The sequence below is a fragment of the Artibeus jamaicensis genome, unplaced genomic scaffold (assembly GCF_021234435.1).
Source record: "Artibeus jamaicensis isolate MK-2021 breed Jamaican fruit bat unplaced genomic scaffold, CSHL_Jam_final contig_387, whole genome shotgun sequence".
Taxonomy (NCBI): Eukaryota; Metazoa; Chordata; class Mammalia; order Chiroptera; family Phyllostomidae; genus Artibeus; species Artibeus jamaicensis.
Genome location: NW_026521812.1, coordinates 47,075,595 through 47,363,952, shown reverse-complemented (window position 1 = coordinate 47,363,952; position 288,358 = coordinate 47,075,595). Strand labels below are relative to the sequence as shown.

Sequence of the window (288,358 nt, the reverse complement as noted above, 5' to 3'; positions counted from 1 at the left end):
CGTTTGTTTTTTGATTAAGTTCCCCTTAAGGGGAAGAGCATATGGTATTTTCTTGTGGCACTTAAAATAATATGGCTTCCATTCTACCTGGTATGGCATTTAGCCTGAGTTCAGAAATTATGCTTTGTTTATCTCAATAGCCACTCAGGTGCCTAGCCCAGTATGCAACAAGTGCGAGTTAAAGTACATTAAACAAAATTAAGAAATAGAAATGAGAAATTTATTATAAGAAATACAAAAATCAGTTTTCTTTATTCTGCCTTTCTTACTAAAAGCTATCTTTAAAAGAGAGATGGGGAAATGTTTAAATTTAATATTTAATTTCACTGAGTTCTCATACCTCCTTGTGAGATAAATTTATGTTAATATTCCTTCTAACTGCAGCAAGAGAATAGGTACTTCTTCAAAAGGAGAATGTTACCTATCATTCTTACTTGCTATCTTTTAGAGGGGAAAGTGTGGTTCTCTGATAACCCTGTATTGGAAGGCACAATTTTTAATATAGTAAAGTATTTGTAGCTGTATTCTGTGTTATCTCTTGGCACATAGGTTGTTCTTTTTCAGCAGTTGCCTAGAGGAACATATTCAGAGGTATACTTTCCTTAATAGTTGTTTTCTAAAAGAAAAAACTTCTTTTGTTCTTTTGAATTTTTGTCTAGTTTTTTTCTTTTAATTCTTTCTTGGACTCAGTTAATATAGAACTGCACTAAACTGCCCAGTATTATTTATTTTGTAGTTTACTGTCTTGAGAGAGACAGAGAAAAGGTGTCTCACGTGGTGTCTTACACACTATCCAGTTTCTTCTGCAGGCTCGACATAAGCAGGAGACAACAGTGATATATTGAAGCCACAAAAGCCCTTGAATTTCTCTTTCACAAAATTAATCTTTTCTTTTACATTTCCTTTGCATAATGCATTATTTTTCATGATGCATTATGCTACATCCCTGCTACTCTCTGAAAAAAAAGAAAGAAAAATGAGACTAAACAAAATACCATATGCCATGGACCAGGGCATGGGGGTTTATGCATTTCAAATATGCTATGAAAGTACCAGGGTGTAACAGCCATTCATAGAGCATGATCTAAGAAAGACCCTTTAAACATGCTTGGAATCTACTGCTTTTGCAACAAATAGAATCAGTAGAATTACTTAAATGAAAATACAATTATTATTGCACCTTTATTGCCACATTACTACAGATTTTATTGACTGGAAGTTATTGGGGAAATTCTGATTTCCCATAATAGAATTTTGAGAGGCAAAACAGAATGGAAGAAGCACATGCATTGCTGAAGATACAGATTTCTTTAATCAATAACATTAAATTCATGATCAGCCCTAATGTATATCCAGATGTTTCATCTCAGACACAATGTGATAAATACTACAGTGAAAGTACATCTTTCAATGTGTTGGAAATTCCTCCCTTTCATGAGGCTTCTTAAATGATTTTGACCTTCAGAATTCCCCATTTCATGGTATTTGGTCAAAGATGTCATCATTCATTGAACACATTTATCAAGCATTAATATATGTCAGACAGTGTTCTAAATAACAAAAATAAAGACCTTGCCCTTCAAGGTGTTTAGAGTTTTAGAACTAAATAAAGAGAAATACAAGATACTTTTGAGTCCAGTAATTATGGGGCAGCATGTATTAGATGGATTCTCCTGTCCATACTAAATGTCAACTTTTGATAAAATAGAACAGGAGCTTCTGATGGCAGGGAAGATGATGGAAGAGCAGGAGAAGAAGGGAGCCTACTCTTGGAAAAGGGAATGTTTGTGGTGGTCAAGCTAGGTTTGTATTATGCACCCCCAAAGATTCTCCTCAGTCCATACAGCATGAAACGGATGAACTCAAGTAGACAGCTGCACTATTATTGGCCTGAAGAGACTTAAGTAGAAGGTTTTGAGCTGCTGGGGAGGCTGGAAATTGAAGGGTAATAAACTCAGAAAAGAGGATCTCCAGAGAGAAGAGTCCAAAATCTGCATTTATATTCCTTAATCCTTGGCTGATTCTTGAACTGTGCACATGAGAAAACTAAATGAAGCCCAAGAAGAAAGTAACCACTGAAAGACTGAAAGAGCTTAGCAGAAATATCAACACCTGTTGCCCAGGGCAAAAGAGATAAAATTTAAAGTTCAAGTTTCACATGCTAGAGGGGCATGATAAATATTTTATACTTTTTATTGAAATTCCAGAAAACATTGCCTGAGGAGTAAGAAATATGTTTTAGAACTAAGAAATTTTTCATAGGCCAAAAGACAAAACTAAAATAAATCTACCATAAAAAGCCCAAAACCAAGCCTCTAAAACCCCAATCCATGGTAATATAATAAAATATTGCAGAAAACAAAATAATTCTCATAAGCTTTATACTACGTCATCCACAATTATAAAAAAGTGAAGAAAAAAGGAAAACATGGCCCATAGAGAAGAGAATAATCTGTCAATAGAAATAGACTGACTGACAATACTGATGATGATGAAAGATTTAATGGAAAAGTACTTTTGACTATGATAAGTATGCTAAAAAATCAATAGAAAAAGTTTATATAATGGGAGAAGAGATGAAAATTGTAGGAAAAATGAAACTAAGAAAGAACGGTAAACCTAGAAATAAAAATATAGTGTTTGAAATAAAAATGTAATTAAATAGGATTACTCATATAGTAGGCACAGAAAATAATCGTGACCCCGAAAACAGCTTAAAAGAAATCAAGCAAACTGAATAATTGAGTAAAAATGAAAAAGTATTAACAGAGCCTCAAAAAACTGTGGGGCAAGCTTAAGCAGTTAAACAAACATATAATTTGAATCCAAGAAGGAGAGAGAAGTGGGGGAAATAACAGGACAAAAATAAATACTGATGGGAAAAACTGGCTGAAAAATCTCCAAACATGATTAAAAATTTAACAACCTACATGTGGTAGATTGTCTCCAAACTTCTAGAAACAAAAACCACTGATATAATGCCTGATAATAAAAATAGCAGTGTGATTAATAGCAAATTCAACATTGCTGAAAATTAGTGCATGTGAAGATACAGCAAAACAAACTATCTAAAATGAAATATTAAATAAATAAACAAATAAATCTTACCAAACTTTATGCAGATGCATGAAGCTCTAGGAGATCTGGGCCTGTTTGTAACATAGAACTTGGCTCAATATAGAACCATCAAAGAAGCAGTAGATGGGTCCAGAGGTGTGGACAGGGCCTAAGCTGTGAGAGGTATCTTGAGCCAAACTAACAACCTTTAACTTTATATCGAGTCTTGGAAGGTGTCTGAGTGATAAAGCCACAAAAAAACCGGCAGAAATATTTTAGCCTGAAGCCATCTTCTTAAGTCTTTTATTTTCATTTGGCCCTGAAAATCATAATAACATCTTCTGTTCAGGGGTTCTTTTTAGAATGTCTGCTTTTGTAAATTTGGCCATTTGCAGCTATGTCTGGAAAGAGGGTGGAAGCTGTACGGACATAAGGAACAGCTCATAACATGAACAGAAAGAGCAGTTTGAAGACCATCATAGAAGCAAAGATTTGACAAGTCTGCATTTGGGGAGTACTTTCAGAAAGAGATTTAAGGAGAGAATGTTTCTTGTTTTGTTTTGCTTTTGCAATGAGTTTAGCATAGTAGATCAAGTTTAGCAGTATTACCTGGAATTGGAAACTGTCCTCTTAAAGAGGAAGAGGTAGTTAAAGGAGTTCTAAAAATAAGGAAGAAGATATTCAAGAGGCATTTAACACTTAGGTCCTGAAAAATAGTCAAGAACATCAGGGTGGGACTCTAGCACCCATCTCAGAGACTCAGGGTAAGAGCATCATCCAGTTAAGTTCTATGTGATAGAGAAGTCTAATGTAGAACTTGAGTTTTTCCCTGAGTCTAAGTATTGTTCATTATCCTTAATAATACTTCTTCTCTGATTTTCACTCTGCCTTTATTCTTTTTTCCTTACATTTCAGGAGTTGTTTTAGAGTTTACAGGTATTTATTGCTGCCTAATATTCCTCAAGCTAGGGAGGAATAACTCAATGGTAAAGCACGTGCACAAGAACCTGGGTTCAATTCTCAGCACCTCCATTGTTTGTTCACCTCTATCATCTCCCACAACTAAACTCTCTCAATCTGACCATGTCCTTCAAAGTTGGATAGGTTATCCTAGTTTTATAATGAAGAAACAAATTTAGACCCCTCTTCTCAATTCAGATGCCGTTATTGGCAACGTCCTTCCAAATCGTCTCTCTCAAAAGTACTGTAAACAGCAGATTACTGTAACCATAACTGGTCTTTACAACATACTGCTAGATTCCACTGTACTTAAACACTCGTATTTTATCACACATGTCATATGCTACATAGTATCATACTTGCTATTGTAATATTAAGCTTTTAAACTTTTTGCCCTTAACACTTCACCCTACCAGAGTGGGAGTCAAAGTGATATTTCAGAAAGAAGCAATATGCTTATTCTTTCACTTTCTGCTCACCAGGTACATTGATACCAATAGCAGAGTGAATGGCAGACCCACAGAATCAAGTGTTCAAATACCCTTATGCTCTGACTCTTGCTTATTTGCCCAGCCTCATTAACTGCCACACTCTCATGGCAGATTATGCTTCCACAATACAGTATTACTTGCATGATCTTAAAGTAATAAGATGAACTCCAGAATTTATCCTAGAAATAATTATTAAGTATTTTTAAAGCTAACTGATTTTCTTGGTATACACTCTTGTGGAATTGTCGTTTATACTTCCAAATAGAATTAAGAAATAAAAATAGTTTAATGCCTCATAGTAAAAAGTTTCTAACTGAAAGTCAACGTCGTAAATCGAGTATGTGACTAAACTAATACAACAATGGCTTCTTTGTAAAAAGTCAAAACTCTATTTCATGATTTTATTTTGAGCTCTTCTTCTGCTTACTTGTCTTCTTCACCCACACCATTTTATAAAGATTTTTAATAGTTACCCATCTCACAAAATAAACATGTGTTTGGACAGAAAGCTTGGTATCATATTTATGTTTGTTGTCAGAATTCAAGTAAATTTGGAATTCAATTTTCCTAATTTCTTATGTGTTCTTTTATGAGATTATATACCTCTATTAAATATATATTTACTTGAATAAATGTTCATAAGGCTTATATTGACTTAATTATCTCCTGGGACACCTAGAAAATGTTCTTTCCAAACACATTTCTACAAGATCTCTTATGGAAGAACAGTCCAAAGCTACCCAGGAAACTAATTGAAAAGTGCTCTGAGGACATGTTTCAGGGTTGAAAGAGAAGAATCAGAAGCCTTTGACAGGGATGGCAATTCTCTCTGTAAAGCACAAAATTTAGCAAGTCCCTAGCCTGCATTACTATAGACAATCTGCCACCGGAATTCATCAGTGAGTCTTCTTCCATTGACATTCTTTTGGCTAAGAGTTATCTACTTTTGTCTGGCTGGGTGGCTCAGTTGGTTGGAGCATCAGTCCATAAACCAAAAGGTTATGGGTTTGATCCCTGGTCAAGGCACATGCCTAGGTTGCAGGTACATTCCCCAGGCAAGCAGGAGGCAACCAATCAATATTTTACTCTCACTTTCTCTCTCTCTCTTTCTTCTCCTCCCTCCCTTCCTTTCTCTTTGGAATTATCGAGTATATGCTTAGATAAGGCTTTAATTTTTTTAAAAAGGAGTTATCTACTTTTTTATTTATAAGTTCTCTTATTTGTCAGGACTGTCACTGAAAAGCAAAATGTCCTTAACGAGTGTTTTCTTTAGCAGAAAACACTACACATTATTATTTTTGTTTAACCAGTCATTATCTTTTAAAGACATAGGAACAATAATTTTAGGGTCTCGTATATTCACCCATGAAATCAACATTTTCAGAACTCTTATTCCTTTGTGCAGCTCTGTATTTCCATTTGTGTTACTATTTTCCGTCTGCCAGAGGGAGACCCTTTCACCTTGCAGTGCACTGTTATGTGTAATCCTTCCAGGTAGTTCTTCCTCTAGGTTTACAATTTCCTCACACATATGAGTGGATCAACAATCAGCTGAATCCTCAAGGGACCCATCTCATATTTCTGGGGTTTGCTCTCCATTCAGCTCCCTCCTCTTCAGTGCTCTGTCCTGAGAACTGTAGGTACCCTTGTTCCCCCAGACTCTCAGGTGCTTCTATGTCTCACAGATACACATCCTCACCTGAATTTCCCCTCCTGTGTCTGCCTACAGGCTCTCTCCCCACGGAGCTCAAAAGCAAATCCCAGTGCAAAACAAAGGGACCAATGCCTGAGGCTGGCAACAAGCTATCCTCCCCATCCAGGTTTTAGCCCAGCCTTTCTCTAGGCTGTTGATGTTGAATTGTGCACTCCCCTAAAAAAAGATATGTTGAAGTTCCAAGCCCCAGGACCTCAAAATGTGAGGTATTTAGAAATAGGGGTATTGCAGATATAATCAGTTAAGATAAGATTATACAGAAATAGGGTGAGTGTTTAATCCAACATGACTTGTGTCCTTATAAGAGACGATGTAAAGACACAGAGATTGCTATGTGAAGAGACAAACAAGTACAGGAAGAGCACCATGTAACTACAGAGAGAGGTGGAGATAGGAATGGTGAAGCTATTAGCCAGAAGTTGCCAGGGATTGTGGGCTACTACAGAAGCAAGGAGGAGACAAGAATCATTTTATCCAGAGTCTCAGAGGGAGTATGGGCCTGCTGACACCTTGATTTTGAACTCTGGCCTCACAACTGTGACAGAAGACATTTTTATTATTCTAAACTAGTGACTTTAAAGTACTTTAAGGCAGTCATTGAAAGCTAATACACTGTGTAAAATTTTTTAAACATTTTATTTATTTTTTTTAAAGAGAAAAGGGAGAGAGAAAAAGAAACACTGATGTGCAAGAGAAATATCAGCTGCCTCTCACAAACCCCCAACTGGGGACCAGGCCAGCAACCCAGACATGTGCCCTGATGGGGAATAGAACAGGTGACCTTTTGAATCTGTGACATTTTGGTTCATAGGCCCACGCTGAACAATCTGAGCCATACCAGCCAGGGTTATCCAAAATTCTTAAGCAACTTGCTCATCCAGTCTGTACCCAAGACTTTATTAAATATAATCAGGTATGTGTGAACTCCATTTGAGCTCAATCTGGATATACATACAAAAAGGAAAAGTGCCTACCTTTGACTGGTAGATGTCAGGACAACTTCACAGAGAAACTTGTTTTTAATCTGTATCTTCCATTTTGGTCAGATTTTGCCACCCACAGGGTGAAATAATAGAATATATATATCTCTGTCCCCTAGTTCCTGGCACAGAACTCCTAAAACCCTTATAATTTACTGAGTGATAAGAACAATAGGAAGATCTCTTGTTCTAATATTTGACCCCACTCCTGACATAGGACTTCTAAAACCCTTGAAAAATCCTAGTGATAACAACAATAGGAGTGTCTTTTTGTTTTTCTGAGGTGACTCTGAGTAGCCTTCTGGGTGGCTGGCTCCTGGTTGAGAGCTGGTCATCAGAAAGACCAAGCCATAATTAAAAGCTTGGAATTTTTAGCCCTGCTGGAAAATGTCTAATGTTACAGCTCAGAGGAGAATCCAAAAATATGCATCTAACTTTCCTGACTAAATTGTGTGAATTTTTTTTTACAATTCTAGATATTTAATCTGTCTCTTTATTTTGATCAATTCTTCCATGATCATGCAAACAAGTATAACAGTATTATCTATTTATTGGAAAACACTGAAATATGTTTGATATGAACATACAATTAACCCTTAAACCATATGGGGGTTAGGGGCACTTCCTTTCCCCTCCCCCTCACACAGATGAAAGTTTGTATATAACTTTCAATGCCCTCTAAAATCAAATAATATTAGCCTACATATATAAGTGTGTATGTGTATCATATATACATGTACACACACATATATACACATAAACACATACATACAACTGTATGTGTGTGTTTATATATAATACATTTATGGGACAGTACACTGATAATTGAGCTATTTTTTTCAAATAACCTCACTAAAATGGAGTAATGTTGAAAGAATCTGAAGGACTTATATTCACAGAAAAGTTAATATTAAAATGTGTTCAGTCCCTGAATGTTGTATAAATGGTTATGAAGTAATTGTTAAGAAGATGCCAACATTTTTCAAAGGGTATCAGATAATAACAAACAAAAGCAACAACTTTATTAAGATAATTTTATTCATTGGCTCTATTGAAGCAAGATACTGCCAAGTCTATTTAAAGCAAAAAAAATCTTATTTTGGACTTTTGCTAAGATGGAGGCATAGGTGGAAGCACTGTACCTTCTCGCACAACCAAGTTTAAAAACAACAAAGTTTTAGGAACAAAAACACAGCCAAACCACAGAAAATTGAACTACACGGAAGTCCAACAACAACAAACCCTTCAGCCAAACTGGTAAGAGGGGCAGAGCCAGCAGCAGAGCGAGGTCAGGCAGGAAAGATCCACTGGACCGACCAGGGTGCACGACCCAGGTGCGCCAGCAGCCCTGGGAGGATCCCAGGTGTGGAGTAGAGGGCAGACCCACTGAGGGCACAAGGCAGTGGACTCACTGAGGGCAGATCCTAGTCACATATTCTCACGCAGATAAACTGGTGAAGGAGTGAGCACTGTGCAGACCCCAGCAGCAGGAAGCAGCAGAGGGCATTGCTCCATCTCTGACCCCACCCCCATATACAGCATCACAAACCAGCCACCTGGGTAGCCCCACCCTGGTGAACACCTAAGGCTCTGCTCCTCCTATGTAATGGGCACGAAGAGATCAAAAAATGGCTCAAGAACAACTCAGAGCTCCAGAGCCGATAAATCTAAGCAATGAAGAAACAGCCAAACTTTCAGATGCACAGTTCAAAACACTGGTGATTAGGATGCTCACAGAACTGGTTGATTTTAGTCACGAATTAGAGGAACATATGAAGGCTAAACTAATTGAAATGAATGGAAAAGCACAGGAAACCAATAGTAATGAAAAGGAAACTGGGACTCAAATCAAAGGAGTGGACCAGAAGGAGGAAAAAAATGACCAAACAAAAAAGGATGAAGAAACAAGAATTCAAAAAAATGAGGAGAGACTTAGAAACCTCAAGGACATCTTTAAACGTTCTAACATCCAAATTATAGGGGTACCAGAAGAGGAAGAGAAACAGCCACGAGTGAAAAACTTATTTGAACAAATAATAAAGGAGAACTTCCCCATTCTGGCAAAGGAAATAGACTTCCAGGAAATCCAGGAAGCTCAGAGAGTCCCAAAGAAGTTGGACCCAAGAAGGAACACACCAAGGCACATCATCATTATATTAGCCAAGATTAAAATGAAGGAGACAATCCTAGAAGCAGCAAGAGATAAGGGGACAGTCACCTACAAAGGAGTTCCCATCAGACTGTCAGCTGATTTCTCAAAAGAGACCTTACAGGCAAGAAGGGGCTGGAAAGAAGTATTCCAAGTCATGAAAGGCAAGGACCTACATCCAAGATTGATCTATCCAGCAAAGCTTTCATTTAGAATGGAAGGGAAGATAAAGTGCTTCTCAGATAAGATCAAATTCAAGGAGTTCATTATCACCAAGCCCTTATTATATGAAATGTTAAAGGGACTTACCTAAGAGAAAGAAGATAAAAAACATTAACAGTGAAAGGACAGCAAACTCACAGTTATTAACAACCACACCTAAAACAAAAGCAAACTAAGAGGACAGCTAGATCAGGAACAGAACCATAGAAATGAAGATCACATGGAGGGTTAGCAACAGGGGTATGGGAGAAGGAGAAGGGGGAAGAAGGTGCAGAAAATAAGTAGCATAGACAGTAGGTAGAAAATAGATAGGGGGAGGGCAAGAATAGTAGGAGAAATATAGAATCTAAAGAACTTGAGACACGTGGTCATAAACTAAAGGGAGGAATGGTGGGAGAGGGGGTGTGCAGGGTGGAGGGGAATGAAGGGGGAAATAGAACAAATGTAATGACATAATTAATAAAATATATTTTAAAAATCCTATTTTTCTGATAAACTTCAATAGCTAAATACCTTTGAATAATTGTTGCCTACAGTAGCTAGCATATTGTTGTTATTTAACACAGTAACTCAACCAAATTTGATAATCCAGGGTTTGTAGTGCCTGCAATATTTTGCACTTACAAACAAAGATAATGTCAGCAATAAAACTGAAAGTTAAACATGGGAATCAATAGGCAGAACTAAATAAAATTGCCTACTTTTTCTATTTAGATTAGAAAGACTATCTGCCAGAATCAGGCACTAAGAGAACTAAGGTTTTTAATGGCCAAATAAAACATCTTATAATGGCATACCATCTTTTACTAGTTTCTGCCAAAACAGTAAAGAATTAAACTTGCTGAATAACAAATTTATCATCTTCAAGCTTAAAGTCAGACACAGTGAGAGATTCACTCAATGGACATGTTAGCAATTTACCTTTGCAACACTTTCCTTATATTCCCTGTGCCCCCCTTGCCACCTTAATCAAGGACTTTACTGCTGTAGCTTTTGCAGCTACTTAACTACATGAAACAAGATTTTCTTGACATGATTCTTTCAAAACACACTCGTACATGTATTCACTTATACACTTACAAACAACAGTATAAATGTTTAGGCTACAGTATAAAGTTTCAAGTATATTGTTTGAGAAATTAGATTCCTCAAAGAAATTTTCATTGATTGCTGGGTAAATTTTATAAATTTAGATTTAGAAAATTTATTATTATAACTTATAACTATGAAGTGCCATGAATGCTAGACAACAGATAGAGAGGTGACAGATACATAGACACAAAGACACATAAATGGGTATGGATACCTGACACATTCAAATTCAAAAGAACAGCATTACTCTCATTCAACCATTCCTTACTCTGGCCAGCAAAGATTATATTCCAACCTTTCCAGGAAAATAACTATTTGGTACTCTTTCCTTAAATGTCTTCAGAAGAGTGAACATCTGGCAAATAAATTTCAGTTATTGCCAAATCAAAATCCAAAAGTTCCTACATCCACCCTACATTTATCTTACTTGTTCTTTTGCTCGATACCTTTTGACCTAACCTTTAATAGAACTAAAAACCACTGTCACGGAATAGACTTCAGAATGATTTAAATCACTTCTCTAAGCTTTATCTTCTTAAGGTTAGAAAAAATAAATCTTTTTAAATTTCCATTATAGGGGTCATTTTACAGTAAATAGTTCTACAGTAAATAAAAGAATCAAACCCATTTGTCATTGACGACCTTTACTGGCCCAGAAGTGGAAATTAGACAAAAGCCTACCAACCCCACACCTGGGCTGATTAGGAGAGATAAGCATGATGATAGAAATGTATGAAACAGAGAGGCTGAAGGGACCTGATGATCCAATCCAAGACTTTATCTGATATTGCTGAGTCTGGGTGACTGCAGCCACCAGGTGGGGGAAAGCAGGAATGGGGTCTTTGAAAGAAAAAGTGCAGGGGTTTGGGAGGGGATGGGAGGAATTAGTCTCCTGTTCTTCTAGGCAAGTGCCTCAGGGTTCCAGGATATGAGCTGGGGCAGTGTATTAGGTAACAGTCCGAGCTGTTTCCAGGTACAGGAGGGTCAGTCTGACCGCTGGCCATTATGTCTGGAGCCAGATGTCTTACTGTGCGCGGTGAGAGAGTTTTGATTAAGCTGGGGGCTATCAAGTGAGTTGGGATAACTGAGTCATGAGCAGTCCAGGGGGTTGAAATACTGGCCTGCCTGGGCGATGGGCAGTCTGGCAGACTGGGAAATTGGCCTGACCTTTTCAGATGACTTGTTACCTCTATAAATATGATGAAAGGGAAGGGGTTGTAGATTGTTCTTAGACAATCTACAGAAAGAACAGAAAGTCAGGACGGATGATTGTATTAGACCTAATGCTCCCAGACCTATTAACAAGTCTGGATTTTAGAGGTATGTTCTTCATTTGGATCCCAGGAACATAAAACTTCATCTGTGAGGGTTTGTTTTTTATTGTTTTTAGAGCATCTACAAAGAATTTTCTCATAAGCACCTTTAACTTAAGAGTTCTACATCTGTAAGCTCATAGAGCATTTTAAAGGTTTCTATTCTCTCTTGTGTGCTAATACTGGAGGAAAATTCCTTTGGAAAAAAATTTAAATTTATTGTTGTTCAGTTACAGCTGTCCCGCCATTTTCCCCATTGCTCACCCCTACCCCATCCACTCCCACGGTCAATCCCCCCTTTGTTCATACCCTTGAGTCCCTTATTCATGTTCCTTGACTTGACCCTTCCCCTCGTTTTCCTCCTCCCCACCCCCTCTAGTCAATGTAAGTTTGTCCTTTATTTCCAAGTCCCTGGTTCTATTTTGCTCATTTGTTTGTTTTGTGAAATCTTCATATGAATAAGATATCTTGCACATAAATCAGGTGTAGTAGTCTTGTCTCAGTTTCAATGTTTCAGTTTTTGCTCAGCTGTTAACTCAAGACTAATTACCATAGTTTTCAGGAGCCTGTTGTACAAAACATCCTCATTTCTACTGTTTGAACTTTTAAATATTTCTCTGGTTCTTTACGGTTTTTTTCTTTGCATTCCTCTACGTGGCCTTGATAAGCTCACTTGGTAACCAGAAGTTTTAGCTACTAATGCTTTTTCACTAATATTGTAACATGTTTTCAAATTTCCAAGTAAAAATGAATCCTTATTTTGCATAATTAGTTTCACTAAATCACTCCTAATCAATTTACATTTCTTGGTTCAAAACTCTCATCCGTAATCTAAGAACACATTTATATTTCACTTATTAGAAAAGAGAACAAATTTTTCTCATTGAATTTTAATTTGTCATTTTAATTACATACCACACTCTGGCAATGTGCAGGAAAAATGTAATTTACTTACTTGTAGAGGGTTCGACAGGGATGGTAGTAAAACCTAATGCAGTTCTGAAAAAAATGACTTAAATAATAATTCACCCTTCAACCTTACCAAAAACGTTTTTAGAAGACTATAGAGAATTTTAGGTGTTCATCCAACTGATGCTGCCTGTTGACAGTGAAAGAGACAAAACTCATACCTTAATTACTAGGATTATTGAGTATTATGTTGTGCAATGTGATCGCTATGAGGCTGAAAGGAGTTGTTATCAATTATGCACCCAGAGAACAGAAATAAACCAGAGCTATCGTAGGGGAAATAATTATGGAAACCTTTATATAAGCACTACAGTTACAAGTAAAATTTTGATCTTCCTCATGTAATTCAATAAAGTTAAGTTTTACCAGCCTAACATGTAAATACTTATAAATCTAGTTAACATATTGAGGTTTGAGGCAATTGTTGGTCTTGATACTAGAACTCCAGGGCTATTTAGACAAGGAGAGGCAATGTGCTCAGGAATATGTCTCTTCCAAATTCAGGATATGAACCCTGCTTAGAGTTGTACTGACTAATTATAATATAACACTTCATTATCAAGAAATACACACATATTCTTTGTATGTATATGTGTAGGTGTATGTATTACTTTTTTGTGCACTCTAGGGACAGTTAGTTTTCATCTGAAATAACCTACTGCGAGTATGGATATTTGGAATTTGAAAGATTCTATTCAGGAGCCCACATGTCAGAGTACCTACTGTGAGTGATTCCTCTACTGTTATCTCTAATCGGCACCAGAGGGCTCCTTAGGAAGTAGTTTTCCCTTTGTGAAGTAAGTTGTGTAGAACAGCCATTTCATCCATGCATGGAGAGGATGTGAGAATCTAGTGAGCCCTGAAGCCTACAGTCCTTAGAACTAAGGCTTAGAACTAAGCCCTTAATTTAGGTTTAGCTATATTCATAAAATATTTATAGGGGATCCACTCACCTTATTGGTCTGACTAGGTTAACCTTGGCATTGCCATATGTTGCGTCTGCTTCCATGAAACCTGTCTTGCAGTTTTGTCAAGTACTTAAATGGATGAGAACTGGGACTTCAATGAGTTATGAACTTGATTGTAACAGTTTTGTTCCTGCTGGCTAAAAAATGTTGGGGTGTGTAGCAGAATTTGCTGTAAGACTTGCTCTCATTGTAATAAAACATCTGATTTGTTAAAAAATTTATGAAGGTTGTGTGGTTAACTTCCTGTGTCTTCCAGAAAGAAAAAAGTAATATGAATGACACACAGTCAGTGTCAAAGCAGCCAAAATGAAACTACTACAACTATCTTAGGAGTTGAATTATATATTAGGAATTGGTTTCCTGGAAGTCTATTGGGGGACTACAAACAAGATGGAAACAGCAAGAAACGATGACAGAAAATGCAGGAAGAAGCCTCCACCCCAGGTCTTGGTGGGACCACGGGAAGAGTTTGGTTTATCAAAAGCTCAAAGCTGGGAATAGAGATGGACTCAGACCTTGGAGAAGGGGGCACTGCTTGGTGCTAACAACTCGGAGTCTACTCAGGAAGTGTGGAAAGAATTGGAAAACCAGAGCCAATGGACCAGGGATAGAACTGTTACCTGGAATGCTGTCAGCAACAAGATATGTAGCAGGGTATTTATACCCCTTTTCTCTCCTCTAGCTTTTCCTTCTCTCTCAAGAGCCCTCTACAGTCCTTCTAGCACGGAGAAAGTGAAGTAGCAGTGTTTACAGAGTCCCAGCTCCAACATCACAAAGCAGAGTACAGTATAGGAGAAATGGTTTGAAAAAAAGAAAATATTTTAGTAAGCAGCACACTGGCTGTGGTCAACAAATTCAACAACCTTTTAGCAATTATTGGCTTGGAGGAGCCATGTTAACCAGTTCTGAGTAAAAAAACCTATGAAGAAGTCAACTTGGGGTTACTTTTTATTGTGGAATACAGAGCTTATTGAGTAGAGTTTATAAACCAGACTTTTCTGTAATGTGTACATCAAGTTTAATGACTAATGATACAAATCTCACAGCCTTATCCTCACACCCAAAGCAAGGGAGAGAATATTTTGTGTCCTAGAACTCTATTTTACTTTGTTCCTCTCTGCTCTGTCAAACCACTTGAAGGTAACCATGACTCTGAAATTTGCATTAACTATTCTCTTATTTTTACTATGGTTTAACCTCTTCTATGTTGCTTTATAATTAGAGAATCCTGAAATAAAGCAACACAAATAGAAGTGACCAATCTTTTGACAAAGATGCAAAGTAATCTAGTGGAAAAAGAATAGTTATTCCAGCCCTGGCTGGGTGACTTGGCTGGAGCGTTGCCCCATGTTTGATTCCAGGTGAGGGCAAATATCTAGGTTGCCCGTTCAATCCCCAGTTGAGCGCACATGGAAGGCAACCTACCAGTGTTTCTCACTCAATATTTCCATTGCTATCTCTCTAAAATCAATAAACATATCCTTGGTTGGGTTTGAAAAAAAAGAATAGTTATTCCAATAAATGGTGCTAGAACAAGTGGAGGTCCAGATAAAAAGAGAAATATGAACTTGAATTCATACCTCATATCACATAATAATAATTTAAAATAGATCATAGATCTAATTATAAAACTTAAAACCACAAAACTTTCAGAATAAAATATAAACAAAGTGTGAATTTGGGTTAAATCAATATCAAAATATCAAAAGTACAATCTATAAAAGAATAAATCAATAAACTGAACATGAATGTTAATACTTCTGCTCCTTGAAATATATTGTCAAGAGAACAAAAAGACAAGCCCACAGATTACAAATAAATATTTACAAAGCATATATTGGATAAAGAACTTGTATCCAGAATATGCAAAGAACTCTTAAAATTCAGCCCTGGCTGGTATAGCTCAGTGGATTGAGAGCAGGCTGAGAACCAAAGGGCCGTGGTTTGATTCCCAGTCAGGGTATATGCCTGGGTTGCGGGCCAGGTCCCCAGTAAGGGGCACGTGAGAGGCAACCACACATTGATGTTTCTCTCCCTCTGTTTCTCCTTCGCTTCCCCTCTCTCTTAAAATAAAAAAAAAAGAAATAAAATATTAAAAAAGAACCCTTAAAATTCAACAGTAGAACAAACACTCAAATTAAAAATTGGCTAAAGACTCAAATAGGTATTTCACCAAAGAAGATATATGGAGGAAAATAATTATATGACAAAACATGCTAACTAGCATGTCACAATGCAAATTAGAAAAATGAAAATTAAAACCACAATAAAATATTGTACAACTAGACACCTATCAGAATGTCTAAAATATGTCAACAAAAACTAATCACACCAGGTTTGGGAGATGATATAGAGAAACTGGAATGTTCATATTCTCCTGGTGAAAATGTAAAATGCCACAGTCTTTCTGGACAGCAATTTGGTAGTTTCTTTCATCATTAAGAATACATCTAGCATAGACTCAGCCATTCCACTTGAAGGGAAAAATAAGTACATGTCCATACAAAGACTTGTGTAGGAATGTCCATAGCAGCTTTGCATATAATAATTAAAACCTGAAAACAATAAAAATGTCAGTCAATGGGTGAATGAATAAAATAAATTGTGATACATCCATGCAATGGAAATCTATTACCAAAGAAGACACAGTTTCAGTGTTGAATTGTGGCCTCCCCCGCTGACTCCTTATTATCAATACTGAGAATCAGCAGCATCTCCAAACAGCTCCCCTGAACGGCCTTCATCATGGAGGCTGGCAGGACCAGAGAGATTTAATGTGCTATTAGTAGTACACATGGTGCCATTCTGAGAGCACTGCACTCGGCAGAATGTTACTGCAACCGAAGAGCAATATTAATGTCTTATGAGTCTATAAACTTGTGGAAAATGCACCTGAATTCTCAGAGGTAAGGAAATGAAGATATAAGTAACCCCAGGGGTAAGTGTTTAGCTCTGCAGTTTATTTTCTGCTTAACAATAATGGATAAGGAGTAGTAAACTCCTATTACTTGTGATTCATGCAGCAATCCTCTTATACCTCAGGTAGACAACTCTAGGAAGATGAAGCTATTTGCATCTTTATACCCAAAGAGAATAAGCCTCCAGATCTGGACTGTGAAAATTCGACAGTATGAGGCATCAGACCATTTAGAGAAAACCATTATGTAAAAATTTGTTCCAATTAATGTGAAAGCCAGCATTTGTACAAAAGCATTTCCTAGGGTAAGCAGTGAGCAGATTTATATTTTACAGATCCTGTTGATTAGGTTTACCAGAGTATAATGCATTATGACTATCAGTCACCAATTGTTATGCCTAATGGATATAACAATGCCTCTCATTTTGTGGTGGAATAGCCTCTTTGCCCTGACTTACAAACCCCAAATCACTTTATTTCTGTTCAGTTCCTTTTATAGAATATGACCTCCATATAGAATATATGAGTCAGAAAAGTTCGGTGGTATAGCCCCCTGCAAAAAGAGGTTCCCACTTCTGAAGAAGTAGGGAGTCAGAGCAGAATGCACCCCACATTGTGCAGTGGGAGACCGGGGACCTGGGCCTGATGGTGGCTCTCGGCACCGTGGACTGTAGTTAAACTATTATCTCTGCTCCCTTTTCCACATTTTTTTCCCTAACAGGAGAAGCTGAACTGGACTTCATTTATAAAATTATATGTGCTTGCTTCCTTAGTGCAGAATTCCACAAACCCATTAATTTTATGCTGCCTTTATCAGTGTTCGAGACATTCCCTCTCATCGTCAATTGCACAACTTCCCATTAAACAAGTAACAAAATAGCATCTCTCAGGAAATGTTTCTTAGTTTTTAAAGAAATACTGGAACTCATAATCTCCTTTCCACTGATATTTTTAAATTTTATTTAGTTATTTTTCAAGTACAGTGTTTTGTCCATTTCTCCCATCCCAGCCACCCCCACCCCATGCTCCCCCCCCCCCCTCCCATTCCCCCCCCCCCCCCGCAGTCCTCATCCCTGCGTCCTCCATACTTGTTCCTCCAAATCCCTCCCCTTTTTCCCCCTTAAATTCCCTTCCCTCTCCCCTCTGGTCACTGTCCCCTTGTTCTCTATTTCAGTGCCTTTGTTTTTATTCTGCTTGCTTGTTTGTTTTGTTGTTTAGTTTCCTGTTGAAGGTGAGATCATATGGTATTTGTCTTTCAACACCTGGCCTATTTCACTCAGCATAATGCTTTCCAGTTCCATCCATGCTGTTGCAAAGGGTAGTAGCTCCTTCTTTCTCTCTGCTGCATAGAATTCCATTGTTATTGAAAAAATAATTGACATACAACACTGTATAAGCTTAATGAATACAGCATGATTTGATTTACATATATTGCAAAAGGATTACTACAAGAGATTCAACTAACATCCATGTTCTTATGTAGATACAATAAAAAGAAAAGATGAAAAGAAAACAAAAAAAAACCTTTTTCTCATTTTGATGAGAACTCTTAGATTTACTCCCTTAACTTTTCTATATATCAGACATCGGTGTTAGCTATAGTCATGATGTGCATTTATGCATCTTATAACTGAAAACTTGTACCTTTTGACCACTTTTCTTTAATTCCCCCCCCACCCATCCTCCATCTTTGGTGACCACAAGTCTGATCTCTTTTTCTATGAGTTTGATGGCTTTTCAGCTTTTTTTAAAAAAAGATTCCTTACCTATAAGTAAGATAATACAATTTTTGTCTTTCTTAGTCTAACTTACCTCACTTAGCGTACTGTCTTCAAGCTCCATCCATAGTGTCACAATGGGAAATTTTTCTCATTTTTAGGGCTGAGTAATTGTCCATCATACAGCTATACCACAACTCATTTATTCCTATATTCACTGATGGACATTTAAGTTGTTTTCATATAAGTAATACTGCTATAAACATAAGGGTACTGGTATCTTAAGTTCTTGATTTTGTTTTTTTTTGGATATATTCTCAGAAGTGGGATTGTTATATCATATGGTAGTTCTATTATTAATTTTTTGAGAAACCTCCATATTGTTTTTCATACTGACTATATCAATATAAAATCCCACCAACAACAGTGCACAAGAGTTTCCTTCTCTCAACATCCTCACCAGCATTTATTATCTCTCGTTATTTTGATGATGGGGATTCTAATGTGGATGAGCTGATATCTTATGATGGTTTTTATCTGCATTTTCCTAAGGACTAGTGATATTGAACATTGCTTCACATACCTGTTGCCTTTCATATGACTTCTTTGGAGAAATCTCTATTCAGATTTTTTTTGCCATTTGTAAATATTTTTTATTGTTGCTATTGGTCTTTAGGAGTTCTTTATATATTTTGCCTATTAACTTCTTATCAAATACATGGTTTGCAATTTTTTGGCATTCTATAGGTTGTCTTTTTACTTTGTTGATGATTTCTATTTTTGTACAGAAGCTTTTGAGTTTTATGCAATCTTCTTATTTATTTATTGTTTTTTCATTTTGTTGCTTGTGCTTTAGGTGTTGTACCCAAAAGTCATTACCAAGACCTATGTCCAGAAGCTTTATTCCTATGTTGTCTTCTAGGTGTTCCTCAGTTTCAGATCCTACACTTAGGTCTTTACTCCATTTTCAATAAATTTTTGTGCGTCGTGTAAGATATGGGTCCAGTTTCATTCTTTTACATGTGAGTGTTCAATTATCCCAGAACCATTTATTGAAGAGACTGTGTTTTCTCCACTGGATATTCTTGGCTCTCTTGTCAAATATTAGTTCACCATTATGCGTGGGTTTATTTCTGGGCTCCTGATTCTGTTCCATTGACATATTTGTCTGTTTTTATGAAGTAGCATCCTGTGTTGAAGCTTGAAATCAGAAAATGTGATGCCTCCTGCTTTGTCTTACACTCAGGATTTCTTTGCTATTTAGAGCCTAACGTGAAAATTCATAATCTTGTTACATCTAAAAGTCTTAATGTATTTGTGCATTGTGGTTTTGTTCAAATAAGCAAGAAAAAGCTAGAGTCTATGGAGTAACATTGTGAAATGTGCAAGTCACTCATAAAGCACAACTATATGCTATTCTGCACTCATGTGTACAATATTGTATTGGAGGTCAACAGGGTGGAAAAGGAATGTAAGAAAGGGTACTGGGAAGATTCTATAGTAGAAGCAAAGGAGCTATGGTCACCTGATATGACAACCTGGAGACAGGTCACTTTTATCTCTCTGTCAGAGACAACCAGAAAGGACTGAGCACAGAGGGGACATGAAAGCTGGGCAATTCCTGCACAACAAAGGCCTTCTTTAATGGGAAGTCTTTGCTTGGGGCTTCCTACGGCCTGGCTGAGGCTTTCTCAGAGCTACACTGCAGTATGAACTTTTTTGTGCCCAATTCCTTCACTTTCATGAATGTTAGACCTGCACCAATCATGATCTAAAGATTTCCCAGCCTACTCCTACTCCCTCTCTCTCTTTATTTTTCATAGACATTTCCCCAGTAAAGGCTTTTGCACCTATAATTAGAGCTTAGTGTTTGCTTCTTAAAGGACCCAACATAACATCTACAATTACTTGAAATAAACAATATTCTAGACACTTTTCATCCAGATGTGACTATGTAACCATGTGGCTATATGTACATATGATATGTCACAGCTTTAAATTGTCAATTCAGAAGGAGGCTTGGTCTTCTCTTCTCCATAGTCTCAATCCTGATAGGTAAGGTATAGGCATAATGATTAGGTGCATAACAGCTAACCCAGACCATGACGTGGAAACAATGTATTTAGGATCAGGGCTACAGAGCCCTGATGGTCAGAAACCATCATAGCAACCTAGGTGATCCATGTTCACATGAGACAGAAAAACAGTATTATTTTTTGCTTTTCTGTCAAAGAGTATATGTAATCCTCTCATATAGGTCCCTACCCTTCAGAGAAGTGAAGAAGCAGCAAGTAAAATGCCCATTAAATAAGAAATTATACATGGTGGCATGAAAGGCTGTGTCACATCCACATGTGTGTGCATACACACACAACAGGCTAAATACTCTCAGAGAACCGGATATCAGGGATATCGCCAGCTGGTGTATCTATGCAAAGCCATAACCTGGACTTTGAAAGACAATTAGAATGTAGCAAGGAAGATCGTATATCAAGAAAACAACCTGACCATACTATTACTTTAATATTAAGAGACTACCCTAATTGCATATGTATAAAGAGTACATGTGTATAAAGAGTATACTGCTGCCCCAGCTGGTGTAGCTCAGTGGATTGAGCACAGGTCTGTGAACCAAAGGGTTGTGGATCAGTTTCCAGTCGGGGCACATGCCTGGGTTGCAGGCCAGTTCTCGGTAGGGGCCGCATGAGAGGCAACCATACATTGATAATTCTCTCCCTCTCTCTTTCCCTTCCCCTCTAAAGATGAATAAATAAAAAATCTTAAAAAAAGAGTACACTGCATATTGTATAAAGAGTACAATATAAAATTAGTCTGGGGAAAATCATGAAGACTCTTTCTAGGAAACATATTCTAAAGAAATCTGCGTTAGTTGTTTATTTGGTCTGAGGTCCACCCCTCAAGATTCTTTGTTCCATTATGCATTATAAAAGCTACAAGGGCTTGATCTTTCAAACTACACTTACCAGGATCTTTTGACTGCTATATTCTTAGCTGGATTTAGTCAATCAGAAACACTGGTTAGACTTTGGAGAATAGGAGGATGGACAAAACCCAGCTTTATCTTCATCTTACTGTTCTTTAATCATCATCTCCCGCAGTTGCTGTGTCTCCTCAGTTCTTCAAACTTCTGCTTAACAGCCCTGGCACCTGAGTCCAAACACTCTCTTTCTTCCCTGTGTTCCTCTCGGTCTAAAGGTCATATAGGCTCCTTACAGTTGCCAATCTTCATATTGCCTTATATTTTCCCGTTTGTCCTTTTAATACTTCTGACACCTTAGTAATTACTTTCCTGTATTGAGTTCTCTTATTAACAGATGGTATTCCTACCCTGTGTATATGCCTTTGACATTAATTTACTTACTGTGAAGGCTGCTTAACGTAAAATCCACACATTAGTCTAAAGGCTTTATTCAGCCACAAGAAGACCTTCATTCGTGCATAAGGAGAGTTGAAAGTGAAACAGTCAGTATACTCAGAAACAAACAATGATGGACGTTGGTAGCGAAAAACCAGGTTCCTCACCCCAGAGCAGAGGGCAGTGGTAACTGTGAGTAGTGTACCACCCTTCTCACAGTTCCCTGCAGGGCCTGACTTACTGATGCCCATGGTAGTAACTGGTTTGATCGCACACCCTTTAAATTGGCTTCTTTCTCCACCTTCCTTCCCCATTCATCTACCAATTTACTAAATAATCTACTTGCACTTGAATCCATGTCTCTGGGTCAAATTCCAGGGAAACCCAAACCAAGACCACTGGTGATTGTTTGATATCTGAGGTGAGATGCTGAATACAACAGCCTCCTGTGTAAAAGCTTTATCATAAGTAGCACTTATCTATAATAAATTTGAAAGTATCCATTTATATTTCTCTTCTTGAAGAAATTGTAATTCCTTCAGGACTTGGCTTTTAAAATATGTCCTCAGTAATTTCCCTGGTACAAAGTAACAATGCAATAAATGTTTGCTGAATAAAAGAATGAATGAAGAGACAAGAAGAAAGAAAGTCTGAGAGGGGAGAGATTCTCACCACTGTATCCCCAGAACACAGCCCAATGTCTAAAAGGTCAGACACACTACACATATCTTCTGATAAAACTAATAACAGCCCTGACTGGTGTGTTCCAACTGGTTGGGTGTCATTCCCCCAAGTGAAAGGCTGGGGTTTGATTCTCATCAAGACCTACATTGTGGGCTCAGTCCTCAATCAGTGTGTACGAGAGGCAACCAAGCAATGCTTCTCTTTCACATCAATGTTACCCTCCCTTGTTCCCTCCCTTCTCCTCTTTGTAAAAACACATAAATAAATAAATAAATAAATAAATAAATAAATAAATAAATAAATAATTTCTGCGTTAATAACTGAATGTGTTTGGTAATGGTTAGGTTAGAAGTTAGAGTTGGAGACTTGGGACTAGATGATTTTTTTGAGGGACTGAATAAACAAGATGAGAATATTGGTATCAGATGAAGTGATTCTCTAATAAGAGAATTGTAGTTGAAGAATTTGAGTTGAAAAAAATGTATAAAGTATAAACTATAATAACATAATTTCCTTGAGAATGGCATGAGTCAAAAATCAGGGAGATATCTAAAGGAATAAATATGCAATAATGAGTTTCAAAGTCACATCACAGTTGAGCCCTTAGACACAGGTGGCTAGGTTCAGACATACGGTTTAAAAAATTTAATACAAATAGTTCTATGAATAATGCACTGCACTCAAAAAGTATTTAAAGTTGTATTATAAAATAATTTTGATTATAGTTATGTGAATTACTAATCACATATTTTTCATTAAAAATTACCACAAATTTTTAAAGAAATCATAAACTTATCATTTAGTCTTTTAAAGAAGAGTTTAGAAGAATTATATAACTCCCGCATTCCATTCACCAATCCAAAGTACAATGAATCCAAAACATTTGAATCATAACAATTTTTACTGAAAATCCAGCATAAATCTTTATAACATTTCATGTATATATTAACAGAATCAGATATTCAGATAAATAACTACAGGCAGAGATAACAAAGTACTGCCTCTGCATCACAGACATCCTATGATAGAAATAGACATTAAATTCTTTCTGTGTGTTTATTTCCTTAAAAAGTTTCTTAAGATAAAGATTCTAGGATTCCATGTCATGAATCCTGGGGAAACCAGCCATCGTGATGTTGACTCATGAGGGCGAAAAAGAAAATCAATCTGAAAAGGTTGTTAAGCATGTAAGCTACTCATCTGCGTATTTTAGGCTCCACATCAAATCTTTGTTTCTGTCCCAGAATTTTTATTCCCGGTGAAAGCCCCAGATCGGTGTGTATCTGGATAAACAGCAACAGAAGTCCGTCCCAAGGCAATCTTCAAACCTGTGAGCTATGTGTTGGAGTTTGTATGTGTTAATTACCAAGAGGCATGAAACAGAAAGAAGATGAATATCACTGGTATTCATTTTATTACATCAAATTTGTTATTCTACCAATTTCTGCGCATCTATTAGGAACTGTTATGTATTAAATATAAGTAATAGGTTACTTAGATATATCACTGTTACAATATAGATAATAGATTCAGTATCTATTAGAAACATAAAATTCTATGAGAAATTTTTTCAGAAAGAAAGTCAGCCTTCCTAGGTCAGTCTATGTCAATCAACCTTATACCTGCTATTCACAACCTAGATTCAAGTACACCTTAGAAAACAGAGATAAATCTACATTATTCTATTATGTTCCCTACTTCCCCATCCCCTAGGGGTTTTTGTCTTATTTTGTTTTATTTTATTTTTTGATATAAACCCTCATCTAGTGAAAACAATTTTCCCATAAGCTGATACTGTTGTTCATATTATTGTCTGCCCATCCGCCATCCCCATCCTTGTCTGAGACATTAATGAATTTAGAATATGAGAAAATGACTGGTAATCTATGGTAGTAGTCCTTAGAATAACTAAATTAGGTTTTACGAAGCTCCAGTCAAGTATTATGCTTTTTAACAAGTACAAAGACTTAATACTGATATTGGAAGAGAGTTCAAATCTTTTTTTCAATATCTTCAATCTACAAATGAGAAAACTGAGTTTCAAAAGATTTAAGTTAATATTATTATTACAAGTTAATGTGAAGCATGGAGAACCCAAATCCTCTGCCTTCCATCTCAGGAAATTGTTCTCACTACAGAATCATCTTGAATTTTTTCAGCTTCTTTTACATTCTATACTGTATGTTTTAGCTCCTATGACTAATATTATTTTAAATATCATGTAAATATTCCACTGATAGAACTTTCTTTTGATGCAGACACAAGAGTCTTTATCCCACTAAATTGCTCAACAAATTTTTATTGAGCAATTACTATATGTGAAGTATTATTCTAAATTCTGAGAATATAGAAGTAAAAAAAAATCTTTGCTCTCATTGGAATCTAAATTACACACTGCAATTCATAATTGTCATAGTCCATCTTGGTCAATAAAATTCTGTCTTTGGTTATAATTTTTTCAGACCAGGAGTTCACACCATTAAAAAAAAACCAACTAAAACTATTTGAATGGGAAGAGCAGTGGTAGTTATACTTGTTTCAAAATTGGAATTATAGTGAGCAATAAGGGAGTATAATAAACAGAGTACAGAATAAAGAGAGGAACAACTCTTATAGTACTAAACTTGAGGGAATGCCAAGTTTGGGCTGACTTATATAAGAGTAGATAAACACAACCTAATGCAACAAATGTTTAGCTCTTGCTTTGCTGTTATCTTATTAGTTATCTTTTTAGTTAGTCCTATTATCTTGTTTGATATTTTTTGAAAGGTTTTATTTATTTATTTTTAGAGAAGAGGGGAAGAGAGGGAGAGAAACATTGACTGGTTGACTCCTGTACACATCCCGACAGGGACCGAACCCACAACACAGGCATAGCTCACATGCCTTTACTGGCAATCAAATAGGCAACCATTCACTTTGTGAGATCACACCCAACCAAGCCAACTGAGTCAGGGCTCATTTGCTGTTTAGTTACAATCACCTGGACCTTTGTGTGCTACCTCATAGATGCTCAATAAATATTCTTGAAAGGAAAGAATGGATAATGTAAACCAGACACTATACTGCCTGTCAGAGATATAACAATGAATAAAATATGACCCTGTATCACAAGAAGTTCAGAACTTCATAAAGGATCATAAATGTAATGATATTAAATGTCTCTGTTGATAAAGCATTATCTAGACACAGCACTGGGATAAAGAAAGGTGAGTGAAATGCATTATTTCTCTTAGGGAAGCTTATTTTATAATAAATATTTTGAAAAATGAGAATATGAACAGATATTACTTTTAACTGGTGAAAATCAGAAAATTTTTCATAGAAGAAATGATTTTTGAGTTGAGTCCATGACTTCAATTGAACTATTATTACCTCTCTGTTCTCATTCCCAGTAAGAAACATTAGGTTTTTAAGAAGGTATGGTCAAATAAGAATTAGACTAATCAAAGCCCTTAAAAGGGGAAATAATCAAATACCTAGATAATACTTATGGTCATTTTTGGCATCTTATACAATGGTCTTCCCTATTTAAAAAATATCATTCAAAATGTGGTGTAATTTTCAAAACATACAGTTTCTTTTTGTGTCTGCAAGCCACCCAGTACAGGAAGGATTTGCTAAGAGGATTCACAGAACTGGACATATAGTCATAACCAGAGTTGTGATCTGTTAGAGCTAAAAGGTACAAGTAAATACCAACAAAGGCAAACAGCACATGTGGCAAAGTTTGGAGTAAACCAGGCACAAGCTTCCAAGAGCTTGTTCCCAGGGGAATCACACAGGATGTACTTAATTCAGGCAGTAAGAAGTTGTGACAAGACCCGTGAAATTCTGTCTGTCAGGAAGTTCATTAGAAACTCAGTGCCCTGGATTTTTAATGAATCCACACTAGCCACATAGGAACCTTCCGTCTAGCATCCTAGCACCCAACACATACCAAAATTCCAGACTTCTAGAAAAAAACAGATGTTCAGCAAAAGCTGTATTGTTTGTATAAACCATTTAAAAACAGTTAGGCTTCTTCTCAGGGATGGTGAGAAGAGCCCCGAAATCTAAGCTCTCAGACTTAATTAAGGTCCAACTTTACAAGCAGGGCCTTATAAGGACAACAGGCTCAGTATTGCCTTAATTCTTTTCTGCACACTTCCCATTCCCAGCTCTGAATATGATACTCATGAACCTAGACTCAACATAAATATCTTAGTAAATTTTTCCCTAACACATCCGGATAAAATTGATCACTATCTTCTTTCCACAATTGTAACTATAATGGGTATATAATGGGTATAGTGGGTTTGTAATGACAATGGTACACTCATTACATTATATTTTTATGACTGACTTCTGTGTGTCTACTCCAACAACTGCAAGTTTCCTGAGGGAATGTGCCTTAAGCATCTTTGTACTCCCAGTACTGATTGCAAGGGTTGCAGGCACATCGTGAGAAGGCAGTTCCTTAGAAAAAGACAATAATGCTGGGAAAACAGGAGGTAGCAGGGAAAAAGGAAGACCAAATCTGAGGTGGATTGGTTCAATAAAAAAAGCCATGGGCATGCATCTACAGGAGCTGAATAGGGCTGTTGAGGACAGGGCATCGTGGACATCACTTATACAGAGTCTACGGAGTCACGAGGTGTCCCAGCCAACTCATTGGCATATAACACATATCTCTGTACACAGGCAGGCTCATTTGCCATATGAATCCATAAAAAATTATATTTATAAAGATGTTTCTGATTAAAATGACTGGGGTGTTGTTAACATTTAGTAGGGTCAGTAATGCTACAAGTCATGCGATTCCTGACAATCCTACACAATAATAAATTATGCTGTTCAAAATACAACAACATATGCGTTGAGAAGCAATGGCATATTTCCAGGAATATTCTGAAAATCAGAGGTAGGGTCAATCTTATTCAGCTGATATAAAAGAGAAATGTGTGTTAGAGAGATACTCTGAATGTTCACTACACTGATCAAAAGATATTTGAGAAATACAAGAAAGTACGAAAACCCCATAAATCATCAGTAAGCACCCTTCCTTTTTGAATCATGTTCTTCTTTCAACTTTCATGATATCACACTCTCCTAGGCATTGTATTTGCCTGGGGTGCTCCTTTTGAAACTTTTTGTAGCTCTTATCCTTTTAGATCTTTAATGAAATCCTCCTTCCACTTTTTTGTTTTGTTTTGCTATACTGTTTTCCAAGATGATCTCATCTATAATCACAGCTATAAATAGAATCTATATATCGACAACTCTAAAATATTTATCTTATCACTGAGATCTCCCTGTCTCCCCAGAACTCCAGATTGAAAATCAAAAGCTTTTACTCAATCTTTCATTTGGATGCTTAACTGGCATCAGAAATTTAATGAGTCCAAAGAGAAACACTGATTTTCCTCATTACCTTCAATTTACCATGTGTTAATTGTCCCCATCTTATAAAGTGATACAACCCATTCTCTCCCTCCCCACTTAAACATAATCCCTAGGATTTACCCTTCATTACTCTCCTTTTCCTAGACCCATATCTGATCTCTAACCAAATTCTGTCCTGTAAGTCTCCAAAACATTTCCTGAATGTCTCTATCTCTCTTTAGTATAACCACCAGGACCTGAGTCTCCATACTCTGGTTCACTAGGCCACTACAATTGTTTCCCTGCCTCTTACAGTGTACCTCATAAAGAAAGTCAGAGAAATCTTTGGAAAACAATAGTCTCATCACATCAGTCACATACCTTGATTAAAAGTAACCATTGTATTTGAAATTAAATTTAAAACTTATTACCCTGGCTTTTAAAACAAACTACCTCAAGGCTGCCGAACTCCACAGCCTCACCGAGCTTTATTGATGCTGACCTTATTTTATTTCCTGTAGCATGTCAATCTCAGGTGTTATGTAGCCCCTTTGTACTAACAGTTGTACTCATGTTTGCATTTTTTAAAAAAATCTTTGCATGGCTTATTATAAATTATCTCAAATGACATCTCCTCAGAGAAAACTTTCCTGACAAAGGTCTAGAACATTTAAGAAGCCACACCTTATCATATTATACCATTTTAATTTTTGTCATAGTACCTAGTCAACTTTACACCTTTATTCTTTACTCCCCCCCTTTCTCTCCTTCCATCTCGTTATGTTTCCATTTACCATGATGTAAGCTGTAGGAGTGTAGTCCAGCTTGTTCACTTGTCCATGTCTAGAAACTAGAACAGTGCCTAACACAGAGTGAGCACCCCATGAATACATGTTGAATATGAATAAATCAGTTCTGCCTCTTAAGAAAAACATGATAAACGTTTTAGTGTACATTGTTAAAATCTTTTTCTATGTATACTACAGTAGTTTAATATTTTTAATCCATTGTTTGACTTCATTAATTAATCACACATCTCAATCTAATTATACAGAGGAATCTTAGGGGATATGATTCTATATCCTCTCTTTCAAGGGGCTTAATATTTAGACAAAGTAAGGAGACACCACCCATCACAATTTAAAAGTTAATGAAAATATATCATTATATCAGTAAGTTCCCATGGATAATATCTACTCAAGTTCCCAAGAAGATAAACTTCATAGGAGTTCAGAGAAGGGAGAGTTCTTAGTGAACTAGATAAGTAGTGAGGTACTAGTTTGTTGTTGGGACAGATAAATAGGATATAAGACAACAGGAGGACACAACGGTACGTGAGAGAGAGGTAAGGTAAGGATGTATGGTAGAAGGTACTGGGTACAAAGCTGAGCTGCTTGGACTTAACAGGCTCAACATTAAAGAAGGCTTATAAATAGAAAGTGTTGTAATGAAGACCAATCTGACAATAATATAAGAAGAAAATGGAGGAGTAGATATTAGAGGCAAGAGGACCGGTGGCGAAAGTTTCTGTCAAGAGCCAAGCATGAGACAATTAGGGTTTAGAGTAGGATGGTGCTAATGCCAAGCAAAGCCATGATGGGAGAGAAAAATGGCTGTGTTAGATGATGACTATGTTAGTTAACTTGACTGCAGTTACATATCACAAAGTATATGTAAAACTTATTAAAATTTATGTCACTTTACATCATTAACCTTGTCTGCTTTTTAAAGTTTGTGACAAATCTTACAAAGGTTATGAGCATTCTAATTATTTTCATATCAAATATGACAATCAAAAACCTTTGGATAACAATTGGAAGAAAAATTTAACACAAATGACACAATAATTGTAGATCAAATTACAAATTTTGTTCCCCTGGCCAGTCTCCACAAAAAAAAAATGAATTTTCATGTTTTCAATAGTACAAATAAAGAAAGGTAAAAATCACACTATTTTCCTTGCATTATCTAAAATAAGAGGGAGAGTAGTCCCACAATTATTTATTGAATGTATTAAATTACCTCAAATAGATTACAAAACTTATAAATTGCTAAAATATGATATTAAACTTTGTGTTAATTTCTGCTTAGAAATATAGCTTAAAATGTCACTTAGCCCTGGAGAAATGGTATAAAATATATAGAATCAGTCTTAAATAAACCAAATGTGTTCAACCCTCTTTAACACTTGCTTCATGTCAGAATGTGGAAAAGTCACTAGCGTACACTATTGCTCTGAAGTTTTTAGTCCTGAGGTGTCCTTATGAATAAATTTATTCATACAGAATAAATACAGAATTGAAGCTTGAAATGAGAACAATTTTATGCCCAGAATATGAGTAAAGGATAGCCATTTTCCTTCTCACCTTTATATTACCTAAACTTTGGAGATAAATCAACTTGAAAATGAGAGACCACATAAATTGCCTTTATTATTTGAGCTATGTTTTTGCCTAACATGAGCCTATGGAGATGTTTGAGAAATGAGGCATTGATCTTGTATGGGAATATGGAAGAGCTCATTTTGTTACCAGTAAATCCTAGGAAATGTCCACATGGAGTTGCTAGTAGACATGACACCATAATGAAAGATCATTGCTGAGAATGAAGGAAGTCACATGGAGGAGATCAAAATTAAGAGAGAAGAGAGGTGTCTTGGTAACATAATTTGAGTAACTGGAGCTCTGGATTTTTTCAATCATGTCAGCAAATAGATTTTGGTTTTGCTTTCACTTATTTGAGTTGGGTATCTGTTAGTTATTTGCAAAAGAGTAAATAGAAAATTGAGAACCATGTAAAGCCACTCTTCCAACAGAAATGTATTGGTCAAGTGCTTTGGGCATGAAATACCTCTTAATCTAAACAGTCTTTTAGGGTCTACAGTGTATTTTGTATATTTTGTGCCAATATATTTTTGTTTTAATGCTTGTCCCTTTTTAAATATCTTATCTATTTATTTCTAGAGAGAGAATGTAGGGAAAAAGAAAAGAGAAGGAAAGGAACATCAATGTGTGGTTGTCTCTTGCACACCTCCAACCAGGCACCTGGCCTACAACACAGGGATGTGCCCTCACTGGGAATCAAACTAGTGACCCTTTGGTTCGCAAGCTGGCACTCAATCCACTGAGCCACACGAGCCAGGGCTTGTGCCAATACATTCTTTAAAAGAATATGTCTAATTACTGAGTGGCGAATAATATATTATTAATAGTTTTCTTAACCACTGAACTTGTTATTTCATTATTTGGTCCGTATGTTGATATCATCTGAAAATGAAACCACAAAATCAGTTATCTAACAAAACTCCAATTTAAATTAACAAAGACTCAAAATGAGAGTTGGTGTACAAAACATGTAAAATCTGGTCAAATGTACGGACGACACACAGTTTTTTGTTTTTGTATAAGATTCTAAAACTCGCAGGAGGTAAAGAGGTGGAAGGGCTCAGTTATTATGTTATGTATTCATTGCCATATTTCATACTAAGAAAAGACTTTTGTAATTAAAAAAGAATTAGTAAAATTCTGCCCTAGACTATTGTTCTTAAGGAAATAAAGGACACAGAGAATACTGAGTATACTCAGTGTATAAATGTTTTGTGTTTGCTTGGAAGAAAATAAAACCAAAATCTTATTCATGCAAGAGAAATTGACATTTAATTAATTTATTTTCTTTCTCTGAAAATAGAAAACATAATTTTCTTGTGATTTCTTTACACAACAAATTTTACAGAAAACATATTGAAGAGTAATGTGATACACAGTACATCTAGAAGAAAAATAAGGCTTTTTTTTTGGTAAGAGATTTTGTTTATTTTTTCTAGGCACCAGCTTTTTGCTATCTGTAATAGAGTCCTTAGAATTCAGGGTTCTTTGTCAGTTGAAAAGAGGTTTTTATTTCCAACAGGGGGATTTTTTATTGAATCCATAGCTGGTGTGAAAATAAAATGTGCTTTATATAGAATGAAACATATAAACCAAATTATATAAGATATAGCCCTTACATAATCTTTATCCTTTGTGAATTAGAAAATTGTATTGGCCTCATCTAGATAATTTTTCTCTGTTGTACCACATGATAGTCATTGATAACTGTAGTCAAGTAGTTTTAGTGAAGTAGTGAATTCAGTTATTCATTGAACAAATATTTGTAGAGTACCTACTATGTGCCAGGCACTGTCCTCCACTATAGACACAGAGAAGTTAACAGATGAAGTCTCTGTCCTCAAGAAGCTTTCATGTTATTAGAGAAAGATAGACAATAAACAAATGACAATTACATAAAATTAGATAATAAGCGCTATGGAGAAACAAAGCAGAATAAGAAGTGGGATTGTTAATTTTTATGGGTCAACTTGGCTAGATGATGGTTCCCAATATTTGGTCAAACACCAGTGTAGATATTTATGTGAAGGTAATGTGATTAACATTTCAATCAGTAGGCTTTGAGTGAAGCAGATTAACCACCATAATATGAGTGGTTCACGTACAACTAGTTTAAGGCCTTAAAAGAAAAGATTGAGGTACCCTGAAGAAGATGAAATTCTGCCCGTAGATGTCCTTTGTATTTATGATTGCAACAAATCTGTCTCCTGGTATATCCTGTACATTTAGGACTTTCTAGCCCCAACAATCACAAAGCTAATTCCTTAAAATTAATCTCTGTATATATGTATGTGTATGTGTGTGTGTGTACACACACACACACACACACACATATATACACACACACACACATACACACACACACACACACACATATATATATATATATATATATATATATATATTTTACTCAAGAGAAATGGTAAGGACCATGGCAAGAGAGTGATTGCTATTTTACATAAGGCAATGAAGAAAGAATTGATGAGGTGATATTTACATAAATAGCTACAAGAATGAGGGAGCTAGCCACAAGGTCATCTGAAGAAGTAAGTCTAAGAAGTGAGAATGGCAAATGCACAGGCCCCAAGGCAACAGATGAGGTCAGACAGGTGAAGGGAGGGGCTGATCTCTTTTTTTGTGGGGAGGACTGATCTCATAGATTCCTAAAGGATGTCTGCTTTTACTCTGAGGAAAAGAGTAAGCCATTAGAGGGTCTTTTCAGCAGAAGAGTAACATGATCTGACTCCTTTGATTAAAGAATAAACCTGACTTCCACAGTGAGAGTAGAATCAAGGGGATGAAATGCAATTATCCAGGTGACTGGTGATGGTGGACTGGATCAGAATGGTAATTAGTGCAGGAGGTGACAGGGATTATTTTCTGTATAAAGTCTGTAAATAGAGCAAACAATATTGACTCAAATGGGGAGTGTGAGAGAAAAAAATGAGTCCAAGTTTTTAACCAGAGAAGAGAGAGTATAAATAATAAAGTTGCTGTTGACTGAGATGGGTAATGGTGGAGGAAGAAAAGCGGATGTAGGTGGAGAAATCTTCAGTTAGATTTGGTTATGCTTACATCTGAGATGCTGATTATTCATCTAAGAGGAAGTGTAGAGTAAGCAGCTGGAGGTGTGTCTGGCTTGGGAGTAATGGCTTCTGAACCATTTGCTTAGAGGCCCCAGTTCTTAACCTGCATATTGCTGCCACTTAGAAGGCACTTGGGAAAATATGGGGGCGTTTTGGTTGTCAGAAGGACTAGCAAGAGTTAACTGGCATTGGGAGGACAGAGGCTAAAGATTCTAGGATTCTTGCAATGCACATGGATGGCAGTACTGGCAACTTCTAAATCTCCCTGGATGTTCCATAATTCTTGAACTGCCTGCTAGAGTTGGTTCCAGGAATGTTAATAATTTGTTTTGTTGATATAGTCTGAATTTTTCAGTAACATACTATGTAAATCAATAGAATATTGTACATTATTTTGTTCTCAACTTCTCAAGAGTTTATTTCAGAAAATACTGTGACCAACAGGATCATCATTAGTGATGTTTGAGATAACAATCTACCCACCCTCAATACTAGTCTGCCTTTAGAGTTCTCACATCCGTATAGCAGGTAACCAGAGACATTGAAATTAAGCACAATCTAACAATAGCCAGAGGGAAGGAGGGAGACAGTGGGGAGAAGGGTTTTCAGGATCTACTATAAATAAAACATTGACAAAACCAAGGGAGAGGGTGGAAGAAAGGGAGGGAGGTGAGTTTGGTTGGGGTGGCGGGGAGTGGTGGGGAGAAAAATGCAGACAACTGTAATTGAACAACAATAAAGTGCCGTGGTCCAGCCACAGCGGGTCAAGGGGTCCCACAGATGAGGGTAGGCGTCGGTGCTGGGCAACAGACGACAACACGCCTCAAAGGACAGTGAAGCTCTGTTCCATTTATTGCAAGTACAAGCAGGTTTTTATATTTTCATTTTAGGTAGTCATTAACATTTGCAGGTGTATAGCATGATTAGTTAAGCAGAAAAAATCAATACAAAGGTAACCAGGAAAAGTATGAAAGTTCTAATAGATTCAGTTATAATAAACAAAGATTATTTTGACCAGGAGAGCCATTAATCAGACAATTAGAAGTCGCTGTATGTACAGAATTTGAATATCTTAATTGTATATTAAAGTTTCTCAGAATTTATCATGGGGCAAAAGGATACGCTAGATTGAGTAGAGGTAATAGGAAATTTATTATAAGGCCTTTGATGTCTAATTTAGCTATCTATTCTTTTCTGTCTAAAATGTTTCTCTGTGTACCATAAACTGACTCTCTAGTAACTGTTTCTATGTGTTTAGTTTGTAATAGTTAACCAGCCCTTTTTTAATTTCTTTGCCTGTCCAATTGATATATATTCTTATTCAAGGTAAAGGAGGGGCTGTTACTTCAACAACTTCTAAACATTCAGGGACTATTTCATTAGAGGGAACTTTGTTCTCTGGTCAAGAAATTACTTTGTACAACTTCACTGGAATTATGCAAATCAACGAACCTGAAATATAAATGTCTAACAATTCTACCACGTTTTGATTACCCAAACAAATATGCAACTTGTTTTTCTTATTTCTGGTACACTATGGCAGTCCTGATTGCCTTAAGTTGCTCCAACTAGGGTAATTTATACAACTTGACATGTTTTCCCTTATGGTTAATAATTATATTACCCTGGCTGTTGTACTCCCCTGTATAAGGGAGAAGGGAATCTGTGGAGATATTTTCATCCTTTCAGGCAGTTTCATGGGGAATACTAATGTTTTCCCCTAAACTGTTCCCTCCTCTTTGGTGATTTTCAAAGGAATAAGTAAGTACAGTACAATGTCCATACTCAGTAGCAAGAGTAAAATAATTAAAATAAAACAGCCAATTGTTAACCCATTTTGGATGCCATGTTCTCTTTCAGGGAGACAAATTCTTTGAACTCGAATTCTCCATGCCCAGACTTTGTCAGACATCGTGGTTGGAAGAGGACGTGGCAATAAAGTAATTTAAAAAACAAACAAATAGCCCTGGCTGGTGTAGCTCAGTGGATTGAGCATGGGCCTGTGAAGCAAAGGGTTGCCAGTTCGCTTCCCAGTCAGGGCACATGCCTAGATTGCAGGCCAGGTCCCCAGTAGGGGACACATGAGAGACAATCACACATTGACGTTTCTCTCCCACTCTTTCTCCTTCCCTACCCCTCTCTCTAAAAATAAATAAATAAAACAAATATATAGCAGAGAAGATTTGAGACTCTTCTTTAAATGTACATAGAATCAAATTCAATTACATTAATGGAGGTATATAAAATTTAAGGACCTTATCAACTATTATCAATGTTATAAAATATTTCATCTTACTGCTTATTGATTTTAAATATTTTGTAGGTACATAAGTATATGCTATGACATTACCTATTGAATTTTTATTGAATCACTGCTTTTTTTCTTTATTTTTTTCATTGTTGTTTAATTACAGTTGCCCACATTTTTCCCAATTACTCTCCCTTGCTCTACCCACCACCACCTCCCCCATTCAATCCTCTTTCCCTCTGTCTTTGTCTATGTGTCTTTTATATACGTTTCTTGACTTGACCCTTTCCCATCTTCTTTTTTCAATTTATCCTCTATTCCCAGTTGCTCTCCCACCACCCATCCACCCCTGTCAAAAGGACTCCTAGGGTAGATAGGAGGTCATTCCTCAGAAAGGTAAAATCATGTTAAGGTTTTAAATTAAAGCCCTCATTACACACACACACACACACCAGGACAACCATTACAATGATATTGGGGATTTGCCTATCTATTACCAAGCTAGTAGAATAGTTTGACCCTGTGGTAGCCCCAGGTAGAATCTATTATACTTCCTCTATGTCTTTGTGTACTAGCTTCATCCTTGCCTCCTCATGCCAGAAGCTCTATTTAACTAAAGCATCAGACAAGGTAATTTACAAGTTTTTCCAACCTCTTTTTGTGAATATAAAACATCTCCCAACTCTTTTTTTGCAAAAAGTAGAACTGGTTTAAGTCCTTGGCCTTGCATGATGATTTTTTCTCATTAAATTTGGGTGTAACATATAAAGTACACATATGTAGACACTGTGTAAACTACCACCCAGTTCAAGATGCAGCTCTTTTCCAGCCCCTAGGAGTTTCCCTCCATCCCCTCCCCAGTCGATGTTCCTGACAAATGTAAACACTGTTCTGATTTCTATAATCATAGAGTAGTTTTATATGACGTTTTACTTCATATAAATGGAATCCTACAGCATGAATCCTTTGGCTTCTTTAACTTAACTTTATGTCTTAAATCTACTCATGCTGTTGCATTGTATGGATATAACACAATTTATCTATTTGAGTGTTGATAGACATTTTGTTTTGGACTGGGACTTCTTTTTGTGGTAAAATATATGTAACATAAAATGTGCCACTTTAATCGTTTTTATGTGTACTGCTCAGTGGCATTAAGTACATTCACACAATGGTAGGGCAACCATTATCATGATCCATTGCCGGAACTTTTTCATCCTCCCCAATGAAAGCTCTGTACATGTTACACAATAGCTCCCTACTTCCTCTTCTCCCTAGCCCTTGGGTACCACCATGCCATTTAAGTTCTGTGAATTTAACTACTCTAGATACCTCATATGAGCAGGATTATACAGTATTTGTCTTTTTGTGAGTCCTCTTTTACTTAGTATATAATGTCTTTGATGTTTGTGTGTGTCGTAGCATATGTTACAATTTACTTATTTTATAAAGCTGCACAATGTTCCCTCATGTGTACCTAACACATTTTGTTTGCTTATCTGTTTATGGACACAGGGTGCTTCCTCATTTTGACTGCCATGAACAGCACTGCTATGACCATGTATGCACAACTCTATTAAAGTCTTTATTTTCATTTTTTGGGTAATATACACAGAAGATGAGTTGGCTCACGCAATAGTTCCATGTTTAACTTTTCTCAGAAACCACCATACTGTTTTCCACAGTGGCTGCACCGGAATATATTCCCACTAGCATTTTAAAAGTGTTTCAATTTCTCCACATTCTTCTCAACATCTGTTATTTTCTGTGTTTATTTTTATGTGAGTCATCCTAATTGGTGTCAGGAGGTATCTAATTGTAGTTTTAATTTCACTTCCCTAATGAGTAGTGATAATGAGCGTATCTTCAGGAGCTTATTGGCCTTTTGCATATCATATTTGAAGAATTGTCTATTCAAGTTCTTTGCTCTTTTGTTTTCATAAAGTCGTTTGTATTGTTGTTATTATTCTTTGGGCTGAAGACTGTAATCCCTTTTTACCTGCAGGGTAGAATGCTTCACATGTGCTTATTTTTGTGCTTATAAAAAAGCGGTCCACTTATCCCTACATTTTTCTCTCATTACAAATCTACAAAAGTACTAATCTTATATTAAATACAGTAGTGCATTTTAATTTCCTTTTTTTACATGTTACTCATTATTGTTATATGTTTGGAATAGAGGAAGAGCTTCAGAATATCAACTGAAAAAATAAGTTGAATTAGAATTCTCTTTTCTTCCCTACATATTTTTGAGGATTATGGAAAACATATTTGTAATTATATAATTACTACTGTCACTCTAAAAATTCTGGTATAAATAAGTGCTAAAATATAAACATGTAATACACAAGTAATTTTTAATGAGCACGATCTTATTGTTCCAGAGAGGTCAGTATAGGAGGAAAGATCAGCCTTCTGGCAAAGATGTCCAGATGGGGATGTAGGGAGTAGCGAGAGAAAAAGTATGTCTGCCTCACAAATATTTAAAGTGTCATTCTGTTTTACAGAGGACCAAAAGCTTTATTGCAGCTTATCTCAACCTTGACATTGTTGATATTTTAGATAATTCTTTGGTGTGAGGTAATATCCTGTGCATTGCAGGATGTTTAGCAAAATCCCTGGTCTCAACCCACTAGTTAGCAGCAGCATTTGCCCAACCCCATCATAACATTCAAATGTGTCTACAGATATTGCTGAGTGTGCTTTGGAAGTAAAAATTTCCCTAGTCAAGAACCACTGCTTTATGGCTATGGGTGTGACTTAAGGGTATGAAGTATACTGAGAGTGATCCCTCAACAGAGGAAAAGGTGCAGCATCACATCACAGAGACTCATAGCGGAATGTAGGATGATAGTATTTAAACATCACAGATCTTTGTCGGAATGCTAGATGCCACTGTGACTGTGCTCACCATATTGCCTCCCAGTTTTTTTCTCCTTAATTACAAAAAGAGAGATAGTAATGCTGCATAACCACTCTTTACACATGCTGAAAGTAGTCTCAGATTACTGGAAATACTTCATTAGAGAAAACACTTGAACAAATCAGATAGATTTTTCTCATCCCAAGAATACAGAAGGAAGTCAGCATTGTGAGGACACCCGGGAGATGAGCATTATACAAGGCAGAGGGAGACGCTTCACGCTGGAGGTAAGATGGGAGATCGTGTGCTGGAAATGGCTGGAGGTTAATAATGCAGTGAGGGAATGAAGTGACATCAGAACTTCCGGAGGCCTATGGGTTTTCTCACAGATGGGCCTTACATAAGTAAGACTGAGGTTACCCTATAAATAGCCTCGTTCAAAAATATGCTGGAAATTTTTTGACCCGAGTTGAATGTCTGTCGTCAATCCCAGAATTATTTAATGCACGATATTAGCTAGGTTTGAATAAACTTCTCATCATTTATTATTGGTCACCCCAGACTAACAGAGCCTCGTCTAAGTAGACTCAAAATCTCCTAGGTTAGTAGTTATTATGATGGAAGTTTTCCCAGAAGTGTCTGGGAGCCACAGTAACAGGCCTTTGGCCGGTGTACAGCCTGTCTTGCCACTGAATCTCAGGAAGGTTTGCTTGAACAATGAAATAGAATTAAATGCAACAAAAGTTCCTGTTTCATAGGTACTCAGTGAAAAGTAGCATCATTATTATACTTATGACTGTTATTATTTTATTGTTGCCCTTCAAGTAGCAAAATGCAAGTATTTGACATTGAGATCACTGGTGGAAATGAGTGGCCAGCACAGACTTGTTCTGGCCTGGCTTGTAGCAAAGATCTTATAGCTCATAAATTAGGTCTCTTAGTTGCCTCCAGAACAGAAATTTAAAAGATTATTTCTGCTTAACTGTCTTTTATCATTTATCCAGGAAAAAATAATTGGAGCCTAAAAAATCTGAATAGATTTAAGACACAGAGAAAGATTATGTAACTAAAAGAAATAAAAATATCCATTAGGCTTCTGCAAGCCTCAAAAATATGTGTGTTATATCTGATAAAAATAGTGATTTCTCTTCTGATAAGTTCCTATGGCCACTAGATTTCTTAAAATGAATGTTTGAAAATCATTTAGATAGAACTAGTTTGAGAAACTGGGAAAACAAGATTCCAGATTTCTTTACTTGGCATTTTAGTTCTGCAGTACGAGAAAGTCAAAGGACAGAATGTTATATGTCACACTTTGTTTTTAAACTGTTACCGCTGTAGTTAAAAGCACTGTGTGAGCTTACTCTGTGAACCAGGCTAATTAACAAGACATTATGTTTTACATGTACAGTTAAGAGTGCTACACATTTATTCTGTAAACCGAACTAATTAACAGTAAGTTATCTGTAATTTTTCTCTACATGTGGCTGATAAATGTTAAGGAAAACAATTTATGTTAATCATCTTGTATCACTTACAGATTTTAAGGTTATAATTATTACCTATCTTCTCACTAATTGGTCACAAATTAAAAGTAACTTGTTATAGAATCAGGGGAAAACTGCAAAATTATAATATATCTCAATTGTACTAATAAACAATCTGAATCATAAACTAATTTGGATAAAGTATAGATAAGACAAATCTGACTTGGTAATTTATATTTAGAGATTATGGAAAAGAGAAAAAAATAAGATTACTTTTTTGGAATTAATTAGGAATCTGCCCATAATGGAATAAAGGAGAGATATGCAAAGTTCTTTAGTGTTATATAGTGGGTCCTGGGACAAAGTAACTCTTATAAAAAAAAAACTGTGTTATTTGGAAGGAGGATGAACAAGCTAGGAAAGTTGAGAAAGAGGTGAGGTGGAGAGCACGCCCTGGTTGTGCCCAAGTCATGGCTGCCCAAAGATGGGATGTCCCGGCCCAGTTCATCCGGCATCTCTGTCCTTAGAGCTAAAGTACACCTATGGTCAAGGTTATTATATATTCTACAGCATCCAATATATGACTCATTCATCTAATCTCTTTTGCTTTAATTTCACATTGATCAAGCCACTATTTGATTATAATATAAGATTCCAGGTATCAAGGAAAAAGTAGAAGTCATGCCAATGTGAGCATATCAGCTCTAGTGATTAGTATAAATAATAAATTGTGGTATGTCTTACACATTGTATCTGTAACACAGGTTTGTTCCTAAAATATGTATGACCCTTCAGAGGCTGACAGATCAAAATTCTGATCCTCCCAAACAGCAATCTAGCCCCCATTCTGTTGTGCACCCACCAAGACTCATGTCACTGCGTGATGATCCTTTGGCAGCATCCAGCTGGCTTCCCTAGGTGACAACCACCTCTCTAACTTTCTTAAAACATTTACACAGTATACAAAGCCATTTTTACCAGAGCAGTAAACTATATAAATGTGCATATTGACATTACTCCAAAGTCACAATTACCAATTGTAATTTGGACCCCAAGACTGCCAAATAGTCTTCCACACTTTTCTAATTAGCTCATTCTTTCAATCTCTAAGGAAAATTATTTGCCATCTTCCTCATCTCCATCTTCCTCATTCCCCACAAAAATCACGTACCAGCCCTCATGAGTCACTTTCAGTGAGTGACCTTCCCTCCCGACTCCCAACAAAAATGGAAGACATACTATTGCTTAATCCAGAAATGCATCTGAACCTGTGGTTATTTCAGGGGAAGAAATTTTATTTTTTTCAAAGGTTTTATTTTATTTACTTTTTTAAATATAAAAAATAGATATATGTATTCATATGTTCCTAGCCCTCCTTTCTCTAAACTTTTGGGGGAGTTTTTTTATTTTAATCTCAGAGGTGAAAGTCTAATGTATCACATGTTCTTGGATTCTATCCCAATCTACATTCTTAAGACTATTATTCCATCAAGTATTCTGCCTCCTTTATATCAATCTTTGTTGGCTCTCCTGAGTCATTTTTTAATCAACACTGAATTATGCTTTTTCTTCCCCAAATTAAAGGCAATAGAAACAAATAAGCAACAAACTTATCTCTGCTCCTCATATCTCTTATCAAGCTACCACCCTCTCTCTCTCTCCCCTTGTCTTCAAGCCAAACATCTCCAAAGATTGGACGCCATTCCTCTTCAATTCCTTGCCGTCTGTTAATACTTCAACTCATTCTATCACATCTTCACTAAAAGCTCACCTTCTAAAGACACCACTGATTTCAACTTGTTCTATTTAAAGGAAATTTTCTATTTCATTGGAAGGAATGTTACTCCATTTAAAGAGGAGATACCTCTCTTCTTAAGACATCCTTCTGTCTACTCCTATTACTCTCCATCCTCCTAACCCTCTGGTCCCTGTTTTTAGAATCCTTGGAGGTTTCTTCTCCACAAAGTTTTGGAAGCACACCAAGGCAAATAGGATTAATGTCCAAATTAACTGAGATCATTTTTACCACCAGCAACTGAGTGGAGGTTAGGGACATCCCCTAGATGGGAAACACTATAGGACGAAACCCCTTAACAATGGGGGGAAGAGCTCTTTACTATGAATGTTTAACAACTTTGTTTTGAGATGCCTGTGAGACACCAAATGCTTGTTAGGCACATGAAAAGGGGGATTGGAATTCAGATAATAGAAGACGGATAAGTGTAATTTTTTTCTGGTAAATATAATGATCAAAAACCTGAAATAAATAGCATCATCCATGGAATGAGTGAATAGTAGTACATAGTACGATTATGATTCCCTAATATCTGGTCCCAAGGAATTTCAAAATACAAGGTTGTGTATATGGTATTTGGAGCCTGAAAATGAATAAGCTCACCTATGGAAAACATGAGAACTCTAAAGAGAGGCGGCTCAGGAACAAGTTCCAGCCTGGCAAATTTTAAAGGCTCAACAGAAAGGAGGCTCCAGCAAGAGGACTAAGAGGAGTAGCTAATGAAGTATAAATATATCTGGGAAATTGAAGCTTCAAGGACAATAAGAGAAGAAAGTGTCTCCTTTATGGAAGGAAGGGGGGAAGGTAAGGAAGGAAACACAGAATGGAGAGCGCATATATTATGATTTGATTTATGTCAACAGAAATATGTATTTTGAAGTTATAATACCTGATACCTATGAATGTGACCTTATTGGGAAGTAGGGATAACCAAGTTAAGAGGAGCACACACTGAATCAGAGTGAATAGATTAGAAGTGGGAATTTTAGACACAGACAGTCTCAGAGGGAAAACACCCAGGTGCAAAAAAAAAGGCAGATATTAGAGTCATGAAGGTGTAAGGCAAGGAACTCCAAGCATTGCAGGCAACCACCAAACACCAGGGACAGGTAAGAAACGATTCTTTTCTAGAGCATTAAGAAGGAATGTGAACCTACTGACAATTTGATTTCCAATTTCCAGCCTCCAAAACTGTGAGAGAATAAACTAGTGTTGTTTTTAAGCCACTGACTCTGTGGTAATACGTTAGGCAGTGTTGAGGAACTACTTTAATACGGCAATGGGAGAATGTCAAATTGACATTCACAGTTAAAGTGCATCCACTTTAACATAAACTTCTCTTTGCAGGGAGGAATATATGTTTTCCTCATGTTCTTGTTATATAATTATGTATCATGTTTTCTAGATATTGACTTCCTTTTAAAAACTTCAAAATGTTTTATATTTTATATTAATTAAAAAAGAAAATTTTACTGTATGTCCTTGAAACAAAACTTATATTGGAAAGTAAACTATGTAACTGATGAGAGGGAGAACATGAATTCTGTGTTCTGTAGATACTAAACACATTTTACTTTTTGTTGTTCATCAGTCATGTCATGTTTCACAGACTTATGAAGACCTATGTGTTTTGCATTTGCTCAAGAAGCATTAGAGTATAAATGATCTTGATAAAAAATAGCAATAATCAGCCCTGGCTGGTGTAGCTCAGTAGATTGAGTGTGGGCCTGTGAACCAAAGCATTGCTGGTTCGATTCCTCAGGGCACATGCCTGAGTTGCAGGCCAGGTCCCCAGTGGGAGGTGCATAAAAGGCAACCACACACTGATGCTTCTCTCCCTCTCTTTCTTTTTCCCTTCCCCTCTCTTTAAAAAATAAATAAAATATGTAAAAAATAGAATTGTTCCTGACCATATCTGGCAATATTTGTCATGACTAACCTGCCACTAATATTTATTAATTATTTATTTATTAATATAGCTGAAGTTTAAAAAAAGGAAAATAGCAATAATCATGGCTTTCTTTGATATTGCCTCTCATCTTCCACATTGAGGAGGAACTGAAATTACATACAGTCACAGAACTGACTGGCCCTGAAAATGTACTCAACCAAAAAATCTGATTTAATTTTTAAAAGTTTAGGTCAACAGCAACAGTAATTTTTGTAACACAATATGTGCTTCTGATTATAAATTAAATACATGTCCATTAGATGCAATTTGAAAATCCAGATAAGCACAGAGATAAAAATTCTGATCATTCACAATTCTTACCAGTTAAAACAAACTATTACTAACAAGAAGTGTATCTCTAGCATTTTATCTATGCACATAATTTTTACCATGGTTTGGGTCATGTATATTCACTTTGGAGCCCTAGTCTTCACTTACATTGCATTCTAAGAATTTTTACATGTCTTAAAAAGATTTTTAACTCATTTCATGACTCAGTAATATTTCATGGTTTGGGATTCTCACAATTTATTTAACCACTCTATTGTAACACATTAGGGTTTTAAAAATTATTATTAAACATGCTGTGATGAGCATACAAAGATATTTCAGTACACACATATTTGAATATTTCTTAATATGTACAATTACTGCATCAATAATAATAATATGTTGAACAGCAAGTATATTAACATTAAAAAGTAAAAAGAAAATATAAAAAAACATGTCTTAGTTTGAGAAGCAAAACAGATGTCTGTGTCCTAAAGTTTTATAGGAATCAGTATTAACTATTAGCTCTAATTAATGAAGAATTTCTGTACAAAAGGCTAAGATACTTCCCCAACCCTAGTTCATAATGGTAAGACTGCATATGCTGGAATCCACAGGCATTAACCGAGGAGATATTGTCACACCCTACTCAGACAGGAAATGCCATTAGGAAAGGACTTCCTCAGGAGCCTGCCACTAAAATTGCGCGTGAAACTAGCTCTCTCTTCTCTTGCTACAGGAGTTAGCTACTCTGACGAGATGACTAAGTCATTTGTACAGAAAGACATATGTGCATAATTATGCTATGGACTTTTCATATTTATTGAGGAGTGTTTTTAATTATAATGCCTGAGTAATTATTTTATAAAGTCATAACTTGTCTGATTTGAAAATGAATGAGTGACCAGGGATGCATCACCTCACATTTACATTTCCCACATGGAAAACAAGTAAAATAATGATTGATAGGGAGCAAATAAAAATACGTAAAAATATAGTCATTTTTAAAGTTATTGTTATTACTATTATGAATGAGTAACTGACTAACATAATTTGAACATTTAGGAATGTCTGTTCTGGCAGATTTTATCTACTGTAATACTATACTCTAAATTGTTTTTTCTGATCTTTTTTCCCCCCAAATTCTTACATTAGAAGAAAGTGCCAAAAACATCAGTTTTACTCTAAAGTTCATAAAATCTTCATGTGAAAGCAAATCACTGAAGCAGTACTGCAGGGATATTACATTCTGGGCCACTGTTAATAACATGGAAATATTGAAATATTAAACAAATATAGCATATCGAATTCATAAAAAGCTAAGTTCATAAAACACCACAGAACGAACTTTCCAGTCCCTCCTAAAATATTTTGAAAGCAATTTAGTAGTTTGCTTCCAACTGTAAATGAGAGAATATTTATCTGATCTTTGAGAATTTTACTTCAATTGACAAAATTCAATATAAACTAGAATCCATAAGTTAAAAAAATATCTTTTGCAAAAAACTTTGATAACCTCCATAATTTGAGTGACATATATATTTTTTAAAAAGTCTATTGTACTGGAAATCAAACAGGTATAATGTCTTTCTTTTCAAAGAAAAACTTGATCAAACAAGAAAGAAGTTACTGTTTTTTTTTAGTGGCAACTATTACATTGATACATACTTCAAAATATGTTACTTCCCTTAGGTGCTGTGTTGTTATCAAAAAGTCTTTAATAAAAATTTAACAATAGTCATCTCAAATATTCTGATTTAAAATACTCTGACTTCCATTGTGACACAGTTTTAAAGCTCTTTCCCATGACTTTTGTCTTCTTTTGTTTAATTTCTGTTGTGGTTTTTTTTTTGGTCATATGTAGTATTCTTTTCATTCTCTAATCTGGGTGCTCATTTTGTGTCAGCTCATCTAAAGTGAAAATTTTAAATTGAATCTTTCTTTTGTTTTATTGTTGTTCAAGTGCAGTGGTTTGCATTTACCCCCTACCACTCCCCACAAAACCCCAGCATCCCCACCTCCCTCTCCTGATCCACCTTGGTTTTGTCCACGTGTCCTTTATATTTGTTCCTGAAAACCCTTCCTCCTTTTCTTCCCATATCTTTTCCCACCTCCCCTGTGGTTACTGTCAGATTGTTCTTAATTTCAATGTCTCTGGTTATATTTCACTTGCTTGTTCGTTTTGTTGATTAGGTTCCTGTCAAAGGTGAGATCATACGGTGTTTGTTTTTCACCTGGCCTATTTTACTTAGCATAATGCTCTCCAGCTCCAGAGCTCCTACCCTTTGTGACAGCATGGATTCATTAAAAGACTGAATCTTTTAATGGAAGCTTTTAATTTTTTATCATTTGATTTGCTTTAATATAATTGTACATGGCCCACATTAATTCTACTGTTACAGATTTGACTTTTTACTTTCAGCTGTCATAGGAAATAGATTGTATTTCTAACTGTCCATAAATGGGAAAAAAGATTTTATTCAGTTCCTCTTCTCACATTTCCTACCCATTATTGTTACTGCCTTCAAGCAAACAAATCAGGAACAAACTTCAATCATTTTTCTTTCATCTCACTTGGCTAAATTTACTCTTCCCTTCAAGAAACTTCTGAAATTTATCCCTTCCTTCATGAAGCAATTGCTGGAAAAACTTCATACATATTTGAATGTTACCATATAGGTTTATGCCAATTTCTCCTTCATGCTATATATATGCCATCAAGCTCCAGGGTGGATATTACATCTATGTAAAATAATTTTCCACATTAAAGTCATCATTTAATTCATTACTTGAATCGGTATTTTAGGCTGCATAACTATGGTATTTTTTCATTCATAACTTCTTTTTAAATGTACTCCCACAATACTTCTTCTTTCCCAATCAGTTGCTTTGTTGGTTTTGCTTTAATTCAGTATTTATTCCATTTACTCTCTTCAAGCCTACTTATTATTTCTACTGTTATAAAAAATTAAGATAAATGCTACAAATGAACTTTATTCAACACTTCTTGAAGTGGACAGCCTACTTTAAGAGCATTGTCAAATGAAAGCACAGTTAAAAAATGAATAGAAAATATCAGATTGGCTGGGGTCACATAGTCCACCTTGTTCAGAGTGAAAATGAACAAGGAAATAAGTACACAGCCCAGAGTGCACTTGATGTATGGGAATTGGCTGATTAGATATACAGTAGGCCTTCCATATCTACAGGTTTCAAATTCATGGGTTTCACATGTATGGATTCAACCAACCATGATTCAAAGATATTTTTTTTAATTCCCAGGAAGTTCTCTCCAAAACCATTGTTTAAATTTGCCACTTATTAAGCAATACACTGAATTTACTTGAGTGAAGGGATATGTAGACATACCCTGCTATAGCCTACATAAAAACAGGTTACATAAAATATTATACCATGTTATATGAGGGACTTGAGCACCCATGGGTTTTGATATCTGTGGGGGTCCTGGAACCAGTCCCTTCATGATGTAGAGGAAGGACCATGCTACTTCTCTGGTCAAGCACAGTATTTATAAGGACACAAAAATCACATAAGTTTCAGGTTGCTGGTGTGGCACTCTGGGCAGGAGCAGCTGCATGCTAAGCCTAAAATTTATTTCACAACTACCAACGTACATTATAAATTAAAGAAAGTTGATAAACTTTCCCCACTATTTTTTGTCATCAAATAATCACTTATCAAAAGGTGACCAGCAACAGTCCAGAAAATTTCTTGAAGTTCAAGTACTTTCATTGTCTTTAAGAAAATTTGAATATTTAAAAACTTAATCTTTGATTTTAAACTGCTGATGTCATACTTTATTCGGTGGTACGTTTGGTCAGCACCTAACTGAAGCAGGCTCTCTTAACTTTTGATTGAGTTGTATATTCTAAATTTTATTTTAAAAAGTAAAAATATATTTTTAAAGCTAGTCTTTTTGAAAAAAGATGAGCTTTTCCATAGAAATAAGTTTTAGAAAGAAATCTTGGAATCCAAAAATGGATACCCCAAACCCTTATTTCATCTATAATGTAGCTAAGCAATGATACAACTATTTACCTAATTTTATGACATATACTCTCAGAAAAAAATGTATTTCTTTAGTTCCAGTCTATATGCAAGAACTCATCTGCATTTACCATGGTTGTGGTAACGAGACTATCCCTGTTTCACCACTGGCTGGGTGATCTTCAAAAAGGCATTTAACCTGACCCTCAGTGCCCTCATCTGCAAAATGGCAGTAAGAACAGCATCTATTTAATACAATCATTGTGAAAATTAAATGAAAGAATCCCATAAGAAACCAGACACAAGAAGAGGTATCTGAAGGCATTAAGGGAAGCTCTTCCTCATTTTTAACCCAGCAGAGGTTGTGATTTAAAAAATTACAGCATAGGTCGGAGAGATACATTCATTACAAGTGTGTGCTGAAATGAGAAAAAAATGTAAATTGTAGAAAGTCAGCTTGTCCTTCAGTGGTCTTGAATGAGAAACTAGGTAGCCCTGATTGTTTCTGACAAGACTTACTTAACCACAAGGTCTGGCTGAAACTGACACCAGGGAGAGAAAAATGGAGAAATGGAAAGAATATGGTGTCCCTAAGGGCATTGTTCAGCTGCTAAATCATACAATTCTGAAATCCACTCAGATTAGGATATGAACATTCTTTTTGCAAATGTATATATTCATCCCTATTATTTAACCCAGTTTGAGTTAAGAATTAGGTTGCTGTTTTTGTTTTTTTTAAGTCAATAGCTTTATTTTTTTTTCACTATACATTTAGAAAGTGCTAGCGAGAATGTGGAGAAAGGGGAACACTTTGTGCCGTTGCCGGGAATGCAGACTGGTGCAGCCGCTGTAGAAAGCAGTATGGAGTTACCTCAATAAATTAAAAATGGATCCGCCTTTTGACCTACTGACTCCACTTCTGGAAATGTATCTGAAAGAACCCAAAACATTAATTTGAAAGAACATAAGCACCCCTGTGTTCATTGCAGCATTATTTACAGTCACCGAGATATGGAAGCAGCCCAAGTGTCCATCAGTAGATGAGTGGATAAAAAAACTATGGGATATTTACACAATGGAATACTACTCAGCCATAAAAAAGACAAAAATTTTACCCTTTGCAATAGTTTAGATAAACCAGGAGGACATTATGCTAAGTGAAATAAGCCAGTAAGAGAAAGACAAATACCATATGATTTCACCCATATGTGGAATCTAATGAACAAACTGAGCTAAGAAGGAAAATGAGGACAGACTCAGAGATGGAGAGCAGATGACAGCTAGTGAGGGGGGAGGTTAGGAGGTGGAGGACTTGAGAAAAAAGGGAAAAGGGCTCATGGACATCAGTGTGGTGATTGCTGGGGGAGGAGAGTATAAAAGGAATTAAAGGTAATGGGAAAATACAATAAAGAAAATACTTTCTAACAAAAAATAAGTATGGTTGACAAGAGGTTGCACGAAATAGACTAGAGGACTATACATAAACTCAGCAGTTCCAAATCAGCAGGACAAAATGCACAGAAAAAGTGCTTTCCCCAGGGCCCCAGCAGCCTAGAACTCTTCCATCAATGAGACAAGCTCTTTTTTTTTGTTAAATAGAAGTTTAAATCTTAGACTTCTTTGTAAAAATATTTTATTTATTTATTTTTAGAGAGAGAGGAAGTTGGAAAGAGAAGGAAAGAAAACTGACGCATGAAAGAAAACACTGATGGGTTGCCTCTGGCATGTCCCTAACTGGGGACCTGGCCCACAACCCAGGCATGTTCCCCTGGCCTGCAACCAAGGCGTATGCCCTGACTTGGAATTGAACTGGCGACCTTTCAGTCTGAGAGACAATGACCAGCATACTGAGCCATATCAGTCAGGCTAGATATAAGAATCTTAAAAAATATATCATTACATTGAATCTAATAATATATAAAAACATATCATGTTTATTCCAGTAATACCAGATTTGTAAAACTTAGAAAATCAGTGTAATTCATTTTTTAAAGTTGAATTTATTGGGGTGACATTGGTTAATAAAATTGTATCCTTTAAGAGGTACAATTTCAAAATACATCAATTGTAAATTGTGTGTTCACCACCCCAAATAATGTCTCCTTCCACCATCATTTATCCCCTCTCTTTACACTCTTCTACCTCCTCCCACCCCACTTCCTTTTGGTAATGACCATACCGTTGTCCATCCATGAGGGTTTTTTCTCCTGAATCCTTTTGTCTTTTTCACCCAGCCCCACTACCCTCTCCCTTTTGACAGCTGTCAGTCTGTTTTCTGTATCTCTGAGTCTGTCTCTTTTTGCTTATTAGTTTGTTTTGTTCATTAGATTCCACATGCAAATGAAATAATATGGTATTTGTCTTTCTCTGACTGTTTTATTTCACTTAGCATAATGTTCTCCCTGTCTATCCATGGTGTCACCAAAGGTAAATTTTGAGTTCACCTGAGGAATTGTGTCGATCTTCAGAAGTTTGCTTCTTGTATATTTATTTTTTAAATTCTCACCCAAGGATATGTGTATTGGTTTTAGAAAGAAAGGAAAGGAGAGAGAGAGAGAAAAAAGAGAGAGGTGGGTAAAGAGAAACATTGATGTGAGAAAGAAACATCAATCAGTTGCCTCCGGTATGTACCCCAATAGGGGAGTGAAGCTGCAACTCAGGTACACCAAGGTCTGTCCACAAAGTATACAACCACATACTGTAAAAAAGAGACATTTATGAAGAAGATACAAGAAACATTGTACGTAGGACAGTGATGTCTCTGTCCCCTTCAAAGTAGACAGCATCTCTTCCACTGTTCAAAACACTGAAAAATCCTTTGTCATGATTTCCATCACCTGCCCCATCATATTTTTCTGAATCTCATCTATGGTCTGAAATCTCTTCCCTTTCCAAGGTAATTTTGGTTTTGGGAAAAGCCAGAACTCAGGGTACCAAATCTTGGCTGTAGGGGGGCTGAGTCACCTGGGTGACTTGATATTGTACAAAAAAATGCAGCATGAGACATGATGCATGAGCAGGCATATTGTCATGATGAGGCTGCCAATCTCCAGTTGCCCATAGCTGCAGCCTTCTGAATCATCTGAATAGTTTCCATGGAGGAATGTTCAAACTTAATGCAAAATTTGATGCAGATTTGTTGCTCTACTCAGTCAGTCATTTTCAATGCAACAGCCACACAGTACACATGCTCACTCAATGGCATCTACCACCCCACTGACTAGTACAGTGAAGTCATCATTGTTCATGTGTGAGCATTCCAGTCCACTCTCCTTGGCTGCAAGGTTACACTGATGTCATGCAAACTGTTCTTGTTATTTTCACAATGGCTGGACTTTTTCCAGACAGACAGGCATATGCCCTAACAGGGAGTTGAACCCACAGCCTTTTGGTGTATGGAATGATCCTCCAGCCCTGAGCCTCCTAGCCAGGGTTGCATACTTATGCTTGATGGTAATGAATTTCATTAAGTTTTCCTTTACCTTCACTGCATGTTTGGCCATGTGCTGCATACCTTCAAATTCTTCATTCTCTGTGTATCCAGTGTGCTATTGCTACTTCAAGTTCCATTTCCTTGGCCTAGAAACTTCTGGGACAGACAGGAAGTAGTACTGTCACCTTAGAAGGGCGATAAGGTGTTACTATGTCCTAGTCAATGAGAGTCAGTGCCATCAAATATTTGGCTAAAGTGTGTGGCTCTCCAACCCCACCCTCCCTGGCTTTTGATGCCTACCTTAAAAACAGTAGTGGCAAAGGTCAACCCAACTCACATTTCGTTTCTTTCAAAATTAGAGTTCCCATTTCTTAGACTTGGGAACTAGTGTACATTATTGCCTGTGATATGAAGGCTTCGATATTTGGGGAAAACATCTCTTCATGCTTGGAAGTCCAGAGCAGAGCTATAATCCCAACCAGTTGAAGCTTCTTAGGAGAGACTGGCTGAACTTGTAAACATTGGTCCATAATAGCAACATATATGTACAGAGTAGCAGCCGAACCTTCGACTAGACTCACATCAGGATGACACATATACATCTTTTTATATTTTGTTGTCCATTCCACAAATTGTGGATTTATGCCCTGGCCATGTGGCTGACTTAGTTGAAGCATCATCCTGTACACCAGAAAGGTTGCCGGTTCCGCCCCTGCTCAGGGCATATATCTAGGTTGTGGGTTCTACCCCAGTTGAACACCTACGGGGGGCAACCAATCAATCTGTCTGCGTGTCTGTCTGTCTATCTCTTCTCACCCCATTCTCTAAAATCAATAAACATATGGTGAGGATTTAAAAAAGAAAGAAATGTGGATTTATGAATGGCAGAACTTCAGGATGCCTAAGATATTGATGGATATCCTTAATGTAGTCGCTGCAGAGCTGAGGGGTCCTCCAATCTCCATTACAATATCTTTGATTTTGCAAAGCGAAGCATCAGAGAAACTTGGCAGAGATTCATCCTTCATGGAGAAATCCTCAGGTGTGGAAGAAAGCCCCTTTGGAGCCAACATTTTTATCTTAACTGGTTTCACAGAACCAATAGGTTCCAGTTGTTTGTGGACGTTTGTTGTTTTGGTGGTTTGTACAGGTACTTTGGTGTTCTGAAGCTATTGATACTTAAGTGGCTCTGGTTCTACTCTATTTCCATTTTTTTCCAAACCTGCCCAACAGAGTGTCACATGACCCTTCACTTTCAAATTAACTCCTGTGTCAAAATTTTCCAGACCAATGTATACCATGGGCATCAGCGCAGTGCTATGAGAGACCAGGGCAGGCAAGAGTGCCAGCTGCATCCAGGGAGGGACACTGACTGGGAGGGAGGGTGCAGGCTTTTGCAGCAGCATTAGGTCTGCATTCCAACCTCACACCACTGGAGATATTATTCCCTGTTGTTTTCAAATGAACAAATCTCAACTAAGCAAACTTGGTGAGTTACAGAACTCATGAGAAGCAGAACGCCATAGGCTACAGAGGCAGAAGCCAAAGAGAGTCTAAGTCAAAAGTAAGCCCCGCCAATCCCTGGATTACTGTCCACTCTGTGGACTTTGGAGGCCAGTGCAGCCCACGCCTCCTAGAGCTAGTCCTGGGAGCTAGCTCTCATGGAGGGTTACGATGAAGTGCCCCCAAAATAAAATAAAGTCAGAAATACAGTAACAATATACATTATTTCATGACAAATTTTCTAAGCCTAATACACTCTGCAATTCTGAGAAATATTGGTGGGACTGAGGAAGAAGGATGTGGAAACTGGCTTCTCCTTATTCTTATGGATGAGAAAATGTTTTTGCTAGAGTTATTAACAGACAGGAAAATGAATAGATGAAAACTGGGGCACTATGGCAAAAGAAAATTGTTATAATTTTAGTGTGTGACATTCTGTATTTATACTTGTATCAATAAGGCACAGAGAAATGGGCAGTACCCTCAAAGAAATATGTTCCCTAATTTTAAAATAATTGAATATTGGTCTTTACATTAGAGGTTGGGAAGTTAGTTCCTTAATACATTTTTTCAATATCTTTGTTAGCAAAATAAAATTTTGAAAACATGCAATATTTAAAATGTGTAGATATTTACAAATATATATCTATTAAATTTATGTAGATTTCTTGGAATGTAGACAGGGAAGAGCTTTAATTCTTCCATTGTCTGTTGGCTTGAAGGGTTGTATATTTGAAGCTTGGTTTTTACAATCTTTTCACCTCAAAGCACATGGTTTGAATATTGCTAGCACGAATAAGTAAAGTGTATTACCCTGAATAATGCCTAGAAACCTACATATTACTGTACCATTTTAAAAATTATTTTTTTTTACATTTTATGATAGGAAATGAATGAGTATAAAATATTCATGACTATGCCCATTATTAGTGGTATCATGAACGGAACAAGTATTTGTTCTCTTGCTCTGTGGCTGTGAACCAAAAATGTTCATCCTAGAGTTTTAGTTTGAAGACAACCAAACACCCCACCTAATGCCCTCAGGACAAGGCATGAATGATTGTGGACCCTGTCCAGTTTATTTCTGAGCTGCTCCATTTTGCATAGCTTTCCCTCACTCCTACCTCTCTGGTGCCTCTCCCTGGCACACCCTGTTCCTTTTGTCTGTTTACCTGCCATGGCTCTGGCTTTACTTTGAGTCTGAGGACTTTCCTGCAGACTCTACTTTCCAGCATTTCAGGTAGGTCCTCCATGCACTACAGTAACTTATAGAGGGCAGGGAATCCACACCCCTCCTTCACTATTCAAGCATAATTGTTTCCAAAGTTAGATTAAAAGCTTAAATTCCTGCAACTGACCTTTAATTATTATTATAATTAATTTTAAAAGGACAATATTTTTATTGACAAAAATAAGCTTGAGAAACAAACTGGTGACATAGATATTGAGTATTTATACTTACGTGCTATAGATGGCTAAAATTTTTATCAACACATCAGTCATGTCAAAAATCCATAGAAATATACATTGGGTTGCAGTTTATGATTTTGCTGCAAGTTCAGACATTATAATTAAAGAGTACTGATGACTTCTGAGAGACATTTTCACCCCAAAAGCTAGAGATGATATTTGGATAATGCAGTGAATTTCGGTGCATGGACATAAGAAACGAAAATACAGGGCATACAGATTAGTGCTGGGAGTAAAAGCCACGTGGACTAGAATATGCTCTCATATGCTTCGAACCTGACTGATTCAACCTGATGTATTTTAAGCAAAGTCCGGAAGGTTGGGGGGCCTCGGGGGACCAACTCTTAGAAGGAAGGAGTGTTTTTCTACTTTCTTTCACCTATTATATATAACATAGTGCCATAGGTTAAGCTTATAACTATTTGTTGAGTCAGTGAATAAAGAGGATTATAAAGTGAGGATCAAAAGGGCTACATGACATGTCAGGCAATATAAGTGACAAAAAAAAAAGGAGAGAGAAGACAGCAAACAAGCAAGCAAGATTGGTGATCAGACTGCAATTTAGTACCACATCTATTAGAACACTATGAGCAGCTTGTCCCCAAGCTGTCTTTGGTAAAAACTTAATAGACATATGCACTAAAGTACTAAAACTTAAGCACATTTCTATTACAAGCAGACAGAAAACACTTGCCAACAGAAAAAAATCATCTGACATAATTTGAAATTTGGATATATTTCTTTCCAAGTTCAAGTTTCTCTTTTCATGCTACTGCTTAAAAAGTCAGACACTCTACAAGGCATGCAAGTATATTTTCGGCAACTATATTGAAGGCCTTTGCTACATTGAGCAAAGGTGTTTTTCCTGGAGTTGAGCCAGTAGTAATAGTATATTGTATTCTAAAAAGAAAAAGTATTCAAAAAGTTTGAATAAAATCATTATCAAGCCATTTATTATTAACAATTAGGAAGCTAAATTATCTCACCAATATCATACTTCTTCCTGTACAATGCATAAAGATAAATAATTTGTGAATTATTTTCCCCTTGTATGCTTGGCTTTCTTTTCTACATGTAATGAGTAATTTTGTGTGAGCCTTTTTTCTTTTACTGTAACAAGGCAGCCAAATAGTTAAATAGAGTCGATTCAAACAGAAATGCATTCTTTTGCTCACATTCCAATTTTAAAGAGAGAATATTGTGTGAAGAAATTGTACATTCTATTAATCCTTCTTTTGATAAGCCAGTATGAACATATGTTTGGAATTGAAACTCATATCAAAAAAGCAGCATATCTGCTGCTTCATTATTCAATTTATTAGAATCTCTAGAGAGCTTTTAACAATGTCTAGTCACAGAGCATGTGCTCTGCATAGATTTGGAAACGGAAAAATTAAACACAGTAGCAATTCATGGATGTATGCTAATGAGAGGCTTAAGTTCTAGGGAATGACCATAAATTTTTAAAGATGCAATACACTAACCATGTGAGAAAATATTTTTCATTACTTTTTCTTGATTCTGAAGGCAGCGAATTAGAGTTTACTATATAATATTGTTTTTGTTTTGCTTCTATATAAACAGGTATTCTATTTTTTTAATTTTTAGGAAGTCATTAGGTCTTTGAACTCTACTCCTACAGGAAAGAATGCTTTGGCTCAATTGACTGATGCTATCCACTGCTTCTTTCCTAAATCAATCACTAATGGAAACTCTGAGATTCAGTGGTTATGAGAGAGAGGTTAGTCTGTATAAGAACCACATCAGCAACAGAGCTTGTTAAAATGTAGCTTTCCAGGCTCAGCCCCTGAGATTTTGATTCAGGAGGCCCAAATGGGCTTTGGTATAAACAAGCTTGTCTGATAAACTCCTTCAGGTGTTGCTGATTCAGGGGATTTTTAACAGTATGGGGCATTACTGTCACCTTCCTTTTACAGATGAGGCAATATGGAAACTTGGAGAGGTTAAGTTACATGACAAAAAGTAACAAAGCTGTTTAGAAACAAAAATAACCCTTACTGAATGCAGCTGGTTTTCTTTGCAAAATTAGAGATTTAATTAGAAATTCAATGCTTTTGACATGACCGGGGTTACTATGGATCCAACTTTAAAGATTTCCCAAACAGCCTCTTACCCTTAAACAGGCCAGTGTCTTATTCCTCACTTGTTCTTTAACCCACTTTGGTCATCCTGAAGTTTGTTTTGTGTATTTCAGCTCAATTTAGCAAATATTTACTGACCATCTGCAATATGCAAGACACCACCCTAAAGTATACACTTATTTTATCTTCTCTCTCTCCACTTTAATGGAAACATTTTTGACTATATTTGTTTTAATTTGCGGCTCAAAACAAAAGAGAATGATAGCTTATTAAACTTGATATTTAAAAATTGACTAGCTATTTCATCATATTTCCTACTTAACAAGCTTTGTACTTTTAGATTGATTCAGTAAATTAATTAGCTACTAAGGTGATATAAAACCTTAATGTGTTAAGTTATGAATTTTTAATATAGCAATTTTCTGTTCATAGTTACAATATGCTTCTGGCAATACTTTTTGAAGTACAGAACACTTGTACCTAATTTCCTCTTCTGTTCTAAATTTAGAAATAATATTTCAAATCCAAATTTCTAAAATAAGTTGGGCTTGTAGACATAATAAATGAAAACCACAATCGAATGTGTTGTCCAGGAAAAGTTGAGTACAGTAGATGATCTAGAAATAGGCGTGATACTACCTACCCTTTCCCTGAATACATATTCACGGAATACATATGTTCACCCTGACACATATTACCAATGGCTCTCACGGACAAGCACAATTATTAAGCAGGAGATCTTGAGTATAGTAAGGATATAAATGTGTGCTATTTATCTATTAATGATGGTTAACATATTGGACATTTCTGTGTGCCAGACTCTGCTATGTGGTTCAAGTAAATTCTTCTATTTAATTTTCACAAACCTTATTATGATCTCCATTTTATAGGTATGAAAACTGAGGCTTGGCAAGGGTATGTTTTCCAAGGTGGCACAAGCCAGTGAAGGGCAAAGCTGGTGTTTGAGCTGAAGCCATCTCACTCTAGAATTTGCACTTTTAACCACAGTGCTGAGAAGGCTCCACTACCTTTGAAACTCCTAAATAACTTATTTATTAGATAGAAGATATGTGTGCCTCAAGCGTTAAGCAGGACTAGATTTTGAGAACAGTTTTTCATAAAGCATGTCTCTGTTTTATAACTCATAATCTCAAGTATTTGGACAAGAATATGACCAGCAAAAAATAAGCTAGTCCTTAATATCACAGCTTTCTCTCACCAGCCTCTTCAGTGCCTCTATTTTTATTATCTTTTTTATTAAAAACCTAAGTGCCTCCTCTTGCCCTGACCGGTGTGTCTCAGTTGGTTGGAGCACCATTCCCATAACCAAAAGGTTGTGGGTTCAATCCTGGTCCAGGCGCATCTGATTCCTGGTCTTGGAGCATACTGGGGGGCAACCAACTGATGTTTCTCTCTTACATAGATTTCTCCCTTCCTCTCTCTCTAAAAAGAGTGAAAAAGTGTCCTCAGGTGAGGACTAAAAATATTAATAATAATAAAAAATAAAAACCTGAGTGACTTTTTGATATTACATCAGGAATCACTACATTTTGCCTCATCAAGCTATTTCAACATAATTTAGATGTTTTAAAAAACGGAGCACCTATTTGGAGCAACACACTAAAATAACATTTCTACAGATTTGATTTTAAAAGTAGTTTCCAGAATACTCTTACTCCTTCTTAATTCTAAGCCACATGCATAAATATTTCAATGAACATCCTCCTGGTTTTTATTCCTCTCATCTGTAGCGATGCTGAAGGAGAGCTGTGCAGCAGGGACCAGAGCCAAGGCTGGCACAGGCACCACGTCACTCCAGACTGGAGAGATTATTATGGATGTTGGGCTTGTTTGAATAATGCGCGGATACAGAGCAACTCCGGGGAGTGCTAGGTCAGGGTCAGGGACCATTTACAAATGAGGTTTTAGGTCTTCCAAATATGTTTTCACACTGTTGCTACACCTGTTCCATTAATATGACCTATCAAACCAAGAAACAAATAAAAAGACAGAATTTGCTTGAGGATGGGCTTAAAAGCAAGAGCAAAGAAGAGATGAAGACAATATGCTTCTGATGCGTTTACCAAGAAGGCAAACCCCTCCAGCTTGGATTTAAAATATTATTTATTTGGATGAAGCATTAGATAGTATAAAAAACAATACAGAGCAGTATAGCACTTCTAAAAGATAATCGAATAGTGAAATCAAGAGGACAAAGAGTTTTAGTTTTCTTAAGCTATAGCATCAAACCTTAAGTTTTAACTCTTAAAGTTATTATGATTCATGAACAAAACCAGTGATTCAGCCTAAGAAGAACAACTTGAAAGGACAGCTAAGAATTAGAATAAATAAGAATACTATAATTTCTGACGAGCATTCGAGGGCCCAGAGACCTTTTCGCAATAAAAAATTAGAGATAACTTTTCCAGCAGGGTGTTAAGAAGGAGGTAAGAAAATGAACATTGAGACTTAATCCACCAGCGCAGCTCAGTTTACTTAGATAACATACATTGAGGATATAAATTGGAATGTGGGAGTTGTTGGTTTTTTTTTGTTTGTTTCAAACAGATAGTAATTAAAAATTGGCAACAGATAGACTTTGTTACACATTTAGGTACAGCAGACTCCACCGAGCCTCGGATCTGGGACTGGGCATTTCCTGCCCACTCCCCAAAACAGTTTATCCTCTCGTGGCATAACTTGTCTTATTCAGCTTTGAGATTACTTCTTCTATTTATAAAAAATCATCCCTGATTCTGTTGCCACACCTGAGTCTGGTCTCCATCCCATGTTTCCCATGTCACCCAGTGTGTTCCCATGAACACACATGCTATGTGTCGATGCTGTTTGTGTTCCCCAAAGAATGTGACTTCCTTAATGGCGATTTTTTTCACTGTTTGCCCACTGTTTTGCACCGTACCACATAGGTTTCCAATCAGAATTCCAGTACAGGAAGTCAAAAAATAAACACAGAGTTTTCAGTCTCTCTAAGACTCCCTGGAGCAACACATTCACATTACATATTTCAGAAGCAACCAAGGCAGCTTGAATATGGTCTAGGGAACAATTAGAATTTTAGGGCAGAGAAGAATTTCTGACATCATCTTGCTTAAATCCTGTGTTTTACAAACAGGTAAAGTGATTTTTCTTGGGTCACAGTGTAATAAATGGCAGAATACAAATTAACTCCCAGGTGATCTGACTCTAAATACAATGTCTTTTCTGAGCTACCACAGCCCCTCCAGCAGTGACAGTAGAAAGTTCCGTTACTAATAGGAGCCACATATGTTTACCATTTTGTTATAATGTAAATAAAGAAGAAAGTGGCTGTTGCCATTTGTGATGTAAATTTATCCCACTGTGATAAGGCAATACCAGTAGAATCAAATGGGAGACTTTTCACGTAAAATCATTTGGAAGAAGTTATATATATAATGGATGCTGGCTAACTAGAATACACAGAAATACGGTTTTAGGAGCACAGTTAGTCTCATAGTTTGTCATGAGGTACAATTGCATTTCACTTAACCCTGAAAGTGGATCATTAGAAAATCCATCAAATTAGGTTCTCTGACACAGACAAAAGTTACCTAATCTCATTGTGTGTGTGTGTGTGTGTGTGTGTGTGTTGGAGGGTTGGGGGAAGGAGTGCTGGAGGGACATTTGCTTCAGCAGAAGGTGACTACTCAGAAATGGATTGGAGCCTTTGGTTTTTGATATGTGATTTTGTGAATGTTACTTAACTTCTGTGATTTGTTAATGAAGGAAAAATAAAATAATTATGGAGTCCTGAGGTTCACATCAGAAGTCATTACACAAAATCATTACTGAAGACTGAGGTATCAGTAAATAACACATATTGTTATTATCTTCACATTTCAGATTTACAGCTTTAGTAACATTGGTTAAAACTTGAACCCAAATAAAGACCTAAAAAGGGGAAAATAAAGCACAAAATAATGTATAAAATTAGTCTTCAACCTACTATAACTGCACATGTTTTTCTTTCTCTTCTCTTGGGAAATAGGTCATATTTAAAAAAAGAAAAAGAAACTTAGCCTACCAACCATTTCTACACAGGGGCCTCTTTTCAAGCAAACTGCACTTTTAGAAAGAAGCCTTTGCTGAACTACCTGTCGGCACAGCCTGCACAACCACCTGCATACACTGTTTCTACCACCTGAGTCAGTCCTTATGAAGAGTTCCTGAAGTCATATTTTAACCAATAGAAATGAGGATTTCCCCATTCAATCATCACAACTCAATTCTGGTTCATCAGGACAGTGTCTTTTGCACCAATCAAATGGTGAGGATGAAGTGCTCATTTGCATGAGAACAGACTAATCCGAAATCAGAGACAGGGACTTCTGTCTGTATAAGCATGCTATCCTCTGGCTCAGGGGCACACTTCCCCTTGCTGAAGAAGACAGAAGACTGTTCCCCTAGCTAGAGCTGACACTGATAAAACATCGGAGTGGAGCAGAGCACTGCTGACCAGACCACACCACAGCAAAGCTAAGCTGCCTAGCTAAAAAAATACCTGGCCCAATTTTCATAACCATACTGTATGTAACACAACTGAGCTGTTCCACAGCCACGTTGTTGATATAGCTGTGTTATATCACCACTGAGCTGTTTGCACTCAATAAAGTTTCCTTCTTCACTGCACCCAAAATGGGGATTCTTGTTGGCATTAAATTTGGTGCCAATGACCATCAGTTAACATTCCAAAGTGCCCAACATGGGATTCTGAAGTGACAATCTGATCTCCTGACACCATCCTGAAACCAAGTCATCTGGCACCTGCACAAGGACCTCATGTTCAAGTTGCCTCTCTGGTGGCACCTGATGATCCTTGGTAAGTCTTAGCATACCCAAGACCTTCCACACTTGCAGTTGAATTCTGGAGACTATTTTGTTGAGGTTTGAAACCTTCATCCAGTGGTCCTTGTTCATAAGTTTGGACCAAGAAGGCCTCTTCATATAATTCAAGTCTGATGCCTAGGACAGGCCTCCTGAGTCCCATTCGGCTCCAGGGAAGGGTACCCTCCAGGGAGGGCTTTCCTCTGCCATGTTTGGTATCTGGGAAGAATACCCTCCAGATTGGGATGAGGCCTTGTCCGTAAGGTTTGTGAGGATGCTCACACTAGCGGGCACTTGAAGCGAATGCTTCCCTTAAGGAGGAGTGCAAAATGGGTAACCCATGCCCTAAATTTTCACAAGCTAATCAGCTACCATTTGGGACTTTGACCGATTACATGTACCAAAAGTATGGTCCAGAGACCATATATCCCTCTTGGTAAACATTGTTTGTCACCTTCTGAAACCGTTACCAGAAGACCTAACCTATGAGGTTATATCAAGGAATGTGCAAAACTGCCTCATTAAGGAGACCTTCTAACTTAATGCAAAGAACTCACAGAGGCTCTTGAAATTAAGGCAGGTGCATAGAACAATCTTTCCACACTTTGGTCCCGGGAAATGAAGACACTGACCATGCACACATGGTCCAAGAACTTGGATGCATGATCCATCAAAAAAGATATTTCCACAAGAGCTGCCTCTAGTCCTGCTGAAGGGACCATACCGGGTATTGTTAACTAATCCGAGTTGCAAGGTTAAAAAAGTAATGATATATAAATTCATGTTCTCATTTTAAAAGGTTCCCAAACTTGTACCTCTTTCATCTAATTGGACACCTTGGCCTAGAGGAGATTTCAAATTAAAGTTATCCGGAAGAGAAAACTACTCAGACAAAAAGCAGAGGGTACTCAAGACAGATAGCTTTTCCTAGGATCCAGGACTGGGCCAGTGAAGTGTTTCTTGGGTATTTTAACAACCTTAACATTCTCATGACAAGCTGGTCCCCTTTCCTATGTGTTAAATTGTATGTTTTAGTTATTACCTACCATATAAAGGACTTCCTGATTTTTGTTGTTTTAACCCTTGTAAATGGGAAAACTTAGGCATAGACATATTATTCTACAATGATTTTAAACATCAGCTTCCTCATGGAACCTATCTGCTGGATTGCTATCCAATTTCTGTTTCTACCTCTGGTAAAATCGATGGTCCTATAGTTATTTCTGTTAGCAATTTCTTAACTGTCCCTAACTTTACTATTGATTTCATCGAACCTTCACCTTTGTGAAACTTATCAGGTTAAATTTGAAAAAGGAGTTTAAGATTTCTCCTGTGTCTACCTAAATCCACCCTATGCACTAGTCACACTCTTCCCAGGTGGGACTCAACTGTCTCCCACAGCTGAATTAGTTGCTAGACACACCTTACCACATGTTACCTGGATCTTAAATGACTTGGGTCTGGTCGCAACTATTTTAACCCTGACTGTTCCTATTTCAACCCTGTGGGACTCTCCTTTCTAAGGCCATTGTAAGTGGAATCTATAAGCCCAAGTAATCTATAAATGAACCAACTCTTGCAGACACTCTGTGCTCCCACAAGGTTACGTTTTTGTTTGTACAGACATAAATCAGCCTTGCATATTTGATTGTCTAGGGAGCTGGAGGATGACAGGACAAAGCCTTTCCAGACACTTGACATCCTCTTTTACTATCTTCAAAATGATAACAGCTCCAAGTTCTCATCACAGGAAAAAGAATACCTGATCATTGAGGATTACTACCCTGATGAGGAGTCTTTCATTTATGAAGATAACTCTCACCGCCTTTCTGTGGGATGTGACTTGCTAGCAGGTTTTTCAGATGAGGATAATCACTTTCTCAGAATTGTATTTTCCTAGGGTAACCTCAGTACTGCTTAATTCGAGATACAATTAGAAAACTAACTAGAACCATCAATCAAACTGCTTGCTCCACCGCCAGGGCCATTTGAGCCCAGCAAACATCTTTAGACTCCTGAGCATGAGTAGTCCTCGACAACAGAATTGCCCTTGATTATGTGCTCACTACCCAAAGAGGAATTTGTGCCATAGCCAATATCTCCGGATGTACTGGGATAACTACTTCTTCCCAGGTAGAATTAGAAATAACCACACTCCTTAACTGTGCCAGATCCATTAAGGGGCATTTCAGTTTTGATTCCAGTGTCTGACTCGTTAGAATTTAAATTTTCTGACCTTTTCAGTTGGCTCCCAAATGGGCTCAGCTATTTTAAGATTTGGGTTGCAAATTGTTATCCTAATTGTCAAGCTACCAGTGTTTCTGCATAACCGAATGTTTAAAACCTACAAAAGCTTGAGTAATGGTTGCATGAAGGATAGGAATGATCCATCAAGTCACCGTATCCCCTCTATGTTTGTAATTCATATTGGTTATGACGACAAATGCCTTTGTCAATCACCCCTGATTTCTCTTATGAACTAAGTGCCTTTGTTGTCCCTTAACCTTTCCCAGCTTGTTTTGGCTGATTTTATGAGACGGAATTTTTTTAATGTGGCAGGTGCCTGAGAGACCTCCATTCGGAAATGGCTCTAGTTGCTCTACTGGCTACTGTTCTGCCGCAGAAATCCCACCGAGAGAGCAGATGGAACCAGAGCAGGCAATCAAGTGACTCTGGCACTAGCAGGGGACAAACTGACTTGATTGATCATCAGCACTGTCTGTCAATATGTTTTGATCAAAATGGGGAAAATACAGACCCTGAAAAATTAGATACCTATGACAAGTGCTTCTGGAGACTGTCTTCAAATGAAAAACAAACATGCAAAACAGAGCCTGGCAGCCATTTCTGCAAAGGCGTCTCTCACACAAACTGCTCTTCCAGAGAACCCTGTGCTGAACTGCCTACTTCTGCGCTGAACTCCCTGCCTGCACTGAGTTTCTGCCATATTAGCAGGCCCTTATAAAAGTTTCTGGAATCTTGTTTTAACCTAGAGGACCAAGGATTTTCACATCCAATTGGAGCTGTGCAGCTCCAACCACAGTGGCTCAACTGTCCTGACCAATCAGGACAGTGCCTTTTGGACCAATCAAACTGTGAGGATTGGAGTGTTCATTGGATGAGGACAAACCAATCAGGGACCTGGGGTGAGAACTTCTATCTATAAAAGACACCTGCCCTCTGGGTCGGGGAGAGGACTTTGCACTTTTTCTTTCTACAGAAGGTGGAAGACTTACTTTTTCCTGGCTAGAGATGAAACACCGAAGTCTCACGCTGGAGCAGAGAGGAGGGGTGCCGACCAGAGCAGAGCTGAATTGTCTAGCTGAAGAGGGGCCTGGCCCCAGGGCATCCTCACAGCATGGTTGTGTGAGTCCTGCTGAGAGCCTTGCTGTTTTCACAGCCACGGTATATCCATTTGAGCTGTTTGCACTGAGTAGTTTCTTTCTTCAGTGCACCCCAAATTAGGGATTCTTGTTGGCATTGAATTGGCACCAATTACCATTCGTTGACAGAGGGTTATTTTGTGGGTGGTTGTAATAGCTTTTCAATTTCTACTGTGCCTTTTGTGAAAAACCTTGGCTCCAAGGAAAAATTTTTCTTTGTGATTTTGGTGGTGCAATGCATAAAAAGGGGCCTGGGAAAGCCAGGAAAATTGTAAAAGTTGTGTTCATTTGGGAGACTCAAATTTACTTATGAATCCTTGTTATTGAGGAAAAGGAATTGAGGGTTTTCTTATTAATAGTAGTTTATACTCATTTGCTTATGGGTGTAGAAAACAGAACCATATGAACTACAGTAACCTAAATACTTTCCTATTTGAAGTTGCTAAAAAAATCATTATGCAAGGGTGATAGTAATTCAGGTAATGATAGCTGATATTTACTTAAAACCCTGTATGTGTTAGATGCTGAGGCTCTATGTGTAGATTATACCCCTTATTTAATATGAGTGAAATTATCATCTCAAGTTTATGGATTTGGAAATTGAAATATCAGGAGGTAATTTGACCCGGGTAACTTGCTACTAAGAGACAAAACTAGAAACAGAGAACAGGCAGTCTTAGTTCAGAGCCCAGACTCATAAACACTATACTACATGCCTCTGATCAAACAAACTTCAACAGATTCAATTATCAAGAAATAAAAGGATTATGCTAGTAAAAGAATATAATAAATGGGATTTTCTCTGTTCCTCAGGATTTTTAACACCTATTTTTCTGACTCCTTCAGACATTGATGTCTTAATGCGCTATATAATGCAGCATGTGTATACGATGTCTGTCCAGAAGTTATCTGGCCATGTAATATGAAGAATAGAGACATTTATTGAAGATATAAAAAATGTTGTATAATGTATAATGACACCTCAGGCCCCTTCAAAGTGGGCACTTTGGGACTTGACACAGTTCTCCCAATTGCCATCAGTGCCTTGTCATATTTTCCTGAATCTCATTGACAGTGTGAATCTTTTCCCTTAAAAAGGGGACTTTATTTGGGGGAAAAGCCAGAAGTTACAGGGTGCCAAATCTAGGCTGTAGCGGGGCTGAGTCACCTGGGGGATTTGATGTTTTGTCCAAAAACCCTGTACAAGATGTGCTGCAGAGCAGGCATGCTGCTGTACTGAAACTGCTGTGGTGAAGTTGCCCAAGAGCTGCAGCCTTCTGAATCATTCAAGTACTTTCTTCAGACGAATGTCAAACTTAAGGCAAAATTTGACACAGATTCGTTGCTCTGCTTGCTCGGTCATTTTGATTTGACAGCCACACAGTACACATGCTCACTCAATGGTGTCTACCAACGCCCACTTACTAGCACAGAGGAATTGTCATTGTTCACACATGCGCATTCCAGTCCACTCTCCTTGGCTGTCAGGTTACATTGACATTGCACAAACCATTCTCCTTATATTAACAATGGTGGACTTTTTCCAGACAGAGCTCACAGATTCACACTCTTCCATTAGAACTCTACATTTTCCTTCCCTGAATATGGGAAGTTTTTTTAAGCTTTTTTCTTAAATAATGTTAATGTGCTGTTTTACAAAGATTAATATTTCTGTCATTGAATAAGACCAAACTATTGTCACTTAAACATTTCCCCATTATTAAATCAACTTTGCATTTTTAATCCTCACTGAAGGATATACTTATTGATTTTTATAGAGGGAGGAGGGGGGAGGATAGAGAGAGAGAAACACATTAGTGTGTGAGAGAAACATCAATTGGTTGCCTCCTGTATGTGCCCCAACTGAGGATTGAACCTGCTACCTAGGTGTGTGCCCTGACAGGGAATCAAACTCCCAACATTTGGTGTATGAGACAATGCTACAACCAACTCAACCCCCTGGCTAGGGTAACTATGCATTTGTGATGTTTGACCTTATCAGCATTTAATTCCTGATATTCTGCCTAATTGCCATATATTTTTTATTTTAAATTAATGTTTTAAAAGTGCACCCTTTCCATGGTACCATTTCTGCCTTCCCCTTTTTTTTATTAGCAGTTGTTATCTAGTCTTTCAGAAAGTCATAATGAATCCAATAGTAACTGAGCAGTCTGCACTCTGCAAGCTCTTTTTCATTTTCATAGAAGGCTTTCTTATATGTGCCTCTGAAGCCAGTTTTAGAAATTGTTAAAATGATTTCCAGAGTGTTAAAATTGCCAAAGTGATTTCCAAAATTAGGCTAAGCTTTTTTAAACTTGATATTCTAATAGAGCATCTTTCTTTCCTACCTGATCTAAAATGCCTTCTGAAGTGTTTATAACTTTAATGGCTTAGTCTAATTTGTTTCGAATATATTTTCATCAGTTCAAGTGGTAAAGCAAACTTTTCACCCCAAAAAGCATAGAAATTCATTAATGTGCTTCTCTGAGAAAACAAAAAAAGCTATAAACTGAGTTTATAATCATAAAATTTAAGAAGCAGTATTTGTATGAAAAAGAATTACTTTACAGATAGGCATATTTTTGTTTTTTTGGTGTGTTTCTTTTGAAAACCTAATATTCCTTGTAAATTTAAAACATAAATTTAATATGAAATACTTTTAAAAGTCTTCCCAATATATAAGTATTTAGGTAAAGTAATTTGGGGAATATTTTTACAATATGTGATTTTACGTATATTAAAGAGATATAGTTATAAAAGCTTCCTGTCCTCTACCATAGTCTCAATCTTTCCACTTTTCTACAATTCAAAATTAAGTGGTTAAAAGCATTGTCCTTTTTTTCATGCATTTAATGTATTTTAATGGTCTGAAACACTTGGAAACTTTTATGGATTTTGCTCTTCTTAAAGCACACTCATAAAAGTTGGGAAAAAGTTGCAAGATGTCATCTTAACTCTGAAAATAATTATATAAATTATGGTATAAATTACTAATTTCATGTTAATAGCAACAATGAATGAATAAAATGATATGTAGGATTTTGTGGAATAGTGTTAATTCTAATGACCATAAGATCATAATCTGCTGAAAATTATGTTAGGTTATTACACCAATTTGAATAAAATATTAGTGATTGAATAGTGAGTGATGATAAATATGGGTGTGAAATTAAAGCTGGTATGAAAATTATCAGGTAGAAGTCTAACTATGAGAAACCTGGGTCCGAGAAATCTGATGAACAGTTAAAAGACATAAAAATGTTGCAGAGCAAGGTGCCTCAGACACCATTAAGTATGATAAGACATTATTGGATAGAACACTCTGAATACAGCCTGGAATTAAAGGGCAGCAGATAAAGAGAGACCTAGCTGGTTTCCCAGATAGGCTAGAGCAAAGAAATTAAGTTTCTGCCTTTTGGACTAAAACAGAGTGATGTGCTGGGCTTCACCACCTTCAAGGTGAATGTCCTTGGATGAGTTAAACAATCTAATTTTTAATTTCTTCATTGAAAAGTAAGGATTTAACACAGCCCCTGGCCCAAAAATATTTTGTGAGGATTAATTCAATCAGGTAGTTCATGATTACTTGGTATAGTCAGTATGTTCAGTATTTGATAGTTACTATTATTTGAGAGCAAAATCTGGCTCCCTTACTAGATGGTAAGATCATTGAGGACAAAGACTTTTTTTATTTGTACTTAGCACCTACCATAATAAAAGTTTCTTGAATTGCTGAATTAAACACAGAGTTAATTTTATTTATGAAGTTTCTCTGTTTCTTGGTAGAATGGCTTACACTATTTTCAAAATTTTATGTTATAAATAATGAAAATTATTTTTAAACAAATAACATTTTTAAGAATAGGCTTTTAAGAAAATCACATAGGCTTTAATATACGTAAAATTCGGCTTTTAAAAGCATAATTTACATACATTCTTATTTGATGTTTCATCAGATATACTGCTCTTTATAGTTATAATAGCCCTTTTAGAATTAGTAGTATTGGTCATTGATTACATTTTATGCATTCATTTTATCCATTTTACTTATTTTAGGTTTATGTAAAACTGGCTAATAATAAGTTACTATTCACCATGTAAGGTTTTACATCTTACTCAGGGGTAAACCATTTTGTGTGTGTGTGTTTTTATATGAAACCTGAAAATTCAATAGGTAACCATTATTAATTTCTTTTGCTATTTATGGATTGGCATTTAATGAATTTGCTCTCTTAAAACTGTTACATGAGAGAAACTTGACTTTCTAAAATGTTCTGTTCTGCCTCTCTTCTCAAGCCCCCTTGAAATATTCTGTAGTCAAGTGCAGTGAACCACAGAAAGAGCTAAAAAGGCTTAGATACACCTCACACATTTTCACCTTCCTCTGTCCTTTACAAACTCCTTTAGAAAAGTTGTTTGGGCCATGGTACACATAGCTGGACCACAACATTTTCATAACAGTAGTTTCTAAAAGGCATAAATGAACTGTTTTAAGATATTATGGATCCACTCATATATAGAGGGTGGAGGAAAAGTAGGTTTACAGTTGTGAGTACACAAAATGACATTTATTTTTATTATTGTATTAATTTTGTATATGAACTGTAAACCTACTTTTGCCTCACTCTGTATATTCAACAAACATGTATTGACTGCTCATATAATCCCACCAGAAATGAGTAAGACAAAAACTGCTAGTAAAACTTGCATAGTTTTCATGTTACAAGTGATCTTCCATTCTAGCAGTCCCCACCCTCATCCTCCAGGGATACATTCCAAGACCTCCAGTGGATGCCTGAAACCACAAATGGCATCCAACCCTGTATATACTATGCTTTTGCCTATATATGTATATCTATGATAAAGTTTAATTTATAAATTAGGCGCAGCATGAGATTAAAACAATAATAACAAAATAGAACAATCATAACAATATACTCTAATAAAGTTATGTGGCCCTGCCCATGTGTCTCAGTTGGTTGGAGCATTATCCTATACATCAAGAAGCTGTGGGTTCAATGCCCCATCAGGACACATACACAGGTTGCAGATTTGATCCCCAGTCAGGGCATGTGTGGGAAGCACCTGATTCATATTTCTCTCCCATCAATGTTTCTCCTCTCCCTCCCTGACCCGCCCCCCCATACCTCTCTCCTCTCTTTCTCACATATACACTCCCTTCCTCTCTCTCTCTCTCTCTAAAACCAATAAACATACGTTTGGGCAAGGATTTAAAAATATATGAAAAATAAAATTATGTAAATGTGGCCTCTTTCTCAAAATATTGTATTGTACTCATCCTTCTCATGATGAAGTGAGATGATAAAATGCCATTAATTTGAGAACTTCCACCATTTCAATTAAAGGAAGAACTTTATGGCTTCTCTCTGGCATATCCAGATTGCCAGAATCCCTGTTTTTTCACTTTTGGGACATTATTACATAAAATAAAGGTTATTTTAACATAAGCACAGGGAGTCCCAACAGTGGATCTGCTAACCAGGATGATTACTAAATGATACAAGCTCTGTCTCCTTTCTGGTTATGAAAAGGACCAATATGAGATTTTAGCACGCCATTCAGAATGACACACAATTTAAAACTTATGAATTGTTTATTTCGGGAAATTCCCACTTAATATTTTTGGACTATGCTTGTCCTCAGTTAACAAATCAGGAAAAGTGAAACCACAGATGGGGCGAACTACTGTATAAACTTTTGTAAAATCCATAACCACTACTTCTTCAGAAGCTGAAAAAACTGTAAATGTTACTCAGGGCATTAGATATCTATGGAATGCTCAATGAAAAAATATACAATTCTGTTAAAACTGACTCTAAAGTTTTCCAATAAGATTTCTGGAATTGTACTATGTTTTAATAGTTTGCTTGCCCACTTATTTTAAATACCAATTGTGTAGTTGTGACGGGCAATAATTATGCCTCACTCAGTGCTCTAGCCCTTAATAGGAGTTTAATTCATATATTGAATGAACATATAGAATCAAAGTGCATTTAGCACATGCAGCAACACAAGGCAATTTTGAGACATTTTCCCTCTATTTGACTTGATTATATCTATGATAGATGAACTGTGATTGAATTTTACATTTCTCAAATAAGAACAGAAAGTACGGTGAAACATTAATCTAGTGTTCATTAATTTGGAGTACAAGATAATTCAGTCTTGGCTTACCTAAATTTATGTCTGCAGGATTAATGAAGAATGATATATTAAACAAATTACAGTACACTTAAAATCATTGACTCTCTTTAATGAGCAATGATGCTTAACGTTTTAAAGAAATTTACAGTAACTGATTGGTTGAAAATGGATGTTTTAATATAGTCCGCTCATTCATTTGGAAGTAAGATAAACTGAACAGACCTCCAGGTAGAAATGCGTTGTATCTTATATATGTTGAGACTTCTACCCAACAGCAACTAAGTATTGTGTGTAATACTAAAGGAGACTATAGAGAATGCTTAGATCTGGTTGTGATTCTGAAGTATCAAGAATTTTAGAATGATGTAAGGCAAAATGATTACAATATAGATGAAAAATACAACGTGAAAGGTAAAAAGTGAGCAAAATCACTATAACAGCCACATTTTCTTATGGCTGCAAAAGTGAGTTTAATTTCACTTTAATTTGCAAAAGGAAAAGTTGTTTTAGAACTTATGTTTTCCTCAGGTCTTGAATTTAACCTCCCCTCTCTCATCAGAATCAATGCATCTCTTTCCAGGAGAAACCTCTCCAAGGATTCTTTTTCTTTTAGGTCTCGATTTCACTTCCGGCTAACACCAGGGGGCGCACTCTTTTAGGAAAGCGACCCGACCCTCCTTTCCGTTAGCGTAGCCTGGAAGAACTAGGCTCCCGGGCTGCCACACAGAGTTGGGGGCGCCCTCTCCAACTGAGCCGGCTTTTCCCAACTAGCAGCAAACCAACGGGGTTCACTGCCGAGTGGGCTGCAGGGTTTTCCGGGACTCGTGGTCTCTGGGAATTTCTTCCTGCCATTTTTCTAAGGACAGGAGGCAAGGGAGCTGGGGAGCAGCCCACCGGCGGCACTCGGCTTTCCGCCGCCACAGGAAACAGCTCGGAGCTCCCACCCCAGCGCGTTCTGCGTTGGCTCCTCTCTGAGGGCACCGGCCCATAGCTGCGGGAGCCCTGAAGGTAGGTGGGCAAACTCTGTGCACCCCTTCCCCTCCCCCACGGCCCCGCCTCGAGTTCCGCAGGTGGACCACACGTGCCTTTCCCTCGTGCCTTTCGCGCGGCCTGAATTTGGACCCGAGTTCGCACCTGAGTGCGCACCTGAGGTCGCACTGTGTGGAGCCGCGTGCACTGCCCGGGCTTCTCTCTACCGAATTCAGTGGATCGCAGCTGCACTGGGGCTTCCGGGGTACTTACTGAAGCATGGGCCCCCAAGTTTGTGGATTTCTCTGGTATGCGCCCCCCTCTGAGCTTGTTCAGGCTTGGCTTGACCGTTAAAATGGTTCCTGAGGCTTCCTGGAGTAGGGGCGGCTCATGTTTTGAGGCCATTGGCGGGGTTGGCAATCCACTCATTGCGCGTATCTTTCATTGAGCACCGATTATATTGGAGGAACTGTAAAATGCTACAGGTGTCAAAGATGGGACACGTGGTTTCCTTCAAAGCTCTCAAAGACTTGTGTTAAAGATGGGGACACAGATACGTAAGAAACATTCAAGGGAAAGGTTGAAATTGCATTAGAAGGACGATATAAAATGCTGTGGACAGCAAAGCTTCATGGAGACACCAGCGCCTGAAGAGGAGTAAGTACCAGATATTTTGGGACATAGGGGCAGAAGTGAGGACTATTCTGCAGACGAAGGATCATTAAGAGTAAAGGCGAGAAGCCAGGTGTGCGTGGAGTAAACAATGTTTTAGTGTGTAGAGCGAAGTGGCAGGGACCAAGACGGGAGAAGTAGCTTGAATTATGAAAGGCTCTGAATAGCTTTATACTCTGGTAGTGCACAAAAATTTGGATATGAATTGCATTAAGATGCACAAATTACAAAGAAACATACTGTTTTTAATATGCATAGAATGCTCATGTAGAAAGAACATAATAACATGGACCGTGTCATGAATAGGATATATTTGTCAATAGCAATATTTGTGTCTAATTAATTATACACATTGGTTATTTCCTTAGGCTTGTTTTTATTGCCTTTTTCTAATTAAATTGAGAGATTACCAGCATATTGTGTAGCCTCGATGAGACTCAGTCACTTGGCGGATATTTGCTTGTTGCTATCCACTATTCTATTTGTTTTTATTTGTGGAGACTTAGAAGGGTTTTAGATTAAGGGCAGTAATTTGGAACTTGTATAAACTGGATGACTTTTAGAATAGGGAAATGGACCACAATTGACAAAATTGAGAGGTGAAATTTGGGAATGAAGGTCAGGAGCACAAATTGATGAATCTGAGTATGGTTTTTATTCTTTTTTCATAAATGATGGCAGGAATACCAATATTTGGAACCAGATTTCCAAATTCAGTATTTTGGAGGCCTTGTTAAAGCTTAGAAGATGTTACCTTAAGTATCTTTTATTATCTATAAAGATGTTTGGAGTCCAGTGGATATTGGGGTGAAGATCAGAGAAAACATTTTAGCTCTTTCATACGGCATGTGTATGTCAAATTAAACTCTGCTGTCCAAAGACACTTGAAGCTGAAGGTCAGAGTTGTAATTTAATAGAGCCAGGAAGGCTAGGTCACTTTGGAAAATTTTTGAGGTAAACATGACTGCACTGTGAGAAATGGATTAGAGGGAACTAAGAGATCAGTCAGAAGGCTGACGCAGTTATAAAGACAAGAAACATTAATGGTTTGAGGAAAAAAAGAGACATTTTTGATGTCATTAGGTTGTCATTAGAGACATTTTTGAGACATTAGGTTGTAGAACTGACAGGACATGGTCTAGAAGGATAATCAGGGGAGCAGTGTCACTAAAGTCAGAGAGCAAAGTGTTTTAAGAACAGAGGAGTGGTCCTTATGGTAAGATGCTATAGAGAAGTAGAAGGAGAATATGCAAGCAGCTCTGGGATTTGGCAAATATGATGTCATTTTCAACTTTAGTAAGAATAGCTAGCTCTGGTGGGGGTTTATTGGAGAGGATCTTGTCTTCTATTTTTTATTGAATTTATTGGGGTGACCTTGGCTAGTAAAATCATATAGGTTTCTGGTATACAATTCTATAACATATCATCTGTGTATTGTGTTGTGTGTTACCAACCCAAGTTAAGTCTCCTTCCATCACCGTTTTCTTTTACAGCTGAGAGCATGAATATATATTGAGAGGCAAAAGTAAGTACAGAAAAAGAGATTGAGAGAATAGAGAGGAGATGGTTGGTAGAGAAGATACAAAGGAATGGTATGCAATTAGTGTATTGCGTTGGCTAAAAAGTCCATTACATTTTTTCCATATGATGGCTCAAGTAGTGCTTAGTTGTCTTTAACTACATTTGAAACAATTTTGTAAGATTGTGTTGTGACAGCTGTCATTGTGCATTTAAAAAAATCAAAATTGGTGAATTTTTGTGCAGCCATTTTAATATTAAAGACTGGAGGAGATACGCAACATTTTCGATGTATTATGTTCCATTATTTCAAGAAAGGTAAAAGCTGAAATGCAAAAAAAAAGATTTGTGCAGTGTATGGAGAAGTGCTGTGACTGATTGAACATATCAGAAGTGGTTTGTGAAGTTTCTTGGTACTATTGACATTTTGGCCAAATAATTCTTTGCTGTGGGTCTTATGCCTTGGAAGATGCTTAGCAGCACCTCTGGCCTCTACTCACTAGCAGCAAACAGCAGGAGATAACTGACATACTCAAAATACTCCCATCAATAAAAGTTAATGGTGATAATGAAAAATATGTCTTATTTTATGGAAAAAAACATAAGGGACTTTTTAGCCAACCCAGTATATTTTTAGAACATAGCACATGGACAGGAAGATGTTGGCCATTAGTGTTGAGGAGTTTATCATAGAATAACCAGAGCTTTCTTATATGCTAGCACAGTGCCTAGGATCCGGCTTGCTTACTTATTCATTCATGTGTTAGGTCACTCAGCTGACCTAATTTTTTTTCCAGTGCTCATCACTTGTAACTGTAATGATTTCTCAACAGACACGTACTGAGCTCAGTGGAACTCACTTGCCGTTGAGAAACAGACATCCAACAACTAATTCAATAAGGAAAACTGTAGTTGTGATAACTGATGTGAAACAAGAGTATGGAATGTTAAAAGCATATGTATTAGATGGAACTGACAAGGTTTAAGTGTTTTAAGGAAGACATTTTCAAAGACAGAATGTTTAATCTGGTACCTTGAAAGAGCACTATCTTGTTACCAAGTCAGCCATCCATTCCTCTTGCTCATTCTCATCTAATCCTCCCACGATTCTCATCTAATCCTTGGTTCTCTGTTCACTGTTGGGCTCACTCTCCCTTCTCTTGGGCACTTGTAATTTATTTTATCAGTGGGTTGGTGGGGTGGGAAAATTTTTAGAAACCAAAGCTTTGCAAGGATTTTTCTCAAGCCAGTTATTGCTTGATCAACTGTGTCGAAGTGGTTTGTGAAGTTTCTTGGTGCTATTGACAGTTTAGCCAAATAATTCTTTGCTGTGGGTCTTATGCTTTGGAAGATGTTCAGCGACACCCCAGGCCACTACTCCCTAGCAGCCAATGGCAGGAGATACCCAACATACTCAAAATGTCCAAATCAATAAAGTTACTGGTGATAATGAAATATGTGTCTTATTTTATGGCAAAAAGTAAGTGTCTAAATATGAACTAAGTGGACATTTAATTTTATTCATGCTACATTGATTCCCACTAGGGGAAGTAAAGGGTTTGGGGAATGACAAGTCAATAGTCAGCCACCGCCACCACCGGCTTAGCCTCCTACCATCCTTTGAAGGAACCAAAGTCAGCACAGACCCTGCCACTTCTTATTAGGAATTTTAGCCAATGAAAGCTAGTTGTTTTTTCTTTCATTTAAAAATTTAGTGCTCTCTGTGTCAAGTGATTGGGGAATAAGTACCACTCATGTTTCTTTCTGCAGGGAAGGAAAGGTACTATTGCTTCTGGGATTTTGTGTTTATGTAGCACTCAAGTGTTGGCTAAGTGCTTTTACAATCAGTTTTATTGTTCAATTTAAAAGATAGCCTAAAGTCACCCCTGTCCACACTTATATGGTGTGATTCAGAGAAAAGGATATTTTGCAAAAATGGGCCTTCTGTGATGTGGAAGAACTCTGATCAATGAAAAGATTAGATATAATGTAAGACAATGTGAACATCATCTGAAGAGAGTTAGCTGTTAATAGAAGACATTAGCCACATGGTACTTTTTTGTTATCTGCCTTTACAAGGAAAGAAGGGGAAAACAAAACAAAACTTGTAACAGTAGAAATACAACCCTGCAGGAAGACAACCCCCTTTAAGACTTGGTTTGTAACTAGGGCGTCCCAGTAGGGGTGTTTCAGGAGTGATGATCTGTGTTCTATAATATATATCCTTAAAGCATTAGGTTTTATTTAGAGCAAGTGTTGCCAGACTTTTTCTGTCCAGGGCAAGATAGATAATATTTCAAGCTTTACAGGCATGTTGTTTCTGTAGCAACTGTTCAGCTCTGAAGTTGTAGCGCTCAAGCAATGATAGTGCGTAAGTGAATGGACGTAGCTGTGTCACTAAAACATGGTAGATTTGGCCTGTGGGACATAGTTTTCAACCTCTGATCTATAGCACTTAGGAGATTGCTTTACTGGACAGAGAGTGTTATGGATTGTAATAACTGATAGTCAGCTGGAAGCTCTGTGAAGCAGAGGTGGACTTGTCTTGACTTAGCAAGGATATCCAGTGGGAAGTTACTCCGCTGAGGTAGGCCAGATGGTTCTATTTTCAGATTTTCAGGTCCTATAGTGTGTATTTGGTGATATGACTGTACTGGAGTTGAGTGCTTAGATGGGAGAACAAATCCAGGGCAGTGCCCAAGGAATGAAAAAGAGCTGGTGCTATAGTGTTAGTAAAGAACTGTAAAATCTGTGAATTTCCACCAGTTAAAATGCATACAGTATTACATCCTTTGAAAGGAACCTGTGAAAGAATATATTCCAGTCTCTAACCCAGTGCAGAGCTTTCATTGTTTGCCCTGTTTTATGTGGCTTTGCTAGCATGGGTGCTGAACAGCTTCCGTTTGGCCCTCTAGATCTCCTCCCCACCCCTTCATCCTGCAGTGTCACACCAGCCCTGGCTCCCTCCACAGTCAAAAGGATAATCCAGTAGGATGAACAGTCACAGCTCCTATCAGGTGGCCCTCTCCTCACCAGGTTTTCTCTCCCAGTTCTGGTAACTGCTCCCTCCTCTAGTCCCTTGTGGCCTAGGCCTTCCCCCAGGTGAAGAATGCCCTCGCTCTGTTGCTGTTATTACCAGCCCCTGGGATATTGTGTTACCCCTTCGGGGTTGCCCACACTTTTAGAAATAGTCAGTTTATTAAACTCTCCTCATATTACCCAGATTGAGGTATAATTAGCTTTCTGCCTGGACCATGATGGATACAGTATTCTTACCACTGTTTTCAGACACCTGTTTTTTGTCACTTTTAAGCCATACAAAGTCAGTGTCTGTAGTTTCTATTTCTTATAATTACAGGATCTCAGGTGAAAGATGATTCATTTAACTTTCTGTTTAGAGTTTGGGTCCATTCTGTTCTTTCCCAATCATATTTCTCTGTACTTGAATGCCTACGCAACAGAGAACTCACTACTCCTAAAACTCATCTTTAGATGCGTCTGACTAGTAGAATATGCATACACAACTTAATCCATCGTCCTTGTCCTGTCCCTTGGAGTTTCATGGAGCAAGTCCAATTTACATTTCATTCCTCTGTTCTCAGGCAGCAGGTTTTTGAGTTCTTTTACCATCTCTATCTGTTTAAAAGTGGGGCGCCTAGAACAGAATGTCTTTTTCCATATGTTTGTTCCTACTGAGTTGGCCATGAGCATGATAACTTTACCTAGAAAGAAGGCTTACTACCTCCAATGAATGAACATGGAAAAGATCAACAGTTCCTCTTTCCTTGCTTTGCAAATGTACAGGGAACATGATCCAGCCCCACTCTGTACTCTCCACCTCTGTGGATTTAAACGTTATCTCATATTATCAGTTGTCTTTGATGGTGGCTTAATTTTTCCTACTATTGCATATATCTATATTTAAAGGCCATCTGTCAAGAAAATAAAATCATTTACAAATTGCAGATCTTTAGAGGGCTTTCAGCTATTCAATATTCTTTTGCTTTTCATCAACTATAAAAGTACACTAATCATTTTATTACTTAAGGAGGCAGTGTTTAAGGTATTTTGCTCAAATTTTTATTTAGATTTGAAATCCAAATGGCAGATATCAGCATACTGATAGATTTTTAGTATTTTGTTCCTTTTCTTTCTGAACATTCACTCTGTGCTTATGCCCATTACTATACTTCTTGATCTTGGAAATATAACAAAATAGTATGTTGAATACTATAGTACATTGAATGATATTTTATGATTGATAATCAAATTGACCTTAAGAAAATGTTCTAAAATAGGTTCTTAAGTATACCATTCATTTAAGTCCATTTTTATAATGAAAGTCCATTTTATTTTTAATAGGCCTCCAAAATATCTGTTAGGTTCTTTAATTTTTCCTTCTGAGTTATTCAGTCAGCTCATTCTCCATTTTATTTTTGATTAGCTTGCTTTCACCATGGCAAAACTCGGGAAAATAAATCCTCTTGTATTGAATGTGTGCTTTGGTTTAATCCAGATAAGTAAAATAATGAAAACAGCCCATTAGAAAGTAATTTTGATTGTTGGAGAGATGTGACTGTCTTAATCTTTAATATAATTGTTCAGAAATATATTTCAGAGATTGCTCCTTTCCCCTTTCTATCGCATGATTAAAAAACAAAACAAAACATACTTGAGATTCTTCTCAAATTCTTCAAAATGGGTTTTACAATAGCTGATTTTATATGATCCATTTCTTTTTATCTCTTGGAACAGTGGTAGGTGAAAACTACTTTCTGTCTGTTCTGAACTGTTTGTGTACTTTATCTAGAGCTCTATTATTAATGCATTAGTTTGTATTTTATTTATTTTCTTATTTGTCTACCTTCTCCTAGAAGCAGTGCTCCTGAGGGAAGGGTTATCCTTGTATCTACTGCCTAGCACAACCAATAAACGGTGTTAAATGTTTGTTGGCAGAATACAAGTTTCTCATGATATATTCTGCCTTTTTATAGTAGAGCATGAAACACTTATGTAGTTCTCAAGAAGTTGCTGCTTCCTAAAAAGTTATTTCTGTTATAAATATGACTTCCAGACAAGACACTCTTGTAAAGATTGTTGTATTTTTTAATTAAAAAAAATCATCCACTATCCAGCATCCACATATTTATTTGATAATTGCTAAGCTCTATTTCATCTATTTAATGAATAAGTTTTTAAAGTTACATATATCTCCAATAAATTCTTATCCAAATCAGTTTCCTAAAATTCACACTGTAATACTTCTAATGTAGTATGCATGTGAGTAACTCTAGGGTAACTTAAGGTAGCAAGTGAAGCACCTATTTCCATGCAAAGACCACGGTAGTAAATTTCATACTAGATTGCTGACGTGAAAATCTTTAGTGGTAAATAATAGACAAACTCCAGTTTTGCAGTATATTCTAAAAATATGATGGCTGTATAAGATCACTGAGAAAGGCACTGATTTGAATTACATGGCAGGAACCTAGCTTCCTTAATTATTAATGTGCTGGCCTCATTTTCACCTGTCATTGATAAAGAGCTAAGGTTCAGTAAAGAATCAAAGCAGTGACAGAGAATAGTTCAAGAGGTCTGAGTGAATATTTTGTCAGCATTATTTTGTACATTCTGTACTGTCCAGTATTTTTAGTGTTTCTGAGTGGGGTCCATCACATCATCAACCTAATATTGGAACAATATTCAAGTCTTTCTTCACCTTCTCCTTCTCTCCAATCTTGGCAGCAACCCTAACATGTCACAAACATCTCTCAGAGCGGAGCTTTCTATATTCTTTGTGCATGTTGAAAGCATCCCAGCCTCGTTCTCCTTCTAGCCCTTCTTTGCTGTGGGTGTCATTAGTTCTTTAGCTCCATCCTACCCAGATTAACCCTCTTCCTAAAACACCACTGGGATCATTCACTCATCCACTCCAAAGATGACACCTGCTTCCAGCTGTCCACTGCAGTACATACAGAGTCCTCTGACTGACTTTAAAGATCCCAGCTTTCCTTTTCTATATTATTTCCTTTCATTCCCTAAAATATCTTATTCTTTAGTGAAGGAGATCCATGTGCTCTCCCACACATACCCATACCATTTTCTGCTGTCTACTCGTACTTTCCACCCCATCTGAAGTGCACTTGTGCCCCCTTTGCCTCTGACTCGCACTAATTTTTCAGAGCTTCCAGGCCTGTTCCAGAGGTACTTTTTCCTTCTTTCACATAAACCCACACGTGTCCCTTTTCCTGAGCTCCTAACAGGTTTATAGTGAGACCCATGCAGAGACACATGCTTGGCAGACAGCTGGCCTGGGATTGAATCATGGCCACATACTAGTCTCAAGTGGACCAAGCATTGGGTTGAGTATTTACTCTGTGCCTGATAGGGTTCATGGGGGTGATGTGCTTTGATTTTATCTCCTCAGTAACTTTATAAGTTTAGTACTATTTTGATTTCCTTTTTAGATGGACAGACTGAGACACAGAGAGGTGAGTAACCTGTTTAAGGTCACAAAGCTAGTAGGGAGCTAGGATGCTTGGCTCCTAGACCTGTTCTCCTAGTTTTGGGGCTGTTCTTGTCTCTTTAAGATGTATTTGAAATGCTTTTTTGATGAGGGTTTTCAGGGTTGGTTAATATGCAGGGTTACTCTTTCCTGTCTCACTGGGAGTCATTAGGAAAAAACATTCTTCATCTAACAGTGCTTTTGGTGTTATTGTGCCTGGATATATGTATTTCTGTGTGTGTTGCATGTACATGTGCTGCTGTGGTGAGAAGCTGAGGCGAGCATCACAGGGCACAAGATGACCACAGGGCAGTTCAGGGAGGCCCGGTCTATCCAGGCTACTGAATCCTGCCCTCAAGCCCAGGATCTGTATTGTAGAAAGAACATGTGCAGAAAGATGGGTATTTAAAAATATTGTTAACTAGGTACCTTGAAGAAGGCTGCCATCTCTGAACTTCAATTTGCTTAGCTTTAAAGATTCTAAATTCTGCATCACAGAATTATTAAATGATGTAATTCACTGAAGTGTTAAATGCAAAGTGAATGCATGATGTCCAGATGTTTATGTTTCCCTTTGAAGCTCTATACTCCATCCAGGCTCATGAGTTTTCTCATCCCTGCTGATGCCTTTCCCTTTGTCCATGTAGCCAAGCAGACCTTCCTCCTTCCCTTATCATTCCATCTCCTTCGCTTTGCCTTTCTTCACTTACAGGCTGCCTTCTTCATGAAGCTCTCCGTGATCCCTTAGCTGGAATTAATCTCTCCTTCTGGTGAACTATTTCACTTCCAACCCTTTATCATAACCATTTGTGTATATTATGGTTTAATCTTTCCCACTGACCCAGTGTTAGAAATAATAAAAGATGAAGGCCCAGTCCATGCCTCTGGAACTGTCACCTGCCTCAGGCCTGTCACCTTCCCCTCCCTTGGCCTGCTCTTTCACACTCTTCCGCATCAGCCAAACGGGCTTCCTTCCCTCCCTTTGCATCTTTGCTCAAGAGTCATCTGCTCATTGAGGCCTTTCTTGAGTATTGTATTAAGAGTTGCATCGATTCCCTTCTCTTTCTTTCTTAACCTGAATCTGTGTTTTCATCTGTGCTTATCACAGTTTGCATACAGATATTTTACTTACTTATTTTGTGACTCCCCTCAGTAGAATGTCAACAATGTAAACTCCAGAACTCATCTGTTTCTGTTACTTCTGGACATAGGTGGCGATCACTACTTGTTGAGTAATGAATGAATTACCATTGTGTTTATGTTTCTGATGTGGTCTAAGTATTAAAAAGTACAATGACATGTTTCCTAGTTTTTTGAACAGGAGAAAGGTATGGCTGGCAAATTTATGAATTGTTCTTTTTTTATAATTCGGATTCATGGTTGGTCAGTTAATTTCCTTGTGCTGCAAGGCCGTTTTTTGACAGAATAGTTTTCTGAGCTGGATTAGTGGGGTGAAATGTTAGAATTCTCAAATTAAAAAAATGTTACTTGAAAATGAAAAAAATGAAGTTTATCACTGACTTCAATTTCTAATGACTTAAGGTCATAGTTCGGTGGGTAAAGTTTTATTTCAAAGTAACAACAAATGATCGAATTTCCTGTTTATATGCTCACTATAGCTATCCATCTAGATTTCTGATTGACAGTGTATGTTGCAGCTATAGACTTTCGTCTCAAAGTGATCGTAGCCTCAGCTAGTTGGCTCTTTCCCTGTTAATATAGATTTTGGAGTTAGCAGATGAAGGGGATTTTAACACAGCAAGGAAGGCAGAAATGCCAAGGTAGTTAGGCCCTACAAGTAGGTTAAGTTGGGCTAGAAGGGTGTTGGGATCTCAGCTTGTGTCCCAACTTGAACAGAGTGTAAGAAACATGTTACCTGCCTGGATAGAGTTCTCAGGGTAGGGTTAGGAACATCTCATTCGTCTACTTGAAGGGGACTTGGGGGTTAAGGTTACTTGAGTTGCAGGGAGAGATGAATTTCCAAACCGATTGCTGTCTTTGGTTTAGTGACTTGTACATAGAGCTAGCTGCCACCCGGTCTTAATGGACTAGAACTGAAGTCAGCAGAACATGTGATTGTAACAGGTGATATGTATACTGGCAGATTAAAGAGGGAAGATTTCCACAGAGCAAGACAGTGTCTTGAGATAGAGGAAAAAAGATAAATAGGTACACTTTCCTTGCCCAAGAGAGTTGACTCTACACCTGTGAATTATTGACACATGCTTTTTTTTTTTTGAATGTTTGCATGTCTACTCAGATCAAATAATGCTGCCAGCAGTTAGTGCTGTGTCAGACTATTCTAAATTTAAATCTGCAGGATCATGTTTGGTCAGAGAGCCATAAAAATCCCACAGCCGCTTAAACTTACTTTTAATTTGCTTCAAAATATATTTTAATCACAAAGGAGCTTTCCACAAAATGTTGTAAGTCTGTAATTGCTGAGTACCAAACCATTGCAAATACTTGACATGGGAGAATAATGATCAAATGAATGGTTTATTTTCACTGTTTTAGGGGTGGGGAGGTATATGTTTTAGAAGAATCTGTATTTGTAGTAGATGTATGAAAATGCCTTTATGATTTTACAAAATATATTTGAACTAAACAAAATATTTTCAGTAGGCACATCACTGATACAAGGTCAGTGCAAACTTTAATTAATAACAGCAGTTATGATGGAAGCTTCTGTTAAGTAAACAGTTACGCTTGTCTAAAAAAGTGAATATTTGGGTACAGAATAACTAATTGTTTTTCTGGTTGTACTAGAACTGCATGTAGAGTCAAGCTTACTAATTGGGTGTCAAGGAGGACATTACTCAATATAATGGTTAAACTAATAAAATTGGGTAAAAGAGCACAAAATTAGGAATTATGTGATTAGAAAACTCATTCCTTCCCTTTAAATAAATTGCAGTGTAATAGCATAGCTGTAAGAGTAGAACTAGTAGTGACAAAAACAACAGTTCTTGAGCCTGTCAGGTACTATCATGCATGCTTTTTGACCATCATTTACTTTGCTTTTTAAAACAATTTTATGAGAGTGTTACTAAATAAGTATGTAGTCGTTCACTAGTTTTGACTGTGTGGGAAGTCTGCACCCCCTAAACCATGTGTTGTTGAAGAGTCAAGTGTATATTTTTCATTTTATGGACACAGTGAGAGGCAATTACCCTGTCATTCAGCTGGCCAAGGGCAGAGCTGGGTTCAGCCTGTAGGCTTGCCATTCTGAAGCCTGGGCCTTAGTCCTTCTGCTACCCAGTTCAGGTGAGAATATACCTACTTACTCAGACCTACTTGGGGGTGTTAATGGAGCAGTTTAGAAGGGAAAGATGGCATATCCTGTGACCCCCGCCCCAAGGAAATTAATCTTAACAGAAAGAAAAAACAAAAACAGATCCTAACTAAGAGCCAGAATCAGTGGTTCAGGTACTCCAACAATTGTTGAGAAGAGGAAAAATCAATAGGGTCTGAAATGGCTGGGAAGATGTCCCAGAAGTGATGGACTTTGTATTATGCCTCAAGTGTTGATGAAGTTTTTATTGCCACAACACATTGTTTCCTTAGTGTTCAGGTTCTAATAAGAATTCTGTGAACTGGCACCCTAATCGAATTTTAGCCCTATTTATCTTTAAAAGCATTTTTGGACACTTTAAAAATATAGTTCAGATACTATATGTGTATACTTTCAGTGTTGCAGTTCATTACTGAAAATAAATACAGAATATTATCTCTTCTAAAATGTGGAAGTAAATAATATTAGCTTATTAACAGTTTCTTCTGTTTACACGTGGAAGACACAGTTCAGAGGAGTTTTGGAAGACTGACCAATAGTGTTCTGAGGAAAAGCAATGCTTTAAAAAGACAGCTTCCACATTTTATGGTAACAATCACAGTAAATTTTTACTTCCTTTAGCAATTGGGTTGGCTTGACTATATTAACTACATGAATTCATTATTTAAATTTTGTCTTTGGGCCTTCGTTTTTAAAGTCATTCAATCATTCCAAAAGAAAATAAAATCTTTAAAATATATGTTATGACTTTCTAAGACATACAAAAAGGCATAAAGAATAATACAACAAAGACTAGGGTGCTTTACTTTCAGACTGACTTGCAACTAGATTTTTGCCAGGCAGGAGAAACCCTTTCTCTTTCTGATTTCACCCCTTCTTCCCCTGCAGAAGTAGTCACATTACGAAATTGTGAATGTACCACCCCATGCCATTTCTTTGTACCTTTCTACATATGGTTATATTATTAAGCAATATATAGTACTCCTTATATTAATTATATCAAGTTATATGGCCTTTTTATTCTCGCTTTTTTCTTTTAACTATGAGATTCATTCATTTTGATTTGTATAGCTCCAATTAATTTTTATTGCTTAATAGTAATTTGATTGCATAAATATACCACAATTTATTTGGCTATTCTATTAACAGATATTTATATTATTTTTAATTTTTATAACAAACAATGAAGTTGTGAAATTTTTAATGTCTCTGCATATATATATATCTGACAGTCTATCATATGTCTAAAACCATTTTCTTAGCTTTTCTGTGACTTGCTTATTCATCTCTTTACTCATTTTTTTTGATGGGTCATCTTTTCTTTTTTGATTTATAGATATTCTTTAGATGTTTGAATATGCACTCTTTATTGACCATAAGATCTTTGCCTAGACTGTGGCTTACTTATTTACTTTTTTGTGGTGTCTTTTAAAGAAGATGTTTAAAAATTCTAATGTAAAATTTCTCATGGCCCCCCTTTATAATTTATACCATATGGATCTAGTTTAAGAAATCTTTCAGCTCTGGCTGGGTAGCTCAGTTGGTTAGAGCATCATCCCAATATACCTAGGTGGCAGGTCCGATCTCAGCTCAGGGCACATATAAGAAGTAAGCAATGAATTCATCAATAAATGGAATAACAAATGAATGTTCTCTCTTTCTCCTACCTCTTCCTCTCTCCAAAATTAATTTTTAAGAAGTCTTTCATATTGAGGGAACAAAATGTAAAATTAATGCTTTAAAGCTAAAGAAGAAAATATCAGGCATGACCATTTTCTTAAAAATGATAATCAAAATTGGCTCACATGCAGTTAACATATTTTTTTGTCAATATCAGTTTACTCAAGATAGGTTATTGTGATTTGAACATTGAAACTGCCTAAAATATGAACATCTTCAATTGTTCATCTTATTCTTGTTTTTTGGTTGAAAGTCCTAACAGTTTTGGAAAGGACCTTTGTTTAAAGAAAGCAATTAGTCTCCTGAAAGTGTTATGTTTCCAGGAACAGGGTGTGGTAGTGGTTCTCTGAGTGTACTCCTCAGACCAGTGGCATTAGTGTCACCTGGGAACGTGTGGGAAACACAAATAATGGGCCAACTCCAGACCTTTTAAATCCGAAACTCTGGTGGTGGAGCCTAGCAATCTGTGTTTCAAGTGCTCCAGGTGATTCCAAGGCAGGTTCAAATGTGAGAACCACTGAAACAGGATAAGGAATGAGAAACACTAATTCTGTTGTGTTTTGTTTTGCTTTACTGCTTGTGTGATCTACATTTGTGAAGAGCCACATTTCCAAGGATTCCCTTTCCACAGTGTCTTTTCTTGGCCTGCCTTTCTCAGATGTTTTGTCCACAGCAGTAGCCACATATGGTCAAAGTGGAGTGCAAATGGATAACTTTGTTTTAACCTTTTCTCACGTAATTCTTTTTAGAGATTTGCCCTTGTTACTTGCTTTTAGATCTAAAATCAATGGAACCACTGGTCTTAAGATAGTTTGCTTTCACACATGGATAAAAATCAGTAGCCAAAATTTGGAGGGACCTCCTAAGTGGATTTCCAGAGCTCTTTTTCTATGCAGTTCCCTCCTGTGTTGTACTCTCTGGCCTCTCTGAATTCTGATCTTAGTCTTCCCAGTTCGCTGAGCTATTCAGGCTCTGGGTTCCATCTCCTTGTTCTGACCTAGAATCTGCCTTGAGGCAATTAGCTGGCACAGTGCGGGGCTTAGTTTATTTAACTTCTCTAGGGACTTGTAATCCTGTACTGTTTTTCTGCTCAATGTTTGAAAACTGTTGTTTATATTTTATGTTTTGCTTTCTAGTTGTTTAAGGTGGATTGTAATTGTGGTCCTTTTAAACCCCATCTTTGCTAGAAACCCCTATTTTATTGAGGTAAAATTTACATACAGTGAAATAGAAAAAATTATTAAGTGTACCGTTGATGGTCCTGGCTAAATTAACATACCTGTGCATCCCAGCGGTAGTTAATTACCCTTATCCTGTAAAATGTCTTCATTCTTTTTTTCCACTTAATCACCTTCCCCATCTCCTAGGTGAGAGTTATTCTTATTTTTCACCAGTGATTAGTTTGTATAGACATTTAGAGTATATACAATTTTTATATTAATTATTCACTCAGTGTAATGTTTTGTGATTTATTCATGATGTTGAATACATTAGCAGTTCATTTCTTTTTATTGAATTGTATACTGTTGTATTGATATACAAACTTTATTGTTGAGAAGTGTGCATTATATAGATATACCAAAATTTACTCATTCCATTATTGAGGAACACATGGGTCATTTCTAGTTTTTGGCCACTTTGAATAAAGTTGCTATGAACATTGTTGTACAAGTATTTTTTTTAATATCACAAGTTGCCAAGAGGACTTTATTTTTCTTTATCAACATCCTGTTCTGCAGCTTCCTTTACTCTTTTAGCCTGGATGCCAAAGATTCAGGTATTGGTGGGACCATGAGAAGGCTGGCCAAGGCGCTGAAAAGTTCTCCTCAGTGATGACCCTGGCTTTCTCCTTGTAGATGTTCCATATGAGTGTGACTGGTCCTGCCAGCTGGGTGGCCTCCTGAGTTCTTTAGCAGAGCTGTCTGCCTTCTTGGGGGCAAAGGGCTTCCTGGGAAAGAGGGTGGAGCGGTGCTCCCTCAGCCACTGCACGTTCAACTGCAGGGACTCGGTGGACTTGTGATCCACTGATATCCCAGTGATCCAGGGCACCTTTTGGTGAAGGTTAACTTCTTGGAGCTGAAGCCCTTGCCAGCTGGCATTGCGTGTGATACCTCACCGTGGGACATCTCACTACGGGCCGGATGGGGTTTAGACACAGGGCAAGGGGCGATTCCACACACTTTGGCTTGCTGTGCCTTGTGTCTACACATCTCCCACCAGCTGGTTAAACAGTGTGACAAGGTAAATGATCCTGCCATGCCTCGGAAGTGGGGCTGGGGGATCCTCCCATCCCCCCGGAAGTGGGGCTGGGGGATCTTGCCCTTTAAGGTGGGTGTCATGGCTGCTGCCTGCAGGCCTTCACGGCCACTGGAAAGCCGTTTTGTGGCATATATTTCTATATTTGGGGGATAAATAAGTGAGTGGATTTCCTAGGCTGCACGTGTTCAGATTTCTAAAAAACTGTGAAACCTTTTCTAAAAAAAGTTGTGCCGTTTTACATTCCCACCATGTAGTTTTTACTCGCTTCTTATTTTAGTTTGCCTGAGTGTGAAGTGGTGTCTCACTATGATTTTAATTCGTGTTTCTCTAATACCTTTTCATACAGAGGTGGGCAAAGGTAGGTTAATATGTAATATGATAGTTAATAATAATACAAGAATAAACTTTTTCATGTACTCACAATGGTGAACCTACTTTTGCCCATCCCTGTATAGTTAGACTTTTTATAGCTTTTTTTAATGACTTCTATTAATGTCTTTTGAGCATTTTTTGTCAGGTTACCTTTTTTTAAACGATATGTTAAGTTCTTCATGTAGTTATAGCCAAGTCCTTATGTTGTATATAGAGAGTGAACATTTCCTTATAGTTCATGGTTTTGCTTTTTATTTTCTTAACATCTTCTTATGAGATTATTTTAAAAACTTAACTTTGATGGTCTAATTTATCAATGTTGCTCTAATGGTTAGTGCTTTTTATAACTTTGCTAAATAATCTTTTTTTTTCTTTAACTTATCCTGTTTCCTTCTAGTTTTAGATTTTACATTTAGATCTATGATTCCACTAAATTTAATTTGGGGTAAGATTAGAATAGATGGCAGGGTTCATTTTCCCCATATATTTAACTAATTCTAATTGTTTTAGTACTGTTTGTTGAAAACATTGCCATGATGCCTTTGTTGAAAATGAGTTGACTGTGAAAGTGTAGAACTAGTTCTGAACTTGCTGTTCTGCTTCATTGCTCTGTCTTGATTATAAAGAACATTGTCTTGATTGCTTTGTCTGTATTTTGTGTTGAAATTAAGTAGTGTGATTTTTCCAGCTTTGTTCTTTTTCAAAATTATTTTGGTTGTTCTAGTTTTTATAATTTGAGTATAAAATTTAGAATTTATCAAGTTCTAAAAATAAAAGTTGCTTGAAATTTTGATTAGAATTGTGAATATAGGTCAATGTGAGGAGAATAAAGATCTTAATATTAAGCCTTCCAATTCATGAGCACAGTGTATTTCTCAGTTTATTTAGACCTTTTACTTATTGGACAATGCTTTGTAGTTTTCAAGGTGGAAATCTTTCATATATACGGTTAAGTTTATTCCTAATTATTTTGCTTTTTAAAATTTTTAACAAATGGATTTTATGTAGACAGTAGATATTATACATATTGACCTTGTGTCCAGAGCCTTAGCTAAATTCACTCATGAATTCTGGTAGTTGTTTGTCTTAAGATTCCATAGAGTTTTCTATAGACATTCATGTTGTATATTAATAAGTAGAACTTTTCATTTTTTTCAATCTATGTATCTCTTTATTTCCTAATTTCACTGCCTGCTATCTCCAGTGAAGTATTTAATAGAAATGAGAAGAGCAGATGTCCTTGTTGTGGTTTCAGTCTTAGGGGTAGATAAAACATTTGGTGTTTCATTATTAATTGTAATGTTTCCTGTGGATTTTTGTAGATGTTCATTACAGTTAGTAAGTTCCCTTCTAGTTTTTGTTTATCAGAACTATTTTTTAAATCATAAAGCACTGAATTTTTCAAATGTTTCTTATGAAACTAAGTTAAGATGATCATATGTTGATTTTTAAATAATTTATTTTGTTGCTATAATGAATTACAGTGATTTAATTTTGAATATTAAACCAATCTTGCATTCTTAGACAAACTGCTTGGTAATGATGGTGATAATTTTTATAAATTGCTGGCTTTGATTTACTAGTATTGTGTGTATGATTTTTGAATCTGTTTATTACATGTAGTGGTTTGTAGTATTATCTTCCCTTGCAGTATTTTACACATTTTGGTATCACAATTCTACCAATATACATATCAAATTATAAGACAAATTGTGGTGTTTCCTCTCTGGTTTTTACAAAAAGAGTTTGTGAGGCTTATTCTATCATCACTCCTTAATTTTTTAAAAGATTTTGTACAAACTTGGTACAATTCCCTTTTCCATTGTTTACAGAATCCAGCAGTGAAACCATATGGAAATGCAGTTTTTGTATGACTGTGGTAGGTTTTTAATAAACATCTAATTTCTTTTATAGGTATAGGTCTACTCAGAATTCTTTATCATTTTTTTAAGTGTTGGTCAGTGTATTTTTTCAAGAAATAACATTCACTTCCTCATAAGTTCTCAAATTCATTAGCATAGATCATAATTTTGCCTTATTTTTTAATAGCTGGACATTATATAGTGAAATCCCTCCTATTATTACTGATCTTGATGTGATTGGTGTTATTTATTTTATTTTATTTTTGATAAGTCCTTCTAAACATTTAATATTTTTATTAATCTTTAAAAATTTTTGCATTTAAAATCAATTTTATTGATTGTTTATTTCTTATTTGAATTGCATTTTAATTGTATCTCTATGCTATCCTTTCTTCTACTTCCTCTGCTTTTAATTTGCTATTCTTTTTCTACTTTTCTCAGGTGGTGGAAGTGTAGGTCATTGCATTTAAACCTTTCTTTTGTACAATAAGTATTTGAAGCTATAATTTTTTCTTTATAAGCTCTTGTGGCTTTCTCCCTCAAATTTTCATATGTTGTGCTTTTATCATTCAGTTTGAAAGACTTATTTGTTTACATTTATTTGTTTTTCTTTCTCCACTATTTTATTTAGAGGTGTGTTGTTTATTTTCCGAATATTTGAGAGATTTTTCTAGACATTTCTAATTGTTTTTCTTGTGGTTTGAGAACCTGGCGTTTCAGTGTATGATCTATCTTATTCAGTGCCCCACGCAAACTTGAATGTCTGTGCATCTTCTGTGTATAAGGTGTGATGTGCTACAATGGCCAATCCATTCAGGATGGTGGGTAGTGGTTTTCAAATCATTCATATTGTCATCATTATTATTCCAGGTCTAGTTACTCTACTGGGTATTGGAAGGTGTGTGTTAAAGTCTTCACATATGATTGTGATTTTTGTGTACCTCTCCTTTAAGTTCCTTTAATTTTTCCTTCATATACCTTGAAATTCTGTTATTGCTATTATATGCATACATATTAAGGATTGTTAACCTTCCTGATTAATTGACTTTTTTTATCATTACACAGTGTTCCTCTACATCTCTGATATTTTCTTGTCATGAAGTTTCTTTCGTCTGCTATTAATGAAGCCATTCCAGATTTCCTACATTTACTGTTTGCATTTTTACTTTCAACCCATGTTTGTCTAAAAATAGCTAATTACCTTAACCTACATATTTGCAATTTAGCCCTGTAGACACACATCAGATAACTTAGGTAGACTATCTAGGGTAAAAGCTTGCTTTTGAAATAAATTGCCAAATATACTAGTATGGTCAATTAGTGATTTTTCTTTATTTTCTCAATACATTTTCTATTAATAGTTAAGTAAACTTATAAGGATATAAAACCCAAACTTTATAATTTCCTTTCAGTAATTGAATGGACAAGTAGATTTAGACTCAGAAACCATAAGTTAAAGATCTGAATTTCTTTTATAGCATGAGCTACTTTGAGAAGTTCCTGTGGTTTTAAACAAATGACTTTAATTGATTGTCCTGGAATAAAACTGCACCACTGATGAAGCTAAGGCTTGTTCCTGTTGTTTGAGTGTTCTGTATATAAGATGAAATAGATTGATGATGTTTTCAATAAAAGTCCTCTTTCATGGTCACAAGATAACATTATTAAAAAGGTTCTAGAAATTCTTAATACAAATGGCATTACTTTAAAAATGATGCCCGTGAGCTGCAGTTCTGTCCATACTTTCCACGGGCATGGTGGTTCAGGCCTGGCCATGGTATTGTCATGAGCCAGTTTTTTGGTTGGTAATCTCATGTTGGTCAGAGCTCAATTTTAAGGAGGAAGGCAAGTTCTCATGGGTAGAACAAATGGGGAGTTGGGAAGTTTGGGTAGTTGCCTGGGAAAAGTAGACAACAGTTGTTAGGCCACAGGGCTTTTGTTGTCATTTTTTTATCTTAAATGGGTCCTGTTGCATGGGTGGAGGTAGGTATTGGTTCCAATGGTGGGAGGATAGCTAGAGACTAGTTGCTGGCTGCTCTGGATGCCCTCCTTTGGTACCCAAGGATGCTTGCCTCACGTCATTTTTTATTGCCCAGGAGGGTACCACACTGGTTTTCTAGACTGGCTTGCAACTTCTTCTGGTATGCCTTAGTTGGTTCGGAGTTGTAGTACTACAGAGTGGGACAGAGGGTGAGTAGCATGGATCCTGTGAATTGACACATTCTTGGTGTGAAGAGCTTTGTATTGATACAGGATGTAACTTCTGTGGTGTTAAAGTAGGCGAGTCTGTCCCTGACCTACTTCAGAGGTAAGTCACAGTCATAGAACTAAGTTGAGAGTCTGGGCAGGAGCAGGTGGGAACTATAATTGTAGAGGAAGGCGTGAGGACCAGTCCTGAGTGATTACTTACTTACAACAAAGCCTGTATTGCCTCTGTGTGTGTGTTGTTTGGAGCAAGTGGAGGAGCTAAGTTTGAAAGGATAAAAATGCAGAGGACATCATGCGCTAGAGGATGTCTGGAATCAAAGTGCTCAGTATTTGTGAAACACTGTCTCTTTTTTAATAGGATGCACTTTAAAAAAGTAGGACTGTAATATATTTTTCAAATGCAATCTAAGTAGAAAGTAAAAGACAGATTTACTTGTATAATGAAGCCCTATGAGAAGCTATGAAGCACTGTCAGTTGCTTGTGGTGCTCTCCTTGGAGAGATTTAAATAAGTGCGACAGATGAGAATTAGAACACCTTTCCAGAGTTAAAAATAAGCCTTAAAGAAAATGTTTCTGTGGGGCTGCTTGTGCTTTCTTGAGTTCATATTTTAAGTGTATGCAGAAGTGAAGTCTAAGACGGTGTTATATAATAGTAGCTGGAAAACATCTTATTTCTTAATGTGGCATTCACAAAATGGTACTTCTTTGAGTAGGGTCTTTTACCTTTTCCAGAGGACTCTGGGCCTCACCTTTGCCTCTCTTTATATTCTTGTTTTTTTTGAAGCTCAGGCCCTGGCTTAGCTGGTTCCCAGAAGCCAGCTGCTCCTCTCTTTCCTGGGATTGGCTGAACCGCTCTCAGGTGCCTCTTCTGGGTGTTTCTTTGGTTTCTGGCTTCACTCTGTCGTCTTCCTAAATTCATGACATGCAACTTTTCCCATTTTCAAAGTGTAGCCTCATAAAGATTTCAAATTTGTGGAGTGTATGGGTTTAAATTAGGTAGATTATGAGACTTTTTTATGGACCCCAAAGAACAATATGCTTGTTTTGGTGATAAGGATTATGTCCATATCAGTGTGTGAAATACCAGTGGTGTAACTAGAAAATGCCTATTATTCTTTCAAGTTATTTTTTAAATTTGTGTTAATAGTAGGTATCAGGTCTCTTTTTCTTCTGTGGATTTACATAGTGGAAGATGATTGGTGGATGTGCTATATATACATGACTCTGCATTTCTGAATCAGTGTACCTTTTGCTGATTTATAAAATGTGTTTGATGCATTTATCCTATGTGAAATTTTACAGTAGTTCCTTGCCAGGATCCAGATAAAACCTTTCCTATGCCCCCCCAAAAAGACATATTTAGGAATAAAAAGGTGAGGAATGAAGGTTTACATAAAAAGAAAACAGTGTTAAGAGACAGTTAATATCTGTGATTAGTTAACTCTTTCAATAAGAGGAAAATTATAGCCAATTGGCCCATCATGATGGAAATGAAACAAAAAGAAAAAAATAAAGCAAGCCTTCTTTTATCTTTACCAGCCTCTTGCAGGCATAGACTTTCTTTGCTGCAAAGGCTTTTAAAGGCTCCCTTAATAATTCAAGTGGGAAGTTTTGAGATCTTGAGTACCTCCTGATTTCTTTAATGTAAAATTTCTCATGATGTTAATCTGCCTAGCACTTCACAGTGTGGTATGTACTGAAACCGTAACAGTAATTGGGGGATTTGTCAGCTGGATCCAATTCAAATATTGTATGTTAGACTCTATCCAAACATTACCAAAACTAAGAAGTCTTACAATATCTTACTTTTCTGGCTTTGCAAGAGCCCTGGGGTGCCCCAGACCAATACTTGGTAAATGCACGTTCCACCATCATGGTACATGGGGACTTCTCCTGTCCTCTGACTCTGTCTTATCATATTTATCTCAGTGATTTAGGTAATATTTAGCCAGTGTTTTTCAGTTTCTTTTCTGAGAAGGCAATTAATGTATTTATTGTAGGGTTCACAATGGGATAAAATTTGGCTTTCTCCCTTATAGCTTACCCTGTGACCTAAACCTAAGTGTGAACTAGATTTTATCTTTCTTATATTTTCTTTACTCAGGAATTGTTTTGGTGAAAGTTTAAAGGTCATAGAAAGGTATAAGTTTAGAAAGAGTAGATCCACTGGAAGTAGTCAAAAAAGAATGCATCGCAAAGTGAAGAGAGATGGGACCTTCAGGTTAACGAATTAAATTATCCTCCTAACCCGTTCTCCTCCAATGCCATTGTTTCTACCATGTAATTGACAAAGATTTACTGATGAGAGCCAGGGTAAAAACTGGTCAAACCGCTCTCTCTGACTGCCTGACCTATACTGATACATTCATTCATTCTTTCACTCATTCAAGTATTTACTACAGTGCTTGCTATAAGCCAGTCAGCACTCATGCATTGGGGCTAGTAGCTTGCTGCCTGGTCACATTGGGGAGTTTTTGTGTCTCTGAAATACATTGTGTCCTTTGAATTAGTGGAAGGAATACCAAACACATCTCAGTGGAGGGGCATACATCTACTTGTGGACATGGAAAGGTCTGAACTCCACAGGCTAGCGGACTGTGCGGAAGGCTGATCAGGGAGATTAGAAAACCTCAGAGACAAAGTTCTCATTCCTTTGACAGCGCTCAATTTTCAAAAGTACTTTGTTGGTAGTTTAAATTTTATGAGTATGTTTAATATGTTGTTATTTCATTCCTAACCTCCCTTCCCTCTCCCAAGCTGCTGTTGGACTGATGGTGTGTTTTATAGTTAAAGATGTCTCAGAATTGAGGACGTGAGCTCTACAGGCTGGAGCGTCTTATCACAACCACAAAGTGATTGGTTTAGAGCTCTGACACTGTATTCGAAACCCATTTCTCCTATAATTTCTACTTTGAAAAATAGAACGGGGAATATTTCTGTAGGATTAGTATTAAGGCATTTTTATGTCTTAAGGAAGTATGTTTTATACTGCTTATTGTGGGAAACTTGTAAACTACAGAAAAGTATAAACAAAATAAAATCAGACTTTCTCAACTCATAGTCAATGTATTATTTGTATTTGGGTTAATAACTCTAGTCTGCCTTTCTCCTTCCCCTTTTCTCTTTCTCTTCTTTCTCTCTGTCCTTGCCTCCCACCTCTCTAAATCTATCAATATTTCAATCTTTATAGATTTTTTTCCCACAAATGTCTGATTTTACTGTATTTATGTCTGTGTTTAACTCTGCCATTAACATCATGTAGAAAATATTTTCTCATACTTTTAAGTATTTTCAAAAACATTTTCAATTCAGTAGTATAATATGTCATAATTTAAGTAACGAATCTATCATTAGATGATCAAGTTGGTGACAGGTTCTGTGGGTTTTGATGGGGTCCTTTGGCAATCATAAATAATTATATTAAGATTATCTATGGGCACAAAGTTTTCTGTTAGCATCAAATTGTATTGTAAACTTATTAATTAGTGTTACTCTATATATAAAATCAATTTTAAGCAAATGAAATCAGTGCAAAAGTTAAAATTCATTACTATAACTTTTTTCTCATTGACAACAGGGACAAAAGCCAGGATGGATAATCAAGTATGGTATTTGAGAATTTCCAAGCTGGCTCTGGCCTTGGCAATTATCCGCTCAAAACCTGCAGACAGAAGCAGCAGAGAATACACAGAGCACCTTGCAAAGGTGGTATCTGGGCAGGAGTCAAAATGGAGAGAAAAAGTTGAAACCTTAGAAGCTGAAGTTCTACAGTTACGTCAAAAACTTCTTCTGAGCAGGATTTGTTCCGGATCGTTTAAGAGTGGTAAGTATGTGAAAATGCCTTTTGGTAATACATCCATCTGTTATATTTCCGCTTCACAATTACTTAGAGATTGTTTACTTTCCTAAAACTACACTACTTCTTGCCCTATAAAGTTTTTTCACTTCTAGCCATCTAATGAAAGTTTATTGTCACTTACAAATGGAGCTACATTAGACAGGGGGATGAAATTAGAGAGTGAAAATAGATAGGAAGGCAATAATGTTTTAAGTTTACTGATAAATTAATTTTAAAATCCCATTCCTCAACCATATTGTTATATGCATTTTATGTTGCCTTCATATTAAATAATTCACCTAGCGATCATATATCAAGTACCAGCTTTGGACAAGGCATGCAGCGGGTGGTGAGGACCAGAAACATAAGAGGAGCTGCTGTCCTTGCCATTAGGTTGCTACTATTCTAGCAGGGAAAACAGACTTATAAATAATTAACCCCCCTAAAAAAAATTAACCCAGTTGTGATTACTAATGAAGTACAGAGGGAAAAGCTGTCCATTCTACATGGTTTCTAGAAAGGCATCTTGGGTCTGGCCACTAGTCAGTGAGATGGTCCCAGAGTACACACCCAGATGTGGAAGATGCATGTCCCGTTCAGGACACTGCCCGCATTACATTTCAGAGTGCTAGAACACCATAAGGTAGAGATGTGTTGGGCAGGAAAGAAGAGATGTGAATTGAGACCAGGTTCAGATGGGCCTTGAATGTCAGCCAAAGGACTCTTACTACATTTTCTATCAGTGAGTTGACCATACCATTTTATGGTCTCTGTAGGACCCTTTTGAGAGTGAAATGAAGGGACTATTAATATTTATACTAGGGCAAGAGGAAAAAATCAGGACTCACTTCATTCACCAAGAGCTATCTAATTCTTTTGTTGCAGAGGACTGACTCTCATATTAATTCTGGTGATTATAAAAAAACAAAAAAGTGAAATAGATCATGTTACTCCTCTGTGGAAAATCCTCCTCTGGATTCCAGTTCTGCTTCACATTACATATAGACTTGTGATCATTGCCCATGATGCTATGGATGAGTTTGCCTCTACTCACCTCAACCACTTTGTCTCATACAACTACCCCATTGTAAACTCTGTTCCAGCCACCCTGGGCCTCCTTATAGCCCTCAAAGGCCCTTCTTGCCTTGGACCTTTGTTATGTTCTTCTCTCTGACTTTCTTGGTGACTGGCCTCTTCCCTTTCTATAGGTCTTATTCTAATTGACACCTCTTCCGTATATACTTCATATACATATCACCCCCCACCAGTTATTCTTTAATTCAGAACACCCTATGGGCTATTTATTCACTTAGTTGCTGCCTAATCTCCTGAACTATAGAGACTAGTTTCACCAAGGAGTGTAGGTCTTTGATTTACTAAGCACTCTCTACTAAATGAGCCCACCCCAAAGCCACATACACAGAAGGTGCTCAATAAACATTTGTCAAATGGAAGTGGACCATAGAGGCTATTTGTTCTGTAGCAATGACTTGGAGGCAAGCAGACAAGTTTTAAAAGCATTTACTAAAGCCAATGTGAAGAAGGATGAGTTGTGTAAGATCTATGATAGTGAGAACTAAAAGAAGGTCAGAGAGTTTTGAATGATTCCAGGGTACACACTTCAGGCATTTGTGAATGATTTCAGAGAGTTCTGAAGGGAGAATAGAGGCATTTAGGACAGTTGAAGTTTCCAGTCTTGGTTATTGAACTGGTTGTGATGCTTTGAATCCAGATAGCAAATGTAGAAATAAGCTTATAGGATAAAAGGTTGAGTCCAGATTTGTTTGAATGTAGTCTAATCCCTAAATATACAGGGATTACCTGGAAGGAAGGTGGAGGTATGGTCCTGAAGTTCAAAGGGGATGAGCAGTCTGGAAATAGAGACACAAACTTAACAGTCATTGACATTTAAGTAATAGTTGAAGTTATAGTTGTAGATGAGAATCATAGGGAGTAGAGAGTAGAGCTGAGTGGTGGGGGCACTGTGGGTCCCAGTGTTCCGGGGTTGGCAGAGGAAAAGGGCTGTGGGAAAGAATGTGACTGTGAAATTAGGAGCGTGCAGGTGTGGTGCACACATGGCTGCTGTGGGCGATAGAGGACTCACGGACTTCAGTTTGGGGATTATCAGGAAAGCTCACTCACCCAATACCCAGATGTTATAAAAATCTCATTATTGTGCAAGTGAAAATAGTGTTATGTGATTTACAGCCACATTTTCGACTCTCTAGAGTCTTTCTGGGTAATGGTACCCAGTGAATTTTCCCAGTGAATTGATTGGTACCAATCAATTTTCTTAATTGTTTTCTGTAAGGTTATATGATTGAAATAATATGCACATATAAACATTTCCAGTCATCTTGAAGTGGGAATATCATAAACATTCGTGATATCAAAACTGTTGTTTACTGAGAAGGCTCTATTTAAACACCAAGAGTGGTATGTATTTCTTGTTTGGGATAAGAGTGTGCCTAACAGGGAGCGCCTAGGTGACAACATGATCTTACACTGAACACTGTCACTTACAGCTCCTGTGAAAGAAATTTTCAAATATCATATAATTAAAATCAGCTTTACTCGCAGCAGGAGTTTCAGGTAAAGCATTTCATCACAGATGTTTGGAAGTAGTCTGTCTTCATCTGCTAGTTTAAACTTGAAAAATGAGGAATAAATGGATAGATTCAGATAAATAGAGTCACTCTTAAAGGGGAAAGAAAAAAACTTAGGGGGGATATTAGATTGACAGGAAAATAAAGGAGGAACACAGCTGTTATTTAAAGATGGATCACTTGAAAGGCTGACTTGACTTGCTCTAAAAAAACCCACACCTGATAATTAAAACTATATTATAGATACATTTATATTATTAAATATTTCTTTCTCGAATTATAAGTGTTGTTGCTTCACATATGCAACTCTTCTCGAGTGATTGGAGACAGCAGGCCCTAATGAATTTTGAATGGAATATTTTTTGACAGAATGAGAGGCTAGAAAACTTAATTTATAGCATCAACTACTCACTGAAACAACTGAGCAACCCAGAATTAAATAAAGCAGAGCTGAAATGACAAATTAAACAAATAAGAAAGTGCAGTATAATTTTTAAAGTATTTTAGGAAGTCACCTATTTATTATAACTTATTTTTATAGTTTTTTAAAGAGAAATATGCTTCTTTATATTTATTAAGGGGCTAGACTATACAGAGAAGGGATAAATAGAACTTGCTTAGAATTATGCCACATTTTCATTTTACTTAAATGCTCCTTACTAGTAGAAGGAAGGAAGGAAGGGAGGGAGGGAGGTAAGGAAGAAGGAAGGAGGGAAGGATGGAGGGAAGGACAGAATGAGGGAGGATCAGAGAAGCCCACATGTGATATTTCTCAAAAATCTTGCAGCAGTTCATGGCATACACAGTGGTCTATTCAATGTCCAGCTTTTTTCTTTCGTACTAAAGCATTCCAATTTTATTTTGGCAGGAATGTGCTCATGTTTAGTGGGTTAATCCATGAATGCCTTAGACTTGTTTTGCCAATATTATTGTAAGGTTGGGCAGAGGCCAGTGAAAGGTAAAAACTAGTCTTATGAGCCTTTGATAAAGATTTGCTTCTTTTTTTTTTTTTTTTTTTTCCTTTCTTCTTGCTTCCCGCTTGTTTTTTTTCGTTGTTTTATTCTTTAGCTTCCTGTCAAAGGTGAGATCATATGGTATTTGTCCTTCAATGCCTGGCCTATTTCACTCAGCATAATGCTTTCCAGTTCCATCCATGTTGTTGCAAAAGGTAGTAGCTCCTTCTTTCTCTCTGCTGCATAAAATTCCATGGTGTATATGTACCACAATTTTTGGATCCATTCATTTACTGATGGGCACCTAGGTTGCTTCCAACTCTTGGCTATTGTAAATTGTGCTGCTATGAACATTGTGGTGCATAGGTTCTTTGAAATTGATGTTTTAGGATTCTTGGGGTATAATCCTAGCAGTGGAATTGCTGGGTCAAAAGGCAGGTCAATTTTTATTTTTCTGAGAAAATTCCATACTGTTTTCCATAATGGTTGTACCAGTCTACAATCCCACCAACAGTGAACTAAGGACCCCTTTTCCCCACAACCTCTCCAACATTTGTTGTTTGTTGCTTTGTTTATGATAGCCATCCTGACTGGTGTAAAGTGGTATCTCATTGTGGTTTTAATTTGCATCTCTGATAGCTAACGATATTGAGCATCTCTTCATGTGTCTCTGAATGTTCTGTATGTCCTCCTTGGAGAAGGTAACAGGTTCATAAAAGAGGGCTATTATACATTTTTTTATCTCAGTCGTCCTTTCTCCTGTATTAGGCACTGCTGCATGAAGACATGATGTCTGGAATGGTGGTAGCCATTTTGCACCTGTGAGGCAATATTGAAATTAATGTCAGCATGCTAAGGATAGTGAAGTAGTAGGATGAGAAGAACTTAGGCCCTTCTCCATGTTGCTGAGCACTCAAAGCAACTCTTTAAATCTTTATTAAGGTTAAAAAAAAGATAAACAGTAGTTAAAGGCATTGTTATCCATGTATTTTCTTCCTCGTATTCTAATTCATGGATGGGAGAAAGGGTAGGGTCATCAATAAATTAGAGCAACACTAATTTTCCCCCCTAATAATCTTTTTTATCTATAGGGGAAAAATGAGAGAGAAAAACTATGTTCTTTAAACTAGAACAGTTTCTTTTGTTTTAAATATTTTATTTATTTTATTTTTAGAGGGAAGGGAAGGAAAAAGAGATGATGAGAAATGTCAATGTGGGGTTACCTTCTGCATGTCCCCTACTGGGGACCGGACCCAGGTACCCTGACTGGGAATTGAACCTGCAACCCTTTGTTTCATAGGCCCATGCTCAATCCACTGAGCTATACCAACCAGGCTAGAACAGTTTCTTAAAAATGGCTTCATGATGTTGGCAGGGATTTCATCTACGTCTAAGTAGGTGGGTGAGTAAGACCCAGAGCATAGAGACAGGCCAGGAAAGTGTTAGTGACTATTCTTTAATGTTGTCTAGGGGTTGAAGGGGACACGGTGATAGGAGCAGTGCCTTGTTAGTGGGATAAATTACATAGAACATCATCGAGCAGATTTAGGATTAAAATTTGTGTGTGTGAAAGAGACAATGACAGAGAAGGACAGGCAGGTAAGGGGAATCTGGAGGTTGCTATTATACTTATGCAGTGACTTGGCATTCACAGGAGGAAAGTAGATGGATGAAGTATGTGCTTTCCCTCCTACAATTTTATGTACTCCTTGTGTCTTTATAAATGATAGATAGGTTAGTGGTGGAGTAACTGGATGGAGTAAAGAACAAGTAAAAGAACGTCAAATTAAATTAGTTCATTGTCTTACATGTTTATTTCCAAAGTTCATTGAATGCAGAGCACACACATAGAGTACATGGAGGTGGTGTGCAGAGTGGTACATTTAGTTTAGGGTGAAATTAGCTCTTCTAAGTTGTGAAACAACCGATCCAACCAGATGGCTCTAGGAGCGTCCCTACCTTTCCAGCTGACAACACTTTTGGTTGTTCGCCCTCTCCCTAGTTGTCCCCTTTGGGTGCTTTATTACCATCAAGACTGAATTCTCAGTGTTCTATTGCCTGTTGTAGACCCTGCTTCTCAGCTTATGTAAGTCTGGTTGTAAGAAAAGGTTCTTAGCTACACTGGTATGGACCCAAGGTCAGAACAGTGGCTGAACTTCCCAGCTGCCCATGTGCACCTCATGAGACTCAGTATGGACCTTGTCTTTCTCTCCTGATGGCTACTTTTCCAGTCCAGGCCACTTAGCCTGTGTCCTGTCTTTTTGTTCTCACCTTGTCCTAGACCGTCTACTGAGGAGACATAGCAAATAACTGACTTAATAGTCACATTGGTGGAACTCAGCATTCATATGTTAGAGCATTCACTGTTTTACAGATGCTGAAAGAACACAAAATAAATGCCTAAGCATTTTCTTCTCAGTTTTCACATAAGGTCTTCTAATACAAATTGTCAAACATAATGATGGAAATTTATGTAAAATTGCAGTTGATTTAAACCACACATGCATAATGTATATAAACATCCAAGGAGGTGCCCTTAGTTTAATATTGGTTCTAAGGAAAGGCTCCCAAACAAAACCGAAACAGACTCACAGATGCAGAGAATAGACTGGTAGTTGCCATAGGGGAGAGGAGTTGGGGGATGGGTGAGAAAGGCAAAGGGATTAGAAGGTAAAAAGTGGTAGTTACAAAATAGTCACAGGTTATAAAGCAAAGCACAGGGAATGTAGGCAGTAACATTATAGTAACTATGCATGGTGCCAGGTGGCTGCTTGAAATACTGGGAGAGGTCACTGTAAGGTATATGATTGTTCGTGCGCCTGAAACTACTACGGAATATTAAATGACAACTGTAATTGAAACTAAATTTTTAAAAGGCTCCAAAATAATTTAAAGTGCATAGATAATTATACATTACACATGTTTTACTAATTATATAAAAATTGAATTAATCTTTTGAAATTAGATTATTCAAAATATAAATAAAGTTAAGGTTTAAAAATTCAGAATAAGCTTTAGTATGACAAGGCAGTGATTTAGAAACATAAACATCTTAGTTACTACAACAAAGCTGACTCTGGTAGGAATGGTGTGTGGAGCTAGGGAATAAGAAGGGCCAGACAAGTCCTGGAGTAGGTACCGGGCAGGCCTGAAGGAATCTAAGAGCCTCAGAGGCTGGGCTTAAGTGAGAGAGCCAAACATCCTGCAGTATGCAGTGTTCCAGATGGAAATTATCAGTCTGCCCACCCAAATCTCTTCCCTGGACTGGGCCTTCAGTTCCACTGCATGGCACAGCCATCTGCCTTGTCTAGGCTGGCTTCCAGGAAGGTAGGTATCTTGTATGTCCAGGTAACCCCCTAAGTAAGTTGGCTGTGCTTTCCTTGTATCTCTGGGTTCTGTTTCTCTCCATTCTGTTCATTCCTTTTCCCTCCTCTCCCTGCATCCATCCTTACTTTCCTCCTCCCTTCTTAATAAGAGACAATGTATACCATGATAGAGGATTGTGAATATGTCATATTTTCTGGTACAAGCTATGCAGATATATGAAATAGCCCCCCCCCATTTTTGCAGGGAAAACATCCTTTTTCGTATACTTATGTCAAGTAATTTAAAGGACATTTCGTAAGGAAACTTTTGGATAGGGAATGCAGTATGCTGTATACTAAAAATTGGTAGAAAACCTTAAAGTCTGATTAAACTATGCTATCATACCATCCTTAAGTTGTATATAAAGTAACATAGCTAAAAAGAAATATACTGCTATAAATGAATGCTAGCTTGTTATACGATAAGACAAAACACATTTACTCATAAATAAAGTTTTTCATCATGCATTTGTAACTGTGAACACACATACTTGCATTATATTCTGTGCTGCACTGAGGGCTAAACTAGCTAACCTTGATGTAAAATGAACTTGAATGAATTCCTAAAGGGAACATGGTGACGAAGCACACATCTCAGTAACAGGGGTACCAAACCAGCAGTGCTGGGCAGTGTGTGTGTGGGACCCACATCCTTCTATGATTTGTGTGGTAGCATTCATTCGTTACAAGGAAGGGAATTACACTTTTATACTGCAGGAAAATGGTGGTCTTTGCAGTTGAATCTCCTGTTTTGGAAACATGATTTATGTGAATTTTAAAATTTAAATTGCTTGCGAGCATTTCTTAGAGTTAGTGTGGAAATTAAATGCATCAGAGTGTGCCTCCGCTGTGGGGTACGTGTGCTGTGCAGGAGCCGTGGCGGTGGTGAGCTGCTCTGGGCCAGCTAGCGACTCCGTTGTGCACAGCATCAGTTTCTCTATGGTAAGTAAGCATGCGATAGTTTCTCTTGTTTTTGGTCTCTCCCATTTCTTTTAGAGTCAGAGAGAGATATTGTCAATGTGTCTTTAATATGTTCTGACTATGTCTGTCGAGTTTGTGCTTTGAAATAAACAAGAAAAAGGTTGCTTCCAGAGAAAGCTAGTTCTTACTCTTTTAAAATCCTAGCTTTAAAAATTACTCATTACTTTTTTACTTAATAAGTCACATGAAGAACAAAGTCTGAGTTGCCCTGTGCCCTCCCTTGGTGTTTGAGTCAGTGAGATCTTACACACAGTAGTTTTTCAAGAATGTTTCTCAGCTTGATATTTACATTATAATCTCTGATTAGGTTTGTAAATATTTGTAGTATAAATAAATTTCATGACCTAAAGTGGGATTTTCTATATAACATATAATACATACAAACACATTAACACCTTACTTACATCTATTTGATACAATTACTTGGTGGAAAAAAATAAGTGGTTAAAATTTAAAGAATGTCTTTGATCCTTCTATGTACTTTTTATTGTAATTGGAGTTTTTAAAAAAATTATCAGTAAAGCAGAACATTGCAGAATATAGACATCTTTATTCCCTTACATTGTTATTCTAATAACAGATACCTTTTCTGATGGAATTTAGTATAATTTGTTTATTCTTTATGTAAAATAATATTTTTGATAGAATGACCAATTCTTTGGCCCAGTTCATACAAATTAGATGGCACTTTTCATTTTTAATACATAATTTTGCTAATAATTATGCCTTTAGAAGCTCTGAAGTTATTTCTACCTGTGTATTTAGTAACGTATTTATCCTCATCTGATTATTTTTTATCCTGTGAACTACAAGGCACCTCATCGAATCTGTAATTTCCAAGCAGGAGTCAATCCAAAGTAGGTCAAGTCTGTGTTGGTAGGCTGCGTCGTGTGGCTGTGTGGCTCTCTGATGCCTGATGGGGTGAGAGATGCAGCAGGAGCTGGACCCAGAGAACAGCATGTCTCGGTCATCTGTACTTTTCTAGTCCCTGAAACTTCCCTTTAGAGAAGAATGACTTCCCTGTGCACAGGCGCCTGTGGTGGTGAACACAATGATGACACACTTAACTATTCACTTGCCTTTTTAACAGCAAATGCTGTTAAGTGTGAATCTAGGCCTTTTGCACCTGTATGAAAAAGAGAAGTATCATTAAACAGATTTACAACTTAAAATTGTTAGATCTATTTTTATTTTTAAATGACTTTCTGGAAGGCATTGCCTCTGTAGTGTTGGTAGATGTAAGGCTAGAGTTCCAGACAGTGGCCCTGAACTCTGTGCATCAGAATTACCTGGGAGCTGTTAAAAATCCTAATGCTTGAGTTGCACCCCAAAACAGTTCTGTCAGAAGAATCTCAGGAGGGTGGGCCAAGGCATTAGTATTTTTTCACAATCACTAGGTAATTATAAAGTACAACTAGGATTGAGAAACATTGGTTTAAGGTAGACTTTTATTTCCTGTGTCCAACTCAAATACCCTTCTTACTAGCAGTTTTCATTATTAATCCTGCCTAGTTTTCATCTTTTATTTTATTGGATTTATTAGAGCATTAGTATGCTGTAGTTATTTATTAGAAAGAATGGAATACACTGATACTGGCCCTTTCGTTGGGTATATCTGACTGTAGATTTGGTCTGCACTAACTCACTTTAACCGTGAGACTTGGGACCACGGGTGATGCTGGTGAGAGGGGAGGGAGGCTGTGTGGCAGCTGCCGGGAGGGCTGCACAGGTGCCTGTGCATTGGCTGTGCTGGTGGCACGGCGGGGTTGGAGCTGGGCCTTTGGTGGGGCTCCCAAGCTCTTTTGTGTGAATAGTGAACAACTGTAAAATGAAACTGGCATTTTTATCAACCTCCTTTTTTATTCTGTAAGGATAAATAATAGTGGTAGCCAGCTTCTTCAGCCTCCAAAAGCAAGGCATTCTCATTTTTAAAATCCAGAAATATTTGCATTTCTGCTCTTCAGTTTTATTTGTTTACTATAGCATATAGTTTATTGAACAATTTGTGGAATGCTTTTCAAATCATCTTTTTATATTATTGCTATACTGTTCATGGTCTTTGAGTTATTCAGCAGCATATGATGAGTGTACATGTTTCTTTAGAAAAGAGCAAATATCATTCTTTCCTTTCATTTATATATTGCAAGTGATTTCCCATATTGGCTGGCTATGAAATCTTATTGGCAGTAATTTGGGATATTATTTAAAAATCCTGTATCATTTGATGCAGAGACATTTTCTGTTGTGTAGTTCATAAGTAAATATTTAATTAAGAGGGTACTTAACATACATATATGCACATACACTAATGGTACTTTAGTTAAAATTAAACTAAAACCACTGAGGCAGCATGATTTTAATTCATAGATTCTGATTTTAATTCTGTTAACAACTTTATCAGTAACTCTCAGCTATTAAAATTATTAAGCATATTAGCTTTTAGACAGTTCTGTAGTAAATGCTTTTCCCCCCTAACTAAAATTTCCTATATTTACTGGAAAGTGGCAGATACTCAGATTTTATGGCGTGAATATTATGAATCTGTATGTTTACCAAAATGCATCTTGGATGTAAATAGAGGTGATGTGATTGTGACATCCATTCTGATAACATGTTTGAGTAAGAAAAAGGACAATGCTCGGAGCACCATGCTCAGTGTAAAACATTTGTACACTCTGATGGATGGTCATCATGAAGGTCTAGTGCTCAATAGATGTTCAATGATTAATTTAATTATAAACATGCATAAATATATGAAGAAAGACCCAAGAAAGGAAGAAGAGGTGTTATTAATTGGAGGAAGTGTTGCTGAGGACATATTCTGACACAGAGTGCTTATTGGAAAGAGCAAGGATTTTGGAGTTAGATGATTCTGGGTTTGAATGTCAGATCTACCAGTATTTGCTGAGTTATTTAGATAAGTCACTTACCTCCCATGAAAATCACTTTTCTCTGTAAAATGAGGATGGAGAGGATGGAATGAGGAAGAGGATAATAATAGGCCATGGTGAAGTTTAATGGGAAATGGCACCCAACTCCCTGACACATAGACTTTAAAAAATACTAGTTTACTTCCTCCTTGGCCTTGATACTGTGATGGGAATTGTCATTGATTCCTTAATATCAGAAGAACCTAGTTTACTTTGTTTGTCTGTTGTTTTTTTTTACTGAGAATTTTGTTGTTTAGTTGTATCATGTGAAGACCTGAATCTAGCTGTTTGAGCAGATTATACAAGTGGGAAAGGAAAGAACAAAACTTTAGGAGTATATTTTTTTCCAGTAGTGAAACTGAATGATTGGCCATTGCCACATTCTCAATTCTGGTCCAATAGCAGAAGGTCCTCCGTGTGTTGCAGGCCTGGCCATCTGAGTAACAATTCATCTGTTAAACTGTTTAATTATTTTGGGAGTTACTTTAATAGAACTTGATTTTCATTCTCTCTTCTATATTGTTATAAAAAGTTACAATCTGAGTTCTATCTTTTGCTCTGATTTCTCAATTATATAATTTACACTGTTCTTTTCCTTCCACAAAAGCCCTATGATTTCGTCTCTCTTCTATACAATATCATTTCTCCTGTCTCAGGAATCCCCCGTAGATCATATGCTGCCTTTTTTGCCTCTGCAGTTTTTTTCTCACAGTTAAGATCACGCTTTAAACAGCAGATAGCTTTCTGTTGTTTAGGGACAGGTTACATTCAAGCCCCTCCTTGCTGTAAACCCAGACTTTTCTTTTCAGACCTGTATCCTCACTCTCTGCACACCTCCACATCCCCAGCGTTCCAGCTGCACCTTCTCTGAGCCATTGCCTGTGTCCCTTGACTCTCGTTCATGCTCTTCCTGGTATGAAAGGCCTCTAATGAAAACTTTATGGTCCCCTGACACTCATACTACGTGATATCTTTCTCGCTTTTCCCAGTTTGAACTAATTCCTTTGTATTCTTAGAGCATGTCACCTGCCCTATGTTTGACATGCCTTTAGGCCTATAATAGAGTTAGTTATTGGCTTGTGTTTTCCTTAGTTCTTTGATGGTATGAGCCCATATCTTATCATTTAAGTCCTTTTAGCCCTTATTCTGGTACCTTTACAAATTGCAGCATTGTGTATAGTATAAATCCATAAAATCATCTATTCTGGCAGAGCAGAATATATTTTGTTTGGCCTATTTTCTCTCTGAAAAATGTGTGCTAATTTCACTTTTTTTAATGGTAAGAGATTATACCACTCTTTTGGTCAAGTTTATTTAATTTCCTAGACCACTGATTTTTACAGTGACTGATGGATGAATCACCTGTACTACTGAAGCAATGCTGCACTGCTTTATACTTTGGCCTTGAAGTTATGAAAATGAGAACCCCTGAGAAAGGACTTTATTTTCAGGAATATAATAACAGTAAAATCAGTGGTAATGAGCTCTGCTTTGTTAGCAATAAGATGTTTGCAGAAAACTGACGTTGAGTTCTCCTTTTTACTACTCACAAGAATACATGTATATTTTAATCATAATTCACATGTAATAATTGATTATTGAGCTGTATCTGGCTATACTTCTTTTTTTGGAATGAAAGGTATTTTTACTTTGTCTCCTATACTAGAGAACAGACTCTACAGAATTAATATATAACTTTTGGCCATAGGTGTATTTTAGAGTTGCCATTGAAGCTTTATTGGCAGATAGAGTATAATTTTAAAAAAAGGATGTTAGCTATGGAAATGCATATGTCTCCAGGCTGTGACATGTGAATCATTCTTGGTTTTCATAGCAAGCCTATAATTAGTTCACATATACTTTTGGAATCTGATGAGCTATTATGTCATTCTTCAAATGTTTTATTCCAGGGTGAAATGAAAGGCATCTAGTTCCTAGATTCAAAATTGGCCGATTACAAAGATAGCACTTTCCTGCTGTGTCCTCACGTGGTGGAAGGGTGGGAGTTCCCGGGGCTTCCGGGGTGATGGCACTGACTCCATTCCGGAGATTCCACCCTCATCCCCTAATCACCTCCCAAAGGCCTTACCTCTTAATATCATTACTTTGGTGGTTAGGATTTTAACATATGAATTTTAGGGGAACATAAATATTCAGACTATAGCAGTTGGCAAAATGAAGACAGAAAAAATGATAATTAGGGTTTTTGCCTAATGACATAAACCAAGTGAAGAGAATATTTAGTGAATGAGGAAATGCATGAGATGAAAGTTCAAGCAATGTGGAAACTAGGAACCGTCTATCAAATCAAGTGACCAGGAGTTCATTCATTCATTGGCAACTTTGCTGAGAACAGCAGAATATGTATAGACTATCCGTACACGTGTAATAGGCAGTAAATTTCATGACTGTCAATGGAAAGGTAATTGTGGGTATGTTTAGGAAGCATTCAGGGGAAGAGATAGCATGTGAGAGAGCTTTGAATGACACATTGAACTTCAGTAAGCAGGAGTGTGCTCAACCCACAAAGGGAAGTGTATCCTGAGGTTTGAGTGTCGTGTGTGATCCCAGGAGATGGGATTGCTTTTATGAAATTTGGACCTTGTTGCAAAAATGAGAAGACATTAAAAGGTATGGACTAAGACTAGTGTTAACCCAGTGACAGTGCATTGCATGTAAGAGAGGGGAAGACGCTGAAGGCAGAAAGCCCCGTAGAAGAAGATGGTAGTCTTCCAAGCAAGACAAATGAAAAGATCATGGACTAGAATCCTAGCAGGGGAATGAAAAGGTCCCAAAGGTGCATTTTGAAACAAACAGAAATAATGCAGTGTATTGAATAACTGACTAGCTTTAGGGAATTCAAAATATTGAAAATTGACAGTTTGAGGAGATAATTTTTTATTTATCAGTGATGCATTTCTATGCTATTTATTGGTTTTGTTGATTATAAGGTCAAGATATTTTACATTTTAGAGGGGAAAAGGAACTTATATTTAACGAGCCAATATTATACAAAAACATTGTATAATTCTGTTTCGGCAACTACAAAATCCATTGCATGACTTCTCTCAGAGTGACATCTCTATGTGAAAAGGAGTAGTGATTTCTGAGCCCAGCAGGGTCAGTGAGGGTTCTGGGGCAAAGCACCTTCAGCTGAGTCAGCAGAATTTATGAGGACTCCCAGCACTTTGGGGAGATTATAGGTAAACTCATCAAGGCTCCGAAAGGCACTAGAAAAATGACTAGTGTGTCTTATGACTCATATTATAATACTTGCAAGACACATTATTTTTAGTCACCGGGACTGAGATTAGAAGGGGATTTATGAATGTTTTGTGTATCTTAGGACTACATGATTATTTTCTTGCAGAAGTCTAAGTTATCAGTATTTGAAGATAAATGTTTAGCAGGTACCTGGGGATAGAATGAACTGTTATTAATTCTGAAATTAATAAGAAGGAGACATTGTAAGATAGTAATGCCCATCATGGGCATAAATAAAACCATACTTTAAGTGATACTAAAAAGTTAACTTTGCCTGAGTTTTGTGGTTTTTTTTCTTTGTTGCATAGAAAGCAGTTTCCTTATTATCTGTGATTATCAGTAAGGTTTTGGGAAAAAATGGATTCTAGTATTCCACAGTAATTTTTTGATTTGTTTTCCCTTATCCAAGTATATGCTTATTGACTTGAGGGGGATATGGAGAGGAGAGAAACATTGATGTCAGAAACATCAGTTTGTTGGCTCCTGTATGCGCCCTGGCTGGGGATCAAACTTTCAACCTAGGTATGTGCCTTGACCAGGTATCAAACCCAACCTGTTTTTAGTATTTGGGGCAACACTCCAGCCAACTGAGCCACTCACCCAGGGAAATTTTGGGGTAGTTTTTAAATGATGCCTAGATTTCATGGTCTGATGTCAGGTTTAAATAAATAATAAATAGGTAGATAAAATCTTGAAACCAGAACTCATAACCATAAACCTTCTATAAGACAGGCTTTAAAAAATGTTCTAGTCAGAGGAAGTCCTTATTCCTAGAAATGCAGTTGACTTAGGGACATTCCTGTAGTAGTGCTCTGATTTAGATCTCTATATTTTTATCTGAATATATGTGTATCAGTTAGAACAAATATGTACCTGGCTCTACATCAGGCAGTTCAATGGCCACATACAGATCAAGACTGCAATTGTAGATTTACAACTTGCAAGGTACTAAATGAAATGGATATAAGTTAGAGTGAAATTGAAAGGTGAAAAATTAGAAGGCAAATTAAAATGAGAGACTTCTTGTTCTTCTTGTTCAGGGGTGATATTGTAAACATACAGTTTAGGCAGAGGATTACCTGTATCTGAAAATTAGTAGTTTTTTTGGCAGAGGATTACCTGTATTTTTTGGCAGAGGATTACCTGTATTTTTAGGCAGAGGATTACCTGTATTTGAAAATTAGTGTAGTTTAAAAAATTCACATACCTTTTTTAAAGATCTTGTAAAGAGTCTGGATAATCAGTAAGTACTTAAATATATGGTATTGGCTCAGTACTGGTCTTGATTTTCAAGGCTGGAAAAGAAGAAGAAGCCTACTTGCTACTTATGGTCTGGTTAGAGAGGCAAGGTCTCCTGAGGTAGATACATGCAAAGATACTGCATATGATCTAGAGGTTTTAGTTCTGGTTATATTTATTTATGGTCAGTTGATTTATTTCTTCAACAAAAACAATGATTTCTGGAGATCTAATTGATGAAGATAGAAGAAATAGAATTTATATTCCAATGGAGGAGACAGATAATAATACATAAATCAGTAAGCAAGAAAAATTTTGAGAGCGTAAAAAGCTGTGAAGAAAATAAATGAGGTGGAAGTGATGGAGTGACTGGGCGTGGGGCAGGGCTGCTAATTTAGACAGGGTGGTCAGGAGGCCCTCAGTGGGGAGGAGTTGGCGTGGACCCCTGCAGGGACAGAGTCATCCGAGTGGCCCTGAAGCAGGAGATGAGGCCAGAGGGAGGACAAGAGCCAGATTATGTAAGGTTTGTTCAGTGGACTCCTTTGGTGAGCGTTGAGCGGGAGTTTTAAACTTCTTGCTCCAGCTGCTGGGTGGAGAGTGCAAGTGGGAATAGGAGCAGGACCGCTGGGTAGGCATCCCAGGCTGTGGTTGGCAAGTGTTCTTGCCAAGGACAAGGCAGGAAGAAGGCAGCTAGAATATGTAAAGCCCTAGTTCTGCAGAATAGACAGTAAACTGGCAAAGGTGAACTCTGAAAAGGGAGAGGGAATCCAGCTGAACTTGGAAATATTAAACATGAATTAAACATGAATGCATTAGAGAGGAAACAGAAAGACATTTCTGGGAGGTTTGAAGGTGAAAGTAGAGATGGCAGGAGTTGGACACAGCCCACTTCCCTGCTACCCAAAGAAAGCAGAATAGACATAAATTGATCTAAGGTTCTCACACTACAATCACCTGGAAAGCTTTAACAAATATTGATGTTTGCACAGCCCTGCCCAAGATTCTGATGTACTTAGCATGGGCTGTGATCTGTTACTGGAGTTTTAAAAAGTTCCCAAAGTCACTGTAATGTGGAAGAAAGATTGAAAACCACCAGTATAAAATCTTTTGAAAAGTTCTTATAAACTAGGAGATATTGAGCCCAGAAAGAAACAAGAGGTGTGGTAGTAAAGAGAAGCATTTTTTTCTTGAGACTTGCTCAATTATGAGACTCTCCTGTAATTTTTTTTTAGAATACAAGTTCCTGGAGTCCTCCCCTGGAAACACGGCTTACCGGTGCCTAGGAATCCTTAATTTTAGTTTGCTCTACACCTATGGTGATGTGTAGGTGGCGGAAACACTGAACTAGATGAAAGACCTCAGTGCTTCTGATTTTTGATAAGGAAACTCAGAGGACGTATTGGAGGGAATGAACGTCAACCTCAATTGTCTTAATTGGGGAGGTTTGGGGGACCAAGGCAGCTTAGAACAGCAGCATAGATGTGAGCAGTTGGAACCCTGGAGTTAAAAGGTGAAATCAAAGTAGAGGATTGATCAAGGAGAGGATGGAGATCTGTGGAATCTCAGCAGGAAAGTAGCTGGGGCTGGATTGTAGGAAGCTGAGTGGTTTGGCATTCGTGGTATTAGGAGGCCAGTGTATGTGGTGTATTGCTGATTTTAGGAATTGCCAATTCCACATAGTGTTCATAACATCCATACACTGATGTATGGCAATTATGGAGGTGGATTCATTGGTTCACTTGGCAGAGTGTTGTGTTTTTAAGGGTTTGGTGGTGTTCTGTAGGGCTATGATTTTTGGTATTACGGTTTAAGAGTCCACTGTCTCTGATACCATTTGTGAGGAAATGAAATTAGGACTATACTTTTTACCTACGATGCCCGTCTTTACCCCCTAAATGACAGAATCCAAAGAATGCTTGCTTCTTCTTGTCAGCTCCTAATTTTTTCTTAATAATTCTTCCTTTAGAGAAATTCTTTAGTTCAATATATTCAGCCCTATTTTAGTCAGCAGCTACTAGCTACAAATGGTGTGTAGAATACAAAGAAAGAGAAGATGTAAGCCTGCCCCTGGGACCACACGGTCACTACTTAGAACCATTGAGTCCCAAGGGTTCAGAGAGAGAAACTGATGTTCAGAGGAGAAAGAGGGTGATTGTTTTGCTTTAGAGAATGGGACTTTTGACAGGTTTTTTGGGAGGAAGTTTCTGACCTTGAAGGATGGGTAGGATTTAGAAAGCTATGGATACTAGGATATTTCAGGCAAGAGAGAACAGTGTGAAGTACAGACACAGGAATTTACTGGCAAGCGGCTTAACTTGACCATGGCATATAGAGCATGAAGTAGTGTTCTGGAAAATAAGATGAAAAACTAGGTTGAAGCTTATTAAGAAGAGGTGTGACAGCCAGTGGAAAACACGCTTTATCCTGTAGGCAGCAAGAAACCTTTGGAGATTTTCCAGGAGAAAAAATAGAAGGGAAATGAATATATATTGGGTGTGTGCTAGGCATGTGCCAGTCAGTGTGCTTTCTGAAAGCGATTTCTTTAGGTGACCTGTGGATAGGTTATTTAGGCACAGTTAATTGGCTAGTCATATTCAGAATTGTTTGGAAGAGGAAGGAGACTGCAGTTAAGACCATCATGGTCATGCCCAGGTCTCATATGTAATTATTTTGACATAGAATAAAAGAGGTGTTATAAGGCAATTTTTATTTATTGAGTATATATTTATTAAGCTCTTACTCAGTATTCCAGGCTCTGGGATATGGCAGTAAACCAGGCAGTCCAGGACTGTCATGGAGTGAACATTCTTGTGCATGAGGCAGATTATAGCAGCAGGAAAGGATGAGTCAGTGAAAAGTGAAATTCAGAGAATTAAAACAGCAAGATGTGACAAGATTATTCTGGTGACTTCTTTAGATAGGGCAGTCAGGGTTGGCCTCTCTGAAGAAGTGACATTTAAACAGACCCTTGAATGATAATAAGGAAGAAGCCTCGAGAAAATCAGGGTTGGGGTGTAAAGAGCATCCCAGGCAGAGAGGGAACATTTGATACAAAGGCCCGCAAAATGAGAATAAATTTAGTACGTACAAGGAACAGAAAAGTGAGGCAGGATTAATATTGTTTGTCAGTGAGATCTATATGGGGGTCAACAAAGAAATCAAAGTTGATGCTTAGGTTTCAGATGTTCCAGATGAAGGGCAGTAGTACTGTTATTTAAAAATTGGACCATGTTTAAGTGAAGGACGTGATTCTTTTGGACATGTGAGGTTTAAAGTGCTGGGATCAAGTTGTGTTGAGATACCTAGGAACTTGAGCTTGAGGGAGAAGGCAGGACTAGAGATAGAAATCTGAGAATCATCTGCTTAAAGAAATTCTTTGAGCCTGCAGGAAAGATGGAGACATCCAGGAAATTGGAACAGAGAAGAAAGCCAAAAGCACAAGTATGAGGAAGGTTTAAATTGGCAACGTAGTTGGATGGCTTAGGGCAGAGAGAGAGGGATAACTAGAAAAGTTTAGAGTTTAAGCACCTGAAGGCAGGAGGAATTGTACAGTCATATAGTCCTGAACCATGCTGACAAATACAAATACAAAAACAAATACACTGTTTTGTTTTAGAAACCTCATGCAGTGAAGATAATTCAGCTAAGACATATTATTCCATTAGTTTATCATTTCATACATTTGACATTGCTGTTTCACTTGGTGTATTCAAAGTTAGAATTGTGATACAGGTTTCTAGAGTGGTATTAAACAAATCTTTAAAAAAATTTTGTCAGCAGTTGTCAAGTATGCTTTGCAACAGGCTAAAATATATCCTTCAGAAGACAGACAATTGCTTTAAAGTGAAACACTTCAGATGAATTGTGTAGTACTTTAAAATTGCATTTCCCGTTTGACCACCAGGTGGCATAAACATTACTTTTAAATTGTTCTGCTTATCAGTGCATGTAATTATCTTTCATGCTAAGAAATCATAGTTGGTAGTGGCAAATTATATATTTATATATGCTTGTGATGACAGATGACATTTCAGTGAGTAGAATATATGCTATTTGATTTCATTTTTTGTATATATCTAATCTCAAATATTTAGACCGCCCACCATGTAGAAACTGGAATCAGGCAGAAGAAGTACCCAGAGTAGTAACTCTGTGTCTGCCCTTAAGAATTTCTACATTCCAGTGGGGAGTTACTAATACATTCCAAACAGGTTAGTGGATGCATTTATAGAAGTATGTGTAAGGTACAAGATAACCCAGATAGGGTGTGATTTCTCCTGCTCTGGGCTGAACAGGGAAGGTTTCACAGAATTAGAAGCAGGGTTTGAAGAATCAGTCTATTCCTGGGCTATAGTATATGAACACACCAGACAGTAGGAACAGCATGTGCAAATGCATAATTGCGTGAATAAGTATGGTGTGTTTTGGCAAACGGTAAGAATTTAATATTATTTTTATAGAAATAAGAGTGAGGATGGAGGCACTAGAAAAGTAGACAGGGACACATACTGAAAGGCTTTGTGGGCTAAGCGGAGGATCTTGGAGGATTTTTGTCTTTTACTTAAGGGAAGATTTTGGAAGGTTTTGAGGATGGCAATCCTGGCATTAAACTAGCATTTTAGCAGGGTGACCCTCAGGCCAGTTCAGAATGAGGCCCAGAAGATGACATTTAGGCATTGCAGTAATCAGAGTAAGAGATGGTAATGGTGTGAACTAAAGTGGTGGAAAGAACTAGAGAAAGACAGATTCAGACATGTGTAGTGATGGTTGATTTTATGTATCCACTTGTCTGGACCATCTGTTGCCCAGATATTTGGTCAAAAATTATTTTAGATGTGTCTGTAAGGGTATTTTTGGATATGATTAAGTTTGAATAGACCAAGGAAAGCAGATTGCTTTCCCTAATGGGGATGGGCCTCATGCAAACAGTTGAACTCCTGAACAGAACAAAAAGGCTGAGCAAGAGTAAATTCCTTCTTTCTGACTGCTTTGGAGCTGGAACATCGGTCTCTTCCTGCCTTAAGAGCTTGACCCTGCTAGCCTTCAGACTGGAACTTATATCCTCAGAGTTCCTGGTTCTCAGGCTTTATAGTCGGTCAGGAACTACACCGCTGGCTCTGCTAGGTCTCCAGCTTGCCGACTGTAGATCTTGGGACATCTCAGTTTTCATAGTTGTATGAGCCAGTTTCTTATAATAAATACCTCTGTGTGTGTTTATGTGTATTCTGTTTCTCTGGAGAGTCCTGACTAACACTTGTGTCAGAGGTAGAATCAGCATACTATAGCGTTTCACTGAATGTGCGTGATAGAGAAAGTCAAGGATGATTCCTCGCTCCAGGCCCAGTGACTGAAGAAATAGTCCGCTATCAGCTGAGATAGACAACATGTAGAAAAAACATGAATTGTTTGTTGGTGTGTGCAGTGCATGAAGATTTTAGTTTTTTAAGCATAGCATGAAGTTTGTGGGACCTTTAGGATATACAGAAAAGGATGCTTTTTGAATAATTGTTTCTGTAGGTTTCATTTTATAAGTGAGCAGGGACTGCAGAAATGGGTGGCAAAAGGCAGCAAGAATTGATGTGGGTGTGAATATTTGGGGAGCAGAAGGAAATAAATTTGCTGTAGATTCAAGGATGGGCATTTTTAGGGCAGGTGTGTGGGAGGAGAGCACTGGATCCACAATATTTGGTTGGGTACTAGAGATTCACTTTGAAATGGAAGTAACTGAAAGAAAACGGAAGTGTTAAGGGCTCAGTAAAGTAGAACTGAATGCTGAATGTCTATGGAATCCAATGTATAAGAGACTGTAGGATATTTTAGAATCTATAATTTTATTTTATACTTTATTTCATATGTTTTATATGTAATTTCACACTTTAGCATAATTTATATTCTCCATGTCTATAACTATTTAATGGCAATAGGTAATACAGGGTAGGGCACAAAGAGGCTTTACATGCAGGGGTGTCTAACCTTTTGGTGTCTCTGAGCCACAGTGGAAGAAGAGTTGTCTTGGGCCACACATTAAATACTTTGCGACATGTACTCACACACTCAGAAAATCTCATAATGTTTTAAGTAAATTTACGATTTTGTGTTGGTCTGCATTCATAGCCATCCTGAGGTGCATTTGGCCTGTGGGCTATGGTTTGGACAGCCCTGGCAGTTTGAGTATTTAACGTGTGCTAGATGGTGCTGGATTGGGGGGGGGTGTAGTTTATCTCTTTCAAATCTAATGAAAAACGTATTAGGTAATATCCAGCAACTTGGAAAGAAGTTACTGTCTTCAGTCCTTTCAGCCCACTAAGAAGTTAAAAGAAGCAGCAGCATTTGACTTCTGCTTCCTGTCAGTCCCTCCTGGAAAAAAACGAATTGCAGAATGTCGCAGCGGCATGGCTCTGATTTCTCTTTGGTATGATGCTTTGAGATTTAGGCTTAGAAAAGTCATCTAAGCAAATGAGTAGAAGAATCCAAACGTAGTTTCTAAGACACATTTAAAGAGATAGGGGTATGTTATTGTCCTTTTCCATGCTATATATTACTCAAATAAGCTTGGATATTTAAAAATGATGTTTGAATGAGTAAATATATTATTAATGCCTATTTTCAGAGATTATAACCTGTCAATATTTTATATCACTGAAAATGTTTAATTTTTTAATATATTTTTATTTTATTGATTATGCCATTACATTTGTTCTATTTCCCCCCTCTGTCCCCCTCCACCCTGCACACCCCTCCCCCACATCTCCCCCCTTTAGTTCATGAACACCTGTCTCAAATTCTTTAGATTCTGTATTTCCCCTACTATTCTTACCCTCCCCCTATCTATTTTCTATCTACTGTCTATGCTACTTATTTTCTGTACCTTCTCCCCCCTTCTCCTCCTCCCACTCCCCTGTTGCTAACCCTCCATGTGATCTTCATTTCTATGGTTCACTCCTGATCTAGCTGTCCTTTTAATTTGCTTTTGTTTTAGGTGTGGTTGTTGATAACTGCGCGTTTGCTGTCTTTTCACTGTTCATCTTTTTTATCTTCTTTTTCTTAGGTAAGTCCCTTTAACATCTCATATAGTAAGGGCTTGGTGATGATGAACTCCTGGAATTTGACGTTATTTGAGAAGCACTTTATCTGCCCTTCCATTCTAAATGAAAGCTTTGCTGGATAGATCAATCTTGGATGTAGGTCTTTGGATTTCATGACTTGGAATACTTCTTTCTAGCCCCTTCTTGCCTGTAAGGTCTCTTTTGAGAAATCCGCTGACAGTCTGATGAGAACTCCTTTGTAGGTGACTGTCCCCTTATGTCTTGCTCCTTCTAGGATTCTCTCCTTCATTTTAATCTTGGGTAATGTAATGATGATGTGCCTTGGTGTGTTCCTCCTTGGGTCCAACTTCTTTCTTTGGGACTCTCTGAGCTTCCTGGATTTCCTGGAAGTCTATTTCCTTTGCCAGAATGGGGAAGTTCTCCTTTATTATTTGTTCAAATAAGGTGTCCACTCGTGACTGTTCCTCTTCCCCTTCTGATACCCCTATAATTCGGATGTTGGAGCATTTAAAGATGTCCTGGAGGTTCCTAAGCCTCTCCTCATTTTTTTGAATTCTTGTTTCTTCATATTTTTCTGTTTGGTGATTTTTTTCCTTCCTTCTGGTCCACTCCCTTGATTTGAGTCCCAGTTTCCTTTCCATTACTGTTGGTTTCCTGTGCATTATCATTCATTTCAATTAGTTTAGCCTTCATATGTTCCTCTAATTTGTGACTAAAATCAACCAGTTCTGTGAGCATCCTGATCACCACTGTTTTGAACTGTGCATCTGAAAGTTTGGCTCTTTCTTCATTGCTTAGATTTATGGGCTCTGGGCCTCTGAGTTGTTCTTGAGCCATGTTTTGATCTGTTTGTGCCTATTACATATGAGGAGAGGAGCCTTAGATGTTCACCAGGGCGAGGCTACCCATGTCGCTGGTTTGTGACGTTGTGTGTGGGGGTGGGGTCAGAGAGGGAGCAATGGCAGTCCTCTCTGCTCACCCAGTTCACCTCATCGATCACCCCCCCCTCACCTGTTTATCTGAGTGCAAAAGTGCGACCGACCTCAGAGAGCCAGCCTCGCCTCTTCCTTGTGTCTTCCCGTTGCAAGTCCACACCTGGGATCCGCGCCCTTGGCTGTCTGCGCACCTCCCAGGTCGGGGGATCTTTTTTGCCCGACCCACTTCGCTGCTGGCTTCGCCTCTCTCACCAGTTTAGCTGAGTGGTTCATTGTTTTCAGACTCTGTATTGTCAATTTTCTGTGTGATTTGATTGTGTTTATTATTGTTAAAACTTTGTTGTTTTTAGATTTGGTTGTGCAAGGACACAGAGTTTCCACCTATGCCTCCATCTTGGCAGAAGTCTCTGAAAATGTTTAATTTTCTCTAGAAAGCTTTTTACTCCTATTTCTCTTTTCCATCATATAAGGATATGTACAATAGATACTTGCCCACTATTGTTTACTTTATTAGGCAGTGAGTGCTTTCTATTATGGAAGTGTTGGTTTCCAATGCAAATGCTGTTTTCCATCTTCAAAGTTTGCATCACTGTGAACAAATAGGAGAGGAAATAAATTGGTTATTGGTTAAAAGAGGTAGTTGATACTGTGAAAAGCATATTGTTGGCTATTTGTTAGCAAGTATTCTGAAACATTTTTAAATGATTTGCAATAACCATATTCTTTCTGTCTGTATGTATCCTATGTTATCTTTCTTATGTATTTATAAAAATGTTATAATTTGGCATATGTTGCAGAGGAGTTGATTCTGAGTCATAATGGATATTTACAATGAAGAAGATGATAGGTCACAGCCAGGCTGCAAGTTGTGGCACTAGGCGTTTCTCCCAATAAGGTATTGTCTACAGATAATACTGCTATTCAGTGAGATGACCACAAAAATTACAAGAGACAGGGCTTCTGCCATTCAGGAGCTCATGAGCAAGTGGACAACATAGAAATAGATGAATATTGTAATGAAAATGTTCAGAAGCTGGCGTGGAAACACACAGGCTTCTTTTCTGTGGTTAGAACATGATTGGACTTGGAACTGAAGAATTGGTTTCGCTTGCTCACTGCATGGCTTTTGTCAGGCCTCTTAATCAAGCTGAACCTGCATTTCGTTACTGGTAATAACATATCTTCCAGCGTTGTGAACAACAATTGAATTATGTGATGAAACTACTTTGTAAAGTGAAATATGAACCTAAGATTCTTCTGTTCAATTGATAAGAGCAACTTGAATGCTGTTAGCCATATTGTATAAAATCTCAGCGTGGAGTTTATGCATTCCTTTAGGAAACAGAGAGGAGATTTCTTTCTGTGTGGTTTTATACTATGGCATCTCCAACATAGTGCCCTCATCAGTCTTTCCTCAGGGTCCAGAAACAGGGTAACCAGGGACAGTGGTGGCTGGGTTTGTGCATTCCTCTCCCCAGAGCATGTGAACAGTTCCTTTCAACTCTGTCCCCATCAGTACACGGAGGAGATGAGATGGTGTGGTTGCCGTTTGCCAAAAGGCACACCAGCGAGGAGTGAAAAGCAGAAAAGAAGTTTTTTGCTTCTCAATTTAATAGTTGGTAGAATGTATTTTTATGAGCCTTCCTTAAAATCATCAACCATGAAATTCAGCTTACACTGATGAAAAATTGAGTAGGTTAATGAAATATTTAAACTTGTGTTCACTTTCCTAGTGGAGCACCATTTTGCATTAAACAACAAAAAAAGAAAATGCATGAACATGGACAACAGTGTGGTGGTTGGGGGGAGGGGCTGGGTGGAGGTGGAAGAGGGTACAGGGAGCATGAATGGTGATAGAAAAAGATAAAACAGCCCTGGCTGGTGTAGCTCAGTGGACTGAGCGTGGATCTGTGAACCAGAGTATTGTGGTTCGATTCCCAGTCAGGGCACATGCCTGGGTTGCAGGCCAGATCCCAGCAGGGGATGCACGAGAGGCGACCATACATTGATATTTCTCTCCCTGTCTCTTTCCTTTCCCCTCTAAAAGAGAAATAAATTTAAAATATTTAAAAAAGAGATACAGATAAAGTAAATAGAGAAATAAAATAAAATTTTAGAAAATGTAATCTACCTGCATAATTACCATAGTAACTCCCCTCCTCTACTTTTGTGAAGAGAAAAATGGATGGTAAGAAGTCATTTCAAGTGTTTGTCCTTGCTTATGTGAAAAAAAGAAAACTGCCTGTTTGCCTAAAACAGCCAGGCTGTCTGCCTGTTGTAGCACAGAAATAGCTGCATGCAGTTAACACTTTGCTGGTAGTTCACTGCTCTGGGTACCACCACATTTTTTAACTTAACTGCATTACTCCCAAACATGAAGTACAGATACTGTCGTGATAATTAGCAAGCACACATTTGCATATCTGCAGTGATTATAGTAGGCACTTGTTAAGTGAATGAATTCCGAATTAAAGCTCAGTTCTCTGATTTTGCCTCATCAGTTTTTAATTTTGCTGATGGAGATAAAAGAGCAACAAATTAGATAGATTTTCAAATATATGGTAGTGAGCATAGAAAATGTTACTTCCATCATTATTCTTATGCCCTGTTCAGTTAGCGTTCCCTGTCTCTAGCTTTAAAAAATACGTGTGTATATAACTTTTTAGGTGAAATATCCTATGGATATTTCCATAGAAGAAATAACTTCCTCTATGACAGTGGCATTTTTTTTCTATCCGTATACATTCTCATCATCTCTCTCTCAGCTTTCGAGGAAAAAAAAGTACTTACACATCACTAAGCACAGCCCATCCACTGGGGTCCTAGAATCAGCCTCCCGCCTTCTCTAGGGCCACGCCCACCTGGCACTTTTATTTTTTTCTCATATTTCCAACACTTGCTTCTCTATTGTTTTTTCTCTTCTGAGTCTATAATTGCTCATGTTTCCCCTAATTTGTCACACCCCATTGGCATCAGTTACTCTTCAGTTTGTACTCTCCTGATCCGTGCATGTCCTCAGAAGTCTTACCGTTCTTCCCTTACTTTTTGCCCATTATCCTTAAGTCCACTGCAATCTGACCTCTGTCCACCACCCTGACCAACCAGAGCTGCTGTGGATTAGTCACTGGTGATTTTCTAATCAGTAATTCCAACATATTTTTCCAGCTCTTTATTTTCTTGGACTTCTCTATTGCATATAATTCTCCTCAAAACTGCTTCCTTAACTTCCATGACACTATCATTTTTATTCTTCTTGTACTTCTTTAATTGTTCATTCTGTCTCCTTGATGATTATTTTTTTCTTTACTCATTCCTCAAATATTGATACTCCTCAGCACCCCTCTATGATCCCTTGTTCTGGTCAGTGCATGTCCTCTTCCCAGGTGTTTACAACCATTTTTATTACTTCAGATACTATCTACACACTGATAACTCTGAACATGTATTTGTAGTCTAGAGCCCTTGTCCACCCTTAGGTTCGTGTGGCCAATTTCCAGATGAATATCTTCGCCTGGATGTCTAACAGTTGCCTCAGAGTTTACATGACCAAACCTGAACTTCTCAGTTTCTTCTAAGTCAGTTATTTGTCCATGTTTTTACCATTTCAGTTGGTAACACCCAGTCACTTAAGTTAGAACCATGGCATTTGTTCCTCTTTTTACTTCATTGCCTACATCTAGTCAGTCATCTGGCTTCCAGATTACATTTTGATGTTTTGTATTTATTTCCTGGTCAATCCCTACCTTTCCTTTCTACCACTACTACTTAGTTCATTTCTCTCACCACGTGGTACTAGGACTAACAGAGGTGCCTTCTAATTGATCTTTCAGTGTCTTACTGTGTCCTCCTCCAGTTTGCTCTTCAGATAGTCAACAGAGGGATCTATGAAATGAAAATAAGACTATTTCACTTTTCTGCATTACACTGTTCAGTGCCTCTTTCCTGCTTCTATCACTGACAGGAATAGTTCTCAAATTTGGCTTCATATATATTTACATGTGTGAATGTTCAATAAGAATTCCTAAGTGCCCATCAGTAAATGAGTGGATCAAAAATCTGTGGTACATTTATACAATGGAATTCTATGCAGCAGAAAGAAAGGAGGAGCTCCTACCCTTTGCAACAGCATGGATGGAACTGGAGAGCATTTTGCTAAGTGAAATAAGCCAGGCAGTGAAAGATAAATACCATATTATCTCATCTATAAGTGGAACCTAATCAAAAAAACAAACAAGCAAATAAAATATAACCAGAGACATTGAAATTAAGAACAAACTAACAGTAACCAGAGGGGGGGTAGGAGGGGATAATGGGGGGAAAGGAGGAAAGGTTTTCAGGAACATGAGTAAAGGACACATGGACAAAACCAAAGGGGGGTAGGATCAAGTGTGGGAAGTGGGGAGGCTGGGGTTGGGGGAGTGATGGGAGGGAGAATGGAGATAACTGTACTTGAATAACAATACAAAAAATTTAATTTTAAAAAATGAGAATTTTTCAATTTTGTGTATATATTTTACTGATAATCTTTTCATAAACAACCTTCTTTGTGTTTCTGATGGTATTTCTATCAAAGAAAAACCTGAAGTTACTAGGGAAAACTTTAACTACAGCATTTCTCTGGTAATGAGAAGATTCTAGCAGTTATAGAAATAGTGTCAAGTATCCATAGATAGATCGACATTATAAATGAGTACACATACACATATAAATTGCTTATTTTTGTATATAAGTACATGTGTGGATGTGTATAATTTTTCCCAAGTGATCTTACATTATTCAAATCTAAATTACATTCATTCTGTACTCTACCTATAAACTAGGGTCCTTAATACATCTTTTTAAGATCTTTTATGACCTTTCCTCTACATACTTCTCCATCTTAATTTCTTGCCTTATTTTTCTTTGTAAAAGGAATGTAAAATTACTCTGGGTCCTTATAGACACAATGCTTTTCTTTTTCTTCTTAAACCTGTGCTTTTGTGCTTACCCCTTTGATATGTGGAATTGTCTGTCTTCCTCAGTTCCCCTAACTTTTAATTTTGAATTTCTGCTTATGTTTTATAACTTACTCCCACCATCACCTCTTCCAGAATGCACTAAATTAACCAGGATCGTCCTGTTTTCATAGTAAATCTCTTTCCAGAGACACCTTATCTCTTTGTTGGAATCTATACTAGATAGCAGCCTCCTTCAGGTTTTGTAGTAACCCTTCTGTATCTTTCAAGTGTGGTACTTAGTTGAATGAGAAAGAGTGATATGGGTAATATCACCTTTGCTTTCTACCAGTAAAGACAAAGACCTTGTCTACTGTAAGCCTAAGCAATTACTTTGTTTTTCATCTATTCAGTTTTTATACTACTGTTTTAAAATGTTTAATACATATCTACGTGCTTCATTTAGTATTTTGAGTTAGAAAAGTCAATGTCTAGTTTTTGTATGAAAATATTTTAGCTCTAGAAATATTACACTTGTATTTTTTTTCTATTTCAGGAGACTCATCTTCCCAGTTACAGGTTCAGGAACCAGGAACTTCTGAAAATACATTAACTGTGCTGGAAGATTCTGGGTGTGATTTATCAAATGAGCAGAGGACTGAAACTTCAGAGGTATCACAGGATTTTGTGGAGAGCTATGCCCCCACACCCTTTCCATCATTGCCCATTGGGAAGAAACATTGTGCTACTTCGGAAAATCCTTTGTCTTCTCACATGCAATTCTTGCATCATCTACTTGAGCTGAAGAGCTGGACAGAATCAGGGAGTCTCAAAACAGACTTAAGCCACTTTGAAAACAACTCTTCAACGGTGTCTGATTCTGTTTTTCAGTTGCTGGATGGCCTGATCACTTTTTACCGTGAACCCAAATTTCCTTTTTCAAGTTTTTGGACAGAAGCTGTTGATACTTTAGCTAGATTGATCAGTGATCGTGACTTATCTAATCATATTCTTAAAAAGTGTTCCAAGAAGTTGGAAGAATTTGAGAAAACCCTACTACAGATTATTTTAAGAAACAACCATATTAATCGGGTAAGTAATAAATCTCTTCTATTTATAAAATAATATCTGTAATTTTCATGGACATTCCCATTGGATTTTGCCTATTGTTGTCCTTTAGCCCGGTGGCTCAGAGTATTTAATTGGACCTTTTGCAGCTATTACCCATTGTCATGTCCCCACCTGTAGCCTCTGATTGCCACAGCATTGTTCTCTACTTGGGTGCCTGGGCTTCAGGTTGGTGTCTTTTTACTTTGAATTACCTTTGTCTACATCCCTGGATTCTTCTCTTTTGTTTTGTCCTTCCTACGTTTACTTCCTATTGCTCAAAAAAAAATCTCATTATTAAAAAAAAACCTGCCCTGGCTGGTGTAGTTCAGTGGATTGAGCACGGGCCTGTGAAGCAAAGGGTTGCATGTTAGATTCCCAGTCAGGGCACATGCCTGGGTTGCAGGCCAAGTCCCCAGTAGGGGACACATGAGAGGCAACCACACATTGATGTTTCTCTCCCACTCTTTTTCCTTCCCATCCCCTCTCTCTAAAAATAAGTAAAAATATATTTTTAAAAAAACAACAAAAAATAAAAGAGTAACCTTGATGGTTTCCCAATCTGTAACTTCTATGAGTGATAAATTCCTCATGATGGATTTTCTGTATGGTATTGAGTTTTTTCTTTTTCTGAAATTGACTAGCAGATGCCTGGAAGTCAAAAAATATTTTTCTTTTAGAATTTCTCACGTAGGTGGCATGATACCCTATGGACCTTCTGCAGATGTGGGTTAATTGAATAAATTGGCTAAGGAACACATAACATATGGCTTTATTACAGTTTTTTCTTATTTATTTAACATTGCTTAGAAAGGTTGACTCGGGGATTCTTTTTTTCACAAGTGACATGGAGGTGGCCCAAGGTGGTTTTTGTTCTTTAGCTCTTGAGAAGTAATGGAGTCATTTTTTGTCTTACTTCCTGTTTTCCTCACTAGCTGCTCCTTTGTTTGGGAAAGTCCACATACCTTTACATTTCAATTCTTTTTAAATATTTTTTTAATCCTGACCCAAAGAGTACATGTTTTCATTGCATTTAGAGAGAGAGGGAGGGAGGCAGGGAGAGACAGAGAGAGACAGACATTGATGTGAGAGAGAAGCATCAACTGGCTGCCTCCTGTATATGTCCTGACCAGGGATCAAACACGAAACCCTTTGGTTATGGATCCAACCAACCGAGCTATACTGGCCAGGGCCATTTTATTCCTTTTGAATTGACTACTAAAAATATCACAGAGGAAACTGAAAGGTCTAACTTAATAAGTGTATTTCACTATAGGAAAAGTGTTGTTGGCCTTTGTTTCTTTTGACATATCATTGTCGAGTGTTTGTCCTCAGTGCCATTATCTAATGCTCAGGGTTTTTTATGCAGTGCCAGCTTTACCTAAATTTTCAAATCCCTGACAAAATTTGAACTAATAACTTAACTTGTTGCACATAAATCTGTTCTTCTTTTCCCTCTTAAGGTATGATTTGATCAGTATTGCAGAAAACTTTATGATTAACCTTTTGGCATTTGTGAAAGACATTGAATTTTCTGTCTGGGAAAATTTTTTTTCTACCTGATATGGTCAATTAGATTTCCATAATACTGTTTGATATATGTTTTCTGTTTCTTAACCATCGATAAATATATCAAGTATTCAACATTCCTTCATTTCTTTTTGCTTTCTTCTGTTAAAACTATTTTAAACAGGTTTTGTGTGACTTGGAACCTTTCAGATGCTCACATTTATTTTGCTTATCAGTTGTCAGATGATGCAGCTATGTTTTCAGCCTAGTCTTTTACTTAAGGATTGGACTACACAAGAGTAGCCTTGGGAATTGTATGGAAGTAAAGGGGTGTATAGAAGAAGCATCTGAAGGTACAGAGGGCTCTGAAGTGTAGGTCAATAACATTTGTCATGGTGCAAGCTATTGTTGAATAGTTGGTCAGCAGTGGGAGAATAAGTAAATGAATGGCTTTGCTGTTTTCTTGGAGAGGTGATTTTTACATTTGGAGAGGGAATTATAAAATAGTGCACTGGACTTACAGTTAGGGTGATGACTCATAAATGGGTTTTAATGACATTCTTTCTGGATTTTTGTTCCTCTCCAGCAAAAGCTTCTTAGATTAAGTCATTCAAACTTCTGTCATTGTTGTCACCATCGCCATCATTATGACCATCACCGTCATCTCCCAGATATGTTCATAAAGCTTCTTTATTAGAAAAATTGAGTAATTATTGCTCTTGATAAATGCTTTTCCATTTTTTGCCTTTCCTTGTGTAATAAGCCAAGTTTCAAGAAATAACATATTCTGACATAAAATACAGGATACCTCCTATTATTGCATTTTTATTGCTTCTAGTCCTGATTGATTAAAACAAAATAACATAGTTTAGAAAGAGTATGCTTCTTTGGGAAAACCTGTTTCATTGGTTAGAAGTGTTTAATTAAATTATACCACTTAAAAAGTTGAGCCCTGCTGTTGATTTCATTAAAGTGAACTTATATTTGTGCAATGTGGTAAGAAAAGGTGTGAGTATATACTTTAATATTCTGACAGGTTTCACATATTTGTAATTCACAAATATCCAGGCTTTAAATAAAATATAAATTTTCAACCACATGTTCTCAATATATTTACTTGTAAAATTATTCTGACCTCACTTAGTGTTTAATGAACAATGAGAACTTGGTATCTTTCAAAATTTTGAGGTCATCATTGTGAATATCAGTTATGTATGGGCTGTAAGAATTCAAGAGATAGGAAGATTGAAATAGATACCCTGGAAGTTATTTTAAATAATTCCCTGATATTAACTTTGTTGTAATTATTACTAAGTTTAGAGAAAAATATGATTTTTGAATTTTCAGATTTGTATAAAGCTTATTAATTTTGTGTTATTTTGGAAACTTAATAACAATTTTTTAAGGAATTGTTATCTTAGATATATGTCTGTATAGAAGTTCCCCCATATCCACATTTTTGCTTTCCATGGTATCAGATATCTGCAGTCAACCATTGTCTAAAAATATTAAGGGAAATTTTGAGAAATAAACAGATCGTAAATTTTAAATGGGACACTGTTCTGAGTAGTGTGATGAAATCTCACCCAATCCAGGACTTGAATCATTCCTTTGTCCAGTGTATTCACACTTCATAGGCTACCTGCCTATTAGTCACTTAGTAGTCATCTGGGTTATCAGATCCACTGTCCTGCAGTGTTTGTGTTCAAGTAATTCTTATAGTAGCCTAACACACCATCAATATGCCTATGTCATTGTCCTCACTTCATCTCATCACGTAGGCATTGCATCATCTCACATCATCACAGGAAGAAGGGTGAGTATAGTACAGTGAGAGAGAGAAGGAAACCACATTTGCATAATGTTTATTACAGCATATTGTTATAATTGTTCTGTTTTATTGTTGTTAGCCTTTTACTATGCTTAACTTATAAATTAAATTTTATTATATGTGTATAAGAAGAAACATAGTATATGGAGAGTTCAGTACTATTCATGGTTTCAGGCATTCACTGGGGAACTTGGACAAATTCCCTGTGGAAAGGGGAGAACATCTGTATTATACTTTTAGGATAACCATTAGGTGAACTAGAAGGTATAATGTACAAGACATATTTGACAGATATAGAAGATATCTTGAAACCGGATAGCTTACAAAGGTCTACATATATGGCACCTGGGGAGCAGTCTGGACTTGTTTGAGCTGTCATCTTCTGGCAGGCTCAGTGTAGCACCTGCCTCACCTGCCCATGTACTTGCCTTGGGCCAGAAATGTGTACCTTTGAGGTATCAATTTGATTGACTACTTGACCTTTCCTATAATTCCACACCCTAAAACATGTTGATTTCTGTGACTAGAAAAGGCATGAGCTACCCCTAGCATTGTGCTGCCACCTATTTATTTTTCTTTTGTTTTTTAATCCTCACCTGAGAACATTTTTTCATTGCTTTTGAAGAGGAAGTGGGGGAGAAAGAAAGGGAGAGAAACATCAGCATGAAAGAGAAGCATTGGTCAGTTGCCTCTGGCACACACCCCAGCCAGGTGCTGAACCCATAACCCAGGCATGTGCCCTATTTGGAAATCAAACCCGAAGTTTTTCAGTTTACTGGATGATGTTCCAACCAAGTGAGCCAGGGCCAGCGCCTGTCACCTATTTCTTTACAGGCCAGGATCTTATCATAGAAGTTTAACACCAGAATGCTTATGATTCTATTTAGATTTTGCAATGGTAGCTTTGGCTTACATTTTTTCACTTGTTTTGAAGAAATGGGAATGATTATATTAAGTTAGAAAAAAATCTGTAGTTAACATTGAACTTTTAAGTGTTTAGCATATATTGCTAAAACTTACAGGCATATTAGTGAGTTACTCAGAAAATATTATCTTCAGATATCTTGCTGTTAAACTGTAAAATAATTCTTGGCCATATTGTAAAATTTAAGAAAAATAATTGACTGCCAAGTACACATTAACTTATACTCTTTTGTATGTAAAATAAAGAGAATAAGGGTCCTCATAATGATGTCCACATCCTAATCCCTGGAATTTATGAATATATTATGTTACATGAATGAAGGGTATTGTGAGGAGTTAAGGTTATTAACTGGCTGACCTTGGGATAAGGAGATTATCCTGAATTACCCACATGGGCTCAGTACTCACACAGAGTCCTTGTAAGTAAAGAGGGAAGCAGGAGCATTAGTGGCAAAATGAGAGAGATATTTGAAGATACTGTACTGCTGGCTTTAAAGATGAAGGAATGGGCCATAAGCCAAGAAATGCAGGTTGGAAAAGGCAAGGGGATGGATTCTTCTCCAGAGCTTTCACAAGGAACACAGGCCTGCCAGCACTTCCATTTTGGCCTAGTGAGACTCACCTCAGACTTCGGACCTCTACAGCTGTAACAATAGATTTTTGGTATTTGCATCCACTAAGTCTGTGGTAGGGTGGTATAGCAGCAATAGGAAATAGTCCACTAAGTTTATCATTTTATAGTGCTTTCACATCCATTATCTTATATATTTATACAATAACTCTGTGGAATGATTGTCATTCTTATTTCCATTTAGTAGATGAGAAAAGTGAGAAAATCAGGAATTTGCCCAAGGCCACAAAGCTAGTTAGCAGCACTGTAAACACCAGCACCCACCATTAAGTTGGGTATGGCTATGCTTTCATTCTTCATTTTCTCTCCTCACAATCTCAGATTTGTAAAACGAACCTAGGTTATGGGATATATGTAGACATTGCTTATGTAACTCCCCTGTCCCCTGCAGTTTTGCTCTAAATGGTGTCTCTTCCTGTCTGGATTCCTGCAGTTGCTTACTGTCGGACTCTTGACTCATCTGATCCTCCTCTAATCCACCTATTTCACCATCATCACAGTGATCTTTAAAAAATGCTAAAGATCTTTCAATGGCTTCTCAGGGATTTATAAGAAAGTACACATTCCTCACCATAGTCAGTAAGGCTCTTCTCTGTTTGGCCCCGATCCAGTCTTTTGGGCTGGATTATCTTTCTCCATTCCATCCAAAGCACACTTTGTTCCAGTCAGACAGACTCATTTGTAGTTTTTCAAGCACTTTTTATTCTGTTCCTCCCCTCTGTGCCTTAGTACCTGTCAGCACTTGGCCTAGAATACCCTTCTTCCATCTGGCTACCTCACCTATCCTTACAAATTAAGCTCTAGGATTAGCTCCTCAAAGAAACCTTTTCTCCTGTTCTGCTTCTGCCTTCCTTTCTTCTTGATAATTAAATATCCCTCACATAAATTAATCATAGTACATATCATACTGTACAGTAGCTATTGACTTGACTTGTTTTTGTTTTTTCCTTGTTAAAATCTATAGTCTTTGTGGCCACATACCATGCCTTACTCTGTTTATATACTCAGTGCTCAACACGGTCCCTGGTGGTGGCTTTGGGGCATCCCCTTATAACCTGGTAAGGGTGGAGTGGAGGTCTAGGCTCCCCACCTGGCCTTTGCTTGTGTGGCTGGAGTAGGCCACAGGGTTTTTTTTTTTTCTGTGGTATCTGGCTATATTAAGGAGGGAATTCTTTAAAAATGTTACATGTTACTAGGCTGCCTTTTTAATGTCCTTTGTTTAGAGAGAGTGGGCTTTCATAATTATTGTGTTTTTTTGATGTCTACTGTCATTTTGAGTTGATGGGGGTTTTTTAGTTCCAAATATGAGGCAAAAGAAAATAGGAAACTCACTTCTTTGTCCTTCTTTGGTCTTAGGGCCCATGGCCAGCCTGCCTGTCAGTTTTCTTAGGTTTGTTTAGATATAATGCCCAGAGTTTTTTAAGTTGGACTTAGTGAGAAGAACAGAGATAAGTCAGTCCACCTCCCGGAAGTGGAAACCACTAAATATACTTTTAAAAGTCAACTAATATTTTATACTTACAATAACAAAGACTTAGTCCTACTTCATACCACCCAGCTCCTTAGTACCACCCCTTAGAGATCATCATGGCTAGATCTTTATTTGTGTTCTGCCACCATTTACACATGTGTTTTTTAAATAAAAAGTTTCCACTGCTATTTGTCAGGTTTTTTTTAAAATCTGTTCACTGCGTATTATGGAAGATAAAATTCGGGTTGTACATAGTTGTCCTCCTCCACTTACTCTCCCGTTTTTACCATAATGTTTTGGTTAAATCAAGATCACATATTTATATTATTATAAATATGAAACTTTTAGCACTGAGACATGTCATACACAATTTCATTTCCTTTTTCTAAAGATTTAATTGCTTAAAATTAATACTTTTTCATTTGCTTATTTTTTGATGTACCTATAGTTGATTCTTCTTTCATATTCTTTGACACAATTACAAGCATCCTCTTAGTATGGCCAAATCATTAATTCATTTATCAGTTCCACCTCTTTTTTTTTTTAAGGCACATCTTCTAGAACCCTCAATCCTCCTGTTCTAATCTAGACATCGCTCTCCCTATGTCTGCCAATCAGCTTCACTCCAGGGACCTCTTTTAATCACCACCCTGCTTTCTCATGCTCCATCTGATAGTCCCTGTATCTCATGTATTTCTTTTCTTGCTTACAACTTGACTGAGGTGATGAACATTCTTTATAAACTCACTTAAAATGGATTCCTTGGATGTGAAATTTTAAAATGTTTGTTTGCTTTAAATATTTTATTAAAATAGATTTCCAGTTGGGAAATAATTTTTTCATATTATTTAAGGTACTGTTCTACTAACTTCTGGATTTCATTGTTGCTAATGAGAATTCCAATGTAATACTGATACAAATTCCTTGAATCTGGTCTACCCTCATGCACCCGCAGAGCATGTAGGATCTCTGTTGTTCCTGTTGCTATGTAACTAGAGGATGGTGCAGTTCAATGCAGGACTTTTAAAATTCCTTTTCTTGAGTCATTGTGAGTCTTTGAATCTGGGATTTCATCCTTCAATTCTGAAAAGTTTTTAATTAGTTTTTCTCATGTATTTCGGCCTTCTTTTTTCTCAGTTCCTTTGTTCTAAATCACATCTTCTAAATGGCTTATCTTTTTTATTATACTGTTTATGCTTGTTTTCTCTGTCAGATTTCCTTAATATCTTCTTCTGGCCACTCTATTGAGGTTTTTATTTCCACTGAAATATTTTTAGTTTTTGAGTTCTTGGTCTCCTGATTGTTTCTTTATGTAACTTCCTGTTCTTGTTTCATATACAGGGTCTGGCAGAAGAAACGCCTGCTCGAGTGTGGTTGGTAGGATAATAATATGGGTTCAATAATTTGTAGTTTTATTTTGAACATTTCACCTACAATGTCATGTGTTGTGCTTGAGTGTGTTATTGTTATGTTACAGAAATTACATTCTTATGATTTTGTAATAAATAGGGACATTTCTTCTGCCGGACCCTGTATCATAACATATAAAATATTTATATTTTCTTTTATCATTGTTTTGCCTCTATTTTCTTCTGGTCTTGACTTCATATCTCAGCTGATCAGTGTTTTTCCTATTTGAGGCTTTGAACTAACCTGGAAAGTTGGATAAGATTTAAACTGGCCACCCGGCAGATGATTAGTGGGAGGACTTGGGGGAGGGTACGCAGACTGCTTGAGCGAGGCCATGAAGCAGGGGGAAGCAGGGAGAGCCCTGCAACTGCCGTGGCTTTGGGGAGTTAGTTGGGAAGGAGTGGAGCTCAGCAAGGAATGAATCTAACATGATGAACAAGGGCCAGGTAATGAAGATTCTTGTATGTTTTGTAATACTTGAGTTTCTTCTATAGGCCAAAGATCTTTAGGTGTACAATTTAAAATTATATGTACATTTTTATATATAGGGGTATGTGCTCTTTCACTTAGGGAAGTGTGATCCTCAAAATTATTGGGTTGGCCAAAAAGTCTGTTTAGTTTTTTCCCATAATATAAGACACATTTTTCATTTTCACCAAAAAGTTTATCGATTTGGGTATTTTGAGTGTGTTGTCTCTCTCCCGCTAATGGCTTCTAGTGGCAGTGTGGCTTCTAGAGACCAGGGTGCTGCTAAACATCTTCCAATGCTTAAGACAGCCCAAAGTAAAGAATTATTTGGCCAAAATGTCAGTAGTACCAAGAAACTTCGCAGACCACTTTTGACACGTTTGATCAGTCACAGCACCTTCTCTATATACTGCACAAATCTTTTTTTGCATTTCAGTTGTGTTTTCAGTTATTATTGAAATAGTGAAACATATTACACCAGAAGTGTTGTGTGTCTTCTTCCATATTCAATATTAAAATGTCTACAGAACAATTCACTAATTTAGATAAGTTTTTTAAAAATGCATGCTGAGAGGGGAGAGGGAAGGGAATTTAAGGGGAAAAACGAGGAGGGATTTTGAAGAACAAGTATGAAAGACACAGGGATGAGGACTGTGGGGGGGGGAATGGGAGGGAGGTGGGGAGACGGGGCGGAGGGGGGTTGGGATGGGATAAATTGACAAAAGAAAACTGTACTTGAAAAATAACTCAATAAATTTTAAAAAAATGCATGCTGATATGACAGCTGTCACAATGTAATCTAACAAAATTGTTTCAAATGAAGTTAGAGATAACAAAGCACTACTAGAGCCATCATGTGGAAATAACTAAACGAACTCTTTGGCCAACCCAATAAATAACACTTGGGAAATCATTGAGACTGATTGGCACATCCCGCCCAAATACATATCTTTTCATCCAAATCCTACTCACTTTTCAAAACATGGCTCAAAGCTTACTTCACTAATAAATTCTTCCTTATCAATTTGATCCTGAAATAGGCTCCTCTTCTGAACTTCTACTGCTATTATTGTCAACATAATTCACTTTTCAATTTGCCATATGCTATCTTACTTCGGCTTATCTAGAATGGCTGAGATTTAAAAAAAATTATTTAGCTTTTCATATGTTTTTATCACAGAGATTAATAGCCTAAGTTAGAATCCCAAAGCTTTTTTTATTAGTGTTGACCTTAAGTTAACTAACATGAACTTCCACGTATATGAAATGGAAATAAGAAATATGATTATTATCATATGACTCATAGGGCTGCTGGGAATTTTCATCAAGTAAATGCAAATGAAGTGTTTAGCATAGTATTTGGTATCATTTAAGGGTCTAATAAATATTTCTTTTTGCTACTCTTCTTCTTGAGAAAGGGATCATATCCTGTTTTCCCCACTATTCTTGCTATAATGCTAAGCAAATATTAAGAACAAAATGTAGCATTTGTTTAGTTAAATACAAGACAATGAAAATAAATGACAGGTTATATACTGTATGTGCTCCCATATACTTAAGTGCTATCTTCTGACTTTTGATCAAATGTCTGTATTTAGAACATTTAGCAGCAATTCTGTCTTAATTGACGTTGTAATGACATTTCTGAAGCTTCTCTGTGTAGCAGGTAGCTAGACATCATCTCATGATCCTTCCACAGACATAAAAAATAATGAAATCTTGTCATTTTCAACAACATGGTTTATTCTTGAAGATACTGTGCTAAGTATAGTAAGTCATACAGAGAAAGACAAATACCATTTGTTTTCCCTTGTATGTGGAAATAAACAACAAAATGAAATGGAAAGCTGAACAAACAAAACAACAAAATCAGACTCACAAGCATAGAGAACAGAGTGATAATTGTCAGAGGACAGGGAGGTTGGGGAGTGGGTGCAATCAGTGAAGGGAATCCAGACGTATGAACTTCCAGATATAAAACAAACAAATCAAGGGGATGTAATATACAGCAAGGGGGATACAGACAATATGATATCAAATTTGTGCAGTGAAAGATGGTAAGCACTTATTGTGGTGATCATTTAGTAATGTATATAAAAGTAGGACCTTCTGTCGTACAACTGACACTAATGTAGTATTGCTTGTCAATTACACTTTAGAAAAAAGAAAAATTAGCCTTACTAGTTAGTTCCGGAAGAGGGAATGGAGGTCAGATGCTTAAAGGTAAAATAAGGAGGATTGGTCAGAAGTGTGCTTTGGAAATACTCACATAAGGGTATGCCCCTCCCACAACTAGGAAAAGACTGGAGATTTGTTCTTGGGAAATAATTTTTAAAGGTATTTTATTGGACAAATTAGAGCTGAGGGTGAAGGTACTACATGTATTTTAAAAACTGGGATTAAGTGAACATAGGTGTACAGTTGTTGATACTTTCCCAACTCCCTCCCTCCATTTGGCTCCAGAACACTAGCAGTAAGACCTTTATTACTTAGCAGAAAGGAATTCTTTCCCAGAGAAATTGACTGTCACAAGAGGAAAAATATGAATGTACTGATAAGAAAGGTTCCCTAAAGGCAACAAAGCAGCCAGATCACAAAAGCTTCATGTGCAGCAGCTACACCCACAAACCAACAGCTTTCACTAAACTTTCAGCCTTTGCTCTTACAATGCAGGATTAGCAGATACCTGAGGAAAGTATCTAGTGTGAGAGTTCGATACTGAAAACAACTGGATGGGACCACAGAACAGGAAATGCATAACTTAAATATAAATAAATATATATTCACACACACATGTATATGCCCTGGTGTGGCTCAGTGGATTGAGTTCTGCCCTGGGAACCAAAAGGTTGCTGGTTCGATTCCTGGTGAGGGCACATTCCTGGGTTGCAGGTCAAGTCCCCAGTTGAGGGCATGTGAGAGGCAACCAATTGATGTATCTGTCAAATGTGGTTGTTTCTCTCATTCTCTTTCTCCTTCCTTCCTGTCCCCTCTCTCTAAAAGTAAATAAATAAAATCTTTAAAATATATATATATATACACCTACATATATATGTGTGTGCCTATATATATTTACATACATACACATACATACATATTCTCAGAAAGATAACAGCATGTTTGCAACCATGAGAAAATGGTGCCTTAAAATAAAATTTTTAGCCCTGACTGGTGTGGCTCAGTGGATTGAGCATGGGCCTGTGAACCAGAGGATCGCGGTTTGATTCCCAGTGAGGGCACATGCCTGGGTTGCAGGCCAGTTCCCGGCAAGGGACGCACAAGGGGCAACCATACATTGATGTTTCTCTCCCTCTCTCCTTCCCTTCCCCTCTAAAGATGAATAAATAAAATCTTTAAAAATAAATAAAAATTTTAGGAATAAAAAAGAGGTTTTGAGAAATTAAAAATATGATAGTGAAAAAACATACATTTTTGGGTACTTAGGTAGGAAAACCTCCTAGAAAATGGAGGAAAAGGAAAACAAAATATGAGAGCAAAAGAAATTAAACTAGATAGCCACTTTTGGGAGTCCAGCATTTCAATAACGAGTTACAGAAAGAGGGAACAGAGAAAATAACAGGAAATCACTGAGGATACAATTTAAGAAATTTCTTAAAAGTGAAAAACCTGTGTTTACAAACAGAAAGCCCCCCAAGTGCTTGCACTTGCATGAAAATAGCCCTGTACTAAGGCCGTCAATAATGGGATAAAGAAAAGACACCATATGCTTCCAGAGAAGAGGGGAAATAGGGGAAGTTCACGAACAAAACATCAGGAATATAAATATTTCAGATTTTTCAAAAGCAAAACAATGGAAAAACTGTGGACAGTGGAGCCTTCTCAAATATTCTCCAGGAAATTTATTTTTAACTCAGAATTTGATACCTGATCAAACTACCAGTCAAGTGTAAGGGTAAATGAAGGTATTTTCAGGCACACTAGGTCTCAGAATACATCTCCCAATGCACACTTTTCTGAACACTATTGAATGATATTCTTCGACAAAATGAGTTAGTAAACCCCGAAAAAAGACATAAGCTACAGAAACTAAGGAACAACAAAATGAGAGACGATGATGCTGAAAGGCGATTTCAGAATGACAGCTATACACTAGGCCTAGAAAGCAACCATTAAGGATTGGAATTAAGTCAGAGGATTCCAGGAGACACCTTCTATGAAAATGAAATTGATGAAAGGGTATCAGTAGACATGTTGGGGAACAGATTAAGACAATCCATGAAGAGTTTTGGGTGAATTTTTTATTGAGGGCATACTAAGCCAGTGAATAAAACAAGATAATATTAATTATAGGAAAAAGTGCAGAAAAGGAAAACTGCATGGTAATCTACATGTCTTATCTGTACATAGCATTTATGTTGTTACAATAATGTAAACAGGTAATGATGTATCCAGAATTATGAATGGACAGTGTGTGTGGGTGGGAGGAGGAGAGAAGAGTAGTTCAGTGCAAAGAAAGTCAAATCCTAAGCTTCCATATAAGAAAATGAATATTTTTTAAAAGGATGTTGTTTAACTTTTTATATTTGAATTATTCTGCTTAGCATGATATTCTCAAGGTCCATTCATGTTGTTAAAGTGGCAGTATTCCATCTTTTCTCATGGCTGAGTAGTATTCCATAGTGCATGTACTATTTGTACCTTCTTTATTCAGTCATTATCGAAACATATTCTGTTGTTTCCATGTCTTGGCCACTGTAAATAATGCTGAAATAAACATAGGAATGCATAAATCTTTGCACATAAATGTTTTTAAATTTGGGAGGTAGATACCCAGAAAAGGGGTGGCTGGGTCATATGGAAATTCAATTCTTAATTTTTGAAGAACCTCCATACTGTTTGCAGTAGTGGCTGTGCCAGTTTACATTCCCAGTGGCAGTGAGAATTCCTTTTTCTCCACAAGCTCTTCAACACTTGTTATTACTTTATTTATTGATGATAGCCATTCTGACAGTGTGAAGTGGTATCTTGTAGTTTTGATTTGCATTTCTCTAATGGCTACTGAAGTTGAGCATCTTTTCATATATGTGTTGAGTATTTTTCTCTCTTCTTGGAAGAAACGTTTCTTCAGATCCTCTGCCCAATTTTTAATTGGATTGTTTGTGTGGTGTGGAATTATGTGAGTTGTTTATATGTTTTGGTTATTAACCTTTTATCAGGTGTTGTTTGGAAGTATCTTCTCCGTCATTTTATAGCTTTTTTTATTTTGTTGTTGGGTTTTCTTTTTTTGCTGTGCAGAAGCTTTTTAGTTTGATATAGCCCCATTTGTTTATTTTTGCCTTTACTTCTCTTGCTTTTGAGATCAAATTCATAAAATCTTCTCTAAGACCAAGGTCCATAAAATTAGTACCTATCTTTTTTTGTATGTAATTTATTGTTTCTGGTCTTATATTTAGGTCATTGGTCCATCTTGTGGTATATAAAACTAAAAGCAGCAAACAAACAAATAAGAAAAACGAACAAAATTCATAGATACAACAGCAAGTTACCAGAGGGAAGGGGGTGGGGAGGTAGTAAAGGATAAATGGGGTCAAACGTACGGTGACAGAAGATGATCTAACTTTGGGTGGTGGGCACACGATACAATACACAGACCAAGTATCATAGAAATGCACACTGGAAACCTAGATAAGCTTATTAACCTGTATCAGCCCAATAAATTTAATTTTTAAAAAGTTAATGAGAAAAGAAAAAAGGGCCCTGGCTGGTGTAGCTCAGTGGATTGAGTGCAGGCCTGCGAACCAAAGGATCACAGTTCGATTGCCAGTCAGGGCACATGCCTGGTTTGCAGGCCAGTTCCCAGCAGGAGACGCATGAGAGGCAACCATACATTGATATTTCTCTCCCTCTCTCCTTCCCTTCCCCTCTAAAGATAAATAAATAACATCTTAAAAAAAAGAAAAAAGGTATGTTATTTAGAATAATGCAGGTAAACACCAAAAGACTCAACTTAAGAGTTTCAAATGGGAATAATGGTGGAAGGGTTAGAGACAGCCATCTTTGGAATCAATTATATAAAACTGTCTAATAATATATGCTTAATTTTTTAATTGAAAAAACTAGAAAAATTAAGTATGTTTGAGGGAAAGTCCTACAAGATTTAGCTATGGATTCAATGTAAGGGATAAGGGAGAGGTAGGCATCCAGCACTAGTATTCCTAGGTTTCTGGTCATTAACAACTAGGTGACTAGACGTGTCATTTACAGATTGAAGGGTGATAGGAGGACTAATGGGCTGGGGAAAGGTGAGAGGCCAGAGCCCTTTCAGACACAGGGAGTTTTATGATGATTGTAAGATGACTGTAAAATGGAGATGTGAAGCACAGCAGTTGGCTTGATCAATCTGGATCTCAAAGGAGAGAACTTTTCTGGAGGTGATTTAGCCCTTCACAGCATATGGAGGTCATGTAAAGCATCACAGGCAGAAAGAAAGGAAGGCCCAGTACCGAACCCTGAGCAGCACTGACAGATCTTCATGTGCTGGGGTCATGTTATTGCTTGCATATAAACAGCTGAGGAAACATAGTATAGATAATTCAGAATAATAATGTAAAACTATATGTTTTTAAATGCTTTATCATATTTGGATATAATTTTTCATGAGTTTACAAAAAAGAGATGACCTTTTGATTGCTTTTTCATGACTAGTGAGTATAGAAGGAAATGACATTTTTGCCATACTTATCTTTATGTTCTCAATATTTTGCCCCTTTTCAAGGTTTTTATCTCTCAATTCTGTTAAAATGCTATTTTTGTTCTCTTAGGATTCTACCCTTTAATACCCCAGTTCTGTACTTTAGTTAAGAAACCATGAAAAACGGACTACAGAAGAACATGACATGGAGATAGCCACAGTTGTTCATTTTTCATACAGGATTCTTAACACTTTCAAATTCTAATTTATCCCAGTGAAGAAACATCTGCGACTGTTTTGAGTTGGCATGATAGTTATTTTAAATTATTTAGGAGCGTCTGGGAGTCAGAATTTTAGGCACTAGTCACCTAATAGAGATATTACCTAGAAAAGAATAGGCATTCCTGGGAGGTTGCAAGACATGGAGACCCCCTCTGATCAGTCTGAGAAAAACCAGGTTATTGTAAGGATGAATGCAGACTGGCTGGGAGGGTTGGCCACAGGCAGATGTGGGCATAGGGCACTGTCTTTTACCCTCTTAGGTTTTCTCATTCGAAGTTATGTAGGTGTTAACCTCCTGACCAGTTTACTGTTTTGGTTCTTGTTTAGCTCTTCTCTATATCACAGCCTTTCAATTCACTCATGCTTGAAACTAAGTTAAGGGCCTAGCACAGTTCCTAGCATATTATAGTAGTCTAATTGAATGAAATAATTCTAATTCTAATAGAGTTTAATTGAATTGAATAGTTGGATTAAGGCACAAGTAGTTAGCATTCCGTCTATTAAAAGTGTAATGTCAAGGTCATCATGCCAGAATCACCAAACATGCTCAAATAAGTCTCCCAATATGGAGATTAATATTTATATATAGAATTAACTCTTCAAATAAGGTAAATCCTGGTAAAAATTAAGCTGAAAGTAAAATACATGTATTAATATTGTATCACATAATAATTCAGAATTGCTTTTGTAGAGCTAGTCAGACATTTCCTTCCCTTTACTTCGTTTTTTTTCCCTAATGCCTGCGATCTGTCCACATGAATGCAGTTAGATTTTCCAAATAGTGTGTGCTACTCTTCCCCACAGAATATGAATGGAATGTTTGCTGCTATATATGTTAAAACCTTACTTCTCAAAATGTGGTCCAGGGACCAGTGATGTGATGTGGGAGCTTGTTAGAAACGCAGAATCTCAAGCCCCATCCCTGATGTGCAGAACCTGATTCTGCATTTTTACAAGATGCCCAGGTAATTCAGGTACATGTTAAAGTTTGAAAAGTACTGCATTAAAAGACAAATTTTGATTATAACTCCCCATAGTAAGGCTTACATTTATTGAATTCTTAAGTGCTTTTCATTGATTGTTTTACTTAATCTTTATAACAACCCAGGAAAGGTATTTTTATTATCTTTTTTACAGATGGAGAAATGAGACAAAGAGGGGAATAGCTTTTTCGTGAGTATAGCTAGGCAGAACCTGGATCCAACCCACATGGTCCTACTTAAGGAGCTCCTTGCTTTCGAAAGGCCGCAGCTGCCTTCCCCAAGCTGGACTCTGTAACCCCAGCTCCCAGAAGCCCAGTTTCATGTGTCTACTTGATGGGGTGTCTATCCTTTAAGCTCAGAGCATTTATTTCTTCCCCATACCTTAACTGGGCAAGTCTTTGAGAAGAATGTTCGTCTTCTCTCTGTCCTGGTTACTGGAAGAATTTAGAACGATCTACATGCATAGATTGCCTGTCTGCCACGGGTCAGCCCTGAGGAGATACAAGATACTGGAGAAGACACAGAGTGGAGGCAGGGGAGGGGGGAATGTTATAAATGCAGTCTAGAATCTGACATTTAGATCTGCCTTGGGGAATAAAAGTCAAACTATGGGTTAGGATTAAGGGAAAGGTGACAGAGGAGGAGAGAGCCTGAAACCTTTTTGGCATAAGCACCCTAAAACAATGAAAGTAGGTGTATCTTTAGTAGCAGGTTTCAGGCTCATCATGTGATTTTATACATAAGGAGAAGGATCTCCATCTCAGAAAAATATCTTATTCTCTACTCAGGAGTTTAAATCAGCTTTGTTATGAAATAAACTGTACATACTTAAAATATACAATTTGATAAATTTTAGTCTACTCATTTTTGTCTGAAATTATTTTCATAGGAAGCAAACATTCTTATACCACAAAATGCAAAAATCAAAGTATGTGGGAGCATTTACAACACTGATTGAGATTTGGGCCAAATGATATTGAACTTTGTTCTGTTTTGATAAAGGAAAAGATCAGGGTGGAAGAAGTCACAAGCTACCTTCAAGGGGCAAGGGGAGTGTGCAGCTGAGACTGGAATATAGGAAGATTGGCTCACTTCTGTAATCTCACAGTTTTAGCTTGTTTATTATCATCTATAAACAAAATGGTTGTTGTATATAGCTTGGAAGCATGACCATTGCCCAAACATGCATTGCAAATAAAATAACAGATTAAATACGAGTCTTGAGTGAATAACTTACTGAACATATGTACAATTGCTCACTACTTTTAATCAAAGGTCTAGCAACTTCAAATTTATAGTACTCTTTGGCTGAGTAAGTGTAGCACATGTAGTGCTATTGTAAGCTACCATTTATATTGACTTTATATCTCTTAGGACATTTATCTGAAATTTGGCAGAGATCATTACATTTCTTTGTAAATCTACCCCTCCCCAATTCCTTGTATTGTTGATTGCAGCTATGTTTAGCCCTCTGCAGTTTCAAGGGAAACCATGGTGTGCATTTGTTTTGTTTTGGAAGGGGAAGAATTGAGCTTTCCTACACATTCCAGTGATCACTGTCTGTAGGATAGAGACTTTTCCTTCTCCCTATTTCCTAAAATTCACAAAAGTATGACTGTAGGCTTATCTAAATGAAGGAATTCAGTTGTATGAGTTTGGGTACAAGTGAGCATATATGCCCTTATTTGTAATATATGCTTAGTCTGTGATAGGTATATACTAAGGGTATATAAGGAGCAAATGGCAAAATATTTTAAAATGCACATTTCTTCATGATAAACAGCTTGTTTTATCTTTCAGATATGTTCATTTTTTCCGTAAGTCTTAAGAAAGCTATGAAAAACATGATGAAACTGATCTCTCTGCATGGCTGTATAATCATTTCAGATGGCAGTGTATGTAGTAACTATAACACTAATATGTATTCCATTCTTGGCTTTGTAAATAATTGACACCAGAATAGGCTTAGAAAAATCTCTTAATTTCTTTCACTTGGAGTTTTACCTTGTATTGTGGAAGCATATTTCTCTGAAACACGATATCAGTTATTATCCAAAGTAAAAGATTCCTTTTATTTTAGCCATTTTTATGAATAGTTCTCTTATTTTATGATAAGCATTTTTTCTTGAGAACATCAGATTGAACAAAATGGTAGGAAGTAAAGGTTCCCAGTCTAATCTCGTTATTGCTTCAGAGTAAAATCAAACAATAAAACTAGAATACCTAAAGACTAATACATGCTACATTTAAACCAAGATTTGTATGCAGTTACTTAAAAATGCAAGTTTACTAATACTTATTTAGTGTCAGTCTTATGCCAGGAAATGAGTTCCTTAGAAAACAGTATTAAACTTTCTTTTTATAGCAAAGTAATCTCAATAATTGAATTAAGAGAGATCAAGTTGGGCAGAGTCATAGAGAGCTTCAGTGTAGAGTTTATCTTCAAATAATTTCTACTAACTGACATGAAATTATATGGTCCTTAACCTGTTTTAAGAAAAAAATTACTAGTACCTAAATCCCATGCCAGAAACACTGAAATGGAATCTTTTTTTTTAAAGTTTCACAGGCAATTACAATTGTCAATATTATGGAGAACCACTGAGCTAGAAGGACAGTATATTTTTAAAAAGTAAAATACACATACACACACACACCATTTAGTAATGGAAAGGACATTTTTTAGATGATTTAGTGTGTATCCTGAAGTTTTCAGGTGCTAAACTGAGCACTAATCTCTCACTGCGGTGTTCCTTGTCTAGTTTAAGTTGTTACTGAGGAGACACTGATCTGAGCATCCATCACATGCTGTTTTTGGCAACTATTGTGTTGACATAACCTGACTTAGCAACCAGGAGGGATTTTTGGTTCATGGACAAATGCTATTTAAAAATAGATTAATGTATCTCCTTGATTCATTTCAAACCAATGAACCTGAGGCTTCATTATTTGTAAATTAATTAAATACCAAGGGAATAATACAGACGAAATACTGTACATTCTTAGGTGCAGTACTGTTGATTAAACCTGGCAGAACAACAATTCAATCACACAGGTTATTATGAAGTTCTCTTAAAATTTGCAGTCTGGTAACTAACAGCAAATGACTGGATGCTGAGCACTGTAAAATGTAAATATCAAATTAAATTGACTTGCCCTAGGTTGGTTTTTCAGAGTACTGTAGTTACTTGCATAATTTCTCCTGTTATAACCTATGATAAATAGAGGAGGAAATATAACCAACCATCTAGGTCCTGTTCAGTTGCCATCCTAGGCAACCCTTATTAAACCTAGTTCTTCTTCTTTCTAATGAGCTACTTCATGGTTTCTAAGAAATCAGTTGCAATGCACATTACTTACTCAAGGTTAGAGGCTTATTAAAAATTGTCTGAAACATACTGGCACTAAAATTCCCCCATTACATTCGGTTAAGATGGTATAGAATATGGAAAATCACTAGAGATTTGGAATGGGGAAGTGAGTTTTGCACTTACTAAAGTCACATAACCTCTGTTCAGTTTTATCATTTGAAAATGGATTAGGGGACAATAAAATGTTTGTGGAGGCACTTTGCAAATTTTTGAAGCTTTGTGCACATGCCATTATTTTATTGTGGAGAAAGAAATGAGATATAAAGGTCACAGTCATCATTAAAATCCTTGTGAGGATTCATCTCAAGCAATTCCCAACTACAGATTATAGCTTGGAATAACAGGCCTAAATTGGTATGCAGAGGTATCATATTTCACATGCTTGCAATACACTCTTTGGAATGAAGGAAGGCATAGCAAGAAGAGTAAGAGACCGTTGAGAAGGAAAATGGTGGTACACAATAGAAATTTCTCACATTTCAGTATCCCTTCCTTCGTTTTTATCTGACTCTGCTAAATGATTCTATAAAAGAGCTAGAATGAACAAGCAAAAGCAAGATATTATGTATGTGTCTATGTCACTGGACGTTCACTAGTTTGAGACTGTGGGAGAAATCACCAGCATTGTATTTTGGGAGTGGGAAAGGTGAGTAGAACATTTGATTTATTTGTCTTTATAAAGAAGGCCTTAGGCCCCAGGATAAGAATAACCTAGCAAATGCAGCTTGGAGGAGCTGGATTGGAAAAAATGGAGAAAGAAGCAGGCAGATAGAAAGCAGTACAACTGAACAAGGAGCTGTCATTCTGCCTACTGTAAATAGTCATCAGCTTTGTTGCTTGCTCAGAGATCTCCAATTCTCACTAGACATCAGAATCAGCCAGACAGCTCCCATCAGATTCAGAGTGCTAGAATTTTAGAGTGTGCCTGTGGCGTTTCTATTTAATTTCGAAGGAGAGGGTAGCAACATCCTGAGACACAGCTAGTGTTTAATCTTGTTTTTTGCCTTTGACAGTCTTTGACTTAACATGCATAAATGTCTTTTTAAGTATCCACTATTTTTGTTTCAAAGTAGAAAGAATAATAATTTTAAAAGTATAGCATGGGAGTTATTTGGTTAAATTTTAAGTTGGAACTGTAAGGGAAAATTCAGTAAGGGGATAAAATAGTGGAGTGAAGAGATTTTTATTAGGAATGTATAAATTTTCAGTTACTGTCACTGTGATAGCAGATGGTGAATTCATGCATGATTTCTTAATTATTAACAAAGCCTCATTAAGATTAAATTGTAAGCATAATAATCATGATTGTAGAATATGCAGAGTAATGTATGTTGAATAAATTATTAGTGCCGTCTTTAGGAGGAATCCAAGTGGGTATTAGCTATGCTAATAAATACTCTAACAGTGCTACAGGTAGAGGTGTTGGATAATCATCACCGTTTTAAAGTAAGCAGTAATGTAGGAAAGTCAAGGATCACTGCTTCTAAACAGCATTTTAGTGAATGTAATAAAACAAGAAAAGATTAGGACTAGTAGAGAAGAGGTAAAGCTGCCCGTATGTGTAGCCAATATGATAATCTATGTGGTAAGTCCAAGAGAACCTATGAATCATTATAAATAGCATAATTTAACAAGGTTCTTAGATATAAAGTCATTATTCAGATTCAAAGCTTTTATACCAATGATTGCCAATTAGAAAATTGGGTAGGAAAAAAGTCTACTTACAGTAGTAATAAAAAAATACAGGGATAAACCGAGAAGTGATATGTAAGCTCTCTGTGGGGAAAAAAATTAAGAATGGCTGCTGTTGGGGAAGTGTGTATTGAATGATTTATGGCTTTAACAGTGTAACTTGGAATAAAAATTATCATTTTGATCCTAAGATAGTGATGACTTTTATAAAATAGTCTTTAATACTCATTATTTTAGGGTTCAAATCAATGCAGCTTAGTCTTACTGATTTGTCCCAAGCCTTCTCACTAACTTTAGATCAGTTTGTAAAAATGGTCTATGATTAATTTACCATATACATGCCTTTTAATTTTCATTTTGAATCAAATTTATACAAATATTTATTATTTTAATAGTATTACAATGTTTTGACTTGTCATAGTTAATGATACATTCAAAATCTAATATAAGGAGACATGACTCATATTTAAGAAAGAAATTCCATTTCAAAATATACTTATTTTAGAATTACTTTAACTAATAGGGAATAATCAAGTTCACTGACCTCTATTTCTTTTTACCATTCCAAATGTACAAGTTACGTGTTTTCTTTTTTCATAACTTAAAAGTATTCACTAAGTATCTATAGACTTTTTACACTAACTTTTATTCAGAATGAGTCTATTTACTTATTATTAATGAAATCAAGTTGGCATATTAATACTGATACCAAGTTGCTGAACATTATTCGGCATTTACCCCTTACATGTTCTGGATGTAAGATAAACGGAGGTGGTAAAAATTCTATGCCCCCTGTGCAAAGGAATCATGGCTGTGCATTTAGCTACAAACCAACCTGAGAGAGATGTTAGCCACCCTCTAATCATATCAAAAGTGTAAAATAAATTAGGATTTTTAATACAGCCTTGAGAGAACAAATTGCCATTTAGGCTCTATTGCTATATTTAGCAATACAGCTAGCAGTTGACTGTGATACTCTGGAGAGAATATGATAAATACTGAAAATATAGTTAAATAATATGACTGCTTATTTCCTAGCCATTATTTTAGATGTTGTTTTTACTTAAAGATATTTCTAACTGTTTTTACTTAAAGCTTCCAAACACCAGGACGCTCCTCTATATTTTTCAGGGAAAAAGTTAAAGCAAAGAGAAGAGATAGTCAGATTGGTCACATGTTTTGTCATGAATAATGCTGATAAATCGAGCAATTGTTTGGGCACAGCTCTTAGCATATACATACAAAAAATCAGGAGCATGGTTAATTCAAGCAAGGGCAGACAGATTTGCTGTTCTTGGAATTTAGAATTGAATAAGAACTTGAGTCACCTGCTGGTGAAATGAGGGCTTTAGTGTTACACATTCCAAGGATTCAACAAAATGATAAATTATTTCAGGAACAGTAGTTCCTGAAAACAAAGGACACATTGACAAAACCAAGCAGGAGGGTGGAAGCAAGGGAGGGAGGTGGGTTTGGCTGTGGTGGACAGGGGGTGGGGGGAAGAAAATGCAGACAATTGTAATTGAACAACAATATATTAATTTTAAAAAAATGTAAAATTGTAGGAAGATGGTAGAATCCAGACCTTAGGAATGCAAATGGAGTGAATAGAAAAGTAGAAACAATAAATCATTTGTTTCCCAAGAGGATCAGAGAAACTGGTCATTGATGACTTCATTTCTTGTGGGCCTATTCTTTCAGCACACTTGACCGTCCTTATCCACGCATTTACTCCTTCCTGCCAATGAACTTCCATTTTTCTTGACTGTAAATGAGTTTCTCTTTCTTTAGTTTGAACTTGCCTTAAGACTGGAGGGACAGTGACCAGAGGGGAGAGGGAAGGGAAGTTAAGGGGAAAAAGGGGGAGGGATTTGGAGGAACAAATAGGAAGGACACAGGGACGAGAACTAAGGGGGGTGGAAATGGGAGAGAGGTGGGGAGCAAGGGGCGGGGGGGAGGCTGGGATGGGAGAAATAGACAAAAAACTGTACTTGAAAAATAACTAAATAATTTTTTTTTAAAAAAGACTGGAGGGATGTTCCAGTTCCAATGCATGCTGACTACAAAACCATTTTTCTTCTTTATTTTTTTCTTTCTCTTCCCCCCTTTTTTTTGCATGTTTATATGTTTTCTGTTGTCTAGGCCCATCAGAGTTTTATATCCCTTGCTGTGTGTTAGAATTATTTAGCCAACTTATAAAGATAATTGTTATCCAGGACCCAAAACAGACAAATCAAAATTTCTAGGTGGTGGGGTTCAGGTATCAATATAATTTTAAAAGCTTCCCAGGTGATTTTGAAGGGCATTTACTTTGAGGGGCACTGATATGTACATGGTAGTTTTCCAGTCTTCTAAGACAGTCATCTGTCATTTTTATTTAGTAGAGTTTTGTTCATATATATGCTTATAGATGTCTTAATTTTGATACAACATGCCAGTTAAATATATTTTATGTCCTATTGATTTTTGGTCAGCAGATTTTATCTGTACTTGCAGCATCACTATTAGAAATAACATTTTAACCATAAAACTTTAAAATCCTATCAAGCAGTATATTTTTCTAAATTTTGTGTTATACAATAAAGTTCAATAAAATAATAGAAGATATTTTCATCTTGGATGATAAAGATAAGATTACTCTATTAAAGTGAAAAATTCTTTAGGTTGGAAAAGTAAAAAATAAGTGAAGAATAAGACCTAGACACAAACGAGAATTTTCTTCCTCCATGTCATCCCTACGGCCTTCTGATTAAATTGAACTATAGTGGTTTAAATACGGATGAAATAGTAGGACTCTGCAAACTCTCACCACTGCTTGCCATGTGTTCTTCATATTCAAGGTAAATGATTACAGTGTACTGAGCTTTCAACCTCCCACGTTAGGTAACACTGTATTAATTTATTTTTGAATACATGTTACTATATAAAAATGGATATTTGAATAATCTTTTATATATTATCAGGTTTAAAAACACCTTCATTGGAAGAACATTATTGCTCAGGCTAAACAAAGAATAGGGGTTATATTTTTAATTTGATTTTTTTAAATTTCCATTTAAATAATAATTAAAATTTTATATTCTGATGAATAATTATTTTTTATTTAATTGTTGTTCAAGTACAGTTTTCTGTCTTTTACTCCCATTCCAGCCCACCCCCCCCAGTGCTCCCCACCTCCCTCCCATTTCCATCCCTTTTAGTTGTTGTCCATGTGTCCTTTATACTAGTTCCTGTAAATCCTTCCCCTTTTCCCCTGAAAAATGTACAGAAAGGAAGGCAGTAGAAGCAATTCTTTAGTACCAGTAGTTACTAACGAGAAAAATAAATATTTGGAGTTAAGTTTCAAACACTTTGCAGTTTGAAACCAGGATTATTGCTTCAAGAAGTAAACATTCTAAAAGGATGAGGGCAGATAAATTGGGGATAATTTAATTAAGTTTTAGAACATATTCAGGTCTCTTACAGAGAGAGGTAATGTGTGCTGCTTCTATCTCTCTTGAGACTAGGACAAGAAAAATATCATTGTATTCTGTAGTATAAGGGAGAATGAAAATTATTTTCTGAGAGTAAAATTTATTAAGCATTAGAACAAATTACCAGAGGAAGTTGTAAAATCGTTTTCTCTTGAGGCCCCTAAAATTAGAATTCATTCTCCTTTTTTGTTGTTGGTATGTTAAAAAATATTTCTTCCTAAATTAAAAGGGATGAATATAACCTGACCTCCCACTGTCCCTTTCATCTAACCTGTTTTAGGTTGCTGTGTCTGAGAAGATGTGGTCCGAAAGCTCACTGGGGTCTTGACAAAAAAAAAAAAAGATTAAAGATATAACTTAAGAACAAAGCATGTACTTAAAGTGCATTAAGAATCATGCTTTTAATTTCCATGAAGTCCTATTTCTACATACTTTTTACTTTGGATTTAAGGTTGTTAAGGGTAGTTCTGATTATCTGTTTTTCTAATTTATGTTTTTAAAAGATCAGTAGGCAACATGCAAAGGATTGACTAAAAGGCAGTGAGTGAGGGTGTCCCTGCTTCCCAATGGTGGTACAAAATGGAAATGTCATTCAACTGAACTGTTGGTTGCACAAGTGTGAAATTTAGAAGAGCAGTGGGGATTAGAGATCACTGTAGGAACTCTTAATGTCAAGAAATGTAGGAATGGTTGAGGTCAACTAAGAGAGTACCAGGGAAAAAAGAAGAGGAGCAGGACTGGCTTTGTGTCTGTCTAGCATCTTACTCTTTGTAAGAGGAAAGAAGACTGGCAACAGATGAAAAACCTGAGTAGAGGTTGCTTAAAAGAGGCAGTTTCATCGGTATTAAATTGTCTTATGAAAATGTTCCAGGTTGAATTCCTTGGGAAGCAGATTGGGGGAAGAAGTGCCATGTGTAGGATATTTACCCAGGAGTCATGGAAGGGTCAGAAGGAAGATTAGCAGGAGAAATGGAGCCTGCATATAGTCCAGACAACAAGCTTGGCTGACCCCAAAGGGAGCTCTGGGGCTAAATGGTCCATTAGAGCTGTCCACAGTTAGGCCCTAAGGCCAGGTGCATTGGCTTCCATTGGAATATGGGCCACCCTAAAAAGGGGCATGACTTTGGGGGAGGTGGCTCCTGCAGCTGAGGCAGTATCTGGAGGAACTGGCCATTGAATGTTGTTTGCTGACAGCACTCCTAGCAGCTGGGATGGTTGTTTCATTGAACGGGGATGTGGGTGGCTATCATAGTGTCTACCAAGCTAGATGAGGACTGGTAAGTGACCTTCGTTTATTTACTCATGCATCATGTTTACTGAACATCCATGGTGTGCCAGGCAGACTAAGTGCTGGTGGATAAATGTATAAAACAACTATTACATGTTGCACTAAGTGTAGTGAACTGAATGAACAGAGTTAAATAATGAAGAACACAGGTTTGGGATTTACTTAGCTTATTTAAGGAGAGCTTTGTGACCTTTACAATAATAGTTACGTGTAATGGTTTGGGTAGAAACAGACTGAAGTAGTTTGAACAATGAATGTGATAGTTTTACTAATTTGAAACATAAATTTTGATTTCTGTTTGAAAAAGTAACATATCAACTTCCTTTATTAAAAACATACAGGTTAATACTAACTTATGGATGAAGTTATCTTATATTTAGTTTTTAGAATTATTTTACTTCTGTTCACTGAGTTGATTCTAAGGCTGAGGGCTTATATCGTGTCCCCTATAAGGGGAGAATATAAAACGATCATTCTCCCCATTTCATAAGTAAACTGCAGTTTATAGAGGCTAGGGAATAGAGTCAGAGTATGGTTAGGGGTGAAATGAGGCTGAGAAGCCCATATTTTCACATCTTCTCAATAGTCTTTACATCAAATCAAGCCAACCTACTAACTGGTTGATATTAGGGAGAGCTCAAATGTCTTTTAACAGATTCAAATAGTCATACTGCATGTAGAATTACCAAGTGAAATATAATATTTGGGACATGCTTATACTAAAAAGCATTCATTGTTTATCTGAGTTCGAATTAACTGGATTTCTTTTATTTTGCTGAGTCTGGCAGCTTTATGATATAATGAGATTTATGATATAGGTTTATGATATAATGAGATTTTCAGCTTCTTTTTGCGTCTGTACTGATAGCATGTGCAAATGACAACACTAGAAATGTAACACCTATGTCGATGGGCACGCCTCAACAAATGTAAGTTAAAGTGAGCTAAATCGATGCCTGCTGAGCAAGTCTGGCTTCCTGCGTTTGTTGCCCCCATCAGATGTGGAATCTCATTAATGTCTACTGAATCTTCCCAGGTGAGAAGAGGCTCAACAAGATAGTTCTAATGAGTGAGAGGTGTACCTGGGAGGTGGTCTAGCTTTTTCTACTGCCAAGCAGCAAAAATCTGTAGTTAACACTTCAATGGACCTCCAAATCTTCTTCCAGGCCACCTGTTGGGGACTCAGGCAGCCTTGCTCTGGCCTCGGAATGGTAAATGTTCTGGAACAAAGGCACTAGGGGAGCGATTTGTCCCAGTTCACCTTGATTAGAAACTGATCTCAGGCCAGCTGCTGCCAAAGAAAGCATCTTTAATAGAAAGGGCATAGAAGAAAACTGTATGTGAGCTTCCCAGGAGGTAAAGGAGGCATCTGTCTCATGCCAGAGAATAAAAGGAAAAGGCAAGTTAGTCAATACATTTCACAAGCATTTGTTTTCACATCAGTGTTAATTTCAAGCTTATACTGAGCCTCTAGGCCAGCAATTTTCAACCTTTTTTCATCTCATGGCACACATAAACTAATTACTAAAATTCTGCAGCACACCAAAAAATATATTTTTTGCCAATCTAACAAAAAATAGGTATAATTTTGATTCATTCCTACCAGACAGCTCTTGCTGTGGTGTTGTCATTTTTTAATTTGACAATCTAACTCAATCTAATCTGAGTTCGGTGCCCCTGACTAAAATAGTCAGGTATTACACGCTTTAAAATTTCTCACAGACCACCAGTGTGCCTCTTGTGGCACACCGGTTGAAAATTTCCACCCTAAGCTATTATGGTTATAATGTAAAAACTAATTAGAACTCAGACTTTGGGGGCTTTTTCAATACTTGGTCCTATTAATAGAGTGTTATTGCTATTAAAGAGAAAATTATGTCATAGATACCCTGAATTGTTAATAATCAAAGGTTGATATCTAAGTAGGCTATAAAATATAGAAGGAAGTGTCCACATATGGAGTAAATTTTATTTCTGGTACATAAGCAGCAGTATCTATCCTTATTTGTATTTGGATATTACAAATTGTAAGAATGCATTATCTGTCTCCAAATTAATGCTTTTCAATATATCTTCTTGATTAGATCTCTTTCCGTGAGCAGGAAGAGAAGGAAAAAAAAAACACCTAAAATCAGAACTGCTTATATTGAAATTGGTTAAATGATTGGATATTCAAGAGTATTTAATTTAAGCTCAGTTTTACTCTAATTTTCTTTTAACAATTTATTAAAGTTGTGTAAATAGATATCAGAGTCATCATTCCTGTGTTTATAGCTGCATCCCTAGTATTGGAAAACAAATCTGTTTAAGCATACATGTCTATTTGCTTATTTGACATCTAGTTAAGAAAACAGACTCTTGTCTTAGATTGTGAAGTCGTCTGGATTTGAGACCTGGTTTGACCATATATTTACTGTGAGACCTTGTGAAAGTCACTTTACCCCTCCAGAACTTCAGTTCCTTGCTTCTGTTAAAGAGGGTGAAGAAGTGTACCTACTTCATAAGGTTGTTTTGAAGATCAAGAGAGTTATCTTAGAATATTTAGAATGCTGCCTAACGTAATGGATTCTATAAAGTATGTTTTCATGGTATTTGTTTATAAAACTTTATGATTAGGTTTGTAGCTTCCATGGATGATGAGATAACTTCGAAATATTCCATATATATGTTGACAGGTAATAGGAAGATGTATTTGGTAGAAATGCCTATGTAGTATTTCTTACTTTTTAAATTAAATTCACTGGAGTAGCACTGGTTAATAAGATAATATAGGTTTCAAGTATACATTTCTAAATAATGATTTATGTACTGCATTGTGTGCCCACCACTGGAAGTCACATCTTCCTCCATCGCCGTATAGTTGACCCCTGTACCCTTCACTGCCTCGTACCCCCTTCCCTCTGGTAACCAACACACTGTCGTCTGTGTGAGTTTTTGTTTGTTGGTTTGTTTTTCTTATTTGTTCATTTGCTGCTTTCAGTTTTGTATCCCAAATTAGACTATAATTTCAGGAATTATTTTCATAGTTTGTATATTTTAAAATTAGTGCTTATATACAAGTTAAGATATGCAGCCATTAGCATTTTTTTGCTAATTTTTACATATTCACAATAACTATTTGATGTGTGCACTTAGTTTCTAGGATCTTTTCCAGTCAATTTAGTAAGTTCAGAGTATATAAAGTCATATGTTTTAGGATCCTGGGAGATGCGTGTGGAAATATATCTTATTCCTGTTCAAAAGAAAGTGCTGACATAATGATAACCATCTTTTTCTGCGAAGTTGTAGCTAAAACCTATTGATTACAGTTTTCTTTTTAAATTTATTTTCCCTAAGAAGTTGCTTTTCAATATTCATGAATGATTCTTGAAAAGCTAGCACTGGACTATATAACAACTGCCATGAACCCATATCAATAACTATTCTTTGGGGAATCCATAAAGAAACAGTTCCTATATTCCTTAATTATCAAGAGTTAACAAGCAAATTAGAGACAGGCTCAGAGAGAGAGAGAGGAGAGAGAGAGAGAGAGCAGGATGACAGTTAAGGAGGGGGGAAGGTTAGGGGATGGCGGGATTGAGCAAAAAGGAAAAAGAGCTCATGGACATGCACAACAAGGTGCAGCTACGTGAGGATCCTGAAACAAGTATTAAATTATTTTGGTTAACCACAATTATATCTTCTAGGAGCAGGTATTTCCTGGAGGAAGCAGCAAAGTTCTTAAATCCTTGGCCCCAGTATTTTTTAATACAAGGACAGAAAGGAAATCTTTGTGCCAGTATTGTTTAACATAAGGTCAGGAAATGGTGCCTGTACTGCTCCCAGTTCTGCTTGCCTGCTTACCAGCTCTGGTTTCAGTTTTCAGCATTGACAGCTAGTGATGAGTTCCCAAAGTGGCAATGGGAGAGGCAACAAACTAACTAACAAACAAAAATCAACTATACTATTTTCCTTTTTTTCAGTCTCTCGGCTCTCCCCAAACACTGGGCCCGATACCTTTTTAGGACATTCTTATGAGGCCACCTACTCTGAAACCATACTGAGCTCTTGAATCCTGATTCCTTCCACCATCACGTTACAAGAATATGCAGAAGCCTTGATTGTAACCATCCTCATTTCCTGAGTGCCCTCTCCCTTTAGACTAGATCTGACATTGACTGATTTTAAGTATGGCATGATTTTTAAGTATTGCAAGTTATTTGATTATACTTCTCTGATCAAAACTACATATGAAATGATTTTCCTCCTGCCATCTTTTTCTGGCTACAATTGGTATTAAACTTTTCCACTCATACTTCTGGTAGAAGTCCATTTCTCATTGTTTATGTCTATTTATCATTTGAAAACATTTGGGCCTAATTGTATATTTTACTTTAATATGCACCGAAGTGATATTTTTTTAACTGACATTTGTGGAGTACATTCAAAAGTGAGGCTAGAAAATCTCCTTCCTTTGAGAGTTTTCAAAGAGAAAACTTTGAAATAGGAGATTTTCCAAAAGACTTTAAGTTGTAGAAACCCACTGGCCAAAGACCACCAGAATACACCTCTAATCACTGTTACATGTTCAGCTCCTATAACTTACCTTCAGGGGGACCTTAGGAGCACTGCAGTGAAAGGAAGTGGGGAGGAATTTTTGGGTCTGTGCTACAGACTCTAAAGATAAATTAGGGGTCTGGGAACCAATTCTCCATTTGAATACGTCAACAAGCCTGGGGCAGTTCCAAAAAAGACAGCCTCAGTACTCTTTGTTTAGGACTGGGAAGGGACAAAGCCGGGCCCAAGAATCATTGGTAAGAAAGCAGCAATTATGCAAAAGGAAGAATTGTTAGTCATTTTACAGCAATGCTATGACCTTGCACCATTGTGACAGAAAATGTTTATGTTCTTTTAAGAACATTATATTGTCTGATTGGCAGCTGGATTTATTTTTACTTTCTCAAAGTGTAATCCTGTCTATCTCAAGGATTATGGCCTAATTGATTATACCAAATAGTGGGAATTTACTTCTTTCTCCCCTTAAGCCCCATAACTGATGTTTAGGCCTGATTTGCTCCAATGTTGTTACTTTTTAAAACTTTTTTAACAAACTTCTACCATCCTGTAACTCCTTTAACTTTCCATTGTCCTTTAACTCCGGCAAGACAGGCTGCATGCTGGCGTGCACTAGTTCCAAAGTTGCCCTTGACACTCCCAACAAGGTATTTGTACAGACAGGTCTTCATTCTGAGGGTTGTAGTGCTAATCACTGTGAAGAGCCGGAAGTTAACCAGAGGACAAACAGGCAAATTTATAACTAATATTTTAGAGACATCTCTTATGAAAGGACAGTACCTTCAGCTACGGTTTTTAAACATTGGTTTTTCAACTCTTCATTTGTTCCATCAAGTTAATCAGTATAAATTAGAAGACTAGGATTCAGACATGTTTTAAACATTCAAAATTTTAGATTTTTTAATTTTTTTAAATTTATTTTTTATATATATAACTTATTATATATTAAAAAATCATCTTCTTATGTAACCCCATGTGGAGTCAAGGGAAGAGAGTTAAAGCACTGAACATTTAGAAGATACTTTTTTTTATTGAGCTATAATCGATATACAACATTGTGTCAGGTGTACAACGTAATTTATTATATGTATATGTTGCAAAAGGATCACTCAATAAGTTAACATCAGTCACTATACATAGTTACAAAAGTGTTTTTCATATGATGGGAAATGTTTTTCCACATGGCTGTTCCGTTTTCCCAGCACCACCTACTGAACAGACTGTCTTTCCCTTAGTGTATGTTTTTGAGTCCTGTGGCATTAATTAATTGACCATATATGAGAGAGTTTATTTCTGTGCTCTCTATTCTGCTCATTGATCTATGTGTCTGTTTTGATGTCAGTACCAGACTGTTTTACTTGCTGTATTTCTGGATTACAGTTTGAAATCAAGGAGTGTAATGTTCCTAGCTTTGTTATTTTTTCCCAAGATTATTTTGGTTTTTCAGGGTCTTTTGTGGTGCCATACAAATTTTGTGCTTTTTATTCTATTTCTATATAAAATGCTTTGAGATTTGATTGGGTAGGGATTGTATGAAATCTATTGATTGGTTGAGGTAGTATGGACATCTTAATAATAATAATTTTTCCAATCCATGAGCATAGACTCTCCATTTATTTGTCTTCTCCAATTCCTTTTATTGGTGTCTTATAATTTACAGTGTACAGAGCTTTTAGCTCCTTGGTTAAATTATTCCTGAGTATTTTATTCTTTTTGATGTAATTATAAATGGAATTATTTTCTTAATTTCTATTTCTGATACTTTATTGTTAGTATATGGAAATGCAACCAATTTCTGTATATTTATTTTGTATTCTACTACTTTACTGAATCTATCAGTTCCAACAGTGTTTTGGTAGAGCCTTTGGGGTTTTTTATATACAATATAATATCATCTGCAAATAGTGACAGTTTTACTTCTTTCCATATTGGATGCCTTTTACTTATTTCTCTTGTCTAATTCCTCCTGTAAGGACTTCCAGTACTTTGTTGAACAAAAATGGTGAGTGTGAGCATCCTTGTCTTCTTTCTGATCTTAGAGGAAAAGCTTTCAGCTTTTCACCATTGAATATGATGTTAGCTGTGGGTTTGTAATTATATGGCCATTATTACTATGTTGAGATATGCTCTGTTATACCCACTTGTTGAGAGTGTTTCTCATAAATGGTTGTTGAATTTTGTCAAATGTTTTTTCTGCATTTATTGAGATGATCATATAATCTTTATCCTTCATTTTGTTAATATGTGTATCATGCTAATTGATTTGCAGATGTTAAACCAGTCTTGCATCCCTGGAATAAATCCCACTTGAAGATGGTATATGATCCTTTTAATGTATTGTTGAATATTGTTTGCTAGAATTTTGTTGAGGATTTTTGCATCTCTGTTCACCAGAGATATTGGCCTGTAATTTTCTTGTTTTTGTTTCAAAAAAGAGAGAACTTATTAGCATAAAAGACAGAAAAGTGTGTATCCCTGGAGAGCGAAAGCGGGGCACTGGCAAGTTTTTCTTGACCTAGGGTTGATGCTTACGTGAGTGTTTATTTTCTAGTTGTTAAAATGTTAATGCTTGTGTGTGTGTAACAAAGTACTTTTCTGTATATAATTTATAGTTTGCAATGAAGAGATCTTAAAATCAGTAATTCAGTTACCATACTTTTGCAAACACAAGAGGACATGACACAAATTGAGGCCAGGAATGCGTGGGTCAATATAAAAAGGCTGGTAAAATAAGAATCTCGGTAGAAGATTCAGGCCCTCAGCACACCAAACAATGGGTTTTCTTGAGCACTGCTTTATCAAGGAGAATGAAAATAGGAATCCTGACTAGGAGTAGAATCAAGTAGAAAACTATAAGGAAAAACATGTACAGTTTTGATATTTAGAGGCAGATTCTTTGTGTACTTCTAATAAATCTCTGCCTCAGTATGAATTGATAATTTTGGTAGGCATGATGTTGTTTCACTTACACACTCCATTGCCTTTTCCCCACGTGACTGAGAAAAGTAGCAACTGGGAATCTCTTTACAGTTGGATTGCAATCTAGCTATTTTCAAGACTCTACCTATCTTTAAATTAGTGCTCCCTCTATATCATCCCTTATCCTGCAGATGAGAAAACGAAAGGAAAAAATGATAGTGATTATAAGAAGAGGAAGTGATGTTGGCTTCCCTACATCAGTAACTTCTTTCACATATGGAGGCTGCAGCAGAGACAAAGTCAGAGGCAGGCAGTTTAAATGTAGCAGGCAGAGGATGGCCTGGGGGGGCTGTGTCAGGGGAATGGCAGGGACTCCTGGGGCTTGATTTGATTTTGTTTGTCATCTGGGCCTTTATTTTTAAATCTTTGGCCTGTGGGCTGATTTCTGTTGAGCTAAGGCAGATTTATTGTCCATCAGAGGCCAAAACTAATTTCTGAATGTGCCCTCACTATATATAGTACTGCTCCCAGCCCTTTAAGGCATCTCCATAATATCTTTTATATCACTTTGGTTGAACACTAGAAGTGATATTTTATGACCAAGATGTTTTTTTATTGACAAAAAGTGGTTACTGTCCTTTCGTATTGACACTTTAGACTAAACAGTTCTCTCTTTTTCTTATTTATAAAAGTTTGGTTTATTTTGCCCTTGATTTCCATTCATTTTAGAGTAACAACTGATCACTTATCCCTTTCATTCTTAAAATTTCTGTAAGCAATCCTCCTGTCTTCACCTAGGTAATTTCAGTTTTATTTTTCATCCTCTCCCCATACATAGCAATGTAGGTTGTTATTCTCCTTTCTATATGCACATACATAATTGTAGTTAACTGGCTAAGTAATAGCTGAATTAAGCTAAAATACTACCTTGCCTAGATGTGTTAATATATTGTCAACTCCACTTTTGCTTTTTATTCATTCTCTTATAAGTAGATATTTTAAATTATTACTATTAATAGTAAACATTTAACTATTATTGGCAATTTTTGAGCTTCGGATTTATCATTTCAGAATTGAGTGACCCATACCCAATCTGGTCCAATTCAATACTTTTTAAGAAGACTAAGTCAAAGCTTCAGATCCAGGAGGAGCCAAAGATGGACTGGCAATATAAGTACTCTAACTCGACCTCAATTAAATATGTAAACAGTTTACTCCCTAAATAGTTTTGATCGGTACACTTATTGTAATTATAAATACCACTATTTGGAATGCTTGTTTAATGTTCGACTCCAGCTCATCCTGATGAAATTCTTGTCATCATCTGCTATCACCATATATTTATTTTTTTAAAGACCAAATTTGCTTACCACTTTAGGCTATAATTTATATCATAGTTCTTTTTCACACAGAATCAAGGACTTGGCTTATTATCTGTCTAGAGACTATAGAGTATAAAAAGAAAATACATTGTTATTCAAGCAAAAACCTCAGGCACCATTATACTTTTGTGAATTTAAAAATTAAAGTTGACATACAATATTATATTAGTTTAGGTGTACAACATAGTGATTAAATCTTAATATACCCTCCAAAGTGATCACCACACTAAGGCTAGTAACCATCTGTCACTACATAGATATCATGATATTATTGACTATGTTCCCTCTGTTGTACATAATCGTTGCGGCTTATTTTTTAATTGGAAGTTTGTATTTCTTAATCCCCTTGCCCTTGTATACCAGTCCTTTCATCTCCTGACCCGCCTGACAACCACCAGTTTGTTCTCCGTGAGTTCGTTTGTTCATTTTCTTTGTTTCTTAGATTCCACATATAAGTGAAATCATACAATACTTATCTCTCTGTCTGACTTCACTTTGCATAACACTCTCTAGGTCCATCCATGTGGTGGCAAGTAGCAATATTTTATTTTTTATGTCTGCGTAACACTACATTATAGACATATACTACATCTACTTAATCATCTGTCAGTAGACAGCTAGGTTACTTTGAAATCTTGGCTATCATAAAAATGTTGCGAGAGAAAAACAAGTGCATATACATTTTGAATGAGAATAGTCATTTTCTTACAGTAAATACTTAAGAGTGCAATTACTGGATCATATAATTGTTCTATTTTTAATTTTTTACTGATTTTTTTAAGAGAGAGAGAGAATCATCAGTTTACTCTTCTGCTCAGGTATGCATTTAGCAGTTGATTTTTGGACATGCCCTGACTGGGGATGGAACCCAGCAACCTTGGGGTATCAGAACAATGCTCTAACGACTAACTGAGTTACCTGGCCAGGGCCTAGTTTAATCTTTTGAGGAATCTCCATGTTGTTTTCCACAGTGGCTGTACCAACTTACATTCTGAGCGGCAGTGCCTGACAGCTCCCATTTCTCCACATCCTGGCCAAAACTTGTTTTCTGTTTTTGATAACAGCCTGTCAGACTGGCAGGTATGAGGTGATATTTCATTACGGTTTTGATTTGCATTTCCCTGATGATTAGTGATGCTGAGCATTTTTCCATGTTTCTGTTGGGCCATCTGTATGTCTTCTTTGGAGAAATGTCTATTTAGGTCCTCTGCACATTTTTAAATTAGATTGTTTGGGGTATTTTGGTGTTGTATGAGTTCCTTATATATTTTGAATATTAACCTGTTATCAAATATATCATTAGGAAATATCTTCTCCCATTCAGTAGGTCACTTTGCAGAAACTTTTTAGTTTGATGTAGTTCCACTGGTTCACTATTGTTTTTGCTGTCTTAGCCAGAGGAGACATATCCAAAAATATATTGCTAAAATCATTATCATAGAGTTTGCTGTCTACATTTTTTTTCATCTAGTACTTATGTTTTCAGGTCTTACATTTAACTAATCCATTTTGTGTTTACTTTTCTATATGGCATTAAAAAAGTAGTGTGGTTTAATTTTATATACATATAAATATGTATCTGTACAGTTTTTTCAACACCATCTATTGAAGAAACTGTCTTTTCCCCACTGTGTATTCTTGCCTCCCTAGTCATAGATTAATTGACCATTTAAATATAGATTTAATTCTGCACTCTCGTAAGACCCAAGAGTATTGATTCACCCTGCTGAATCAATAACAGGGTGAATTCACAACAGTAGCTGTGATTTACCCTGCATTTGTTGCTGGATGACTCTGGTATGAGGTCGGGGTATGTGTACGTGTGTTGTTTGCTTGTTTGTTTTTACTTTCTTAAATATTCCTTTTTACCATCATTTTATCTGTAGTACAATTCTATCCTTGTTACATAGAAATGGTTTTTGGTATAACTGAGGTACTGAAAAAATATTGAGGCAACATTTGCCATACTGTATGGTTAGGTTCAGAGAAGTCCCTGAAAAGCAGAAACTTGACAGAACCTTGACAGAACCTTGACAGTACCCTGCATGTTTCTGAAAGACCATTTATCCCCTCTGAGGATAGAAATAGTAACGTTTCCTGAGTAGCCAGGAGCATCCTTGAGCTTTTGACCTTGAGATTTCATTTCTTATTCCCCGGGCAACCTTAGCTGCTTGATACAGAATGCTAGTCAGGGTTGTCTTTCCATTTACAGCTCTGCTGACCTGAGTTCTCATTGTCACAATGGCCAGTCAGGTTTTCTCTAGACTTTGCAGTTGCTGTCTTCATTTCTAGTAAATCTGTACCATCTCAAATGAAGTTTGCCACATGCCACAAAGAAATAATTAACTTAGCCCTTAATAGACTCCAAGACCTGTCCTCATTTCTCTAATCTCACTCTTACTAATCCCAACATTTTTATTCTTCTCCAAAACTATTTTATGGGGTTTTTTTTACTTGCTTTCTTTTTTTCCCTCCCTTAAAATAGGCTAAAATAATGCAGGCAGACCAGCTTTTAGGGCCTAGATATTAGGTAACATGGGGAGAGAGAGCTCATATATCCTGTGGCTTACCACATAATTTTAAGTGCAGCATTTCACAGTCCTCCTGAAACTTACTCAGTCAGAGTCTTCATGTGTTCTGCTCACTGCCCTTATTTTGATACTGACTTGAACTGCATTGCTGATGGACTGCAGAAATCTCAGCCAGTATGTAAGATCTAGCGCATCAGGATCTGTAAACAAAGCCATTGAAGCGAACAGAACACAGCTTTTGCAAAGTGTTATTAAATTGGACCTAGTGTTGTTTTTTATGGTCACTGTCATCTATGCTATTAGTCTAGAAAATTTAGATTGCCACATCGCCTATGTATCAGGATTTTCATTATGTTTTGGTATGTGTTCAATTTGACTACCATAGTATTATTGAAAACTGATGTTTAAAATCAGTGTTCTTGAAAAGTATATTTTATATCCAATTTTCCTATAGAGCATATCTTGAAAGCATCAGAGATCTTTCAAAACAGGAGCTTTATTTTTCATATCTTTTTAAAAATATATCTTATTGATTATGTTATTACAGTTGTCCCATTTCTCCCCTTTCACTCCCCTCCACCTTGCATACTCCCTCCCACCCACATTCTCCCCCTTTAGTTCATGTCCATGGGTCATACATGTAAGTTCTTTAGCACTAATCACTTGTGTTTTTGTATGTTTCTACTGTGTGTCATGATGTTCGTATTCTGTTGTTATGTAATTGTAATGTTTGTGATACTTACATAATGGATACGAAGTAATTTCCACATTGTTGGATATTTAGCTGTTTAAAAAATAGAATTTCAATATAAATATACAGTAAATATGTTCTTTGGTTTAATTTTAATTTGGTTATTGTAAGATGTTGAACATTTCTTTTCAAATGTTCAATTGTTTTTTCTATTTACTTCTCTGAATTACCTATTAATATTTTGATATTAAAATATTGGGTACTCAATAATGTTTTAACACTTTAAGTATTTTTGACTGCCCCCATTAACTGTTTATTTGGTCATATTTAATAGACTTCTTTCTCACAATGTTTTAGTCACTTAGTTACTATACACTTTTTATATAGGTGATATTTAAAAAAAATTTTTTCTCACTCATTTTACTGCTCAAAACTTAGAAAAGTCATTACCTGACCAGAACTCTAATGGATATTAGTATAATTTGGGGGCATTATTTCAATAATTTACAAAATTTAACTCCTTAAACTACCTTTAATTCAATTTGATATCAATATTTTAATTAACCAGTGATCATTCCAAGTTCTTTCAATCCAAAGTTTCCATCCCTTTGTCCTTTTTTCACCCAACGAGTATGTCAACTTATATGATAAAGGAGATCCTTTTAAATGGTGCTATAGAACTGGAATTGGGGAGTAGCTTTCCTCTGTTAAAGAGATCTACCAGTTAGTGCCTAGGAAATTAAAAGAGCCTTTCTTTTTTATTCGCAATTTATTATTTTCTAGATATATCTTAGTGTTGGATTCAGTGTATCATTTTTTTGAAACCTGTAGAAGTCCTTCTCTTTCCTATATCTGATCTTTTGTTGATTCTAGGAAGATTTCTTTGAGCTTTGATGATTTATTCTGATTCATTCATTCTGAAAGAACTTGTGATTTTCACAATGTCCAACTTTTATGTGTGCTGGCTTTTCTTATTTTCTTTAATTCATTTATTTCTTCCATGAACTATTTAAGTTTGCTTTTATCATGCATTTTCTGAAAGCTTAAATCTTATTTATTTGGTCTCAGATTTTTATCTTTCTTGGCTATGTACTCTGGTTTTACTAACATCCAACAAATGTTAGTATCAGGATTCTTTTGATGCAGATTAAAATGAAATATAAAAGTAGGTCTAAAAAATCTTTAAAATAAATGGACATATAAAAGGGAAACAGACCTTTTCAGAATACCAAACTAAAGGAGACTATAGGGATCATTTTCTTTCTTTTTTTAAAGCCCAGCCTTTATAGGTCCATTTAGTACTGTTCTAGAACTATTGAACTACCTTTTGTTTTGTTCATTAAAAATGTATTAATTTCTGAAGAATGAAATTAGATTATCATGTCTAGCACACAATTGTGTCTAGCACACAATTATGGATTAATACATATTTTTTCTAGATATTTTGAAGATACTCATAATATGCCAAAGACTGATGGCTTTTATTCTTGCTACTGACAAATTTATGTGTCAGTCTGATTGTTCTTTTCTGTGAGCATATATTATGCTTCCCTTACCTATGAGTTTTTACTGTTCTTATGCCTGGAAAACTTTCTTCTTCAGATGTCTCAATAAAAAGTCTTTATAAATATATAGTCTACCTCCTTATCCTTAACATCTATTAATGTTTACACACTCTTTCTCTATCCAGCATTCTAAATGATTTCTTTATATCCATTCCAGCTTACTACTTTTCACTTTACCCCTGACTAATTTGCTATTTTTATTATTTAGTGAGTTTTTATTTATAATCTTTTACTTCTCAGTTCCAGTTGCTTTTATCTAATTAATGTCTGAGCTTTTGAGATCCATATTTGTTATTATTGTTTAAGAGACGATGGTTTATATTCAAGTTATACTTGGTCACTTTTTATTATTAGCCCATGTTTGTCTAAGTTTCATCTGTAGGCATTCCCAAGAACTAAACTGAGGATGTTTTCCTCAAGAGTAGTTTTGTAATGGTTTCCATGGTGACTTCTCCCAAATATTTAAATAAGAATTAATGCCAGTCTGTCCCAAAATCTTTTAGAAAACTTAAGAGGAAGGAACATCCCTAAACTTATTATATGAGGTCAGCATTACCCTGCTACCAAAGTCAGATAAGGACATTACAAAAAAAGTAAACTATAGGCCAATATACCTGATAATTATATATCTAAATATTATCAACAAAATTTTATCAAACCAAATTCAACGGCACATTGAAAGGATTGTACCCCATAATCAAGGCCAGTTTATTTCTGGGATACAAGCATGAGTCAACATAGACAAATCAGGAAATGTGAAACATCATATAAAGAACTAAAGATAAAAAGCATAATGTCATCTCAATAGATGCAGAAAATGCAATTGACAACATAAGACACTTTCATTAAAACAACTCACAACAAATTGGATAAAGAGGGAACATACCTCAGTATAATAAAAGCCATATGACAACCCCACAGCTAACATCATACTCAGTGGTGAAAGGTTGAAAGCTTTTCCTTTAAAATCAGGAATAAGACAAGAGTGTCAACTCTTACCACTCAACATAGTATTAGAAGTCCTAGCCAGCACAGTTAGGCAAGAAAAAGTAATAAAAGGCATCCAAATCAGAAAAGAAAGAAGTAAATTTTCTCTTTGGAGATGGTATGATCTAATATATAGAAAATCCTAAAGACTCCACCAAAACACTGTTAGACCTAAAGAATGAATTCAGTAAAGTTACAGGACACAATATCAGCATGCAGAAATCTGTTGCATTTCTGAACAGTAACAACAGAATATCTGAAAAAGACATAAAGAAAATAATCCCATTCATAATAGCATCAAAACAATAAAATATTTAGAAATAAATTTAACCAAGGAAGCAAAAGATCTATACACTGAAAACTGTGGAATTGATAAAAGACATTAAAGATCCAAATAAATGGAAAAGTATACCATATTCATGGATCAGAAGAATTGTTAAAATGACCTTACTACCCAAAGCCATCTATAAATTCAATTCAATGCCTATTAAAATTCTAATCACATTTTTTTACAGAAATAGAAAAAGTCTAAATGTATATGAAACTAACAGGGTAGAGAAGGTGCAAGCTCTCTGTAAAGCAACAGGTAGGATGGGAAAAGAGACATGTTTGTAATTCCTTTTGGCTATCTTCTTTTCTTGGAGTCAAAAGAGTCCCAAAGAAGTTGGACCCAAGGAGGAACACACCAAGGCACATCATCATTACATTACCCAAGATTAAAATGAAGGAGAGAATCCTAGAAGCAGCAAGAGATAAGGAGATAGTCTCCTACACAGGAGTTCCCATCAGACTATCAGCTGATTTCTCAGAAGAGACCTTACAGGCAAGAAGGGGCTGGAAAGAAGAATTCCAAGTCATGAAAGGCAAGGACCTACATTTAAGATTTCTCTCTCCAGCAAAGCTTTCATTTAGAATGGAAGGGCAGATAAAGTGCTTCCCAGATAAGGTCAAGTTAAAGGAGTTCATCATCACCAAGCCCTTATTATATGAAATGTTAAAGGGACTTATCTAAGAAAAAGAAGATAAAAAAATGTACAGTAAAATGATAGCAAACTCACAATTATTAGCAACCATATCTAAAACAAAAACAAAAACAAACTAAGCAAACAACTAGAAAAGAAACAGAACCACAGAAATGGAGATCACATGTAGGGTTAGCAACAGGAGTAGGAGGGAGAGGGGGAAAAGGTAAGAATTCTCTTATTCTCTGTAAGAATAAGTAGCATAGATTGTAGGTAGAAAATAGACGGGGAACAGCAAGAATAGTGTGGGAAATGTAAAAGCTAAAGAACTTATGACACATGGATGTGAACTAAAGGGGGAAAATGTGGGTGGGAGAGGGTGTGCAGGGTGGAGGGGAACAAAGGGGGGAAAATGGGACAACTGCAATTGCATAATCAATAAAATATATTTAAAAAATAGCTAATATTCATTGGGCATTTCTATGTGGCAAGCACTACTGCAAGTACTTACATGTATTAACTTACTTAGTTTTCAAACAAGCCTAAGAAATAGTAGCTATTTTTACCCCCCCCCTTTTACAGATAACAAAACTGAGGTGCAGAGAAATGTGGTAACTCCCCAGTGGTCACATGGGTAGTACACTAATGGGAAGTTTGGCTTCAGAGTCTGAGCTTTTAATGACTAGATTATCTTACCTCTCCGAGATGGGGGTAGTAGTAGTAGTTGTAACAACAGTAGTAGTAGTCCTAGTAGTAGTAATAGTTAAAAGCAGCAGCAGAGAGGTAGGTAAGCTACATTAAATTATGAAAGCTTCCTGATAGGTTATGAGATGGAATTCTCAGAGAACATATAGATGATTACAGAATCCATCATGTGTCTCAAATGTTCATGAAAATGATATACAGCAATACCATTTTGAAGATAATTGTAATATAAATTTTATGTCCAGTCTTTAATGGCTTCAAGTAAAGTTTTTTTAAGCAAAAAGGGAATGAAAGGAGATGCCATATGTAATTTAGTTTTACTTCCCACCTGTGATTCTCAGATTTGTTTTATTTACTGTAGGACAAAGATATAGATAATTTAGTTGTTTCTAGTCCAGGGTATTGCACTTATTTAAAATAATATATACTCAGAAAAATGAAAAAGTAATTTCTTCTTAAATGAAATTAAGGTAATTCTATTTATATTAAAATAAAGAATATTTAAGAATAAATTATCAGATGAAGTACAAGATATCTTTGCTGAAAACTATAAAACATTTCTGAAAGAAATTAGAGAAAAATATTCCATGTTCATGAATTAAAAGGTTTAATATTATTAAGATGGTAATAGCCAATATCGTTGACTCTCCAATCCATCTAGAGTGTCAATGTAGTCAATATCAAAATACCAGCCATCATTTTTGCAGAAGCTGACAATAAAGTTCACATGGAAATGAAAAGGATCCAGAATAACCAAAACAGTCCTAAAAATGAGAACCAGGTTGTAGGATTTATACATCTTCATTTCAAAACTTGCTACAAATCTACAATAATCAAGACACTGTGGTACTGATATAAAATAAGCATTAATATCAATGCAATAGAATTTAGAGTCCATCAGGTAAACCCTTACTTTTATTGTCAGTTGATTTCAACAAGGGCACCAAGGGCAATTCAATGAGGTAAAAATAGTTTTTCAACAAATGGTGCTGGAACAACTGGACTATCCACATGTAAATAGACACCATATCAAAATTAACTCAGAGTAGATCATATTACTAAAGAGCTGATATTGTAAACTCTGAGAAGCAAACAGGAGTAATTATTTGTGATCTGGATTAGATGTTTGCTTCTTCAGTATGGCACCAAAAACAGTGTCCCCCCAAAAAGATAAATTTTTGTGTTATTAATGATACCATCATGAATTCAAGCAATCATCTAACAAAATGGGAGAAAATATTTACAAATCATATATCTGATATGGGACCTCTATGCAGACTATCTAAAGAACTCTTAAAACTCAATAAAGATAAATAAACCAACTATAAAATAGCAAAACATTTTAATAGATATTTCTGCAAGAAGATATAAGTGGCCAAATACACATGAAAAGATACTCAAAATCATTAGTTACTAGGGAAGCACAAATCAAAACACAGTGAGACATGACTTTCCACCCAGTAGAATGGCTAAAATTAAAATTTTTTAAAAGATAGAAACAGCAAGTGTTGACAAAGGGTATACCAAACATGTGGAAGAATTGGAATCATTGTACATTACTGGTGAGAAATGGTTTAGTAACTTTGGAAAACAGTTTGGCAGTTTCTCAGAAAATTACAGTTACGTTACTGAGCAGTTCTACTCCTAGATACATATCCAAGAGAACTGGAAAAATATTTCTACCCCCAAAATTGTACATGAATGTTCATAGCAGCATTATTTCTAGTAGCCAAAAAAGTGAAAACAACCCAAATGTCATCAGTTAATGAATGGATAAACAAAAGTGGTGTATCCATAAAAAGAACTTTGAAGAAGTAATTATTCTAAATTAAAGAAGTCAGGCACAATGCCACATATAGTATCATTTTATTGTTTGAAATGTCCAGAAAGGCAATTCCACAGAGATAGAATGTAGATTTAGTAGTTGTCATGGGCTGAAGGAATGGAGAATGGAGAGCAACTGCTTATGGAGTTTCTTTTTGGGGGTTCTGGAATTAGGTAATTGTGTTGGTTATAGAACTGCATCCACATATGTATATGAACATATGTACATGCATACATACCTATACAAACATACATATATACATATGTATATATATATGGAGTTCAGGTGCTGGTGTGGGCAGGAGGACTTCAGATTGCTAGTTTCTGTGAAGACAGGATCACTGGAGGGTTATTGCCAGACCAGGCTGAATAATGTTCTGGGTGGGCAGGTGGGGCTAAACCTCACCAGATGTCTTCATATCCACACCACTGCCTCACTGTGCAGCAGACAGAATCACCAGGAAATCCTATGTTTCTTAAAGTGACCCATCAGTATCCTCTAGTATGTTATTCATGTAAAGGAGGGATGTTGAAAAGAATGCCATCCATTATTGCAAATTATATAATGAAGGGTGAATTTGGAGCTCAGGTAATAAATTGATTATTGGCTCTTGCCACTATGTCTTATGCTATAATTGTCATATGTATCATGTCCACATTTAAGATAATATTGTATTTTTATTTTAGGTTGTCATTTATAGAATTTTTTAATGTTAAGCTGTATTTTAAAGAAATTAAAGGGAAAGTAATTTTTCTGCATACCCAGGGAGTAACTATTTCGGTTTCCTTCATTTCTGCCTCAAGATTCTCATTTCCCATCAGTGTTGTTTCTACCAAGCACGGGAGGTCATTTTCTTGGCTCTCGTTATACTATGGATGTGTTGTTTACATATTTTCTTAATTCTGCCTCCTCTCTGAAAATACCTATTTTACCTTCATTCTTGAAGGAGTTTTACTGGATATAGAATGTTGGTTGGCATTTCTTTTTATTTCTGTACTTCAGAGATATTAATCCCTCTCTTCTACCCACCATCATTTCTGATGAAAAGTTGACAGTTATTTGAATTATGTTCCCTATATGTAAGGTGTCATTTTTCTCTGGCTACCTCAAGTTTGTCTCTCCATCTTTGATCTTTAGGGGTTTGGGGTCAGATATATCCAGGCATTTATTTTTCATATTATTGTATATTTATTGCTTGGGGTTCAGTGAGATCCTTGAATTTGTACATTTGTCTTTCACCAAATTTAGGAAATTTTCAACTATTATTTCCTCAAACATTTAGTGTCTCTTCTGTCCTACGTCTCTTTCTGGATTCCAGTTACACTCATAATAGATCTTTGTATATTGCCCCATATGTCCCTGAGATTCTTGCCATTCCTCAGATGCACAAATTCTACTGACCTCTGTTCAAGTATATGGACTCTTTCCTCAGTCACTTCATTCTGCTCCTAAGTTCATCCCCTTTGAATTTCTATTTCACACATTCTTAAATCTCTATTTGTTTCCTTTTAATAGTTTCTCTTTCCCTACCAGTAATTTGTATCTTTTCAGTCAGACTAGCTTTAAACACAGTTCTAATATCTGTCTTAAAATCCCCTTTTGTAAACTATACCGTGGAATCAGGGTTGCTGCTGCTTCTGGCATGACTGAGGCAGCAGAGACAGGAGTTGCCAAAGCTGTCAGTTCCAGAACTGCAGGCCTTCTGTCATCATCAGGACACTCCTGAATCAGGAAGACTGTCCCACCATCACTGTCCCAGAATCCTGCTGCATCTGCTAGAAACTATATCATCGTTCAGAAGAGATGCCCCGAAAACTGCCTTTCACCCCAAGTAATTCAGACTATGTCTTACAAAAGATCTACTGATTAGGATAATTTAAATTACATCCACATTCTTCCCTGAAAGAGAATTTTAGAGATACAGTTTTAGCCTCCTTAGCTCAGGAAGCTTGCTTGAGGAATGTTCAAATGGATATTCCAATCTATCTGCTATGGATTACTGCTCAGATTATTCAACATTCATATACTCCTTTTTTTTTTTTTTGCTATTCAAACTTTCCTAAAATATCAATGGGGACAATAGTAATGAAAACACGATTCACTAATGCTCTGCAGAAAAAAATCTATAGACCTCAAAAGGAAGGATTCAAAATCTCAACCATTTCATGTGTGTGATATTTCATGTAGTCATGTGATGATCATGCCTATGTTCTCATAATTTTAATTTGAAATTTTACAATTTTTGGATCAAATTAAAAAGTAAATCTTTGCCATATACCCATCCTATACACAGTCTGTAGTGACTTTCTTCCTCCACTGCTAGTCACTTTCCCACTTTGTCCTTAGCCAGAACCTCAGTTAGTTGGATTTAGCCAGAATTTCAACCCTGAAGGATCTGATCTCCTGGATGTCTCACTTCATGAAGTTGCTATAACATTTCATTTGTTTCTACCACTTGAACATGTCAGTCATACAAGAGAAACCCTGGCTTCCAGATATAATCTTCCCTGCTACCACTGTAGTATAAGCTCCTATTTTCCTGCTGTTGAGATCAGTTGCCCTAACCAACACAGGAACCTTTTTTCTCTATTTGTAGAGTATCATGAAGAATTCCATATAACCAGGGGGAAATCTCAACTTCCAGTTCACAAAACCATTGTTGGGTCCCTTGGTAGGAACCATTTTCACTGTTGAGGCTTCTAAACCAAAATCCAGTGTCATGAGTAAAGCAAAAACACTTTGCCATTGAATCATTAGATGTAATACTGAGAGTTCCCAATTTCACTTTAATACTCCAGTTCCTGAACCCATGTATTCTGGCTAGGGGAGAAAAAGCATCATATATTGGTCACTGGTTTAGTATCTGAATTTCCTATTATTCAGCCTTATAAGGTGTGGTATTCTAATTGGAACTAATTGCTCAAGCAATACATACTTGTACATTTAGTTCCTGCTTGATTCCAATTTTGTATCTAGTACAGCTGCTTGATGATGGAGTATTGCTATGAATACCTGACTTTAAATAATACCAAATTCAACTTAGCATCTATGGGCATATAGTTCTTGGTGTTCTACAACAAGGAAGTCATTCACTCTGTAGTGAGAACAAACAGCATAAGCAAATCTTTTTTCTATAAGGGATCATATATGCTCATCAAGGAAGGTATGACTTTCTCCCCAAACCCAAGGGCCCTCCTTTGTGATTTTCTTACTAGGGTTAGCTACAGGCTTCATATTGTGTACTGTTAAGCTCCAAGAACATTGGATCTTATAGTCATAATATCCAGGTAGCAGAACTTCTTGTTCACCGACTATACCAGCTAGAGATGTGTATACAGTACACTACTCTGGGCCCTTCTCAGAGTTTATGGCCTTAAGATCTCTCAATGTATGTATTCAAGAGATAAACAGAGTGGATTTTTATTACCTCAGATATTCACAGAAGGCCATCAAGCACTATATATTTTCATTAATGATAGGAAATATAAACCAAAGCAACTTTTCTTTCACTTTGGAGGGTTCTTCAACCATGCAAAGACCCAGAAACACCCCAAGTATATCTGGCATCTGAATTGTTCAATTCTCTTTCTGAAATGTATGTATTTTGCCAGGGCCTTCAAAACCCCTGCCATATCAGCATGGTATCCTCAGTGCAGTGCATGAGCGTGATGCCCTGTGAAAGACTTTGATGATCGGAATGCTATGAGCTCAATAATGGCTCAGTCCAAACAAGTTGACAAGCCTTAAATCTCCTGGGTGAATGTAAACTGCTTCATGTTATCCTTATTGAGGCAGCAAAAAACAACAACAACAAAAAAACGCTCCCAAATCAGAATCTGCTTAACAAGTATCAAAGGCTAACATCTGGAATGGCAGCACTGTGTACTTACAAACACTGCCTCATTAAGTTTATGATACTCTTCAGAATCCTTCCTTCTTCTGCACAGGTCAAATAGACAAATTTATTGGGCATGTGATAGGAGTTTCCACCTCTGCATAAGTCAAGACTTCCATCTGACACGGAGCTCTCTAAGTCTTCCAGGAGAATATATAGATCGAGGCACTTTGGGAAGGCTGAGTTTATAGGAGCAACTGCCCTGAACTACTGGGCCACACAGGTAGCATCTTGGTGCTTCTGACAAGATTAAGAATTTATAAAAGTAGGAAGCCTTTGAACAGCTGCAGGATGAGTGAGAACCATGCCACCTCTGCCACAATCTGCACCAACAAAATGCATGCTCGTGCCCTGCTTCTCTTCTTCTGTGCCTCTTCTAAATCAGGGTCTCAAATGATTGGATCTGATTGGCAGAATGCAAATCATATCAAAACCCTAATTACAGACAAAACTGGGAAATTTATTTCTAGCTCTCCAGTCCCTGAAATACAGGAGGGTGTGTTAGAACAGATAATAATGTCATGGGTGTTTGACAAGTCCTTCCACGGTGTCCACCACAATAGCCTAGAGTAAAATGCTGTTTGAGCCCTGACCTCCTTATCAGCCTCTCTCAAGAGTTCCACTGTATTTACAGAAAGGCAAATGTCAGTTAAGATATAAGGAAGAAGATAAACCATTTTTATAAAGTTGTTCACAAAATTTTACTTACCTAATGGTTATATACTTAGTTTTTGCTCTCACGTGAACTTTAGTCATATTGGGGAGACAATAGTTCATAGCCATATTAGGGAAAATCTCTCTGATGAAATTTTATTCTCAACAGTGTTCTCTAATAGGACTCTACTACCTCTAGAAAAACAGATTTCATTTACAGTATTTAACTTTTCAAGGGTCAGTGAATTAACCTTATATAAACTTCAGTGCTTTATATTATCATCCTATGATATAATAACTTTTAACCATATTGAGTACTTACTAGGTGCCTGGCACTATGTTAACCATTTTTTTATTGTATTAACATGTACAGCAATTTTAGGAAGTAGATGCTATGACAGTTACCATTTTACAACTGCCGAACCTGAAACTTAAAAGCTGATGTACATTGCTAGTATAAGTCAATAAGCAGTGGAGGTGGGTTTTGACTCAGGTAGGGTTGGATTCAGATTCTGCAAACCTAGCTCAGTCACTACAGTCCCTTTTATTTTACTGTGAACTCTTTCTTCACTTTAAGTTATCCCATTAAGAAGCACTGAGAAAGGAGATAAGTAAACATTTAGAGAATTAGCAAAATACTCAACAGAGGTTCCATAGAGCTTAGAGTACTCTAGATATAAAGAGTACTCTTTCTTTTAGACACAAACCAAAATGTAAAAAATCAGAAAATAATAAATGGTACTGGAGAGTTATGAAGGGTGTGAGTCTTAGCCAATTACATATTTCAGAAATAACAAGATAAATAACTGATTTCTATGGTAATATATTGATATGGTTTTATGATTAAGTTGGTAAGTTGATTTAGAAAACTATTACTGATATGTCCCCTAGTGCAAGGGATATAAAGGAAAAAAATAAACAAATGGGAATACATCAAATTAAAAAGCTTCTGCCTGGATAAGGAAAACATCAGCAAAATGGAAGGGGAACCAACCATGTGAGAAAATATATTTGCCAATGATACCTCAGACAAGGGTTTGATCTACAAAATATATATAAAAAACTCATAGGACTCCACTACAGAAAGACAAACAATCCAATTAAAAATGGGCAGCAAAGGATCTGAACAGACATCTCTCCAACAGGGACATACAGAGGGCCCAGAGATATATGCCCACACAGGATGCTCAGTATCACTAGCTATCAGAGAGATGCAAATTAAAACCACAGTGAGATACACTTTGCACCAATCATAAACAAATAAGAGTGGCCATCATAAACAAATCAACAAACAATAAATGCTGGCAACGTTGCGGAGAAAAGGAAACTCCAATACACTACTGGTGGGAATGCAGACTGGTGCAGCCACTGGAAAACAGTATGGAATTTCCTCAAAAAAACTAAAAATAGAACTGCCTTTTGACCTGGCAATTCCACTTCTGGGATTATACCCTAAGATTCCTGAAATACCAATTCAGAAGAACCTATGTAGCCCAGTGTTCATAGCAGCACAACTTACAATAGCCAACTGCTAGCAAGAGCCTAAATGCAAGAGTAAATGAGTGGATCAAAAAAAAAAACTGTGGTACATTTAGACAATGGAATATTATGCAGCAGAAAGAAAGAAGGAACCCCCATTCTTCATGACAGCATGGGTGGTACTGGAAAGCATTATTCTAAGTGAAATAAGCCAGGTGGTGGAAGACAAATACCATATGATTTCACCTATAACAAGAACTTAATGAACAAAAAGCAAGTGAGCAAAATAGAATCAGAGACATGGAAATAAAGAAAAAACTGACAGTGACCAGAGGGGAGGGGGCAAGGGCATAACAGAGGAAAGAAGGGGAAGGGTCAAGTCAAGGAACATGTATAAAGGACATATAGACAGCCCTGGCTGGCATAGCTCAGTGGACTGAGTGCAGGCCTGCAAACCAAAGAATTGCAGTTTGATTCACAGTCAGGACATGTGCCTGGGTTGTGGGCCAGTTCCCAGCAGGGAATGCACGAGAGGTGACCATACATTGATATTTCTCTTCCCGTCTCTAAAGATTAATAAAATCTTATTTATTTATCTTATTTATTAAATACACATTTAATAAATAAATGTATATTTATTAATATATATTTATATTTCTCTTCCCTTCCTCTCTAAAGATAAATAAATAAAATCTTTAAAAAAGACACATGGACAAAGACAATGGGGGGGCGAGAATTAAAAATGGCAGGTGGGGGTGGGTAGGGAAAGGGACAGTAATGGGGGGAAAATCAGTGCCACTGTAATTGAACAACAATTTAAAAAACTAAAAGATGTTTTCCTACAAAGAAAGAAAACTTCTTAATAGCTAGTATTGCATGTCCAGAATTATAATAAAAATTGCTTTTGAATTCTATAATTCATTACTTATTGTCATTGATTAATGTTAAGTTAAAATACATCATTAATATGTCAATTTGAGAAATAACCTACATTTCATAAAGTTCACCAGAGACATGTTTCATTTAATTATGTTAATCATTTAAACATTTGTATATAAAATCAATGTCTTCTTATGCTTCTCATGTCTAATATGCTTTTTAAGTTCATATGGAACAATCACAAGGTAGATGCTGTTTCTGGGTTTGAGATTCTCCTTGAAGCCTCCTTTCTCCCAGCTATTTTAAAGAATATATTTAAAGACCTTCCAGCTACAGTTATATATACATTTAATGTGATTAATAATCAAGTGGCTTTTTCCTTAATAATTAAATGTGAAATAGTTTATTGTCTCCCACTGTTCTTTTTATTTTATTTAATAGTGAGTACTTTTGTTTCCTCTAGATAAAAAATTTAGAGCCTCTCATTTTTTTTCTCCTCACTCCTGGCTTTTGACTTGTGGGGAATAGAGAAGTCCTCCCTCCCACCTGTCCCTCTCCAGCGTGGAGGTAGGACGCAATAGTATGTCAATACCTCCCCCTCCGACATCTCCAAACCTCTCTTTTCCACCCTTTTTTATATCTCTCTCTATATATACATTTACATATACATGCACACATCTATATCTAGTGGCTAAGGCTTAAGAGTCTTGTTTTGTCATCTCTATTTATTCTGTATGTAGTCTTACCATCTAAACGATTACATCCTCTTTTGATACTTAGCTAAAATTTCCATTTTAATACCTTGTCATACAATTCAAAATATTAATTGCTACCTAAATTTTATTAATTATTATGACATATATTTCATACTTTTTCTTGAGACCTAGAATTATGTTGACACTTTTTTACTTCCCACAGCCTGGAGCTCAGTGGTGAAGTCTTAAAAAATGCCCACTAAGCATACAGTGCCCAGCAGAAGTAACGCCTGCATGAGTGTGGTTGGTAGGGTAATAATATGGGTCTAACAATTTATAGTTTTAATTTGAACATTTCACCTAAAATATGTGGTGTGCTTGAGTGTGATATTGTTATGTTACAGAATTACATACTAATGATTTTATAATAAAAGATTTTGTTAAAAACAGAGGTGTTATTTTTCCCAGACCCTGTATTTTAACCCGACTTGATAAAAAGTAAAAACCTGCCCCTGCCTGCTGGTGTGGCTCAGTGGACACAGTATAGCCCACAAATGAAAGGGTTGCCAGTTCAATTCCCAGTCAGGGCACATGCCTGGGTTGTGGGCCAGGTCCCCAGTAGTGGGTGTGTAAGAAGCAACCACACATGGATGTATCCCTCTCTCCCTCCTTTCCCTTTTCTCTAAAAATAAATAAATAATTTTTTTAAAAGTAAAAACCTATTCATTTTTATCCTCAGTTTCAGGTACAGCATTATGTCTCTCAGAGTCTGGTAACCCTGGGAAATTGCAGCTTGTTAAGAAAATCTGTAATATCTCTGCTTCTATCAGAAGTAAATAGCTTCATTGATGATCTGGATGCCATCAATCAGGTACTGGAAACTATAACTTTCCTTTATTGTTAATACAGCTGTAGTCTTTTCCTCCCTGTCTCCACACTTCTTGCAAATCTGATATTTTAGTTATTACCTTATTTCTAATGTATGCAAATATTACTGCCTACTGAAATTATAGAAATATCATTCAGAAAAATGTTTTCAAAGTATAACATCTTGTCATCTGTACTTGTATGTGTGTATCAGTGGTGCCCCTGGTGACAGCAGCGGAATGCCTAGGTGCGTGTCCTGAAATCTCCACACAGGTAGCATGTGCCTACAGCAAAGCAGTAAGAGCAAAGGGTGCTAAGTGCAGCACAGCCTCTGACCAGGGTTCTTTCTCCTAATTGCTTGTGAGAACCATCTGGCTAACTTTTAAATATCTTGTTGCCAAGCTAAATACTACTCATATTACCTGGAGGTCTCTGTGGTTAAGGCTGTCCAGGTGATTACAGTGTGTACCTGAGGCTGAAAACCAGGGTTCTAAGCCCTTTTATATGTGCCAGGTCTTATATCACTGTTGATGAATATGTCTGAGGAGCAGCAGTCATTCCCCTATTTTACTGCTGAATGTGGTATGTATTCATTTTGTTGGCTCATTTAATATTATTGTTGTTTCTATGGTAGAATTAAGAACAAGTAAAGGAAATCAGAAACAGGTAGAATGTTTTGGTAAAGAGGAAAATTAATAATAAAACATATACATACATATATATATAGATATATATAGATATAGATATATATAGAGATATATATATAATTCCAAATAGTTTTTAACCAAGTTCTTTTATTTAAGTTCTCTATATTGAATGACATATTCCAAAAATATTATATAACCTAATTGAATTCACTGTATAACTGGTAAATCATCCAGTTGGAAATTTTTTCAAGTGACTACTAAATGATAAATACTCTTAAGAACTCTGTTAGATAACTTTTTAAAAGTAATTGCTGCCAATCTCAAGGACCTAAAAGTCAATTTCAGAAAGAAATAAGGTATATATATATAGTAATTGGGAAAAAATGAAGCGTTGAAACACATAGTGCTGTTTGCAGGAACTCCAAGATCAAGGAAGTGATCAAGGTAGGTTACAAGTCCCTGAAAGACTCCATGGGAAAGGAATAACTTGAAAAATGCCTTTGAGTTGGAAAAGAGAGAATAAGAGAATATAGAAGCACCAGGTGTTTTTGTAAAAATGTATGTCAAGGATTCTGAGGAAACAGGTGAGGTCATGGCATTTAACAGGAAGTACTGCAGAAAATTAGTTTAATCTAATGAGATTATTTGTGTGGTGAATAAAAATCTACAGAAAATAACTTTTATTTAATTTTCATAAAATTCCATGAAGCAGCCCTGGCTGGTGTAGCTCAGTGGATTGAGTGCAGGCCTTCGAACCAAAGGATCATGGTTCGATTCCCAGTCAGGGCACATGCCTGGGTTGCAGGCCACTTCCCAGTAGGGGACACATGAGACACAACCATACATTGATATTTCTCTCCCTCTCTCCTTCTCTTCCCCTCTAAAGATAAATAAGCAAAATCTTTTTTAAAAACTCCATGAAACAGTTATAATTTTACCTAGTTTACAGATAAATCAAACCTCAGAGCAGTTAACAACTTGACCAAGATGGCAGAAAGAACATATGCTAAAGATTTAACTCAAACCTTAGTTTTATGATTGTTATGCCACTAAGATAATACAAGAACAGTAACTACTTTTCTGCTGGTAATATGTGTTAATACATAAACTTTCCCCATCAATTCTTCTAATATCCCATCAAGATATTATTATTGTTATTTAAAGACAAGGAAACTATTCGTTAACTTCAGCCAATTGATGTCTAAAAGGATGCATGAAGAGCTATGGAATTGTAAGGAGGGCTGAAGAGACTCCAGGCCTTGCTTTCATGAATGACTCCCATAACCACAGAGCAGAATTTAGCTACCAAAGGAATTGCTGCCTTTGCCATAATGGCCTGTAAGCTGCCTGTTGAGGCAGCAAACAGCTGCTGCTACAGAGTGTCCAGAGAAGAGTCTGGCTGCATTGTAAACTGAGGAGTAGATGTCCTGTACCTGTCCCACTCTGAATCAGTTTCAACTACAAAGTTTTTGTGAGTGCATTTGTATCTGAACCAACAACATACTCAGAACCCTAGCAGCGAGGAAGTATGGAAAACACAGTTCTTTGTTTTTTCAGCTTTTTCACTGTAAAAAGATGATAGAATTACTATTGATGTAGTGAGTCCAAGGTGTCCCTTACATAAAAGGATCAGAGATTCAGTAACATGCTGGTAAGAAATGGAGTCAGAGTAAGGCAGTGGGTGTGAATATAGCGATGCCATTTATTTGGGATACTCATGCAGTGAATCTTCCACAAGCAGCAGTAATCACTGGATATAAGAGGTGTTATCCAAAGGACTCAAGGGAAGAGTTAATGTGAAGGAGAGAGGAGAATCAGTGGGAACATTAATATTGTAAAACTAAGAGCAAGGGAAGATGTTATCACCAAAAAGAATTAGGTAGCTGAGAGGGAGTGCCTATTTCTAAACCAAGTAAGTTGAGTTTGGATATTTTGAAGTTAAGGAAATATTGAAGTAATATAAATGTAGGCAGATAGAAATATGAAACTAAAACTCAAGAGAAAAAGGGTCATACATTGAAACTTGAGAAATATCATCATATGGCAATCATGAAATCATAGAAACAGAACAGGAACACTCAGAAAAGTAAGGTGAAATGGAAAGGTAGATATACAAACAAGAAAATAAGACAAGTTAGACTTTATATGTTAGATGGTTATTATAAATCTCAAGACAAAATGGTTTAAAAATTTCATCAGATATAAATAATATATCCTTATTATATATAATACAGATTTTGCAGGAAAGTGTACATAAAAATATAAATATGGAAATCATTCTTCAAATTTTATATTTTCTTTATATCTCTTGCACAGAGTTATTTGCTCCCCCCAAAATATTGATGTTATATAGTACATTGTTTTGTATTCTGCTTTCCTATTAAGAAAATGTGATGTTTTTTAGGGGCTCAAAAGTATTTTATGATATTCCTCTTCCTTAAATTATTTAGTCTTTTGTTGGACATCGAGGTTGTTGCTGTATGGATTTTGACCTCTGATATAAAATTAAATCATTTTCTGAAACTAATGGCAATATTTCAGAAGTTGATTTTATTTGAATTAACTACATTCAACTCTTATTGGTAATTTGTATTCCAGATTTGCATGTAAAGATGATATATTAGAGAATGTATATAAAATGTCTAATTATTTTAATACAATTTCTCAGAAAGTATGAAAAATAATTTTAAATGTCATGAAAATATACTGTTAACAGTATCCTTCCCAGTAGCAAAAACCTGAACACATATATGAGTTAGAGAATTAAAGACAAAAGGCAATACTGAATTATGATTGTAGAGAAACAAACATGATGTGAGCCCTGTGATGGGCGTGAATTTGGGGGTGGGGCCCTTTCTGGCTAGGTGGAGCCTAGCCAAGTCATGGCAGCTTCCCAACCTGAAGGGGCAGACCTAGGAGCTCAGGAGCACTGGTGTCAGGGTAATGCAGAGAAGAAAACTGAAGAGGAAGAGCTCAAGAAATTTGTAGAGGTTTGTTGATTGTTGAATACTAACCTGCACGTGTGCAGAAAGACACTTCACAAGGCCAAGTGAAGACAAACTACTCAGTAAAGAACTACTACAAACAATCTATGAGCTGAACAATGGCCAGAGCTCACACAGTGCTTAAGGCAATCTTAATTCTATCTAGACATATTGGCAATACTTTATCTAATACTGGGCATTTGGTGGAGACCCTAACAGGTCACACCTTAGCAGTAGGGTTGGTGATTTATAGTCCTGGGATAATATAGTCTATGCTGAATGGGTCCTAACACAGCCTTCTCAAGGCTTATAAACAAGCCTTGAGAGGATCTTGCTGATTCACAGCTATATTAACTGCATGCTAGAACAGTATAACATGGAACCTCAACAACATGCTATCTTCAGTGTCTCATAGCCATTCAGAAATCACAACATGTGAAGAAGAATGTACAACTCATAAACATGAGAAAAAAATCAATTAATGAAAATATAACCAGAAATGACAGAGCTAATGGAATCAGCATGCAAGTACCAAAATAGTTATTATAAACATGTTAAAAGAAAACACGAATAAAGAGGGGAAAATAGGTAATTACAACATAAAAATAATATATGTTACAGCTGTTAAACAGTATTCTTAAAATTTCATATATGTTTATGTAAAAAAGGGGTTTTACATATACTTTTTTGTTTAAAGTAGAAAACTATTAAATTTTAATATTTATGTACTATCATTTAATTCCCCCAACTATACAGTGAAATAATGCTAGGATCAGAATTAGATAGTTTAAATAGCCAGCCCAGAGTCACGGTAAACATCACCAGGTTATTGAACCCAGGAAGTCTGACTCTAGAGTCTAGAAGATAAACTATACATATTTTCCAGAGAATATGTATATTTTCTGGAAATACATTTTAGTTCTTTGGTTCTTTAGTTCTTTGTATTTCACTGACACTGTTTTATATTTTAATTTGCCTTCTGCAGCTGGTATATATATTGTCCCACTTATTATCTGTAGAAGTAAAACTATTGTGGTAACACTTGTTGATTTCAATATATCATTCATATATAATCTACTGTGAACCAGATTTTTGAGAAAGTATATATGTATTATCTTGTCATCCTTTGCTATAGCTGTGTTTATTTGAAGCTGTTTTCTTAGGTCTTGAAAATTTTTTTATGTAATGCTGAGGGTAAAGCTTTACTAATATCTTGACAAATATGTATTTTGTATTACCCTGCTTGGAGTCTTTAACAATTAATTAAAATTAAGAGTTTTGCCCTGGCTGGGCAGCTCAGTGATTGGAGCATTGTCCTGTACACCAAAAGGTTGGAGGTTCTATTCCCAGTAGGGGAACATACTTAGCTTGTGGTCCAGTACCTGGTCGGGGCGTGTACAGGAGGCAGCTGGTCAATATTTCTTTCTCACATCAATGTCTATCCATCTATCTGTCTCTCTCTCTCTCTTTGATTTCCTCTCTCTCTAAAATCAACAAACACATCCACAGGTGAGAATTTAAAGAAAATAAGACAGTAGCTATCATTCTTTTTGGAGTGACAGAATCTTTTCCTCATGATTATTGTATATTTACCATCCTGTGACAAAATCACCTTGGTTTTCTATTTATTATGAAAATAACTTTGAAAAAGTGGCCCCTGTAGGATTTCATAGACTGCTGGCATATAGATTTTCTAAAAGCCTACCTTCTTTGGCTGTTAGAAAACTGAGAACAAAATCAAGACATTGATTTTTAATTTCTCAATTATTATGCCATTGGGACAGTATTGCAAAATTTTGTAATTCCTTCTTTAAGTGGCTTTCTTCTTTTTAGATAAGATTTAAGCAGTTTCCTTATCTAGGAAAGCCAGGGTGTGACTATCTCTATAAAAAGAAGACTTGTTTTTAGCAAATTCTGTTTTGTTTTTAAGAATTTTATTAATAAGTTTACAGGTTTCTCTAGATACCTAGATGGTATGCAGTTTTCACAGATGATTCTGGCCTTATGATCAGGCATTGCTATTTTTTTTTTACTATTGAAAGTTGATTTATTAGTGTATTTTATTTTCAGATTTTAACAAAAGTAGTGTTTTGTTCATGTGGAAAGGTAATATGGAAAAAGAAGCATGAATGATTCATTTATCTTTATATCAGTATTAAAGAATCTGAACTCTAGTCCCAGCTCCAGTCTCATTAACCAACCAGTTGCCTTGAGGTGGTGGTAAGTTGGAAGGTGGCCAAGATAGCGTTTTATGAAAAACCTAAAATCAAGAGAAAGTTTCTGTGTTATGTCAAGTAAAATCAGATAGCAGAAAGACCAGAACAAGGCACAAGGTAGATAATACAGAGGTTCAGTGGGGTTGTCAAGGCTCAGCCCTGGCAAAATAGCTGCTGACACTGAGCAAACTCATAATTGGATTGAACCCTGTGAATCTGAGACATCTTATTCATTACCAGATTTCCTGAGAAAGGCAATCACAGGGCACAGAGGAAATAGAAAGAAAGAGATGTGGGACATCCTGTGTGGTTCCCAAGGTCCTTGTTTTGAGACATTATCTCTGTCCTCAAAAAACGCATGAGGTCCTCATGTGAGCTTTTAGAAATGTTTCTTGCAATCAAGGATCTTTAAGTTGTTACAAATCTCCACATTATGACCCAGATAATTTTACATCTTATGTGACCATCTCCATGAAGCAGTGTTTCATAGATTGAGTTTATTTAGTGTAAGTAATTCTTTAGCTAGCAACTTTCTACTAAGGACATTCAATAGATGAAATTTCCTCCTAAGAGCAACTAGCAGGAGGTCCACTTGAGGAGGAGATAGGCCTCATCCTCAGGCTCCTTTTCATTCTCCCCCCCCCCCCCAGCACATCCCAAGTCTGTACCACCAGCTTTATCTCCTTCCTTCCAACTTGCTGTCAAGTTCCTGGGGCCACCCTGTGCTAGGAGAGCAATTTTCAACCTTTTCATTTCATGGCACACATCTAAAATTCTGCAGCACACCAAAAAATACTTTACTAGTCTGACAAAAAACAGGTATAATTTTGATTCATTCATACCTGACAGTTATTTTGGGGTTGGCTGTTGTCGTTTTTTAATTTGACAATCAAAGGGAAAAGAGGTCAGTGCCCCTGACTAAATAGTCAGATATTGCATGTTTTAAAAATTCTTGGAGCACATCAGTTGAAAATCACTGTGCTAGGAGATGTTTATGGAACCGAGTGATCTGAGGAAGAAAATTGCTTTAAGAAGGTATGTTTCAATTGTTGGCATGGTGAATAGGTTTATGGTATTTCCCTCAAAAATATGTGTGACTTATAACAAATAAAAGATGAATACTAAGATTATGTAACGAACTATGCATTGATAAGAAAAAGAGATAACCAAGCCAATAGAAAAATAACTAACAATGTGAAAAGGCACTTTAATAGAAGAGGAAAGACTAAAGGAAAACCTAACGTGATGCTCAACCTCAGCAGTACCATGGAAATGCAAAATTACAAAACCTAAGATGTTTCACGATTTCCTGGTTAGATTGACAAATTTTTTAAAAAGTTAACTTGACATCAATAGCAGGCGTTAGTGATTTTGGGAAAGTGGACTTCGTCACTGGGTAAAGTTAACGATGTATATTCTCTAAGATACAGCGGGCCTGCTGTCTCTGTACTGCGGAGACCTGTATAATGTTGTAGATTTTATTTAACGTCTTTGTAATAGTCAAAAATTGGAAATAACTGTCTATTTTTAAAAGATTGCTGGAAATGTTATATCAAAAATGAATATTATGTAGCAGTTAAAATGAATGTTAGGTCTTCCTGTATAACAGTTAACTTTTGAAAGCATCATGTTGAGTTATAAAAGAGAATGAAGTATCCAAGGAGGAAAGATACTCAGATGTACAGTTTTGAAAGTTATATATACAAAACTGTTCATACACACACACATACACACACACACACGGCACTCTTTCAGTATATCCATTCTTTCAAAATTTCTTTTGAAGATTCAGAATCTGAAGTACATGTGAGAAAATATTAATAGGTGTAGAAAATATACAGGGTCGAACAAAGGTAGGTTTGTGAAACAGTTCATTCTTGTACTACTGTTTGTTAATTATTGTATTTACTGTACTGTTTTCCGTACAAACAACTGTAAACCTACTTTGACCTGCCCTGTATTGTGCGTACCAAGAGCTATGTATTTTTGCATTATGAAATATTTTTATGTTGAAAAAAATTTCAGAATTAAAAGTATAAAATAGATTCTAAAAGAAAAAGTCTCCTTGCATATCAGAACTAGATTAATTTAAAATGAAATCTCAGTGTTTAATGGAAACCTTACAGAAGTGTTTTTCTCCTTTATAGAGTTCATACCTTTATCTAATCGGCATGTTTCTGGGTACAGTGGCCAAACTATTAAAAACGAATAATGCTTTGGAATACTGATAAGGATGAGCTGAAGTCTGCATTCAGAGTATTATGCACATATTTATATTAGATACTTCAGAAGCCTGGTATTTACAAAGTAGATAAAATTTCTACATAAAAATAGATTTTAAAAATTAGAATGAAAGCATATTAGCAGAAGAAAAACTAAAACATTCTGCTGCTCACATAAGAAAGCATTTTTGCTTTATAGATGTCTTTTTAACTTATTAAATAAAATAAAAGTGAAGCAATTCATTTATAAAAAAAGAACATGAAAATTGAAGACTCTAAATCTGGAATGAGTTTGTATATACTTTCTCCAAAGTAAACTAATTTTTTTTATCAGGGCAAAATGTAGAATACCATAAATATTTTTTTAGAATACCATAAATATTTTAATAAGGTAAAGAGAAAAATAATCATCACCTGAGCAAGAAACAGCTGACCCATTTCAGTTGAGAGGGGAACTACATTACTTTCTGAAAGTATACATATTTGGATCCTAGTAAAATCTAGAAAGCCTGGCTTGTTAGCAGCACTCCATCAGGGAGAACAGAATTTACATCAAACTGTGCTCAAATGGACAACATAGAGATTAGTGGTCATTTTTGTTTAACAAGAATGTGAGAGAAAATCCTGATAATGACCTCTGTTTTAGATTAGTGACACTTCTCCTTTATGGGTGTTTTTGATGCAAATAATAAAATATTAGATAAGGATTGAATGCAGCTTAGAATTCCCCAAAGTACATGATTGGTCTACCAGGGGTATCCACCCCATGGCCTGCAGGCCCCATGCTGCTCAGGATGGCCATGCTGCCCAACACAAAGTCATAAATTTATCTGAAACATTATTAGATTTATTTCCTTAGTGTGCGTGTATTCAATGTGTGGCCCAAGACAACTCTTCTTCCAGTGTGATCCAGATATGCCAAAAGTCTGGACACCCCCAGAAACATTTCTACATTGTTGAAAGTCTTTCTAAAGCTGCTGTTTAAAAAGAAAATATATGAGCTCAGCTAGCAACAAAGGTGAAATTAGCTAGGACGTATGCCACATAGAGGGTCATTCTTTTTAAGAAAAGCCTCCAAGTTAAATCACTGTGCCTGAGAGCATGAGCTTTTGAATCAGATGCCAGGTGAAAATGCTGTGTGACCTCTGAAGTAGTCTGTCTTACCTACAAATCAAACCTGAAGGCTCCAGAATGAATTACAAATATATAGGCAGTACAGACCAGAGGAACATGTTAAATTAACCATGAGGGTACACTTGGTAAAATCCTCATGTAGAGGAAAAACAACTCATTTTCTTCAAGTAGATTGCATTATAATGAGATGAGCAAGGAGAAAGGAAGGAGAAGCCTGTATCTTAAGAGACTAAAGAGACATATTAATCTGTTGGTGTATTCAGGGATTGATGAGCTAAGGTCTTTGGGCCATATCTGACCTGCCACCTGCTTTTGTAAATAAAGTTTTTTGGAGACCCAGCCATGCCTACTCATTTATGCCTTGTTTACGGCTGTTCTTGTACTAAAACAACAGAGATGAGTAGTTCCAACAGAGACCATATGCTCTGAAAAGTGTCAAAGATTTACTGTCTGGCTCTTTACAAAAATGGTTTGCCAGTTCCTGCTGTATATGAATTGTATTTGTAGCCTGATTTACAAACCAGATAATATAATCATTATGAGACCGTGGTGAAAGCTGTACACTGTATGATGATACTAAGGAATTATTTTTGTTAGGTGTGATATTATTCCAGCAATGTTTTAGATGTCCTCAGTTTTTAGAAATAAATATATAAATATTTAAGGATTAAATAAAGATAATAACCTTTTTAAGCATCAAATTTTCTCCTCTTAAATTACTGACAATAGTATTATCAGTTACAGTTTTTGTGGGTCTCATTAAATAATCTGTATTTTCGTTTAACAAAATTTACATTGTAAGTGTCCGGTGGCTATTGGCTGCTATTATTGTTACTATTTAACAAGACATATAGCTTAAAATACAAAAGTCCACAGACATTAATATGCATATATAAAAAATTAATGATATTAGAACCATTTTCAAGAACAGTTTCCCAGGTATTGTGTTTGACAACTGATGGTTCCTAAACCATATTCTATAGAACACAAGTATGGGTAACCACAAAGATTTTTGTTTTACTCAAGGAATGTAAGTTTGTAATGTTCATCCTCCTTTCAGCATAAAACTTGGACAAATATTTAAGAAACACTTTGAAGAGATACCCAGATTAGTCTGGTTGTGATATCTGAATGTCCTCGTGTGACAGTGTCACTGAGCACGTGGAGGTGGTTGAAAGATATGTCATTGGAAAGCATGAAATAAATTATGCTTGTTTATAATTCTGCTTTTGCATAATAAAATTTTAAATTCTTAAAATTCTAAACCCAAACTTTGACTTAGGATGCTGGATGGGACAGAATAAGCCACTGTAGTCTCTCCCTTTCCCCCTGCTGATTAAACTAAAAACATTGAAAAAATACAAAAACCTGAAGATTCTGAAGTTTAAAAAAAATAGCATGTAAATTGTTGAGGACAAAATTTGAACAAAAACACCAAATGAAATATGTTTCCCATTTTTTTCCTCTTTCATCTCTGGCATATGATCTGTGGTCAGTGCCACTCAAGGAACTATATAGTGCCTGAGGGCAGCAAATGCTTGGACGGAAACATGTCTCTCTGGCAACTGGACTGGGAATGCAGCATTTCTGAGCTGGAGGGTACCGTGGGAATCCTTGCGATGTTGGTTTAGGTTTTCTCTCCAGTCCCTTCAATAGTGATCAAGGTCATGTACCTATGCACCGGCAGCATGAACGGTAAAACCTCTTGGAAAAACCTACTTTCCTTGGCAAGAAGTGAGAAGAAGCAGGAGAGGAATGGGGATGGAGTGGGGGAACAAACATAAATTCTGACTCTCCTAGATTTTACGTGTCATGGGTTGTTTTTTTTCCATTTCTAAGGCTGTTTCACTTAAGTTTCTGAGGTGATGAGATGATTTAAAAAAGGATTACTTAGCTTTTTAGAAACCTGGACTTATTTGAAATAAATGCTTTGTGGTTGAGTGCCATGTGATGACTATTTAAAATAAATCACCAACACACTGTTTCTGAGGAGCTTCCATGTAGATGATTTTGCTGAGAAGTTAACACTGGATCAATAACTGAATGTTTTGTTTTACTTTTGTGTAATAGGAAAATTTCTTTAAATCAATCCAAGATTCCTTATTTTGTAAAATTTTATCTATTATCATATAATTCTCATTAAGTGTTTAGTAATTTTAATTATTCTTTTTCTGTTTCAATTCAGAGTCATAGGCCTGCTCAGAAAAACCAACCAGGGAGAAAGTTCTAAAGATGTAGACAGGCTATTCTCTTAAAATGTATTAGAGAACAAATGGCCCTGGCCAGTGTGGCTCACTGGCTTAGGTTAAAGTGTCGTCCCATCACTAAAAGGTTGCCAGTCCATCCCCAGTCCAGGCCCATATGGGAGGAAATTAATCAATGTTCCTCTCTCGCATGGATGTTTCTTTCTTTTTCTTTCTCTCTTCCTCTCTCTCAATTAAAAAAAAGCAATGAAAAAAATGTCCTTAGATGAGGATAAATAAATAAATAAAAATCTAGTAAAGAACAAGTGGTTCAAAAGAACCATTTCAGTCTCTGTCTAGGGGGCATAAGCAATGTATCAAAGATAAAGACCAGGATGAATTACCACTAAAGGACACACATTTCTATGTATTGAACTTCTGTTATAATGGTCCCCATGTTCTAATTTCAGATGCTATATTGAGGACACTATGACAATGCAACTCAAAGTATAAAAATGAATTAATTATTTTTTAAATAATCAGCTGACATTAAATAATCATTCATTTACTCATGATTTGCTTATGGATGAAAGCAGAAATGTGACAGAATTGGTAAAATGGGTGGAAAGAGAACACAGTGCTGGTTGGAAGCCCTGGGTTCTGTTCTAGCTTAACTAGTTTAGTACCTTTGGAAAATCTTTTCTTCTGAGCATAATTCTAAAATCAAATGCAGTTGTTGTTTAGTGGCTATGTTTCTTTGTTTGTTCATTTTAATTCCTAGGCAGTTGAATCAGACTTAGAGTGGCAGCCAGTCTAACAGGTGTTTTATGGATACTCTTCAGAGTGCATGAGATCACTCCCCTTTTGGCCATTGTACCACTTTAGTTTGGAAAGTGTTGTAAGTGTTATATGAAGTAGATCCCACACGAAGCATGGTGACATTACTGATGCTTATGTGAGTGGCTCATGAATTTGTGTTTGTCTTTCTCTTGACACAATCATTATGTATAGCTTTTGGAATCATGATATGAATAATTCTTTAAGGGTAGAATTCATGATGATAAAATATGTTCTAAAGTTTAGGTTTGGAATTCCTGGATATCTTTATGCCTGCAAACAAAGGCTCTATGTCTACACTGAAATGTCACAGTAACATGTCTTTCAAACCCTTCAAAACATAACTGAAGCCTTCCATCAATGCATAGTGAATTGGGGTTAATTTCTTCCCTCTTGAAAATACAGATGACTTCTTTTTCTCTAAAATTTATTAAAATTTCTAAGCTCTTTAAATTTCTGCTTAGTAATTCAGAAGTTTGCATCTTATGTTAAACAATTATGGAGTGAATACAAAACATTAAATAAATACATATGTCAATAATCAGTAATTTGATACATGTTTTTTATTCCAAAACTGGAATTATGTTGAATATATCAGAGTATATTTATTGTTATATTTATAACAGTGACCATGCCTGAATCTATCCCCCAGTCCCTGTCGCATGTTGAAGAAAGAAGTTAAAGGCAATGGTTTTATATTTTATAATATATTTATATTATATGTATTTAGTATAATATGTATTTATATTATATTGATAATAGAAAATGACAGGTAGTCCAAGACCTCTTTCCCTAGCCTCTTGGACAAAGCATCAGTACAAATGGCTTTAGGACTTATAACTACTTAACGTACAAGGAGTAAGACGGTCTATATAAATTTTAAAGTATTTGTGAACTTAATCTCTAAATCGTGAAGGTAAGTTTATGGCTCCAAATTTTCAGAAAGTCTTCCTTTTTTCCAATCCACTGGAACCAAGTAAAGCAGGCAAGAATTCATACTCTCCCTCTTTGAGTTTTGTTTTGTTTTGTTTTCCTAGTTCACCTACTAGACGACCTTTGATGGACTCATCCTTATGTGGGTACCTCAGTTCCAAAATCCCACCTTGTATAGGAAACAGCCTTTGTCTTCTATCCTGTGTAGAGGTAGCAAGTAAAACCCAAGATGCTGGTCAGCAAGGATTGGCAAAATCTCCTGATGGGACAGCTTCAGCACTGTCAAACAGCTCATCTCCTTGTGTTCAGTCTTATTGTTTCTCACTCCCAAAGATGATCCTGCTCTTTGACCTTACCCCGTGATATGTCAAGTGAACTTCTCAGGTTCTTCCTTATTTGTTCATTTTTCTATATTATTGCTTCTGTAGTTTATTATTTTCATGTGGATTTCAGTTTTCCTTTTGGAATTTTAATTGTCTTCATTTTACCACATTCCATTTTTATTTCATTGTGTGTGTGCTTTTTATAATTCAGTATGTTAATTTTTATCTTTTATTTGCTTTCACCTTTTCATGATGGACATGTATCCTTTAATGCCACTGAACCTGTTTAAGCATCTTCTGTCTACTTACTCTGTTTCTTTAGTAAGTCGTTTCATCTTCTTGCTTGTATTTATGATACTATTTCTTTTCTGTGTCACTTCCCTGGTTTTCATGGGATCTATATTTTCATTTGTTTAATTGGCTTTTCCTTTTTCCTTATCTTCTAATGAAAAAATTATTATTAGATCTGGGATCCAATGATATCAGGGATTTCCCCACAAATGCCCAAGTCAGTTATCCCTGTCCCTAGTCATTATACATTTAGGTGACTAAAAAAAGCCCATTTCACTCCTCTGCTGGAGAGCAGATTATAGCATTTCTGTTGGCTGGAATCCTGTATCCTTGGCCAGTGTGCTGTGATGACTTTGTGGAATGTAGTAGCACTAGAGTGCTGAGCATTGACAATCCAGAGCTTTTGCTACCTCTCGTCCTATAGACAGCATCCATGCTTCTGGATGCTCCACCCTGTTAGACAAGTACAGGAGAATCGGGGTACAGATTAGGAGTTATGTTTCTCTGTCCAGCTCCATCAGCCTCTTGGTTAGAGTTTCTTTTGCCGTCATAGATTCTTTAGTGAGGAACTAGAGGAATCTTGGGGAATTAATTTTTAAGAAGAATTCCTGTTACATTTAAGGGTACTGTGCTCTTTTACTAGCTGTAGGAAGAATAGTTCCTTATTTATTTTGGTGAGTTGATGAAAAATGTGCTTAAATAAAGAACCAGTGCCGCTCTCTCTGCAAGTTCCAAAGTGGTGCACGAAGTCACTGTGCTCACGCAGGGGCACACAGCTGTGGGGGAACCAGGTGTGCAGCTGCTGCCACAGCAGTTCTTTGCTTTAGACTATGATGAATTCAAGAGAAGTTTTCAGGAGGTACAGAAAATAAAGCGAGTTCTTTCCTCTGTATTTGGCTATGCTAGCAATAAAATGTTAATTAAATATGATTAATTCTCTTTCCCATAAGCATTAGAATGTATTGCTACAGTTTTATTGGCTGTCATGGTAAGCTCTGTCAGTACTGAAAGAAATCATTAGTCACTTCCATATCATAAGAAAATTACATAAGTATTTTAATAATATATCTTTTCCTAATTGCTTTTATTTTGTGTCCTCTACCAAGTAAAATCATATTTTTTCTGAACAATTTTGCCATTGTTCAGAAACCCAGTGCCTTCTGTGAAGTCTTCTCTAATCTCCACGGGCAAGGAGCACCTTTGTCCTTCCTCCTGCTCTGTGTATGATAGATATGAACATATTTTATTGGAGATAATTATAATCCAGTATTGTTTTTTGTGTCTTTTTCTTTGTACCAAATTTAGTAAAAATATCTTATCCATTGTTCTATTTTTCTAACTTGCCTTTGAAAAAAATAACTGTTTTAAATGAGGATTTTTCACTTTAAATAGAAATGAAGCAAACCATAATCCTCAACTCTCACTGACCCTGAATCACACACTACTTGTTTTCTAAGCTATGATTCACTCAGAATTAAAAAGAAGAAAATTAAAGAAAAGAACATTGGAATGTACATCTCCTCACTACATCTACTTTATGCAGAAATCCTTTGAATGCCTAAAAACTATGATTTTAAGGAAAAAGACTAATGTGTGACTATGCTTTCCTGAAAATCTGGAGATACACATGGTACATATTTGGTACTTTAAAAAAAGTACTTATTGAAGGATATAGAGAGAAATGGATTGACACCAAAAGCAAAGAAAACCAAAACAAAAATAAACAAGTGGGACTATATCAAACGAAAAAGCTTTCACACAGCAAAGGAATACCATGAAACATTTCAACAAATTGAAATGAATACAGTTTTCAACAAAATGAAAAGGAAACCTGTGGAATGGAATAGAGTATTTGCAAATCATATATATGATAAAGGTTTAATATTTAAAAGAGATAAAGAACTCATACAATTCAATTGCAAAAAATAAATCTAATTAAAGAATGAGGAAAGGAACTACAGACTTTTTTCCAAAGACATACAAATGGCTAATGTACACATGAAAAAGTGCTGAACATCACTAATAATAAGGGAAATGTAAATGAAAAACATGATGAGAGATATCTTCTCAAACCTCTTAGAATGTCTGTCATTAAAAAGACAAGAGATAACAAGGTTTGGTGAGGATATGAATAAAATGGAACTTCTGTGCATTGTTGATAGGAATGTAAAATGGGGCAGCTGCTATGGAAGTTCCTCAAAAACTTAAAAATAGAACTACCATATGATTCAGCCATTCTAATTCTACATATATGAGGCCTGTCTGGAGAAACTCCAGCCATTTTTAATATAACAAGAATGGTTTGTGCCACATCGATGTAACCCAGCAGGCAAGGAGAGTGGATTGGAGTATGAACAATGATGACTTCACTGTGCTTGTCACTGGAGGCAGTAGACACCATTGAGTGAGCATGTGTACTGTGTGGCCATTGCATTAAAAATGACTGTGCAAGTAGAGCAACAAATCTGCAACAAATGTGCATCAAATTTTGCATTAAGCTTGAACATTACTCTGCAGAAACTATTCAAATGATTCAGAAGTCCATAGCTGTGGGTGACTGGTGATTGGCAGTCTCATCACAACAATGCATTCACTCATGCACCATGTCTTATGCGGAGGTTTTTGGAAAAACATCAAATCACCCAGGTGACTCAGCCCCCTGCATTTCCAAATGTGGTAGCCTGTGACCTCTGGTTCTTCCCAAAACTAAAATCACTTTTGAAAGAGAAGAAATTTCAGAACATCAGTGAAATTCAGGAAAATATGATGGGGCAACTGATGGCAATTCAGAGAACTGTGTGAGGAACCAAGGTGCCTACTTTGAAGGGGACTGAGGCATCATTTTCCTATGTACAGTGTTTCTTGTATCTAGTATTTTCTTCAATAAATGCCTTTGTTATTCATATTATATGGCTGGATGCCTCCTGGACAGACCTCATATATCCAAAAGAAGTAAAATCAGGAATTCAAAGAGATATCTGCACTCCTGTATTTATTGGAACATTATTCACAATAGCCAAGAGATGGAAACAACCTAAGTGGCCATCTGTGGGTGGATGGATAAAGAAAATATTGTGCATACATACATGCAAACACACATACAATGGAATGCTATTTTGCCATAAATAAAAAATGACATATTGCCACTTGTGACATGGTTGAACCTTGAGAGCATTAGACTACATGAAATAAGCCATACAGAGAAAGACAAATACTATATGATATCACTTATATGAAGAATCTAAAAAACAACTCACAGAAACAGAGATTGGTAGCTTCCAGGGATGGGGGAAATGGGTGGAGGAGGGCAAAATATACAAACCTTCAGTTAGAAGATAAATTCTGGGGGGTGTAATTTAGAGGATGGTGACTATAGTTAATAATACTGCATGGTAATATTTGAAAGTTTCTAAAGAGAGTAGACCTTAAAAGTTTTTATCATAAGATTAAAAAAGCCTTTGTAACTATGTGAGGTGATGGATGTTAAATAAACTGTGATAATCATTTCACAATATAGATGCATATCAAATCATTATGCTAAACACTTTCAACTAATACAGCGTTACATGTCAGTTATGTTGCAATAAACCTGGGAGAAAAAAATCACAAGCAACTAAAAAGTACAGTGATAAAGGTGTTCTAGATGGCCTAGGGGTGTCGAGTGACGACAAGTCCAGAACTGAAAAAAACACAAAGAAGCAAAGCTGTAGTGCTCATGGAAGTTCAGCATTTCAGACTTTAGAATTGGGATCTTCTAGCTGTTAGTTACAGAGGTTCAACAGGTGTGAGGTTCATTGCAATCGACTAGGCCAAGAAATTGTCAGGAGCTTTACATGGTTCACCCAAGGGGCACAGGAATCATTCAAGATGACACAGCACATAAAACAGAGGAGAAAAGGGCCTAACAGATGCCGGACATTTTGATCAGTGCCTACAAAAGTGCTGGCCACATAGCATCTGGATAAATCCAAGAAAGAATGAAAATACTTTGGATTAAAAGTAGAGAAGAAAGGGTGGGTTGAAGGTATAGTGTTAAGGCCCCTGTTGTGGGCAACAGGCTCAACTCTGCCAGAATCTCCAGGAAGGTGAGCTTTGTGGTTGTGATGAAACATGCTCAGGTCTTCCATATCGTGCCTACCCTTTCCCAACCAAAATGCCACCATCTAAGCCCCTCTCTCAAGGAAATTTGGCAGTTGCCACATTTAAGCTGGGTTTTAAAGAGGTCACAGAGTCAGAAGGTAGTCTCATCTATAATTATGACTGGCACTACCAATTAGAATGCTGTAGTACTTCTGTTCACATTTATTAACCATGTTATTTTGAATGTGAACTGTAGCTACTTTCAAAGTACGTTGTTCTCCATCATTATTAATCTAACATATATAGAGCTCTTACTGTGAGGCAAGTGTGGTGCTGAACGTCCTGGGGGCCAGTGCACATGGGACATTTACAGTTTAATTGTGAAGAGTAATGTTTGCTGCAGCGTTCAAACCTAAGTAGGTCATCAGTATTTTGAATGACTATATACATAAAATATTTGCTGTTGGAACAAATTTTTTCATATTATTTTATATATTTAGATTCATATATAGAGAATGTCAGTATTTTAATGAAGAGAGAAAAATCCAAAAGGATTTAAGAAAAAAGGAAAGTAAGGTGGCTGGCACTCCCCCGACAGCCTCACAGAAGAGAAAGGATTAAGTGGGCCAGGAGTGACCGCAAGACTTAGGGGAAACATTCAGGTACTGATGGCTCAGCATGGTGCCTGGGTGCTGAGAGGAGTACACTGACGAGGTCAGAGCTGTATTCCTGCTCACTCTGGTAAAAATCACATTCAGTATTTGTGCTAATGCTCTCCTTGGAAGTTACAACTTTAATCATAACCTATGGCTTATAGATTTTTATACAGGTATTAGTCTATTTTTTATATATTTCCTTGAAAGTGCTTAATGATCAAAGAATGCAAATAAGGAAAAATGAGAACTCAAAGAAAATTTATGAAGCAAGGCCTCTCCTTGACACAGTCTTGGTGATTATAGAGCTGTAGTGCACAATACACAGTAGACTAGGGATTTACTGGTGCTTGGCATGCTACAGTGATAATTTCATGTGATTCTCAACACTACAGAAAAACCTCTTTGGTTCTCAGTCAGTGCATCTTTATTCCTAAGAATCTGACACTTTTTTGGTGGAACTGCTATTTCACAGTATTACATTAACATTTGAGGCACTGTTGCCATAAACATTCATCTCATGTGGCCGGTGAATTTTAAACCCTTTTTTGATAAGCACATCTAATATTAAAATGTGAAAGCAGTGGCAGAATTAGGTAAAAAGTAATGTAATTTTTTTTCATTTTCATCTTAAACATGTACAAAATGGTTAAGCCTCAAAGGAGATAACTATACTATATATTCTATTTCATTTAGCCTTTTAAAACATTTATTGAAAAGCAACTATAGAAGTTGACAGTAGGGGTTTGAGATAGGAGAAAACACTGATAGCTTCAGAAACAGTGAATTATTATTATTACTACTATTACATGATACCGGTTATTCCTTTAGTGGCCTAGACATACATTCCAATTTGACTATAACTTAACTTGCTTATTTGTAAGTGGACCTAGGATATTGTTTTTTAAATCATTGAACATCTAAGTTCTATACATAGGAGGGCAAATTAAGGACTCAAATATGTAACAAATTGAAACTCCATTCTTAGAGTTTCAGTCAAGTTCTCTCCTTTAACTTGATCATTACACTGTTTTGTTTCTTTTCTGTACAAATAAAAATGCCTTCTGAGCTTGGTTGCTTTGCTGTAATAATTAAAATACCCCTGTGTTAGAAAACTGAGCCTCAGTTGCCCTATGTCAGAAAACTTCAGAAATTGATGGGACGGGACATGGGAAGTGTCTAAAAAAAACTTTGAAAATAAAAATGCATAAGTCAGACCTTATTTAACTCTTTTATCTTTTGTATATGGTGCTATAATCATCCTGCGGATAGCTATTACTTAAAATATGCTATAAAACATAGGAAGAAAGCTTTTAAGATATATTTTGATTCAGAAAAACCTGGCAGAGTGCTTCCTGCTTTTTGAAACCAAACTAATATGAATAACTTCAGTTTAGAGAAAGGTTTAGATCTGACTTGTGTCTTAGAATATAACAGTAAGTAAAATCAACAAGTATTTTTAGTGCCTTCCATATGCAATGTTCTAAATTAGATGTTTGAAATTCTCAAAGCAGAAAAAGACCCACTTGCTGTGGTCAAGAAGTCAAAAACTGTGTTGGTATTTGCATTTCTAACAGGTATTATTAATGCAGTTTGAAGATGAAAAACACCAGATGTGTTTGTTGTTTGTGTCCACTGATTTGAAACCATACAATGAACTTTCCATACTTTTCTGTCATCTTAAAATCCATTGTCTGGGTTATACTTTGAATGGATCTTTTACTTATGCATTAGCTCTTTGAAAAAAAATCACTGTTATATAAATTTCCTAAATGTCCACATGTTTCATTATACAATTATATATATATGTATGTATGTGTGTGTGTGTGTATGTGTGTGTGTGTATCAGATTCAGAGATATCAAATGGCTTTTTTTCTAAAGTCACAAAACCCTGACATTGCAGAGCTAGCTAGTACAACACTTTTGTTTTTGCTGTTGTTAAAATAAGCAACCTTGGGTGATAAGCTTCAAGGGTTGTGAAAGGCACATGAGACAGTGTACATCAGGGTGCTTTGAAAACTATATTAAAATTCTACAACAGATCAAAGTCTTGAAAATTCTTACTCTCCGTGAAAATACTCAAGTTCAGGCTCTTCCAGAGAATTAGCTCCAAAGCATGGCCTGAGTCCTTGTATGGATGTCTCATGAATTTTCTGCATCAGGATAGAAATTAAGTTTTGTGAAAAGATTAGGGAAGGAAAAAAATGTGAATTTCAGTATATATAATCAAAAAATAACTTATGTTGTTTTTTGTCTTCTACATCTATCATCTTAGAAATGTTAAATTATTTTAATATTATTATAGACACATTGATTCTCCTATTTTATAACAGGGTTCTTTGGGAAAGGGGTTTTTTTTTTTGCAGCCATGTTGATAAATGACCAATATATGCTTGTGGTAAATGTATAACTGTACTTAATATGAAATAAACCTTTCTACCTTATTCAGAACTTTCCACCTTGACTTCTATTTTGCCTGTGTCCATGCTTGATTGATTTGTATTACCATTTGCCTATTGCATCTGTGTTTCTATAATTTATTTTGTACATTTTTTGTTTTATATTACATTTGTCTTGAGTAAAAACAGCATATAGCTATTTTCACTGTACAAATTGCTTATATATATATACATGAATAAAAAGTGATAATCCCTTTCTTTGTGGTGCTTACATTCTAGTGAAGCAGGGCAATAGGGGGACCCTGAAAAAAAGAAAAAAAGTAATTGCAAATTTTGATAAGCCTTATGGAGAAAGCAATTGAGGATCTATGAGGAGCTCAATTTAAATAAGGTGATCAGTGATTTGTTGTCCTTTATCTTACCTGTAGGTACTTACTCCTGCCACCTCTTTATTTTTTCTATTTATCATGATAATATCTAGTTATTTTGTTTTCCCTTTCCTGTTTCTTTCATAATTGTTAGAGGGTATTTTTCCTTCTATTAGTTTAAAGTTATATACACATTATATATGCTACTGTAATGTATAACTTTTGAGTCAGTGCCTAAAGTTAATCAGTATTCCCCCAAACAAGAAAAAGACCTAAGCACTTTCATCCTGTCCATCTGCTTTTACCCTGAACACATATGTATCACCCTCTATTTGTGCCCACATGAGATTTTAGTTCCATAGTAAGTACCATATTTAGTACTTCCCATATTGTCTATTAGTAATTATTTGAACTAAACATTGCATTGTGTTGGCTTGCTCACTCACCACAATTTTGGTTTGATTAGTTGGTTGTAATGTCTGAGAGTGTATGTATGTGTGTGTATCCCATTTTTGTATGCACATATTTTTCTTCTTCAAATCGATTTTTTATTTGCTGGAGTATGTCATTAAGAAATCTTTCAGAGAAAGTTTATGAGCTCATAAACTTCAGATTATGTTGTGACAATTCTGAATATCAGTATATCCTACAAAGTTATATTTCATTGAGTCATACCATTTTAAGACAAAATTTCTCATTTTGGTGATTAATGACTTCTTAAAAGACCTTCAGAGGATGATCTTTTTTTAAAATACAGTTTAATTTTGGTTGCTATTCAGCAAATAGTTGGAAGGAGTAGGAGGTTGTACTGATGATTGATTGGAGAAAGAACATTGTCCAAAAGACTGGGACACTGACTTCATCATGTAAGAATGATTTCTGTTGCTTTGATACAGATTCTCAATTACAAAGCCATTAATTTAAAGGTATTCCTGATGAGTCCCTAGAAGTGGCAGTTTCAAAAGTTCCATGCCATAGTTTGTCACCCATTTCCCCACCATAGAGCAAAGCCACAAGTCTGTGGGCTGTGATGGAATCAGCCCTCCACATGGGTTACCTGGTTATATCTGTCCTTCTGGCCCTTTTACCATGTTATTTTTGGCCATTGGGGCCACTTTGACCACATTTTCCAGAAGGCTCATGCCAGCTGCAAAATATGTTAATCTGAATTGCCTTGAGTTTCTTTTTAACAGGTTTGTAGACTCAGTCTTTTTTTTTCTCCATAAAATGTTGCCAAATGAAATTACTTTCAAAAATAATTTTAAAACCCAACAGTTGCTGAATACATTTGTTCATTTTTGAAATGCAAAATTCCTTCTGATTTAACCGTGTTCTTAACCATATTTATTGAGGGAACACTTTGTGCAGAGTAACATTCAAGACATTGCTGATCAGATATAGTCTGCATCAAAGTTATTACTCAGTAAGTTACATAGAAACATTCATTAGGCTTTATATATGTACTTTTTAGCAATTTGCACAATATAATAATGCCATATTTTCATATTTGTAAATAATGTCTAAAATTATAAAAATGATTTTCAAGTATAATTTTTAGTTGTCATATAATTCATGAATGTTTCTATCTAAAATTATAAAGTTACTTCAATTATTTAATAGAAATTTGTTTAGGAATCTTTAGTACATTGACTGTAAATAAATGTCCTTGGATAAGAAGTAATGACCTTGGTTTCCACTGACATGTTTTTGAATGAAGATTCAGACTTTTTTTTTGCCACCATGGCCTATCACCTAATAAATGCACCTGATCTTTAATAACGCACAAAGACATATATAACTGACTAGATCATTTTAAATCAGTTTAGTAATATTTTTTGAAAAATAACTATAATGTCAAAAATGATCATGTATTAACAGTTCATTTAACTTGTTTAGTATGTTTTAAAGCAGTAAATTATATATTTACATAGTAATTGGGATTTTTTCTTACTCATTTGATTATAGTACTTCATGATCTTGCTAAATCAGATTTCTGTGAACCTTTATTAACTAACTACAGTGTTCAAAACCATCAATGCCATTTCAAAAGAAATTTAAGGCCTTTAAAGGATTTATGTTAGGAAGACATGTTTACTGAATACTATGAGAATCTTTGAAAAAAGGTGTAACTAAATTAATAGGAGGTCTAATTGGGACCTCAGAAAGTAGTAGTATTTTAGGCTAGCTTGTAGGATTTGGTCTATAGCATGGTTATTTCTTTTTGATTATCTAATATATATTTCCACCTCAAGTTATTTTTAGTTTATAATAGTGACTTTCTTCCTATCAGAAAGGAACTGCCTGTGAATTTTATCAAAGGATACAGTTTAAGCGGAATGGATTTAAATCAGACAGACTTAATAGATATTTATAGACCTTCCCACCCCCAATGACAGAATACAACATCCTTTTTAATTGCACATGGAGCATTTTAGAGGACAGAAGACATGTTAGGTCACAAAAAAATCTCAGTAATTTAAAATGACTACAGTCATATCAAGCACCTTCTTCAATCACAATACATGAAACTAGAAATCAGTCTCAAGAAGAAAATCAGAAATAAACACACAAGATAGAAGCTAAATATGCTCCTAAATAATCAGTGGGTTAATGAAGAAATCAAGGAGGAAATCAAAAGATATCTTGAGACAAGTGAAAACAGAAATACAATGATCCAAAGACTATGAGAGACAGCAAAAGCAGTTGTAAGAGAGAAATTCATAGTGATACAAGCCTACCTCAAGAAAGAAGAAAAATCTTAGCAATCTTACCTTACACCAAAAGGAACAAGAGTTTTTGTTTTGTTTTTTTCTAAAGGGATCAGTGAATAAAAGGAAGGGAATGATAAGTACCAGAGCAGAAATAAATAAAATAGAATCTAAAAAAAATCCAAAGATCAATAAATAAGAATTGGTTCTTTGAAAAGATAAGGAAAATTGATAAGCCTATAGCCAAACTAGTTAAGAAAAAAAAAGATATATGGCCCAAATAAATAAAATCAGAAGTGAGAGAGACATCAGAGCTGATGTCACAGAAATACAAATAATTACAAAAGAATAGTATGAACAATTATATGCCAATAAACTGGACAACACAGAAGAATATATTCCCAGAAACATAGACATATACAATTTTCAAAGACTAAATCAAGAAGAAACAGAAAATCAGAGCAGACAGATTACTAGTAACAAAATTGTTTGAGTAATCAAAACCTCCTTACAGGAGTCATCAGGACCAGACAACTTCACAGGTGAATTCTACCAAATATTAAAAAAAATATGAATACCTATCCTTCTCAAACTATTCCAAAACATTGAAAAGGAGGGACAGCTTGTAACCTCACTCTGCATGGCCCAAATTACCCTGATACTAAAGCCAGATAAAGATACTACAAAACAGAAAAAGAAAATTATAGACCAGTATTTCAGATGAACACTCATGTAATAATCATCAGCAGAATATTAGCAAACACATGTCAGCAATACATTAAAATGATTATATACCATGATCAAGTGGGAATTATTCTGGGAATGGAAGATGGTTCAACATCTGGAAATTAATTAACATGATATACTACATAAGAAAACAAAGGGTAAAAGTCATTTCTGATGTCTATAGATGCAGAAAAGCACTTGACAAAAGTCAACATCCATTTTGATAAAAACTCTTAACAAAGTGAGTATAAAAGGAACATACTTCAACATAATAAAGGCCATATATGACAAGCCCACAGACAGCATTATACTCAGTGGTGAAAAGCTGAAAGCTTTTCTAAGATCATGAATGAGACAAGAATTCCTACTCTCAACACTCTTATTCAACATAGTAGTGTAATTCCTAGCTAGGACAATCAAACAAGAAATATAAGTAAAAGGTATTTACATTGGAAGGAAAGAAGTAAAACTGTCACATTTTTACCAATGACAAATATATACAGAAATCCCAAAAAGATTCCATCAAAACACTATTAGACCAGATAAATGAATTCAGTAAAGTGGCAGGATACAAAATTAATACTCATAAATGTGTTGTATTACTATCCATTAATAACAAACTATCACAAAGAGGAATTAAGAAAATAGTCCCATTTATAAATTGCATCAAAAATAATAAAGTATCAAGAAATAAATTTGACCAAGTAGGAAAAACACCTAAAACATGAAAACTATAAAACACTGATGAAAGAAATTAAAGAAGACACAAATAAATAGAAGGATATATTGTGTTCATGGATTGGAATAATACTGCTAAAATGTCCATACTACCCAAAGCAATCTATAGATTCAATGCAATCCCTATCAAAATACCAATGCCATTATTAAACTAACTAGTACAAAGAATCCTGAACTTTCTATGGAACCACAAAAGATCCTGAATAGCCAAAGCAATCTTGAGATTAAAGGACAAAATTGGAGGTATCCAATTCACAGATTTGACACTATATTATAAAAATGTACTAATCAAAATAGTAAATTACTGGCACAAAAACTGATACATAGATCAGTGGAACAGAATAAGGGCCTAGAAATAAACCTACACAATGAGGGAAAAGCATCTTTTCAATAAATGGTGTTAGGAAAACTTGACCCATGTATGTAAAAAAATTAAATTTAAAAAAGGAACAAAAAACTAGACCTCTTTACACTATATACAAAAATGAACTCAAAATGGATTATATACTTAAATGTTAGACCTAAAAAATTAAAACACCTAGAGGAAGACAAAGGCAGTAAACTCTGATGTTGGTCTTACCTATATTTTTTGGCTATGTCCTGAGTTAGGCAGAGAAAGCAAAAATAAATAAATAGAACTACATCAGACTATAACTTATGCACAGCAAAGGAAACTATCAAAAAGTGAAAAGACAACCTACTGAATGGGATAAAATATTTGCTAATGATATATCTGATAAGTGGATAATATTTTGAACTGAATATCAAAAATATCAACAAACAATATAATTAAAAATGGACAGAGACTCTGAATAGACATTTCTCCAAAGAAGACACACAGATGTCCAAAGATGAAAAGATGCTCATCACTTACCAGGCAAATGAAAATCAAAACTACAATGAAATATCACCTCATGTGTCAGAATAGCTATTATCAAAGTGAGAATTTTTTTAAAAAGTGTTTTTAAGGATGTGGAAATAAGAGAACTTGTGTGCACTGTTGGTGGGACTGTAAAGTAGTGTGGCCACTATAGACAACAGGATATGGATCTTTAAAAAAAAAGAAAAAATAGAACTACCATATAACCCAGCATTCTCATTTTTTGTGTTTATCTGAAGGAAACAAAAACACCAATTCAAAAAGATGTGTTCCTATATTCATTGCAGTATTGCTTACAATACCCAAGATAGGGAAGCAACCTAATGTCCGTAACTAGATGAATAGGTGAAGATGTGAGATATAGATATATGTATATGTGTATATGTATATGTGTATATGTATATGTATATGTAAACACACACACAATGGAATACTACTCAGCCATAAGAAAAGAGTAAAATCTTAGCCATTTACAACAACATGGATGGATGTAGAGAGTGTTTTTGCTTAAAGGGAAATATGCAGGATCATGAAAGACTACATGATTTCACTTATATGTAGAATCTAAAAACCAAAACAAATGAGCAAACAAAATGAAACAGAATCAAACTCATTGATACAGAGAACAAAATGACCATTTTCTTGGGGGAAGGGGGCTGTAGATTGGTGGAAAAAGGGAAGGGGATTAAGAAGTAAAAACTTCCACTTACAAAATAAGTCACAGGTATATAGTACACAGCATATGGAATCTAGTCAGTATCATATCCACCATGCATGGTGACAGGTGGTTACTGGAGCTGCTGTGGTGGTCACTTTGTAAAATACATAAATGTTGAATCACTGTGTTGTACACCTGACATTAATAAGATGTTGTATGTCAACTATAAATAAAAAATTAAAATTAGCTAAAAGCCAGGATCTGTGGAGCGGAGAATGAAACCTGCCTAGGTCGGGTTGTTTGATTGAAAGATTTTGTTTTTAAACAGTACCTTCCACTTTTTTCACAGTTACTAGATTTTTACTACTTCCAAGGTCAACTTGGGTCACTTCTTTTTCTGAAACAAATCTGTCAAGTAGTAAATTTTTTAATTTCTGTGCATTAAAATTTTTCTTAAAATTCTCATAAATTTTAATATTCTTCATTGATTTTGTTGCATGTGCTTTTTCAGTCTTAATTTATTTGTTTTTTTGAGTGGCTGCATTTATAATCATGCAGCTTTGGGTTCTAGAGTCAATCAGACATTAGTTCAAAACCTGATGCAGACACTTAGCAATTGAGTAAACCTAAGCAGGTTAAGTCTCTATGACTCAGTTTCCTTCTCTGTAAAATGGGTAATATAGTGTTTATCATAAAGGTTTATTGTGTGGATTAATTAATGCAGTATATTTGAAGTGCTGAGCCCCAAGCCTGGCCACAGTAAATTCTACATGACAGGTCTTGCATTGCTATTATTCTTACTAGTACAAGAAATATTGCTAATTATTACTCTTTATAATTACATGGTAACTTTGGTTGTGCGTAAGCACACTGAATCTTTATATTTTCATACTTTAATTTATTATTTTCTACTTTTGACTTTGTTAATTTCTTCTTAAATTATAGTTTTGCTATTTAAAAAGAAAATCTGTATTTTAATTTAAAGTTTCTTTCTAAGAAAGAATATTTCAGTTCCAAGAGTTTGACAGACAATGTAGAATAGTGGTTAAGGTGAAAGTTTTGACAGAAGACTTCCTGAATTCCAATGCTGATTTTATTTCTAATTCCATGGACAATTCACTTACCTCTTTAACCTTTATCTATAATATACAGACAATAATAATAAGTACTTTGGGGGGTGGTTGGCAGCATTAAATTAACAAATAAAGGCTAAAACAGTGTTTGTACTATATAATTCATCTTAACCAATATTGTTTTGGTTATTTCTATTTTTATTATTAGTCACTATTTCTATTGCATTCTGAGTAGATAATGTGGCCTCCATATTTACTTAATATACTTAGTTTTAATAATATAGGATCAGCTTTTGTAATATTTGATAGGCAATTGAAAATATTATATTTTCTATAAGGTTGGTATTTTATAATTATTAAAACAGACATAAAATTTTATAATATATTCTCTAGCAGGGGTGCCCAGTCTTTTGCTATCTCTGGGACACACTGGAAGAAGAAGAGTTGTCTTGGGCCACACAGTAAATACACAAACAGTAACGAAAAACTGATGAGCAAAGAAAAGAATTTAAGTAAATTTACAGTTTTGTATTGGGTCACATATTCTTGGCCATTCTGGGCTGCGTGCAGCCCGTGGGCCGTGGGTTGGATGACTCCCTACTAGACGCCACATCATCTGCTGGTCCGACCTCTCCGAGACTTCCACAGTCCCTCTTTATCATGCTGATTGATGAGAATATTCCTCATTCACTATTCACACAGAAGTGCAGTTTGGTGGTAGTTATGAGCTATATACATATTTGTGTGTTGCCATATTGATACCCCAAAGTGTTTAATTTTTTTCAAAAGCTGAGCCTATGCCCAGGGAGAAATGATTCTTAAGCATTATCTCACTTATCTTATCAATATCACCATTTATAAATATTAAAGGTGAGGCTTAAAGAGAATAAATAACTCATCCAAGAGTAAACTGTTATAATGTCAGATGGGAAGCAAACCTAGGACTGTCTGATTCCAAACTTATGCCCCAAACCTCTACCAAACTGCCCATAGAGAAAGGTTTTGACAGAGGAGGTCGATCGGAAATACTCTCCTGCTTTCGCTCCTTATCAGGGAGCTCTGTCCTTACTGCGCTGCCACTCCTCCCCTGGCCAGCCTTGGAACCAAGGCTTCAGTGTCGGTCACAAAGGTTTTGTTTGGCTCCTTATTCTTTCACCAAATGTTTCTTATAGTTTATAAGTGCCAGGCATTCTCAGAGTTAGGCAGTACTGTGTTATCCTAGACACCTTTTATTTTCCTTTAATGTATAATATTTCTAAAATATAAACCTGAACATGTTTCATACTTTTAAAAATCTTTCAATAGCTTCCAAAATTTCCAAGTCCTTCAACAGTTGTTTCAACTCTGGCTGCATATTTAATCATCGGTGAAGTTTAAACATAAAAAAACAAAAAAGCAGGTCCTACTTCAGACTCCAGACAAGCTAAATCTGAAATGATGCCAGGGACATGAGTAGGCATTTTTAGTAAGCTCCAGGTAATGCAAATGCACAATCCAGTTTGAGAACCTCTGGCTTAGAGGATAAATTTGATGTGCCTGATATGCAAAGCCCTCCCTGATCACACTAATTCCTACCTCTCCAGCATTCTCCTTCTTGGCCTACCTTATCCCCCCTCCCTGTGCCTAGAGTGCAGTGAAATCCACGGATTCCTTTAGGTAATGTGGTCTTTTTTGCCCGTAATGTGTCACGTGTATCAAACAATCCCTCCCAATCACTCCTCTACACACACACAGAACAAGCCTATATCCCCCGTTATCTGGATTACTAACTCTTCCCGTTTCTGCCTAGTTATCCCCTGAGCTTGGGTTAGATGTGGAGGAACATCCCTAAAATTCCTCAGCAGTAGCTAATGAATCTGCTGGTCTTACATCCTGAGACCAAGCACAGAGTCCAGTATATAGTAGATGGAGTAAGAATAATTATTAGAAGGAAGGGCAGGGAAAATAAAGAGAGGAACACAGGATAATCCCCCATGAGAATGTTTGAAGAGGGCTCTGAGTGGCAGGTGATGTCATGGCAACACAGAAACCTGGGAGAAGGAAAGGAGGGGATCAATGGCATAAAGATCATGAAGCAAAAGGCTCTGAAACAAGCATTTCTCAAATCAATAACCCTCAGGTCATTGCCTCACTAGATCTTGTTCTGTCAAAACAAAAACAAAAACAAAAACAGCATTCAAAATAAAGACATAGGAAACATTTATTTAAATAAGTTTATTCGTATGTATTTGCTACAGCCTTTACTACAGCCTTAAAGCCTTCACAGCCTTTACTATGAATATTAGCAAACTAATGACCATGAAATATTTTTATTTTCTTGTGATAAAGTATCATTTAATCAAACATGATGAGAAACACTACTCTAGGACATATTTTGTGGCAAGTTTCAGAAGCCTTTGTACATGGGCAGGGGAAAATTAAAAGGGAAGAGAAATGCCACCAGCAAGAAAAGTAAGTGGTCGATGAGTATTATTGAGAAGTAGCGTTTTTCTGCTTACAAACCTTATACTGACTTGATTAATTATGCAAGTAAATATGCTGATTTAAACTTTAGATAAGAAAATTCAGGATACAGAACATTCATTATTTTGACCTGCTTTTCCTAGCAGTAATATATGTTTAGACACTGATTTTACTTGCTTTTGACACTCAGACTGCAGGGCTTCTGTGGACAGAGCATCAGTACAAATACTTAAAACAAAAGGAAAATCTTGGGCCATTATACACCAACAGTAATATACACATAAATAAACCTGCCATGCCAAAAAATACATACCTTGTTTTTTTACTTTGCAAACATTAAACAGACAAGTTCTTAAAGACAGAATAGTCTAGACCATTGCCCAATAGAGATCATTGTCTCAATCTCACCTTGTTTATCCAAAAGAAGTTATACAATTTCTGTGTTTGAGAGTGGAAAAAGTATAGATGTGAGGGTAAAGGAAGATAAGAACCTACCTCTAGAGTTATTTCCCCCATCTGTAAGTCAGAAGATAGACAAAACTATTGAGCAAAACTTCCCAGAGAATGAATGAAAGATTGGGTAAGTTCTTTAGTCTACATATAAAGTAGATATTCGCATTTGCCCCTGATCCTGTGATCATCCTTGAGACCCCAACCAGCAGTGCCCAAAGCCACTGGGGTGGAAAAGAAGGGATTGGTAACTGGGAGAACAGCACCCGTGCTTCATGCAGCCCCGGTTCTTTCTGAGGGTCTTGGCTCCCTGGCTATTGGTATGTGACTTCCTCTTGGATGCATATACTGCTTGGTCCAGCCAGTGCCTCATGCAGAGGAATTCCTCTGAAAAGTTCCTCACTCCTTCAGCATTAGTATACTGAATATCAACTCTATGCCAGAGGCTAGTTTACACAGTGCGAATGTTGCACTGAGCAAAACAAAGCACTTCCTTCTCTAGAGGAAGCTAGAGGAAAAAATTTATATAAATGATTTCAGTAAGTGCTGTGAAGAAAAATAAGTTGCATTAAGGAGATAGAATGTTGTGGAACCATGTCATTAGGTAGGGTGGTTGGGGGTGGACCTCTCTACAAACATGACATTTGAATACTAACCTGGATGAAGGGAATGGACTCTGAATATTTGGTGAAGACAGAATCAGGGAGAGGGGGCAGCAAGCACAGAAGTCTGGAGCCTGCGTAGTGCTTGTAATAAATATTTGATTAATATATCCATGGCCAACTGGATGGGCAGAAGTGGGTACACTGAAGTACCTGTTGAATTGGGAGGTATGGGCATGAATGGAGTGCCTGCCAGATCTGTACCACTCTAGACCAGCAGTCCCCAATCTTTTTGGCACCAGGAACAGGTTTCTTGAAGGCAATTTTTCCACACAAGGGGGTAGGGACAGGATTGGAGGTGGAGCTCAGGTGCTGACTGCCTGGTTTGTAACAGGCCACAGACTGGTGCCCCTGTCCTAGATGATCTACTTGTCAGGGACCCAGAGGACAGGCTGGGCACAAGTGTGGCACTGCTTTATGGGAGGCTTCCCTCAGGGCAATCCCATCATCCATGGAGGGGAAGTGGAGCAAGTACAACAGGATACCTAATCTCTGGGAGCAGAACAGATGGGATGAGGAGAGAGACGAAGGACGTGGGTAAACTGGCTCCCTTCAAATGCAAACCTTTTAATGATATGTGTTAAATCCACATGCTCAGTGCCAAGGAGAACAAGCAGAAGAACCACCAATTAAGTTTAGATTGAGTTACACAATACTGCTAAATGTCATTTATTTCATACAGTGATATGTCCAGACTATAAAGTTAGATGGATGTAGCTTTAATTTGACTTTAATTCTGGAATGAGTTTGTTAGGCATTTAACAGAGATGTTCAGGGACAGTGTTAGGAGAAAACAGATAATTACATGCCATTCAAACAGTTTACAAACATCGATGTTACAGAACTAGCAAAAATATAATTAGACTCTAAGTAAAGTTGTGAAATGCTGGTTTTCATCAGGTAGTTGCATTATTAAAAGTTATTTATATCAAAGAAGTATAGCTTTTAAAATGTCTTGAGTTTTATAATAAGTAATGATTCATCATATTGTTTTCTGATAATTATTTGAACTAGTTTTTTTCATTTAAAGTAATTACCGTAGTACAGTTGTTTTAGATTAGGCTCCAAACTGTAAGTTCAGGTTGAGGGAGATTTCATTATTTAATTTAGCATTTTTTTGTAAATGTCTATAAATTATGTTTAAAGAGGAGTTCTACTATAATGATAATACATTCCCTACAAGTATTTTCATAATTTGTGTATTTAGCATCGTGAGTTGGATTCCTTAACGTTCAAATAGAGACTTACCTTGTTTTCTGATCATCATAGAATTTTACAGCTGGAGGTGGCTTGCAGGATTTACATACCTTACAGCCAATCCTAGGACTGGATGTTTTTTTTCTATTAAAAAAAAAAAGAAAAGAACCATAAGTCTATTTAAAAATAGTACTTGGGAAAACAAAATTATGATGTAGAATACACTCATTTTAAATTCAACTGAATTTTATAGATTTAGATAGACATGTCACAACATGACATAAGCAGTTATTCTCAGGAGAAATGTTTATGCAGAAAGGCAAAAATTGTTTTTTGTGATCTCTGAAGATAGCAGGAAGGTAGAAGGTCTTGCCTATTTTCAGTTTGTTTACTTCAAAAGCTGAAGAGTCATAGCTAAAGGGTAAGGGTTCAGCTGGACCAAGTGTATACAAGGACCCAGTCATCCATCTCGATTCATGTTATTCTGTCTGCCTGGAGTATTGGCCTCTTCTCTTCACAAAGGTGGACCCTCTGTGGGCTCTGGACTCCCCAAATGATATCATGGGTCGCTGCCCATCCCCTGATTTGATCTATCATAGAATCCCATTTGTTTTCCTAATAGTGCTCATCACTTCGTGTGTGTGGTGAGGGGCAGGGTGGCGGGGGATGTTGTTTATTACCTGTTTCCTTTACTAGACTGTAAACTTCTACCAGGCATGTCTTACACCTTTTTAGTTCGTTAGTACACAGAGACCCAGCATTTTGTGTGGCATATTGTAGGCAGTTAGGAAATATGTGAATGAATAATTCCATGAAAAAATGACTATGGTAAGTGTAAAAGAACTATTTGTGGTCAAAGGCTCGTTTAACAATGGCTTCAGCTTTTTGCTGTACTTGACTTTAAAAGATGTAAGATCCTTTAGGCATACTATAAGTCTCTCAAATCGTGAAAACAGGCATTGGAAACCGTGTGTGAACTGGACAGAGTAGTTTTAGCTACTAGTAGTAATTTGTTGTGCTTCAAAACATCAGAAATTCAGAATTTTGGAAAGGGATTTCTGTCTTTAATAACAAGCATTGAATTAATATTCTTCCATGTTACTTTGTGCTACATAAACATCCTAATACAGTTCGGTAGCAACAGGATTTAATATTTCAACAATGAGCAAAGAATTGAGAGTTGCATTGAAATACATATTTAGTGGGAAACTGCATATCACACAGCATACAAGATGCATATAACCACTTAATCTGGGCATTTTGGGGGAGCTCTAGCCCATGTGGAAGTTACCAAACCACAGTATTCAGTGGATTATTGAATTAAAATTCTTATTATTGACAAAGAAACTGTAATACAGAGAGATTTTTAAAATTATTTTTCAACTACAGTATTCTGTCTTTTACTCCCAGCCCACCCCCTGTGCCCCCCACCTCCCTCCCTCTTCCACCCCCCTTAGTTGTTGTCCATGTGTCCTTTATACTTGTTCCTGTAAATCCTTCCCCTTTTCCCCTGAAATTCCCTCCCCTCTCCCCTCTGGTCACTGATTATATTTATTTACTTAAAAACATTCTTCTGGCATGTACAGATAGAAATCAATACATAATTGACTTCTCCAAGGTCACACCACAAGATACTGAAATTTAGAATAAGAGAGAACACTAGCTTCGAGCCACAGAGATCTGGAGAGAATCACAGCTCCATGATGATGCAGCCCAGCCTCACTGCTCTTTGTGAAATGACGATAGTGGTGTCACCAACCCATTGTGCTCTGAATGAGAAGTCATGTGTCCAGAGCCTAGCACTGCGCCTCAACCACAGTTGGTACTAAAAAAAACATTAGTTTCTTGTGCCTTCCCTTAAATGTCACCTCTCCTCATGGAATGTCCATCAATAGGAAACACACAATGTTGCTGCCAAGACATCTGTTTACTGATCAGTTAAAACTATTAGAAATATAAACCATCATGATGTAGAAAAATATGAACAAAATACCATAACAACTGCAATGGGAAAACATCTCAGGGACTGAGAAAAATAGAAAATGTGTGAAATGGAGGAAGGGAAAGGAAGAAGGAATATAAAAAAACTGAAATGCAGAGTGAAATTTTTCAAATGTTATCAAATAAAATGTAATCAATCACACTACAAACAGGAAAATATTATATTTTCTTCTGAGCCTTTCATAATCCTTCCAAGTTATGTTGGTGTGAGCCCATTAACAGATATCATTGTTCCATTTTCCATGGCCAAGTACTTCAGAAGGTAATCTTTAGACAGTTGAAATGCCAGTCTTCAGAAGGAAGAGAGATTATGCCATTTTCCCTATGTGTCACCCAGGTGATGGCGGCTGACAAAGGAAGATTTTTCTCACACACTTATGTTTGCTGACCTTTATCGCTCACATACACATTCAACTGGATGGCTAACAGTTTAAACTGGAATAACCAGCTTAAATATTGACTACCAGAAATGTCAATTCTGACCGTTTGAAAAATGGGTGTTTTGAAAATACCAGTTTCGTGACTGATGGAAGTAGTCTATTCTATTGACTCAGTCTGTTCTCCTGTTTTGTTTTGGGAAGGGTAAAAATGCTGCACTCCAGAAACCGTGTAGTCAGCCACCTTTTTTTTTTTTTTTTTAGAAAACTTCCTGGGTAAGGAGCACTGAAAAAGGCACTGGAAGATGTGAGAATGATTCCCTGTCCTCTCAACACTCTTTATTCTCATTGAGACAAAATAAAATAAATTGATTTAAGTCAGAACAAAAAGATCACTTGGAAAAGATAATCCCTGATATGAATTTTTTGGAAATTGCATACTTTTGACCTTAAAATAGAGGTGATGAATTCAAAATATGTTGAACCTAAGGGGAAGTAAATGGAATGAGAGTATTAAATAACAGCCTTATTTTAATACGTAAAACCTAATGTAGTAAATAAGAAAATGCATCAGGTAATTTCTTCATAGTGACCAGTCTGAAACCCAGGCCTGACTGCTGTGGCGGAGCGGAGCTGGCAGTCACGGGCTTCTGCATGTGTTTCGCTGTTTGCATCACATGCACACACACAGAAAAATCTAGAATGAATGAAGGTAACTTCCTGCATTAAAGCCTAATGACTTTTAGCTGACAAAAGTGAATTAATAAATTAACTATTACTGCTTGTCAATATTCCAAACTGGAATCATTCAACAATAAATAAATCAGCATAGGAAATAAACCATCATAAGTCATGACTTTCCATGAGGAATATTGTACATGATTTGAAATGGATATTTAGCTAAAATGCACAATTAATAGAAGATGAACTTCTGAGTCTTCAGAAAAAGTAAACATAATACAAATCTTGTTAAGAGACATGGTGAAAACTTTAGCAATCTTTTTTAAGTGCTAGTTTCATGCAGTTAACCATTGACCCTTAGACAGCTAAATAATAAATAGCCACTTTATTTTATACCAGATGTTTTCATTTCAAATGACCTACAGATATTCGTTCAGAGTTTTGTTGTTTCATTTGTTCTATTTCATTTTGCTTTTAATCAAATGAAGATTTTTAAAAAGTAAATTTTATTTAAGGCATAGAGATACATACACTATTACATTGAGCCATATGAAATTTCTGTTTTTGTAGGTCAACGCTGTCATGTACAGAAACTTTGATATGGTTTAACCTAATATAACAAAGATATAGGTCTGGACTTCCTAAAATTCAGCTTATGTTTCTGGTTTCTATGTGAGAATGTATGTGTTAAGCAACACACCATCACTTACTCAAGGTGGAAATCTCATAAGGATTATGTGGTAAATGAGCTCAGTATTTCTAAAATTGCTAACCTTTTGTAAACTATCAGAATCCAAATTTATTAAGTGATACTGAGACTAGAATTCTGAAGGAGACTGAGTATTCCTCTGCATAACAAAGCTGTTGTATCTCCCTAAACATGAGTAACCTAAAAAAACAAACCCCCCAAAGCCCATTTTTATATCTAAAATATGCATATGCATATATTATTTCCTCATAGTAAATACTTAAATATATTAAACAAACTAAGTTTAATATTCACATACTGGGAACATTTTTAAAGTTTGAATATTATCTGCCCGTTTTTTAGTCTCTACACTTGAGTCAAACATTTAGAATTATAAAATGAAATGAAATGTGTGTTTTTTAATTCTTTGGTATTATATATAGAAAAAAACATGCATATTAACCACAGTTAAAATGCCAAATCACAAGACTCAAATTCAACCAAATTACAGATCAGTCATCTGTTTTATACTCTTTTTACATCCAGTTTTTAGGTACTCTCTCTGATAGTGCAAAAGGCCAAATTTAGAACTTTTAGAACACACATACTTACGTCTTTGATTTTACAGCTATCAAGTTGTAAATAGTACACTTTTCTTAGTTAAAGGTTGAGAAAACCCTCTTTACTTGCTGTTCACCTCAGTGAAATGGTCATTTACCTCTGGATCAGAAAACATTACATTTAACCTATACGAAATCAAGTAGATTTTAGATAAAGTTTTCCATAAAAATGAAATATGCAGCCCACAGTAATGATATATTATTTATTTGGAATAAATACATTTACTGATACCAGATAAGTAAGAACCCATACTATTTTTTTCTCCTTTGAAAATAGCTAGGTGTTTTTTTTTCCAACTGTGACCCCATTGCTGTCCTTTATGCCTATGTTGGCTATTTATTTATTAATGTCAACAATGTGTTCTTTAGAATACTAATTCTCCATAAATAAATAACATACTATGCTTAAATTATATATTAAACTTGCTAATTTAATGAAACCTCAAAATTTTGATATGAATGATGAGTATCTAAGGGCCAAATTATACTGTGCACTTTTTTCCACCCCCTCTGATCAGAAAACTCTTTCTTTTGAGAGAACCTTCTAGCTTTAGTGTTTAGCAAATAATAAACAAAATGCACTATTTTTTACATTTTATTTTATGTAAAATTATTGCAAATGGATGTTAAAGTTTTTCTCTATAATGAGTTGTATCCGACTCACTGGATATTTTAATTGACTACTTAGATCAAATTAGCAGGAAAACATGAGTATAAACACATTGTTAGTTAGATTTCTGCATATAGGGAGCTTTTTGCTCTTTGGTTTTAATGAGAAAAATAAATATAGCTATATGAATATATAAGGGGGGACCCGAAAAACAGAATTTATTTATTAAAAATTGTGTATTTATTCTTACATGTTTAAACTTCAGTCACCTTCAAAGTACTCTCCATTTGATGCAACACACCTATTGGGACGTTTTTTCCAATCCTCAAAACAGTTTTTGAACTCATGGATTTTGATGCCTTTTAGTGCTTGTTGGTTTTTTTTGTTTGTTTTGCCTCTTCCACAAGGTAAAATGTTCCCCTTTGAGGACATTTTTCATCCAGGGACACAAAAAATAAGGTCATTTGAGGTGAGATCAGGTGAATAGGGAGGGTGGGGCCTGGGGGCCTGCTGGTCTTGATCAAAAACTGAACAGTCAGTGCTCAGTGTGGTCAGGTGTGCTAGTAAATTACCCATCATGAAATGGGCAAATGCAGTGAAAGTCTTCCAAAAAAAATCCACTCAACCCAAACACAGCCTCTCACAACAATGCCAGTTCAAATACTGATACAAATGGGATCCTAGAACACTCACCTAGCAGGGGAAGCCTGCCCTCGAGAAGACCATTTCATTTTGGTGGGCCCCTTCTCATATACATACTTGCTCTTTATGGCTCTGCATTCCTAACACCTTTGTTAGTTATAAATATTTACCTTCCAGACTGCCTATTTCATTTTCAGTTCTAACTGAAAAAGTCTGAGCTGGAAAAGAAATATCCAGGTAAAGTAAAGGGGTTTCAAACAGCAAGGGGCATTTAATTAAATAGTATTATGGGAAGTCATCAAAGTGTGAAATGTGAGAGTAATCTTATAAAAATTTATTTTACAGTTTGTGACTTTCTTAGATATATCCCTGATAAATATAGATGCAAAAACCCTCAACAAAATATTAGCAAACCAAATTCAAAAAATGCATTCAAAGGATTATATACCATGATCAAGTAGGATTTATGAACGATAGTTCAACAGCTGCGAATCAATCAGCGTGATACACCAGATTAATAAAATGAAAGATAAAAATCAGATGATCATCTTCTGGCTGGGTGGCTTAGTTGGAGAATCATCCTATACACCAAAGAGTTGCCAGTTTGATTCTTAGGGAACATACCTAAGGTGCGGGCTCAATCCCTGGTCAGGGGGTGTATGGGAGGCAGTGGCTCTATCTATGTTTCTCTCTCACATCTCTCCCTCTGCCCCTTACCTCCCTCTCTCCCTCCCTCTCTTCCTCCCTTTCACTGTAAAAAAGTCAATAAACATATCCTCAGGTGAGGGTTGATTTTTTTTTTAAGATTATGTCCTTGCCTGGTATTGCTGGATGGATTGAGTGCCAGCCAGTGAACCCAAGGGTCACAGTTTTGATTCCCAGTCAAGGCACATGCCTGTGTTGTGGGCCAGGTCCCCAATAGGGGGCGTGCGGGAGGCAACCACACAGTGATGTTTTCTCTTTCTCCTTCCCTTCCCCACTCTCTGAAAATAAATAAATAAAATATTTTTAAAAATTAAAAAGATTATTTCCGTAACACCTTTCCTAGTAATTTACCAGTTACTGTAAATTAAAAGTAATTTACCAAATTCATAAAACTAAATACTTGTAAAAGGGCAAATTTGACTGTATCTCAAGTATATCTCAAAAATATTTTTAAAAAAGGAGAGATGGTGGTCAATTGATTTTTTTTTAAAAAAACACAAGAAATGTATCATTCACTTTGCTCTTGGCCCAGTCCCTATTTCAATAACAAGATTTCAATAACAAGAATATTAATAATGTTTTTTTTCTTTTCTGTTAATAAACTTTGCTGTGTGTTCCGCAGTTTTACTCAGCTTTTGATAGCACACTCTCATAGACTGATTCCATTGAAGTAGCAGTGATACACATTGAAAACAGAAAGGAAACGAGAAGTGTTGGTTTTTAATTTCTGTGAACCCTACCTTGTTCAGTTGGCCTTTGGGAGATGATTAGGTATTCTGAGGTCAATCAAATTTGCTTTCAACTTCCAAACAATATTGGAGAGGATCTGATTACTTTTTAGCCCATCCCTTTGTTGTCACTAATCTTAGGCTTCGGATCCAGTGCTCTTAATAAATATATACATTTCTTGCTTGCTTAAGGCAAATGTATCAAAGCTTAGCTAAGCAGCTTCTAGGAAATTGCTTTACCTTCTAGCTTTTGCCTGGCTGGGCAGTCACTGATACTACTCCAAAAAATCTAGCCCTAGCCTTCTGCCTGGTTGGGCAGGTTTTCATTGCTGCCTTGGATAATCTTTTATTTAGAGTCCTAATGAAAGTTTCTTGTTGATTTCACCCCCACTGGCTATTTGGACATTTGTTTTTCATCAGTAATGACCATCTGGATCTCTGTTTCCAGTATATTTCAGGTATTTCATCAGCTTTGATTTCTTTTTCTCAAGAATACTACTTCATGCTTCCTCTTGTTATCTGCCCCCATTTTCAGAAACATGAGTATTAAACAATTAAGTGACTACAGACCTCATGGAACCAATCACACTCTCTAAGATTTTATTAACACTTAACAAATGATTTGGCTGCTGACTGCACACACCCGTCATCCAGTCTGTTTCCACTGCCTTAGAGAAGGCAGAAGGAATCTGCAGAATGAATTATTGCAGAGATTGGTAATCACCGTCCCTGCTCCCCCACTAAGCACTCTGCCTCTCCCATGCTTCAGTGCCTATCCACTGACCAGAGACAGAGCCCCTTGTGGTAGTAGCCAAGAGGTATTTTACCTATGTTGACAATAACTTTCCGGTCATCTCTCCAAACACATCCTGCCATACCATCTAGCAGCAAGTGAACCTACAGGATCATCATTCATGGCTAAACTCATTTCCTCCCCCTCAGCATCTTCTCTCACCATATGACTCAATTCTCTTTAGAGTTCCTTTATAGCTTAGTGCATGCTTTCTGCATTGTCATAATTTATTCACTTCTGTGTCTTCCTAAATACATGCTGGGAGTTCTTATATAGGTAGGGATTCCGTCCTATTCATCTCTGTATGTCTAGTACTTAACCATAGGGTATAGCACATGAAGGTAGTCAGCAGATGTTTGTAAGGGGACTGAAGGGGGAGAGAGGGGGGCAGGGCAGGCAGAAACATACAATTTTAAAGTGCTGAGTACTCGCAGTAGAATTAGTCCTTAAAGAACTTAGCTGCTTTTATTCCAGTCTCTGAGCCTTGTTTTGGGAGTATTTTTTTTTACTTAATAGACTTATATTAATAACCAAATCCTTTGGTTTGCATTGCTTTGTTAAAACTACTTTAAAGAGATTTCCAGCTTTAGACCAAGTTTAATATTATACTGTAAGGTAGTAAAAAAGTTACTGAGTGGGACTGATGACCCCATAATTGAGGATACAAATCCTAAGCAACTGGGGATGCAGTGTAAAGCTATTTAAAGTTGGCTCAAGGGATCTGTTAGAACAAAAAAATGCTATGTCCAGGTATTAGGGACTATCCATTCTTTATATAAGGAAATTTGAGAATTAAAATCAGTGTGGAATCCATTTATTATTATACCCACCAATCTGCTATTCTGACCAACCAAAAAGTGGTAAGTAGAAGTCAAATAACAGAATACCCAGAGAATTGTGCAAACAGAATCTTAAAGTCTTAGTATTTAATCTATGATATTACTGAGTTAGTCACCAAAAGGGCATATTATTTAGGAATCAAAAACTATATTTTACCATCTGCCCTCAAGAATAGAGCTTCGGTAAATTGATACATCTCTCACTAGTCAGATAACTAGAGAATACAACATTAAGCAGAGAATCAAGCTAGCTCTTTAAATACCACATCTTCATAGGGGGTTGGAGGTGGGGATTGAGCCCAATGGACCTTTTTGCAGATGTTTATCTCCTGCAGGGCCTTCTAGTATCAGAAAGCCTTTCAAATAATCACCTTGCATTTAGGCTCCTCAGTACCACTCTTTTATGCAAAAAAGGAATTCCCTGCTAGATTACTACTGTCTGTGAAAGATTTTCTTGATAGAGGAAAGCAGATAAAGATGCCACCTCAGGTTCTTAATACAGGTTGAGATGCGTCCAATCATTGACCGCAGTATAGTGCTTGAATAATAACAGTAACCTTCATCTACATGCAAAGTACCTTATAGATAGGGATCTTTTTCTTTTCTTTTTTTTAAGATTCTATTTATCTTCAGAGGGGAAGGAGAGAAATATCAATGTGTGGTTGCCTCTTATGCGTCCCCTGCTGGGAACTGGCCTGCAACCCAGGCATGTGCCCTGACTGGGAATTGAACCGGGATCCTTTGGTTCACAGGCCCACACTCAATCCATTGAGCTACACCAGCCAGGATAGGGATCTTTTGCACTTTGGGTAAAAACTTAACTATGATGATAATAGATAATACTTACTGAAAAATCTATACTCCTGTGCTACATTTTAAATGTAGGATTTAATGTAATCATCTCAGCAATCCAGTAGAGGAGCTACTGTTATTATTTAGAAGTTTTAGATGAGGGAACTGAGATTTAGTGAGATTCAAATAACTTGCCCAGGTCACACAACTAGTAAATGGCCAGCTGGATTTAATAAGCCATGAATATGTGTTCAAATGACAGCCTGTCTTTGCAAAAAGTCTTGCTCAGTAAGATTCCGTTTTCTCAAAGATCTCAACCAGCAAGAGCCTCTGCCACGTCTGTTCTTGCTGAAGACTTGGTGTCTATTTTTGTCAAACATACGAATCATCCTCTCACTCTTGGTGATTCTTGTCCAAACTCCTCTTCCACTATAGCCCCTTTTTTTTTCAGTCTGCTCATTTTGCTATTTATTATTTTATAAATTCAGCCTTAGAAAAACAGATTTGAAAAAAGTAAGTAAAACTGGTTAATGAAAAAAATCATCATTTTAAAACAAGGCTCATTATAGATAGATTTTTAAAATCCATGGTTATGTTATATTCCTCTCACGAATATTTTTATGTACAAATCTTACGTACTTGAACTATTTGCTATAGGACACAAGGCAGAATATCAAGATCTCAAATGTTAGTAGTTTCAGGAGTTCAGAACTTTTCACCTAAGTTACCCACAAATTAGACATAAGCCCCTCAGAACCAGTCTCCAGGATCCAACATTTAAGATAACTGCGCCACTGCACAGTTATAAGGCAATCTATTTGCCTTAGAAGACAAAATAGATTAATACCCATTGAGTCCTTTTTATTTTTCTTTGCCTGGCACTTTGATCAAAAGATGATTCATCAATCTATATCCCTCACTGTCTTTGAGCAGTGGCTCACAATTCATCTCCCGGAAATCTCCCCTAATTAACTACTGTGTGTTTGGACCAGCCTTACACTTCCTCAGTGTGGGTCTGACACCCAGGTTGCAGAGAGGAAAAGGATATGGTAACAATCTTTGTAGGAAACATTGTCTTAAGTGAACTTGTGCTTCATTTGCAAACATAAGTTCACTGATTTCATACACATGCATATAATGTACAATGTATAATTACAGATATCTATAATGTGTAATTATAGATACACCATAGATTAATGTATCTATAATTTTACATTATATGTTATATTATAGATACCTATAATATAGATACCAGTAGGTATCTATAGGTATGAGTATTACTATAGGTATCTAATATATAACATAACTATGTAATACAGTATTAAATACGAATTATAGGTATCTGTAATACCAGATATGTTATTATAGGTATACTCGAATATATGATTTATATGTTTTTACACATGCACATATGTCACATACTGTGTTAGACGTAATGTGCCTGTGGCTGTCCTGCTCTGTTCTCAGTCACTGGTGCTGGCAGGACCGTGTGCAGCAGCATTGTGCTGGGACCCTCGCTAAGCCCCTGATTACTTGTCAGCCCCTTAGGTGCTTTCTCCTGGGCTTCAGAACCTTCAGGCTGCACAGCAAACTGCTGATAGAGAGTGCACTTCATCCTTCTCATCTCCTTGACTGAAATTTACTGCCTTCTTTGCCTCTAATACTTATTAAAACTCAGGGGTACTTTTCTCATTTAATTATGGTGACAGTGAACCTTTTCCTTTAAAGTATTGTGTTGAATTTATTCTTTTCAAGACTACTAATTTTAGTTGATACTGCTTGTCGCTCCTCATAAAATCTGGGCCAAAGGTATATTTTCTGATCACTGAAGTTAACATTAGGTTACATTCCCAGACTCTTTGACTTGATTTTCTGCCCTGCAGTGATCCAGTTTTCCTTCGCCTCTTGAATTTGTAGAAATACAAAAAATGTTGCACTGTGTTTTCACCCCTCCTGTAGCAGCGTGCTTATTTCTGAAAGTGTCAGACTTCACCCCCGCATGCCCTGGGCCAGCACAAATAAATGATCAAACCGTTGAATTTAATGAACTGTCACCCTCATACTTTTTCAGCATTAAATACAAACATCCAAACTGCAAGCCACACTTCTGCTGTGCAGCACCTTGTGTTACACTGTCTGCCACAAGGAACCTGTTTGCATCCCCTTATCTTTGCTCTCCTCTGCACTGCAGAGACCGCAGGGCAGCACCTGTCCAACGCTAAGGAACCTTAGAGTTCCCTCCAGCCTAGGTGAAGCCTCAAGTTTCCAGTTTTAAATGACTGAAGTGGAGGAAGGGAGCCCCAACACAGTGCAGGAAAGTGCAGCCTCCCGGCCCTGCTGTATGGAGTGGCACGGTGCCTTCCAGAGCCGGGCCCTTTCTGTGGGTCTGAGGGTGGCCCTCGTCCCCATGCTCACAAGGTGGCTTTTCTATTTCTAGGCACTTCATCTGTATCTCCAAGCAGGAAAAATGATGAAGAGGGAAGGCAAAATGTACATCCCACCCGCTTTTGCCTGCTCTTAAAAAGCTTCCCTGAAACCCACGCCGCTGCTTATATTTACATCTCTTTGATCAGGCTTAGCCTTAAGGGAGACTGGAAAATATACATTTATAGTTGCTCCATTATTATCCTGAACAAAACTGGGGTTAGTAGATGAAAAAGGAGGGAAAATGGATATGAAGTAAGCAAGTAGCAGTGTCTGCTTCAAGGATAATAACTCTTTACAAAAATGTCTAGTTAACCTTGACTGAATTCCAACTAAAATAGCAATTAGGAAACTGGCATTAAATGTTTATAGCCTTAACTTCAGAATCTAAGTTTTAAAGTGAAATTTAGCAGCAGGTAAAGAAATATTAATTTTTTTCACCATTTAAAAAGGTATTTGTGCACTTTGAATTTCTGCAGCCCAACTCAGGAATAGAAAAATAAAAATTAAAAATGCTTTAATTCAAAAAATGTTCTACAAAAATAGCTGGTGATTTTTCTACTAGGAAAGTGTTTCCTCTTCTTAAGGTCCCTGTTACACAAAATGGATTAGGTTATAAGAAACAGTCATGGGACCGTAGAAGCTTCCTCTCAAGGCTCCTTCAATTCCAAAAGACCTACCCAGATAGACTGATAGCGCTGTAGCAGACACGCGCGGCCATGTGGCTTCTGTGCGGAGGCTCATTGAGCCTTCCCCACGGGGCGTTAAGGCCAAACACCTGGGTATTTTCCAGGTGGGTGTGTTCCACTTGTGTTTGGTACTTTCTAACAGTGTGACACTGAGAAGGTAAAAATCACACCAAAAATGTAGAAGTGTATTTATCAGCTATCATCTCAATAGCATTTATTTTAGTTTTTATGCAGCTAATTCTGAAAGTGTCTGAGCATATGATTAAGCACAGCAGGCAGCTGCCTGAGGAGACTTGGTAACTACAGGACAGACCTCCCCCACAGACGGGCGCTCCAGTCACGTTGAGAGGCAGGGCTGCGAAGGCACGTGAGTAAAGTGTGTACTGTCCCTGAAGAGAGGAGTTAGTTTAAAATCAATAGTCTATGAGCTGTTAATATCTTGGAACAAAAGAGTTTATCCAATTACTTATTAGGAGAATAGGCATGTAGGACAGAGGTGGAACCCAAGACAGATAAATTCTGATAAAAGTAAAAAAGCAAAGTCCAAAACAACTTGGAGAAGTGGGACGCTACAGTGGGGATGCCAGGCAGTCTGGAAGCAGAGCTAAACACAACCAGACTTAGATTCTGGAAGCAAACGGAAAAGCACCAAGACACACTCGGCCTGCTGTACACACTTGCCCTGCAATTGCCCGGATGCCATGGCCTTCATCAGGGAGGAGAACTTCTCCCTACTCTGGGAAGTACACTTGCCAGTTGTTAACTGGTCTTTAAAATGTTATACACCATGGTTAACTAAAAATTAATCTAAATATCTTCAAAACAGAGTTATCATTTGGGTCACAAAATGCTAATGTATTTCAAGGGCCTGATAGGATAAATATTGTACCAGTATCAATAGAAGGGAGGTCTAAAATCATTTGCACGATTCTACCTATTATTGTCATGATAAAGTACTGCCCCCATTGTAGTTAAAGCTTCAAAGTAAATGAAGTAAATTTACCTTTTAGCTATAGATTTTGCATTAAGTACTACCTAATTTCTGTTAATGTTTAAATAAATATATATGTTTATAATAATAGTTCCAAGAAGAATTATGTTAACTCATACAAGAATTTGGACTATTCATGGTCATTACTGAACAAGTTTAAAAACTATGTAAATATTGCTCACATAATTAGGTTAAACACTTACTGTGAATTAAGAATTAATTAATTCGTAATTCCATTTGGAATAAAGAAAGTGTTGAAAAGTTTTTTCATTGGAAAATGCCACTGACAGTGTTTCGGGTCATAACCAGTATAGTAGTCTACCCCTTATCTGTGAGAAAGATGTTTCCAGACCCCCAGTGATGTCTGACACTGTGGATTGTATTAAACCATATATATATATAAATGAAACTGTGGCAAACAAATTTGTGAATAAGGAGGTACTACTGCATATGTCTAGAGTAGCATTGTACCTTTTAAATTACCACAATTCCCGTTAAATTCAAACAAGAAGTATATATTGACATTTACCAAGAACAATTAAACATTCTTCTAGGAATTACAGAAACTGTAGAGACAGGAACACGTTGGCTTTTCTCAGTATGTTTACAGTCTAAACAGGTAATAAAACATACATAGTGAACCAGATCATGAGGTAAATCATTTATATCTATAAAAATGGCGGGATACAGACATGCTTGACAGATAGGTGGCACCTCTGATGGGCACTGAATACTGACCAGGGTGCTGGTAGAGGTTGATGATATGAGTCCATTCCAGATCAAGGGAATGAGCATACAGATATTAGGTGTAATCATCTAATAATATATAGTCCAATTAGTAGGAGTGTGAGGTACAGTGCAGTTGAAGAAGTAGTTATTATTATAAGCATTTTTAAAGAAAATATCAAATAGAACATTATTAAAATTTGTATGGAACCATAAAAGACCCTGAATAATCAAAGGAATCATGAGAAAAAAAAGCCAGAGGCATCATGCTTTTTCATTTCAAACTATATTACAAAGCTATAGTAATCAAAATAGCATGTTATTGTCATTAAAACAGACTCATAGATCAATGCAACCAAATAGAAACTCCAGAAATCATCTCACTCATATATGATCAACTAGTTTATTGCAGAGGAGCCAAAAATGTTCTTCAGTATTCTTCAGTGGGGAAGACTCTCTTCAATAAGCGGTATTGGGAAAACTGGACAGTAACATGGCAAAGAATGAAACTGGACCACTATGTTACACCACAGACAAAAATGAACTCAGAATGGATTGAAGTCTTGAATGTAAGACTCCAAAATCATAAAACTAGAAGAAGAGACAGGCAGTAAGCTCTTTGACATTTGTCTTGGCAATTATTTTTTGAATTTGCACCAAAAGCAAAGGCAACAAAAGGGAAAATCAACAAATGGGACTACATCTAACTAAAAAGTTTTTGCACAACAAAAGAAACCATCAACAAAATGAAAAGACAACCCACTGAATGGGAGAACATATCTGCTAGTGATACATCTGATAAGGGAGTAATATTCAAAATTTATGAAGAAGTCATACAACTCAACGCCAACAGAAAACCAAGTGTACAAAGGACCTGCCTCTCCATAAAGGACATACAAATGACCCATAGACATATGAAAAGATGCTCAAATTCACAAATTAAAACCACAGTGATGTACCATCTCACACCTTCCAGAATGGCCATCATTAATAAAACAAACCACAGGTGCTGGCAAGGATGTGGAGAAAGGGGAACCCTTGTGCACTCTGGGTGGGAATGCAGCCTGGTGCAGCCACTGTGGAAAGCAGTATGGAGGTTTCTCAAAAAAATTAAAAATGGAACCAACCGCTTTATGACCTAGAAATCCCACTTCTGGGTATATATCCAAAGAAACTCAAAACATTAATCCAAAGGAATACATATATCCTTAAGCAACCAATGTGCCCATCAGTAAACAAATGGATCAAAAAGAGGTACATATATATAATGGAATATTACTTGGCCATAAAAATGAACAAAACAATTGTAACAGCATGGATGGACCTACAGGGTATATGCTAAGGAAATAAGTCAGAGAAAGACAAATACCATATGGCTTCACTTATATGTGGAATCTAAAGAACAATATAAACAAATAAATAAAACAGAGACTTACAGACACAGAAAAGACTGATGGTTGCCAGAGGGGTGAGGGGTAGGGGACTGGGTGAAAAAACTGAAGGGCTTAAGAAGTACCAATTGGTAGTTACAGAACAGTCATGGGGATGTAAAATGCAACTTAGGGATTACAGTCAATAATATTGTAATAACTGTGTATGATGCCAGTTGGGTACTAGAAATAATAGGGGTGGAACACTCTGTACGTGACTGTGTAACCATTATGCTGTACACCTGAAACTAATGCAACATAATATTAAATGTAAACTCTAATTGAAGAAAAATCTTTTCAGCGCCTATTGACATGTTCTACAGTTTTTCAACTTAAATTTGTTGATATGTTGAATTGCATTGATAGAATTCTTATTATGTAATCACCTAAAAAAAAAAAAACCTCTACTTGATTATATTGTTGGATTAAGTATAATTGTTTGGCATCCTGTGTCTATATTCATAAACTTGGAAATCAATATACTCACAAATGAGACTGATCTACAGTTTTCTGTTTTTGTATTTTTATTAAAGTTGAAAAAAAAGTACTAGTTATCTGCATATATTTGACTCTATTAGACCACCTTGTTGAATACATTCCTCTGGCTCTACAAGAATGTTTCTCACCCTGGCTGGGGTGGCTCAGTTGGCTGGAATGTCACCCCACAAACTGAAACATCTGAGCTTTGATTTCCCGGTCAGGGCACATGCCTAGGTTGCAGGTTCCATCCCCAGTCAGAGCACATACAAGAGGCAACCAACTGATGTTTCTCTCCTTCTCTCTCTCTCTTTCCCTTCCCCTGTCTCTAAAGTCAATAAGCACATCCTCCAGTGAGTATAAATAAATAAGCGAATGAGTGAGTGAGTGAATGTTTCTTTGTTCATGTATTATCACAGTGGATAGATTTGGTGCATGTTTTCAACACATTTCTTAAAAAGCAAATGATAGAGTCAGTTTATGCCTTTACACTGATTCCTATATTCCCTCATGTTCTGCTTTTCGTTGCCCATCCTTTAACTCGTCCTCACTTTCAGCCCTCTTGATGAAAAAACTTCTACAAGATACATTTTCCTTATGACCATGTATCTGATTTCACAGTTTAACCCTATTACTTCCCAACTTGTGTAGACTCAGGATGCGATCACCTCTGGTCGCTTGCAGATCATACATAACTCTTAACTGCTCCAAGACTGCGTTGTATAGTGAAACATGCTCCTAAAATTCTTTTCCTAAAAATCATTCTCTTATCAGCAGCAGCAGTATCATTAATTGGAATTCTTTGATGAAATGTTGAAATTACACCCAGGTCTTGGTATGTGTAAGACTCTATGCCAAGTATTCTCAGAATCTGCTGAGTAATGAATTGTAGCAATAATGCAGAGAAAGAACCTGGAGCTTTGTAAACCATCAGGAGAAAAAAGTAATTCACAATTGGAAAGTTTTTGAAGAAAAGAAATGCTCTCCGTTGCTCTCTCCCTTCTCCCATCCCAAAGGAACAGGAAGCAGAAGGTGTTAAGTCAAATACAGTTGACCCTTGAACAGCATGTGTTTGAACTGTGTGGGTCCGCTTACACACAGATTGTTTTTCATTAAATACCTGTACTGTTTCCTGTCTATGGCTGGGAGTGGAGGGCTGACTTTATGCATTAATCTATACCATTTTACACAGGGAACTTGAGCTCTTGCAGATTTTGTACCCACTCTGTGTCCTGAGTCCAATCCCCTTGGATACCAAGGGACAACTTAAGTTTTAGGGGAGACACAAGTTACATGTGCATTTTCAACTGTATAGGGAATGTCAGTTCCCTAACTCCTACATTGTTCAAGGGTCAACTGCATTTATTTTTATCTGAAAATGTAATCTCTTTAGTTGGCTTTTTTCTGTACTGAGCTATAACCAATATTCTGTTAAAGAAGTTTGTTGTTTATTTGTAGGAGCAAGCCAGTTATGATGTGACACGCTATGAAAACATTTTCTCCCTCTTCTGGGTTCTGGAGCAGCTTCTTCAAAAGGAAAATGAAGATGGCAACACTTCAGATACAGGGCATGATAACCGGGAAATCCAGAGATTTCTTCAGAAGCATGATGAAGCTATTTGCCAACTCTCTGATACATTTCCTTTACTTACTTTTTATTTATGGAGATTAGGCATTCTCTTGAACTCCATCAAAATAAAAACTGTTGAAAATAACTCACTTCCTTAGCAGTTTACCAAATATCAGAAGCATATTAAAATTGAATTTATCAAGATCTTCTGCTTAAAAGATTTTCAAAACTATTTTTAAATGAGGATTTTAAAGGGGTCTCTAAATACAATCATAAATTAAATTTAATAGTATTCACCTGTGTATAAGAGATTATGGGTCATATTTCTATACTATAATCAGCCAGTATCAGCCTTATTCCCATGTAACTGTACCTTAAAATACAGGTCCTCAGTATATATAGGTCTAGTACTGTCTGAAATGGACCATTAATTGTGTATATCATAAAAGATATGTATATTTTAAAATATTTCCATGTAATAAATACTAAAAGGTAATGGAAAAGATGTTAAAAAGTTTTATTGCTTTATAGTATTTAAAAATAAGTGTTGTAAATTAGATTTTTAGAACTTTTTTCTTAATAGTTTCACTTACATAGTCTATCATCTTAGGACTCATGTAGGAGGAGGAAAATATTTAACATCGTAAAGGTAATTACCTTTAACTTTATATAATCAACATATCTGTCAAGTCCTTTTGCAAGTACTAATTAGTTGTTTAAGTGTTCTGTTTGTTTTTTCAAAAAACAGTTTTTGATTCTGTTGATTATATGTAATATTCCTGTTATTGTTAAAGTGTAATTAAGTCATGTGTAATAAGTCATTAAGGAACTTTTCACAAATTCTTACATCTATCTAGAGATATGCTTCATACTTACTAAAAGTATATTCATACTTTACTAAAATATTGGCTGAATTTTCCAGTTATACTGTTTCATTGACTTTATTTCAATTATTAAAATCATACTCCACTAGCTTAATGAGCACACCTAATATACTTTCCTGTAGTACAATTTAGATCACAACACACACAAATTTGCTTCATTAATTATGCATGATAATTGTTTCATAAGTTAATTAGCATTCCCAAATGCCATTGGGTTTTTTTGCATGTAAAACCGTATCATTATCTGTCAGTTATTTCTGGAGTTATTTCTAGCTTTCCAGAGAAGATAAAGCCTTTTTTATAATACTGAGACTCAATGTATCTATCAGTCAGCAACTGTTAATCTCAAAATCTCAGTGAGGTGGAACAAGAATTACTTCTCAGATGTGTATGCCTCACGTGGGGACCGGCTCCTCTGAACTGGGCTGTGCTGGAAGCTCTGCTCCACGTGTAGATCCCACTGGGCTGGGCTGGGCTCCTGCCATGAACCAGGTCTCAGTCTCTCCCAAATGTGCGTGGTGTGAAGCCGGGTGGAGGGGGAGAAGCTACCCAGGGGAAGCTCTTCTGTGGTGATGGCAGAGCAGCAGGAGGGAAAGGGCTGAGATGTCCCACTAATTTCTGCCCACACACATTGGCCAGAACACATCAAACAGTCAAGGCCAGAGAAAAGGGATGGGAAAATATCCTCCACCTTGCATGGAAAAACTTGCAAGTTATATAGCAAAGGGCCTGGATGTAGGAGAGAGTGGAGAATCAGGGCAAGTAATTTACTCCACCACACACAGCGCATGAGCACAAAAAGGATATTCCAGATCCTGGATTAAGAGAAACTGTCCTAATATTTGATTCCTGGGATTTGTACAAATCATTTCATTTAATGACACTACACAAAATCCACTGGCCATGACACCTCCCCACTCTCTCTCCCCCATATGATCAGACAAGGTCAAGGTTGGTAAATGTGCGGGCAACCACAGTGGCCCTCTTCCCACTGCAGGCAGCTCCCGTCTTGAGCACCAGAAGCCTTTTATAACTAGAACAGATTTCTTAATTCCAGTAGCCTTCAAAGCTTTGCAGTTTGAAAACTGGCCTAGGAAATATATTGATCATAGAATCACAGACAAGTGTTGGCAGCCACTGTTAATGTGTATAATGGACATATATTTTATTTCTATTTGGTAGTATTTTTAGGTAAACACTAAACTTCAGTCAATTATATGACTCCTAATCTTTCATATTGTGTGTTTTGATCTCTAACAGTGTTAACTGCAGTAAATTTAGTGTTGAGGTCTAAATGTCCTGCTGGTGAAGAAAAAAGAGATAAAATAAGACATTTTTAACTATGTTTCAATAAAGCAGTGAAAAATAAAGAATGAATGAATGAATGAATGAATGAATTCTTAAAACTTGAATTAAGAATATTTTATCAATTAAGATTTGATTAATGCATGACTATAATTAAAACTTTGGGGATAAGAATAATGGAGACAGCAGAAATTGAGCAAAGCTAAAACTGGATTAGGATAGTATAGGAAATAAAAAGGAGCATAGAACAGCCCTAGAATGGTGGAAATAATAAAAATCATACGTGCTATCACTCATATAGTGTTTATGTTATGTATTCATAAATATATAACTATAACATGCATTTATTATATGTAAATATTACATATTTTGCATATTACACTATTGATTATATATTACATGTATAAAAACATATATTAATAAGTAGATGTCAGGCACTGATCTAACCTTTTTGTATATATTAATTCATTTGATTCTCCCAGAAACCCTATGTGATAGGTAACATTAGTACCTCCATTTTAGAGATGAGGTGCTCAGGCTAAGGAATGTTGAACAGCTTGCCAAGTTCACACACCCAGGAAGACTGTGGTTTTGCCACCAGAGTTCTATCTTCCCAGACCACACCCTTAATTGCTGTGCCTCACCGCCTGTTCAGTGCAAACTGGCATTTCATGAAACTCTTGAAAATACCACATCTTTGAGATTGTCACTGAAGCCTTCTATGCCCTCAACCATAAATCTTGTAGTATGGCAGTTCAGCATTAGCTTATTTTGGATTCTTCAACCCCTGCAAAGCAGCTGTCCTGTCTCCTACCATCTCTGAGCTACAGCATATTTGCCCTATTCTGAATTGGACAGCATTTTATCACAGTCAAAACATCTTCAAATATTAATGTTCTAAGAAATGCAAAACTCACTCTACAGGTGTGGCGGGTGGACTGGCAGGCTGCAGTGCTCAGCCCAGTGGGGAGGGGAAACGTGCGATTGTTTTGTGCTTGGCTCTGCAATAGATACTGGTGATATTTTATGCAGTCCTTTCACAAACTATTGTACTTTTCATTCGTCTTTGTTGGCATTCTATAGGTAGAACAGTGTATTCCTAGAGAGTCAAGGAAAATAAAACCATTCACATTTACAGAACTATATGTACATTCATAGATTTTTTAAAATATATTGATGGCTCTGGCTTATGATAGTCTGGTTTCATTTATTCATCAAATATCAAGCACTAACTTTATGCAAATCAATTATTTGCACATATAAAGTATAAACACATAAGTTTTATATTTTATCAGATTTATAAAAGCAGAACTTTTGTTTAACAATCCCAACATAATGACCTAACAGCATCTGTAGTGTATTTTTACTAAAGGAGACAGAGTGAGAACATGAGCCTAATATTGAAAAATATAAAGGACTTTTGTTATTATTGAAAGTCAATTAATTATTTTAAAATCATTTCTGGAATTGAACAACACTAAATTTATTTAGTCAGTGCATGGACTGCTCTTTAGAACTGTCAAAATGTCACAGAGCATGACATACAGGAAATGACCTCGGCTTTTTTCGCTGTTTTTCATTTAATATGAAAATCCTCTTTAGTAGTAATAAAAATCTATTACTACTACTAAGAAGCAAAGCGTGTAAAAAGAAAGTATGAGTCTAACATTCAAGACATTGAAATAATTCATTTTATATTTCATAGACATATACTCTGAATTTGTAATATTTTCTTCTAATATTTTATCTAATTTTTCTTGTAGCTGCTTACCTTGTTGGTGCACATCTATTATATTTAAGGCAATATCAGTGTTTCATAGCCATTCCATTGGGGCATCAAGATTTACAACATTAACCTCAGCAGTCTCTGATCAATATGTAAAGCAGTGGTTCTCAAATGTGGTCTCCAGGCTGCCAGCATCAGCAACACTTGGGACCCTGTTAGAACTACGAATTCTAGGGCCTCGCCCCAGACCTACCTCAGAATCAGAAATGCCAGGATGGAGCCCAGAAATCTGTTTTATCAAGTCCTGTAGGTGAATCTGATGCCCACCAAGGTTTGAGAACCACTGCTATAATCATTGTTTTTTTACTCAACAGAACTTAATCCATATAAAATCATACAGAAAGTAGAAGTCCAGTCATCCCAAATTACTTAATGAATGATTTAACTCTCTCTGTATATGCCTTAAAATTCCAGAGGAGGATTTTGGGGAACTTAATTATTCATGATTCACTTAAAATGAGTATCTAATTTTTAAGAATATCTGTCATCCTTAACAACACTTTAGAAATTAGCATTGGTATATTTAGCTTTTAGTTCCTTCACTAAAATAATGACTCCCTATTGGTATTTTGAAAAATTATTATAATCCAAGTTTAAGCGAGATAAGTTAATTGGTTCTTTTTGCATTAGTCCTGGTATATACAGTGATGAACGTGCAGAAAGATGCAGACATGATGGTACTTTACTCTTAAGTTGAGATATTAGGTAAAACAGCATCAAATAACATCAGAATGTTCATCTTATTCCCAGAGATCTGTTTTTATACATATGGTAAATGTAGCCTACTAGCAAATATATTATTCAATCCTAGAGATGAAATTCTACCTTCTTTAAGTCCTTCTGCAAAATGGTGAGATGTAAATAAGTAATAAACAATTGCCTGTTCTCGATTCTTGTGCTTCTTTCCTGCATGTCGAGTCCCTTCCACATTACTACGAGCTCCAGAGTCACATAAGGACCGCACCCCAACAGAGTAGGGGAACAGAGCTATCTCTACTTTTAGCTTTAATGATTTAACTACTAAGACCTTTTCATGAATGCTTAATCATTTTGGGAACAATGGAAACACCACTTACCCAGCAGGGAAAAGGATGTATTTGTTCTTAATGCTCTCTCAAACACATACTCAATTCAACATTCGTTTTGTAAAAAAAAAAAAAAAATCCAAATCTCTTGACACTAAGTGTAAAGTTTGAAAACACTCTTACATTTTATCTTGTTATCTTAAAGGGGCCCTACCACAAGCAGGGCAGCCCCATTGGTGCCTTGTGGCCCCAACTGGCATCAAGGAGAGAGAGCATGACCCAACACTGCCCTGGTGTGACCCTCCCCTCCAAAAGAACTCCAGAGCCAGGGCACTCCTCCAAGAAGAGTGACCACTGGGTTTTAAAGGTTTGGCATGTCCCGTTCCACAGTGGACCGTGGCCCGGAAGTGAAGTTCACCATAGTTGACCAGGCACCTTCTCTTACAACTTGACAAAGTGTAGGACACAGCACCAGAGACTAGGCCCTGCAATTATAAAACAAACAACAAACGGAGCTAGAACTAACTTTACAGAAATGTGAGGATGTCTCCAACTCCAAGTAAATAGACTGATATTATCCCCATGTGAAAACTTAAAAATAATTTCTGAAGCTAGTATGGTTGGCTCGCAAGATACTTTCCTTTTAAAGACTCTCTTCCATACTCATCATATAACCCAGGGCCTGGGCACCACCGCTTGGTGAAGGCAGGTGGTGACACCCAGCATACTGAGCGTCTGGTAGGGGCTGGGCAGTCTAGTGGGTTCTTTAAATTTATTATTTTGCTAGTCCTTCTGCTGTGGGAAGCTGTGGAAAACCTTTGCTCACCCAAAACCCCAGGCACCCTGGGAGAGCCATAAGACCGTCTGGGAAAAGCAAACAGCAGGACAGTCACAAGGACTGTGACTAGCACCCCCGCTGATAGAACCAATTTTCACATTTAGCCTTTGTATTCTGCTTCTGCCCTGTAGATAGAACTAATTACCACATTCCGCTTCTGTATCTTGCTTTGCTATGCAGACAGGAAGACCCCATAGGCTATATAAACCCCAAGAATCCTTTGTTCGGGGCTCAGAATTTAGAGACTGACTCCTATGCGTCCGTACACATTAATAAACCTCGTACTCCAGAATCCCTCGGTGTCTGGTTGCTTTATTTTCCTATAACGCTTCTAAGAGCTTTATGAGATAAGGATATATTATCCCAGGGTAGATGAAGAAGCAAGCACAGAGCATTTAAGTAATTTGCCCATGGTCATAAGACTGGGGGGGAAGAAAACAGAGTTAGGATTCAAACGCACAATAAGCAACTAAGTCAGCAGTGTACTCTGAGGACTTGGCTGCCACAGCTGCTGTGTCCTAACTCTGCAAAAGTAGAAATGGTGAAAAGTAGAAATGGTGTAGAGAAAAAAGTTATCCTGGCAGTAAAACTCCGGTTTGCACTTGTTTTTAAGAGTTCTTTTGAGACATACATTTCATGCACTTTTGATAATTGCACTGGTAGGAAATTTTCATTCTATTAATTAAAATAGGATTGAAGTATTACTTTACATTTGGAAGAATAAAAAGTTGCAGTAAGACACAAGAGGTTTCCAGCTGGTGGCATTTATTTCAATGAAATAGATATCAATTCTGTAGTATCTGATTATTTTGTAAGCCAGTCTAAGTAACACTTTCTGAGGATAATTCAAGTTAAATCTTTCAAATCCTACATTCAAGATCAGATAACTGTATATGGATTACAGTTAATTCATAGATCTTAAACATGGAAATAAATAACATATGTGAAGCATAGTTTCTCTGCACTGGCTCCATAATCACACTTCTTTATTTTAAGTGTAAACTAAAAAATATCTCCATTTCATGATTACAATTGATCAGTATGATCTTGTTGACAGTATCTGACATTTCTAAATCATCTTATGAGGTAAAGCAATATCATGAAAGCAAAAATATATAAATAAGTAAGTAAATAAAAACACCTCAGTCATATGTCCCCCCCAAAAAACTTTAGGCAGTTCTTGTTTGTTCATTTTCCTTTGATCTGGGGCACATGGACTTCTCCTTGCACTCTGCCTTGTCAGTCAGTCCCATATCCCAGTTCCCTTTGAGAGCCTTCCCATTTCATCTCATGGAATGCCATCCCGAAGAGACCACGTCTTTGAAGGCACAAATGAAAGGACGGGTCGCAGGGTGTAGGGAGAACAGAAAAACAGAGCGGCAGGGCCATCATTGACCGAGCTATCTTTTGCTGCCGGACAAATCATTTCATACTGTCACTTCCTTGTTACAATATAGAACATCTGCTTTTCAGTTTTAAAGTGTAAAGAACAAAGAGTGTCTGCATTTCTGCTAGGGAAACAAGTCTCTTCTGAACGTATACATAAATGATTAGATTAAAATTGCTCAAACTAACTACCCATTATTAAATGTTATTGCCTAGCACTGGGTGTTTTGTCTCTCCTGTCTTCATCGAGGCCTTTCAGTGATGGACTGTTTTATGCATTTAACAAGGTCTAGTACAGGGAATTGGACGTTGAGGGCATCATTCTGTCCATGTTAAATAAATAAAATGTTAAAATTTGTAACAGGATAACCTCACCACAGGATTGGTGTGAATGAGAGTGTGACAGCATTTTTGTGAACTCTAATAGAAAAATAGCAAGTTAAGAAGATGATGAGCCAGCACAGTGATTTTCAGCCTTTTTCATCTCACAGGACACAAACTGATTACTAAAATTCTGCAGCACACCATAAGTATATTTTTGACCTACCTGACAAAAAATAGGTAAACTGTTGATTCATTCACATCTGATGGCTGTTGTAGTATTGGCTGTTGTCATTGCTTTTTATCTGACAGTCTAAGGGAAAAGAGGTTAGTGGCCCTGACGAAATAGTCAGATTTTGCATGTTTTAAAAATTCCTGTGGCAGACCGGTTGAAAATCACTGACACGTAGTATTTATTATGTATCATATCATCTGTGGGCACTTTACATGTATTTTCTCATTTACTGCTCATAACAACCCTGCAAAATAAGCAATATTATTCATCTTAATTCCATTGTACGGATGAGGAAGCCGGCACAGAAACGTAAATGACTTGTTCAGTGTGAATAGCTAGAGAAGAAGACAAATTTAAATAAATTTATTTATTTGTATCTTCTCTGCCAAGTTTTCTACATTACTTTTAAGTAGATGCAAACCTGAGCCCTACTGAAATGCAATTACTGCCTGGATCTCTTCCTATTGAACTGCTATGTAAGGGTGATTATGATGATCATAAATAATCAATAAAAGCCATAATTTCTGTGTGCTAGAAACTGTGCGATGTACTTTATTATATTTTAGAATTTGATTTGCTGACCTGCCATAGACCAATCAGTCCTTCTGAGATCTTCACTCAGTGAGATCTGGAACCAGTGGTATATTCAGGACACCCCCTGCCTACCAACCAGGGAATTCTGGAATGGAGTTCCCTGCCCCGACCCCAGGGGGACCGTTCTCTGTGTGTGGTTTATGTACCAGGCCCCCTGCCCTGGCACCCGACTGTTGTGCAGGTTCCCCACCGAATCTGGGTCCTGGTGCTGAAAGCTGTCAGGATAGCGGACATTAATTCTTCTTTTGGAAATAACATCTTCACTTCCTTTCATGAATGACCTTGCCCCACTGGACAGAGTCGTTTTTTAACATTAAAAAAATAAATCAAGATGCCTTTTTTTTTGCTAGTTGAAAGGTGTTTACATGATACAATAAGCCATTTGGAAACTCACTGTCTAAAATTCAAAGCCTGTGCAGAACACCGAAAGCAGCTGTAGCTGATTCACTATTCCACATTTGAATCTATATTAAGGCCCTTCTCTACTCATTGTCCATTCAAGAGAATGGAGAAGGGGTTACCAAATGGAGAAGAGCTTCGGCATATGAAAATAAGGAATATGAGATAAAGGCATAGTTTATTTTTGCTTCACTTTCTACAGTCACTATTTACTGTGGCTACTTCAAAGGTTTAATCATTCAAAGAACAGATTAGCCCTTTTTTGCTCATGGATACTACTACTGATAGTACAAAGGGTGATTCATAGCAAATGTTAATGTGTATTCAAAGGGATTATATGGAAAAATATTTTATCTGTGTTTTCTCAGAATGGTGTAAGGGAGGAAGCACAGCAGTAAATGTGGTCAGTTATGGCAGAATGATGACAGAATCTGTTAATAGTCTGAAGGAATATCATCAAATCCAGCTGCTACTCAGAGGAAATATGAAACATCCATTAGGCTGTCAAAAAGAATATATCGTAATAGAGGTGATTTTTACAGGTACAGCCCCCTTCCAAACAGGCGGTCACACAGCAGGAACTAGGTTTGATCCCTGCTGCCAGAAGAGTCAGTGTGACTTGACTTTCACCAGCTTCATTTTTGCAAATAAAATTACTGGCATCCTAGCAATTGTGGAAATGATTAAGTAGGTAGAAATAATGCAAAAGCATGTAGTACATCACATTTTAGAAAATACTGAAAATCTAAAAAGTTAAAATAGTATTCAATGAGGCAAGAAGTGGTATAGTTATGAATACAGAGGTCTTCTCTGAAAGTTTTTCTATTTATAATGGGTAAATATTTTAAATATTTTCAAATATAATTGATCCTTGTCCATCTCCTTAGAGCATCATATACCTGCCAAATATTGATTGTAACTATGTTAGCGTGACAACTGATTCACAAGTAAGATGACTTATGTGCTTCTTACAGGTCACAAAAAACAGAGAATGTCGTGACCAAATGAGCTTCTCGAAGCACAAGTATAGGCCCTTTTATAAGTAATTTTCTATATTCATTTACTATTGAACACTTTAAAGCCAAATATAGGTCATATTATTTACAAAACACCATTGAAGAAGAAATAGTCTATTATTTTCCTGTCTTATTTCAGTTTAATTTAGTTTTAAATCATGAAAACTAAAGCCTGACAAATATTCCCAGCAATATAAACAAGTGTGATATGCTGTAGCAATTGCACTTCTAAGTGTTTATCCAGAGGAAACCCTTGCACATGCGCAAAAGGGATTGTTATTAATTCAAGAATGTTCACAGCATCACTGGTTCCAAATGCTCATAAATCAGAAAGTAGGTGAATAGATTGTGTTATCTTCACTCAGTGGAACATTATTCAGCAATTAAAACAAATGAACTACAGTGATAGCAATATGAATTACGGTAAAAAATCTGTCAACCCCAAAGATTACATATAGCATGAATCCCTTCTTACAGAATAAAAATAACAAAAATACATACTGTCATGATGGTATATTAGATATGATTTACTATCTAAAAAAATTTATGAAATAATGAAATAAGATTCAAATGATGCTAACTTACAGTTAGTAGAAAGCAGGGGACAGATTAGTTTAAATAACCCCTGTGGTGAGATACAGGCTATTGTCAAGGACTTCCTAGATTTTGTTGTAGATTTGTGAATGCTTATTCTATTTTAAAACAGATAACTAATAAAAGAAGTAAGGAGAGGGAGGGAGGGACCACTAGCAGACCTGTAAAGCAGTGAAAATCACTCTGACTCGATGTTCTGACTAAGTCAGCGAAGGGTTGGTTTGGACACATAAGGAGATAAAAACTAAGTTCCACCAGAATCTCAAGCAGGAATTGGGGATATACAAATATATCCTTCAGTTAATATAAAATAAATGCAAAGTTTGCTGTGAAACAGTTTTATAAAGCAAGTCTAATTCCTTTACAACTTTTATTTTGAATGATAGGAGGATTTACATGCTATTTATGGAGGAGAAATATTAATCCTAATGCAATTACATAATATTTGAGAAGTAAAGAAATTTTGTTACATTTAAAGTCCTTTAACTTTCAGGTAAAACACTCATAAGTATTCCTTAAATACTAAAAATAAACTATTCAAAAAAGAAGACACCTAAATGTGAAAATATAGGATACATTGGAAATTACATACATGGACCTATCTCAGACATGTACTCACAGCCTTTGAATATTTTAGCAAGTTTAACAAATATCCCAAAAGATCTTACTTTCTTTGTGTTACCTCCATCATGTTTAATTACAGACTACTTCTGCAGACACTGTAACTGATACTTTTTGTCATAGTGTCTTTGGACAACAGGAAACATCATATGAAAATAAATGTACTCAGCACTAACCCAGCACTGGAAAGTAAAATCTTCATATATGTTAAGAAAGTTTTTGTTTCTTCTTTTGTTTTGTTTGCAACCCTCTGATGTTAAATGCTGGCTGATTGATTTGTTTATTCCGTGGATTACTACTGGCCACCTAGGGCTCTGTGAACAAGTAAATTGTTGATCATATGGAGGTGCTAGTGATTGCTGGATAATAGCTACATGACTGAATGTATCTCACTTCTTAAGTTGGCCTAGACTTTGGAGTTGGTCCTAGTATCAATGACAACATGAAAATACAAGGTCACTAAATTACTTGAATTACTTTGCCACCCCAGTTCAACATTTATTGTGTGAGAAATATTTAAGGACCATTTCCTACATTACTCAAAATGCACAGAGTGGTTATCAGAACCAAGACTTTCTCACACAACTTTACCTTTGTCCAATACTCACTCTTCCACCTCACATGCACCCCAGTCCTCAAGTCTTCCAAGCACTCGTATGAGGGGCACCTTCTCTATGAACTGGTCCCCCATTAGGGCCGATCACTTCCTGACCTGTGTCCTCACTGAGGACATGCACATGTCCAGGTCTCCGGGATGAAGACCATGCAGGTACCTTACACCACCAGTTCTCCACCTCAAGATGCGTGCAGTGAGCCACCTCCTGCATCCTACACCCACTGGCTGAGACTTCCGAGAGAAGCACATGGGAAGACCTAACTGTCCCATTACATATTATTGCTATTCATTTCCACACAACTGCACACTGAACAGCATTTCTCATTATTCTCATCTTTGCAAAAACTCCCTCAAACTACCTTTTCTTTCCACACACCTCTGACCTCTCCTCATTGGCCCCCACTATTAGCAGATAACCTTGTCCCATACTTTACAGAGAAATTATTAAAAAATGGGAATCTCTAGAATTCCTGCTACCAATCATAAACCTGCCCAGTATCTATAACCATCTTCTCATATTTACCAACTTTATAATAATAAAGGTATGGTTGCCTCCTCCTATGAAAGGTGACACAGCTACCTACATTTTCGATCACATTCTCTATTTTGAACCTGGCCCCTATCTGCTTTATCTTAAACTTTTGCTCCAATATAATGAGGGGTCACATTTCAAAGGCGGTGTTTCAAAGGTCTTCGAAAGCCTATCCACAACAGCCACCATGGTGCTTTTCAATAATACCAAGTCTGTCCTGGCCGGTTTATTTCCACCGATAGCTGCACTGGAGTCTTCTGGATCTCTCAGGAAGCCAGTTTGGCAGTTAGCATTACCACAATAAATTTACCCTAAAATTTTCCATAATTCGTCGGATTGATTTTCTACTTTAACTCAAGGGATCTTATGCCATTTTTACTTCATTCATCCTGGGCTGCCCTAATGTATAAGTTTCCATCAATCAGCTGAGGAAGCAATTAAAATTCCTGACTGGCTTTGGCTGTAGAATACAGGCCATAGGGCTGACAGGAAGGGGCATGAGGCAAATTGGCTACTTACTTCCTGAGGGGTCCCGAGGCAAGGCTTTAACAGCGAAAACAAGGGCGGGGGAAGAGATTCTGTTTTGCTGGCAAGATGGTGCATGAAGTTTGGGTATTTAGGGTTCTCCCAAACACCTTCTTTTTGATTCTGGTGTCCTACTTGTTTCCATTCAACATGCTGTTACTAAGAAATCTGACAAAGATGTGAATTCAACCTAATCTGAAGTTCAGCAACCCAAAGCATCGGACACTATGTTCTATTCTGGCTGTGTCAACCCTGTTGGAAGAATAAATATGTATTTTTGACATAGACACAGAAAGTCCCAAATGTGTTACTATGCATTGAGCCAAAAATTAAAAACGCAGACCTCACCATTTTCTGTCGCTTAGCCCTCCATTGCAGCTGGAAGCAGCAGTCTTCCTTCTCTCCCTTTGATCCTTAGTCCTTCCCACTCCTTCTACCTCACTGGCTGTTGAATATGGTTGTTGTTTTTTTTGCAGTCTTGTTTTCCTTGGCTGTTTCATTTTGGAGGACAATTTAAGTAGCCATTTCACATGCTCTGCCATTAACCACCCAAATTCCCAGTTCTGTACTAACTAGAGGGTCAGCTCCCAGTTCTGTACTAACTAGAGGGTCAGCACCTTCTAACTAGCTAGCTTAAATAACATGTTCACTGATTCCCAGGTCCTTTAGGGCTTGTTGACCTTCCGGGGACCAAATACCATCTTGGTCAGGATGCTAAATTGCAAATATTAGAAAATATTTTGAAATTTGAGTGGAAAATTTATTTTAGAGAGGGATATTGTGGAGTTCATATACATGAGGGAAGGGCCAGAGGGCAAGACTGGGAAATTGCCCATTGAGGAGCAACGGCACTGCACCATGGGGACCGCTCTGGAAAAGCTGTCTTGGCGATGCCACTTGGAATCCAGGGCCCTTAGGACCGGCTCCTGGAGTTCCACTCCCTCGGCCCCTCCACTCCCCAGGAAGAACCAGAATCCCCATCACATGCGTGCAGAGTATAAATTGCACCTCTCACAGTCACCTCTTCACAATGCTAATTTCCCAGGGCCAATCTCAAGTGGATTCAAATGACTGGAGGAATCGAAGTCACATGCCTGCATCTAAAACTGCAAGAGATTCTGGAATCTAAATATTCTCTCCTCTGAATTGGGGAGACAGATAAATAATGTGAGAAATCACCAAAACATGGGGAAAATATTGGGCTGCCACGAGTGACGAATATCTACTCCACTGGCTGCATGTTAAAATTACCTAAACAGACTCATCGGGCCTGTGGTAGACATTACTAGCGCTCACAAAAAGTCGCGCTTCTGGGTTTCTTCTTCTTCCTACATGATAACTGGAAACTACACTTACCTCCCTCTAGAAGTCAGCAGAGTTCATATAATTTATCTTGGTTAATGGAATGTAAGTCATGTGACAAGGCTCACTTCAGATGGAACAGTTTTGAGCTAATATACCTTCTACCTACTCTCTTGCCCTGCGGTGGGGCACACAGAAGCCCCCAGTGGGTGCAGCAGCATCATAACTAAGCAAGGCTTCGATCGGCCTGGGGGTAGGAGTGAATAATCTGGGTGGAAAAAAAGAAAAGAAAAGCTCCCTTCTTGACCTGCAAAGGACATGCAAGAAATAAATCTTGTTGAAATGCTCTGAAATTGTGTGTGACTTCCTGTGGGCCACTCTGACTGACAGGAGCCCAGACCTCTCTTCTGACTGTACCTACCTAACAGCTTGTCATGACACAGTGCTTCCACACTGGCGCTTCAGACATGACCTGTCCAAAACATAGTGTGTGAACTTTTCCATAAACATTCTTCCTCGGTGTTTTCTACCTGAGTAAATCCAACCACCATTGGTTTGCTCAACCTAAAAACAGATCTTTCCTGCTTCTTCCCATTTCCTGTTACTTACATGCTGCCTATTTCCAAGTGCTGTGGTTTCAATTCCTCCGTGTCTCTGTCATCCAGACCTCAACCACTTCAATAGCCTAGTTCAAAAAGCCATAAGCTCCTGCACGATTTTTAATAAGACAGCCTCATATCTATTTCCCCACCTTTATCACTGCCATTCAATCCAGCCTCCATGCTACAGTTAGCATGTTGCCTTTGCTTGTTTGTTTTTCAATTTAAATATAGACTTCGAACCTCTGTTAAAATGCATCAGTGGCTTCTCATTTCTCCTGGTGTAAAGTGGAGATTCCTGACAGAACTTTAAGGTTCTACACAGACTAATGAGCCTTGCACTCATTGTATCTTCCCTCTCTTCTGTGCCAGAAGTGCTGACTGATATTTAGTTCTCAAGACAGGCTATCCTTTACCCACCTCAGAGCTTATGCTCCTGCTCTTCCTCTGAAGCCACCTCTCCAACTACCTAGTACGTCCACGACCACCGCCACCACCTGTCTGGCTACATCTAGTCACTCACAACCCCTCATCCTTCGCCTCTTTCAGCATTATTGCCTTCGGAAACATGCCTTCATTCCTCAATCCTCCAGACCAGTCACAGTCTCCCAAAGTAGTTCATACTTAATGTTCACCCTTGGAGTTGTCTTCTCAAAATAGCCTTTTACGTGCCAAGGATGAAGAAAACATTGCCCTGCCCTGGCTGGTGTGGCTCAGTGGATTGAGTACAGGCCTGGGAACCAAAGGGTTGGTTCGATTCTCGGTCAGGGCACATGCCTGGGTTGCAGGCCAGGTCCCCAGTGGAGGTCATGCGAGAGGCAACCACACATTGATGTTTCTCTCCCTCTCCTTCCTCTCCCCTCTAAAAATAAAGAAAGAAAAGAAAAAGAAAACATTGCCCTGTTTGCCATGGTTTCGTCAGTGCCTAGCACACACATGTCACTGGTAGTACGTTTTTGAGTGAGGGAGGGTTTGAAGTCGAGTCAACGAATGAATGACAGCTGAAAGATGCTTTTTCTCGCTTCCCATACTTGCAGCTTTTTATTTGTTCTGCCTAAGTCTATGTCTGGCTTTAATCTTTTTAACTTGATAGATTTAAAAATTACCCTGTTGTTTGTAATTTAGATCATGTTATCTTCCCATCTGTTCTTCATTTTGTTTCATTTGTCCTACGTATAACCAGCTCATTGCTTGCATGGAATCATTTTAGTCGCAATCTTCCTAATTGTTCAGAAACCAGGGGTCGGTTTGTTTATTTCTCATGCCTCATGCTGGCACACAATTTTGACACTTTTTTGGACTCAAGTATTTGCAGAAACTAGTAAATATCCTCCGTATCTGCAGAGGTAGAAAACAGAAAATTCTAATACTTTGATTTTTTTCTCCTCCAAATTCAAAGAAAGGCTATTTTGAAATAAAAATATCTTCAGTTTGATCCATGGGAACAGAGTTCTAACCCCCACACCCAGAAAACATTTCAGTTTAAATATTAAAACTTTAATATTTAAAATATTTAAATATCAAAATAGATTTGAAATGGCATTTTATTTAAAATTGTTTTATTATTTAACATAACTAATAATATCTTAACAAAACCCCCACTGTTTACATATATTAACAAGAACCCCATTTTTTCAAAAACCCTGTTGTTTAAACAGCTTAACAAAAACCCTATTGCTAAAAAGCTACATACGCTTTTCAGGTAACAATTGAAGTAACGAGATAGAAAGTAGGATGGGTAAATTTTCATACAGATTAAGTCCAGTGCAAATGGGTCTGAAGCATAACCCATTGGGGGATGTAGGAGAGGAGTTTAAGAGCCCATTCAAAGACTAAATTATGAGTCTTCTAGGATATGTGGTCTCCAATCAATAAATCATGAGCCAGCGGGGTTTCTTAATGAGCATCACGTCTGGGGTAGATAGCAGCCATCTGGCAGGTCCCACGGCTGGTTTTTTAAAGTGGATCCAAATTCTCCACAGATCAGTCCCTCTCACGTTCCATCTTTCAAGGGTACACGGGAGCTGTCATAATGTCGTCTATCACCCCAGTGGAAGAATTGAGAAAACTGCTACACAGATGCAAATTTAGGGCCAGTAATGGATTTTCTCCTATAGCAGCCTGGATATTATTCAGAGAAATAGAGAAATTAGCCCTCCAGCACCAAGCAAGGAGGAGGACTTCACAAGCAATCGCAGTGAGATCTTCCGGCACATTTTTCAAGAGCACTTTGGTGTGATTAAAATGATCTGAAATGATTTTTTGAAGACACTGAACTTTGGGGGGCCCAATATATGAGTGAAAAATGACTTGGATCTTTATTGAGGACAACAAACTTGTCTACCATCATGGCTAGGTCAGAGATCCTTTTAAGGATTTATTCCACGTAGAGAGGTTTACAGCCCTGCCAGGTTCCAGAATATTAGAATCTAATCTGAAACATATTAAAATGTCCCTTGCCATGTAAGAAATTTAAAACTTCATCAGTATATCTGCTTCGCTTATTGTAGGTCACACTCAGAAAAGAAACATTTAACATCTCTTCCATTAGGACTTACTGGATATGGGTCGCCATGAGCAAGGGATGTGAGCTCTTCTACAGACAGAGCACAGGCCCCTGTGTCTGTGTTGAAACCACTCCTCTGTGCTGCGTGGACACCTGGGGCCTTGCCAACACTGGAGAGACTGGCCTGGCAAGGCTGGACAATTCCTACACAGAGTGGAGTATGCCTGACAACACATCTTTCATATGCAAACCAGCCAATCCAGAGCCCATACTCCAGTCTGTTCTTTTAAGGGGCTCTCACACCCTGGGCCTCAGTCCACCTGCCCTAATCAGACCAGGGCCAGGGACCAGAGAACCGGGAACAACCTCAATATTCCAAAGCCTGGGAAATTATTCAAATGAGCCAATTTTAAGCCTTCTTCCTCTGTCTCACCCGTTTTGTTCCTATGGAAACCAAAATAAAGGACAATAAAAGCTAACACCCATGTTCTTCCTCTTCCTCCTGCCTCCTTCTAACCTTGCTCCCTCCCCTGCAGGTGCCTGTAGGTATAATGGTCTGTCTTTTCAAGGGCAGTGATCCTCTGACCTGTTGGCCTTGCCATACCTAACTACCTGCATAATAATAAATCCCACATTTTTAAAACCGTACCCCAGGATGAACAATACCCCCAGGGATATCAGTGGTCACTCATCTTGTCTCAGTGGGCATCTCCATTCTGCATGGTTTGAGAGGTGGCGACAAGTTTTATAAATCAAACTATACACCTGCAACCAACCTCCTCAAACTTACACTAGCCATTTTAACTAGGTTAAGAAATGACATTATTTGAGAACGATGACAGTTACCTTTCCTTAACCGTATCTCCTAAGACAATAATTTCAACTCTGAGGCACCTAGCAGAATAAAAGGTATTGAAAAAAATAGACTTCAACATGTGAAATTAGGTAAGAGTGAGCAAAACAGAAATCTCTTGGAGGCCAAGCCCTGAACAATCAGGGGCAACTGGAGGAGGGGTGAGGATTACAGAAGAGGGCACAGGAACACCGGGTGAACGTCTGACAGGCTCAAAATTGAAAGTAAGGGCCAACCTTGACACTAGCTTATCTCCAGACATTTATACTTTCACAGTTTGATATATTTTTAAAAATAATTCTTTCTTCAAAACACAACTACCTATTTTTATTAGAAGAGATATTGTACAATTAGTGCATTAAAAATTTTTTTAGTCCTGACCAAAGGACACGTTCTCTGATTCTAGAGAAGGGAGGGAGGAGGGAGGGGAGGAGAGAAGGGGGTGCAAAGACAGAGAGTGAGAGACAGATCTGCTGCCTGCTGTACGTTTCCTGACCTGGAGTCAAACCTACAGTTCTTTGGTGCATGGGATGGTGATCCAACCGACTGAGCCACCCAGCCAGGGAACAATTAGTAAATTTTGATTTGCTAATCTAATGTGTCCTGACAAACAAGCAAACAAAGCAAAGCAAAGTAAAAAATGTCTTATCTGTAACAGGTAAGCCTTGTCAGAATTCAGCGTCAGGAGAGAGTGATCAGGACAGGTTAAAAGCTCTGGTGGTTTGAAAGGAGCAGGCAACTCAGTGTCTCAAAGACTAAGCTTAAAGGAGTTCTGCAACTCAGGAGCCAACAGCAACGGCTCCTTCCCTGTGCTGCCCTTCTTCCAAGCTTTGATGAAGCTCTCCTGGCCCGATCCACATTCCAAGCCCACCTCATGTTCTATGTCCTACCTTTTCCGCTGACACAGAGGCCAGAGCAATCCCGTAAGTCAAGTCAAGTCACACCTCTGCTTAAAATGCCCCAGTGGCTCACAGATGCTCTTTAAAAAGCCAAAATCTTTACATCGCCCAGAAATGCTTGGCTTTCTGAATGCCTGCTGCCTGTCTGACCCTATTTCCTTTCACTTTTTTCTCTCCTCCTCGCTTCCTCTGCTGAGCCACTCTGTTCTACTTATTGTTCTGGAACATTCTAGGCATACCCTCGCCTCAGGTCTTCTCTACTTGTTGCTTCCTATATTTGGAGAATTAGCTACCTAACATCCATCTGTACCCAGACCACTGAAAGTGGCTAGAGGCAAACCTCCCATTCTTGAGGCCTTTTCACAAATGCAGTCTCCTCTGAGGACTTCTCAGACACCCTATGTTAACTCGCAAGCTTCCCCTTGACAAACGCCAACAACCTTCTCCCCTGCTTAATTGTTCTTAACATTTACCAGTGTCTTACATACCACGTTATTTATGTGTTTGTTGGTTTATTTATTTCCTGCCTACCCACATTATACTACAAGATACTGAAGGTGTTTTCGTGCTTTTGTTCATTGTCTCATGCTGCATATAATGCATGCTAAACAGTGCCTGACCTATATAAGCCTCAAATATATGTCAACTGAATAAATAAAGTACATTGTGTCAGATGCTTGAGATGAAGTTAAACATAAGCAGCTATTCCCATCCTTGAAGAACTCAAAATATGGGTGAGTGGCATAATAAGTGTTGTAATTACCCCTATATGTGCAACACACACCTGTAAATTTAAGGTGTTAGAGGGCAGGGTGACTTGTACCAAAGAAGCAGTGCCAATGACTCCTATAACTCCAAGGTTTGAGAACAGTTATGTCCCTGTCCTTCAGGGGAGGTGGCACAGCTCTTGGACTCTGAAGGGTGGCAATGACATGAACCTGTTACAAATATGACAAATGAGCATTCTGACCAGCAGGATACAGCCCCATTTTATATACTCACAGCAATTGAAATTGAAAATTTGGATGGATAAATGAAAGATGCATATTCTTTTTACAAAATTCTTAGAGATGCTCTAAATAGTACACCCTCTTACTTCAGTTAAAATATTTAGAGTGTACTTCTGGTCAAGATATCAGCATAGGTGCACACAGCTCACCTCCTCATACAACCACATCAAAATTACAACTAAATATAGAACAACCATCACTCAGAAACATCAGAAATTGAGTTGAATGGAAGTCTGACAACTACAGAATCAGAGAAACCACATCCTTCCAGACATGTAGGAGGGGAGGAGACTCAGAACAAGCTGGTCTCGCACCCATCCCATGTGTGGTGGATAAAGATTTGGGAGGGATATCTCAGCAACAAGGAGTCCCAGTCCCACACCAGGCTCCCCAGGCCAGGATTCCAGTGACAAGAATATAAGTAACCATAAATTCTTGCTGCAAAAACCAGTGGTGAACTTCTGGAGTCCCAAGCAGTTCCTCACAAAGAACCCACACACAGACTAACTCAGACTCACTCCCTCTGAGCTCCAGCACTAGGGTAGCAGCTTAAAAGGCACCGGTGGCATATAGGGAGAAACTGAAGTGTCTGGCATCAAGGCGAGACCTAGGAGACAGCTTTCTCCCAGACAGAAAGGCGGGCAGAAGCCACTCTTACTTTTCTGAATCTTCCCCCACAAAGCCACAGAGCAAGCAGGGGGTTGCCATACTTGGGACTCCATCAACCTGGCTCACAGTGGTTTGCCCTACCTGGAGATCCCATGAGACTCAGTCCCACCCAACTTAAGGGTGCACTCAAGCTGTTAACAAAGACTTTTCCATATGAATGTCTGGTCTTGCTCCTGCTCCGCAACTTCTTAAACCCTCTCAAACAAGTAACAGCTGGCCTCAGTATACCTCTTGCTAAGTGGGTCCTTGCCCAGCACTAGCAGCAGCCAGCCTAGTTTCACAGCTTGGCTCTGTCTAGGAATCTTCAAGCCCAGCCCAAGCAATGCCATCTCAGATTGCTTTACAGCCCAGGCAGGGTGGCTTCGGGCAAAACAAAGGTTGGGGCTGACCTTGGGCTGCACCACCCAGGAAACCCCAGAGCCTGCGCACCCAGGGGACAGCTACAGACTACAGTGGAGCACCACCACCCTGCTCCTGCATAGCTGATCCTCTGCAGAGGGCAAAGGTTGGTGGTAAGTAGTCACAGCCAGTCCTTTAGCTAATTAGCCTGGGTAAATCCTTTCCATTGATCTGCCAAAACCAATCAAGACTCAGCTACAAGAGGAGGGTCATTCAGCCCACACAAAGGGTACACCTTAACTACCCAGCTTGGGAGATAGGGGAGGCTGTGCCACTGGATTCTACAGAACACCTACTACATTAGGCCTGTGGCCTAATAGGTACCAAGGCAGGGAGTCATAGAAGCTCTATCTAATCCACAGGTGGCAAACACAAGGCTTGCAGGCCAAATCGATTCCTTTACCTTGGTTTATCCAGCCTGGCACCTTGTTTCCATCCAGCAGCAGCACTGAGTTCCTTGCCCCTAGTTAAAGAGTACTTACATTTATACAGTTCTAAAATTACATTCAGTCCCTTGAAGACAACTGTAAGGCTGATGTGGCCCCCAGTAAAAGTGAATTTGATACCCCTGAAATACACAGAAACAAACACAGGGAAGCTGCTAAAATGAGGAGATAAGAAAACAGGGCCCAAATAAAAGTAGAGATCAAAACTCCAGAAAAAGAACTAAACAAAATAAGGATAAACAACTTATCAGATGCAGAATTCAAAACACCGGTCATAAGGATGCTCAAGGAACTTACTGAGGACTTCAACGGCATAAAAAAAGATCCTGTCAGAAATGGAGGCTACACTATTTAGAATAAAGAACAATTTACCATGAAATAACAGGAGAGTTGATAAAGCTGAGGATTGAAATCAATGATTTGGGACATAAGGGAGCATAAAACCAACTGGAACAACAAGCAGAAAAAAAGAGTCCAAAATAATGAGGATAGTATAAGCAGCATGTGGGACAACTTCAGGCATTCCAGTATTTGTACCTGAAGGAGAAGAGAAAGAGCAAGAAATTGGAACTCTATTTGAGAAAATAGTGAAAGAAAATTTCCCTGATTTGGTGAAAGAAATAGACATGGAAGTCCAGGAAACACAGCAGGTCCCAAACAATATGGATGCAAAGAGGCCCACTCCAAGGCACATCATAATTAAAATGCCAAAGGTTAAAGATAAAGAGAGAATCTCAAAAGCCGCAAGAGAAAAGCAGTTAGTTACATGAAGGGGAGTTCCTAAAAGACTGTCAGCTAATTTCTCAAAAGAAATGTTGCAGGCTAGAAGGGATTGGCAAGAAATATTCAAAATTTTGAAAAGCAAGGACTTACAGCCAAGATTGCTCTACCAGCAAAGCTATTATTTAGAATCAAAAGGCAAATAAAGAGCTTCCCAGGCAAAGGAAAACTAAAGGAGTCCATCATCACCAAGCCATTACTATATGAAATGTTTAAGGGACTTAAGAAAAAGAATATTAAAACAGCAATGAATACATATTTATCAACAATTGAATCTAAAAAAACAAAATAAGCAAATAAGAACAGAGACAGAATCATGGAAATGGAGATCATTTTGATAGTCGTCAGATGGGAGGAGGTGAGGGGATAAGAAGTACAAATAAGTAGTTACAGAAATGCCATGGAGATGTAAAGTACAATACAGGACACAGAATAGCCAAACAACCTATACACATGACCCACAGACACGAACAATGGAGTGGAAATGTCCTAAGAGGGTGGGGGTGCTGGGTGGAGGACGGCAAAGGGGGTAAAATTGGGACAACAGTAATAGCATAATCAATAAAATATCATTTTAAAACAATGAAATATTTAGATTTAAAATTAAAAGTTATAATCCTTGCTCTGGTCATTATTTACTGAGCTCCTAGCCCTGTGTCAGGCACTGTGCACGTAGCTGTAGAGAAATGGAGAGTGTGAATTCAAACCTGCAAGAGTAGAGAGCATACCTCTCTGCTCATAAACAATTTTAATGATAGTAAGACAAAAGGATTCATTCCTAAAACCACTTAATTATCATAAACTCATTAAAATTGAAGGCAAATCTTCATGGAGATACTTGTCAGCAGTAAGAAGTCTAGCAGAAAGCACACATTGTTTTAAAGAAAGGCATCATCCGGCGTTAGAGTTTCTCTAGGTTTCCCCCATGCTTAACCTCAGAGAAACCCCACTGCTCCAATCCACCTCCCAAATAACCATCACTAGCCTATTTCTGTCTTCTAGGTAAACTGAACTTAAGTTCCCCTAAGCGTTCCACACCCTGGGTTAATTTAATTCATCGCATTATTGGGTACCCACCTTGTACTCATATATCTTTCATGAAATTCCTTTTCTTTCTTTCCCTATCAATCAAATCTCTGCTCATCTTTTGCACACTTGTCACATTATACTTCAGTGAATTGTCCCCAACTTCACAGCTTGCTGGTCACTCCGCTTACCCATCTGTGCTATCATTACATGTGAAATCATTTCAGTTGTATTACTTCAGTGCTTCTGTGCCAGGCTCATTTCTAGAGGCTGGCGATGCACATGTAAACAAAACAGAAAGAAAAATCTCTTCCTGCACACCACTTCAAATCTGGGAAGTGGATTATATCATAAAGAAATAAATATGTTGATAAGTGGTAATAAATGTTATGAAAACAAGTTGTACAACGTCATGGAGTCCTTCCCTGATTTCCCCGTTACTACAGAAGGAAATGGGCTGATCAGAGAAGGATTCTGAGGAGAGAGAATTTGAGCAGAGAACTGAAGGGAGGAGATCACAAAAAAGACAGAGTAGAAAGTCATCTGAGACAGAAACACTTGCCTAGGCCCTGGGGCAGGGACATGTTGGGAGCCCTCAGAGGAGAAAGTCGGTCCCAGTCCTGAACAAGGCCATGGTGGGGAGAGCAGTCAGAGAGATCGCTGAGTCGAATCATGTTCTGACCTTACTGTGCTGAGGACCTTGGAATCTATTTTAAGTGACTTGAGAAGCCACAGAAAGGTTCTGGACATGAGAATTACACAATCTAATCTTTGTTTGCAAAATTCATGTGGCTGCTATGTAGAGAATAGACTATGGGGGTAGGAAGCAGAGAGATGAGTTTGCAGGAAGATTGGCCCTGATGAGAGAAAAGAGTGGTACTTACTTTATATTTAGTTATTTATGTTTTCTGCATAAGTTGTTTAAGGGTGGAACCAGATTTATTCTTTTAATTATCAGTATCCAACAAATGCCGGGCAGATACTGGATGTTTATTAAGTGCTTATGGAAAGGAGGGTGGGAGAGAGGGAAAGTTGAGTAAACAATGGGTTTTGTGATTCCTGAATCTAGTTTGAAAAAAGAGGGAAATTGTCCCTCTTTCTAAACAATACAAAAAGAAAAGCCTTCATTATTATTTCAGTGAAAGGCACACATTTGTTTTTCTACTAAAAAATTGAAAAGGTTCAATCCTACTCAGGATCCAACTCTAAATTTATATGCAACCTAGTTTCATTCTGCAAAAACTTACCAATTGGTTTTAAGTGTTATGGGAAAAATGACTTACATTTATTGGAAGTGGCCAATTTCTTTAAAAGTAGGAGAGAAATAATTATGCCCACCTCCTCTCCTGGTGAGTGGCAGTATGCTCTCTTGAGCCTAAAGAAAGTCAAGGCCATTGAGCAGATGGTCCATTATTGGGGTAAAGTAAAGCAAAATAATTCTCTCATTTGAGATTAGTTTAATTTGGGAAGAAAAATTTCACTTTCACAGATGTACTGGAAGTTGGCATGAAATTGATGACATGTTGAATTTAAATCAATTTCTCTGATTCCTTATGTTTTCTATTAACTGTTAGTCAAGGGCTCTTAAGCTGTGTTTGGCAAAATAACAATAAAGAATAAACTTTAATTCTAAATAAAATAATTAATCATCTAGAAGCATTTGTAGCAAGATTGGGATTGGACTTCACTTAACAACCCTGACTCAGGCCCTGCCACAGGAAATCTAACATAAGCCAATCCTCTGAATAGGAGCCTCAGGAAAAACGGACAAGTGTCGCTGTGTCTGAGTCACTTGACGAAGCTGTAAAATTCAAAAACAGCTAAAGCAAAGAAGTCACCTTGCCTCAGAAGATGCTAAGGATGCGCTGATGAGTAATTCCAGATGGCTACAAAGTCTCTCAGAAGTTTAGGCTAAAAACATACCCTTGTTTAGACATAAACTTAAAGTGCACATTCAGTATTATCTGAACATGTGATGGATATTAAAGGAACTTCCACTTGGAATATCTTTAATCCCTGGCACCCTACATCACAGCCTTACTTTCATATTGCCTTTGGGATCTGTTTTAATCCTATTGTATTGATTGACAAATGGCAATTCTATTTTTGAGTTGTTCAGGTACAAACACCACCTCCAAAATTGCACCACCACATGGCACATGCCTGTTTGCCTTCCCTCCTGTACTTTTCTTCCTACTACTCATTCCCATGTAATAGACTGTGTATTTTACATGCAGATCTTAACTGCCTTTTCCCAGCCAGAAGCGAAGCTTCGAGAAGAACAGAGGCTTGGCCGTGTTCACTACCATGTCCCCCAGCAACTAGAACAGTACCTGGTATAAACTAAGAGTTTAATGTTGTTGAATTAACTAATCGACTTATTTATTATTTCAGATTCTCCCTATCCAAATACATTTTGTTTGTAAATAATCTTTAAGACTTAATTTGGGTATTTGGCTAGAGAAAACATTTGTGAAAATCCTCAGTCCTTTTGCTTCAGTCATATAATAAAAGTTCTAAAAAATAGAAATATGGAAAGTGAGAAATTTGCATGAGGATAAGAAAACATAGTAGGGGGCAGGTAACTAAACCAAGTGGTTTGTGTTCCACGTCTTTCTTGGAACTTAGGTAAACCTCAGGAACTAGGATGGAACACTCAGCAACAGTGAGTGATCAGCTCTTGTCCCACAACTGGACGTCTCTGTGTCAGACACTGACCCAAACTCTGAGTGCCGGGCACTTCCTGTGCAATGAAAGAAAAACTAGCTGATTCCCTAAGGCCTTTCCTAAGCTCTATTGTCAGGATTGTTTACTTAGTAAAGATTTTTTTTCAAATAATAGAACCAACATGAGAAATCTGCACTATCAAAAGAGAATTTACTGTAAGAATATTAGATATGTTACAAAATTTTAAAAATACTGAAGAACTAACTCCTGAGAAAAGATGAAACTGAATCCATTGCATCAAGAGTTTGTGGGTTGCTTCACCAGAGCTCTGTGATTAAAGGCACTCAGAATGCAAATCCACACTCCGCCCCTCGGTTCACATTCATGAAGGAAAATGACTAAGCAAGTGAGCCAGTTGTTCACCCCAGACCAATCTGATATTGCCAGAGAATCAGAGAAATGTGGCAGAACTATGGTACCCCGTGGACCCACCATTGTGGCCGGGAGGCTGTTCCCAGAGGAAAGGACCAAGTGTCCATTGAAACTTTAAACCCCAGTGTGTTTGACATTGAACAGGTTTGACATTAGCACCAGTTGTGATATGGTGCATGAGAGCTTTCCAGTCAGAGGGTACTGTTCTGACTGTAATCACCAGTATTCGAATCAATTATTCCTCTTTTGGATTCAAAATGGTAGGTTAGTTACTGACATAAAAGTTAATCTTATATAATCCTCAAAATAAAGTCTAGTCAATACTGATCTCAGTAACTCTTACAACTTAATTTGATAAATTATAAAAATCAGTTTACATGACTTCTCCATTCTCCCATGCAACCCAGACCCCACATTAATGGCCAAGCTTAGATGAAATTTCCTAGACATAGAAATAGAAACTTATTTTAAATTTTTTCTTATTATGTCATAAAGTAATATTTGTGACTAGTTATTTAAGATTAACTGTGAGAACAATACTGATTCCTTAATCAGTATTGCCTCACCACCCCACCAGAAAGTTTTATTTTAGGGCTGATCTGAAAAATAATAAAAATTTATTTGATATTTTAAACATTTATTTCTTTTATTTATTTATTTTATTTTGTTTTGTTTTATCTATTTTTAGAGAGAGGCAAAAGGAAGGAGAAAGAGTGGGAGAGAAACATCAGTGTGTTGTTGCCTCACATGTGCCCCCTACTGGGGACCTGGCCTACAACCCAGGCATGTGCCCTGACTGGGAATCAAACTGGTGACTCTGCTTCACAGGCCCATGCTCAATCCACTTAGCTCCACCAGCCAGGGCTAAACATTTATTTCTAAGTGTCTATGCTCACATATATGAAGCTTATTATTTGCTCTTTCATCTAAAGCCTCACATAAGCAAGGGCAGTAAGTCTTAGCTGTCATTCATTTGACATATTGAAATATTACCTACTATTTATTTTAGGATAAGTTCCTTTATCCCTTCATACTACAGAGCTTGTCAGCAGATTTTGAGTCTCCAAAGAGATATGCATTTTTTGACAATTTTCTAACAACTTAAGTTTAATTTGTAAATAATGGCAAAAAAAATTCAGTAAAGGTTATTTTGAGAAAATTTCTATTCCAATTTCCCTGAAACAGGATTTTTGTAGTCTCTGGAAACTGAGTGCTCATTCTGGTTTCTAAGTTTCTTCTATTGATATTATTTTCCCCAGGTAACATTAGTAGAAATTAAATGGTTCACTGCTTTGGGGGAAATACTACTCTTTGTTCGATAGTTGAAATGTAAGGTACTTTCTCCCCCTTGTTTTTGTTTCCATTTGACAAGCTTCAGGCAGAAGTTACTGCAGGAATCCAATATACCCACATGTTATAGTAATAAGACAGAAATGGGCATTCCATAGAATGATTCCAAGAGACTTACTGCTCAGTAGTGCCCTCTCTTATCCCATAAGTTTAATGAAATGTGTAAATAGTTTCTTCTCAACAGCAGGCTTCAAAAAACTAGGAAAATCTCCAACATAAATTTTGGAAAAAATGAATTATAACATAAGCTGGACACCAATAATAAGTATTAAATAGGCACCAATTATAACTGCTTTGTTAGCATACTACTACAATGTTTTGACAAGAGAATAATGCTAAGAATTAGAAGTAAATTTCACCATTATAATTAAAATAAAGCCTGTTTTCCCCCACAACTTTTGTCTTGCCTTATAAGAGATTTAAAGTTGTAAGACTACTCATTAGAATTACAAATGTAATGAAAAGGATTAAAAGGTTTCTAAGAGGTGCCCTAACTGTACTTGGTTGATTTAGCTTAGGGAAGAGCCTGAGGGGTTAATTTACTTTCAAATCTTTGGAGAGCTCTGTTCCAGGGTGCCTGTGACCAGCTGTCCTCTAGTGCCACAAAAGGCAGACCAAGAGGCAACTGGGCTAAAATTCCAACTGAAACACGCAACAAACCTCTAAGTGTGTAGGAGACCATTCTGCATGGCGTGGGCCCAGCTCCCACTGGGAGATGCACAGGACCCACGCCCTCGGGTAGGTTCTCCTGTGGGGAATACGGCCTGTAATATGCCTAGGTCACTTTGAGTCTTGCTTTTGGTAAAAACTCCTCACCTGGATTTGTGGCAAACATTTACTGCAAAATAACTTTCTAAAATCCATGTGAAACCTTCCAAGGACTAGAGTAACCGGTTCAATCACTTTTGCCTTTTCATTTGCAAATATCCCTCTTCTGTGATGTGATTAGTATCATTGGCTCCTTTGTTGTTTGTAAAAGGTAATCACCTAAAGCAACCTGTGCATAGTGAATGAGGACCTTCATGTAATGTGCCAAGAAACCCAATAACGGCCGGTCACCAAGAGGGCCAAGGCTTTTGCTCCCCTTGAAAGAAAAAGCCATGCCCACCCCTTTCTTCCACAGGACTGGGTAGTCCGTGTGAATATCTCCTTTCATCCATAATGACTCGGACACTGTGGGCTGGTGCCCGCATCATAAGTGTATGTATAACTCAGTGGTTTAAAAATCATGGGAGCTTAACAATAATGATGCCCAGAACAATTAAATCAGCACTGATATTTTTACAAAGTTTCTCAAGTGATGCTAATATATAGCTATGGCTGGAAACATTGATGTGACGTGAGAGGCTTCTATTAAATGACTTCAGTAGAGCATATTAAGAATTGAGCAAATGAGTCATAGACGAAATATTGTTTTCTAAATATGCTTATTTTCAAGTCCCATCCTCTTGAGAGGTTCTCACATTTTTTCCACATCTCTGATTTCAGAAGGATAAAAGTGCAATTTGGGGCCCAGAATTTAGACACAGAGTTGAGGTGGTGTTCCCTGCTTCTTGTAAGGAGTTCCTCATTATAAAAACAAACCCAGGCCCTCAAATGAACAAAAACAAGACTCTTTAGGTTACTAAGTCACTCTGGCTTTGCTCCTTAGAGTTGTATCATTTTTTATTACAAAACTATGTAATAAATAGTTTATTTACTATAAACGAGGGCCCCACCTGGCTGGGCCCTAGAAGGATACTTCCTCCATCCCACTTCCAGCACTTTGGCTCAAATGTGTGTGTTTTCCCTTCAGAAGCAAGATGAAATTCAGAAGCAAAAACAGAGCAGTAAGAGATAATCCAAAGAGCATAAACCCAGGCATGCTGACAAAAGTCAGAATTCTGTTTATGTTACAGCTTATTTGCCAGGTCTCTTCTAATCCACCCACTGCCTTGTGATGACTACACTGCAGCCCCAGGACAGGCACACGGGGCACACACCTGACTGATCTCTTCCATTTGCTTTTATTCTACCTGTTTCCCTATGGTAACTGCATAGTTTTGCCACATAGATATCTCTTCGTATTCTACATGATTTGTCTCTGGTTCACCCCTAAACAAAAAGATTTGCTGTTTTAGTTTATGGGAGAAGAAGAAAAAACAGTACAAGAAAAAAATAGGAGAAAGAAAAGGGAAGAGAAGGAAAAAGAGTAAGAGGAGGAGAAGGAGGAGGAGAAGTAGAAGCAAAAGGAAGGAAGAGGAGGAGAAATGGGCAAGGAAGGAGGAGAAGGGGAAGAACAGAGAAAGAGGAGGAAAGAGGAGGAAAGAGGAGGAAGAAAAAGAGGAAGAAGGGGAAGAGGAGGGAGAGGAGAGATCCACATTATTTTATCAATACTATGTGTCAGTTGCTTTATTTTTAGTATTTCTATATATTGTTATGATCTTCAAAACAACCATGAGTACAGGATTATTTTGCAGGCAGTGACACCATAGCTTGGAGAGATGAAACCATTTGCCCAAAGATGCACAGATAGAAGACCCAGGCTGAGATTCGTATGTGAGCCTGTCCTACTTCACACCTCATGAGCTTTCCACTCTCCTTGTTTTCTGTCCTAAGTCCTATTACAGAACAAAATGAGTTGTATCCCCTCAGAGTTGCCATTAAGTCCAGGACATGCCTATGTCATAGTATTCCATTTGATTAACACCTACAAGAACTGTACGACGCACTGTTTCCATAAGCCCATCTCTTCTCAAATATTTATTCTATAAATGGCCTACTCTCCCAGTGAGATCCTATATCCCTTCCAACTCGGTTGTAATAATTACATTTAGATATGTAATGATCTAATACTCGAACAGAAGGACACCAACAGAGAAAAAAAAGAGAAAGAAAAAAACCCTCCTTACCTAGAGAGGAACAAGAATAAGAATTACAGTGGACTTCTCACCAGAAAACAGGAAGCAAGAAGACAGTGAGTTACTGTCAAAAATAAGAGACTATCAACCTAAATTTCTGTATCTATCAAGATTATTTTTTGAAAGCAAAAGAAAAATTAAAAATTGGCATCACCAGCCAACCTGCTGGGCAGAAGATATTGAGAAAAGATTTTCTGAGAGAAGGAAAACGATAAAGGTCAGAAACTTGAACCTGCAAAAAGAAAGGAAAGCACTAAAGAAGGAAATATATACAGGTAAAATATATTTCTATTCCTTACTTTATCTAAAAGATAACTTTTAAAAACAATAATAATAACAATGTATTGCATGATTATGAATAGGTGAAGTTGATGCAGGAGACAGCACAGGAAGAACTCTGAGAGACTGCACTGCTGTTACTGGCCAGCGTCCAGCATCCTGGTTGCCAGGAAACGCCTTTATCACTTAGGTAGAATGAATAGTAAACCCAGGCAGGGAGGAGGAAGGAGAAATATCTCACACACCAACTCAGCAGTCCTGAGCCCGGTCTAATAATATTGCCAGGTGTTCCAACATCACAAGAAATACTGTTAGCAAGAAAGAAGGGAAGCCCTTGAAATTGTACATAGTTTCCACTATCTGGGGTTTTAAAAAAAAAAGCCTTGAAACTGTGCTTTCACCCCAGGGCCTGGAATGCAGGAGAGGGTCCACGGTGCCCAAAGAAGAAGCACATAAGACAACTTTGGTTAATTGTCTACCTCTGGTCATTATCTGTTTTATGAGGAAGTCCCTAACGCTTACAGAAAAAGCCCATAAGTAACTTTGGAAAGTGCCCCAATTTTAATTAACTGCCTCCTGTCACGTATTTGTTTCATAGCAAGATGAAAAAATGGAGTCTAGAACAAGACAGGGATTCAAGACAGACCCCCACACATACCTAAGTTTAGGTAGTCACATTCCCCCAGGAAAGCTGGCACCACATTTACCAGTTAATCAATATGTAACTTTCTCTCCTATCCCACCAACTATGTAAGTCCTCAGAACAAAAAACTCGCTCTCTTTCTTGGTGGCTCAGGGTGCTCTTGGCTCTCTGGCCACCCAGCCTCAGGCCACCCCGGGGCTGGCCACCCTGGTCTTCAGCTGCTCTTACTTTTGCCTCCCTGCTTTGCCCTGAAACTTTGCCTTTCACCCCCTACTCTACCCAGTCTTGTTCTCTTCCATGGGAACAGATCACGAATAAACTGACTGCCCACTAATAGATTTGCTGATCAGTAATTCTTTACGTGTGTCAGCAAGAAGAAGCAGGTCTCTCCCATCAGCAAAATGAGTGACAGAAATGTCATAGGAGAAAGAGGGAGAAATTGAGGATAATTTCTTTTGAGGTGCATACAGTCACTGCAGGTCAAGAGCATAGTGTTACCTGGAAAGTAGACTTCAAATAGATGAAAATGTGAATTGTAGGGTAACCATTGAAATTTTCATATATAATCAACATGCTAATACAGGACATAAAATAATATAAAATGATCCATTAAACCAGGGAAGTCATAAGGGGGCAGGGATAAATCCAGTGAATAAAAAGAATTTCAATTATGATAAATATTAATTGAACTACTTCGGTAATCACTTAAAATGTGCATGGTCTACATTAACCAATTGAAAGACAGAGGTTGTTGGAGTAAATATCAAAATTAAAGTAACCACACTATATGTCGTCTGTAAGCTCCTACTTTGAATATAAAAATTCTAATAATTTTAGAATAACAGGTAGAGATATACCATACTAACACTAATTAAAAGAAGTTGGAGTAGTAATATTGATTTTAGACACGAAAGACTTCAGAACAAAAAAATATTCAGAGACAAATAGAGCATTGCATGATGATAAATAATCCATTCTCTAAGAAGACATAATAATTGTAATAGTGTATGTACCTAACAAAAGAGCAGAACATACATGTGGCAAAAACTAATAGAACTAAATAGGTCGATTCTTAATGGAGACTTCAACACCTCTTCCACTATTTGACGGGTCAGGCAGGCAGCAAGCAGTAAGCACACAGATGATGTACACAGAATGACCAATGAACTTGGTCTAACTGACATGTACACGATACTTCATTCAACAGTAAAGTGCACATTATTCTCAGGATCATATGCAACATTCCTCAAAATTTACCACATTCTAAGCCATAAGACATATAGTGATACATTTAAAATAACAAGTAATACAAACCACAACGTTCTCAAACCACAATATGAAACTAGAAATAAGTTACAGAGAGATAGCTCAAAAATCCCAATATTTAGAAATTTAAAGGTACTCTTCTTATAAAGACCCACAAGAAATTTTCAAATATTTTGACTAAATGAAAACCAAAACGCAACATCATTGTGCAATGCAGCAAAAGTATTGCAGAGACATAAGTTAATAGCATTAAGTACTTATATTAGAAAATAAGAAAGATCAGAAATCAATAACCTAGGATTTGACATTAGGCAATTAGAAAGAAATGAGCAGTTTAAGACCAAATCAACAGGAAAAAGCAAGAAGGGTCAACACTAATGATAAGGAAATATTATAAAAACTCTATTGTCACTAATTTGATAATATAGATAAAATGATTCAGTTCTATGAAAGATGCAAAACTACCATAATTTATACAAGTAGAAATAGATAACCAGAATAGCTCTATACTTATTTAGACAATATTTAAATACCTTCTAAAAATCATTACCAGGCCCAGATGTTTTCATTGATGATTCCACCAAATATTTAAGAAGGAAATAATATTTATTCTCTACAATATCTTCCAAAAATATAAGCAGAGAGGGCACTTCCTAATCTATTCTCTGAAAATAGAACTGCCTTAATATGAAAAATAAATGACATCACATGGAAAGAAAACAACAGAATAATATCTTTCATGAACATAAATACAAAAGTCTTCAACAAAACATCAGCAAATAGAATCTACATGTAAAAAAATTGTGTACTAAGAACAAATGATATCTAAAGCTTATTTAACATTTTAAAATCTACCAATGTAATCCACTACACAAGCAACAAAAAGAAGGAAAAAAGGTGCTGAAAGCATTTGGTATAATTCATTATCTGTTCAGAATAAAAACTCTCAAGACCCTGGAATAGAGGGGAACTCCCTCAGTCTGATGAAGAATAATCTACCCCAAACACCCATACCTAAACATCCTAGGTAACCATAGGAGACCGGATGCTTCCCCACTAAGACTGAAAAAAAGGAAAGAGATCCTCTTATCACTTATGTTCAGCATCATACTGAAAGTCCTAGCTAGTGGACAAAATAGGAAAAGAAAATCAAAAGTACACAAATTGAAAAGGAAGTAATAAAACTTTATTGGTAGAGAACATGACTGTACAGAAATCACTACCAAATCTGCAGACAACCCCTCCTGACACTAATAAGCATGGATAGCCTGATCACAAGACTCAACATCAGTATACAAAACTCAAATGCTTTCATACCTACCAGCAATAAATAAATGAAGTTTCAAATGTAAAAATACTATTTACAATAGCACACACAAAAAAAGAAATACATCAGTATAAAAACATGTACAAAATCTGTATGCAGAAATCTACAAACCACTATGGAAGAAATTGAAGACCTAAATAAATGGGGAGATACTCCATGTTCTGGATTGAAAGAATTAATATTCTTAGGATAGGTAATTCTTCCCAAATTGATGTATTTATTCAACAAAATCACTATCAAACTCTTAACAAGCTATTTTGTAAATATCAGCATACTATCTAAAATTCATGTGAAAAGTCAAAGGATATAGAAGGGTCAACAAAATGTTGAATAATAACAATACTAGAACACTCATTATCTGATCTCAAGACTTATTACAAAGCTACAGTAATTTATAGAGTACACAGGATGGCAGATATTAGGAACTAAGCTTCTCGCTGTTGGAGTGGGAGATTACAGACAAACAAGGGCAAAGTCTAGAATGACCCATGTGGTAATAGATTAAAGTTGAAGAGATCAGTATGAACACATATATTAACATAGTATTATTATAAAAACATGTATGAGGTCTAGCCAGAAGATATACTGCCATGTATGTACTATGAAAAATAGGGACATTTACTGAGGAGGATACAAGATACAAGAAACATTGTAAACAGGACAATGACACTGTAGTCTCCTTCAACGTAGGCACCTTAGGATCTTACACAGTTCTCCCAATCGCCATCGGCTACCTGTTATATTTTCCTGAGTCTCATCAATGGTTTGAAATCTCTTCCCTTTCAAAGGTGATTTTAGCTTTGGGAAAAGCTAGAAGTCACAGGGTGCCAAATCCTGGCTGCACAGGGGGTGAATCACCTGGGTAGTTTCATGTTTCACCAAAAAAGTCTGCACAAGATGTGATGCATGAGCGGGCACATTGTCATGATGAAGCTGCCAATCACTAGTCGCCCATAGCTGTGGCCTTCTGAATCATCCCAGTATACTATTTTTGTGAAGCAATGTTCAAGCTTAATGCAAAATTTGATGCAGATTCATTGCTCTACTTGCTCAGTCATTTTGAATGTGATGACCACACAGTACACATGCTCACTCCACGGCATCTACTGCCCCCACTGACTATTACAGAGAAGTCGTCATCATTCATGCATGTACATTCCAGTCCACTCTCCTTGTCAGTCAGGTTACACTGATGTCGAACAAATCAGTCTCATTATATTGACAGTGGCTGGATTTTTCTATACAGATCTCATATTTCCTTGTTCTGTCAGCTGAAAGGGTCTAGTTGTATTGACACTCCAGCAGAAATGAGCATAGCTAAGGCACAGATTTTGGATTCTAGTACAAGTCTCTAATAAAATGAAGCAGGGCTCCTTGGAGAAGTGGTATCCTGGAAGGCTGGGTCCATGGATATACAAGAGGCACTTGGAGCATCTTGTAGTGCTAATCTGTCCCCTCAAAAAAAACCCAAACCACAATGATCCTATGTCAAAGGAATACAGATGTCAATTCCCAATGGCCAAAGTTAAATAATATGAACAAAATAATATGCTCATATTAGACAATAATTCAAATAAATATCACATGTGCATACTGACATAAATGACTGACTGAATAATTAAATCAGGAAAACAAATATATCTCCCACCCAAAAGCATTCCAAATACTTTATATACTGTAGTACTCCCCATTCACAGAGATAGAACATAATTCCCCATTCCTCTGTGTGAGCAGCACATGACTTCCTTCCAAAGAGTATAGTATAAAAAAGGGTGGGAGGAGAGTGAGGGTTACAATGGAGAAATCTGACAAATATTCCCCCAGCCAGAAGTTTAAGGTTAACATCAAGAAGAGAGACCTGGACATATAAAGTCATTGGGGGGATAAAAAGGCAGTAAGTGACACACAGCCAGCAGTGTACCCCAGCTGCAGCAATCGTACCTGCTGGGACATTACCAGAACAACTGAGGAGCCAGGTGACACCTCAAGCTGGGAGAAGGGATGGGCAGCGACTGGCTGTGACCCAGACAGACTCTGGACTGGTTAGAGAATTGGACTGCATGGAAAAGGGGGTCTTGTTAGGAGTGGCAGGTGGCACCCAAGGGGACTTCTCTCAAAAAAAGAGAAAAGGCCATGTAGTGCCAGGCCAACAAAGAAAGAGGCACAATTTGCTCCCACTCAGGGCACACCAGGACTGATCAAAGGGTTGCAAAACTACCTGGGTTACCTGCAACAGCCTAGCGCAAAAGTGCAGAGTAGACAGTGCAGGCAGCTCAGTGCTCTGAGGGCATGGGATGGAAACTGGGCACCCATAACTATTGTAGCCCAGACACAGCCCTCATCCTTGTGGAACCATAGGAAAAGAAAAATATGGAGCCTGGCAATCTGGGAAGACCTACAAAATCAGTTTGGCTGGTATAAAATCAGCAGGAGGTTTTTTTCTTCAAGAGTAAGATAGTAAGATCTGGAGCTGTAAGAAAAACCAGAGAGGGATCCAGAAAGAAGTCAGAAGGCTAACACCAACAACTGAGACAAATTTCACCTCACCAGCTTTCAGAACTTCCATGTTTTTTTAAATTTCTTTTTGGGTTTTTTTTTGTTTGTTTGATTTGCTTTTTAGTCTCCCTTTCATATTGTATTTTAATTTTTGTTCTTTTACTTCATTCATATTCCAAATAACACATGACTCTTGGTCTTTTACTTTTTATTCAGATTATATATTCCTTATCATACTATTGTTATTCCACATGCCACACAGCACCCTCACCTGGTCTTAATCCATTTCTCCATTTTTTTAAACTGTATTACTGTTCTGGTTAACTTTATTCTCTTACATACTATGCCAAGTTCTATCCTTTACTCTCACTATTTCTCCCCCATTTAATTTTGCATAAGTGCTCTTGTTTCTTATGTCAGCTCATATCTTTCTCCCTTCTTTTTTTAAAGTTATTTATTTATTTATTTTCAGAGAGAGGAAAGGAGAAGGGAAGAAGAAAGAGAAGGAGAGAAATATCAATGTGTGGTTGCCTCTCATGAGCCCCCTACTGGGGACCTGGCCCCCAATCCAGGACTGTGCCCTGACCAGGAATCGAACAGGAGACCCTTTGGTTCACAGCCCTCACTCGATCTACTGAGCTGTACCAGCCAGGCCTCTTTTTCCCTTCTAATAACAGTCTTATTTCTTTTTCACATTTCATAAACAGTGGCTAGCTGGGTGAACTATCACAGTAATTGTTGTATTTCTCCAAAGGAACTCCTAATTTGTTCACTACTTGTTTGTACTTTAAACCCCACAGAATACTCTCCTGCTGTCTTAACTCCATTTTGCCTTCATCCTTCCCACGATCAACTGAATAAGAAATTTTATCTTGTTGTTTTCTCTCTCCCTTTTTTATTTTCTTTCTTTTTCCCCCATCTTTCAACCTTGGCTTTATTCCTTATTCTTATTAGTTTGCTTCCCCCATTCTCTCAAAATCACTTTTTTTTTACTGTAGACACTTCATATTCACTTTTTCCTTTTGTACAATATTCTTATTCCTGTTCCACCTTTATTAAACTTCACTCAGATGTCATTGCTACTGGCCCTGTTGCAGTTTTTCTGCAATTTTGCTCCCTTTGGTCCAGTACCTTTTCAATTTTACTTCAAACCTCAAAATACACTCTTCCGTCTTCTTACCCCATTGTTCCCATTAACCTTCTGTGTTTTACTTATGTTGTAAATTTTGTTTTCTCCCTTTCTTTGCCTCTGTTCTATCCCAGCTCTTATTAAGTCTCCTCCCTCTTACCACACAGCATTTCCCCCACTTTTAGCCATCTCATATTCCCTTTGTCTTTTCTCAGAATATCTGCTACCCCTCTTTGCCTTTATTAATCTTAGTTCAGTGGCTCTAGAGACTGTTGATGTGGTAGGAGAGTTCTTTTTGCTGGCATAGGTTAGGTTGTATGGTAATACTGTTTTGTTAACTAATATCTGTACAACAGCATACAAGATGAGGTGGGAGTTGTGAATACCTGTAAACCAGATGGAGGGGAGAACCCACCAACAAAGGAGCCACCAAGAGGTAAAGCCCAAGTACAATAAGAGAGCCCACATAAATGGTAGAAAGGACAACCCTAGAGAATCCAGACAAGGAGATCAAAGAGATTGTACCACTAAGTCCCACAGAACCCCTACCACAGAATTTCACCCTACCAAGATAGTTGGCAAAGCAGAGCATCTGGAATCACAGAAACAAACAAAAAGAGTCACCTGAAATGGGGAGACAAAAAAGAACACACAACTGATAGGAATGGAAGATTCCCCAGTACATGAAATAAATGAATTGGAGGCAAGCAAACTATCAGATACAGAATTCAAATCAATGGTTATAAGGATGCTCAAGGAACTCACTGACAACTACAAGGAACAAAGTGGAACTACAAAAGTATGAAGAAGGAAATAGAAACTATAAACAAGGACCAGGAAAAAATGAATACTGAAATAAAAGTACACAAGAAGGAATTATAAGCAGGCTGGATGAAGCAGAGGATCAAATTAATAAGCAAGAAGACAAGGTAGGAAAAAACACCCAGGTAGAGCAACTGAAGAAAAAGACTTAAAAAAAATGAAGATGGCTTCAGGGAACTACAGGACAACATGAAATGCAACAATATTCAAATCATAGGAATGCCAGAAGGAAAAGAAAGGGAGCAAGGGATAGAAAACCTGCTTGAAAAAAATGACAGGAAACTTCCTCAAACTGCAGAGGGGAAAAGCCATGCAAGTTCAGGAAGCACAGAGGGTCCCAATAAAGAAGAACCCAAAGAGGCCTGCTACAATACACATCATAATCAAAATGGCAAAATTCAAATTCAAAGAGAGAATCTAAAGGCAAAAAGGGAGAAACAGGAAGTAACATACAAGGGAGCCCCAGTAAAACTAGCAATTGATTTCCCAATGGAAACACTACAAGCCTGAAGGGAATGGCAAGAAATATTCTAAGCAAAGAATTAAAAAGCAAAGACCTACGACCAAGACTAGTCTATCCAGCAAGTCTCTCAATTAAAATGGAAGGCCAAATTAGAAGTTTCCCAGACAAAAGAAGGCTAAAAGAATATACCTCTACCATACCAGCACTGAAAGACATACTAAAGGTACTGCTATAAGAAAATGAAGAAAAGGAGTGAGAGAAAGAGGAACATGGGTATGAAGGAGTAAAAATGAATAAGTACCTATCAATAATAACCTTAAATATTAATGTATTAAGTTCCCTAATCAAAAGACATAGGGTAGCTAAATGGATAAGAAATTTGATCCACACATACACCGCCCACAGGAGACTCACCTCAGAACAAAAGACCTACACAGAATGAAAGTGAAGGGCTAGAAAAAAAATATTCCAGGTAAATGAACAAGATAAAAAAGCCGGGGTAGCAATATTTGTGTCAGACAAAATAGACCTCAAAACAAAGGCCACAAAAAGAGACACAGAAGGACACTACATAATACTCAAGGGAAGAATCTATCAAGAAGACATAAACATTATAAATATATATGCATCCAACATAGGAGCACCCAAATATATAAGGAAAATCTTGGAGGACTTCAAGTAAGATATAAACAGCAACACACTTTCACTACGGGATTTTACCACTCTATTGTCAACAATGAATAGATCTTCCAAACAAAATATCAACAAAGGTATTATGGCATTAAACAATGCCCTAGATCAAATGGACTTAACTAATATGTATAGAACCTTTCATCCCTAGGAAGCAAAATATACATTCTTTTCAAATGCACATGGAACATTTTCAAAGATAGACCACATGACAGGGTATAAAACAAGTCTCAATAAATTCAAGAAAATTGAAATCATATCAAGCATTTTCTCAGACCACAAGGGCCTGAAACTGGAAACCAACTTCAAAGAAAAAACTCAAAAACATTCAAATTCATGGAGACTGAATAGCATGCTATTAAACAATGAATGAGTTAACAATGAGATCAAGATGAAATAAAAAAACTTCCTGGAAACAAATGAAAGTGAACACACAATAGTCCAAAACTTATGGGACACAGCGAAGGCAGTCCTGAGAGGGAAGTTCATAGCAATACAGGACTACCTAAAAAAAAAAAGAAAGAAAGAAAGAAAGAAACACTTCAAATAAACAACTAACCCTACATCTACAAGAACTGGAGGAACAATAATGAACAAAGCCCAGAGCAAGTAGAAGGAAGAAAATAACCAGAATCAGAGCAGAACTAAATGACACAGAGATGAAAAGAAAAATTCACAGGATCTATAAATTCAGGAGCTGGTTCTTCAAAAAGATAAACAAAATTGACAAGACAAGCCTTTAAGCAGACTCATCTTTTTTTCTTAAAAGAGAGAAGACTCATATAAATAAAACCAGATGAAAGAGAAGAGAGATTACAACTGGTACAACTGAAGTATAAAGGATTGTAAGATATTACTGTGAACAACTATATGCCAAGAAATTTGAAAACCTGGGTGAAATTCACAAATTTCTAGAAAAATATAATCTTCCAAAACCGAATGAAAAAGAAGCAGAAAGCCTGAAAAGAACTGATAATAGCTAGTAAATTTGAAGCAGTAATCAAAAAACTACTTCCACATAAAAGCCTTGGACTGGATGGTTTCACAGGAGAATTTTACAAAGCATTTAAGGAAAAGCTAACCCCTATCTTTCTCAGACTATACCAAAAAAAACAATAAGAAGGAAGACTCCCAAACTCCTTTTATGAAGCCAGCATCATCCTAATCCCAAAAGCAGATAAAGACACAACAAAAAAAGAAAACTACAAACCAGTATTGTTGATGAACATAAATGCTAAAATCCTCAACAAAATATTGACAAACTGCATTAAGCAATACATTAAAAAGATTATACACCATGATCAAGTTGATTCACTCAAGATACAACAATGATATAATATTTGCAAATCAATAAATGGAGTACATCTCATAAACAAACGGAAAGACAACGATCACATGATCATATCAGTAGATGTAGAAAAAGCATTTGATAAGACCATTTATGACAAAAACACTCAGCAAAGTGGGAGTAGAGAGAGCATACCTCATTATGATAAAGGCTATATACGAGAAATCTACAGCCAATATGATACTCAATGGGCAAAAACTAAAAGCTTTCCCACTAAAATCAGGAACAAGACAAGGATATCCACTTTCACCACTCTTTTCAACATAGAATTAGACATTCTAGCCACAGTGATCAGACAAGAAATAGAAATAAAAGGCATCCCAATTGGAACAGAAGAAGTAAAACTGTCATTATTTTCAGATGACGTGATAGTGTACACAGAAAACACTATAGACTCCACCAAAAAAACTACTAACCTAATAAGTTAATTTGGCAAACAGTGGCATACAAAGTCAATATTCAGAAATTAAAGGCATTTTTGTACACCAAAAATAAAATATCAGAAACAGAAAGTAGGTAAAAATCCCATTTATCATAGCAACAAGAAAAATAAAGTACCTAGAAATAAACCTAACCAAGGAGGTAAAAGACCTATACTCAGAAAACTACACAACACTGAAGAAAGAAATTAAGGAAGACACAAGTAAATGGAAGCATGTACCACGTTCATGGATTGAGAGAATAAACATGATCAAAATGTCCATACTACCCAAAGTTATTTTAGATTCAACATAATCCCAATTAAAATACCAATGATATATTTCACAGCTATAAAGCAAACATTTAAAAATTTTATATGGAGCCATAAATAACCCTGAATAGCCACAGAATTTTGAGAAAGAACAATAAAGTAGGAGGGATCACATATCTGATATCAAACTATATTATAAGACCACAGTAATCAAAACAGTCTGGTACTGGTATAAGAACAGACACATAATTCAATGGGACAGAATAGAGAGCCAAGAAATAAACCCATGTCTCTATGGTCAATTAGTACTTGACAAAGGGGGAAGAAGCATGAAATGGAGTAAAAATAGCCCCTTCAACAAATCCTATTGGGAAATCAGGACAGCTACATGCAAAAATAAAATTCAACCACTAACTTATACCCTACACAAAAATAAACTCAGGATGGATAAAAGACTTGAATATAAGTCACTACACCATAAAAGTACTAGAGGAGAACATAAGCAGGAAAATCTCAGATATACTAACCAGCAATATTTTCACTGTTATATCCCCTAGAGAAAGGGACATAATGGAAAAAATAAACAAATGGGATCTCATCAAATTAAAAAGCTTTTGTATGGCTAAAGAAAACATCAGCAAAATAAAAAGGGAACCAACCATAAGGGAAAATATATTTGGCAATGATAAATCAAACAAGGGTCTAATCTCCAAAATATATAAAGAACTCACATGACTTCACTCTAGGAAGACAAACAATCCAATTCAAAAATGGGAAAAGAACCTGAACAGACATTTCTCCAAGGAATACAGAGGGCCCAGAGACATACAAAAGGATGCTCAGCATCATTCACCATCAGAGAGATGCAAATTAAAACCACAATGAGATACCACTTCACACTGGTCAGGATGCCCATCACAAACAAATCAACAAAGAAGTGTCAGAGAGGATGCGGAGAAAAGGGAACCCTAGTGCACTGTTGGTAGGAATGCACACTGGTACAGCCACTGTGGAAAACAGTGTGGGATTTTATCAGAAAATTAAAAATGGAACTGCCTTTTGACCTGGCAATTCCACTGCTGGGATTATACCCTAAGAATCCTGAAACAACAATTTAAAAGAACCTATGCACCCCAGTGTTTATAGCAGCACAATTTACGATAGCTAACTGCTAGAAGCAACCTAAGTGCCCATCAGTAAATGAGTGGATCAAAAAACTGTGGTACATTTACACAGTGGAATCCTATGCAGCAGGAAGGAAGAAGGATCTTTGGGACAGCATGGATGGAACTGGAAAGCATTATGCTAAGTGAAATAAGCCAGGCAGTGAAAGACAAATACCCTATGGTCTCACCCATAAGTGAAACCTAATCAACAAAACAAATAAGCAAGCAAAATATAATGAGAGACACTGAAATAAAGAACAAGCTGACAGAAACCAGAGGGTAATGGGGAGGAGGATAACGGAGGAAAGAAAGGGAAGGATCATCAAAGAACACGTATAAAGGACACATGGACAAACCAAGTGCAGGTAGGATTGAGGATAGAAGGTGGGGTTCAGTGGGGCAGGGGAGAAAACTCGGGGGGAATGGAGATAACTGTACTTGAACAACAATAAAAAAAGATTAACATCAATAATAATAAGTCATATTTATAGGATGTGCCATAATACGCTATGATGAGAATGGTGCTTTATCTCTGGTTTTTCTCACCAAAACCCATCACTGCAATCTAAATCCAAGAGGAGCAATGAGTAACTAGCACAGTCAACAGGAGACACAGAGACATTATAGTTAAATGTATGATGTACCCTGATGTCAGGGTCCTGGGATGGAGAAAAAACATTTGGGGGAAATTAAAGATATCTGAATAAAGTCTTGTCTTTAGTCACAGTAACATGATAATATTGGTTCATTCCTTGTGACAAGTCACTAATTACAGTAACATGTAATGTTACCAATAGAGAAAGTGGGACACAGGGCATATCGGAATTCTCTGTACTCTCTAGAACTTCTGTAAATCAAAAACTATTCTAAAACAACAAATTTATTTTTAAAAACTGAGCAAGCATTTTCTACACCTTATTTTGCACTTTAATGTCTTTTCTTCCAGGTTTATGTTATGTATTGATTTTTTTACTGAAGTCTTCACTTTGATAAAAATGACAGTTATGGCTGAAAAAATGCAGCTCAAATGGCATAAGTCACAACACTGTACACGTGCAAGTACATGTAGGTACTGGATCTAATAATTCATATATTAATTTTGTACATGTTAAATGCTCAATAAGTTGAGAGAATAGGTTCATTAAACAGCAAGAAATATATAGCTATAGCTGAACAAAGAGCAGTATGAACAGGGCTTTAGACAGTATCTTATCTACTAAGAAGACTTTGGCCAAATGTTTGGGGCAACTAGTAACACCCCAGCTCTCAAAATCAATGAAATGATCACATCGCAGATAAATAAAAATTTATTAGCATTGACATGAAAAATATACACATGCCTGAAATTGTCCTTTCTCAATTCTGACCTTCCAAGAGATATAAGCATTATTTCTGCACTCTGCAAATTCTGGCCAAGAAATGCAACGTGTGATCCTGACAGGGGCAGGATTTCTCTTCCTTAACTTCTCTGCTTCTGTTAAGATTGGCCACAATTAGAATGATACCCCTTCCTTTTCTCCCTTTCCCTCTCCCTGTCTTGTCCTGAAAAAGCCTCTCATATTTTTCTACTGCATAGAAACATAGCTGCCTTGCTTTTTATCAATGCAAGCCATTTACATGAGAAAATAGAATCCTTTAGTCAGAAATTATACTCACTGGGCCTCAAATCTAATTCCAAAAGGAAGGTATCCTGTGGAAGCAAATGGAAAGACTAGCATATACAGAATTTTTTAAGTGTATAATCTAACATATATAATCTCACTTAGTGATACTACATATGGAACACACTAATTAATGAATTTCTCCAACTGAAATAATGTTGCTTCCCAACAGGGATTTGAGGCTACATGTCTCTTTGCCTTTTTTCTTGAAATAACTCAGTCTTTAATCATGTTAAAGTCCATTTAGACAAAATAATACTTTTTCTCATGACATAACAACCAAGCAGGAAGTGAAAATACAAGATGGCCCTGGTCCCCCAAAGAAAATCTGATTACAATACGAAAGTTATACTTACTTAGGATATCAAATGTTTCATCGTGGGAATGGAAGTGCAAATAATGGAAGCTGTATAAACAGCTGCACTTTACATAACTAACATTTACCGAGAATTTCTCCTGTGTCTCATTGACCTTAGTGTATATTAAGGTTTATAGTTTCACAATAGAATTTTTGGATGAACTGAATGTAATATTTGTCTATAATAAATATGCACATTATTTTTAAGTGTTAAAAATGTCTTGAAAACTGACCACTTTTCATTCGTTTAATTCCTACCTCATTGCACCAGGGGCCACTTGTGACGAGCAAGGAGGACTAGCTATGGAGGCAGCACGCATTTTCGAGCCGTGTGAAGCTTGCCCTTTCCCAGCCTCCTAAGCAGGGAGGTGGAAATTCAGACAGGGCGTCCAGCCTGCTGCAACACCCACACACTCATCCTCTGCTAACATTTGAAATATCCTCTGTTCTTTCAAGATTACAAGCAGTAAAACTGAGGGCTAGATAAGTAAAGGTCAAAGGATTTTGATAATGAATTTAGGACTGAATAAAGTGGCTTATGAAAAAATTAGAGCAAGGAATAGTCTTTGACATCACTTTCACATGTAAAACAACATTCGAGACTAGACTCTTATTCTCTCTACAAAGTAGATATTGTATATCAAACTCTATTTTTAAAAGCCAAGCCACCAAACTTCTGTTTGGAAAGAAATTTTCATTATGCAGGATCATTGCAATGGTGTTCATTCACCCATAGTTCGGTAAGCTGCTTGGCCTCTGTCCGTGCATCTGCCCATGGCCTGTGCCATGTCAAGAACACACCATTTGCCTGGTGATAGGCTGTCCCTGGACAGAAGCAACTAGAGGACTCAGCACATACATAAATGTGTGTGTGCACACAGGGAACTCACACATGTGGAGAACTCATCATGAGGCAGAAATACAACGTAGGGAAAATGAAAATTTTGAGGAAAGAGCTTTAATTTAGACAATAGGCTGTGACAGAGGAAAACTCAACAGTAACATATTAGGAGATAAACAGTTTGACCAACACTACGTTGTAGATAGAGTCAATTCTCATCAACCCTACATGTCTCTCATAGGGCACAGAAGGGCACAGAAGCACATAAACCACAATGAGCAATGGCCCTGGTGCATCAAACTGATCATTATTTCCTAATACCTACCTTTAGAGAAGCCAAGGAAGTATAGAGGTTTAGAGCATACTTTATTTGATAGAAAGCTGGGATCCAAAGACTGGCCCCATCTTTTATTACCCACAAAACTATGGCAAAAACATCTAATCTCTGTCCTTTACCTTTTTGTTTATGACCTGAGGAATGTGTGTGGCATATGGGAAAAGCTTAGTTAAGCTTAATGATCATTATATGCCTCCCTTCCCACGGGCTGAAATGCTCTTTCTCCCATTTCTTCACTGTTATTTTTGTTCTGATCCTTCAAGGTCCACCTCAAATACAAAGGTAAAAATGATAGTAGCATCCAGGAATTTCCCCGAGTTCTTCAACTTGACTGCACAGAACCAATTGCTCTGTCACCTCTGCTCCCAAACACCTGATGGAAACTCCCTGGAGGGGTTATAAATGGGTGAGGAGACGGAGCAAGTTGGAGCATGCTGAAAGGAGCCAGGCCCTGGAACACTTTCTCACAAAGACCTCTCCAAATTTTAACATATCCTCAGATTTGGGTGGGAAAGGAGAGAAATCTAGGCTTCTGGCTATTTTATTAAAAATTCCCAGGGTAAGTTATAAGGCCTCCTTTTCCCAGACCTCTCCAAGCACCAACCTCTCAACAAACACATCACATCGTAGAACAGTGACTTAATGATTTTCCTGTCCCTAGATCTAACCACAGAACCTCCAAACACACAAGTATTCAACAGGTGACTGACTAAATTAATGAAAATTAGCCTTTGTGCTTTCTCTTTGGAAAATATTTGTAACTTAAAGTAGATTCATAGGCGGTATAGGTAGGGAGAAAATCTCTTCTGAGGTTTAGAATTTAGATTGCTTTTAGTCTAGTTCAACATACAAAGATCTAGCTTACCATTGGATGGATGGGTGGATGAGTGGATAGGTAAACGGAAGGAAGGATGGATAGCCAGTTCTGCTCATTGAAACTTTCTATTTTGTGATAAATTGCCTTAATTTTTGTGAAAATATTGTCTAAAAGTAATTGTTTAAGAATCTATGGCATAATTTCTAAATTAATATATTAGCCCAATGACGTTAATGTATTTAAGTTAACCTTAATCTCTCCTTTGTAACTTTTTAAAATTTTTGAGCATTCCCATGAAGAGGACATACAATGTTTACTGGACATGTTGGTAACTAAAATTTCATAATGTGGGAAAAATGACAAATTGTTTAATTCCAATATGATAAAATATATGCTTTGGAATTTGATGATGCCCAGTATTTGGTCCAGGAATGAAAGTCAAAAGAAAGGATGAGAAGGTGAGGAATTAAAGGAGATAGTGAGTCAGGCTAAGGCAGAAAGCAAGGAACAGGAAGGGTGGAAAGGAAGGTAGCGTTGTTTTTTTCCATCTATGTTCTTTAAATCTGTGTACCTGAAGTATGTCAATGTTGTCAAAGATATTTTCAGAAAGTATTAAAAGGCTTAAAATCATTGAGTTGACAGGTAGTTCAGACTAAGAATTTTTAAATAACCAAGTAAAAACACTAATCCCTTGCATTTTTGTCAGCCCTTACCAAGACAGCCATTATAGCAAGATCGCTAACAACCACATATTTAATTATTCACAAAAACGAACATGTTTTGAGATTCAGGAATTTAAAACATGAACTTGCTTTGTAGAATACATTAGAGTAAATTAGGCTGAGGCGGACATGTTTCTAAATGTACGACACACTAAGAGATCGCTGACTGGTAATTAAATTCCTCATGGAAACACTTTTATCATCTGTACAATTAGGACACATTCATTTCTGCAAGTGTCAGAAAGCCAGCTCTAACTTAAGGAATCAGATTTAATGACTTACGTAATTGAGAAATCCCATAGGTGATGCTAGCTGAAGGCTCAGAAGGTTTCAGGAGCTTAATGATACTTTTTCCCTTTCCCTTTGCCCCTTCCCTTTGCCCCTTCCTTTCCTGTTTCCTCTCCTTTCCTCTCCTTTCCTCCCCTTTCCTCCCCTTTCCTTTCCTCTTCTCTTTGGTTACTCTTTTCTGCTTCCCATTTCTCCTTCCCCATCTCTTGCCTTCATTCTTAGGTAGGTTCTCCCTCTATAATGAAAATATTGGCATTAGGATTATGGGACTTAACTCTGAAAACTGAGCAGCTTCCATAGAAAGAGAGCTACTTTTGATAGCTCTGCCACAGGCTCTATGGACGATGCAGGTTGCATGGTCTGGGGCACTTAACCATCTCTGAAGCAAACATATTTTGTGGTTGTAGTGCTGTGATTGACCAAAGCTGAGACCCACGCCGCCCCTATGGTACAAGGAAAACACATGATCAGTTCTACCCAAAACCAAGGCACTCTTTAGGCATAGATAAGCAGTGGTACAGTGGTAGCAATGCTCCCCAAACTCTAATGCACACTGACTCAAACTGAAGACCTTACTAAAAATGTAGATAGGTATTCATGAGGTCCAGGTGGCACCAGGTTCTCTGAACTTGCAACAAGATACTTGCATCCCATTACTTGGATGCTCTTGGTTTGGGAACCATACTTTGAAAACTGCGGCTAGTTTATCAAAAATACAGAACAGCCAAAAAGAAATAAGCAGATGCCAATTAAACTACCCAAATAGATTTAGACAGATTTCAGTACTATGATTTTACAAACAAATCCCTGATAGAAGTACCATATTTTGCTGTGTACAATGTGCACTTTTTGCCCAAGTTTTTGAGGGAAAAACAAGGATGCACAGTATATGTGGATAGAATATGTGCATACCATGGGTATGATAATGGCTACAATAATCCCATGTGTATATAATGCACAAAAATGTTGGTGCACATTACACATGGCATAATATGGGGTATATACTTTGAATAAAAACAGGAGCAGTCCATTACAATTCCACAAATAACAAGAGAACTCTAAAAGGAATTATTATGTAAGAGAGACCAGCATGATTTAGGTCTGTGTTTATATCAGAGAATGTTATTTGTATAAATACCATAGATTATAAAATATCCTATGTTTACTATAAGATGATTCCACTGTGGTTGAAAATATATATTCATATGGAAAAATATAGCTTTAGTTTTTCTATGTATACTTTTATAAGCACCAGATAATAGAGATCCTATGTCCATAAGTTAATTTCTGCTGAAACAATTCCATACTGCATTATATCAATGTAGAACAGAAATTTCCAGGTCACAATTGATTGTGCTATTATTTTAATAGTTCATGAAAATATTCCTTATACACAAAACATTTTAATAGCCTAGTACCAAATGATATGATTAGACTTAATTCATAATTAGAAGGGCTCTTAAAATCTGTAAATCTGTGCAGTGTCTGAGCGCCCTCCTGTGGCTCCTTTAGCCTGGGCTGTTTGCATCTACGTGGATGCATGTTGGTTAAAAAAAATTAAGTAGAAAGTGACCACATGACCAGATACAATAAATTTCTCAGTCACTGCCAAAAATGTCAAATAACTGCAGTCAAGAATCTGTGCTAAGAAAGCCATATGTAAATTTTAAGTCTATTGTTATTTCTCTTGACTCCAAATAACCAGAAAGTTCAACTAATGTTGAAAAGCAATTGTTTCAATCTACCTTCAATTTGTTCTCAAGGTAATGAAGAGATAAATCACAATGGAAGGAGCCAATTATTAGGATTTTGTTTTGAGAAATATACAGAATATGACCTATGAGGAACTGGAAGAATCCAACCAAATTTTATATCTTTTGTCTAAATCCTTTCGTCATCAATTTGATGCTATATAAATAAATACATTTGTAGTTCCAGGAAATATTTATATGACTGTCCAATACACCAAAAAGCAAATATGTGCTTACAAAGTTCTGTAACATAATGAGCAAATGTTCTTCTGGGTGGTAGAGGCCTGGTAGGAAGTACTTTATACTCTGTTGCTTGAACTTTACCAAAGCATATATTAATTTATTTAAATACTTTTGATGAGTTCAGTGCCTTGTCCATCAATTCATTTGAGTTATTATTTAGTGTCAACACAGTGAAGAAAAACTGTGCCGGAGGCATAAATGCCTATGACTAGCACCCCTAGGAGGCTGTCCTCATGCAGTTTGCCATCTTCCTGAGAAAACGGGGCACAGATGAAGAATTACAAGTGTAACAATTCATGTCAATGAGAAATAAGCTGGCCAAAGGGAATTATTCTCAAAAACAGAGTGGTGCTTCTTAGCTCTCAAAACTAAATTATGACAGATGTCATTTTCATGTTGTATATTCATTTTTTACTCTACGTTCTTTTTTAATATTAACTTTTGAAATTTTGTTGTACTTTCAAGACATCTCACTAGATGTAGTAAACATAGTAACTGAATCTCACTTCCACCTTCTTAAACATGCGTATTGCTTATTCTAAAAATTACCTTGTACCTGCGAATTACTACATATGGGCAATCGAAGAGAACCCTCTACTGTAAAACACAACCTCTGTAACGTTTCAGGTATTTTAAGAGTCAATTCAAGCCTTGCCACCAAAAATGCAACTGCACAGAGAGACAGTAATCAGCCATTGCTCCAATACGCCTAAAAATGCCCACTGGTAGTATTGCCACATACCAGATTAGCCACAAGTCCTCTTCTGAAATTCCTGAGAATACAATATGAACATGAGGAAAGGGAATGGCCTGCAGCCGGACACTCCTCACAGGCGTGCCCTGTGTCCCTCGTGTACTCAGTTGCATACATACTCATCTGTGCAGTAGGTAGTATGTGCTGATACTATGTACAGAAAAAAATTACTTGTGGGTCCTTTGGGATAACATCAAATAAGGTCTTGAATGATGAAAACTATTTCTACCGTATTGGCTTGTATATGCCAAGGACTATCTGAAATATTTTTTTCCTTCTCCTGTGACTTTGACCCTCTTTTTTGAAAATGAATTTTGTTGAATAACTAGAGACAGACAATAAAAACATTTCCAAAAAACAATCCATTATTATTATTATTATTAATCCTTGCATCCAGTGACATTCTCTAATTTCTTGTAGCCTACAATACCGAGATTCAGAGGCAGCCACACAGGAAGCCTGAGAGCCTTCTAGCACAACCACTCTGGATGCCCTTGACCTGCCTAGGCTGCCAGCTGGGCCCAGAGAAAGCACAAGGCTAGAACTGAGGTGTAGCTCTTATTTACCAACGGTGGCATGATCACGGACGGCAGCTTGAATTCCTGGGTTTTGGTGTCACTATCTGTAAAACTCAATGGGCTTATTCAGTACTTAATAACCACATATTTTGAGAACTAAGTTGTGTTTTTCTGTGAGTGAATATACTTTATTCATTTCCTTTTCCTTCCTTGAACATGTACATTAGTTTATTTTTCTGAAAAAAAAAAGGTAACTATAAAGGATACTTTTACAATTGTTATTAATACTGTGTTCCACTGTGACTGCACTGATCACAACCAGGGTAAATCTGTGGAAGTTTTCACTGCTTTATTTATAGTATAATAAACCTGTGTTTCCACATAGCTACAGAAGGATTTTCAGGCTCAATCACAAAATTTCACAAGAATGAAATTAATACATTATTAAAATATTGAGAGGTCTCTAAGGTAAATGGAGAATGAGGCAGGACTAGTTATTCCACTAAATATGCATGGCCCAATTCGGCAGTAGTTCTGAGGTAATTTTAAGAAGTGACTCTTCAGTCATGGATGTCCTTTCATCCAGTCATCCTTTCATCTCAATGGGGTTGTTGATTAACTCCTGCCAACAGAATATGAGCAGAAGTAATACATGACATTTTGACTCAAGGCAGTTTTTCAGGGGGGGCGGTGTTTAAGATTTTATTTATTTGTTTCTAGAGAGAGGGGAAGGGAGAGAGAGAGAGGGAAAGAAACACCAATGTGTGGTTGCCTCTCATACACCCCCTACTGGGGAACTGGCCTGCAGTCCAGACACATGCCCTGACTAGGAATCAAACCAGTGACCCTTTGGTTCCCAGGTTGACACTCAGTCCACTGAGCCATACCAGCCAGGGTCGGTCAAGGTAGTTTTGAAGTGGGAATATTTTTTGCACTTTCTTTTCCCCTCTCTGACAGCTGAATATCAACCCAGCATAACCTTGGGAGACATGCATTGATGATGGTATAACCTCCAGTACCCTGGGTCCCTGAATGGCTATGGAGAGTAAAATTCTCTACTGCACTAACCCAAAGGACCTGCACAGAACTTTATATCAATAAAAAATAAGTATTCATTAATTAGGGCACTGAAATTTGAGAGCTGGTTTGTTAAACCTGCATGCGTTATCCCACCTAACACACGAAGACACCCTTTACCCACGGCTCCAGAAGAAGAAACTGCTTTACAAGCAGGTCAAGGACAATGGAGGTTTGAAGAAAGCAGGAAACACTTGAGCGCTGGCCTTTAATTAAAACAGTTAAATCAACCTATATAAAGAAACCCAAAATAAACCAGTTGTCAGGTACAAAAAAAATTCAGAGACATTAGTACATAGTTTTCCTAAATATTTTAGAGGTTTGTTTCCCACAGCAAAGAGCTATGTATATTTAGCATTATCTTTAAATATTATAATCACCCTTAAAAATCACAGTGATCTTTTGATGCTAGTAACATAATATTTACATGATTATAGAATGCATTTGTTATTACAAATACAAACGTAAAAATAGCAACTGCCATTAGGAGTATCATTTTCTAATACATTTAGAATTATGAAGAGGGTGTAAGAAGGATATGAGCTTCGCTTGCCACTTGAAGTAGGTGGCATTTGTTACCTGGTTTCCAGGGAACTGCTATCATTCAGCAGAACAGCTCTTTTAAGGGCTGTTTTTCTATCACCAAACTGTACCCATGCTGTCAGCCTGTACTTTATGGGGAAAACATTTAGGACCTTATTAGAGAAAGAGAGTGGGCCAGATCACCTGTTCAGGAGAGGAGAGGCTTTGTCAGTGGGTTAGTCAGTCCCACTGCCCGAAGAGTGGGGGATACACATTACGACCCAAAGCACAATCAGCAAGTCCACACGTGTGTGTCTGTCTGACCACAGTGTCATTTCTTGAGCCTTTTTTTGTTGCTATAGGTATATTCCCCTCTCACGTTTCCTCCCATTTGCCCTTTCCACAGTTTGGTAGGATGGGAAAAAAGAGAGAAATAGAGGTATTAATAGGTGAATTTTGCAACTTTTTGAACTTTGAGAAATATCAGAAAAGAGACACAATACACCTGTATATCAAAAAGCAGACAAGAACCTATGAAGGGCCTGAGGTTTCACCCTTCTGGTAGGCTAACAAGTTAGCCCGTCTCTGTTTCATGGATGCTATGACACATCACTATCAGCAGTCAGAGTATCAGCCTTCATCACGCTGCTTTTTCAAACCCGATTTCCACAGCAACGTGAGGAGGATCAGGTAAGGCCAGCACACTCACCGCACTACCTGACAGGAGAGGAACCCTGAGCTACGTTATCTGAACCTTTTATAGGGTGTGTACCTTCCTCTCTGCCGTTCAGAGGATAACACTATCTCTGTCTTTCAAGGCTGTAAACAAGCCTATCTCTGCCCAAAATACAGTATTTCTGTCTTCCAAGGCTGTTTATTATACAGACATCCTTGAAAATAAAACAGTTCAGAACAAAAAGGGGCAAACAAGGTCTCCCTTGCAAGATGTATAAGAATACTAGGACATGACAACTTTCTCTTTCTCCCTTTAGTATGTAAAAAATAAATATATATATATATTTATATATTCTCTACTATACACGCATGGATGCAGCAAGATTAATTAACTACTATATAGAATGTGGTTTAATAAATACTTATTTCGAATTGTTTGAATTGATTGAATTGTTTGCCAACTAGATTTTAAATTAAATATATAAAATATATGACATAGTAAGTATATAGTAATATATAATATATAAATATGTTAAAAATAAATATCTAAAGTGAATTTCTATTTAACATATAAGTACATACATTCTTGCGAAGCTTAATGACAAGAAGGCATTCTAAAAACACATCATTAAGTGACTTCATGGCTGTGAGAATGCTCAGGGGCCACGAGGAATCAAAGAACAGGGCATTAAATCAGGCACAAGGAAGCACGATGCAGCCAAAAGACCAGGCAGACAGGGAAGGCATGAGGCTACTGCTGCATGACTTGGTACGTTGTTTTACAAGGAACTTTTTTTAATAAGTAGAAAGGGGAACACTAAAATAGCCATATAAACTATAATAAATACATAAACCAGTAACATAGTTATTTGTTATCATATCAAATATTATGTGCTATACATAATTTATGTGCTATACATTTTTTTCATTCTCACCTGAGGACATGCCTATTGATTTGAGAGAGAGAGGAAGGGAGGGAGGGGGAGAGAGGGAGAAGGACAGAAACATCAGTGTGAGAGAGAAACATGGATTGGTTGTTCTTGTGTGCACCCTGACCTGGGACCAAACTCCTGACCTAGGCATGTGCCAGAGTGAGAGTCAAACGTGAGACCTTTCAGTTTTTGGGACAGTGCTCCAGCCAACTGGGCCACACTGGCCAGGGCTTTGCTATACTCTCATATGACTGGGCAGTCCGGTAGATTTATTTACACCAGCATCATCACAAAATGCAATGAAAGCTTTGTGCTTCAACATTAAGATTGTTGTGGCTACTACCTCACAATAGGAATTTCTCGGTTCCATTATTATGTTCTGGGACCTGCCATACATGTGACCTTTGCTGATTGAAACATTGTTATGTGATGCATGACTATATTTAAATACATCTTCAATTGGTAAATAGTTAATTCAATCAATCAAAAATAAATATTTAATTACATAATTTTGTGTCTTAGTTGAATGATCAGTAAGATTGAAAACTTCAATGTACCTACTAGTTGCATTATTTTGAAATTTAAGTGACACAATGCATGTCATGCATTCAAAATTGCAGTTGGTTTATATGTTTCAGTTAAGATGCTAGCTTATTTTAAATTATTATATTAATATCTATATTTTATTCTGTTTTCAAAATCATCTGTTGGTTAGTACTTATTTTATTGGGTAATTATAATAGCTACCTAGCTGTACAGATATATGTGTGCATATAATGCTCTGTGCATTATAAATATATTTTACCTCTAATTCTATTCATCTTCCAAAGGCTTGAATTAGAATGGTTTTCTTTGGAATGTAGAAAAGTTTCTTTTATTATCACCAATTCAAGTAGACTCAAGTGGAAGTGTAGAATTAAGTTGAAATAAAGGAAAGATCCTAGACTATGACATCCTGCTCCCACCCTAAACAGGTCCTAAAGTGGCATAGAATTCTCCCCTACTCGGTAGATAGAATCCCTGATGGGATCCATCAAGCTGTAAGGAAAGAAACAGATGCAGTTCGGGGGTGGGGGGAAATCTCTGAAAAGACTCTTATTGAAAGCACTCTGATTTTCCCTTCAAAGAATATTCCTAGAGAGCCTGTTGAAAGGGAGTGAAACCTTCCATTCCTGGGGGAGAACACATCAGGGGAAACATCCTTTTTTTTAACGCTTGCATCTACCCAGTATCCCCTTTTGTGCTGCAAAACCTCAGCAGCTATTCATGGCGTTTTGCTGGCTTATCACTGATCTCTGATCATCTTTCAGTTCTCAGGAAATGAAAGCTTAGGGCAAAAGGGAAACTCAGGAAATAATGAGCTGCTGTTATTAGTATTCAATACTTTGTGTATAGAGTGGGGTGGGGCAGGCAGGTGTGAAGTAGAAACGAAGAAAGGAGTAGGGTAGAGCTTACTGGATTCATCCTTTTGTTACATATATCTGCATGAAAATTTCTTCTCCTTGGTCTTTCAAATCATCCTCAGTAGTCAGTCCCAGCTGAAATTAAACAATAAGACTAGCTTGTTGAACTTATTTATGCTAAGTCAGCACAGCTACTAATTTCCCTGGGTTTTTTTGCCCTGTGCAAAGAGTACTAGACAACCAAAATAAATGGATGTGCAGCTTGTCTGTTTATAATGAAAAGCACATCACCATCACTGCCTACTAATTACCAGCCCAGGAGTTTAATTAAGATCTAATCACTCAATTTAGTACCATATTGCCTTAATTTTCCTGCAAAAGAGGTCATTCCACAGACAGTCATTGGTGGGTCCATCATCACCTGGCTCTTAGAATGCAGCTTCTGAGAGACTTTCAGTGTGTATGCCATGGGTTTACTAATGTGTTTTCCTATTATCTTTCACAAATAACACTCTTATTGGAATAAAGCCCTTACATCACCCAAAGCTTCCATTCAGTCCTCATTTATGTGAATAAAACACTCTTCTAAAGTGACACTCAACTGTATCATTTGAAAGCATGGAAACTTCCAAATAAAAATAGTTAACTCTCGACTTTCTTCTTGAATTCATGGCTTAGACTTAGCTCAAGGCGATTTCAATTTCCTGTTCCTCACAGCAGAAAGACAATCCTACCACAGATGTTACCTACTGGTACTATAGTACCCATTTATGTTGTCCCGGTCCTAAAATATGTCACCAATAGGGAAAAAAGGCAGCGGCACTAGAATGCTGAAATCAAAGACATAGTCAGTCACCCCCTATCCTGACTCCCATTCATAACAGTCATGTGAAGCAGCAGGGGATGACCTTTAAAATTGGTGTCTCCCAATTTCATAATATAACCTCATGACTCAGTGTTAAATTGTATGGTAGTTTATTTCAGAGTGTTACATGGGTATCCTATAAAGAAGGGTTTCCACTACCAATAAAGCGGGCCATTTCTCTTCCTGCTTGGGAGAATTTGGTCTGAGATACATATTCCTCAAACCATATCATCTGTTAATGATTTTGACAGGAAAAGGTCCTACAGTTCCCACCTACCCATTTCTAACCAGTGACAGTTACCAATTTTTACTAAGAGAAGCTGGAAAGTGAACAGTTACCGTAGCCTTGATATCCATGTACAGCTTCATGTCCAAAGCGTCTGGGGTTGCAGGTTAGGTGGATAGATGGGGGTCACATGTCCCTTTCCTGTCAAGATCACTAACAGGTAGTGTTCCTCCAATGTAGATATGAAAATTTATTAAAGAAGAGGTTCAGTCATTCAGGAGGCCCTAGGGCTTAATAAAAATGGCCACAATCTACAATTCTTATATGATTCCATAAAAAGAATGATTTCTATGATTTAATCAGGGCTTTGGTGATTTTTCCAAACCCATCCTATTAGTTTCACCAAAGTGTAAAAAAAAATCTGTGTCAATTGAAATTTTTGTTTTGCCAAAACTCCCCTCCAGTCATTGCAGATGATGGGGTTTACTGTATACCATTCCCATTTACAAATATCCAGAAGAAAATATTTGATATCAACAAATTTATATTTCTAAGTTTTTCCTAACAACTTTCAATGTGTGGAAAATCAATTAAGCTAATGAGGATTAAGAAAAGTGGAAGAATAATTTGCAGTCACAGATTTTTCTGTTAGCAAAATCGAAAATATTTAATTATATTTCCATGTCCAGAATCACAAGAATACTTTTCCTTTTAAGAGTAACAAAAGCACAATGAAGCATTAAAAAGAGTGGAGTTTTTAAAAAGCAGTTGTTTTCAATTACAGTTTAAATGTCATATTATTTTGTATTAGTTTCAGGTATACTGCAGAAGTGGTTGGACAATCACATACTTTACATAGTGGTTCTCCCGAAATTTCAAGTACCCATTTGGCATCATACATAGTTATTACAATCTTATGGACCATAGTCCCCATGCTGTACTTTACATCTCCATGACTATTTTGTCTCTACCGACCTGTATTCTTAATCCCTTCACCTTTTTAATCCAGCCCCCCAAACCCCTTCTCCTCTGACAACTACCAGTCTGTTTCTGTTCTAAGCTTCCACATATACTTGAAGTCATATGGTATTTGTCTTTCTCTGTCTGGCTAATTTCACTGAGCATAATGTCCTCCCAGGTCCATTCATGTTGTCACAAATGGTAAGATTTTGTTCCTTTTATGGCCAAGTAATACCCCATTGTGTAAACATAGCACAACATTTTTATCCACTTGTCTACTGATGGGCACTTGGGTTGCTTCCATATCTTGTCTGTTGTACATGTTGGCCAAAAAGTCCGTTTAACTTTTTCCATAAAATAAAAGATATATTTTTCATTTTTACCAATAACTTTATTGATTTGGATATTTTGAGTATGTCAGCTACCTCCCATTATTGACTTCTAGTGGGTAGAGGCCAGGGCTGCTGCTAAACATCTTCCAATGCATAAGACAGCCCCACTGCAAAGAATTATTTGGCCAAAATGTCAATAGTACCAAGAAATTTCATAAACCACTTTTGGCATGTTTCAGTCACAGTACCTTCTCCATACACTGCACAAATTCTTTTTTTTTTTTTGCATTTAGGTGCATTTTTACCTTTCTCAAAATAAAAGCACATAGTACACTGAAAATGTTCCATATTTTCTTCCATCTTTAATGTTGGAATAGCTGCACAAAAACTCACCAATTTTAATAAGGTTTTTATATGCATGCCGATATGACAGCTGAATACGATCAAACAAAATTGTTGCAAATAAAGACAACTAAGCACTACTATAGCCACCATATGAAAAAGGTAACATACTTTTTGGTCAACCCAATAAATAATGCTGCAATGAACATATTGGGTGCATATATTCAAAAAGCAAATTTAATTAACTCTGTCTACTTTGTAGTTTTTAATTTTATTTCACATCTATTTAGAATTACTTCAGCAAATCTCAGACAATTTAGACATATTAGACATTACTGTAGCATAGGATTATTCTGTGGAAATACTCCACCAAATCTCCATGGTTTAAAATATAAAGTTTATTCTTCACTCATGCAAAGACCACTGTGGGTTTTGGAACTCACCAGAGTGCTGAAGTCAATCTGGTGTCTCAGAGATTCAGGCAGTTTCAAATTTCTAATTCCAACATTAAGAACAGGCGAACTTTACTCTTACACTCAAGGGGTAAGAACAGAACTGGAGAATGGTGCAAGTTTTTCCTGTCTTTGTTGTTGTGCTCCCCTGCCTCAGAGAGGAGATGACACATTGCTACAGCCCGCATTTCACTGGTCCAAACTATTCATATCCCCCCTTCTCACTGCAACGGGACTGGAAAATGTATGGGAACAGAGAGAATGTTTGGGGAGCATCAGTGTCTTCGTTGAACTAGATCCTGGGAAACTTGAAGAAACAGCTCTGAGAAGGAGCATAAGGTTTCCAATATCCCCTTTCCCAAAGATTAATTCCTAGAGTTCACATGCAAAATCTTCTATGAGGTAAGATGAGATCTTGATTACACGGAATTTTTGTTGTTGAGACTCAGTAAGAAAAAGAAGCTTAGTCAGACTTACAAGCAAATCAGACTCGCCAGTACTGTCTTCTACTGTTCCAGTCTTTACTGCCTCCTCGCCTTTTAGCTAATCCATCTTGGGCAGAAGAAAATACAAGTATTTCCTACCAGACTACAAGAGGAGCAGTGAACATGACTTTGCTGACTGGGACAGAGTTCTCTACCTCTCTCTCCTTCAGCCTCTGCACTTGCCTGTTTCCCTCTCTCACACCCAAGACTCCATGCTCTCTTAAAAATAAAAATAGCCCTGGCTGGTGTAGCTC

General features: G+C 36.8%; 1 protein-coding gene and 2 pseudogenes across 1 annotated transcript; 1 reads left to right on the top strand and 2 right to left on the bottom strand.

Moving 5' to 3' along the window:
- Positions 1–50,447: 50,447 nt before the first annotated feature.
- LOC119050557 (G2/mitotic-specific cyclin-B2-like) lies at positions 50,448–52,806 on the bottom strand (annotated as a pseudogene).
- Positions 52,807–87,331: 34,525 nt separating this feature from the next.
- On the bottom strand, positions 87,332–87,963 carry LOC119050550 (60S ribosomal protein L13-like; annotated as a pseudogene).
- Positions 87,865–229,152, top strand: MEI4 (meiotic double-stranded break formation protein 4). The gene is made up of 5 exons (XM_037146551.2): positions 87,865–87,952; positions 95,904–96,149; positions 124,974–125,509; positions 177,972–178,103; positions 228,597–229,152. The coding sequence occupies exons 2-5, from the start codon at positions 95,918–95,920 to the stop codon at positions 228,864–228,866; spliced, it is 1,170 nt and encodes a 389-aa protein (XP_037002446.2). The 5' UTR covers positions 87,865–87,952; positions 95,904–95,917; the 3' UTR covers positions 228,867–229,152.
- The last annotated feature ends 59,206 nt before the right edge of the window (positions 229,153–288,358 follow it).

Bases quoted from the DNA above. Each gene is read 5' to 3' on its own strand.
- MEI4 (XM_037146551.2), top strand. From the start codon at position 95,918: ATGGATAATCAAGTATGGTATTTGAGAATTTCCAAGCTGGCTCTGGCC. The intron at 96,150-124,973 runs GTAAGTATGTGA...TTTCTATTTCAG, and splicing joins TTCCGGATCGTTTAAGAGTG to GAGACTCATCTTCCCAGTTA. The intron at 178,104-228,596 runs GTACTGGAAACT...GTTTATTTGTAG, and splicing joins ATCTGGATGCCATCAATCAG to GAGCAAGCCAGTTATGATGT.